Source organism: Saccopteryx leptura, chromosome 6, assembly GCF_036850995.1.
Source record: "Saccopteryx leptura isolate mSacLep1 chromosome 6, mSacLep1_pri_phased_curated, whole genome shotgun sequence".
NCBI classification, from domain to species: domain Eukaryota; kingdom Metazoa; phylum Chordata; class Mammalia; order Chiroptera; family Emballonuridae; genus Saccopteryx; species Saccopteryx leptura.
The window spans coordinates 78330689-78574481 of NC_089508.1; the positions used below are offsets into that span (position 1 = coordinate 78330689).

At 48.5% G+C, this 243793-nt stretch overlaps 3 protein-coding genes and 1 pseudogene across 3 annotated transcripts; 3 read left to right on the top strand and 1 right to left on the bottom strand.

The window, feature by feature from the left end:
* The first annotated feature begins 39424 nt into the window (after positions 1–39424).
* On the top strand, positions 39425–84259 carry PLA2G4E (phospholipase A2 group IVE). Its single transcript, XM_066342642.1, has 20 exons — positions 39425–39528; positions 45061–45133; positions 50292–50428; positions 53688–53819; positions 59902–59942; positions 61663–61705; positions 62435–62498; positions 63422–63582; positions 63680–63769; positions 64048–64085; positions 68022–68157; positions 69050–69186; positions 72455–72677; positions 75516–75630; positions 76437–76574; positions 78615–78722; positions 79164–79367; positions 80222–80388; positions 81557–81743; positions 82175–84259. The coding sequence occupies exons 1-20, from the start codon at positions 39433–39435 to the stop codon at positions 82534–82536; spliced, it is 2652 nt and encodes an 883-aa protein (XP_066198739.1). The 5' UTR covers positions 39425–39432; the 3' UTR covers positions 82537–84259.
* Positions 84260–94340: 10081 nt separating this feature from the next.
* On the top strand, positions 94341–176927 carry EHD4 (EH domain containing 4). Its single transcript, XM_066343775.1, has 6 exons — positions 94341–94683; positions 120943–121119; positions 129448–129545; positions 158385–158797; positions 168417–168581; positions 174396–176927. Exons 1-6 carry the CDS (start codon positions 94448–94450, stop codon positions 174930–174932), a joined length of 1626 nt encoding a protein of 541 aa, XP_066199872.1. The 5' UTR covers positions 94341–94447; the 3' UTR covers positions 174933–176927.
* Positions 176928–179017: 2090 nt separating this feature from the next.
* Positions 179018–243317, top strand: SPTBN5 (spectrin beta, non-erythrocytic 5). The gene is given in 114 exon segments (XM_066341681.1): positions 179018–179042; positions 180653–180830; positions 180933–181055; positions 184857–184890; positions 185289–185332; positions 185334–185386; positions 185389–185427; positions 185430–185470; positions 185736–185900; positions 188583–188658; positions 188661–188697; positions 188699–188729; positions 191793–191810; positions 192060–192159; positions 192162–192198; positions 192743–192760; positions 192762–192856; positions 192859–192938; positions 193780–194444; positions 195679–195817; positions 195927–195972; positions 195975–196091; positions 196094–196143; positions 196372–196530; positions 196611–196693; positions 196695–196817; positions 196900–197119; positions 199679–199718; positions 199721–199831; positions 199834–199861; positions 200562–200647; positions 200650–200726; positions 204577–204707; positions 204946–205186; positions 205499–205634; positions 206185–206263; positions 206693–206814; positions 206817–206930; positions 207067–207114; positions 207567–207663; positions 207860–207959; positions 208652–208822; positions 209281–209468; positions 209912–210048; positions 210051–210127; positions 210514–210702; positions 210928–211106; positions 211276–211489; positions 213337–213391; positions 213394–213426; positions 213429–213492; positions 214104–214203; positions 214437–214537; positions 214539–214562; positions 215075–215087; positions 215294–215407; positions 215513–215582; positions 215585–215622; positions 215828–215918; positions 215921–215953; positions 215956–216005; positions 217920–218019; positions 218022–218113; positions 218299–218484; positions 218687–218791; positions 219541–219566; positions 219568–219706; positions 220206–220355; positions 220495–220641; positions 220738–220914; positions 222371–222478; positions 222569–222615; positions 222617–222671; positions 223412–223625; positions 223708–223813; positions 225567–225569; positions 226882–226978; positions 227210–227451; positions 227692–227741; positions 227744–227781; positions 228424–228562; positions 230999–231095; positions 231208–231359; positions 231942–232093; positions 232154–232354; positions 232497–232682; positions 232904–232990; positions 232992–233043; positions 233046–233102; positions 235078–235172; positions 235175–235275; positions 235393–235466; positions 235469–235614; positions 235804–235849; positions 235852–235975; positions 236879–236970; positions 236973–237055; positions 237297–237318; positions 237321–237513; positions 237674–237728; positions 237730–237832; positions 237835–237877; positions 238095–238165; positions 238168–238269; positions 239081–239184; positions 239512–239596; positions 239599–239709; positions 239831–239940; positions 240307–240457; positions 240460–240478; positions 240615–240671; positions 241849–241974; positions 242218–242300; positions 242303–243317. Coding segments are annotated over 114 exon segments (11649 nt in total). The 3' UTR covers positions 242404–243317.
* On the bottom strand, positions 190206–191468 carry LOC136375720 (interferon-inducible double-stranded RNA-dependent protein kinase activator A pseudogene; annotated as a pseudogene).
* Positions 243318–243793: the final 476 nt, after the last annotated feature.

Sequence of the window (243793 nt, forward strand, 5' to 3'; positions counted from 1 at the left end):
ATATCTTATTTTAAAGTAAAAAAACAAAACGGGAACAAATACAATATTTAAAATAAAGAACAAGTAAATTTAAATCAACAAACTGACCAGTATTTCAGTGGGAACTATGCTCCTCTCACTGACCACCAATGAAAGAGGTGCCCTTTCTGGAAGTGTGGTGGGGGGCAGATAAATGGCCTCAGGGGACCGCATGTGGCCCGCGGGCCATAGTTTGGGGACCCCTGATCTATTAATACATAGTGGACTATAATAGCCTTTAATTTGTGCCTGCCTTGCCATGCTGCTTTGTCAACAACCCCTGCCCAGCAGCATCAGGCAAGAAGGTATGATCAGGACTAGTTTATCACTATGTCATCTCTTTGGCACTGGGGATTGGCCCAGGAGCAGGCACTGCACTCAAGCAAACTGATCAAAGCCCTTCCGTAGGACAAAGGTGCCCGGTAAAAAATAAAACTTCCCCCTTGATATTGGGACTTGCTAAACTTGGGCTGCCAATGGCTATATCCCACAAGAGGAAGGGACAACCCACATTAGGAGAGAATGAGGTTGAGGCTAAGAGAAGTGGAGGGAAGAGGAAATGGGAACAAAACAGAGTAAAAGTCTTGCTGCTTTGAATCCCAGATTCTATTCTTCCTCAGCTTCCCGGGATTGTCATTTCTCAATTTTGTGAGCTAATCCAGTGTCTTCTAGGTTAAATGAGGTAACAAATTACTGTTTATGAAAGAGTTCTGACCAGTCCTTTGAGCAACTGGGCGGACACCAGGGTCACTCACTGCAGTAGGCAACAGGAAGAGGAGGAACATTCTGTTCTGGAGAAAGTATGAGCATCCTGAGTCCATCTCACCCAGGAAGGATATCACCTCACCTGGATATCAGCAAGTTTTCATAACTTGTCATAGGGTGTTTTACATAATCTTTGTCAATGTCAAGGGTGATGAGTTGCCCTCAAGGTAACAACATATAATTACTCTCCTACCTGGGAGTTCAAAGTGAGATAATGTTCCTTTTAAATTATCAGTCTGGCCCTGACCTGTGGCTCAGTGGATAGAGTTTCAGCCTGGTGTATGGACATTCTAAGTTTGATTTCTGGTCAGGGCACACAGAAGAAGCAACCATCATCTTCTCCCCCTCCCTCTCCCTTCTCTCTCCCTCTTCTCCTCTCACAACCAGTGGATCAATTTGTTCAAGTGTGGCCCAGGGTGCTAAGGATAGCTCTGTTGGAGCACACCAACCTCAGGCACTAAAAATAGCTTGGTACTCAAGCATCAGTGCCAGATAGGGTTGCTGGGTGGATCCTGATCAGGGCACATGTGGGTGTATGCCTCACTATCTCCCTTCCTCTCACCTAAAAAAAAAAAAAAAAATTATCAATCTAATTGATTTCAAACCTCCAGCCAGTCGATTTAGAAATGCCTTTACTTCCTGAACTTTTCCTGTCAGTGGTAGCCCCCACACCCCCACACCCCCACCCTGTCTCTCTCTCTCTCTCTCTCCCTTTCTCTCTCTCTCTCTCTCTCTCTCTCTCTCTCTCTCTCTCTCTCACACACACACACACACACACACACACACACACACACACTTACTTAGTCCAAATGGGTGGGTCCTGGCCATTAAAATCCTGAGAAGAGGAAACTGAACAATCGCCCTTCAGCCAAGGTTTTCAGCAGACTTGTCTGCTATTTTCGCTCTGATCACCACATGGTGTCACTGTTGAAGCACAAGTGATCTTAGCTGCCCAGCTCTAGTCCCAAATCAGCATCTAGGAAACGCAGACACACTCCAGCTGTTCCAGGGTTGTCCTCATAGCCACCGCAGGAAAAACACACATGGCTGTGCCAGCATCTATCTGCTGGCTGACTTGCCTGTTGCCCTATCTCAGGAAACAAAGCTGAGAGGGCTTTTTGAAGCATGCACCTAGAGTAGTCATTTCCCCAGAGCTGGTGGTCTTGGCTTGCCCAGAATTTTCCCAGCTCAGACCCACCCTGGGTCCTTTAGCTCATGAAGCTTGCACCAGCCCACAGCCACTTTTCCTAAGGCCTGGTGCCAGGGTGCAGGGTCCAAAAGGGTTTTTACTTTGCAGCTTTTGATGCTAGCTACCTTTCTTTCCCTATTTCTGTATTCTGGCCCCTGGGATAAGAAAAACTTTAATTCAAGCCAAATCCTGTCATGTCCTGCTCTGTGATGAACTCCCATGTATAGGGGAGAGGACAGGTGTGAGGAAGTGATGATAACTGCTGATTCTTAAAAGAAACTTAGGGAAATGGCCACCCTTCCCTTAAAGGGATAAGAAAAAAAACGCTTATATATTATTTTTTAAAAGTTAAGTTTCTTAGGGTTATATATAATTTTTAAAAATTATATGTAGGGTTATATATAATAGGGTTATATATAACTTTTAAAAATTGTTATGTTGAGATCATTTTAATTTTAATTTATTGATTGATTTTAGAGGAAGAGAGAAACATTGATCTGTTCCTATATGTGCCCTGACCAGGGATCTAACCAGCAACCTTTGTGTTTACGGACAATGCTCTAACCAACCAAGCTATCCAGCTAGGGTGAGATAATTTTTAAAGTTGCTATAAAGCTATAATATTCATATACATTCATCTGGTAGTAAGCTGGGTTATTGAAGCCACATTTTCTGTAATGGCAGATTGAGCAGAAAAGGGATTAACATTGATGCAGACTACTATTTGACAGGTGTGAATTCTCACACTTTTATGAGAATGACATCATCTTTATTATCCCTGTTTTACAAATCAGGTTGGGTAATTCCCCAGAAGCATGCTCTGCAGCTGTGGGAACACCACCCACCCCACAAGCCCACACCAACTCCTTAGCGGCCTTGCTTCATCCAGTTTGGAACCAGGGACTGCTGGAGAAGCATCAAGTCTTCCCTGCCTTTCCTAATGTCACTCAATACTTGTTCCATGAACCTGTAAGGAGATATCTTAATTGATTATTAGCTCTCTGTATCCATGGCTGAAGATAAATCAGCTCCTTTTGATAAAGCCCCATTTCACTTTTTTTAGCAAATGAAGTAGGCTTTGTTCGTTAAAAATTGCTTCATCTCGCTTAAACAGGCGGTGGTGCAGTGGATAGAGCATAGGGCTGGGATGCGGAAGGAACCAGGTTGGAGACCCCGAGGTCGCCAGCTTGAGCGCGGGTTCATCTGGTTTGAGCAAAGCTCACCAGCTTGGACCCAAGGTCGCTGGCTCAAGCTCGGTCTGCTGAAGGCCCATGGTCAAGGCACATATGAGAAAGCAATCAATGAACAACTAAGGTGTCGCAACGAAAAACTGATGATTGATGCTTCTTATCTCTCTGTTCCTGTCTATCTGTCCCTGTCTATCCCTTTCTCTTGACTCTCTCTCTCTGTCTCTGAAAAAAAAAATTGCTTCATCTCCTTCTCTAAGAAAATATGTTGAGGCACTTTCTTCCAAGAACTGAAACGCACACCTGAAGTAAGAAGCAGACATGGGCTGGGGGTCCATAGGGCTGAAGCCTTCCAGATTTGGGCGTGGAGAAGAGGAAGAGGGAACTGTCACTGAGGATTTTGTCTCCTCCCTCATCCCCTCAAAGGGCCCATTTAGGTTCTCTACCTGGAGTCTTGAAAATTAGACTGACAAAAGACAGATTAACAAGAGAAAAAAACAAGCATGAATTTGTAACAGGGAAGCTCTTGGAGATGAGTAACTCTTTTGGTTAGAACTTGGGTTTATATAGCATCTTAGCAAAAGGACGATTAGTTTTTATTTTTTTATTTTTATTGTTTTAATTTTTCTTAATGAGAAGTGGGGAAGCAGAGAGACAGACTCCTGCATGCACCCTGATCAGGGTCCACCTGGCAAGCTCCCTACTGGGTGATGTTCTGCCCATTTGGGACTGTTGCTTCGTTGCTCAGCAACCGAGCTATTTTAGTACCTGAGGTGAGGCCATGGAGCCATCCTCAGGGCACCAGGCCAGCTTGCTCCAACCAAGCCATGGCTGTGGGAAGGGAAGAGAGAGATAGAGAGAAAGAAGGGACAGGGGGAGGAGTGGAGAAGCAGATGGTCGCTTCTCCTGTGTGCCCCTGACCCGGAATCAAATCCGGGACATCCATAGCCAGCCAGAACCTACTTTTTAATTTTTTAATTTTATTTATTTATGATTTAGAGAGAGAGGAAGTAAGGGAGGGAGACAGAGAAAGAGAGAGAGAGAGAGAGAGAGGGAGAGAGAAACATCAGTTTGTTGCTCCACTTATTTATGCATTAATTGTTTGATTCTTGCATGTGCCCTGACTGGGATCAAACCTGCAACTGTGCTATATTGGGACAACATTCTGATCAATTGAGCTATCCGGCCAGGATGGGACAATACATTTTTAGATAAGTGACAAGACAAAGGAAAAGGACCTTGAGTCTCTAGGACAGAAAAGTGTAGAATGATGAACATATGGGGAACTAATGGAAGATAAATAAGAAATAGTGAAGCTTGGTATGTGGAATCTTCTGGAGCTTTTCTGGGCTGATGAAGGTCTAGAGGTGTCTCAGTGATTGCCTTTTGATCTTCCAGGTAGAAAGGGGAGGAGGGACTCCTTTGTAAATTTCTGTCCTGCTTTTAAAAGCAAACGGAGAGGGAATTTTCCTGTATCTGCTTCTTCTCCCATTGCCTTCAGGTTGAAATAATCCTTGTGTCAAAGTGGAATGTGAGGTTGAAATTGTGGGTGGCTGGTTCACTGGGGAAGCCTCCTTTCAGCTTCTCTTGGCAACTGGCAGGTTAGTATAAACCCCCGACTAGGTCAGAACTGGAGAGAACTCCAGCAGGACTGCCTTGTTTGTATGAGGTAGCCCACGGGCTACCCCTTCCCCGGTCTATGGGTGGGCACTGGCGAGAGCCTAACTGAAAGCACAAGGCTGGTGTGTTCCAAAGGACTATTTATTGAACACACCTGGGTGCAAGCATGGCGAGACAGACCCAAATGCCATGTCGGCCCGGGGAGGGTTAGAGTAGGGTATTTATAATTTAGTCAGGGGTCTTGGGAAAATGGCTGATTCACTGCCTCTATAGGTACAAAGTAATATTTTTTCGTGTGTGGATTAGAGAAGCCCCACAGTTTCTCCAAATTGTTTATCTCCCGGTTCAACAGTCTAAAGGAGGTCTGTGTTAGTTCAAAAGGTCCCAGGCCAGTCAGGCAGGCCAAGGCTTCAAGCCAGCCAGCCCGCCTCCTCCCACTGGTTTGCACTGCCCTTGGAATGGGGTGGGGGCTGATCTATTAGAAGACTGCAATCAGAAGACAGCACCTCTGGGCCTTTAGTTAGGCTTTTATTATGATTTAAACTCTAATTATCAGGCCCCTTCCCAGTGTAAGCTTTCCCTGACTTTTGCAAAGATAAAGTTTTTGCTATATTTCAAAGTGAAGGTCAGGAAGCCATTACGTGAGAGAATAGCAAGCCAATTAACTACAACCTCAAGGTGGGGAGGAAAACGTGCTGCTTTGAGCCTGGGTAAGAATTGGGTGAGGGGAATTTTAGTTTTAAGGGGGCTCTGGTTTTAAAAGTACCCTGAACCCAAACCCTACAGAATAAGAAGAGGGCCCTGGCCGGTTGGCTCAGTGGTAGAGCGTCAGCCTGGCGTGCAGGAGTCCCGGGTTCAATTCCCGGCCAGGGCACACAGGAGAAGCGCCCATCTGCTTCTCCACCCCTCCCCCTCTCCTTCCACACTGTCTCTCTCTTCCCCTCCCACAGCCAAGGCTCCATTGGAGCAAAGCTGGCCCGGGCGCTGGGGATGGCTCTGTGGCCTCTGCCTCAGGTGCTAGAATGGCTCTGGTTGCAATAGAGCAACGCCCCAGATGGGCAGAGCATCGCCCCCTGGTGGGCATGCCGGGTGGATCCCAGTTGGGCACATGCAGGAGTCTGTCTGACTGCCTCCCTGTTTCCAACTTCAGAAAAATAAAAAAAATAAAAAAATAAAAAAAGAAGAGGGATTTCTGCTGCCCCTCAGAACAAACAAGAAAAAGACACTTTATACACATCTTCCACCTAAACACATGCCTCTAGTAAGTTAGACTGTGGGGTCGGGCTGTTCAGGGCAGAGATAGTCACCACTGGAAAACCACAACCTCAGGAATGGGGAATGAGAGTCCTAAAATGGGAGGGGGGGGGTGATAGTGTGTCCCCACCTGGAAAGGATGCTGGGTCATTCAGAGCCAACACACAGAGATAGCAAGTACACATTTTGAAACAGTTTTAAACACTACACAAAGAGGGTTTGTTTATAGTTTTTAGTTTTGAAATTTTGTCCTTAACATGAAGCTGTGATGCATCAGATGACAAAACTAAAACAATTTAGTAACAAGTTTAATGTCCTTTATTCAAGGGAAAGCAATCCGTAGACTGGGGGAGTGGAGTGCCTCACAGGGAGTGGAACACTCTGGGGGGATTTGAGGCAATGTAGAGCATTAGAAGAGACAGGGTTTATAACTGACAGGAGGTCAGGCATTCCCTTATGTTACAAGCCCATGGTTCACATGCCCGGTGCTTCAAAACAAAGGCCAATATCCAATATCAGAGTCTGGAGCAAGGGAAGTTGTAAGGCCAGAGGCCGCCACCATGGCCATGCAGGTTCTCATTGGATTCAGGCAGATGGTAAAAGAACTGTGGAGCCAAAGGGTGGTGGGTGTAAGACCAGTAGCTGGGGCCATCACGGCCGCCTGGCTCGTGCAGGTTCCCATTAGATCCAGATAGATAGTAATGAAACTGCAGAGCCAAGAACTGGTGGGCCTTTACCTTTTATTCTAGCCTCGCAACCAGCTGGCAAGTAAAAACAAACACATAGGGCACCAAAACCCACTCACATGTTCTCCAGTTCCACAACCAGGAGAATCTTTCTCGTTTTTTCTAGGCCCCCACCTCTGCTCTCCTTCAGCACCCCGCCATCTTGACTGCCTGCCTCCTGCCACCACATGGCTCCCTGCCAAAATGGCCTCCTAGCTCCTCCCTCTTAAATCTTTTTTTGGGGAGGACAACCCCTCCTCCAGCGCACATTAGCATACCAAGCCCCTTCCCAAGCATGAAGGTAATTAACAGTATCACCTGGGCAATGCAATCACGTGGTCAGCAGCCATTTTTAACAATAAAAGTGAGCAAAACCAAATAACACAAATTTTATAAACTTATTTGCCTAACAGTGTGCCATTCCATTTATTAAAGTCTCATAATGGCAGACGAGCAAACAGGCAGGGAAGACCACTTCCCTTTCTCTGAGGGCTCCCAAGCCCCGATCCCCTCTGGGTTCCACAACCCAGACTCATTCTCCGGACTCACACCCCTGACTCACAGGCCCCCACCAACCTCAGCACTCTCCAGCAAAACAGGTGGAGGAGGGGCAGGGATACCCCTTGTCTGGCAAACAACAGCAAACAATTGCCCCTCCCCATGGAGGCAGGCAATCCTCAATTTGCAATCTGCCACTGCCAGGGCAAACACCCACAGCCTTCCACAGACCACACACGGCGCAGCGCTAGCCCGCTGCACTGCACAATACAATCGAGCAAACCTAAACACACTTTTATAAACTTGTTTCACACTTGAAACACATTGGTTTGCCCAACAGAAGGTTATTACTCAAGAAGGCCTAGTTTGAGATGATGGGAGTAATTCTCAAATCCATTTTAAGAAAGGGAGGAGGGGTGAGGCAAGAGGTGGGTGCTGGCTGTAGACAGACAGATAGGTATCTAAAGGGACCTAAGAAAGAGTGAAATTTCTCAGTTCCTGTGTTCCCATTTGGTCCATTGACTCCTGCTGATCCCGAGTCTAGTTATGGAGGCTCCTGTGAATCTTTGAAAAGCAGTCATTACTCTTTGCTGACAAGGGGGTTGCTCAAACCTCAAGCAGAATTCCTCTGGTTAATTAGCCACCAGCCAGGGGGCCATCAAATAGAGGAAGCGTTTCATTCTGTGACACGCAAACAGGTCCTGTTTTCTAGAGTGAGCTAAGCTAGCTGAACCCGAGTTGGAGGATCGTGATTGCTGTTGTTAGGTTTCCTTTACACGTGTTTCCAGTAAGCTGCAGACTGACTTCTGGTTAGATTTGCACTGTGAGCTGGGCCACTGCGGCCTCCTTTTTGGGGGCCTTGATCGATAAATTAACTTTATCAGATGCACACTCATTCAGCTGCCAGACACGGCACCAATTAAGCCAAAGAAAGGGTTGAAATGAGAGGCAGAGTAAATTATTAAATTCTCTTCTGGCGCACAGACAGGCATTTATTTTCAGGGCTCAAAAGAGAGCTCTGCGAGTGAGCCAAGAGCTGGGCGAGCGGCTTCATCTTCCCTGGAAAGTGAGTCTCCCTCAGGCGCCAGGCAACTTGGCCCCTTCACCTCAGCCCAGCTCCCCGGCTCCTCTCCACTGATATATTGAGTTTCACAACTTTAAAAATAGCTTCTGCGCAGTAACAAGTTATCTCGGAGCCTGGATCTCAGCCGGGAAATGCAGGCCTCCCTTGATCAAGAGTTGCCCAATGTGAGCGTAATTCTAGCTCTCTACTTACTTTTCATGAAGCACAAGCAAGTTCTCTCCCCCCAAGTAAGTTCCAGTTCTTTGAAATACTCACAGAGATGTGGGACTCCTTTAGCTAAGCCCCAACTTCCTTCATCTCCTTAATAATTCATCAGGACATTTACTGCAGGAGGAATCCTATGGCATTGTATTTGCTTTTTTGCAATACTCTCTTGAAATTTCCAGAGGATTTTCAGACACGTCACTGCTAAGAACCAGCCCCAGCTCCGTGCAGCCTGTCCTGTGATAGGGGCCTGGTGTTGTGTATGGGACCTCAGTATTGTGTATGGAGAGTTGGACATAAAGAGGAACTTTAAACTTGCTTTTGGTAGCTGCTTAGAGTAGAAAATCCCCAAGAGTTTGTACAAGGAAGTTAAGCATTGAATGGAGCTGGCCTGTGGCAGTAGCTTAGAGTGAAAATTTTTTACAAGCCCAACTAGTTAGATATCTTGACTTAAATCTTGCCTACAGAAGCAGGATATGATTTTGTGCTATAGCCTTGCAGAAATTACAGGAAGAACTGTAATCAGCTTTAAAACAAAGAATGACTTCGGCCGAAATGACAAACAGGTTGACTATGACTCTGTGGTTTATCCCCTTAAATACTGCTCTCCCCTTAGGTTCGGGCTGTTAGCTGTTTCCGTGTGTGGATTCTCAGCTAGCAGTCGCCGGCCGGCTAATAAAGGCTCTTTACATTTATAATTAATTTGGGCTCCGATCAATAATCACTCGTGTTTGGTCCAAAACAGTCCGGAGCTCCAGAGAGGTGGACGTGACTGGAATGGCTCTCCAGGCCCCAGAAGGCCAAACTGGCCTGGGAGCTGATGTGTTTGCCTCACAGAGCCTTCAAGGAGATGAAGAAGACAGCAGTTCAGGAAGAAATGTCAGTGAGTTTGAGCACACACAGGAGCTGGAAGCTCCCCATCTCCCACCTCTCCTTCCCGTGGCCCCGTGGGGCTCTCAGGTATGTCTGTGTTCCTGGGCAGCGGGCTCCCGGCACGTTCTATTTTACTCCCATTTTCCTGAATAAGATCACCTGCATTGTTGCAGAGTTAAGAGGTCATGTTTTTCCTAATTCCCTTCTTTCCCAGAGGAGCTCTTTCACCCCTACCTTCATCACCTACCTGCCCTTACCTGCCTCTGTGTTCTAAACCACTGTTAGCTAAAACAGTGATTACCTTTCCCTGAGTGCATTCTGTGTGTCTGACGCTCGGCTAAGATAGGATTAGTTCCACCATTTGATGAAGAAACTGAGACTCAGAGAGATTAAGGTCACACAGCTAGTTAATGGGAGATCTGAGATTGAAGATATGTCTATTCATATGATACTGAGAAGAGCGGACAAGATCCTGCATGTGAAAGACCTCGCAGAGGGCCTGAGACATCACAGATGCTCAAATTGTGCAATCTAGCCTTGTGGTAGGGCAGGGACATGCATGTCATCGTGAGCAACTCAGAGCTGGAGCAATATACTGCTTTGGACTTCCTTCCTTGTGGACTCCACCTATTAATCAGTAAAGAGCAACCATGAAATAAGTCCCATCTGGTAAATTTAGTGGGTGACCAAAATTGGACAGGGTCTTTAGGTAATTCTCAGTGGATCAGATCTGCCTCCCCTAGCTTCTCTGGATGGTGTGTGAGCCTCCTGTAGGATCCCAGAGAGGAGGAGGCAGTTTGCTTGTACCCCACTGGTTGCTATGGTCTTGGTGGCCCTGCCAGGCTGAGCTCTTTCTTCTGTGGGCCTGAACTTCCCTCAGAGGAAGCACTGGTCACGTTCCCTTTGCCTCCTATGGACCCTTCAGCCTCATCCTCTGTCTGGACCCTGGCTTGGTGGGTCCATACTGGGCCTCGACCATGAACTTGCCTGGCTCCCCTGAGGGCTGCTGGAGGTTGGCCAATCCTCCTGAGGACACCACCCACCCCTTGACCAAACAGACCACCCCATGGAAGCCGCAGGGGCGCCTGCTTCTCTGAGCCACAAGTGAAGGATGATCAAGAGTCCTGCCCAGTGCTCACAGCTCCCCACCTTTCCTGCGACCTTGCAGCCTCCAATAAGCAGGCTTTCCACAGCTTCCTCCTCCTGATTCTGCCTCCTGTCCAGAAGTCTCTGTGGTCCAGTAGGCCAGGCCAGTTCCTGATACGCTGCAGGGGGCCACGTGCCCTGCACTCGCCGGCTGGAGGGCTCAGGGACCTGCCTCTATCTGCCCTGGCTTCAGAAACTTCCTGACTCCTGCTTCGAGGTGGCAGGCCAAAAGTTACAAGAGCCATTAAAACACGAAGTTTCAATATTTGTAAGATTGTTGTCCTTGTTAGTGTGGTTAAGAGCATGGGGTGTGGAATCAGACCAGAATTCCATTCTTTCCTCTGTCATTTGCCAGCCCTGTGACCTGAGCCCAGTTCCTTCCCCTCTTCAGACTTCAGTTTCTTCACCCACGGGGAAAAAAGCCGGTGAGGAGGAAATAACAGGTTCAGCAGATTGCCTGGGGCATTTGAAGTTGGAACAGTGTTGACCATTGTTGCTGCTGCTGTTATGACTTTATGATCATTTCTTTCATTCTGACCCCTCATCCCCAGCCTGACACGATGTAGGAATGTGGCTGTGCCCACGGCTCCCTGTCTTGTTCTAGCTGCTTGAGAGAAGGACAGGAAGGCCACACAGCTGGGCCAGAGGCAACCACACAAAGAAATTATACTTAATCTTCTTACATTGTCATTTTTAAAATGTGAAAGTAATTTTAAGAAACATTTGAAAACATAAAGGAAAAATTCACCATAATCCCATTAACAACACAGTAACAATTCCCCTTCAGTGTTTTTTCTCCTTGGATAAGGTTGATATATATAGTTCAGCTTATAATATTTATACCAGATCTATACTCAGGTTTTCTTTCTTTTTAAAAAAATTATTATTATTATTATTATTACTATTTTATCAAGTGAGAAGCAGGGAGGCAGAGAGACAAGACTCCTGCATGCACCCTGACTGGGATCCACCCGGCAACCCCTGTCTGGAGCTGATGCTCTGCCCCTCTGGGGCATTGCTCCGTTGTTTGTAAACTGAGGTATTTTAGCACCTGAGGCGAGGCCATGAAGCCATCCTCAGCGCCCAGGGCCAACTTGCTCATTTGAGCCATGGCTGCAGGAGGTGATGAGAGAGAGAGAGAGAGAGAGAAGAGAAGAGGGGTGGAGAAGCAAATGAGTGCTTCTCCTGTGTGCCCTGACCAGGAATCAAATCCGGGACTTCCACACTCCAGGCTGATGCTCTACCATTGAGCCAACCAGCCAGGGCCTTTTCTTTCTTTTAAAAAAAAAATTATTGATTGATTTTAGAGAAAGAGGAGGAGAAAAAGAGAGAGTTGTTTCACTCATTTATGCATTCATTGGTTGATTCCTGTATGTGCTCTGACCAGGATAGAACCTACAACCTTGGCATATCCGTAAGAAAATGCTACCCAGTTGAGCAACCTGGCCAGGGCCCAGGTTATTTTCTTAACCTGAAATTATAATCATGAACTATTTTTAGATTAACACTAAAACCTCATAATTGTCACTCTAGTGCCTGAATAATAATATTTTATTGTGTGCCTATCCTATAATTTATTGAGATTTATGAAGAAATGTCAGAGGTTGTATAGGTGCTTTATTTTTTCAAATTACTGTGGAATTTCTCAGAAACTGGTCATTTGGTCATTCCCTAATACCTTTATGAAATATCTGAACAAGATAAGGAGAATCACAGCTCTATAAGAGGGGGTGTAGTGTTAGGGAGTGTATGTATGGGAGAGGTGAGTTGTGTTAGATGCGTGTGTATTTGCTGATGGAGTAGGATAGAGTAGACCTTGATTATTTCATGAAAAATTTGGAGGGGACCACAAAAACCTACCAATCTTCAAATAGCTCATCTGTCCTCTACTTGGTTCTTGAGAGATTTCCCTCCATAACCACTCTATGAATTATACCTTTATCTTTCTAGAGCCCCATCAGAGGCTGGTATTATTGGGTAGCATGTTGTCACCCAGCACCACTTCAGCAAAAATGAGTTTCTCAGGAGTGAATCACTGCTCAGAGTTACCATTTCCTGCACTGTGTTCTTAGGTAACACTTCCTGTGGCTTGCTACAATATCTTCTACTTCAAGAAGACCGGGAATCACTTCTAAAATATTTCTTCATTCATTGAACAAATATTTATTGAGCTTCCACTGTGCACCTAGTGTTGTTGTAGGAGTGGGAGACAGAGCACTGAGCAGGTCAGACAAGATCCAGCTCTCTTGAAATATATAATATATTCAATGGAGGAGACATTCAATAAATAAATATATGAATATTTTTGTCAAAGATATCAAAACAAAATATGTGATCACGATTGGCAGCAGGGAGGAGGTATCAGATAGGATGCTAACATTTGAACCGAGGTCTGAACAATGCAAAGATTGACAGAAAAGAGTTCGAGGGAGAGCAAATCCTAAGCGCAAGTCCTGAGGTGGGCCCGAGGTCGGTCTGTTCTAGACCGAGAGAGAAAACCAGCATGTCGGGGAAGCAAAGAGCAGGGGAAGAGAGAAAGGAGTCAGTGTTAGAGAGTGAGGTCAGACCTCACGCTGGTCCAGGTACTGCAGGAAGCAGTTCCGGTGTGTGCCAAAGCATTCGGGAGCCACCCGAGGCTTTAATCTGAGGGTCAGCTTCATCTGACTTGTTTTACTCAAATCATTTCGGCTGGTCTGGGGAGAATGGATTGTCTGGGTGACAAGAGCATACAGGGAGACAAGTGAGGCTCTGCTGTAGTCTAGGAGTAAATGGCAGTGACTTGGTTAGGTTGGTAGTAATGGATGGTAGAAGTGGACGGATTCTGGATTTTTTCTGGAGGCAGAATTTACAGGACTTGCTGACAGATTGAATATAAAATGAGAAATTAAAGATGCCTCCTAGGTTTTTGCCTTAATAACTGGGAGGGACCCCTAACTCAGCTGGGGAACACCAGGGTAAAAATGGGTTGGGGTTGAGGGGACTGGAAGTTTCTGTTTTATACATTTAAATTTGAGATGCCTATTATGTATCCAAGTGGAGCTGTCAGGTGGGAAGTTGAAAATACAAGGCTGGAACTGAGGGGTAAGTTGGGGAGATAATCAGTTTGAACACGTGAAGCAGAACGTAGATGGTTTGTAAAGCCACAGAGATGGAGGAGATTTCTAAAGGACGGTGAAGAGGCAGAGGAGAAGTCTGTGCCCCCCTGCTCCTTACCTTCAGATGCCCGGGGAGGCACAAGGGCCACGAAAGGGCTAATAGCCAATGAGGCTGAAAGAAACCAAGGGAGAAGGGTATGTTTTGAGAACCAAAAAGCTTTCTCTATAAATGTCCCACGCTATTATCAGAGTAGGTTGTCAGTAAATATTTTCAGGAAGCACAAACTCTATGTCTGCCTCTTTGTGTCTCTACAGCCCCTGGCACGTTGAGTGATAGTGATGGGTGGCTGGCTGGCTGCCAGTCTAAGAGCCCATATAGCTTCTCATTGTCTCTGACACCAAGGCTAAAACCTCTGCCTGGCTTCACAGGTCTGGTGTAATCAGGCCCCACCCCGGCTCCTACTTAACTCCTGATGTGTACCTGGCAACCCAGCGTCCACCCTTTCCTCACGGCAGGACTCATCCTGCTCAGTACCACCCACATGGTGTGAGGCAAGATCAATCCCACCTTGCCTCCCGGATTCTGCTGCTTCCCTCCTGGATTGCTCTCCCTTTATTTCCTAACCTGGCCCAATTTCAGGCCCAGCTCAAGACACTGTTCCCCAGTCTCTCCCTTCCCATCTTCCCTCCACTTTGGCAGTGAATAGATCTCCCTTCAGGACCGTCCTTATGGATGATACCTTTTCCCACCAGGTTACTAAAGCCCACTGGATGTCCCTGCCCTGCCCTGCCCTCATATCCAATCCATCATCAAACTGTGTAGGTTCTATCCCAAAAATGCTTCTTTTGTGCGCGCGTGTGTGTGTGTGTGTGTGTGTGTGTGTGTGTGTCAGAGACTGTGAGAGAGACAGAGAGAGGGACAGATACAGACAGACAGACAGGAAGGGAGTGAGATGAAAAGCATCAATTCTTTGTTAAAGTTCCTTAGTTATTCATTGATTGCTTTCTCATATGTGCCTTGATGGGGGGGGGTGGTTCCAGCAAAGCAAATGACCCTTTTCTCAAGCCAGCGACCTTGGGCTTCAAGCCACCGACCTTTGGGGTCATGTCTATGATCCCACAGTCAAGCCAGCGACCCTGCGCTCAAGCTGGATGAGCCCACACTCAAGCCAGCAACCTTGGGGTTTCAAACCTGGGTCCTCTGCGTCCCAGTCCGAAGCTCTATCCACTGTGCCACTGCCTGGTCAGGCTAAGCATTGACCTTTGTTAGAGAAAAAAACCTCCCTAGGACATGACTACCCTGGGTTGGGGTAAAGGGGACTGGAAGTTTCTTTTTTGTACATTTTAAATTTGAGATACCTATTATGTATCCAAGTGGAGCTGTCAGGTGGGAAGTTGAAAATACAAGGCTGGAACTGAGGGGTACACCATGAACTGCTTTTAGTAAGAAAGTTTTCATTTCAGACCACCCTGTGTGGTTCCTTTAGGTCTCTGAGTCTGCAAGGCCACCATGCAGGCCTCCCCTGAGCTTGTCAGGTTCAGCAAGGTTCAGCATGTGGCCCCTTTTTTGTCCACAGTAGAAAAATTTTAAAGTTGAATAAAGAAAATAAACATCCCCAATAATGTCATCATCTAGATATAACTTCTTGAACCCTTAACATATTTTCTTTCATTCTTTTTTCTAGGTACAATATAAATAGAAATAAGAGTTGTTTATATATACATGTATTTAAACATGTAAAATTGAGCTCCTATCGTACAATTCATCCTTTCCACCCTACAGCAAATAGTGAATGAACATTTTCTTCTGCCATTAAAAAATGACTTTGTAAAAATTGCTACAGTGTAACATCATATCATCTATGTTGTTTCCAATGCCATGACTATTACCCCCAAACCTAGAAAACATGTCACTGTCATTAATACCCAAATTACAGTGATTCCTCTTTCCTCCTTGCCAAGTTGGCAGAGAATTCAGTACTTTCCAATGATTTTCCTCCAAGTAGCCCAGAGAACTCCCAGGGTTCGTGCCCTCGGCCCTGAGGCAGTTCCCCCATCACTTATCTGCTGACTCTCGGCCTCTCTCCAAAATAAGTCTTCTGATTTGCCCAGCTAAGGAATGCGCCTTCTCCATTAGGATCAATGAAGGTAGTCCCCGGCAAAGTTACCTAGTTACCAGTAATGATGCTGCCCCCTCAATCCACACAGTCACAGAGCCATTTCACCCAAAATAGACCCATGGTAGCACGGTAAGTAAGTACAAGGGAGTTTCAGTATTATCTTTGTGCCTTAGCTTCCAATAAGCTAAAACCTAGTACTGAGTCTAAGACACTTGATCCAACCTTCTCTCATCCTTGTGGTGCATTTCCTTTCTGGGTTTCCATTGCCCTTCCTGGCCATCTGACCTCAGTGGTTCTCTTTAGGATCTCTTCAGTCATCATATACAGTTCAGTAACTTGAATTCTCAATGGGAAGATGTCAGGGTCCCCACTTCTTTTTTTCCTCAAGAGGCTTCTCTGCTCTTCTATTAATATAAATTTATGGATGCAATTAGGTTCCTTAGGGATAGTCCTATCCAGCTCCACTCAGCAATGTTCAAGGCCCAGATACCATGCATATTCTGGAGGGGAATGACTCCTACCTCCCTCCATCAACAACTTCAAAGTTATAGCCTTGTTAAGCCTTGTTTTGTTGGTTAAATAACACCAACAAAAATAAAAAGCAGGTCCTAGCACGTTGGCTCAGTGGTAGAGCATCAGCCTGGTGTGTGGATGTCCTGGGTTTGATTCCCAGCCAGGGCACACAGGAGGAGCCCCTATCTGCTTCTCCACCCTTCCCCATCTTCTTTCTCTCTATCTCTCTTCCCCACCTGCAGCCAAGGCTCCATTTGAGCAAAGTTGGCCCGGGCACTGAGGATGGCTCCATGGACTCCGCCTCAGGTGCTAGAATGGCTCCGGTTGCAATGGAGCATGGTCCTAGTGGGCTTGCTGGGTGGATCCTGGTCAGGCACATGCGGGAGTCTATCTCTCTGCCTCCCCACTTCTTGCTTCAGAAAAAAATACAATAAATAAATAAATAAATAAATAAATAAATAAATAAATGGCAGTTACAGTAATAAATTGAACATCTTTGAGGATTTGTGGAAGAATTTATGTACAATAAATTCCTAGAAATATATTTTCTTTAATTAAAATTTTTTTCCATTGATTTGAGAGTGAGAGAGACACATCAACTTGTTGTTCCTACTTGGTTGTTCCATTTAGTTGTGTATTCATTGGTTGCTTCTTGTATGTGCCCTGACTGGGGATCAAACCTGTGATCTCAGTACACTGGGCTGACACTCTATTCACTGAACCACCAGGCCAGAGCTTATTTGTTATCTATTAATAGAGATTAGCAGGTTGCCCTCCAAAAAGTCTGTGCCAATTTCTATCTCATTAGCGAAGTCTTGCTGACTCTTCCCTATGCTCTGACCAACACTGGGTTTTACCAGCTTTTCATCCTTGTCTGTCTGATTAATGAAAGATGACATCTCTTTATTGTTTTAATTTACACTCTTTTAATTTACATTCTTTGTGGTTTTAATTTACATTCTTATTATTAATGATAATCTTATTATAATCTTATTATAATCACTGCATATGCCAATGATTCCAAAATTTGTTGAACATTAGAATTGCCAGAGGAGTTTTCAGAAATTCAAGTGCCCAAGCCAGTTATATCAGAATATCTAGAAGCTAGGCATCAGTATTTGTTTTAGGATCAATAGGTGATTACAATATTCAGCAAAGTTGGGGAATAGCTGAAATAGTAGAAATACACACTATTACCAAGAATTACCTGTTTGTATCTTTTGTCAATTTTTCTATTAAGTTGCTGGTTTTTTAGTATTTATTGGAAAGAGCTTTTTGTCTATTGGGAAAATTAGCCCTTCATAATAAATTTGGAAAATATTTTTACAAATTAGTCTTTTATTATTATTTATAGTTGTTTTGATGTAGAGAAATTTAATATTTATATAGTCAGAATTATCCATTTATTTTTCTTCCTGCCTTTTAGTTTTGTGTCTTACTTCCTCACTAATGATGATAAAACAATAGACAGATTATATTTAAATCTGGAATGTATTTTAATATAAGGAATAGCCTGACCTTTGGTGGTGCAATGGATAGGGTGTTGACCTGGAACACTGAGGTTACCGGTTGGAAACCCTGGGCTTGCCCGTCAAGGCACTTACGAGAAGCAACTACTGTGAATTGATGCTTCCCACTCCTCCCTGCTTTTCTCTCTCTCCTCTCTTTAAACTCAATAAATAAAATATTTTAAAAACAGTACAAAGAAGTAATGTGTAAACTATTTATTCTTGCTCCAAATAGTAAAATGTTTTTTTCAGAAAATATTTAATTTTTCAACTTAATGTCAAATAATCCATCTTTTCCCTATTAATTTGTAATGCCATTACTTTTACATGTAAATTCCTTGTTTATTTTCCCCTCCTTCCCTGGTTTATGTATTTTACTTTTCATTGCTATTCTGTATGAAATCTTATTTTCTCTTGTGGTTATGAGTCTTATTGGAACATTTATGATTTTTGCTTGCTTATCTTTATAATCAGTCAGCATTATTATATCCTAAATTCAGATAGATAGATAGATACATTCTCTTTATAGTTCTTTTTTAAATGATATTCAATCATAGGAAAATGCCATAATTTATTAATAGATCTACCAATATTGAGCATTTGGGTGGTTTTAAATTTTTAATCATCTAAATTTTACATGCATTTAACATTTTTAAGCATGCAGCATTTTTCTCTCAGTGTGTTTCCTAGAGTGGATTACTTAGGCACCAGTAGTTTTGTAGCTTTTGATAAGTACTGTTAGAGTATGTTGATAAGTATTAATGGATATTGGATTTGACTATAGTAAAAGAGACCCTTGCCAGGTAGCTCCTCTGGTTAGAGCATCATCCTGTAACACCAAGGTTGTGGATTTGATCCCCAGGCAAGGTCCATATAAGATGCCTCTCTCTCTCTCTCTCTCTCTTCCCCTCTCTCCCTCCCTCCCTCTCCTCCTCCTTCTCTCTCTCTCTCTCTAAAAAAAAAGGAGTATAAAGAAACCTAAAACAGGGGAGTTGATAAAGAGTTAAGTTTCAAAAGTATGGGTTAAAGAAAGTAAAAGATCTTGAAAACATTCCCAGAGTTAGCAGTAATCAGAGAAATACACATTAAAACCACAATGCAGTACCATTTTATACTTACTAGATTAGCAAAAGTCAGGTGATCCCCCTTGGTATACCCCAATGAAAACTCTCTTAATTAATGGTGGGAGTGTAAATCAGTTAAAATTTCTTTGGGGAACAATTTGGCAATATCTAGTAAAATTGGTGATAACATATCTTATAACCCAGCAATTTATACTTCCATGGGTATATACTCTAAGGAAACATGACATGTACAAGAAAGCTCACAGTGGCATTGTTTGTGCTATTCTTCACCAAAGTGCATTTCCTAACAGAAAACACTGCCAATTAAAGTATTGCACATTATAATTTTTTAATAAATATCCCTTAATTCCGAGAATGTGCCTTGAAATTGATGAAATATATTGATAGTAATAGCAAAACCTTGGAAGCTCAAATATCCATCACATGGAGGTAGATAAATAAATTGTGGTATACTGCATAACTATGAAAATGAATGAGCCAGATCTATCCTTATCAATAAGATAAATTCTATAAACATAATGTTTAGTGAAAAAATAAGTTTACTGAAGAATACATATCCTTTATATGACATCGTTTATCCAAAGTTTAAAACATGAAGAATAATACCAAACAGGGCTTTGAAATACATACCTATGTCGAAAAAGAATAAAGAAATACACGGGAGTGGTAGCTATGAATTCAGCTTCACAATTATTCTTCGGAAGGGAGAGGGAAGTGACTAGATGAGGGGCACACAAGGGGATTTCAACTCTGTTACCAATGTTTTATTTTTTAAGTTGGGTACTAAGGTTCATGGATGTTCATTTTATTATTCTTTATACATTTTGTATATCATACATATTGCTTAATACTTTTTAAAAGAGGAATTTCAAATTAGAAGCTAAGCAGGGAAGGTGTGCTTTTCTGGAAGGCTGTTTTATTTTGGCAGGAAAGCAATCTCTTTGCCCCCAAGTTGCCCGCACCCCTCCTCCCTCACCCCATCCTCTCCCTGCTGGATATCTTTGGGTTAAGAGCAGTGGTGGGATTCAAATAATGTAACAACCGTTCTCTGCTTTAATGCCTGTTTTAAGTATTAAAAAAGGATATACCGAAAGGTAGTTTATTATTTCATGCATTTAATATATAAATAACAATAAAAGAGGTACACAAAACTAGATTGTTATAGGAAAGAGTTTTAAAATATTAATGAAAAAAATATTAAATAATACCTGACCAAAAAAACCCCAATACGAGTTGTCACCCCTCTGGTTTGGCACTTTTTCTCTTTACTACTGAAGTAATAAGTGTGAGGGAATTAAAATGTAGTGTTTCATCAAAGGTATAATGAGTTTTATGAAATGAATAAATAAATATTACAAGCATAGTTCTGTCAAATTTTTCACCTAGGGACAGAGTAAACACTACTATGGGTGCTTAGAATATGCGGTTGGGCAGATGAACGTTAAACAAGAGTAAAAAATGTAAATTTGTGATTTCCACATTGGGCAGCTGCCCAGGCACCCACCTTAGAGAGAACCCTGATTACAAGTGCCATTTTAACAACTGGTTTGCTGAACTCAACAAAAAATTAGGTAACGTTTCTGCCAAACAAGTACTAACCGGCTGAATCCCACCACTGGTTAAGAAGTCATCCTGAAGATCAAGGGTTGAGCTTATTTGTGAATCCTTATCCCGATTGCACTGGATATGATTTACATTTCCCTGTGATCTTTCCACCACCTGCTTCTTCCTTTGCTTTATCTCCTGCCCTATCCTGGCTGCCTTTTCCTTCCTTTAATTCATCCTTCCTCACTGGGAGAGGATGGCTGCCTCTGTCCACCCCCAACCTGGGAGCAGCCTCCCCTCTTCTGGCTCTAGACAGGGACAACAGCCAATGTTCTTTCTCCATCCCAGTTTACCAAGTGTTGAAATGGAATGATTCAGGCGATGGTTGGTCCTCCCATGACTGTAACAGGCTTTACCTATGCTGAGGATGTCACAAACGTAGAAAGGTGCCTGACCAGGTGGTGGCGCAGTGGATAGAGCATGGGACTGGGATGCGGAGGGCCCAGGTTTGAGACCCCGAGGTCGCCAGCTTGAGCATGGGTTCATCTGGTTTGAGCAAAAGCTCACCAGCTTGAGCCCAAGATCTCTGGCTCGAGCAAGAGGTTACTTGGTCTGCTGAAGGCCCGTGGTCAAGGCACCTATGAGAAAGCAATCAATGAACAACTAAGGTGTCGCAACGCACAACGAAAAACTAATGATTGATGCTTCTCATCTCTCCGTTCCTGTCTGTCTGTCCCTGTCTATCCCTCTCTCTGATTCTCTCTCTGTCTCTGAAAAAAAAAAAGTAGAAAGGTATGTGAGTGGGAGGTAGACGATTTACAGGGTTGACATCCACAGTTAGGGACCTCAGCATATCAAGAGGAGGTATTGGGCAGATGAGAGAGAGGACTTGGAAGAGCTCTTGTCCCCTTATCCCCAAAAGAGGTTCCTGAAGGCACAGCACATCACTTGCCTCCCACCTAGACTGTCCTGGTGGAGATATGGTTTCCTCAATCTAAAGGCAGAAGGGACTCAGTTCAGAAGACAGGAGAGGACACACCCCGAGTAATGCTCCCCTCCCCTCTCCCTGCTGGAGGGCCACAAGTACAGACCAGCCACAGATGCAGTGGCCAGATGTATTAGTCAGAACTCCTTCAGTCACAGGTGACAGAGTAACTAAAGCTGAATTCAAATAAATGTAAGGGAGGAAAAAGTGCCTTTATGTCTCGTGTAACTGGCAAGTCCAGTGCCTGTGGGCTTTAGACACAGCTGGATCTAGTATTATAGAACATGTCTTCAGAACTTTCTCTTTTTATCCCCATCAACTTTTGATTTTTTTCTGTCAACTTTGTTTCTTAGGCTGGGCCCCTTCCATGTGATGTCAAAGATGAACACCAGTATCCTTAGACTTTATAATCCAGGGAAAGGAATAATCTCTCTCTTTTGTCTTTTCTTGTCTCTTCTCCTCTTCCTCCCCTCCTCCCCTGCCCATCCCCTCCCTTCCCCTCCCCTCCCTGCCCCCTCTCTTCCCTCCTCTCCTCTTTTCCCTCCCCTTCCTTCCTCTCCTCCCCTCTCCTCTTCTCTTCTCTCTCATCTTTCCTCCTCTCCTCTCCACTCCTCTCTCTCCTCCCCTCTCCTCTCTTCTTCCCTCCTCACCCTTCCCCTCCCCTCCTCTGTTCTCTTCTCTTCTCTTTTCTCTCTCTCTCTCTTACTCTTCCTTCAATCTCTTCACCCATATAATTCTAAAAATAAGGAAGAAGCGATTGAATTGTTCCTGAATCAATGACCAAGTCTAGAAGGATGGGAATGCTGATTGGCCAGACTGGTCAGGGGCTCTCCTTTGACAAGTGAAGGGAGATTCCCCATGACTGACAAGCTCTGAAAGATCCCTAAGGAAAAGGTGTTTTCTTATCAGAGGAAGGGGGAAAGGATGCTAGAGGTCATTATATCCACTCTACCAGGATCCCACACACAGACTCATTCACCCTTAACTTCAGAATTGGCCTGAATACTTGCAGTTGTCCCACATAGATTTTGTTCATATACTCCAAAATAAAACCAGAAAGTAACCAAATCGTTTTTCCTCAAATAATTATAAAGCCTAGAAGTAATTATAAATACATATAAATATAAGTGATTATATATAAATCCCAGTGTGACATACCAGATACTTGAATCTCCGCTTCAAAAAAATGTTTTCAAGGAAAGTTAAAAAAAAAAAAGGGTAGCCAGCCTGGCCAGGCGGAGGCGCAGTGGATAGAGTGTCGGACTGGGATGCAGAGGACCCAGGTTTGGGACCCCGAGGTCACCAGTTTGAGTGCAGGCTCATCTGGTTTGAGCAAGGCTCACCAGCTTGGACCCAAGGTCATTGGCTTGAGCAAGGGGTCACTCGGTCTGCTGAAGGCCCACGGTCAAGGCACATATGAGAAAGCAAACAATGAACAACTTAAGTGTCACAGCGAAAAACTGATGATTGATGCTTCTCATCTCTCTCCGTTCCTGACTGTCTGTCCCTAGCTATCCTTCTCTCTGACTCTTTCTCTGTCTCTGTAAAAAAAAAAAAAAAAATGAAAGAAAGAAAGAAAAGAGAAAGGTTAGCCAATCATTCTACACTGCTCACAAAAATTAGAGGATCAGGGAACGTGCAGATACTCCACTGCTTTCAGCCTTTTGTACAGTGCACTTTCACCAATGAAATAAAAGTGGATTTTGTATCTCATCTGCATAATCGAACACCTTTCTTTTGACTTGTTTGCTTTTCTGATGTTCTTATTTAATAAAAAAAAAATCAATTTTTTTTTATCGCTTCATATTCATTTTGAAATATCCCCTAAATTTTTGTGAGCAGGACTCTAGTTTTAGCCCTGAAAGTCCCATGTTCTGTGCAAACCGGGTTGGTTGGTCACCTTGAGATGAGTCTTTAGTTATTCTTTGCAGTAAGTGGGAACTAAGGGTTCCAAGCCAGGTGCAACGGGGGGAGGAGGTCAGGTCAGCGCTCTTGGAGCCCAGAATCTTTCCCCCTGAAGATCACCAGAAAGAGGACCAGCACCCTCTATCCCACACACCACACTCCTACAAACCCAAGTTTATAGAAGGAGAAGGGGTCACTTGAACTTGGTAGGAGATGGCTGTGATATCACCAGCTCCCACACACACTGGGACAGGTCACAAGGCCTGAGTCCAGCCCCCTCCAGGGCCTACTCTGGACAGAGCCAGAGGACCCAGCAGAAGGCAGAAGGCAGAAGGCAGGAGGTGGGCTGGGAAGGGCCTGCAGGGTGTGGCTCCTGCCCCCCTCTGCTCACCACAGACTAAAGGCTCCCTTCTACCTGCTTTGCTTGGGTCATGTGAGTCTTCAGCCTCACCTAGATGACAGCAATCTGACTGCAGAGTCAGCCCCAAGGGCCAGCCCCACCCACCCCGCCACCCTAGGATGCCCTTTGTCCCAGTGTGTCCTCCGGAAATCTCTGCTCTCCTGGCCCTGGCCCTGGTTCTCACCTGGCACCGACGGACCAGTCAGAGCCTGTAAGGAGGCTGGGCAGACAGCCAGGAGGGAGTGGGCCTCCCAAAAGTCCCTGCTGTGTCAGAGCCAGCTCAGCCACTTTCCACTTCCTCGGTGCAAATTTCTTTAGCTCACATCTGCATCATTACCTTAAGATCAACCAAATATGACTTAAAGATCCTCAGGGTATTTTGCCTGAACCAGTTCCAAGGCTTACATGAATCCAGAGTCCAGCAGGGTAAGTGAGGCTGAGGCTTGTGGGGACAGCTGGAAATGGGTCCTCACGGTCCTGTTCCAGGCCCTCCAGGGGCTGATGAGACTGACTTTGTTGCACCAGGAGTTTATTCTCCATTTTGGGCTGTACTTTTTCCTCCCAAAGGTCTGCACAGTAAGATTGAGACCATGTGCCTCCCCCCTCCCAAGGGGTGAGGGTGTACACACATATCACACACTCACACATACACAAAACACACTCATATAGCATACACATACACTTTCACATACACAAAACATACACTTTCATACACACCCATTCACACACTTATAACGCACATACACATACTCATATACCCAATGTGCAGGCGGAGGATTAAGAGGAGTCGCCAGCCCTGGACCCTGCTGAGGACAGGCCCTAAGCTCTGTTTGTCTGTTTACATCCCCTTCAATGTGCCCCTTTTAAGAGCTCCCATCCCCCTCACCAAGTATCAGCCTATTTTAGTCACCTTTTGCTCTTTCCTGACCATATTCTTAGCCGTTTCTCCTTTCTGGCATCAGGCACTCTGTTTTGATAGTTTGTCAGTAATCATACCTTATACAGAAAATCCTGTTTATTCTCATTCTGAGTTGATGCCCAAGCATGGGGCAGACCCCAGGACTCAGCAGCCAGAAGGAACTCTGGACCTCCTGGGTCAATGTGACTGTGACAGACTCACCTGACCTGATAAAAAAGAGTGGAACCAGGCCCTACTCCTGGGATTCTGTACTGACCTAGTCCAAACTCCCATTTTAGAGAAGAAGAAAGTGAGGCCCAGAGAAGGGGAGCCATTTATTTTATATCATACGGCAGAGTTAGAGCTGGAGCCCGTGGCTCCTGGATTCCAGTCCCGGGCTCAGCCCACCACACCACACTGCCTTCCTAAACAGATGGTCACTGACCTTGGAAGCAACAAGGAATCAGGGCATTCCTTACCTCTGCTGACCCCATGTCAACCCCAGGACTTGGTAGGTAGGCATCTCCCTTTCATGGACAATCCCAGGCCAACATTGCCCTGTTTGCATCTCCCCTCCCTGCAACATGGTGGAGAGGAGCTCTCAGGAAGTGACTACAGAACCTTGGCTCAGGGGTTTGAACCAGCTGGCATCAGTGGAGAATTGTATTCCTATGTCAGATCTTGGCTAGAACCAAATTTTAATCAAAAGACAGCACCAGTAAATGGAATAGACTAGAGCCATCAGATATAGTTTTTAAGACAATGGCACCGGGAGCTGAACTTGCTAGAAGACTGCCTTAGCCCTCTCTCTGTGGAGTCTAGGAGTCCCCCAGGTGCCCCAGCAGAGGAGCTCTCAGGAAACCCTGCCGAGTTTGGTGGGGATGCTTGGGAGGGCTTCGTTACCACTGCCCCTGTGTGGGAGAGGCCAGGAGCTCAGTCCCACCCACATTTGCCCCGTGGATTCCCTCTAGCTCAGCGAGAGATACCTGTGGCATGGAAAAGCAAAAGGGGGCCCTGGCTGGTTGGCTCAGTGGTAGAGTGTCAGCCTGGCGTGCAGGAGTCCCGGGTTCGATTCCCGGCCAGGGCACACAGGAGAAGCGCCCATCTGCTTCTCCACCCCTCCACCCCTCCCCCTCTCCTTCCTCTCTGTCTATCTCTTCTCCTCCCACAGCCAAGGCTCCACTGGAGCAAAGTTTGCCCGGGCATTGAGGATGGCTCTGTGGCCTCTGCCTCAGGCGCTAGAATGGCTCTGATTGCGGCAGAGCGACGCCCCAAGATGGGCAGAGCATCGCCCCCTGGTGGGCATGCCAGGTGGATCCCGGTCGGGCGCATGCGGGAGTCTGTCTGCCTCCCCGTTTCCAGCTTCGGGAAAATACAAAAAAAAAAAAAAAGTAAAAGGGAAGCCAGCAAGAGAGAGAGAAGCATGAAGGGAGGGAAAAAAGAAAGTAAGAGAAAGGAGGAAGAAGAGAGAAGTGTGAAGAACAAAGCCTCTGTCCAGCGACTGGGATTGCCAGAAGAGCCCAGGTACAACATCACTCTCACTTCTGAGTGACTTTATAAAAGTCAGTCAGAGCTCACTAGTAATTCTACTCATAGGTATTTACCCAAGAGAAATGAAAGCATATTTACACAAAAACCTATGTTTGAATGTTTATAGCAGCATTATTCATAATTGCTAAAACTTAGAAACAGCTTTATCCTTCAACTGATGAATGGATAAACTAATATTTTTACAATGGAATACTACACAGCAATGAAAAAGGGTGAGCTCAATAAAACAACATAAATAAGTCTCAAAAACCTTACAATAAAGAAGAGAAGTAAGCCACGAAAGACTGAACATAATAATTTCATTTACATTCCTTAGAAAAGGCACTTGTAATCTATAGCAACTGAAAACAGATCAGTGGCTCCCTGGGGCCCAGGGGGAAGAGGAGAGATTGGCTATGAGGCAACTTTTTGGGGTGATGGAAAAGATCTATATCTTTATTAAGGTCGCTCAGTTTTATATATTTGTCAAAACTCATCAAATGGGTGCATTTAATATATTAAATTATACCTCAATAAAGTTGATTTTTAAAGTAAAAAAGTAAAAGTCAATTCACCAAATGATCAGTTTACCAAAAGTACAATCATCCTATTGGGCTGTCTGCCAACACCGCCCTCCCTTCATGTGGCATTCACGGAGCTGGGGCCTCAGCCTCCAGCAACCTCAGCTGAACACGCCTCACTGTTGGCTCACACAGCCCCTCTTTCTTCTGCATGCCCACTGCTCTCTGAACTTTCAGGTCCTCTCAGGCCCCTTGGAGAGTTTCCATGAATCATGAGTCTGCCCAGGTCTCACCCCTCTACCTCTAATGGGCAAAGGGCACTTCTCTGAAGCTGCATCTCCCTGAGGTCGGTGTGAAACAGTTCACACATACTCTCCAATAAGGGATCCCAGCAGTCTCTATTAAACGTTTTCTGTTGGATAGTAGAGGTGGAGGCACATAATAGGATAAAGCAGTGGTCCCCAACCTTTTTTGGGCCACGGACCGGCTTAATGTCAGAAAATATTTTCACAGACCGGCCTTTAGGGTGGGACGGATAAATGTATCACGTGACCAAGACAGGTGTCAAGAGTGAGTCTTAGACGGATGTAACAGAGGGAATCTGGTCATTTAAAAAAAATAAAACATCGTTCAGACTTAAATATAATATAAATAAAATGGAAATAATGTAAGTTATTTATTCTTTCTCTGCGGACTGGTACCAAATGGCCCACGAACCGGTACCGGTCCGCGGCCCCGGGGTTGGGGACCACTGGGATAAATGACTGTTCGAGTATTTTTCCATATCTATTATTTTATAGAAAAACTGAGGCCTAGAGAAATTCAGAAGCCAAGATTTAACTTCTGTTTCTCTTTGTATTTTTTTAAAAAAAGATTTTATGTATTGATTTTAAAAAGAGGAGAGAGAGAAAAAGGTGTTGTGGGGGGGGGGAGCATCAGCTCATAGTTGCTTCTCATATCTGCCTTAACTGGACAAGCCCGGGGCCTCAAACCAGCAACTACAGCATTCCAGGTCAATGCTTTGTCCACTGCACCACTACAGGTCAGTTTGTTTCTCTTTGTATTTTAAAGATGGCTCCCTTAATTGGGGCAGATGACAGGTGCCTGTTTGAGGAAAGGAAGGACTATGGGTATTGCAGGGACAAAAACAGATGACAAAACTGCATAGAATCAAACATTTATATTTCCTGTATTTATTTTTTTAACTCCTTGGTAACTCTTTGATTCTCAGGGGAAGATATTTTCTAGCCAAAGTGTCCCTTACTTGCAAGAAGTCTCTGTTCAGAATCAGCTTCTCCAGAACAGAACCCAATGCTGGGCACCTCATGAGTACTCAAGGACTGTTCTCCAACGTCAAGTCAGCTGCTGCCATTTAGCAATGTTATCTGGGGCTGGCCCTCGGCGCTGTGTGTACTCCATGTCCAGGTGGCTCCTGTACAACTTGGCCTCTGCCAGTCTCCAGCCTCGAGTCCAGCAAGAAGCTCTTCCGCCCCTGTAAAGTAGCTGGAGGGCGAGGCAGTGTCTGTCTGTGTACACTGAGCCTGACCCAAACACAGATGGACAGGACCTTGCTCTGGCCTGGCCCAGCTGACCAGAGGCAAAGTGAAGAAAAGGGGCCTGCAACCCTGCCTCCCACCACATCCCTGACACCACCAGTTCCCTCTGATACAAGCTCTGCTCCGAATTTTTCCTCCTCACTCTTTCCCTCCTCTTCCACAGACACACAGAGCCCTGTCTTTCTGAGCCCTATCTCCTCAGTCCTAGACCTACAACTAGTGAATTCGAGGCAAAGTCTGGATGGCACTGGGGTCCCTGGAAGCCTGCAGGCCATTTAGATAGGACAAGACCCAGTGGCCAGTCCTCATAGGTAAAGAGGGAGAGACATTTGTCAGGGTCCTCTTAGAGGCCACAGCTTGCCCCAAAGAGTCATAGGGCTATGATGAAGTGAGGCATGCCTTCATTCTAGCTAACAAAAACCATTCTAGCTAACGAAAACCACATAGTGCTGATAGTCACCTATTCTACCTATAGGAGTGGAATTTGCTCCTTAAACATTATACTCAAAGTCTGTCCATAAGTCATCACTGTCAACAAAAGAATATAATTCTTGTACTTGATATCTGGGAACTTATTTATTTATTTATTTTTATTTAGAAATTAAATTTAATGGGGTGACATTGGTCCATAGGAACACATGGGTCTCAGGTAAACATCTTTATAGTGTTTGAACTGTTGATTGTGTTGTGTGCCCATCCTCCAAAGTCAAATCATTTTCCATCACCGTATATTTGGTTCTCTTTAGTCCCCTCCCCCCCCACTCTGGTAACCACTTCATTTTTGTCTATGTCCACGAGTCTCAGTTGTATATCCCACCTACGTGTAAAGTCATATAGTTTTTAGCTTTTTCATATTTACTTATTTCACTCAGTATAATGCTCTCAAGGTCCATCCATGATGTCTTTTCTGAATATTTATACCTTAGCTCATGCTCTCTCACCTAACAAAAGTACCCTTTGCTGCTTCTTCATTCATCAGGTCCCTAGCTCTCCTTTAAGGTCAAATTCAAGTTCCTCCTCTCCTGGCAGCCTCACCTCACCTTCCCAGCCCTGGGTGGCATGCTCTCTGCTCAGCATATTTTCACATCTCTTGTCATGTTATAGGGTAATATAAAGACCATTGAATGACCTTCCTGTCTCACTTAACTTAGGTGGTGAACTCCTTGGGCAGGTATGACATCTTTGTGTCTGAGATGTTACTCTATTGTGTATCACACCTTTTACAGTGAATCCATCACTAATTAAGGTTAGTGTGCAAAGTTGTTTTCTCTCCGTTTAGTCTTCACAAACACCCTATTTAACGCTTCCCATTTTACAGATGGAGAAACTCAGGCTAAGAGGGGAAAATTTACCCACATTTATGCAGCTAATATACAGCAGAACCAGCATTCAAATTCAGGTCTATGAAACTTCAAAGTCCAGGCCCTTAATCAACTATACCATGATTAGTCAGGTTTGAAAAAACGACAATGTCATCCTCACAAAGGTGACAAGTGACAGGATAAACCCAGTGTACAAGAGGCTCCCGGCAGCCTTGTTATATAAAAGAGGCAGAAACTGGAAAATAAAACCTTATATCTAGTTGAAACTAGAGGACATAAGTTATAGCTGTAGACATAAGTGCTTTGAAAATTCAAAGCACCGAGTTGGACCTCAACGTCATATTATAAAGAAAAAGAAGGAGCCTGACCTGTGGTGGCGCAGTGGATAAAGCGTTGACCTGGAAATGCTGAGGTCGCTGGTTCAAAACCCTGGGCTTGCCTGGTCAAGGCACATATGGGAGTTGATGCTTCCAGCCCCCCCCCCCTTCTGTCTCTCCCTCTCCTCTCTAAAATGAATTTAAAAAATAAATAAATAAATAAAAAAGAAGGACAAAAAATATTTGTGGGCCAGATCCATCGATAACACTAAGAATATAAATATGACCTACACTGAGATAAAAGTCCTGCCTGACCTGTGCTGGCACAGTGGATAAACATTGACCTGGAACACTGAGGTCGCCAGTTCAAAACCCTGGACTTGCCTGGTCAAGGCACATATGGGAGTTGATGCTTCCTGCTCCTCCCTCCCTTTTCTCTCTCTCATGTCTAAAATGAATAAATAATTTTACAAATAAAAAAAAGAGAGATAAAAGGCCTTTCTTGTCATCGCTCTATTTTTTTTTTATTTTTTTATTTTTTGGTATTTTGTCATTATAAAATAGACTTATGTCTAGTTTGTTAGCCAGAAGTTTTTGTTGGCCAGAAGTTTTGAGACATCTTGATATATTAACTTCAATGGTTGATTTTTAATCTCACACTACTTGGAGAATGATTTTGTTTTACTTTATGTTGTGAAACTTTATTTTACTCATTATATGTTTGTTTTAGGAAGTTTAACTTCCTTTAAGGAACATAGGAGCATAAAGAAGCTTTTTAAAAAACGATAATGCGCCCTGGCCAGTTGGCTCAATGGTAGAGAGTCAGCCCGGCATGTGGATGTCCCAGGTTCAATTCCCAATCAGGGCATACAGGAGAAGCACCTATCTGCTTTTCTACCCCCCTCTTGTTTCTCTCCCCCCACCCTACAGCCATGGCTCAATTGTAGCAAGTGGCCCCAGGCACTGAGGATGTCTCCATGACCTTTGCCTCAGGCGCTAAAGAAGAGTTCAGTTGCCGAGCAAAATGGAGCAACACCCTAGATGGGCAGAGCATCATCCCCTAGTGGACTTGCCAGGTGGATCCCAGTCAGGGTGCATATGGGAGTCTGTCTCTCTGCTTCCCCTTCTCTCACTGAATGAAAAATAAAAATAAAAATAATGAAGAATCCCAATTTTCCAGGACAGTAATATATCCTGAGAAGCTGAGTATATGGTGTGTGAAGCCAGAAGTTCTGAAACCAGACTGACTTTCGTTCCAGCCCTGTCACTTGCCATGAGGATTCTAAACAAGTTATTTATCCTCTCCATGTCTCAATTCTTCTTTAAAACGAGAATAATAGTATCTACTTCACAGGTAATATAAAATATGCTAAATAACCCTGTCACTTTGTAAACTTTCAATAAATATTAGCTATTTTGTTCTTGCTGACATTTGTGAAATAATCCAGTGTGTGAATGTGTCATAACTAATCTAACCGTTCCCTCACTGATGGACATTACATGTTTCCTGTTGATGAACAGGACAGTGTCCCTGCCCTGAAAAGGGTTTGGTCTGGTGGAAAGAGGCAAAAAGAATAAATGAGCAAGATAATTCAAGCTGTGATACATTAAATCAAATTAAATTAATAGCAAGAGCAATATACTGAAGCACATAAGTGGGCAAAAAAAACACACACATTATGGAAGGTGGTCATCAGGGAAGGGCTGCTGGAGAAAATGGCATTTGAGCAAAGCCATGATGGATAAGAAAGAGCCAGCTATGAATAGTGGGAGGTCAAGGACTTCAGGCAAAAGAATGACAAGTGCAATAGCCCTGAGGTGGGAAAGAACTTGGCATGTTCCGGGCATGGAGGGTCAGTAAATGAGGGAAGGAGTAGAACAGATGTGAGGGGCCAGACCACACAAGACCTCTCAGAGCCATGGCAAAAAATAAGGGCACCCAGAAGCTATAGCAGTCACACAATCTAGCTGATGTTTCTCATTCACTTGTGCTCTTCAGTAGAGAATGGCTTACAGAAAGGCAAAGTAGAAGCAGGCGTTCCATGAGTCAATTAGGCTAATGCAGTAATTGAGGTGAGTGGAGACAATGGTCTGGAATACGAAGCTAAGGGAACACTGGAAGGAAAAAAACGTCCCCTGAGTGTAACAGCTGGGGGCACGACCCCTTGTCACCGCTGGTCACAGTGAGGCCCAAGCTTGCTTTCTTGATTGTTATTTCCTTGTCTCCACAGGTCCTTTCCCTTTCTCTCCTCACAAAAAGGCAACCATTATCCAACTTTCTCAACTATTTTCCAATTTAATACCTGTAATGAAATCTTGTTGTTTTATTTGCCCTGATTATCAATAATTTTGAGCATTTCCTCAAGAGCTTATCAGCTCTTTGGGTTCCCCCTGCTATAAATTGCAGGTTCAAATCTTTGGTCCATTTGTATGTTGGCATGGCCTTCTTTTTCTTGTGGCATATTTAGTAAGAATTCTTTGTGTGTACTATTACTCCTTTGGTGATTTACAAATGCATTGCAAACATCTTCTGTTATTCTGTCATCTATCAACATATTAACTTTTTCTGTGTGTTCTTAGTTGACACATATCCTTAGTTATTATGTAATAAACTTTAGGAGTTTTTTTCCTTATGGTTCATGGTTTCAAAATGTTGTTTAAGAAATCCTTTTTGCCCCTAGATTCTGCTACATCATCTTCTATTAACTTTACACTTTTCCACTTTATGTGTTGATTGCCCATCTTTTTTTCTTCCTTTCCCTCTCCTTTTTCCCTCCTCCAACTCTTCCTTTCTGATCTTTCTTCCTTAAAGTCAAGCTCAGAACCAGTCCTTCCAAATGCTTCAAAGGTCATCATCTTGGGGGCTTGTGTATTGCTGGGTTGTAACCATCACAATAGCTGGTGGATTGGGCTTCTGTTGGCCTAGACTAGAAAAGAACACTCCAGATGATGGAGTCCTTTGTATGGATCTTTTTTTTTTTTTTTTTTTTACAGAGACAGAGAGTCAGAAAGAGGGATAGACAGACAGGAATGGAGAGAGATGAGAAGCATCAATCATTAGTTTTCTGTTGCGACACCTTAGTTGTTCATTGATTGCTTTCTCATATGTGCCTTGACCGAGGGGCTACAGCAGACCCAGTAACCCCTTGCTCGAGCCAGCAACCTTGGGTCCAAGCTGTTGAGCTTTGTTCAAACCAGATGAGCCTGCGCTCAAGCTGGCGACCTCGGGGTCTCGAACCTGAGTCCTCCACATCCCAGTCCAATGCTCTATCCACTGCACCACTGCCTGGTCAGGCCTTTGTATGGATTTTGAGTGCAAAACAGATACATCGGTCTGTAGCTTGTCAACCTTGGCTTCAGTTACTTGCAACCATGTTTCAACTGATTTCTTTGAGTTTCCAAGCAATCCCTTTATTTACTTGATGAGGTGCTGGCAATTCTTTGATAAGAGGGTCTCCTCACTATCAGAACCACTTTCAGGTGACATGATAGATCTCTTGCACTTGGTTTTGGCAACTTTGAGTGTTATTTCTTCTATGGATGTTTCTTCAACTTGCACCTTTGTCTCAACAATCATGTATCTTTATCATTATCCTCTTCTTCCTGAGACACAGTCAGGTCTGTTGGCATAGCAAGTGGAAGAATGTGATATGCTCGCCAGCTGTGGCTCTCTCTGCCTGGGAGATTTGCTAGGTGATCTTCTCTTTCATGGTATGCTTGTTGGATATGAGAAGGTTGTTCCATAGCCCATCTTTTTTATATGGGGTTAAATGGGGAGGTTGTTTTATGTCACTCTATGTAGTGAGTCACTGGAGACCATGTCACCTATTAAACAATTATTTTCTTTTCCTATTGCTCTGTAGTACCAATTTTATCACATATTAAGTTACCTTAAATATCAGGGTCTGTCTATGACCCTTCTGTTTTGTTCTATTGGTCCTATTCTTACATCAACAACCTACCACTTGTGTTAGCTCTGTAGTTGATTCTACTAGCTGATAGGGTAAGACTTTCCTCTTAATTGTTAGTTTTTAAATGTGATTTTGTTATTTGTGGATATTTATTAGGAGGAGGAAATTTGAGCTTATTGTGAAGGTGGAACTGTGCTTGCAGCACCTCTGGCTTTACTGCAGTTTTATGTGACTGTGTATTCAAACGTGGCAATAGTTTTCCCTATCAGCTTCTAGGTTTTATTCTTTGTTTAGGAAGATCTTCCTCATCTCAATGTTATCTAAATATCCTCTAATGTTTTATTTTAAATCTTCTGTAGTGTTATTTTAATAGATATATTTATATTAAATCTGTATCTGAGATATTTAATCTGAAGAATTTATTTTTTTTGTAATTATGAAGTTGGGGTCTAACTTTATTTTATTCCAATGCTAAGTTACTTTTTCCAATAATAGTCTATTCTTTCCCCACTGATTTGAAATGCTTCCTTTATCAGAGACTAAAATTCAATATATACACAGGGCTGTTTCTGGGCTTTTCTTGGTTTATGGAAGGAATCCAGAATGTGTTGACAAGAATGGAAAAGCATTAGATGCCTTTGAGCAGGAGAATAACAAGTTGAAAGGGGTGGTCACAAAGTTCACTGGCCAGCTTGGTATGTGTGGGATGAATCATGAGAGACAGAGGATTCTAAGAGAAAGGTGCTACTGAATGACAGTGGGAAGGAAGGGATAGGTACCTGAGGCATGTTGAAGAAGGAAAGGTAAAGAATTCATTCTTGCTGAGTTCATGGGGAAGTGAAGTCAGCTGAGCTGTTGAGAGGAATGTACTTTTCAATGCTGGGTTATCTGAGGCCACAGGGCTGTGGACGAAACTCAGATCCTAGTCAGCCCATCAAAGGGAGTCTGTTAGGAGTCCCCAGACACAGCCAGAGGTAGAGGCCTCTGACTCCCTGATACTCAGGGAGGAGGGGCTGCTGTGTGAAAATTAACTTAGTCCCTTCCACTCTGTGCAGATGAGGCAGGCTCCTAAGGAGTTAGGGAAATCCCTTGACAAGTGGAATAAAGGAAACTGAGACAAAACAATTAAACAAGGCCAAATCATCTGAGCAATATACAGCCAGCTAATGAATTACAAAGTTTTATCTTCCCTAACCAAGGACACCCAGAAGTAAATGGTTTACACATTCCAGACCATCCTGGGGTAGATTGGCCTTGGTCCTGGTCCTCTTTTATAGCATTACTTTTTTTCTTAAATGAGAAGCGGGGAGGCATAGAGACAGACTCCTGCATGCACCCCAACAGGGATCCAGCCGGTAAGCCCCCTACTGGGCGATTCTCTGCCCATCTGGGGAGTTGCTACATCACTCAGCAACTGAGCTGTTTTAGTGTCTGAGGTGAGGCCATAGAGCCATCCTCAGCATCACTCGGGGCCAACTTGCTCCAACAGAGCTATGGCTGTGGGAGGAGAATAGACAGATAGAGAGAGAGAAAGGATAGGGGGAAAGGTGGGGAAGCAGACGGTCACCTCTCCTGTGTGCCCTGACTGGGAATCAAACCAGGACATCTACATGCCAGGCCGATGCTCTACCACTGAATCAACTGGCCAGGGTCAGCATTATTTATTTATTTATTTTTATTAAGTGAGAGGAGGGGAAGCAGAGAGACAAACTTCCACATATGCCCCAACCGAATCCACCTGGCAAGCAGCATTCTTTAAAAATAAAACTAACTAGAAAATAGCCCTGACATTATTCACATTTTAATAAATCAACATATTGAAGGACACACCTCAAAAGCTAATGAATATTCCATTAAGACCCTCCCCTGAGGCCCTGGCTGGTTGGCTCAGCGGTAGAGCGTCGGCCTGGCGTGCGGGGGACCTGGGTTCGATTCCCGGCCAGGGCACATAGGAGAAGCGCTCATTTGCTTCTCCACCCCCACCCCCTCCTTCCTCTCTGTCTCTCTCTTCCCCTCCCGCAGCTGGGGCTCCATTGGAGCAGGGATGGCCCGGGCGCTGGGGATGGCTCCTTGGCCTCTGCCCCAGGCGCTAGAGTGGCTCTGGTCGCGGCAGAGCAACGCCCCAGAGGGGCAGAGCATTGCCCCCTGGTGGGCAGAGCGTCGCCCCTGGTGGGCGTGCCGGGTGGATCCTGGTCGGGCGCATGCGGAAGTCTGTCTGACTGTCTCTGCCGTTTCCAGCTTCAGAAAAATAAAAAATAAAAAAAAAATAAAAAAAAGACCCTCCCCTGAGACTGCTCCTAGGATTCCTGGCAGCTAAAGAAAGATAAAACGCCTCAAGACAAAGAACCCAGTGGCACTCTTTCTATACAGCATGCCCATGCCTTTCTCTCTTACTCTAAGGGTCCCCACGAGACTTGTCACTGGGGAGCAGTGGGCAGCAGCAACTCTTCCGGGGCTCACTCCCTGAACCTGTCTCCAAGGCCCCCTTTTCTCTGACTTTCCAGAGAACCATAGCAGCCCTGCCTAGGCTCTCTCCTGTTGCTTCTTCTATCCTAAACCCTTCTGGCTGCAATAAACATACTCGCAAAATCACCTGGACTCATGTTATGAAATCTTTCCTGCACAAAGTCAAGAACCCACACACTCCCATCCAGCCCAAGGCAGATCCATTCAGGGCCCAGTCCCCTCCAGTAACAGAGACAGCAGCAGAGTTTCCACATGAAGAAACTCTGGGGACAGGGAGAGAGGGGCCTTGATGAGAGTATCAGGTGTGCCTGAGAATGGTGTTTTAGCATACATTGCATGTTTATTTGGAGACACATTGGATTAGAGGAGAGGATTAGGCACCTCTCACTTGTCTGTGGATGTTGTTTCTTTGCCTGGCACTCTTTACCTTCCCAGCCCAATTCCCACGACTCCACACTGTAGTTCTCTGTTCCCTCCTATCCCACACTGGAGTCCACACTGGACAATTTAGCAGTGAATTCGGTCCCTCCCCCCCTCACTAGATCATAAGTTCTCTGTGTCTCCTTCCAAAGCCTTCCCTGAGTCTTCAGCACCCAGCTGGGCACACAGTAGCACTCAGTAAGTGCTTGCTGGTAGAATGTTGACTCAGTTTGCTGTTGTACCAGCTCCGACCTGGGTCAGAGGCTATGCTGAAGGTGTGGGGGAAGAGGCCTCCACCCACATCCTATTCAATTTGATTTCATTTAACAAAGTGAGGCTTTGCTCTTGAGGAGTTTGTGCAGAATGAGCAAATACAAGTATTGAAGGGCTGGATTTTCCTTGCACTGGCTAAAGTGAATGAAGCGAGGTAGGCTGTGGGTTTTGTGGTTGGGCTTCTTCAGTGGGAAGAAGATCAAGTTCCAAGCTTTGAGGAATGCCCTGGGGTTTGGGACTTGCCCTAGGCATGTTTCATGGGGGAAGGGTTGGGGAGTAGAGAGAATGTGGAGACAGGTGGGACCCTCAGCGAGACGGTTCCCTGGACCCAGTGGTGGGGTTCAACCAGTTCACACCAGTTCAGCAGAACTGATACCTAATTTTTCATTCAGTTCAGCAAACTGGTTGTTAAAATGGCACTTGTAAGGGTTCTCTCTAAGGTGGGTGCCTAGGCAGTAGCCAGCCCAGTGTGTAAATCACAAATTGACACTCTTTACTCTCTTTTAACGTTCATCGGTGCAACAGCGAATTCCAAGCACTTGTAGTAATGTTCATTCTGTCTATACGTGAAAATATTGTAAGTGAGGATGCCAGTCAAGAAGCAATATGGAAATAATTTAAATAACAGTTTTATTGTTTTTTGTCAGGTATTATTTGATTTTTTATTAATATTTTAAAACGTCAGAGAACCAGTTATTAAATTATTTGAATCCCACCACTGCCTGGACCTTATATATCTCTCACCCTGTCACTTTTTGAACACTGCTGTGCTGTGGGTTGGGCTGCCTACCACATCAATCAACATCTAGTTGCCTTCTAGAAGATCAACTCTAATCACGTCACTTTCCTGCTCAAAAATCGTTGATGGCTCCCCATTGCCTTAGAGAATGTCTGAATTTAAAGCATGGTCTTTGAGGGTCATGACTGTTGGGCCTTAATGTATCTTTCCAGATTTGTTCCTTCTCAGGCCTCCCTTCTCTCTGCCCAACTTCTGTCCCCTCCTCTGTCCTACTCTCTAACTCTACTCTGACACCAGACCACTTGTATACCTGAGAAATACCTTGCTTTCAGGCCTCCCTATTCTTCCTTCACGCTGCTCTTTCCTTCTGTCATGCCTTTCCCATATCTCATTAGCTACTGAGATCTTACCCATCCTCCAAGGCCCACTTAGATGCCACCTCCTCCATGAAGCCTTTTAGACCCACTCTTTCCCTTCCCAAATGACATGCATTTTTCACCTGTGCTCTCTCATCCGTTGTTAGCTCTGTACACCACAGATGTTTACAGATGTGAAGGATTTATACTGATCCTCCTAGGATACCCCTGTCCCACAGGTGACTCGCACCTCTGAGCCCCCGAGGGGTTGGAAGCATTTGGCTCACCAGATGGACTGTCAGCAACTTCAAGCCTGGGATTTTCTCTTTTAGCATTGCGGTAGGCACTCACTAAGTGTGTAAATGAAATTGAATTTAGTAGAGTCCACTGAGGGGTGTGCGTGCTGAGTTTGTGTCCTTGGCAGTGGGATAGATGTCAGGGGCAGGGAAGGACATGGGCTGGGTGGGGCCCAAGCCAAGGCCCCATTTCCACTATGGAGGGCCGGGCAAGCAGAAGGGAGCAGGGTGGGGACAACCTCTACTTGGCACTGGAAGAGGTTCCACAGATACCTCTGACCAGGTTCCATCCCTGTGCTTGGGCTCAATCAGCCCTGTATTCAGATCTCACCCTCATTTTCATAAATGCACTTTAATCTGTGGGCCAGAAAAGCCGGTTGTGGGGCCCCAGGCGATAGCTCAGGCAGGAAACTCCCACTAGACCCAGCTGGGTAGCCAAGCAGGTGAAGCCACCTCACCAGGCCCCCTAGTGAGATAGGGATCAGCTGGGTGGGGCGGGAGCATCCTCTAAGCTGCCCTGAGACCAGGCAGGGGCTGGGCACACCCTCTTTCTCCCTGGCCTCCCAGGAAGGAGGGCTGGGGGCACTGGCCCTTGACCAACTCTCGTCATCAACGATTTGGGCAACTATTTTCTTTTCATTACCCTCTAACTTTAGGAGCCCTGGCCATGGCCCCTGCCTCCATGAGGTCCTTGCCCCCAGCTCCTGTGGTTTCAAGCTGTGGGACTAAGTGGAGTTTAAAGGCAGGCACCATTCACCCAGAGAGGCATCTCTGAGCCAGGACCTCAATAAGATGAAGAGAGTGGGCTTATCCTAAAGTTATGAAGGTCAGCATCCTCTTCCTGCTGCCCTCTGTTTCCACAGCTGGTTATTCTGAGTTTCTAGGGGCAGCAGATTGCTAAATTCTTGCTAGTCCCTGCATTTCCAAGATCTTAAGACCTGAAGGTCCCTTGATACCAAGAGGCCTAGGCCAGGGCTCCCTATCGGCTTACCCGCCTTAATCCCTCCCCAGGCAATCCCAGCCAATGCCAAGAGGCATCCAGAGGGCAGAGCTCTCTGACTCAGAGTATAAATTCCTGGTCTCGCAACCCAGTTGGAGAGCCGTTGCGATGCTCCAGAAGCAGATACCAGCCTGGGTCTCCCACTACCTGCCAGACCCAGGTCAAGCAGAAAATGACAGACCCTTGCCCACCTGCCCCTTGGAGGTAAGGAAGCAGTGTTGGGTGGGTGGGGCCAGAGGCTGAGGGCAGGAGACAGACCCAGGGGTGCTGGGGGCATTGTGGACTCCAGAGACATGGAGCACCTCTCCTGCAGCAGTCCCTACCTAGCACCAGGGGACGTGTTCCGGCCCAGCTGGGGCTGAGGCTCGGCGGTTGGCCCAGCTGTGGGTACCCATGGGCTTGACAAGATGCCATGGAGTGGCTCAGGGCCATCCGGGAGCCAGGTCAGGCCAGCAGCCAGGTAGACAGTGCTCATCACTGACAGGAGTGGGGGTCCATATTTGGCCTACCCTGGCAGTGAGCAGGTATTTACCCTGTGAACGTCCTAAACTGCCATGCGGTGTGAGTGTGTAGTGTGATGTCTGGTGAGATCTGTCACCATCAGCCAAGAAGCCTGCTACCTGGGTCTCTCCAACTTCTCTCAGCCTGACAGGAAGAGCCATGATCGCGGTCAGATCGCCAGGCTCTGGACCAGCTCTGCCTTGACTTTCCTATCTTATCTCACTCTTCTAATTTGCTGTAGGCGCGCCATGTCAAGGACTGGCAGCCACAACTTATTTCCCATTACCTTCCTCCATCCCACGCTACCTCATTGAATGAGATGGGTGAGGCCCTGAAAGGATCTTGTCACTTTGGGGTGGGTGAAGGAGACCCTGATCAGCCTCCAAGGAGCGCAGGAGGGGAGCTCTGTGCTGCATGGTGCTGCTGCCTGCTGCCCTGGCCACAATAGACATGACTTTCATGGTTACACCCGCATTTCCCCGCAGTCCTCGGGGAAACTTTAGTCAGCAGCTAACTAGCCCTCACAGCCTCAGAGGTGCAAGTCTGCTGTGGGAACAGGGGTATCTTAGGAGGATCAATATAAATTCTTCACATTTTTAGACATCTATGATTTACAGAGCTAATAACTGGCTAGAGAGCATAGAAGATGAAAAACAGATGTTAGCTGGAAGGGGAAAGAGTGGGTCTGAGGAGGCTTCATGGAGGAGGTAGTCAACACTTGCTCCTCCCTTTCCAGTCTTACTGAGCCTCCAAGAGTCTGGGCTGGGCTCTGGAGTCCCTCCACAGAAGGGACAGAGCTTCCCTCAAAGGGGAGAGTGGAGCAACTCAGAACTGCCTCTGTCCCCCTCGGACCTGGAGGGTCCATGCTTCAGAGCTGGACTTTTTGCCCTGCCCCCTCATCTAGCCTGGGTGGTAAAAGGGAAAACAGCCATAGTGGCTCCTTGCAGATGACCCCTGGCCTAGGATGTTGCTCGGACCAGCTGGGAAATGTTCTGGATTCCCACAGAGTCACCTCACCACCCCAGTGCTCTCCCTTTTAGGAAGGGCCCGTGCATCCTGGAAGCGATCACCTGGTCTGAGCTCTGACACAGGTGTTGCAAGGAACTGTGGATCCACCCAGCACTCGGGAAAGGAGGAGATGGCATCACTAGCCCAGCCTGCCCTGAGAAGCCCTGGGGAGGGGAGTTCCCACAGGCTCCATGGGAGCTGGCTTCCCCTCTTTAGCACCCCAGACCTTGGGGTGCTTTGATTAGGGTAGGTCTGACCCGAGGGTGGGCGTCAGAGCCACCCCTTCTGAAACGTCATTGTCAGACTCTCCTTCCTATGCCCACCCTTACCTGGGAGCCTGACCCTGAGTGACTATCTGTAATTCAATATTCATCTAATTTGTAGTGGTAGCTAGATTCTTGAGGTGTGAAGAGAGTCCCAAATTGGGAGCTGAGGGTTTTACTCCTGCCTCTGCTATGAACTAGTCTAGGGTATGACCTGGAACAAGATTTTAGCTGGTTTGGTTCACTCATGGTGAGGGCCAGCGTCCTGTCTTCTGAGTCCTGTTACTTCTGGGCCGTGTGATCCTGTGTGAGATGCAGTTTCTCTGCAGAGAGACTCAGTCTTCTCTGCCAGTCAAGCATACTGGTGCCTTCTACAGGGCATGGTAGGAGCGCTGGATGAGAACAGACAGGTGCGCCAGGTGGAGTCAGGCCCCGGCGCACTGGGGCAGGGGAATGAACTGGGTTTTCCAGCCTTCCCACCGAAAGGTCTGTCTAAAGTGAGGGGTGGAAGGGGTACTATTGGATTGTATAAAGGCCACTCCTGAGAGTCAAGGGGCTGCATCTTTTCCATATGAGCTGGCCAATGCCCCTTATGTTAAGGAGGTCTGGAGAGAAGTGAAGGCCTGGCAGGACCAACCCCAAGGACCAAGGCCAGGGAGGAGGCTGGAAGCAATGTGTGTCCAGCCTGAGCAAGGGTGTCCCGGAAACCTGCTCTCCAGCCATCTCCCCACACAGCTGCACTGGCTGTTAATGTGTCTTAAATGCACTTCTGGACTGTTTGCAAGAGTCCCTGCCTGGAGCTCTAGCACCTGAGTGCTCCCTAGTCCTTACCCTGGGACCCTCCAGTGCCCCATGCACTTTAGGATTCACGCCTGTCCTTGCTCCAGGGCTGTGGCCCAGCGGGCACAGTGCCTGATCCTGCCTGTTGTTAGCTATTTCAACTTTTACCATGCCTGCTAGCCAGGGCATTCTATCCTAGGGACAGGCTTGTCCAATCCCTGAAGTTCTTACCCTTAGCATACCATAAGCTACCCTTACTTGGGTTTCTTAACCTCCCTGGTTTCTGGTTCCTATCTGCAGAATCACAGACACTGTGCTTTCTTCTTCTGCATCTTTCTTCTGTGAATCAGTTACCTCTGGGGCCATGAATTTATGCTTATCTCTAGAACCACTCCAATCGAGCATATTATATCAGGGGAAAATACTCATTTTAAGCTATGAAGGTCATTTTTCATAGCCGTGGCTCCTAAAAACATCTGGACCCCAAACCTGAGTCCCATGTTCCCTCTGCCTTCCTCCCAGCTTGCCCTCTGGGCTCTTTCTAACCCACCAGGCCCTCTCTCCCTGCTGGACTTTGGAGAGGGCTTTGAAATTGGGTCTCTCCCGCAACTGCCTGGGCTAGAAGGTAGACCACACGGAGCCTTCTGTGACTATTAGAAAATGGAAACTTCTCCAAGAACCCTTCTACTCTGACGAGCTCTGGCTGTTTAAGAAGGAGAGATCATGGACTCTGTAGAGCGCTGCAGGTGGGAAAATGGCCAGAGTTTGGAAGTTATTTTTGAGCTTTGGGGTAAATTCAGGGTAAAAAGAAGAATTTTTCAGGAAAATATATTCTAGAGCAAAAGACCAAAGATGAGGAGATAAGGGCCAGCAGCACCAGTCTTCCTGTTTGCCAAGGGCCACTTTCAAGTGAGGTGACAGTGTAGTCATGGTCATGAACATGGGCTTAAGAATTAGGACTGAATTCAAACTTGGGTTCCTCTGATTCTAGCTGAGTGCCTGAAGTCAAAAGAGTTAGGTTCCAATTCGCCACCTGTGAAGTGAGGCTAACTGCCTCATGGGGTATTGCAAGGCTTGAGCAACACAAAGCGTGGAGGTTATATACACAACACTTAGCAGATGGCAGACACTCAGCAGGTGGCGGCTGATGTGGTTATTGTTACTGAGTTAGAGAAGAAAGAAATGGTCAGCATCGTTGGAAGTTATCAGATGACAGCAGAGAGCTTTTCCTGGAAGGCAGGGAGGCCTCAGGTGAGATCCTGTGGACACTCATTCCCTTCTAGAGAAGACACAAGAGAGCCGGGCAGGGCCAAGGGCAGTCCCTCATGGAAGCAGGATAAGGGTGGTAATGGCTGAGAGGACCAGGGCCGTGGGTTCAGAGCCCTTTGACACTATAAAATGTCCCTGAGGACTGACCCCTGCCTGGCTGAAGCCCAGGGCAGCTCCCCACTTGGAGTCCTCGTTGTCCTCTGAGAAAGTGGGCCAGTGGGAACAGGCTCTGCCAGAACTGCTCTCCTGGGTGAAAGTTGACTCCTCCTTTCTCACCAGATCAGCCCATGATGCCACTTTGCCCAGGTGGGGAGTGAGGAGTAAGGAACCCACTGTGCCCAGAGGAGGTGTGGCCAAAGGCCACAGCCATGATTCTAGAACCAGAAGAGAAGTGGTGTGGCCTTTGACCCAAGTGACAAAGCTCAAAACAGAATCCTGTTAGAGCAAGTTATTGACTGTGAAGATATTCAATACTTTAGAGCTAATCTCACAAAAAAGAATCCTTAAATTTTATATGACTGGAAGATTGTCTTTTTTTCTGAGTTTGAGGCAGCTGTTAGGGAGAGACAAGGAGGAGAGCCTAAAAATGACTGACAAATCTGTCTCAGGGACTAAGTACCATCCTTCCCAGCCATCCCTCTATTGTTGCTGGTTAGAATTAAGCCCCGGAAGAGTCTGGAAGGACAAACCTTAAAATGATAACAGCTCATGACAAGGGAAAGAAATTGTAACTATGTGTGGTAATGGATGTTAACTAAACTTATTGTGGTGATTGTATCGTAATATATAGAAATATGTATCAATATATCAAATCATTATGTTGTATACCTAAAACTAGTACAGTGTTATATGTCAATTCTATCTCGATTTTTAAAAAAAGATATTGACACCTCTATTGCAAAGCTCTTATGAGGATTATGCCTGACCAGGCAGTGGCATAGTGGATAGAGTATTGACCTGGGATGCTGAGGACCCAGGTTTGAAACCCTGAGGTCTTCAGCTTGAACATGGGCTCAAGAGCTTGAGCGCAGTCACTGGCTTAAGTATGGGATCATAGACATGACTCCATGGATGCTGACTTGAGCCCAAAGGTCACTGGCTTAAAATCCAAGGTCTGTAGCTTGAAGCCCAAGGTTGCTGTCTCAGCTGGAGCCCCCCAGTCAAGGTACATATGAGAAAGCAATCAATGAACAACTAAAGTGCTACAGCTATGAGTTGATGCTTCTCATTTCTTTCCCTTCCTGCCTGTGTGTCTGTCTGTCTCTTTCTCATGCATGTGCTTTAAAAAACCAGATTCATCTAAACCTGGGTAAAACTTTCAGGGAGCCTGACCAGTGATGGCAAAATGGGTAGAGTGTCAACCTGGAACGTTGAGGTTCCAGGTTTGAAACCCCTAGATTGCCGGTTTGAGTGCAGGTTCATCCGGCTTGAGTGCAGGGTTGCTGGCTTGAGCCTAAGTCATTGGCTTAAACAAGGGGTCACTGGCTCGACTTAAGCCCCCCTGGTAAGGCACATATGAGAAGCAATGAACAACTAAAGTGATGCAACTATGAGTTGATGCTTCTTATCTCCCTCCCTCCCTCTCTCTCTCTCCCTTTTTCTTAAAAACAAAAACAAAACCAAAAAACTTTCAGGGAAAGGGCTTCAAATCCCAAGATTCAGACAGGACAGACATGAACAGAACAGGCATGCAGTTATCCCTCTTCCAGGGTGTGCTGGCTCAGAGTGGGGTTAGGAGAAAACCCCTCACCCTGGAACCAGAGAGTCCTCCAAGGCCCAGAAATGTGAATTGACCATGGGGAGGCTTCTTGCGTCCAGGCAGTGAGAGTCTGTGGCCAGCTTGAGCTGCTCTCTCTGTGAAGGCCACCTGCCATCATTGCCTGGATAGTGAGTCCACTGTCCTCTCAATCCATAGGAGGGGCAGTCTCCATGCTACCTGCTAACAGTGAGGGTCATCCGGATGAGAAACATCAGACAAGCTGACATGGGTAAGTATCTTCCTCTCACTTTTCTTTTTCTCCGCCTATGGGGCCTGGATGGAGACAAGCCCTGGCTAGAGAAATGGTCAGGTAGGGGTGTGTGTTTGCGCACGCGTGTGCGTGCGTGTGTGTGCATGTGTGTGCGTGTGCGTGTGTGTGCGTGTGTGTGTGTGTGTGTGTGTGTGTGTGTGTGTTCTACACTCAGGTTGTATTTCAGACTTTGGGGTTTATATCAGTCTTCGTGCCCCTCCACTGGCTGTAACCTGGGCACTCTCAGCCCCCGTGTTCAAGAGCACAGTTCGCCTCACTCTCTGCTCCCATTGCCCTCTCCCCAGTGTCCTTTTCCAGGAGCACCAGCTTTTCCCACACTCCTTGCATCTGCATGAGTTTAGGGGGTGTTTGGGGTGCAGAGGAAGGAGAGGCCCTTAGGCATCATGGAGCCAGCTGCTGACCTTGTCCCAATGCTTGTTCTTAGGACCTGGATCCCATCTTGGGTCCTAGGGCCCATGCTAGTTCTGCAGGTTGGCCTCGTGATGTGGTTTGACTCACCAAGGCTATTTTTTTAAGTGATTAGGAGAGATAGTGAAACAGACACCTGCATGCACCCCAACTGGGATCCACCCGGCAACCCCTGTCTAGCGCCGATGCATGAATCAGCTGAGCTATTTTTGGCAATTGAGGCTGACACACTCGGACCAACTGAGCCATCCTCAGCACTGGGGTGATGCTCGAACCCATTGAGCCACTGGATACAGGAAGGGAAGGGGGAGAAAATGGGAAGAGGAAGTAGGGGGAAGCAGATGGTCGCTTCTTTTGTGTGCCCTGACCAGGAATCGAACCTGTGATGTCCATATGCTGGCTGACACTCTGTCCCCTAAGCCAACCGGCAAGGGCCACCAGGGCTATTTATACAACGTTTTCTTGCAGCCTTATCTTCACCTTCATTCCAGCCCTGCAGCTTTCCTAGGCCATGGGGCTCAGGGAAGTCTCTGGCTTCAGGAAGAAGTGACATCGTTTAGGTGGGCAGGATATTCCCCTCATACCTGTATTTGGGGTGGCATTTCAAGAGATTAGGAAAACCTAAAATCCCTCTGTTTGCTTCTCTTGTCTTCCCTCCATCCCTAGAGAAACCTTGGACCTCAAGGAGGAGAAAGCTCAGTGTCAAGGCCCCACCACTGAAGGGGTGCTCCCATTCACTGGTGACCACATAAAGATGGCCCAGCAGCCGCCAGGGTTCCTCAAAGCTGCATTATATACTCCCACTGCCCTGAGATTCAACTCAGGGAGAGAGAATGCACAGAGCCAAGATATCAAGCATGCTTTTTAACAAGGGGAGACATCTGTGCCCAAAGTGGTTGTAGAATAGTCACAGACTATGGTATTCTAATCTTATCACTACAGAATTCAGACCCAAAGGAGGACACTGAAAACTGCGAGTAGCGAAGGAAGGCTGCACTGGGGGCCGGGGTTTGAGAGGGGCAGGGCGTGAGCATCCAGAGGTCCAGGGAGCTCAGTCTGGGAAGGGGCCATACTCGAGGACAGAGAGGAATATATCCCCAGAATACCTGCTGGGACCAGCTAAGGACCAGACTTCCAAAAACCATTTGATCCTCCCAACAAACTAAGGGTAGTACAATGAGGCCCATTTTGCACACAAGGGTTAATGAAAGTGTTCGATCTCAGGTCTAGAGAGCTGGGGAGAAAAGGGGGCAAGTCAGAAGAAGGAGGACTGGGCACAGTGGTGACGGGTAAGGAAGCCAGGCAGAGGAGAGATAAGGATCTAAGCGATGGGGTGCCTGAGTTCTGGAGAAAGGGATTGCATGGCTTCCCCAGGGCTCTTGTGTGGATTGTCCTGGAGGCTTGGAAACTTTCTTAGAAGCTGTCACTGCCATGCACGGATGAGTGTAGAGGATGGAGGAGGGAGGGCCCTGTGCCCTAAGGAAAGCAATGGGATCAGAAGGATTCAGACCATGTCCCCTGGACAGTGAGTACCAGAGCCCGTTCCAGCAGAAGCAGTTCTGGTGAATGTCCACTGTGGGCTTAGTTCTGCCAAAAGGGCCAGCAGAGGGCCAGGGATTCCTCTCAGGCTTCTCAAGGCCTTGCTGCCCACCAGTTAGCGATCCAAGGAGTCTGGAGGAGTCCCATGGGCTGGGGGCATGGTGGCCTCTTTTACCTTCATCTCCCATGCCACACTTCCCCTCAGGGACAGCACAGCTCTCACATGCTCTCAGCTGCACACGCCCACCTCCAACCCTCTCCAGGGGTGTCTGTCCCAGCCCTGCCTGTAGCTGTGTGCTCAGACCTTCCCATCATCCGGGCCTTTTCTGTCCTTTCCCGGCCACCCCCTCACCAGAGGTAGTAGGGGGATAGGGGAGCAGACAGCCAGAAAAACAGGCGGAGGTTCGGCTTCACCACCCCTTTCTCCTCCCCCACATGCACTTCCACACACAGGCTGTCTTTTGAGGGTACCTGGTCTCCTTTCAGCACCCCTCGCTGTTTATGTTTTCTTCATTTTCCTTGAGGAACAGGGTTGGGGGACATGCACGGTGGCACATTGTGTCTGGATGCCACGGTGTCACGGCTGGTGTTTGAGACCATTTTGATGCCTCCCAGGTCCTGGGTTACCCTCACCCCAAATTATTCCCTTCTGGCTTGGATCAAAAGCACTTTCCTTTATGGTTCGGCCTCTAGCATTTGTCTGAGTTTCCAAGAGTTCAAGGAGATGAAAGAGAAGAGATTGAGCAACCACCCCCTAGTCAGGGAGTGAGCCACCCAGTCCTGGGCCAGCACTGGCAGGCAGTCAGCCCAGAAACCTCCCAGCTACCACAGGTTTTTATTCCTCCTGGGAAAATAAAGTAAAATGCAAACAAGCATGCCAAGGGATGTGAAACAGGTGTCTGTAGAGGTATCAGGAAGACTGTGTTCTCCACATCCGTACGAAGCATTGAGTCATTTTTACACCCATATTCCAGGAAAGGATGCATGTCACTCAGATGACCAAGCCTCTGTCATTCCACAGGGAACAAGGATTAGAACCTATCTATGCCTAGGAAATCCCCTGCAGTCTCTGAAATTCTCAGATTTGGGTCACTTTCAACTGACCATTCTTCCTTGCAAGCACAGCAGTCACTGTCCTTACAGTCAGCTGATGACGCCGGCTCCGAATCTCCATCCGGGCCTCACTATGGACTCCGTCATTCCTCCCTCCCCAGAGTTACCTCTTCTTTGGGAGGCGTTCTCCTTCTTCCCAACTTGTGGGGTAGGAGGAGGGGCCAGCGCTCTGTTTAAGGACTGAAAAACAACTTAACACTTGAGGTATGGGTGTCTGATTTTCCCTATCTCTTCCCGGCCAAAAATACTGAGATTTTATTTAATGGGTTTAGTGAGAGAATTTTGGGCATTTTATTTATCTAGAAAAGGGATTTTTAGAGGGAGTTCATTATGTCATGCTAAGCAAATGGGTGTGAAATGGGCGGCGGCGCTGCCTGTAGGCTTCCAGTGTACAGGAGGCAGACCCAAGGAGAAGGTTACAGGCCCAGGGGCCTCTGCCGATCCCTAGGGAGTCTCCCTGTGGGCGGAGGGATTAGGCACATCAACTTGCTTACCTCGATTTGTGGTGACTCAGCCTAGAATTTCTGGGGTACTGATACAGCCCAACAGCAGGAAGTTGGGCTTATACATTCATTCATTTACTCAATAAATATCTAGTAAGTACTGACACATGGTCTTCTGGTCTGCCAGTGGTCGGGGTGCAGTGTGAGTCAGTGTTCTGCCTGGAGAAGAGCAGAAGGCTCTGGGCTGGGAGGGGCACGTGGCCCAGATGTGAGGGCTCGGGGAAGGCTTCCAGAAGAGGTTCCTTCTGAAACCTGAAGGGGCTAGCCAAGGAGGTGACGTGAAAGCAGAAGAGAAGGGCATTCTAGGCAGAAGGATGACAAACAGCGTGGCACCTTCTGAGACCTACAAGAGATTGGGCTTGGCTGAAATCTCGAGTGTAGGTGTGAAGATGTGTGCACCTGTGTGTGTATACATGTGTGTGTGCATGTACATGTGTGTTTGGGAGCTAGGCAGGGGCTGTTGTGTAGGGAGGGTGGAAAGATAAGGCTAAGGCTGGGGAAGTTGTCATGTTGAGTGGCTGGGACTCCTGCCTGAGGGCATATGGGAGCCATTAAAGGATTTTCAGTTGGGGAGTAACATGGTCAGATCTAAAAAGACCCCTCTGGTTTCTACTGAGAGAAAAGATTAGAGTAGGGCAAGACAGAAGACAGGGTGCCTAGTGGGAAAGAGACAGCAGAGACGAAGGTAACCTGTAGTGAGGCACTGGCAGTGCAAGTGGGGCAATGTGGGTGGGCTGGAGAGATCAAAGGAGTTCAATTGACTCAACGCAAGAGTCAAGGACAGGCCTGACCTGTGGTGGCGCAGTGGATAAAGCATCGACCTGGAAATGCTGAGGTCGCCTGTTCGAAACCCTGGGCTTGCCTGGTCAAGGCACATATGGGAGTTGATGCTTCCAGCTCCTCCCCCCCCCTCTCTCTCTCTCTCTCCCTCTCTCTCTACTCTCTAAAATGAATAAATAAAATTAAAAAAAAAAAAGAGTCAAGGACATTACGTAGGTAGGTGTTGGTCTCTGTTCCTATATCCTGCTGAATAGCTTGTTCCTCCCTAACCTTTTCCCACTGGGGCCCTCGGGGTTGACTCACAACAGACTGTGTCCCTTCTAATCCTTGCTTCTCCTCAGCTCAGAGGAAGACCTGAACGTGACCTTGGTTTCCCTGGTGCCTTTGGTTAATGCAAGAGGGAAACTGGACCCTTTGGGGCTGGTCCTCAAGACCTTTCCCTAGCGAGAGAAAACTGTACAGTCATACTTTGTCCCAAATCTGAGAGCTTTGTGTTTCTGATATGAGCCAGAGGCCATCTGTCCATGAGAACAGTCAGTGAGACCTAGGACCCCTCTGTGAAACCTCTAGCCTGCAGTCTGTGACCTTCTCAGGGTTTTAAGACAAAAGTCTCTGGAGAGTCAGATTCATGAGTAAGGAGGGGACCTGAAGGAGACAAGGCCTTCTTGCTCTGGAAGTGACTTGTCTGAAGTTTTCTTTTGACTCCCACTCTTTCTTCTCTGGACCTGGGTTGGCACCTCACCCTTCTCTCCACCCTTTTCTTGATTTGACAGTGAGCCAGACAGACTGCTATGTGAGCCTCTGGCTGCCCACCGCTTCTCAAGAGAGGCTGAGGACTAGGACCATCTCCAACTGCACAAACCCAGAGTGGAATGAAAGCTTCAACTTCCAGATCCAGAGCCAGGTGAAGGTAAGATGCGGAAGACTGCACCTGTCTGCCCCGCCTGCATTTCCATCCCCTCCTTGCCTGCTTGTCCTTCTCTTTGCTTATGTGTCTTTCTTCTGCGCATGTGTCTTTATTTCCACCTACTTCTTGTCCTCCTATTTGACCTGTCTTCCAACTCATCTACTCCTTTCAGCCTCCCTTTTTTTTTTTGAATTTGGAAAGGGGGAGGCAGTCAGACAGACTCCCGCATGCACCCGACCAGGAACCACCTGGCATACTCACCAGGGGGCGATGCTCTGCCGCAATCAGAGCCATTCTAGCGCCTGAGGCAGAGGCCACAGAGCCATCCTCAGCGCCCGGGCCAACTTTGCTCCAGTGAAGCCTTGGCTGCAGGAGGGGAAGAGATAGACAGAGAGGAAGGAGAGGGGGAGGGGTGGAGAAGCAGATGGGCACTTCTCCTGTGTGCCCTGGCCAGGAATCGAACCCAGGACTTCTGCACGCCAGGCCAACGCTCTACCACTGAGCCAACCGGCCAAGGCCTCAGCCTCCCATATTTGTTACTCTCTAAGTCTGCTTATTCTTCCACCTTCCTTCTGGTCTCTCTTATCCTACCTAATTTTTCTGGAACTGTGTCTCCTGGCCCAAATAGAATGTGCTTCCAGTTCCTTCCAGAACATAGTCCAAGTAGAATACACAGAACAGAAGAGCCATTCTATTTAGTAGGTCCAAAACCAGTCTAATTACATCCAGAGGGCTTTCTCTATCTTAAATTCTTTTTAGCTTGCTTTATAATTTCTAATTCCCTGGGTGTATATTCTTTCATTTGTTGATGTACTTCATGGCTTTAGTCTTTTGGTTTTTTTAAATTTTTATTTACAGAGACAGAGATAGAGTCAGAGAGAGGGATAGACAGGGACAGACAGATAAGAAGGGAGAGAGATGAGAAGCATCAATCATCAGTTTTTCATTGTGACATCTTAGTTGTTCATTGATTGCTTTCTCATATGTGCCCTGACCGTGGGGCTACAGCAGACTGAGTAACCCCTTGCTCAAGCCAGAGATCTTGGGTCCAAGCTGGTGAGCTTTGCTCAAACCAGATGAGCCCGCGCTCAAGCTAGCAAGCTCGGGGTCTTGAACGTGGGTCCTTCTGCATCCCAGTCCGACACTCTATCCACTGCGCCACCACCTGGTCAGGCATGGCTTTGGTCTTATTCATACATATGGTTACTCTGAGTCAAGTTCACATCTCCTTGCAGAATTCTCCCTGAGCATCCTGAGCTGTGACAGACTCAGCAGACTGCTCCTTATGAGAAACTTGGCCTCACTGTGAGGGCATCAACTGGTGTTGAAATGCTTGAGACCCAGAAGCCCTATCCAGCTCACTGCTTTCATATTTTAGGCATGCTTCTCCATTTCTGGTTCATGACAAATACTTGTAATATTTATTGTTTTAAAAACATCTATTATATACATGGTTTTGGTCAGTGGTGGGACTGAAATAATTTAACAACCAGTTCTCTGTCCTAATGACTGTTTAAAGAATAAAAAATGATATACCAAAAGGTAGTTTATTATTTCATGCATTTAATACTTAAATAAGAACAATAAAAGAGGCACACAAAACTAGATTATATTATAAGAACGAGTTTTAAAATATTAATAAAAATATTAAATAATACCTGACAAAAAACAAAACTGTTATTTAAGATATTTCCATGCTGCTTTTTTAAAACATTTTTTTTAATTGCTGAGTTTTCTTTTTTTAACCATTTATTTTATTTATTAATAATTTTACAGAGACAGAGAGAGGGATAGATAGGGACAGACAGACAGGAAGGGAGAGAGATGAGAAGCATCAATCATTCGTTTTTAGTTGCCACACCTTAGTTGTTCATTGATTGCTTTCGCATATGTGCCTTGACCTTGGGGCTACAGCAGACTGAGTAACCCCTTGCTTGAGCCAGTGACCTTGGGTCCAAGCTGGTGAGCTTTGCTCAAACCAGATGAACCCACGCTTAAGCTCTGACCTCGGGGTCTTGAACCTGGGTCCTCCGCATCCCAGTCTGATGCTCTATCCACTGTGCCACCACCTGGTCAGGCTCTATGTTGCTTCTTGATTGGCGTCCTCACTTGCCATTTTTTTCACCTATGGATGGAATGAACATTACCACAGGCACTTACAATACAATGTTGCACAGATGAACATTAAAAAAGAGTAAGGAATGTAAATTTGTGATTTCCACATTGGGTGGCTTCCCAGGCACCCCCTTTAGACAGAACCGTGATTACAAGTGCCATTTTAACAACTGGTGGGTTTCCAAACTCAACAAAAAATTAGGTATCAGTTCTGCTGAACTGGTGTGAACTGGCTTAATGCCACCACTGGTTTTGGTGAAAGAAAGGGATTTCAATGTGCACCCAATTGACCATCTTGAAATCAGAATTTACACTTCCTTTGTCTAAAGATCTAGGAGGCTACCGGGTTGGTTCTGAAATGTACCTGTGTTTCTAATAATTACAAGGTCAACCGATCTCATTCAGTTGCAAACCCCAAAACCACCTCATGTCTACCAAATAGGGAGCAACAAAGCAAACCCAGTTCCTACCCATGTCTCCCAGGATCCTTAGAACAAGAGGCCTCAGAGGTTAATTCCTGTGACTTGACACCATTGACCTCAGAGTTCCATCAGATGACAGGGTAGGTGCTCAACTTTTGACCTACTGCCTTGGTACCATCCATGAGACCTTCTAAGAGCTGATGAACCAGAGGATGGAGTTCCAACACCCCACCCCAAGCCTAGCAGCATCAGAATGCTTACATCTTTCACACATCACTCCCCTGGCGTGTTAAGATGTTAGCTTCCCTGATCTGGGTTTCCTAACACCACAGGGGCTGTCTTCAGCTCCTGATACCTCAATGCTGAACACATTTCATATCTTGGCAGAAATCTTGATTTCTCTGTCCTTCTGTCCTTCCCTCAGGTAAAATGAAATCCCTCATACATCACAGGTCCCTGCCAAGCTTGCAAAATTCTCCAATAGTAGACTCAGAGCAGAGGGGCAGGAAGGCTTCAGAGATTTGGGAAGGATGGAGTAGACAATTTCCTCTCGAAATTCATTTCCCTATAAATGCCTCTCACACCTGAGCAGGGACCTTTTTGCTGATCCCTGTCCCTCAGACCCACATTCTTGCTAGGACTGAGGTCAGGCCCCTTGTCCTGGGAATGAGCAATGGGTCAGTGAAACCATTTTAACCAGTCATGCACCCTGTCTTCTCCCCTAGAATGTGCTGGAGCTGAGTGTCTGTGATGAAGATGCAGTGACACCAGATGATCATCTCTTGACAGTTCTCTATGACCTCACCAAGCTCTGCTTCAGGAAGAAAACACATGTGAAGTTCCCTCTTAATCCAGAGGTGGGTGGAGCTGCCAAGCTTTCACAGCAACAATGACTACTTGGAGTAGCAAACCTCTCGTGTGGTTCCCTTTCCTCACACAGGGCACCACTTGTCGTTGCAACAATGAACTGCTCAAAGACCAGACTGAAGGACTGAAACCCCATCCCCTGCCTTACTCAGATATTTATTAGCCAGTACAAATAATTCAAGGAAGCAAACAGAAGAAGTTTTCAGGGGGTGAACTAAAAGAGAAGGAACATGCTGACTCCTAATCTCTGTTCTGAGAGCCTAAACAATTTTCTGTTTCTAAATCTTATCCTGATGTTTTGCTGTTTCCAGAATGCACTGTTTCTAGCACAGGGTCAGAGAGGCTTGTGGACTCTTGTCCACTCAGGGCTTTCGCTCAAGGGCACCTCACTGTCTCTAATTGTTAACCTAACTTGCATGTTTTCATAACATATTTCTACATATCCGCCTTTTTTGTCTTAGTAAAGATTAACAGAGAATAAGATGGTCAGGTGGTTCAGTGGAAGGTGAAGGGCAAGCACAAAGAGAAGCAGGTTTTTAGGGGTTACAGGCATGCCTGTATTTTGTAAAACTTTTTCAGCACGCCTGGTTAGATGTTTTAAAGTGTCCCAGGTGATGTTAGGTGCTCCCTGAGTGCTTGGGAGTGAGTTAGATCTCCTTGTTTTGGGGGAGGGTTCATTTCCAGAGGTGGATTCACTATCAGCTTCTGGATCTCTGGAACTGGGTTCCTTTCTAGGGGCTGATGCCAACTCATAATAAGCCTTCAGGTTTCTCACTGGTATTCAAAGAGGACCTGTTAATGACAAAATTGCAACATACCCTTGCCCCAGGTTAGTAATTTTACTGGATTCTGCCGCTCAGGGACAGCTAATACATCACAGTACAACACGAGAGGCTTAGGATGTTGCTCAGCTGGTATAAAATGCCTCTCGGCTGCAGTAAGTCTAGATGAGGAAATGTTCAAAAAATTAATAGTAAAAAGAGTCTTACACAATTGTACATATGGGGTAAGTCTCTCCTCCTGACACCCCCTTTTTTGTTTGTGTAGTTGGGGCTTAAGAAGTCTATTGGCTCTTTCTGTAATACCTGTAAATTTGGGTAAATTTCTCAAGCTCCTGAGGCTCTTAAGAATGTTCTAATGTTCCTTTTTATTTTTCTTTCAGGACAATTCTTTTTCTAAAATCCTTCCTTTCTCTCCTTATCTTTTTCTTACCTTTGTCTACTTCATTAGTTCTTCTCTCTCTTTTATTTTTCTCTGCACAAACCTTCTACAACCTGGACAAACCCCTGCAACTTTCATAAACTTTCTTATCCATTTGGAAATAACCAGCTTTTAGAACTTACTTATTTTCTTCTTTTTCCTCTATACCTTATACCTTTTATTATTAAAACTCTACAATTTCTTGGCCCTGGCCGGTTGGCTTAGTGGTAGAGTGTTGGCCTGGCGTGCAGGAGTCTAGGGTTTGATTCCCGGCCAGGGTACACAGGAGAAGCGCCCATCTGCTTCTCCACTCCTCCCCCTCTCCTTCTTCTCTGTCGCTCTCTTCCCCTCCCGCAGCCAAGGCTCCTTTGGAGCAAAGTTGGCCCGGGTGCTGAGGATGGTTCTGTGGCCTCTGCCTCAGGTGCTAGAATGGCTCTGGTTGCAACAGAGCAACGCCCCAGATGGGCAGAGCATTGCCCCCTGGTGGGCATGCTGGGTGGATCCCAGTTGGGCACATGTGGGAGTCTGTCTGACTGCTTCCCCATTTCCAGCTTTGGAAAAAAAAAAACAACAACTAAAGAACCAAACCCTACAATTTCTTTTCAATTAATTAGAATTCTCCACTTTTAAAAAACTTAATTTTCAGTGAACACTGTTAGTAATTAGCAATTTTACATTGATACTTTTATGAATATATTTCATAACCTTTGAAAACACTTTTTTTCTCTAAGCAAACATATTTTTAGAAGACATAACAGAGATAACAGGAAACTTTTTTAAACCTAGGTAAAACAAACATATTTTTTGTTAAGAACTTTTAAAGACATTAAATTAAACTAGTAGTAATATCAAATGTATTTCTAGATCACTTGGTTAAAAAAAACATTTGGAATAGTATTATACTTTACTGTATTATTAATAATTGCAGAGAAGGTAATTATTTGTTCTTGGCAGCCTTCCAGGATGATTGAAGAGAAGGGAGGAGATGGGCTATTGAGTCACTTGGATTTTAAGTGTCCCTTTTTATTTTTTTTACATTGAGGTCGTGGCATGACCCCTCCCACTTTTACATCTTGTACAGGATCTGGAGAGTTGTTAATGCTCCTATTGTTCTCAGGATTACAACAGTTCCCAGGTCTCTAGGAGAAGACTTTAAGATATTTAAATGACCTGGTTTCTTTTTTTATCTTTCTAAAATTACCCTTAGTTATTTATTTATTTTTTAAAGAGCCAAATTAAGATTATCCTAGTTACAGTATTAAGTCTAGTTTTAACTTGGCCTGGTAATTTGCATAAACACAACAAGAATAGTAATTGATCATACTGGATTTTTTTATCAGCTTTGCTGGAACTTTATAAGGAATTTTAAAATCGAGTTTTAATTAACCCCTCAGGACACACACAAAAGCCAACCTCTGTTGCAATTAGGCTCTGACAATGTCCTTCTTTCCTACAGTTGGAACAGGTTTGTGGCCTTGGAAACAGACTGTCTCCCTTTCCCAACCCTCAGGTCCCTCCTGAATGCCTTGTCCCAAGGACACTTCCCAGAACCTTCTCAGGGTGGGGGAAGTTGCTTAAAGGGAGGGAAGGGTTGGGTGAAGAAGATGCTTAACAAAAAAGTTGCCCTAGTGCAGTGGTAGTCAACCTGGTCCCTACCGCCCACTAGTGGGCGTTCCAGCTTTCATGGTGGGTGGTAGCAGAGCAACCAAAGTATAAATAAAAAGATAGATTTAACTATAGTAAGTTGTTTTATAAAGATTTATTCTGCCAAACTTAGTGAAAACCTGACATAAAGTACTTGGTAATTATTATTATATGCTTTAACTTGCTGTAACTTTGCTTTATAAATTTTATAAAGTAAAGTTACTTCCCTACTTTATAAATCACCATTTCTGTGGAACCAGTGGGTGGTTAGAAAATTTTACTACGAACAGAGATACAAAAGTGGACGGTAGGTATGAAAAGGTTGACTGCCCCTGCCCTAGTGAGAGGTTGGGTGAGGAAAAATTAAGTTTAAAGAGGCCTTGAAAATTTAGTTTAAAGGCTCCCTGGACCCAAACCTAACATTCCAGCCTTTTGTTTTTTAAGGAAAAGGGGTGAAGGTCTCTTCTTCTGTAGCTACTTCCTGATGGTTAGGACTGGTGAAATATCTAGGGGGAGGGGTCGGTCTGAGGTTCAGGCTAGATGGTGAGAACAGTTTTTATAAGCCATTTCCAATCCTAAGGGGTCATTTCATATTCCATCCCAATTGCTTCAACATCCCCTTGGTAAAAGTGCTTTCCCAATCTTCTAAGTCTAAACTTTCATCCTTCAGATACTAAGGGCATTGTTGTCAGATTGTGAGCAAGAGGTCAGTTAAATGCCGACACCCTGCAGTTTGGAGGAGTCCCTGTAGCTATAATTTGAGACTCCACTGCTCAGGGGAAAGGCAATTCCCCATGATGAAGGAGAGATGAAGGGAAAGGGAAATCTCCTAGCCTGATTCCTAAAAGTGACCTCACCACAAGCATTCAAGCACTTTTCTCCTGCTGCTGTGTCCCTTACCAAACAGGATGGGCAGATGACCTTTTCCTTTGCCAGGCTTTGGGAAGTCATTTCTTCTGGTTCCTCACATGGGGAACCACTTGTCACAGCGACAACGACTAATCAGAGTAGCAAACCTGTTGTTGGGTTCCCTTTCCTCACATGGGGCACCACTTGTCATTGCGACAATGAACTACTCAAAGACCAGATGAAATGCTCCAGAGGTCCAAAAAGGAGGCAGCAGACCTGGTCAGCAGATTGAAGGAGTGAAACCCCAATCTCAGCCTTACTCAGATATTTATTAGCCAGTACAAATAACTCAAGGAAGCAGATAGAAGAAGTTCTCAGGGGGTGAAATAAAGTGCAAGGAACATGCTGACTCCTAATCTTTGTTCTGAGAGCCTAAACAATTTTCTGTTGCTAAATCGTATCCTGATGTTTTGCTGTTTCCAGCATGCACTGCTTCCAGTACTGGGTCAGAGAAAGCCCTGGACTCTCTGCTCAGGGCTTTCGCCCTAGGGCACCTTGCTGTCTCTAATTGTTAACCTAACTCTGCATGCTCTCATAGCATATTCCTACACCAAGCCTCTCAGTCTCCTGCCTCATGAGGAGCACCTGGCTATTCCCATGACACCTTTCCAGGGCTCCTCTTGGTATAACAGCCAAGTCAGAGAGAGACTCCTGCTGTTTCAAACTCCAGCACTATTGCTTACTAGCTTTATGACCTTGTGGAAACTTGTTAATTCCTCTGAGTTCTTTTTCCTCATCTATACAGTGATGATATTAGTACCTATCACACAGTTCACTGTGAGACTTAAATGGGAAAACATGACTAAGGTTCCTACTGTTCACAGTACAAAATGGAGATGCAGTAATTGTTGATTCCCTGTCCTCATTTTCTTCCCTCAGCATCCTGCTACTGGGACAACCCCAGGGGACAGAGGACACAGATGAGAGTAAAGGGGGGAAATTTTGAAAATCAGAAAAGTCAGGCCCTGGCTGGTTTGCTCAGTAGTAGAGCGTCGGCCCGGCATGTGCAAGTCCTTGGTTCAATTCCTGGTCGGGGCACACAGGACAAGTGCCCATATGCTTCTCTACCCTTCCCCCTCTCCTCTCTCTCTATCTCTCTCTTCCCCTGCCACAGCCAAGGCTCCATTGGAGCAAAGTTGGCCCAGGCACTGAGGGTTGATCCATGGCCTCTGCCTCAGGCACTAGAATGGCTCCAGTTGCAATGGAGCAACACCCCAGATGGGCAGAGCATTGCCCCCTAGTGGGATTGCCAGGTAGATCCCAGTCAGGTGCATGCAGGAGTCTGTCTCTCTGCCTCCCTGCTTCTCACTTTAGAAAAATAAAAAAATAAAAAGAAAGAAAGAAAAAGTCAGACCTGGAAAGAACCTGGGATGTTACAGATTTACTTATTCAACAAATCCTTGAATGCCCACTATGGACCAGGCACTGTTTGAGACATGTGGGGGCATGTCAGGGTACAAGCACCCCTGCTCTTGCCTGGCTTACATTTCTTTTTATTTTTTTTAAGTGAGAGGAGGGGAGATAGTGAGACAGATACCTACATGCACCCCAACCAGGATCCAACTGGCAGCTCCTGTCTGGGGCCAATGCTCAAATCAACTGAGCTATTTTTAGCACCTGAGGCTGACACACTTGGACCAATTGAGCTATCCTCAGTGCCCAAGCTGATACTTGAACCAATCAAGCCACTGGCTTCAGGAGGGGAAGTGGGAGAGAATGAGGAGAAGGAAGGAAAGAGAAGCAGATGATCACTTTTCTTGTGTGCCCTGACCAGGAATTGAATCTGGGACATCTATATGCCAGGCCAATGCTCTATCCACTGAGCCAATTGGCCAAGGCCTCGCTTACATTTCAGTGGGGGAATTAAGGTCCAGTAAATCACAACTTGCCTGAAGTTACAGAGTAAAATGTGTAAAGGAATAGGCAGGGAAGAGGCTCCTACCCTTCAGAGTTTAACTTTCTGGGGGCAATAACATAGTCTCCCTTGCCCTGGCATAGTCCTTTGGGAAGGCAGGAGAGCAAAGTGCAGCAGAGTAATGGGGATAGAAGATGAAGGAAATGCTCTGGGGCAGAAGAGCTTGCATGCAGGGACTGGGGTCATCTTTGTACCTTGACCCTCCCCTGGATAGTCACTGATGTTCTTGATGTCAAAGACTTGGGGACAGCAGGAGGCAGAGGGGACAACAAGAGCTAGGAGCAGCTGCCTCCACTTCCTGTCAGTGAGACAGCTTCATGGGAAGGATGGGGCAGGTTCACGGAGGCTCCTGGGACAGCTCACAGATCACAGATCACAGCTGCCCTCTTTTCTTCCCTCTGCAGGGCGAAGAGGAACTGGAGGTAGAGTTCCTGCTGGAGGAGAGGTGAGTAGGCCACACCTAACACCTAAGTTGCATTTCAGAGCCTGGTCTGCCTTTTTGCTGTCTTTCCCTCTTCCACTGTCTCCCCTGGCACTCACCTCAGGCTCTCCACTGTGTATTAGAATCACTGGGAGCTTCTGAATACCGTAGGTGCCTGGGCCTATCCCTACTCATCCTGTTCTACTGACATCAGTATTGCTTTGAAGATATAACACTCTGGGCCAATCTCCCTGCCTGAGCTCCCCTGCATTTCTGAGAGTGGCCTCTGGAAAGAATTTTCACCACCATAGAGATGGGGGCTTGTTGAAGCCAGGCTGAGAAAGGGGTCAGGACCAAGGGGTCTCCTCCTTGACCAAGAATGGTTAGAAAAAAAACTCCTGCAAACCTTGGCCCAGAGCAGAGGCTGCCCCCTGTCCTCCTCTGCAGCCACCTCTAGAACCAAGTCAGAGGAAGACTCTGACCCAGCATGCGGTGTTATGTCCCATCATGCCCAACTAGGAGAATGCCCCAGGGTGGAGGTCTGACTATGCCGGGACTCTAGTGGAATTGGGTCACGGAGCTGGAGGATGGGAAGAGAAGAGAACAAAAAAGAAAGAAAAGAAGAGGCAGTGAGGGAGGGTAACTGGTCCCCTGCCTAAAGGGGACAAGCCTGCCCCAGGACAGGGACAGCTGGCTACTCCTTGCTTCATAGCCCTGACAGAGGTGAGCCCCCTGGATTTATTATCTGCCAGGGAGAGAGGAGGACAAGAAGAATGAGCTAGAACAAGAGGGCTAGTCACATTCCACTCAGAGAGTTCCCTGCCTAAGGGCTCTTAGAACTACAGCAAATCCTCAGATAATGTCTCAGTGTCATTTGTCATTTCGTTATAATGATGAGATGATATGGAAACTTAACTCTTATTTCAACTAGCCTACGTTAAAATTGGCTTTGTTACACGTCCTTTCACCACAGTCCCAAGAGCCTATGGAGAACATTAAGTGAGGAATCACTGGATCTGAGGTGCCCCATTTCCCATTAACAGCTGGTTGACAACTTAAAATAACTTTGTTTCACGTTAAAGAAAATCTGGGCTCTCTTTCAGGTCTTGATTTGACAGGAATTTTAGGTGGGGGGTGGGATCCTTGGCTGAATTAGAAAGTGGATTGCAAAATGAAATATGTCAAAATTGATATTGAGTTGATCTGGAGACCCAGTCATCTTGGGCTTGAACGGACTACTAAGTGTAACCTTTGAAGACTTACATTCTGAGCTTTATAACAGAGTGACATTTCTTGTTTACCAGGCCTCCTTCTGCCTGGGTCAGAATTGTTTGTTAAACACATAGATTAAATAAAGCACAGAACAGAGAATGGGCCAGTTTCTCTACCAGAACTATTGCCATCTGCTCTAGGTGGTGGTCTGGCCTTTTCTGGCAGTCTGTTTATCCTCATAATTCTGCATTTCATCTGGTTGGACACGAAGAACAGTTATTCTTTAAGGGAAAAAAAGGGAACTCTTCTTCTAACCTGTAAATCTATTTTCTTCCTAGACATTCTATTTCAAATGTATGCCAGTTTTCTCCTTGACAATCTACACACCTGAGGCTTCTTAAGCCACTATTTTCATGAGGACCAGGAAGGCTTTGCTCTCTCATTATTGACCCAATTTAGATGTTTTGTCACCTTTGTGAGAAATCAGTCAAGAACGCTATAACTGACCAGGAATTCTTATTTTGTCTTTCAGTTCCTCCCCACCCGAGGCCCTCATCACCAATGGCGTGCTGGTGGTAATTGTCCTTCCAGGTTCCCGTACCTCCAGAGGCCAGACGTGGCTGCTGTTCTCAGGGGAACAGACAGGGAGAGAACCCTGAGCCAAGCTTGGACTAAGAGTCAAACTAACTGAAGCCAGCCCAAGGGGGCAGGGACAGGGTTGGGACAGCAACTGGGCTGTCCCTGGGGAGGAAATAGCTGGGACATCAGTACCCTGGCCCAGCATCCTATATCCCACAGAATAACGCTTCCTTCTGGGGAACCTCTCCAATAAAAGCTCCCACTAGGAGGTAGCCTTCTCCCAGAAGCAATCTCGGTCCCATTTCCCCCCAATCTCCGTCTCTACAAGCACAAGTTCAGTATTAAAAAGATATTCATAATTCAACAATTTTAATTAGATACATCTAAAACCCCAGGATTCAAAATCTGTCCCCTAAAAATCAGCCTTTGAGAGTTTATGGTGAAGGAGTTTGACCTGCCTCTGCTTCTTGAGAAGGCTATTTCTTTGGAAGTTATTTATTTTCAAAGCCCAAACAGGAAGTTCCCCTCAGGTCCCACCTCCAACCTGCTGCAGAGAATGTGACCCCTGGTAAATGGTGACCGTACATCCTAGATTTTTCAAGAGTGCTTTATTTTCAAATATTTCATCTCTGAATAATATGACAGGACTTGATTGGTTTCAGAAAATGTGGTCAGCCCCCCCAGGGTACCCAGGTCAGGTCATGCCCCTCGCTTCTTTGTTGCAGGCTCGGCAAGTCTCCCACCTGGAGGTTCATGCAGAATCCAGAAGGCAGAGGAAGAATGGGAAAAGTGGGTTTTTTGACTGCCTCTGCCTGTCAGTGGGGAGGGTTGGCAGAGTGGGTGGGCTGCTTCCCAGCCCTGCCAGCACCAGCATTGGCTGTTCCAGGGCTGCCCCGGGCTCAGTGGGGAACAAAGAGCTTGGCAGGAGATGTCTCAGTATACTCACCCTCAGGGTCTGTGAACCCTGTCTCCCCTCCCCCACCCCTCCATAAAGGGCATGCTCTTCCAGGTACCCACATGACCTCAGAGCTTCCCAGGCCCGATGAGCACCCTGGACAGGGTGGCACAGCATTGCCCACACTGGTCTGCACTGTACCCCTGCCACACCAGGGGTTCGCTGGATCTGGTACAGTGGTCAGCAATGGGCTGGATGGGCACTAACCACGCCCAGGGCCCCTCTAGCAGTGTCCCTTCCTCTGGCCAGTTGATAGTTCATAGAGAGTCCTAGCATTTGGTAGTGGCAGGGATCACAGATATGAGACTCTCCTGTTCACCACTCCACCCCATGCCACTCACGCAGGGACCTCCAACCCTGTTCCAGGAGAGGGGAGCAGCGTGGCCCCACAGGCATGGGTGAGGACGGGAGGGAGAGGCCACTGCCCCAAACTGGTGGTAGGGTGAGGGCTGCTTGTAGTGCAGCAGGGGTGACTTTGAGATACCTCCTCGAGAAGCAGAACCAGAGGACTCAGCATCTCAGAGGGCTTTCTGGGGACTGTACTTATCAGTGTCACATGCACGCCTTATTACAGTGCAGGCTCCTGGGCTGGCCCTGTCCTACAGAGTGGCAGTCTCTAGGGCAGCGTAACCAGTGCCCCATGTCATTCTAAACCTCTGTCCTGGGCACCTCCAGCTATGCTTTTTACCAGGCCATGTTCGGGTGGAGGGGATGAGAGGTTTTGGAGGGTTCTCAGCCTTATTCTCTCCTCTTCCAGGGAAGGACCTCCTGGTGACGGTGACAGAGTCCTTTGAGCACTCCCAGCGCATCTCGCAATGCCCAGAGCCCTGCTGCCCAGACCCTGCCTCCTTCCACTACCCCAAGTATTCCCAGCCCCAGCTGCACGTGGACATGCCCAGAAGCCGATGGAGCTGTGGGGTACAAGGTGGCATCGGGGGGTGGCGTGGGGGACTGGGGCAGGCAGGCTGCTGGAGAAGCCCCTCACGCCTGCTCACAGAAGCACTCCTCCTTCCAGCTCTGCTGCTGTGGTGCACACAAGAAGAATGACCCTGTCAGCCAGCCCCTGGATTGCCTCACCGATGGCCAGGCCGTGACCCTGCCTGTGGTGAGTGCTTCGGTCTGGGAAGGAGCCCCTGGGCAGCTGAGCCTGGAGCTCCTGAGGCAGGGAGATGGGGAGGGTCATGTCCAGAAGAGAGAGTGAGATGGAGCACGTGCATGCACATGTGTGTGTATGCCTGTGTGCGTGTGAGCATACACATGTGTGCAAGCATGTGTGCTGAATCAAGTCAGGCAGTAGACAGTGTGGTGAGTCTGCACTTCTTTGGTTGGGATCACTTGGAACTGATTGTCGCCCATGACAGACTTTATATCTTTTGCATCCAGGGAGAAAACTGTGAGTTACACATGAAGTCTACACCCTGGTAAAGTACCCTCTTTCTGTCTGTCCCTCTGATTTGTTCATCCTAGGGGGTGTGAAGTGATATCTCGGAGTGTATGTGGTTTTTTTCAGATTTTATTTATAGATTTTATATAGAGAGGAGGGCGGTGGAGTGAGAAGTATCAACTCACTTTAGTTGTTCATTGCTTGCTTGTCACTTGTCATATGTGCCTTGACCCGGCAAGCTCAGGGTTTCAAGCCAGCAACCTCAGTGCTCCAGGTCAATGCTCTACCCATTATGCAACAAAAGGCCAGGCTCGGTGTTGTTTTGACTTGCATTTCCCTGATGACAATGATGTTGAACACCTTTTCATGGGTTTATTAGCCATTTGTATATGTTCTTTGGAGAAATGCCTATTCAAATCCTTTGCCCATTTCTAAAGTGGGTTATTTGCCTTCCATTTTAAGTTGTAAGAGTTCTTTGTATATTCTGAATATGTCCCTTGTTAGATATATGACTTGCAAGTATTCTATTTATTCTGGTGGTTATCTTTTATATTCTTGATAGTGTTCTTTGAAGCATAGACATTTTAAATTTTGGTGAATTTTAATTTATCTAAATTTTTTCTTTTATTGTTTGTTTGTTCTTTTGGTATCGTATTTAAGAAATCATTGCTTAATCCAGAGTCATGAAAATTTATTCCCATGTTTTCTTCCAAAAGTTTTATGGCCTATGATTGACTTTGAGTTAATTTTTATATACAGTATGAAATAGGGGCTCAAACTTCATCATTTTGAATGTGGATATCCAGTGGTCCCAGCATTATTTGTTGAAAAGATTGTCCTTTCTTCATTGGTACCTTTGTCAAAAATCAAGTGATCATAATATCCATTTCCAGTTTGATTAGCTCTTTGCCCTTAGACAAGTTATTTAACCTCTCTAAGTCTCAGTTTTCTCATCTGTAAACTGGAGCAATACCAAGAGTGCTGACCATTGTTGGCTGCTTTGAGGACCCAGTGAGATAGGTAACACGTGTCAAGAGCTCACTGATCTGTTTGGCAAGGGGGACACTCAGCAAATGTCAGCTGATGTTATTATCATTCTTCTATTATCTATTCCTTGTTGAGGTAAAGGAAAGAGTTATTTCTTCACAGCTGTGTCTGCAGCCCTGTGGTAGACATGGAAAAATGTGATGGAAGAGCTCCCAAGCCCTGCCATCAAGGAGGTGTGACCTTGTGAGTGACTCAGGTCAGAAATTGTCAAGGTCCGCCTGACCGGTGGAGGCACATTGATCTCAAATAGGATAGGGCATTGATCTCAAATGCTGAGGTCGCTGGTTCGAGGCCCTGGGCTTGCCTGGTTGGGGCACATGTGGGAAGCAACTGCGAGCTGATACTTTCCACTCCTCCCCCCTGTGTTTCTCTCTCTCTCTCTCTCTAAAATCAATTTTCAAAAAAAAAAGAAAAAAAGAAATTGTCCAGGTCCATTCGCCTGGAGCCACTGAGGGGCTCGGCCTTGGAGGATGTGAGGGATGCAGTTGGGCAGGGGGAAAGCTTCCAGCAAAGGCAAGGACCTGTCTGAGCAAAGGCTCAGAACTGAAGGTGCTCCTGAGCACTGAGGGCCAGTGGGCCCTTCCAGGAAGGAGCTGGAGGCGAGGCTGGACAGCTCACGTAAGGCTGGATGTCAGGCCAGGATCCTGGACTTGTTCATGGCAGGGATGTGATATAAGGAGGGCAAGCACGGGTCATGCTGCAGAAGCTCCTTCCCTACCTGCCTTGCAGACCTGGGGGATTATATGATAGGATGGATGAGATCATGGAGGTGAGTTTTTGTCAGCTACGTGTTCACGTGCATGTGTGCGCATGCGCACGTACACACACACACACACACACACACACACACACACACACACACACACCGATTCTTATTCTGGGAGCAAGAAGAGCTTAAGGAAGAATGTGAGCTCCATAAGAGCAGAGTTGTGTTTATCCAGCTTAGAAGAACCCTTACCACCTGACCAGGCAGTGGTGCTGTGGATGGAGCATTGACCTGGGATGCAAAAGACCCAGGTTCAAAACCCTGAGGTCACTGGCTTGAGTGTGGGGTCGCTGGCTTGAGCATGGAATTACAGACATGACTGCATGGTTGCTGGCTTGAGGCCAAGGCTACTGGCTTGAGCAAGGGGTCACTGACTCAGCTGCAGCTGATGACTGGTCAAGTCACACATGAGAAAGCAATCAATGAACAACTAAGGTGCTACAACGAAGAATTGATGCTTCTCATCTCTCTTCCTTTCTGCCTGTCTGTCCCTGTCTCTGCCTCTCTCATTAAAATAAACAAACAAATAAATAGAATAGCCCTTCCTGTAGAGCCTTGTCCAGAGAGATTGCCAGAAGTACCTGAGGATCCTTTGTCCCCCACGTCTGGCCTCAGTCTATAGAAGGTGCCTAGGGGAAGCCTTTCTGGACTTCAGATCCAACTGAAGAGGCAGAGGGCTTAATGAGTCCCTAATTGTGTTGAGTACCTGCTTATAATGCACCAGCTAAGGCTTTGGGGCCTTTACATTTGTTATCTTCATAAGACCTAAAGACAGTGCTGAGAGTTAAGCATGATTATCCCCATCTTACAGATGAGAAAGCAGAGACTCTAAAACTGCATCTTCTCCGTGGAGGTGAGGTCTGTAGCAGTGGTGAGATTCAGCCAGTTTGCACTGGTTCGATAGAACCAATATCTAATTTTTTGTTTAGTTCGGTGAACCAGTTGTTAAAATGGCACTAGTAATCAGAGTTCTCTCTAAGGTGGGTGCCTGGGCAGCTGCCCAATGTGGAAATCACAAATTTATATTCCTTACTCTTTTTTTTTTTTTAAAGATACAGAGAGAGTCAGAGAAAGGGATAGATAGAGACAGACAGACAGGAAGGGAGAGAGATGAGAAGCATCAATCATCAGTTTTTCATTGCAACACCTTAGTTGTTCATTGATTGCTTTCTCATCTGTGCCTTGACCATGGGGCTACAGCAGACTGAGTAACCCTTTGCTTGAGCCAGCGACCTTGGGTCCAAATTGGTGAGCTTTGCCCAAACCAGATGAGCCTGAACTCAAGCTGGCGACCTCAGGGTCTCAAACCTGGATCCTCCGCATCCCAGTCCGACGCTCTATCCACTGCGCCAACACCTGGTCAGGCTATTCCTTACTCTTTTTTAATGTTCATCTGTGCACCAGTGTCTTCTTAGTGCCCAGAGTAATGTTAATTCCATTCATAGGTAAAAAAATTTTGACGAAACTGTTTGTAATATTTATTCATTTCATGAAACTCATATACCTTTGACAAAATATTACATTTTAATTCCCTCACGTTTGTTACTTCAGTAAACAAATATATAACATAAAAAGAAAAAATGCCAAACAACCAGGGGGTGACAAGCTGTCATTTGTTTCAAAGAGCTAAAAATATTGTCAGAACAATTGCTGTAAGTTCAGCAGAAGCGGAAAGGGGTTTTTCAAAGATAAACATAATATGTTCAGAGGAGAGAAGTCGCCTGTTTCTAATATATCAAACACAATGACTATTACTCTAATCAGCTAACCTCTAAAGGAATGGAATCCTACTCCTACAGTGAAAAGATGGTTAAGGGTAAATCACACAGCCAATGATGCTCAGATAAAAGTGAAGAAAATTGCCAGTGAGGACGCCAATCAAGAAGCAATATGGAAATATCTTAAATAACAGTTTTATTGTATTTTTTTGTCTGGTATTATTTAATATTATTCCATTAATATTTTATAACTCATAACATAATCTAGTTTTGTGTTCCTCTTTTATTGTTCTTATTTAAGTATTAAGTGCATGAAATATAATAATAAGCTACCTTTTAGTATATCGTTTTTTATACGTAAAATGGTCATTAAGGCAGAGAACCAGTTGGTAAATTATTTGAACGCCACCATCTATTCAGCCGCGGTTCTCTGTCCCCACAGCCCGCAGACACTGGATGTGCGGCTGGGCTACAGCCTGTGCCAGGAAGAGCTGGCGTTCTTGCAGAAGCGGAAGGTGGTGGTGGCTGAGGCGTTGAAGCAGGTGTTGCAGCTGGAGGAGGACCTGCAGATGGACGAGGTGGGTTAACAGAGCTTGTCCAGCCTGGGCTCAGTGCTTGCTCTGAACTTGGTCTTCTAACACGCACCCTGATGCCTGCCCCCGGGCCGGCCTCAGCACTGTCTTTCCTGGTTGCGCTTAGTACTAGGTTTGAGGTGAGGGCTGTGTTGGGTATGGCGCAGGTGTGTGTTTACAAGGGGAGGGGAGAGCAGAGTAGAGAGAGAGAAAGGAAGGAGCCCTAAGAGGTCCTGAGGTGACAAGATGGCCTCCCTCTACCAGCCAGGAGAACACATGAAGCTCCACCTCTTCCCACACTCCACACTTCCTCTCAAAAGGCTCTAGGACCTTCAGTTCTCCCTCCTCCCAAGGTCTGCACACATATAAACACTCCCAGAAGGAACAGCAGGTGGAAGCTGGATAGATGCGTCCATCTGCACAGCCAGCTTCTTCCCGTGGAGCAGACAGTGGTGCCTTGCTTAGAGCCCGCTATCACCTCCCCGGTGTGGACTGAGGCCCACACTCACCTGGGCATCAGCCCTCTGAGTGTCCACCTTCTGAGGTGAACCATAGGTATGGATGGAGACCTTGTGCCTGGGATGGCTGTGCTGGGGTGTTAGCCAACAGAAGGATCTTATCATCTTCACCAAAAGAAAACAGTTAGAGTAAGTCTTGGCAAAGAGCCTATGTAAGGCTTCAGAGCCCTTTACTGATAACAAATATTCGTTTTGGAGCAAAGGTATAATTGTACAGAGTGGCTACCCACTCTGAAAGACAATTCTCAGGTCATTCAGTTCCCCACTCTCTACTCCGGTAGCCCGCTCTCCCTCCTCCTCTGCCCTTCTCAGCTCCTGTCTGTCACTCGAAGGCTTCTCCACCCAGCACTGCCCAAGCAGTCCGCCTCTCTGTCCCCCAGGTGCCGCTCATAGCCATCATGGCCACTGGGGGTGGAACCAGATCCATGACCGCCATGTATGGCCACCTGCTGGGGCTGCAGAAGCTGAACCTCCTGAACTGTGCCAGCTACATCACTGGCTTGTCAGGGGCCACCTGGTAAGCATCTGGGGAAACTGTCTGGTGGAGCCCAGAGCAAACAGCAAAAGGGCTGGCCTGGGGTCTCTGGTGAAGTTCTCCCTGCCCCATGTTAGAGTGATTCATGAAGCCTGGGAAGCTCTACCCCTTACAGCTGGGTGACCTTGGGTATACAGGAGTCACAGGCATCCACTATCACTGACGTTGCTGTTCCTCTGGGGCTGTGCAGGGACCCGGGAGCATGGGGGCCTCCTATGCGTGAACTCCTGGCACCACTAATCCCACCCTGCTGAGGGGAGGCAGCTACTCTCTCTCCTAAGGTGGGTATGTGCCGAATCTCCCAGGGCAGGTGGAGCTGGCCCAGCTATGCTGGCTGCCCACACATCCCTGCAGGCTTCCTCTGGCTCCGACCTCCTCGTTCTGCTGATGAGCAAGGAGACTGAGAACTTGGCTCCCCAGGTGAGACCTGCATGAGGGTCAGCTTCTCCGCAGGAGTACCATGCGCGGTCCCAAGGGCCTTGTAGGGATCCACAAAAAAAATTTTTTTCAATCAGAAGAAAAGAATAAACTTTTAGGTTGAAAAAACATTTTAATAAAGAATATTACAGCCCTGGCCAGTTGGCTCAGTTGTAGAGCGTCGGCACAGCATGTGGAAGTCCAGGGTTTGATTCCCAGTCAGGGCACAGAGGAGAAATGACCATCTGCTTTTCTACCCCCCCCTCCCCCTTCTCTCTCTCTCTCTTCCTTTTCCACAGCCATGGCTCAAATGGTTTGAGCAAGTTGGCCTTAGGCACTGAGGATGGCTCCATGGCCTCACCTCAGATGCTGAAATAGCTCAGTTGCTGAGCAGTGGAGCAGCAGCCCCAGTTGGGCAGAGCATCGCCCTGTAGTGGGCTTGCCAAATGCGGTCCATGCAAGACTCTGTCTCTCTGCCTCCCTGCCTCCCTGCCTCCCCCCTCTCACTTAATTTTTTTAAAAAAGGAAAAAGAATATTACTATATTTGTCTTTATAAAACATTTTATTTTATTTTATTTTTTTACAGAGACAGAGAGATAGTCAGAGAGAGGGATAGACAGGGACAGACAGACAGGAACGGAGATGAGAAGCATCATTAGTTTTTCGTTGCGCATTGCGACACCTTAGTTGCTCATTGATTGCTTTCTCATATGTGCCTTGACCGTGGGCCTTCAGCAGACTGAGTAACCCCTTGCTCGAGCCAGCGACCTTGGGTCCAAGCTGGTGAGCTTTTGCTCAAACCAGATAAGCCTGCGGTCAAGCTGGCGACCTTGGGGTCTTGAACCTGGGTCCTCTGCATCCCAGTCCGACGCTCTATCCACTGTGCCACCGCCTGGTCAGGCAAAGACATAATTTTTAATAAAACAAAATTTTTAATCTTTTTATGGTGAAAGGAGGCTCGAAAGTCATATTGCAGCCCTGGTTCAGAGTGGCCGGGTCCCTCTGACTATCTAAGGCCTTTCTCGCAGCCAGGTCTGTGTCTTATCCTGTCTGGGGCTGGTGGGCCTCTGAGCCCTCAGGGTCCCAAGCTGAGGTCCTCATCCTGGAGGCACTCTGGGTGACTTTCATTTGGATGAGTGGGTGTAAACTCTCCCTAGGAGAACCAAGGGCTCCAGGGGCATCAGGGGCCCTGAGGCTTCAGCCCAGAGGGGACATAGCAGGAAGAGCTGACAGTTATGAGCATTGTCTCTGCACAAGCACTGGGGTGATGATCGTTTATGATGGATTATCTCATTTCTTTCTCATAAGAAAACTATGAGGGAGATGTTGTCATTATGCCCATTTTATAGCTGGAGAAACAAAAGAATTGTCCAGGGCCACTCAGCTAATGAGCAGTATTGCTGGGATTTGAACCCAGGTTGTCAGAGTCCAGGGCCCAGGTTCTTTTTGTTTTTAGACAGAGACAGAGAGAGGGAAAGAAAGGGACAGAGAGACAGGGAGAGAGATGAGAAGCACCAATTCTTTGTTGAGCTGGTGACCTCAGGGACTCAAAACCGGGTCCTCCACATCCCAGTCCAACGCTCTATCCACTGCACCACAGCCTGGTCAGGCGGGTCCAGGTTCTTAAGATTCCTGTTAACTGGCTGCCCATGGGTAGAAGTTTAAGAAGATAAGGGGGTACCTGGTCTCAGAAAGCACTGGAAAGGATTCTTTTAAAATCAATTATTAGTAATGTTTTTGAAAGTTGTTTTTAAAATATAAAAATAACCAAGTGAACCTTACAAAGAACAAGGTACTTTTTTTTTTTTTTAGATTTTACTTATTCATTTTAGAGAAAGGTAGGGGAAAGAGAGAGAGAGAGGGAGAGAGAGAGAGAGAAGGGGGGAAGAGCAGGAAGCATCAACTCCCAAATGTACCTTAACTGGGCAAGCCCGGAGTTTTGAACTGATGACCTCAGCGTGGCAGTTTGATGCTTTATCCACTGCACCACCACAGGTCAGGCAAACAGGGTGCTTTTTGTGGAAGAAATCTCCTGATCAACCTCTGCCTTCCCTGACCAGAAACAAGTCCTGTGAAGGAAGAGGTCACTATTCAGACAACTATACAGCTGCAGACATGGTTCACTGTGGGTGGGGGTCCCAAGTGCTGTCCTGACACAGACAGAAAGCTGGACCAGGACAAGAAGGGGCAGAAAGGAAAAAAGACCCAGGTCCAGGGGGACCCCCATCTTTGTTTTACTCCTCCCCACTGCTCCCATGTAAGTTAAGGAGGGGAAACAAATCTTTAGCCAGCATTGTAATTATGGGAATTAATGTGGCAGAGTGGAAACAGTCCAGGATGTGGAATCATCCAAGCCTAGGTTCAAATAATGGCTCTACCACTCCACAGCCCAGCCCTTACATTGTGCCAGGTACTATTCTAACCATGTTACATTGTATTAACTGATGTAATCTTTACAATAACTCTAGGAGATAAGTACAACTCTCCCCTTTCCACGGATGGGGAAGGATGGGGAAGATGAGGTCGAGAGTAGTTAGGTAACTTGCTCCAGATGACATAATAGTTAGTGAGTGGAGGAGTCTAGATTTAAACCCAGGAAGATCTGGGTCCAGAATCCTCACTCTTGAGCAACATGCTATACTAGGCACACCACAGGCAGTCAAGAAATGGTAGCCACTGTGCCTAGAGCAGTAATGTTCACCCCTGTCCTCCAGGCTTCTCTCCTGCAGGTTGAGGCTTCCCATGAGCTGCCCACCTTCTCTCTGGCCAGGGTCTGGGGTTGATCAGACCAGGCCTGGCTCAGCTCTATCAGCCATGCCTGTCTTTCTCCAGGACCATGGCTACCTTGTACCGTGACCCTGACTGGTCCTCCAAAAACCTGGAGCCTGCCGTCCTCGAGGCCCGGAGGCACGTGATCAAGGACAAGATGCCCGCTCTGTTCCCAGAACAGCTCCTCAAATACCGGGAGGAGCTTCAGCAGCGCAGCCAAGAGGGCTACAAGGTCAACTTTACAGACTTCTGGGGCCTACTGATCGAGGCTTGTCTGGGGGATGAGGTAGGTACCCAGCTTCTTCTAGGCCACACCTTTCCAATTCTCGTCCTTCCTAAGAATGTCTGGACTTACATTGCAGCAGGAGTTAGGTTGGACCTGCAGGTGCATCCTTGTGCTGTAGAAGGTATGAGGTGATGAATGTGTGATGGAGAAAGATGGTGGGACTGTTCTCTGACATCTCTCTAGAGTATAACTGAGATCCACTTGATGGGGGTGGCCTAGGTGTAAAAAGGCCCTGGTCAGTTGGCTCAGTGGTGGAGCGTCAGCCTGGCGTGCAGGAGTCCCAGGTTCTATTCCCAGCCGGGGCACACAGGGGAGGTGCCCGTCTGCTTCTCCACCCCTCCCCTTCTCCTTCCTCTCTGTCTCTCTCTTACCCTCCTGCAGCCGGGGCTCCATTGGAGCAGATTTGGCCCGGGCGCTGGGGATGGCTCCATGGCCTCTGCCTCAGGCGCTAGAGTGGCTCTGGTTGCAACAGAGCATCGCCCCCCCATGGGCAGAGCATCGCCCCCTGGTGGGCATGCTGGGTGGATCCCGGTCGGGCACGTGCAGGAGTCTGTCTGACTGCCTCCCGGTTTCCAGCTTTGGAGGGATACAAGGGAAGAAAATAAAAGTATCATGTCCTCTGAGAGCCACATCAAGACACCTGTGGGAGAAAATAGGGAGGGAGCTGGAAAAGGCTGAAGAGCCATCACACTGTGGTGCAAGTCTGACCCCTACTGGAGGAGAGAGGGAAGAAAGGCTGCATGGAAGCATCAGGGTCAGCAAGGCCTTTGAGAGCCCTCCAGCCAAGCTGGCCATTGGAGGAGCCTGATACCCCCTAGACTGGGCCTGCCTCGGTATCCCTGCCCCACTAAGTTATGGGCTGGGAGCTGCCAGGGGAGGTGTGGCCTCAGCACAAACTTAGCATGGATTTCAGAGCACAGCAACTGGGACCCTCACTCAGTCACACTCCCAGTAGTTGGAGGTCTATAGGTCACCACACAGAGGATGGGCCCAATGAGGTTCCTCCCTGCTCTGAGATCCAACGATCTGAGCCATATGTGCCCAAGAAGAGAACCAGCCTGTGTTGAGGCCCAGCTGTTGTGAGAGCCATGTGGGACATGCTGGAGGAGTGGGACCGTGGGATGCCGTGGTCCTGGATATCCGGGTGAGCTCAGCTGAACCCTGGGTCCTTTCAGCTGCACAGGCTCCAACGAGGACCAACTTTGCCTGTTGCTTGGACTCAAAGCAGAGATTCCCACCTCACTTCTATTCAGGCCTGTGGCTATCTGCCTCGCTCCCAACGGTGTCTGAGATGTTCTAATCTCAATCAGAATATTCCAGAAAGAGAAGGGACAGCAAATTTATTTTCTAGTATGTCCCCTTTTCCAGAAAATCTAGACAATTTATACAACCAAGGATGGCCCAAACTACATCTTCCACATTCATTCATTCCCTCATTCAATCTTTAACAGATGCAGTACCTCCTGCATGCCAGGAACTGTGCTGGGCCATGGGGATTCAGACACAAGGCACTCACAGTTTTTGATGGCTCCAACCCCATCCTGTCCCTTTTGATAACCTACCATCTAACCTGTCCTCATGATGAAGCAGGACGGGCAGAGACTGAGGGTGTTGGCTTTGGAGTCAGGCAGGATGGGGTTTAAATTCCAGCCCTATTCTGTGCTAGTCCTTAAATAGGAATTACAGCAATAAGTGGTAGTTGATATTTTTAACAAGAGTTATTGCCCCATGTGATGAGGAGAAATGCACCAAGGCTTCAACATCGGAGGTCTGAGCACTGCCTCCTGGGTTCTGTATGGGGAGGAGCCAGGGTTCCCGGAAAGCAGGTCTAGGATCAACATTAGGAGGTCTCTGCTCTTCCGCTCTGGCCAAAAGTAGGAGCCCCTTTTCCTTGGGCCCCCTTGACAATGAGTGTGGAGTTCACCTAAGGAACTCTTCTGTGTGTCTGCAACTTCCTCTATTTAGGACAGTCAGCTCTGTGGTGCCTAGATCTCTAGGCCCAATTACGACAGGTATCCCCTTTGCCTTTCAAGAGAGGCCCAAGAATCCTTTGGCCCACACATGTGTTTACCATCCCATACAGATTCCATGGTCTTCACAAGCTTGGGTAACCTTGGGCGGTCACGTAGTAGGCAGCTTTTTGGCCTGGGATCAGCACCTGGGCCTCTAGGGCCTCGAATGACCTTGTCTATACTGGCTGACTCACTTTGGAGAGTAGCCAGTGGCCTTAGCTTATCTAAAGGACTCCCACTCTAATTACACAGCACAGTGCTCTGGGAACTTAGAGGGACCTTTGCCGCCATCTGGTGCCCAAGTTTTCAAGCCTCTTGTTAAAAAGAGGGGAAGGAAAGAAGGGAGGGAGGGAGGGGGGAGCAAGAGGGAGGGAGGGAGGGAAAGAAGAAGGAAAGAAGGAAGGAAGGGGAAAAAGCTATTTTCCCCCCTCCTAAACACATTTTATTGCAACACACAAAGCAGGTAAGAAAAATGGAGCTGCTCCAGTTTGAGTGGGTGGAAGATGACAGGGATAAAGAGGGGCAGTGGTTGCCTCTCCCACCCCCACCTCTTCATTCTCTGGTTCTGGAGATAATGAGGAAAACCCTGGGACTCTGAGGGACAGCCCTAAACTGCAGGTCTAGTCCCTCCCCATCTGTGTCATAAGTGATGAATAGTCCAATGATGTGTACCTTCTACCTGTGCCTTTTAAAAGCAGGTTTAACTGGTGTCAGCTGGAGCTTTTACAGCAGCCTAGTGTGCTCAGGTCCACGCTGTGCCCTTATGCTGTGCTGCCCAGGAGCTGTTTGTCAGCTTCTGTTCCTTAACCATTTTGTTTCCCAACAGAAAAATGAATGCAAACTGTCAGAACAGCGTGCTGCTTTGAGCGAAGGCCAGAACCCCCTGCCCATCTACCTCACCATCAATGTCAAGGATGATGTAAGCAACCAGGATTTCAGAGGTAACACTGATGACTTGCAATTTACAGCAGGGTCCTTTTCCAGCAAAGCCACCCTGCACACACATGCCTCCACAACTTTGGCAACTTCCACATCAAAAGGTGCTCCTGACAACCAAAGAAATTAATTGTCTTTGTTACCCAGAGGCGGATTAAGGTCAGTTGAGGCCCCGGGCGCAGAAGAAAATATTGGGCCCCTTAAATAAAAAGACATAGACAAGGAAAATAAAAATACATATTAACCATATTTTTTAAAAATAAAGAAATATTACATACTATTAATGTTAAAATTGCACATATGAAACCAAACTTGGTATCATTAGAAAAAAGTGTAAAGTTGGGGTTTTGCGGGGCCCTTCAGAAGTCGGGGTCCAGGGCACGCGCCCGGTGCGCCCGCCATTAAATCCGCCTCTGTTGTTACCCCTTTCTGCCCTCAGGAGTGGGGAGGGGGACAGGGTTCCCTGGTTTCCCTGGCTGGCAGTTTGATGGGACAGGGGATGTAAAGGTCACAAGGGAAAGGATCCTAGATATTTCTTACATGCCCAGAGGGAGCAACTCTAGAGACCTGCACTGGTTTGGGGTCAGTTTTGGTCCCTATTTATCTGGTTTTCAGGAGCCAATGAGCAGTGCAGGTTGCAAAGCTGTCTTGACCAGCTAGCAGAAGCTGACCATGATGCCCCATGTATCCTATGGGGGAACCACGGCCTCACTGTCCAGGTCTTCCCAAGGCCAGCTCTGTGTCAGGCGTCCAGGAGGGGAGGCATGGCTGCACCACCTGAGACTGACACCCTGTCCTGCTGTTTGTGCAGAGTGGTGCGAGTTTTCTCCATATGAGGTGGGCATGCAGAAGTATGGGGCCTTCGTCCCCACTGAGCTCTTTGGCTCTGAGTTCTTCATGGGACGGCTAATGCGGAGGATCCCAGAGTCTCGGATGTGCTACATGCTAGGTAACTCCTGGCTGGGGGGGGGGGGGGGGAGGGGAGGGTATGGGGGGGGCCTCCTGGGAACTCTGCCCCATGCTGGCCAGGGCCTTGCCTTTTAGTTAGAGAATGACAGGGAGGCATGCTCTATTCCCCCAAGAATTGTCCCAGGTGAGACTGGGAATTGCAGGCTGAAATGGAAGCTTCTGGAACTCCCACCCTTTTCCTCTCTGGCTCTAGGAAGCAACATGCCTGCTTCTAGGGGCCAACCTAGCTCTTAGGGCCAGAGGGGACCATAGGATAAAGGCAAAGTAACTGGGAGGCCTGGCCCAGTTCCCAACCCTATGGTCCTCCCAAACCAGTGCCCTGAGTGCAGGGGCCTGACTATGATGTTCACTTATTTAATTCTCCCCTTCAGAGTCTAAACTTCATCTACCAAACGGCAACCTCAAAAAACAGATAGTTATATCCCAGGTTTGATTTTCACTCAGGGCACATATGAGCAGAAACCATTTTCTCCTTTCCCCTTCCCTCTCCCTCTTCTCTTCCTCTTCCTCTCCCACAGCCAGTGGCATGTTTGGTTTGAGCATCGTCCCCAGGCTCTGAGGTTAGCTTGTTGCTCCTAGCACAACAGCCTTAGGTGCTGAAAATAGCTTGGTTGATTTGAGCATTGGCAACAGATGAGGGTTGCCTGATGGATCCTGGTTGGGGGCACATGCAGGAGTCTGTCTCACTATCTCCCCTTCTTTCACTTAAAAACAAACAAACACAAAAAACACAAAAACAGCCTGACCAAGCAGTGGCGCAGTGAATAGAGCATTGGACTGGGATGTGGAAGACACAGGTTTGAGACCCTGAGGTCACCGGCTTGAGCGCAGGCTCATCTGGTTTGAGCGAAAGCTCACCAGCTTGGACCCAAGGTCGCTTGCTTGAGCAAGGAGTTACTCGGTCTGCTGAAGGCCTGTGGTCAAGGCACAGATGAGAAAGCAATCAATGAACAACTAAGGTGTCGTAACGAAAAACTGATGATTGATGCTTCTCATCTCTCTTATTCCTGTCTGTCTGTCCCTATCTAGACCTCACTCTGACTCTCTCTCTGTCTCTGTAAAAAGAAAAAAACAAAACAAAAAAAAAAAAAACATAAAACAGATAGTTGTCTGCACTCCTCCTTCAGCTATTGCAATCAAGCCCAGTCCAAATCAAGCCCCATGTCTTTTGTGAAGCCCTCCCAGAAGTCCTAGCCTTGGTGGCCTTTCCTCCTTCTAAAGGCCTATGCTATTGGGCATGTGGTTCAGTGGGTCATAGATCTGTAGTTAAGACACTTGGACTTGAACTTTCTGAGCCTTGGTTTTCTTAATTGTCGGTGTGTGTGTGTGTGTGTGTGTGTGTGTGTGTGTGTGTGTGTGTGTGTGTGTGTTTTAAAGAGAGAGAGAGAAAGGGGGGTGGAGAGGAACAGGAAGTATCAACTTGTAGTAGGTGCTTCTCATGTGTGCCTTTTCCAGGCAAGCCCAGGGTTTTGAACCAGTGACCTCAGTGTTCCAGGTCAGTGCTTTATCCACTGCACCACCACAGGCTGGGTAGTTTTCTCAGCTGTAAATTGGGCTTAAGAATAGAACCTGTCTTATGAAGTTCCAAATGGATCAACAAATGTGAAAGATTTCATATGAGTATTATCAATGTGTTGCATTTTAAAATCATGATAATAAGAGATAGCATTATATTTATCAAGTGTTATTCATGTGCCTGGCACTGTCCTAAACTAGTGTATTACTTGATGCAAGAGTGGGCATTTGGGCTTGAACTTGAAGCTTGCGCCTGTCGCTGCTGGGGCTGTGCCTTGTATGCTTCATGCCCTCTCCCAGCTCTGAGAGGAGGGTGGAGAAGAGCTGAGAGCTGGGACCACCAGTCATCTGGGCTGAGTTGCACTGTGGGCAGAGAAACATCAAAGTCTGTCCTACTCTGAGCAGCCTGGCTTGGAGGAATCGAGGCCAAAGCAGACGCAGTCAGTGTTTGCGTGGGTCTTGGGGCTCTTGGACAGAACTGCTCACGGCTGGACCTGCTCTCTAGGTCTGTGGAGCAGCATCTTCTCCCTGAACCTGCTTGATGCCTGGAATTATGCCAAATCCTCAGAGGAGTTTTTCCACAGGTGGACAAGGGAGAAAGTGCAAGACATTGGTAGGTGACACACTGGCTTCCCCTTTTGGTTGGGTGATAAGAGGTGGGTGATGGAGAGCCATGGATCACAAACTGAGGACCAGCTCATGTTCTATGTATCTCAATACCATCTGTGTGGCCCACAAACATGGGAAGGCCGCTAGGGCTGGAGAGCCTGCCCTGTCTAGAGGGGAGGGTGATTGGAGGTGAAGGCACATGCACCGAGGCCCAGCCTCAAGCCCCCTGGGGCCTCCTCCAGATGTTTTGGGGGAGTGGATCCGCTGTGTAGTAAGCTTGGCATGCTGTGTAGCACCCAGGAGAGCTGAAGAGGGGGGTATCTATGAGCATAGTTAAAGGTTGCTCATCTAGACCGTCCTCTCTGGCACCTCTCCTTATCTGTCACCTCCTCCTGAGCAATCTGGGACCCAGCTCTTGTGACCTGGTCTCCCCTCTCCCCTGCAGAAGATGAACCGCTCCTTCCTGAAATCCCCAGCTGTAATCCCAATGCCCTGGACACCTCGGTGGTGATCCCAGCATCTTGGCTCTCCAATACGTTCCGCCACATCCTTACCTACCGGTCCTTTGTGTCTGAGTTCCACAACTTCCTGTTGGGGCTGCAGCTGCACACCGACTACCTCCAGAATGGCCAATTCTCCAAGTGGAAAGGTACCCCATCCTGGCTGCTACCTGAGGCCTGCTTCCCTTTGGAGGAAGGAGAAGTCAAGGCTGCCATGGAGATAGGATGAGAAAACCCTTCTGACATGTTCATGAGGTCACGTGGCAGACCACCCCCACCCTGCCCCGATGGATTCCTGGGTGTGTCCTGGTACACATATTTAGTTAATTGCAGCTGTGCAACAAAACTCAGCAGGTAGAAATTGGCCCACAGATGGGGAATGGGGGCCCTGACTTTCTGCAATTGTCCTCTGGGGGCACCTATTTATGTGATTGCTGCCGCCGTGAGTTGGGCAGGGATGGCCCAGCTCCAGATCTACCAAGTGGGAAGCAGCAGAGCCAGGCCTTAGACTTCGATCTTACAGCTTCAACTCAGTGCCTCCTCCCCACCATGTTGAGGCTCTGAGGTTGATTTTCTACGATCTTTGATATTTTATCTGGCCATGGCCTCCAAATGGCTGCTTGTGTCTGGCCTAAATATCCTCATCCTCACCGTCTGGGCAGGAAGGGCAACCAGCTCTGGGACCCAAGTTTGTACCAATATATAGGAGAGTCTTTCACCCCTGTTATCCCACAAGCCCTGTGGCTGAGTCGTAGTGTGCTCTCTGTGCATATTCCATAAAAGACTTGCTAAAACCCCAAGCTAATGCTGTTCTTCATCAGCCCCCCCCCCCCAGAGGGGCACCCACTCACCTGGGCATCCTGGACAGACATGGGGTGGCTGGAGGTCCAGGCTGAGGTGAATGAGCTCTGGGTAGGGCAGTCCATCCCTACCAGGTACCTCTAACCATCTGCTGAGATCAGGGCGCTGGGCTGTGATGGTAACTGGAAGCCTTGGATTTCAGACACTGTGCTTGACAACTTCCCAAACCAGCTGACAGAGTCTGTGAACCACTTATGTCTGCTGGACACTGCATTCTTCGTCAACTCCAGCTACCCACCCCTCCTCAGGCAGGAGAGAAAAGCCGACCTCATCATCCACCTCAATTACTGTGCCGGGTCCCAGACAAAGGCAAGTGTGGCAATAAAAGGCTGTCCTCTTCTGAGACAGCCCACTGAATGAGAACCACAAACTAGAGAATGGAGGGATATGCACCCCCTACAGGCTCCAAGGTTTAGAGTGGGAGAAACAGCCCCAGGAAGCAGCCAGTTGGCCTTCACATGCAGGGGGACCATGGGGCTTGTGAAGACTCACTGAGCTGATTCCAATTCTTGCATCTGACTGTTATATTTGGCGATTCTTTAGCCGTAAAAAAAAGGAGTTTTAAAAAATAACCTTGATAGAGCCCAGTCAATTCTAAAGTCTTAGACCACTTCAAGAGCTTATAATATTCAATTTTCAAAATAATCACACTGTTTTCCTCTCCCAGGGACTATGACCCTTCGTGTAATTATACTAAAGAACTAGGACCAGAGGCTTTTATTTATTTACTTTTGAAATGTTCCTGCCTTTTAAGTGAAACAAGCTGATTTTTGTTCTACTTTAATACAGGAAAAGGGGAGTGCAGACAGATGATAAGGATGACAGTGATAATGACCTATGTTTGTAAATGGGTGACAACATCCTTTCCTATACACCATCTCACTTGATACTTATACTGGCTCCTTGAGATCAATGGCACAGCTGCTGTTATTTCCATGTTGTAGCTGAGGGAACTGAGGCACAGAGAGGCTAAGTGGCTTGTTTAAGATGACACAGCTTGTGAGCATGGAACCAGGAACAGACTAAGGGGTTCTGACCCTCTGAATCCACTGCTCTCTCTGTTACATTACGTTTATAAAGTAACCCTTTCAGAGTCCTTTGTGATGCTTCCTCAGTTCCAAAGCCCAGGCAAGTCCCCCATCAGCCTGCCAGCCATGACTGTACAAGGCCCAGCTCCAGTCACCGTCAGGCTGCCACCCACATCTACCCCGGTCTGTGTTTGGGGCAAGCATCATCGAAAGGACTTCTGTCCACTTTCCATGGGGAAGGAGCTTGCCGTTGATACACACCAGCCTACTGCCTCAGGCCCTTTGTCCTGACCTGCCTTTGTTCTAAAAATAGCACAAATAGGCCAAACAGTTGGACACTTGAGTTGTTAGCTGGGAAATTAGGAAGCTGGATCTAAGATCTCTGTGTTTCTTGTCCACCCCCATGCCTCCTAATACACAAACATGTCTTCCTGTGCTATTCTATCTAGCCAATGAAACAAACCTGTGAGTACTGTGCCACGCAGAACATCCCCTTCCCCAAGTATGATGTGCAAGAGGAGGGGAATAGTAACCTCAAGGAATGCTACCTGATGGAGAACTCGCAGGAACCTGATGCCCCCGTCGTGCTTTTCTTCCCACTCATCAGTGACACCTTCCAAAAGTACAAGGCCCCAGGTAAGCCGCCTGTGAGCTCTATCCCACTGCCACCAGCCTTGGACTGACAGCTCCTGCCTTTAAACTTATGCTGTCTTCTAATAGCGCTAAGGGGAAGCCTGGCTTAGCTCCCGTCCGAACCAACCTTGGTTTGGCAGAAAGAAAAGACCCCCATACCTCCATCGGCTGGCGGTGTCAAACTCGACTCCCAAACTCAGTCACTGAGCGTTTGTTGACACCCAGCTGTGCTCCTGGCACTGTGTTGGTGCTAGGGCAATCCTAAGCTGGGCAAGCTGTGTCCCTGCCCTAGGAGCTTGGAGAGGCGCTCGTGTTCATGCAGGGGTGTGCACCATGCATACATACGGAGGTGGGCTGGGGGAGAGGCAGGGCTCGAGTTATTACAACCTAACATAATAAGCAGAGTCTATAGTGAGTCCTTCTGCTGCCTCCAGGTGTGGAGCGAAGCCCCGAGGAGCTGGAGAAGGGCCAGGTTGACATTTACGGCCCCAAAACTCCCTACGCCACCAAGGAACTGACGTACACAGAGGCTGCCTTCGACAAGCTGGTGAAGCTCTGCGAGTACAACATCCTGAATAACAAGGACAAGCTCCTGCAGGCCCTACGGATGGCGGTGGAGAAGAAGAAACTCCTGAAGAGCCAGTGCTCCTCAGCCCCAGGGAGCCCCACCGATCCCGCATATGTGTCCACCGCGCCCGGAGCGCAGCCCGCCACGGCTGAGTGGCCTGCGCAGCCGCCTCTGTTAGCCGGCAAGGGGTGCGAGCAGGCTGACCTGGGCTTTCTATCAAAAAAATAAAAATTGTAAAAAGTTGAGGGAGACAGAAAGAGACCATAGGAAAAGAATACAGTATGTATTGGGGTTTTATACCCACTGGAATCTTAAAAATCTTTCCCTGCAGGGGAAGGGACCCAATAGCTACAGGCTCCCACATATGCCTAAAGTGTGGGGAATAAAGGCAATGCCTGAGGAGGAGGCTGCTTCCCCAGAAGCTCGGACTCAGAGCTAGAGCTCAGAGCCCTCCCCTCCCTGCTCCTCTCTGCCTCCTGCCTAGAGGACCACAGGGAATGCACGAGAGGACCGGAGAAGCACTCTGAGTTTTCTGGGAAAACACTTCTTAAAATTTAAGGCAATAATGTTCTTGTGAATGCTATAAGCAATTCTATTTTATTTTTATGAATCTGTATGTTAATAGGGATTGTGATGCTAGAAGACCTAGACGGAGTGCTAGAGACATCCTGGTCTTTTCAACAACAAAGCCAGACAAGTGACAGGGTTTCAGCAGCCTCTCTCTAGCCTCAGAACTGATGACTCCTGTCATCCTGACCAGACAGCCCTGTCTGCGCATTCAGCTTTAGTAAAATGCCAGGCAAAGCCCAAGTCTGCAACTCAGACTCATGGCATGAGAAACTATGATGCAGCTCAGGGTGTCCAGGCAGGAAAATGCAGTTAGGCACCAGGGGGTGATGCTGCCCAATGCCGTCCACTCCAAGGAGCCGGCGCTCGCTGACCAACCTGCCCCAGGAGTACTTCCCAGTTTCCTTCGCACCCTCCCCTCTGTTTTCCAGATGGGATTATTTATTTCTAAATGGGACTTCTCTTATTTATCCTGTGAGCCCACCACAGCCAGCACATCCCAGCTCTTGGAGAGTCACCCTGAGAGAACAAAACCAGGAAGGATCTACCCAGAAAGGACTAGGTTAGCCATGAAGAAAAAGCCCGTCCGTGGAGATGGTTTCCAGATGAACCGCTGGAACTGAGAAGTCAAATCAAAGTATCCAGTTTTCCCATCAGGTTGGGAACTTTAAAAATGTGTAACCTGAGCCACTGAGATGCCCAGGCCAATGGAAAGTGTGACCAGAAAGGCATGTGACCTGTACGAAGTCCAGAAAACCTGGTAGACGTGTCCTTTTTTCTGGGCTACCATGCTACTTAAGCAGTACTTTGGATGTTAGGAGACAAGTGACAGAGACCAAAAGTTTACAAAATTTGGCCTCCAATTTACATCCTTGCTACTCAAAGTATGATGGGGAACTGGTTAGAAATCTGGAATCTCAGGCTCCACCTTACTCATACTGGGTCAATCTACATTTTAAGGAGTTTCCCACCTCCTCTCTGATGCCCAGGTACCCACCCCCTAGGTGATGCCTATGCATATTAAAGTTTGAGGGGTGTGGATTTATGCCATACTTTCCCATAAGCCTGGAAAGCATGAACAATCGACTCCCCTGACCCACTGACAAACTGGGCTCTTGGACCTACAAAACTGGTCCCCTCCCAGATAATGCTAACCTGAGACTCCACCCTGCCCTCCCCACCAGAGCAGTCAGCTGCCTCCACTTTGACATCTTTTCCTTCTATCTGCATCAAACAGGCTCTCCTTAAATTATCAGAGTGAGTCATGTAGCAAGACCTGTTTGTTTTTAAAGTCAAGGCAGCCCTGCCTTGGATTCATCAAAGTATGTAGAGTGAGGTTTCTAAAACCATTGTATTATTTGAGCACGGAATAAAATGGCCATGTGGATAAATGCTGTTGACTCATCTGCTTTCATTATCTGATGCTGTAAAATATGCATAACTCCTGTCCTCGTTCCTGCCTGGCCACTGCCAGAGGTGTAAGAAAGACCTTTGCAACCCATCCCTCCTCTCCTGGACAGCTTCCTTTTCTCCCGCAGGGGTCTGGGCGGAGGAGAGGGGGCTCCTCTCTTTATGAAGCCATGTCAGCAACCAGCGGAGCACCAGTTCTTGCTGACCGATGCTAGCTGAAGCTCCAATGGTTTTCAGGAAGTGCTGATGGAGAGGCAGGAAGGGCAGCCCGCATCCGCGGAGCACCTGCTTGGCGCACGGTGGTCGGTGGTCGCAGTCAGGAAACAGACTCTGCTTTCCAAGGATTTAGATTTGGGTTGAGGAGAAAAACATGAGCTGATTTGTAAACAGATTTGAGAAGTTAAATAGTGACTTAGCTTTTAAAACAATGATGGCAATGTTACAGAGCAGGAAAATGAGGAAGGGCCACATAAGAGATAAAGACAAAGTGTCATCAGCTCTGAGAAGGGCAAGGGCACAGTGTCTTGGAAAGGGCAGGCGGGCTCCCTCACCAGGTTCCCTGCTTTTTACCTGTAACATGATTAAATAGAAAAATCAAATAAAACTCCTCTCTCCCCCTGCATCCCTCCTCCTTGTCTCCTTTTTCCTTCCCAGGAGAGTAGCCAGCATTCCACACTGGCACACAACCCAGTCGCCCTGTCCCACAGCAGATGTGCTCTGCTTCTACATCCCCATGAAAACACCTCTCCTCAAGGTCACCAATGTCCTCCCAATCGCCAGATACACTGAGTCAAATGGCACCGGCCCTTTCCAGGCCTTACCTTACTTGATCTCAGCACTTGGCATTGCAGACCAATTTCCTGAAACCCTCCCTTCCCATGACTTGCTTGTCCAAAGCAATTCAATTCAGTTTTGCTTGCAAACATTGATTGCCTTCTCATTAAGTGCCAGTCACTGCTGTAGGCATCGGGATAATAAAAAGGATTAACAAATGACTCCACACTTCAAGGAGCTTCCTTTGGTCCCATGTAGGAAGCCCACATGGAAACAGAACCATGCAATACAAAGAGAAAGTTCCCTATTAGCTGTATATACAAGGGGCATACATTAGGGGCTGCCAGCCTAGCCCTAGGGGAATAGGGCCAGGTTTGCTGAACACCTTCTTTCCTGGATTTCTTCCCACTTCCAAGCTCCTCCCCTGACCTTACCTCTCTTGTTCTCCTTTAAATGCTGGTATTCACTGATTCTCTCCTTAACTCACCTCTCCTCTCACTCTATACTTTCCTAAAGCAATCTCATGTACACCCAGGACTTTAACTACTGCTTCTGTTTTGAAGACTCTGAAACCTTTAGCTCTGGCCAAACAAATTTCCAAAGTTCTTGATTAACATATTCTAATTCTATACCAGTTAGCATTACTTCTGCTACATAACACAAAACATCTAAAATTACAGTGGCTTAAGCAAGATAGAAGTTTACTTCTATTTCTTATCAGAGACCCAGGCTCCTTTCAACAATTGCCTCTGCCTTTGTTCAAGTTTGCCTTTCAGTGTGTTATGGCTGCTGTAGCTCCACCCACCATGTCCTCATTCTGGGCAGCAGGGGTAATAAAGGGGACTGAGCAATTGCTGACTTTGAAGACATCAAACTAGTCCTGGTCTGTCTAGCTTTGTGCTCTTTTCTGTGAAAGAAAACTACACTTTTAACAAGATAATAAGAATTACCAGCTGTTGTAAGTATCTTTTGCTGAGCAACAAAACCCCCAAAAGTTTAATGACACAAAATAACCATGCTTTGATTATGCCCACAGTTTCCATGAGTCAGGAATTTGGAAAGGGCACACATAGCAAGGACAACTCCTATCCACTCCATGTGTAAGGCCTCAGCTCAAATGACTTGAACTGCTGGGGAGCACTCAGAGGGCTGGGGCCTGGAACAGCTGAGGCTGAAGGATCCACTTCTGAGATGGCTACTTCATTCGCATATCTGGTGCTCAGGCAGGAAAGGCTGGGGAGGATGAAGGATGAGCTGAGCTTGAATGACTGTCTGTCATAGCACCTTCGTGTGGCCTTCCCAGCGTGGTGGTCTCAGGATTGTCAGTCTTCTCACATGGCAGCTCAGGGCTCCAAAAGAGTGTTACACGGTGGCAGCTGCATTGGAGTACTTACGACTGAGCCTCAGAAGTCACTTAGCACTGTACTCCATTGGTAGAAGCATTTAGAAGCCAGCCTAGATTTAAGGGTAGGGAACAAAGATCCCATCTCTTGATAGGAGGTATGTCAACAAAATGTGTAGCCAACTTTCAAATCCCATACTGCAATAATTAAATCCTTAAAGCTGACCTTGCCCCTCTTTCAATAAACATATGTCACATTTTGGGTTCTATTACCGCAGACTCCATTTCCTGTAATAAATTCAATGTTAGGAATTACTTTATCTGCTAATAGAGATTGGACGATAGTGGCTTAAATGAATTCATGCACAGGAAGCCCACCGGGCGGCAGCCCAAGGCTGGCATGGCACTTCACTGATTCATCAGGGATCCTGTTCCTCCCAGCTCTCTGATTTCCCGTTCCTTGTGCAGTCCTTGGCCGTGTGGTCCAAGATGAACCCGGGAGCTCCAGCCATCATATCTATATCCCAGACTACAAGAAAGAAGAGGAGAAAGAAAGATTAAATTCTTTTCTCTTTAAATGAGACTTCCTGCAAGTCCCACACATTCTTCAGGTAACCAGAACTTGGTCTCACAATCACCCTTAACTTCAGGGAGACTAGAAAATTTTGGTTTTGCTTGGTTTGCAATGTGCTAAAAATCAGAGTTCTATTACTGAAGAAGGACAATTTATAGGCAACTGACAGTCTTGCTTCAAGTACCTACGAGATATTTCCACCTGCATGTCCTAAAAACTTCATGTCCGAGTGGCAGCAGTAACCTGGGTAAGGGGCCACAGAAAAAGAAGAGCTGTGTCTGAGAGGAGAATGAAGGGGGCTCTTCGCAGGCCAGAGTTCCTCCTCTAATCTCCTCAGCATGTGTCTCCCAGGCTTTTAACCACTCTGCGATTTAAAGTTATCAGAGTAAGACGCTAGACATGATCTAGTGCAAACCTTGTGACCATCAAATTACCAAGAAAGGGAAATACAACCTTCCACAAGAATTACAATTCTAATTTTTATATAGCAAAGAAAGTTGTGAGACTTTTCACCAAGTTACTTATTTTAAGAATTATTCAATACAACTAATTTCCAGGTAACAAGAGCACTTTCTATAGCACTGTCTGTGATAGGATTTAATCTGAAAAAACAATTGAATGCAGACTTAAAAAGTGACTGAGACAGGGATTGTTTAGTCTGAAGAAAGAAAATCAGAAGACAATCACAACTTGCAAATGGATGCAAGATGACTGTCCTGGAGACACTCTGTCGCTCTCCCACTCCATAGAGGATGGAACGGGAACAAGAAAGTGGACACTGTGGCTATAAGAAGACAGAGAAGGAAGAAAAGACATGATGGTGTATTTTCTGGGCCAGGCTCTTTCAGATCTTTCTTTATCTGAAAGATAAATATCACACATTATTTATCTTTTTGTGACTGGCTTATTTCACTTAGCATAATGTTCTCAAGGTTCATCTGAGCAGTGGTAGTCAACCTGGCCCCTACTGCCCATTAGTGGGCGTTCCAGCTTTCATGGTGGGCGGTAGCAGAGCAACCAAAGTATAAATAAAAAGATAGATTTAATTATAGTAAGTTGTTTTATAAAGATTTATTCTGCCAAACTTAGCGAAAATCTGACATAAAGTACTTGGTAACTAATTATTATTACATACCTTAACTTGCTATAACTCTTCTTTATAAATTTTATAAAGTTACTTCCCTACTTTATAAATCACCATTACTGTGGAACTGGTGGGCGGTTAGAAAATTTTATTACTAACAGAGATACAAAAGTGGGCGGTAGGTATAAAAAGGTTGACTACCTCTGGTCTAGATTATAGCATGTGATAGCATTTCCTAACTTTTATTTTTAGGTGAAATGAGGGGAGATAGTGAGGCCAACTCCCACATGCTCTCTGACCGGGATCCACTGGCAACCCCATCTGGGACCAATGCTCAGGTACCAAGCTATTTTTGGCACCTGAGCCTGATGGGCTCCAATGGAGTTATCCTCAGCACCCAGGGCCACGCTCAAACCAATTGAGCCACTGGCTGTGGGAGGGGAAGAGGGAGAGAAGGGAGAGAGAGAGGTGAAGAGAAGCAGATGGTCGCTTTTCATGTGTTCCCTGACTGGGAATTGAACCTGGGATGTCTACACGCTGGGCCAATGCTCTATCCACTGAGCCACTGGCCAGGGCAGCATTTCCTTACTTTTTAAGGCTGAGTAATATTTCATTGTATGATAACACATTTTGTTTATCCATTCATACATCAATGGACACTTGGGTTGCTTTCACCTCTAGACTATTGTGAATAGCGTTGATATGAACAGGGGTGTACAATTTCTCTTAGAGACCCTTCTTTCAATTCTTTTGGATATACAGGGGATCCTTGGGTTATGACACAGTTCCATTCTTATGACAGTAATGTAACCTGAATTTTGGTGTAAATTGAAACACACCCTAGCCTAAGTCACTTACCTATCCTAACACAGTTGTAAATCATAATCTAGAATATTAAAACACAACTAAACCACAGAAAAAGGAAAAGAACATAAATATACTGTACTGTATACTATACAGTAGTAATAGAAAAAATGACCAAAAAATGAGTGTAAAAAAATTTCTTACCTTTATTCCTGTGGTTGCTTGCACACTGGAAAGGGCATTGCAAAGTGGGAGAGAGTGACCTATTGGGAGGAGGAAGCTGGAGAGGCAGGAGAACCTGCAGAAGGTGCTGGAGATACTGGGTCAGCTGAATCAGGATTGCCTAAGGAACATGCAGGAGATGCTGGAGATGATTCTACCTGCATTACAGGTGTTTCATCTCTAGGAGCAGCTGATGTCAAGGGTACAGGATTTATTGCAGGCCTCTGCCTTCTTAAAGAATTGTCCCAGGCTAGTCTGGAAGATTGATGACTTCTTCTCTTCCAAAACCTGCCTATAAGGTAGCAAGGCGTCCATAACAGCCAAAACATTCACGTCTCAATTTTTTCAAGTTTTTATGGGACTGAGCATCTTAAACTTGAAACATCATATGTTGAGACTGTGGTAACCCAATGACCCCCTATATACCCAAAAGTGGGATTGCTAGATCACATGGTAGTTCTGTTTTTAATTTTTTGAGAAACTGCCATACTGTTTTCCATAGCAATTGTGTGTATTCCCCCTACCCCCATTTCTTTGTTGCATGTATTCACTTTTAAACTAATTTGACTAAGTACCAAGAAACATAATTTCTGGATCATATGGTAAGAGTATTTTATATGAGTTTGTGTGTTTTGTTGTTGTTATTGTTTGTTTTAAAGACATTTATTTTTATAGTGAGAGAAGAAAGAGGGAAAAATGGGGAGTGAGAAATTTCAACTTATATTTGCTTCACTTTAGTCCAGTGGTAGTCAACCTGGTCCCTACTGCCCACTAGTGGGCATTCCAGCTTTCATGGTGGGCGGTAGCGGAGCAACCAAAGTATAAATAAAAAGATAGATTTAACTATAGTAAGTTGTTTTATAAAGATTTATTCTGCCAAACAGCGAAAATCCGACATAAAGTACTTGGTAAGTAATTATTATTATATGCTTTAACTTGCTGTAATTCTGCTTTATAAGTTTTATAAAGTAAAGTTACTTCCCTACTTTATAAATCACCATTACTATGGAACCGGTGGGCAGTTAGAAAATTTTACTACTAACAGAGATACAAAAGTGGGCGGTAGGTATAAAAACGTTGACTACCCCTGCTTTAGTTGCTCATGGCTTGTAGTATGTGCCTTGACTGGGCAAGCCCATGGTTTTGAACCAGCAACCTCAGAGTTCCAGGTCAATGCTTTGTTGTAAAGTACCCGTACCTCAATTCCTCAGGTTTACGTAGAGACACCAAGTCCAGATGAATTTTGAAGAGTTTAATTAAAGGAGGAGGTTTATAAAATATGCCGGCCGCATATGGCTGACATGGGGCAGTTGCAAACCCAAATCATGTGCGCCAAAAACATTTCAGGGGCTGGTTGTATACCCTTGATCACACACGGGCAGGGGGAGAGGATGACATCATGGCACAAGCTTACATTTGTTTAGGGGATACAAAGAAACATTAAGACTTGCAAGGTAACGCAATTGAAGATATTTACAAATCTTTCAGGGTTCCTCTTCCCTCCTTTACCTAAAGGTATGTTACTCTCAGGATTCCAGGAAGGGGGAGGAACTACAATCAACGTAGGGTGGTATGTAAATCCTGTCTCTCATTGACAGAGAAGAAGTTTCTCAGTTAACCTTTATTTTAGATTTAAAACTAAATGACCCACCTGACCAGGCGGTGGCGCAGTGGATAGAGCATTGGACTGGGATGCCGAGGACCCAGGTTGAAGACCCCGAGGTCGCCAGCTTGAGCGTGGGCTCATCTGGTTTGAGCAAAAAGCTCACCAGCTTGGACCCAAGGTCGCTGGCTCCAGCAAGGGGTTACTCGGTCTACTGAAGCCCCGCGGTCAAGGCACATATGAGAAAACAATCAATGAACAACTAAGGTGTTGCAATGTGCAATGAAAAACTGATGATTGATGCTTCTCATCTCTCCATCCCTGTCTATCCCTCTCTCTGACTCTCTCTCTGTCTCTGAAAAAAAGAAAAATAAAAAATAAAAATAAAAAATAAATTGAAGAAAACAATATCATAAATAAAAGAAACATTAAAAAATAACTAAAAATACTAAATGACCCATTGTTCCTGCAAGCCAGAAACTTCTACATTCTCCTCCCTCCCCTCCCCAAAGGAAGGATGGGACACGAAAGCCTGACCTTTCCTCCTAGAATATCAATATTAATATTTCAACTTTTTGGTACCTTACTACAGCTTTATCCACTGTGCCACCACACATCAGTTGGTTTGTATGTTTTTAAGACACACTGAAGCTTTTACTTTTTTTGTTGACAAAACTATCAACCTTATCTTTTATAATTTCTGCCTCTGGTTTGATTTTTTTTTTTTTTTTTTTAATGTGCCTTGACCGTGGGCCTTCAGCAGACCGCGTAACCCCTTGCTCGAGCCAGGAATGTTGGGCTCAAGCTGGTGAGCTTTTGCTCAAACCAGATGAGCCCTCGCTCAAGCTGGCGACCTCGGGGTTTCGAACCTGCCTCTGGTTTTATTGAAGCTCTTTTCCTTCTAAAATTTTCTAGATCTTCACCTGTACCTTCATCCAGTAGTTCTATAGTTTCATTTTATTTTTACATTTCAATCTTTGTTTTATTTTGACATATTGCCAATATCTAATTTCACTTTTTTCTTGGCTTTCTTTTTCCTTCCATATTTACATATAGCTTCCTCTAAATATTTTATCCACACTGCAGCAACAAAGGAGTTCCCATTTTGCAAACAAGGAAACTGACACATAATGGTAACTCACTGCATTTAAAGATCACATAGCCATTAATTTACATTATCAGGATTCAATCCCATGTCTTTTGATGCCAATTCCTGTTCTCTCTTCACCACAGCCTTGGTACTCAAAGTATGGTCCATGAACAAGCAGCTTTGGCAACCCTGGGAGCTTGTTAGAAATGGGGAGTCTTGGGTCTCACCTCATACTCAATCAGAATCTGCATTTCTGTCAAGGTTAAGAAGTACTTTTGTGCATCATATTTCACCAAATTTAGGGTTCATCAAAATCACCTGGGACAATTGTGGAGCTCCATCCTGTAAAGCTAGGAGCCACCATCGTGGCCATTCACATGCAGGTTCCCATTGGATTCAGACAGACAATAATGAAACAATGGAGCCAAGAACTGGTGGGCCATTAGCTTTAATCCTAACTTGCATCCAGCAGGCAAGTGAAAACACACACTGGGCTCCAAAACCCACTCATTCAGGGCTCAAAAAGCTACTGACTTATCTGAGTTTCCTAGAATCGAAGGTTTCTAGCTCACTAGCCTTATTCACCTCTGTTCACCATCTCCTCTCTGCACAAACTCTGCACAAACTGGCTTTTCCTTTAGCATTCTGCCATCTTGGCTGCCTCTCCTCCACGTGGCCTTTCTCTGCTCTCCTCTCTAATGCTAATCTCAGGAACTGAGAGAGAGCAAGCTCTCAGTCTGCCCTATTTTATAGTGTAGAAATCAAAACCTTTGCCTGACCAGGCAGTGGCGCAGTGGATAGAGCGTCGGACTGGGATGCAGAAGGACCCAGGTTCAAGACCCTGAGGTCGCCGGCTTGAGCACGGGCTCATCTAGTTTGAGCAGAAGCTCACCAGCTTGGACCCAAGGTCGCTGGCTGGAGCAAGGGGTTACTCAGTCTGCTGAAGGCCCGCGGTCAAGGCACATATGAGTAAGCAGTCAATGAACAACTAAGGTGTCGCAATGAAAAACTGGTGATTGATGCTTCTCATCTCTCTCCGTTTCTGTCTGTCTGTCCCTATCTATCCCTCTCTCTGACTCTCTCTCTCTCTGTCCTTGTAAAAAAAAAAAATCAAAATCTTTAATCCAATATACAAACAAGGAAGTCTCTGATACAAAGTCAATTATCTGAGGCATAATGGGATTCCTCATGAGAGTGCACCACTCCATATCAAAAAGGGTGGGAAAGGCTTAGTCCTAAAACCAAGCCCCAGTCCTACAAGGATCCTGCCTGCCCACAGCCCACCCCCAACACACATTAATACAATTATGCCCATTCCAAGCATAAGATCAACAAATATCATCACCTGGGAGACGGGCTTCCACATGGGCAGCGAAGTGAGCATAATATATTTTATCTGCCCAACACATCCCTACTCAATATTTTGACTCAGTAGATCTGGGGTGAGAACCACAGATCTGCATTTTAACAAGCATTCTAGGTTATTCTTTTCTTTTTAATATTTTACTTATTGATTTTAGAAAGAGAGGAAGGGAGATAGAGAGCGAAGAACATCGATCTGTTCCTGTATGTGCCCTGACCTGGAATTGAACTGGCAACCTCTGTGTTTCTGACAGTAGGTCAGGGCGCATTCCAGTTTATTCTTATGTGGATGGTTCAGTGGATCATTCTTGATAAAGGATGTACAGGCTCTAAAACAATTGAGAAATATTCAAAAACTGTTACCTACAACACCAAAAGTGATGGCTGATTATTTCTTCCAATCTCAATTTAGGTAAGTGCTTGTTTTACTTATTTTTTAACCCTGAAAAAGAGACAGCTGGGAGGTAACATTAACTCTTTCACATGTCAATATGTGGAAATTGGTAATAACCAATGAGGATGATGGCTAAATCTTCAGTTTTACAGAAACTCAAATAAAATAAAGTAAGGGCACAAGGACTTCAATCGGTCCAGAATTTAGTGGAGGCAGCTTGTTGAAGAGAAGAAACATGTACCCAAGAAGATTGAAATCTACTTAACCTTACTTAAAATTGTGTCCATTACATCCGTGAGTCAAGGTCTCCGCCAATAAAATAAAGGTAATAAAAACTTGCCAGCGGGTAGAAAGAACCTGCCTGTCAACTTTCTGCACTTCTGTCTCCAGCATCGACATCTATTGGGCGAGGAAGAGTGAATACTCCAGGAGACTAAGCAGACTCCTAGAGGCTCAGTTGTTATTGTTATTTGGGGGGGGGGGGGGGGGAGGGGGGGGGCTGGAGGGCTTGTCTGTGTGTTTTGTTTCCCAGTTCAGAATTGCCCAGAATCCGACACCACCTGGCCAGAGATGGAGAGCCGGCAACTAAAGAGGCCCCTCCGACTCTAGAAACACTCTCTCCACACCCCAGACCCCTAGACGACTCCGTCATCAATAATTCATTAAGAACCTCCTCTCCATTGGCTGACACCTCCACCCGCACTGGCAGCGGCCCAATGAGGAAGGACTTGAGAGGGCTCTTCTAAATAGTGAACGAGCTCTCGTGACGTAGCCACCTGAGATTGGCTGCAACGGCGCAAGGCGGGGCCAGCTCGAGCGGCGGAGAGCTCAGCTGGGGCAGCTCAGTGCGAGCTAGGAAGGGTCGAACCCAGAGAAGGGTCGTATTGCGGGCGGCGGACTGGTGGGCGGCAGGATGTTCAGCTGGATGGGGCGGCAGGCGGGCGGGCGCGAGCGTGCGGGCGGCGCGGACGCCATCCAGACGGTGACGGGCGGCCTGCGCTCGCTCTACCTGCGCAAGGTGCTGCCGCTGGAGGAGGCGTACCGCTTCCACGAGTTCCACTCTCCCGCCCTGGAGGACGCCGACTTCGAGAACAAGCCCATGATCCTTCTGGTGGGCCAGTACAGCACCGGCAAGACCACCTTTATCAGGTAACCCGCGCCGCCCCTCCACACCCCTTCCTGGACGCCCACCCCCCACTCCCGCCAGCCCCCTCCACCTAGGTGGAGACAGTCCTGTTCACGTGTACGAGTGTAGTCACTAGCCTCCCGCCGTCTTCGGGCTTCCTGCAGCGCACACTTCCCTTTTCATGGAACCCCCTCGTCACCGCTTCCCCCGCCAGCAGCGATGTGACCTCAGGTTCTCCGTGGCAGCGTGGTGACCGCAACCCCGCCCCGGGGCGCGGCCGCCCGAGTAGGGGCCCGCTCTCTCGTGGATAGGAGAGTCCCCAAAACCCCTTCTCCGCGTACTTTGAGCTCTACTTCCTTGCTCTTGGAAAGGCACTGCTTTGGCTAGCTTTATCCTGTTGCTCTGGCCTGGGGACCCGGGAGAGAGAGGCTATAATAAGCATCTTCTTGATGAGCGAGTGGGGCCTAGGGCTGGAAATGGGGACAGAGGTGTGGGGTATCAGAATAGGCCACTGAGTCATAGCCGGAGAGTCAGGTCGCTAGCACAGTGCCCGATGTATAACGATCGAATGAATGAATGAAAGGCAACAGAAGAGGGTATTGCCCATGCCCCCATCTCTTGAGGTCACCCTCCACCCCCACCAGTGTTGGGGGGGGGGGGGTAGGGATAGAGAGGCCACCTTTATTCAGCTCTTACACAGCCTCACCTTTATCTTGCCATAGGAAGTAAGCTGTGAATAGCAAACCACACCCAGTGGAACTAAGGGGGAGTGTCATGTTACTATTCATTAGTTTCCATTTCTTAGGTGGGTCATTCCCTGCTGGCTCACCCTTGACAACTAAAAATATTTGTCATGCCCTCTGTGTCTCCAGAAGCAATCACTGTGCATGCTCTAAGGTTCAAATCACATAGCTCCTCAGAAGTGACTTTTGATGGGAAAGTATTGACACCAAAACTGATTTTTGAAGAGGCTATTTTCTGTCAAGCAGCTGGCATGTTAAGACTTTCCATTCTTTGGTTAGGAAACTTGTTTTCCTGGGTTAAACCCTGTGTCAGTTGAAACAAAGTGACTGATAACAATTTCTTCAACATTGATGTTTAACAGGTGTTCAGAAAATTGTATCTATATTTGGATACATGCCACTTCTATTAAGTAGCGGCCTCTTTTTCTCTACTCCAGTGACCTAAATAGTTCCTACAAATACAGTAGTTGTCACTACTGAAAATATGTTCAGTCCAGGCCTGCAGATACTCTATGAATGAATTAAGCAAAACAAATACATTTTATTGAAATATAGTTCTAGACAGTAACTTGAATGTGAAGGATAACTGAAGAAAATATTTTTAAAATTGCTTTTTTGGTGCTTATTAATATATTAAAATTAATATTAAATATGTTATCCCAGATACTCAAAATGAACCATAGAAATATCACAGTAACTGGGACCTTGAAAGATGTCAAGACAATACTTTTAAGGTCTCAGTAATACAAACAATTGTTTAAGTATATGGGATAATGAGTTATTATGACCAAGTGGTACAAGAGTAGTAGGTAAACCTTTTGAAATATACAGGTAAAGGATAAGGATGTAGCATTGTTATAATTACAGTAATCTCAGATATTTAGTGGTGGCATGTTCACAGCACCCCAGACTGTTCCCCCTGTCTTTGCCATGCAGACTTTATTATACCCTGTGTGGTTAGGGGACCCTTCTTGCTGTACCAACCTGGATGTGGTGTGACCCTCTGCTCCCATAGCCTGAAAAATAAGCAAGCCTGAGTCAGGAAAACACAATTCACAGAAACATGAATAGAATGAATAGATCTCTTTTTTTTTTTTTCAGTTTACTATTTCATTATAGTAATTTCTCACTCTTCTCTCTGCACCATTTGGCTGGAGTTTTCTGGTATAGCTAAGCATAGTTTTAAGAATTTTGAGATCTGACTCCTGGAGATTCCATCCAAGTAGACCGCTTTTCAGTAGGCGCTGAACCAAGTGCAACCCCACAGTGAGAGAGGAGTTACCATATCAGGAAGTCACTTGCTCTTGAGACCTCCCCTGGCCTAAGTGACTTTGGCATTGGTTAGTAGGTACAAAGTGACCCTGTGAAGTTAGAGGGAAATCAGGACGGACAGGAAGTTTGGTGTGGCACCAGAAACCTGAGTTTGGTTTCAGAGTGGAGTGAGGAGGAAGAGATTTAGCTCCTGGGAGGAAAGCCTTAAACAAAAGGGCACTTAACCCTCTAGAGATCTACACTCTAACTGGGGAACAGAGGGCTTGACCTAGGGTGCTGACCATCCTGGATCCTGCCCGCATCTGCGGCTATCTTTTCTCTGAGGTTTGTGTCTATGTTGTTTGCTTCTAGCCATTGAGCACTAGAAGCTCATACTTGGCTGTGGGGTACACCTATCTACATAGTTATAGACTCTGTCCACCTGGCTTTCTACATCTCAGGAGGTCACTGGTAACACACAGCCTGCACTGATGAGGAGGGATCCATACCTCATTGTAAAGCCACTCAGCAAGGCCTTTGGTATGTATTCCACACCTTTTTAATAGAACCTTACTCTTCCCTCCTTTTTTCCTGTAACTGGGAAGAACTAGGAGCCCCATTAAAACATCCAGGACCTTCATTAGGAGTGAGGAAATTAAGTGTGTGGCTTCTTATAATGAAAAGGTCTCCTGGATGGGGTGGATATAGAGCCCGTGTGTCAAGAAAATATGCTCACTTCTGCATGGGAGATAGCCAGGAGGGGCCAAGTGCTAGGAAGAAGATGAATAAAAGGAGAGGCTTGGTGGACTCCGCTCACATGCATCACCAAACTGGTCTAAAAGGAGACTTCAGCTGGATGAAGATATTTGTCAAAGTCTCTTGGGGTAGAAACAGAACGGCTGATAAACTTATTGTCACTGACAGTTTTATTTCCCTCCAGACAGAGGATGCAATGTGAGAACTGTTGGTGCTGTACCTCTGACAGCAAGAAAGAACTGGCCAAAGAGAAAGAGATGGGCACAGGGAAAAGAGCCATGTTGTCTTAGGCTCTATAATAGCCACAGAAGGGTAGATGCTGGGTTTGGCCAGGTTTGTATCCAAAACCCAAGGAAAACAAGCTTCAGAGATTCCCCCAGAAAATCCCCGGGATCAGGTGCTGTGAAAGAAGCCATTTCTGCTGAGAGGATGTGAGGCTCACTGAAAATCAGTTCAAACCACACAGTTGCAACTTCTGATTTTTAGGAGCCCCACTTTCTCTCTTCCTCCTACACCCTGGTCTCCTTCTCCCAAAAAACTTTTTTTAAAATTCATTTTTATTGGAGAGAGAGAGAAAAGAGGGGAGGAGCAGGAAGCATCAATTCCCATATGTGCCTTGACCAGGCAAACCCAGGGTTTTGAACCGACGACCTCAGCATTCCAGGTCGACACTCTATCCACTGTGCCACCACAGGTCAGGCCCAAAAAACTTTTTCTAGTGAGAAAAAGAGAGGGAAGTCATTCAAGAAACTGTATAGACTTTAAAAGGTCAGAGATCAAGGCAATTATGCAAGAAAAAGAAATAAATAAAAAGCATATACATTGGAAAGTAAAATTATCTCTGTTCACAAAGGACGTGATCTTAGATAGTCCTGAAGATTTAGGAAAATCCTTTTAAAAATCTCTTATAACTCAGAAATGAGTTCAGCAGAGTGACAGAACACAAGATCAATATACAAAATTAATTGTATTGCTGTATACTAGCAATGAACTATCTGAAAATGAAATTAAGAAAACAATTCCGCCTGACTAGGCAGTGGCACAGTGGATAGAGCGTCGGACTGGGATGCGGAGGACCCAGGTTCAAGACCCTGAGGTCGCCAGCTTGAGCGTGGGCTCATCTGGCTTGAGCAGGGCTCACCAGCTTGGACCCAAGGTCGCTGGCTTAAGCAAGGGGTTACTCGGTCTGCTGCGGCCCCCATGGTCAAGGCACATATGAGAAGGCAATCAATGAGCAACTGAGGTGTCGCAATGAAAAACTGATGATTGATGCTTCTCATCTCTCTCTGTTCCTGTCTGTCTAGTCCTCTCTCTGACTCTCTCTCTGAAAAAAAAAGAAAAGAAAACAATTCCATTTATAATAGTGTCTAAAAAAATAAAATACTTAGGAATAAATTTAACAAAGGTACTGTGAAAGTTACACATTTAAAGCTACAAAACTTTGTTGAAAGGAATTAAAGAAAACATAAGAAATTGGAAAGACAGCCTATGTTAATGGTTTGGAAAACATTATTATTATTTTTTTCCTCTGTCACCTTTTATTTGGTTTTCTTTATGCCCCTTCCATCTCCCTACCCTCCTCCCTCTCCTCCTTTCCCTTCCTCCTGGTAACCACTGCATTCTTATCTATGTCCATGAGTCTCAATTTTGCGTCCCACCTATGTATGGAATCGTACAGTTCTCAGTTTTTTCTGATTTACTTATTTCACTCAGTATAATGTTATCAAGGTCCATTCATATTGTTGTAAATGATGCTATGTCATCATTTCTTATGGCTGAGTAGTATTCCATAGTATATATGTACCACATCTTCTTTATCCAATCCTCTATTGAAGGGCTTTTTGGTGGTTTCCGTGTTTTGCCACTGTGAACAATGCTGCAATGAACATGGGGCTGCATGTGTCTTTACATACCAATGTTTTCGAGTTTTGGGGGAATATACCCAGTAGAGCAGTGGCCCCCAGCCCTTGGGCCATGGACCGGTATCGGTCTGTGGGCCATTTGGTACTGGTCCACAGAGAAAGAATAAATAACTTACATTATTTCCGTTTTATTTATATTTAAGTCTGAACGATGTTTTATTTTTAAAAAAATGACCAGATTCCCTCTGTTACATCCATCTAAGATTCACTCTTGACGCTTGTCTCGTGATACATTTATCCATCCTACCCTAAAGGCTGGTCCGTGAAAATATTTTCTGACATTAAACTGGTTCGTGGCCCCAAAAAAGTTGGGGACCACTGCAGTAGAGGGATTGCTGGGTCATATGGTAGTTCTATTTTAATTTTTTGAGGAACTACCATACTTTCTTCCATAATGGTTGTACTAATTTGCATTCCTACCAACAGTGGATGAGGGTTCCTTTTTCTCCACAGCCTCTCCAACACTTGTCATTACCTGTCTTGTTGGTAATAGCCAGTCTAACAAGTGTGAGGTGGTATCTCATTGTAGTTTTGATTTGCATTTCTTTAATAGCTAGTGAAGATGAGCATCTTTTCATATATCTGTTGGCCATTTGTATTTCTTGGTTGAGTGTCTGTTCATGTCCTCTTCCCATTCTTTTTCTTTCTTTTTTTTTTTTTTTGTAATTTTTCCAAAGCTAGAAGTGGGCAGGCAGTCAGACAGACTCCCGCATGCGCCCGACCAGGATCCACCTGGCATGCTAACCGGGGGCAATGCTCTACCCATCTGGGGTGTTGGGGTGTTGCTGTATCTCGGCTGGAGCCATTCTAACGCCTGAGGCGGAGGCCATGGAGCCATCCTCAGCATCTGGGCCAACTTTTGTTCCAATGGTGCGTTGGTTGCAGGAGGGAAAGAGAGAGACAGAGAAAGGAAAGGGGGAAGGGGGGAGAAGCAGATGGGTGCTTCTCCTCTGTGCACTGGCCGGAAATTGAACCCAGGAGTTCCACATGCTGAGCCGACGCTCTACTGCTAAGCCACCCGCAGGATCCTCTTCCCATATTTTTTTTTTTTTTCAGAGACAGAGAGAGAGTCAGAGGGATAGACAGGGACAGACAGACAGGAACGGAGAGAGATGAGAAGCATTGACCATCAGTTTTTTGTTGCGAGACCTTAGTTGTTCATTGATTGCTTTCTCATATGTGCTTTGACCATGGGCCTTCAGCAGACCGAGTAACCCCTTGCTTGAGCCAGTGACCTTGAGTCCAAGCTGATGAGCTTTTTGCTCAAACCAGATGAGCCGGCGCTCAAGCTGGCGACCTCAGGGTCTTGAACCTGGGTCCTCTGCATCCCAGTCTGACACTCTATCCACTGAGCCACCGCCTGGTCAGGCGTCTCTTCCCATATTTTTATTGGATTTTTTGCTTGTTTTTTGTTGAGTTTTGTGAGTTCTTTGTGTATTTTGGATATTAGGCCCTTATCTGAGGTGTTGTTTGAAAATATCTCCCTGCCCTGACCGGTTGGCTCAATGGTAGAGCATCGGCCTGGCGTGCAGGAGTCCCAGGTTCGATTCCCGGCCAGGGCACACAGGAGAAGCGCCTATCTGCTTCTCCACCCCTCCCCCTCTCCTTCCTCTCTGTCTCTCTCTTCCCCTCCCTCAGCCAAGGCTCCATTGGAGCAAAGTTGGCCCGGGCGCTGAGGATGGCTCTATGGCCTCTGCCTCAGGTGCTAGAAGGGCTCTGATTGCAACAGAGCAACGCCCCAGATGAGCAGAGCATTGCCCCCTGGTGGGCATGCCGGGTAGATCCTGGTCAGGCACATGCGGGAGTCTGTCTGACTGCCTCCCCGTTTCCAACTTCAGAAAAATACACACACAAAAAAAAGAATAAAGAAAATATCTCCCATTCAGTTGGCTGTTTGTTTTGTTGTCAGTTTCTTTTGCTGTGCAGAAGCTTCTTAGTTTAATGTCCCATCCATTTATCTTTGCCTTTATTTCTCATGCGTTTGGAGTCAAATTCATAAAATGTTCCCTACGGCCAAGGTCCATGAGTTTAGTACCTATGTTTTCTTCTATGTAATTTATTGTTTCAGGTCTTATATTTAGGTCTTGGATCCATTTTGAATTACTTTTTGTGCAAGGAGACAAACTGTAGTTGAGTTTCATTCCTTTGCATGTGGCTCTCCAGTTTTCCCAGCACCATTTATTGAAGAGGCTTTCTTTTCTCCATTGTGTATTTTTGGCTCCTTTATCAAAGATGATTGGACTATATATATGTGGTCTGGCTCTCTATTCTGTTCCATTGGTCTGTGTGTGGAATATATTGTTTTTAGAATGGCAATACTACTTGGAGTGATCTACAGATTCAATGCAGTCCCAACCAAAATTCCAACTGCTTTCTTTACAGAAATTGACAAACCAGTCCTAAAATTCAGGTGGAAATGTGCTGGATCCAGAAAGCAAACTTGACAAAGAACAAAGCTGTAGTTCTTGCATTTCCTGATTTCAAAACTTTCTATAAAGTTACCATAAACAAGCATGTGGTACTGGCATAAGGATAGATATATATATCAATTGAGCAGAGCTCAGAGTCCAGAAATAAACTCCTACACCTATGATAAATTTGTTTTTATAAGGATTCCAAGATAATTCAATGGGGGAAAGAATATTTTTTTCAACAGGTGATGGTGGGACAGCTGGATATCCACATTGTGAAAGGGAGAGGGTGACTGCTGGTGGATACAGGGTTTATTTTGGGGGTGATGAAAGTGTTCTGAAATTAGATAGTGGTATTAGCTGCATAGCTGCATAACTTTGTGATTATGCTAAAAACCAGAGAATTATACCCTTTAAAAGGATAAATTTTGGCCCTGGCCGGTTGGCTCAGTGGTAGAGCGTCGGCCTGGCGTGCGGGGGACCCAGGTTCGATTCCCGGCCAGGGCACATAGGAGAAGCGCCCATTTGCTTCTCCACCCCCACCCCCTCCTTCCTCTCTGTCTCTCTCTTCCCCTCCTGCAGCCAAGGCTCCATTGGAGCAAAGATGGCCTGGGCGCTGGGGATGGCTCCTTGGCCTCTGCCCCAGGCGCTAGAGAGGCTCTGGTCCCGGCAGAGCGATGCCCCGGAGGGGCAGAGCATCGCCCCCTGGTGGGCAGAGCATCGCCCCCTGGTGGGCAGAGCATCACCCCTGGTGGGCGTGCCAGGTGGATCCCAGTCGGGCGCATGCGGGAGTCTGTCTGACTGTCTCTCCCCGTTTCCAGCTTCAGAAAAATACAAAAAATAAAAAAAAGATGAATTTTATTGATAATATATATGAATTATATCTCAGTAAATATGTAAAACAATTCAGTCTTCTAATACTCAGCATCCTATGATTTATTTATCTTCCATAATGCTGCAATTTTTGCCAGTCAAGAAATTTCTGCATCTGTGTGCAATAATTTGAAAAAAAAATGGGTGCCAGAAAGAAACAAAACAGAAAAAGAAAAGGAAATAGCTAAAAGAACCCAAGTAAAAAAGGAACTAAGGAATACACATAAGAAGAAAGGGAGTCGCCACCACACAATCTTTATATGTTTTTTCCCCTATATATTGTCAGTGTATAAACATGTTCATTCTTTATAACTCTCAAGTTGTTAAAATCAAGATACAATGTTTTCCTATGGAATGCTTGATAAAGTAATTAATTGTATTTTAAAACTTTAAATATTATTTGAATATAATGTTAATAGGGAAGGGGGGACAGGGTTCTGTATGCAAGGGTAGGAACAAGGTTTATGGACAGTATGAAGCATTAAGAAGCTGGAGTGAGTGGGCGGAGAAGGCAGAAATGCCTCTGACAATTAAAAAGCCTTTTGGGGCATGTTTAGAACCAGAAAAAGAAGCAGGAAGTGATAAGCTCACTGCTTGGGACTCTAGCTGTAACAGTAACAAAAACCAGAACTACTCAGCTATTATTTTGCTTCCTTCTTTTCCCTCAGAGCAGATGATCCAGAGATGGTAGAAGGAGCCCAGCCATGTTTGAGAGGGAGTTCACAGCCCGAGGATGAGGTCCTCTCATCCTTCAAAGGCCTGCACAGACAAGGTCTATCTACCCAGTAAACGCCTGGGTATGTAGAATGATGGGAGGATGGTAGAGGAATAACTTGTAGCTGTGCTCAAAGAACTGTGGTTGGTGATTTTTTAAGAAATTATGAAGAATATGAAAAGTATCAGAAAATTGAAAGCAGCCAGCCTGACCTGTGGTGGCGCAGTGGATAAAGCGTCGACTTGGAAATGCTGAGGTCGCCGGTTCGAAACCCTGGGCTTGCCTGGTCAAGGCACATATGGGAGTTGATGCTTCCAGCTCCTCCCCCCCCTTCTCTCTCTCTCTCTCTCTCTCTCTCTCTCTCTCTCTGTCTCTCCCTCTCCTCTCTAAAATGAATAAATAAAAAATAAAAATTTAAAAAAAAAAAGTTGAAAGCAGCCAAATGTTCCAGTTTTTGAAAAAGACAAATATAGATTGCATTTAAGAACAAAGCTCTACTTCATTCCTTTGATAAGCTCTAGACTCCATTATTAAAGAGAAGAGAGGTGAAGGTGCTCACATTAGGCAGCCTGATTCACCCATTAGAAAAGATCCCATTAGGAATCACTGTGGGCTCAGTTTGGTGGTTCTCATGGTTCTCACCATCATTCTGGCACAGTAGGCCCAGAAAATTATACTCTCCTGTGCCAGATACCATGCCCTTTGCAGATCTCTCTGAGATACTGAAATATTTCTTTTCTTTCTTTCTTTCTCTTTCTTTCTTTCTTTCTTTCTTTCTTTCTTTCTTTTCTTTTCTTTTCTTTTCTTTTCTTTTCTTTTCTTTTCTTTTTTTTTTCCCCCCTTTGGTGAGAAAGAGAGCAATGAGAAGCATGAACTTGTAGTTGTGTCACTTTAGTTGTTCATTGATTGCTTCTCATATGTGCCCTGATGGGCGGGGTGGGGGGCGCTCAGGCCAAACCAGTGACCCCTTGCTCAAGCCAGCAGCCTCTTGGCAAATGCCAGTGACCATGGGATCATGTCTCTGATCCCATGCTCAATCCAGCAACCCTGCACTCAAGCTGGTGAGCCTGCACTCAAGCCAATGAGCCTGTGCTTAAGTTGGCAACATTGGGGTTTTGAACTGGGGACCTCAGTGTCCCAGGTCGATGCTCTATCCACAGTGCCACCACTGGTCAGGCCTGAAATATTAAATTTTTAGGTAGAATAGACTATATTTGCAATATGTAAGATCATACCTACATACCCTAGTGTTCATTTATTCAAGTGATGTTGATGGGATGGGTTTGGATATCACAGGACTTAGAGTTTCGTGGGGAATGTGAAAAAGAATCTATAAGCCATTTGGGCTTTGGGTGATGAGCTGAGACACTAGAAGCACAGGTGGGTTGGGGGCATAGGAAGGACCTTCATTCAGACTTGGAGGTTGAAGAAATACCCCTGAGGATACAACCTAAAGGAGGAGCACATGGAGACACTTGAGGAAAAGTCACCAGAGAGGTGGGTCATGTCAGGGGAAGATGGTGGCTCAGAGCCATCTTAGGGCTCTTGTGGTTGCAGTGACAGAAATTCAACTAGAAAAGGTGTAAGTAAAAAGGTACAAATTTTCGCATGAGACTGATAAGGCCAGGTGTGCTTGCTTCAGACCTGACGGAGGAGCCCAAGTAGCACGGTCAGCTGAGGACTGTCTCAGCTCTGCTGCCTCCCTCGGGTGGGCTTCCCTCCCAGTCAGCTGCCCCTCAAGGATCGGGCAGCCGGCAGTTTCCAATTCCAGACTCACATTCTGTCAGCTCGGCAACCCTGGTGGGGAAAAAGAGAACCTTTCCCCCAAATATTTCAGCAAAAATCTCAGATTTGACTCTCAATGGTTCAACTTTGGCCATATGCCCATCCCTCAGCCAATCCCTAGAGCCAAGGGGAATGAAGAAGGCCATGCCTGGAGCGGGGTAGTCAACCCCCCAACCAGGTGGACTCAGTGGGGCGAGGTGGCTCCTCAGCTGTTGAAACAGACACTACCCACAAAAGCCAGGGAAAGGGAGGAGGGGGTAGGTGAGCACTGTCAGCTGCTTCGGGGACAAGGATTAAAATGGAACCAGTGGATTAGCCATCAGGAGCCAGGGTCACCTTGGCAAGAAGCTGTGTCAGTAAGTGGTGGTGATGGAACCCAGGTGACAGTGGTTTGAGGAATGAGTGGGAGGTGAAGTGTAAATATGGAAAACTCTCAGCAGTGAGGCACTGAAGGGGAGGGGCTGGACCATGGTCACAGGCATTCCAGAGGTTTGGTTCAAGATGAGCGTGAGTTACAAGTTGATGGAAGGGGACCATAGAGGGGCAGCTGGTGTTTCAAAAGCCTACGAAGAGGCAGGACTTGGAGCAAGGATTCTGGGGAGGGCTGTGGAGACGGCAGGGCAGGCTTGCTGTTGTGTGAGTGACCGCTGTCATTTCGGTGAGACACCACAGGTTGGCCTCTTGTCTGCTCAGTACGTCATCTGCCTGACAAAGGGCAGCAGTGCTGAAGGATTAGGAGAAACATGGGGGAGAAAAGTTGTTGTTGTTTTTTTAATAACAATTCTCTAACATAACTCACATCTAGAAACTTATTTCTAAAAGACCTTCAATATACTTTTCAAAACCTTAGAAAATTGTGAACTAGAAAGCTGTGGTTCCTGGATCTGGCTGTGAGTCAGGATCCCCAGGAGATCTGAACAGAATCCAGGGCCTCAACCCAGACCTCCCCATTTGGAATATCACTGTGGCTGAGGCTCGGAAATCTGTTTTTGTTTTTCTGTTTATAAACCACCTGTCAAGGTGAATCTTAGCCTCCTCCAGGAAACATTTGGGAATCACTGAGAGATGATTCATGACAGTTGAATCATTAAGCCAGAAAAGGGTCAGCCTCAAAGGCTCACTTTGGTGGACCTTCCATGGAGTGTGGTCCAAGCTCCATCTGTTTAGATTTTTAGCAAACGACCTGGATAAAGACATAGAAACCATGCTTACAAAACTGGGGATTATACAATAAATGCAATTTAATAAACAGCCTTTTTCACTTAATATTTGACAAACTTTTTCTTGTATCATTAAGTAATCTTCAAAAATTTTATGACTGCGTTCTATTCTATTGCACAGCTTGAAACATTGTTTCTAACTTTTTGCTGTTATGAATTGTCTTGACTACAAACTTTTTATTACTAGGTTTTTTTAGAATTGCTGTCAGGGCATGAATTACTGCATCAAAAGGTGTGGTTTTCAAGCTTATATACTTCTTATAATAACATATATACATATTCTTTTCAGAAAAAATATTCCAAATTAGATTCCCACCAGGGAGTCTAATATGAGGATCATTATTTCACCAAACCTTCAATTAAACTAAGTATTACTATTAAAAATAAATAAATATGATAGGAAAATATTTTTTCTAATTTGCTTTTTTTTTTTTAAGCAAGAGAGACGGGGGTGGGGAGGACAGACAGGGACAGACAGAATGGAAGGAGAGAGATGAGAAGCATCAGTCCTTCGTTGTGGCACTTTAGTTGTTCACTGATTGCTTTCTCACATGTGCCTTGACGGGGCGTGTCCAGATGAGCCAGTTGCCCCTCACTAAAACCAGCAACCATGGGGTCATGTCTATGATCCCACACTCAAGCCGGTGAGCCCACGCTCAAGCTGGCAATCTCAGGGTCTCCAACCTGGGTCCCCTGGGTCCCAGGCTGACACTGTATCCACTCTGCCACTGCCTGGTCAGGCTAATTTGCTTTTATTTACTAGTGAAATTGTAAAATACATGGTCATCATCTGTATTTATTGGTGAATTGTCTGAACTTTACCCAATTTTCATTTAGATATTGGATATTATTCTTTATATTGTAGATTTTGCTCAAACATGGCTCTCAACCCTTTGTCATAATTATTAAAAGTATTTTTTCAGTTTGAGCTTGCCTTTTTAATATTTTATGATAATTTTGATGTGCAAATATATTTAATATTCATAATCAAATCTAACATTTTTTTATTTTTTATTGGGGTGACAGTTAATAAAACTATATAGGTTTCAGGCGTGCTTTTCTATAATACATCTATATATTGTATTGTGTGTTCACCACCCCAAGTTGTCTCCCTCCATTTTTTTCTTTTATGAATGTCATTTATCACTCTTATCATACAAAATCCTTCTTTATCTTATAGGCTTTTAAAAATATTTAACTCAGCCCTGGCCGGTTCACTCAGTGGATAGAGCATCGGCCGGGCATGTGGACCTCACAGGTTCATGTCAGGGCACATATGAGAAGTGACCATCTGTTTCTCTTCCCCTCCCTCTCCCTTCTTTCTCTCTTACCCTCCTGTAGCCAGTGGCTCAGTTGGCATGAGCATTGCCCTGGGCGCTGAAGGATAGCTTGGTTGGTTCCAGCATCAGCCCCAGACGTGTTGCCCGGTGAATCCCAGCTGGGCGCATGCAGGAATCTGTCTCACTATTTCCCCTCCTCTCACTTAACCAAACAAATAAATAAAACTCTTTAAGCCACTTGGAAGTAAAATCTGTCTCTCAAAAGTATTCATTTATTTGGTTTTTTGTTTTTTAACATTATTGAAAAACCTGTCTCTTCCCAATGTCACATGAGACTTTCTCCAATGCTGATTTATTAAATATTGATGTCGTGTGTGACAAAGACAGAGAGAGGGACAGACAGACAGGTTGAGAGAGAGATGAGAAGCATCAATTCTTCGTTGCAGCACCTTATTCATTGATTGCTTTCTCATATGTGCCTTGACTGGAGGGCTACAGCGAAGTGAGTGACCCCTTGCTCAAGCCAGTGACCTTGGGCTCAAGCCACCGACCATGGAGTCATCTCTATGATCCCAACTCAAGCCAGCGGCCCCATGCCCAAGCTGGTGAGCCCACACTCAAGCCAGTGACCTCAGGGTTTTGAACCTGCGTCCTCTGCGTCCCAGTCTGACTCTATCCACTGCACCACTGCCTGGTTAGGCAAATATTGATATCTTTAGGGACCTTTCTCTTGCTTCTTTTTGTTCTGTTGGTAGATTCTTATACCCACACCATTACTGTCTTAAGTCACTTTCAGTGTTTTAAATAACTTTATTGTCACTTTAAAACATTCTTTAATAAATTATAGCGCAGACTCTTTTGATCTCATTTTTCTTTGTTTTCTAAATACTGTCAATCATCATTTCCTGTTATTCTTTCAGAGGAACTTTAAAATTACTTCATTAGATTCTTCCCAGAAAACCCCATTGTGATCTGTTTGTATTGGAACTGCATTTATATCTTGGTGCGTGCTTTTCCCAAGCAGGAACTCAGCATTGCTTTTATTCAGACCTTTTATATCTCAAAGAAGTGGTTGATTTACTCATACAAGTTATATATATATATTCATATTAATGTTGTTCTTCGGTTAGTTTATATTCTGTTGCTTTGTGAATCGGGTTATTTTCTTTATATTTTCTAGATGAGTATTGCTAGTATGTTAAGATAGCTACTGATTTTTTTGCATTTTTATTTTTATTTTGTGTCTGTTCATTTGATTCAAGTTATTCTGACAGTAAAAAGAACTATGTTCTTTTAGGTTTTCTGGATAGACAGGTATATCAGTTACATTCATGATTATTTTGTTTCTTCTTTTTCATATTTCATTGTATTGGGAAGTGAGTGTTCATATCAAGCTTCTAATTTTAATGATGATGTCTTTTGTTATTTCACTCTGAGATGGATGGTAGCTTTTGGGTTAATATTTTATAAATTATAATTACATTGAGAAATTATTTTTCTATTGCTAATTTTAAAAGAATTTCATTTGAAAAAATTAGGATGGATGTTGAGTTTTATTAAATTCCTTTTCACTTTTTCCTTCAACCTGTGTTCTGTGGAACGGAATTCTGGGAGATTGTAAACAAGTATGCAAAGAAAAAAAGGATTCTCTAGTCAAGTAACTGGAAAATGCTGTGTTCCGTAGCCTCCTCATGAAGCTTACAGTACTCCCAGATCAACCTAAAGTCTATTGTAAGATTCATAAGTTACAAGTCATAACATAGAAAACACTTAATAGATCTTCATTGCGTGAACAAATAAATGAATGACTGGGAAAATAAATAAGGCTGTAAGAAAGTGGAAAGCATGTTGCCTTGATTCCAGTAAACTTCTTCTCCCTTTCTTCTTCTTCCTTTCCCATTCTTCACCTTCCTCCCAGAACAGCATGGAAGGTAGAATGGAATAGCTGCAAGGAAGGGCATAGTTAGACAGCAGTGTGCTTTCAGCACATCTCAACCCTGTGTAATTTAAATCCCATTCAGAACAGGATAGAGAGGTGAAAGGCTTTACCCAGCAAATTCCACCTTCTTGATCCAACAGGGTAATGTTCCCTTAGTAGGTCAGCAGTTTCAAATATGATATATTCCTTTTATCGTTTTAAGCTAGAGAGAGGGGAGAAAGGAGAGAGATGAGAGGCATCAACTCATAATTGCGGCACCTTAGTTGTTCATTGATTGCTTACTCATATGTTCCTTGACCGGGGGCCCTAGCTGAGCCCATGACTCCTTGCTCAAGCCAGTGGCCTTGGGCTTCAAGCCAGTGAGTGACCTTTAGGCTCAAACCAGTGACCATGGGATCATGTCAATGATCCCATGCTCAAGCTGGTGAGCCTGCACTCAAGCCGGTGACCTCGGGGTTTCAAACCTGAGTCTTCAGCATCCCAGGTTGACGCTGTATCCATCACACCACCACCGGTCAGGCTCAAATATGGTATATTCTAAATAAACATCCCTGGTGATAATATGTCAGTGACTTAGCTAAGGGAAAAACAAAAATGAAAATAAAATGTTTCACACTTAAGAAAGATATAATTTTAAAATGAAAGTGAAACTCATCTGACAGTTTTTTAATAACAACTCAAGATTAAATTTTTTTTTTTTAATTTTTTTTGTATTTTTCTGAAGTTGGAAACGGGGAGGCAGTCAGACAGACTCCCACATGCGCCCAACCGGGATCCACCCGGCATGCCCATCAGGGGTCGATGCCCCGCCCATCTGGGGCGTTGCTCTGTTGCAACCAAAGCCATTCTAGCGCCTGAGGCAGAGGCCATGGAGCCACCCTCAGCACCCGGGCCATCTTTGCTCCAGTGGAGCCTTGGCTGCGGGAGGGGAAGAGAGAGACAGAGAGGAAGGAGAGATGAAGGGGTGGAGAAGCAGATGGGCGCTTCTCCTGTGTGCCCTGGCCGGGAATCGAATCCGGGACTCCTGCACGCCAGGCCAATGCTCTACCACCGAGCCAACTGGCCAGGGCCAAGATTAAAATTTTTAAGTAGATGAAAGATTTGTTCAGGGATATTAATCTTGATATGTATTTACCTTAAAACAATATACAACCATTAAAAATTATTTACAAAAAACTTTTAATAGTATGAGGGAAAACTAATGGTGAGAATCTAGATACAAAATTGTTTAACCACTTTGATTCCATTTTTTTTAGCATGGGGAGGGGAAGAGAGAGAGGGAAGTATCAACTCATTGTTCCACTCAGTTGTGCCATTGATTGCTTCTCCTATGTGCCTTGACTGGGGCTCAAACTGGAGCCCTCAGTGTCAAACTGGTGCTTCAGGACAATGCTCTATTCATGTGCCACCAACCAGGGCCACTTTGATCCCAATTTTATTAAAAAATTATATTTGCAGAGAAATGGATAGGAATACTTCAAAATCTCAAAAGTGGTCATTATCTTGTACTAATGTGATCTTGCACAAGGTATTTAACTTGCCATTAAGCACAGTTTTCTATAAGTTAAGGATAAGAATACCTGCTCTAACAATAGTGGGACAAAGTGATAAAATGTGTGAAAAGCTGTATAGCCTGTGCAGCATGGTTTCCTAAGAACCGGTGCTTGATGGAGTCTAGGAGTAGCGTTGGTGGTAGTATTAATTTGCATATTCTGGACCATTTTATAAGACATTTGTGATAGTAAATGTTTCTTAACATTAAACAAGAAGATGAACAAAGGAAACTGCTTTAAAGACATCAGTTCCAGGTTCCAGATAAATCAGAGTTGAAGGGCTATTTCTTGTCATTCCCTCTCACTTATTACACAGCTATTTCTCTAGATTTTGACTCAAGAATTTTAAATTAATGCTTGTAATATACCCCAAGCATTAATTTAAAATAATGTATGTGCCACATTATTTTTTAAAATGCTTTTTAAACTATTAAATAATACTAACAAGCCTTATATTTGTATATTTGTTATAGTTCATAGACTGTGTGCCTCTAATGCTCCTGTTTGAGACTTGACTCAGCTTGTCAAACTGATTTAGGTCAGGTAGTGTTCTCACAGAACTAGGAAGAAATCCTAGGGTCTAATAAACCATTTAATTTATTTGAGCCCTAGTTTCCTCATCTGTAAAATGGGAATAAAAATAGTATTTACCGCATAAGGTACTTTGGGAATAAGTTGGTTTTTGGGTTTGTTTTTTTTTTGTATTTTTCTGAAGCTGGAAACGGGGAGGCAGTCAGACAGACTCCTGCATGCGCCCGACCGGGATCCACCTGGCATGCCCACCAGGGGGCGATGCTCTGCCCATCCGGGGCGTCGCTCTGTTGCGACCAGAGCCACTCTAGCGCCTGAGGCAGAGGCCACAGAGCCATTCTCAGTGCCCGGGCCAACTTTGCTCCAATGGAGCCTTGGCTGCGGGAGGGGAAGAGAGAGACAGAGAGGAAGGAGAGATGGAGGGGTGGAGAAGCAGATGGGCGCTTCTCCTGTGTGCCCTGGCCGGGAATTGAACCTGGGACTTCTGCACACCAGGCCAACACTCTACCACTGAGCCAACCGGCCAGGGCCAGGAATAAGTTTAAGAATGCATAGATGAATACTCAGGGAAGACAAAATTTGCAGCTGGCATTTTTTAATAATGTACCTCTTATAATTGGTTTGTTCATTTGTATTTTATCTATTCTGATGCCCATCCTTGAGAAGATGGTGCTTGGGTATGTTAAGGGACTTTTCATCTCTTCAAGATTCTTTTCTTCTTGTCATAATAACATTTTTTTTTCATGAAGTTAAAAACAAAAATCTAGCCTAAGCAGTGGAAGAAAACACACTTCCCACATATATACCCTTGCATGAAAGCAGCTCCTTGAGCCTTGCCTGAACATGGCAGCCACTGTGCCCAGGAGCCATTTGGACGAGGCCGAACCATGGCTCTCAGCAGATGGGGATGGAGAGATACCAGGACTCCCCTCCTCCCATCATCCCCTCCTCCCAGCTGCTTGGAATCCAAATGTCTGTCCCTTTCTACGTGGATGGCTTGGCTCAATGCTCAGAGCAGTCGCCACTGGAGTTGGCAGCCTGTCTGAGAACGCAGGAAAGGGAGGGCGAGCTGGAGCCAGGGACAAGGACCCGTGTAACGACAGGATGCCTGTGCAGGGCCCGCGGCTCTGAGCCCTGGTGGAGTCTTTTTGTAGGTTTCCTGCGGCGTCTTGTTCCTTTGAATTCTTGTTATCGCAGATAACACCACGAGGTCCCTGGAACTCAAGGCTTTGGAAAAACCTCTGAGGTGTCAAAAAAAAAATTTTTTTTTAACACAGTTGATAAGCCTCATGCAGAGGGCTGTGCAGGGAGCTCATTTTTGTACATCTCACCTCCTGATCTGCTCAGACTCTTCTTTTCAAGGTTGCTGGCTTGACCCTCATCTTAACTTCATTCTCACTTGACTCTTGTCAGAGCTTGTGTCCCAGCTGTTTTTAGTTCTCTCACTGCCGGCCCAGCAATGTGACATAATGTGTCTGAGTTTCACCGTTAGCCACTGTGAAAACTTCTGGGCAAATAGCTTAACACGTCATATGTTAACTCATGTGTCTGACAGGCCCTACTTAGGAGACCAGAAGCCGGGGGTGTGTGGGACCCCAAGGCTATAGGGCTGAGCCTAGAGCCAAAGCCTCCACACAGAAGAGAGGTGCTCCAGACTCCAGTCCTGCAGGGTCACTAGTGAGTGTGACAGCAACGAGGCACATTCGTGCCCTCATCCTTAGTGTCTTCACATGTACAGACGAGAGGTTGAACCAAATGATTCTTAAGAGACTTTGGGGCTCTAAAGTTCTGAATGTATAGAATGTGTCATGCAGGAAATGATAACCTCTCAGAAGAGAGGAAATGGCCCACCAATAACACCAATACCAAGTGATCCATGAAGAGCTCACTAGAGGTGAGGCAGGGAGTTTCCGGGGCAAAAGGTCCTGAAGTGATCAAGGAAGACTGCCTGAAGGAGGCAGTAAAGGGTGGGCAGGATAGATGGTAGGGATCATGAGACATGATTTCCCACCACACAGAGGAAATGAAGTGAGGTAAGATTATGGGTAGGAATTTCAAACCTAGAAGAGACTGATCAAGATGGGAAGAAAAGGCCCAGTTTAAGGGAGGAGCAAGAGCCCAGACTGCAAAGGGTGGCTTGTGGGGGTCCCTGAATGGAAGTTATCTGGGAAGGACTGAGCTGTTAGAGTGGTCCTTTACAGAAGGGATCTGATCTTCAAGGGCAAATGGGGAGAGGGAGGCTGGGAGGCCACTGGGAAGTGCGGAGTGACCAGAGCCCAAGTGAGGTGTGATGAGGAGGCAAAGAAGTGAGGGAGGGAGGCCAGAGCTGGGACTGCTGCATGAGGGCATGGAGAAAGTCAGCGAGTCCCCAGATATTGATGCTGCACCTACTATGTGCCAGACATTGTTAGATGCTAGGATACCGTGGTGAGCCAGATAGATGAGGGTCCTCTCTTTCATATGCTCCTAGTATCCTGGGACAGTAACAGCAAATAGTAACATGAGATAATTTCTATCAGTAAGGAAATGAGAAAGAGAAAGGGACGGGGGCATCGGACTGGAGAGGCTACTTTGTCAATAAGTATTTATCGACCGTCTCAAGCATGTGCCAGAGATGGTTCCAAGCACATAGAAAGCATTAGTGAGCAGGAGAGACAAAAAGTCCTGCTTTCCTGTATCTTACACTCTACCAGGTGGAGATGGAATAAATCATAAAATAGTAAGTAAATCCTATATTATGATAGAAGTACTAAGAGCTATGGGAAAGAGAACACAATTTTTTTCTGCTATAGATAATGCAATAGGCATCTTCATGCAGAAATCTTTTTCACGTGTCTAGGATGTTTCCTAAGGATAGATTTCAAAAAGTATAATTTGAACCACCCTGGCTGGTTGGCTCAGCAGTAGAGTGTCGGCCCAGCATGTGGGAGTCCCGAGTTCGATTCCTGGTCAGGGCACACAGGAGAAGCACTCATCTACTTCTCCACCCTTCTCCCTCTCCTCTCTCTCTGTCTCTCTCTTCCCCTCCTGCAGCCAGGGCTCCATTGGAGCAGAGTTGGCCCAGGTACTGAGGATGGCTCCATGGCCTCCACCTCAGGTGCTAGAATGGCTCCAGTTGCAACAGAGCATCGCCCCTTAGTGGGCTTGCCAAGTGGATCCCGGTCAGGCGCATGTGGGAGTCTGTCTCTCTTCCTCCCTGCTGCTCACTTCAAAAAAGTACAAAAAAAAAAAGTGTAATTACGCCCATTTTAAAGATTTTTAACACAGAGTATCAAATTGCTTTTCAGTGAGGTTATACGAACTTATTCTTCTACCTGCATATATAGGAATATTTATTTTACTATAACCTCATCAGCATTGAGTATTAAGAGTTTTTTTTTTAAGTGCTAATATGCTGTCTTTAATTGGTATTACCTTGATAATGAAATTGAACATTGAATTTTGATTTTTTATTATCTGTAGGAGAAACTATCACTAAGCAAATCAATAATGTAAGCAAACTATAAAATACAGTAATTCTTTTTTTCGTTCTGGTTCTTCCTCAGTGTCTGAGACCCAGAGATTGGATGATTTACCAAAAATCACAGTTTAGGGGACACCTTTTACTTCAAACGGATTCACATTAGCAGCATAGTTTAAAAATAATTATGCCCTGGTCAGGTGGCTCAGTTGGTTAGAGCATTGTCCCAATATGCTTTGATCTCCTATCAGGGCACATACAGGAATCAACCAATGAATGCATAAATAAGTGAAACAACAAATTATGTTTTTCTCTCTGTGTGTGTCTCTCTCCTTTCCTCTCTCTAAAAAGAAATCAATAAAGAAATAACATTTTTTTAAAATAAAATAGTCCGAGCAGGTGGTGGCGCAGTGGATACAGCGTTGGACTGGGACACGGAGGACCCAGGTTTGAAACCCCGAGGTCGCCAGCTTGTGCGCGGGCTTATCTGGTTTTAGCACGGCTCACCAAGGTCACTTGCTTGAGCAAGGGGTCACTCGGTCTTGCTGTAGCCCCCTTCCCCCATTCAAGGCACATGTGAGAAAGCAATCAATGAGAAACTAAGGTGCCTCAATGAAGAATTGATGCTTCTTCTCATCTCTCTCCCTTCTGGTCTATCTGTCCCTCTCTCTCTCGCTCTGTCTCTGCCAATAAATAAATAAAAATTTTAAAATAAAATAAAAAGACCCTGGCCAGGTAGCTCAGTTGGTTGGAGTGTTGTCCCAACATGCCCAGATTGTAGGTTTGATCTCTGGTCAGGGCACATGCATGAGTCAACCAACAACAGCATAAATAAGTGGATCAGTGAATCAATGTTTCTCTCTCTCTGTGTCTCTGTCTCTCTCTCTTCCTCTCTAAAAGAGCTATAAATAAAAAATTTAAAATAAGTAAATAAGTAAAATTGTTAACACTCTGCCTTCCAGGGTTCTACAAAGGGAATTCTAGCTTCTATTACAGTATGAACTTGAAAGTAAGAAACTTGTGCTCTTCTTTAAACAATTTCATACTTTAGATTTTTTGTTGAAACTTCTGTCATTCCAAAATTGTGGGGTTTGCTGTCCTTTTATAGGAATGAAACATCAGGAAGCAATTGAGGCACTCCTCAGCAATGATGGTCTGACTTACACACCTTTACCTGTGAGTTATTGTCCTGCTGGAACTCAGTGTGTAACTATAGCTTCCACACACTCTGTCACTCCTGCCTGAGCCCCATTCTCCCCTGGAGCTGGGGGCCCTCCACTTGCCCAGGCCTGGGAAGGCGCTGAGAAGCGGACATATTGCAGTGAGCTTTCCCCTAAGGTAGTGCTACAGTTCTTGTCCGATTTATCTGTTTTACTGGTGTGCATGACCTTTTGTAGGCTGTCTTGACAAACCAACCATTGCAGTTTTACAACTGATTCTATGGAAAGTGCCTGTCAAGTTCCACACCAATACTTGTACCTAACTCTTTTTTGTGAGATGAGAACTGTGTGTGCTGCATTGGCTGCTGTTCTTCGAGCCCCGGCCCCTCTCTGTGGCTGTCTGCCGTTGCTCCAGCTCTCCCCCACAGCCTCCTGGCTTAGCTTCCTCCGGGCCACAGGGCATGGAAATCAAACTGAATGTACAGGGGTGTGATCTGGACTTGAATTCTAGCTTTGCTGCTGCTGACTTCAGACTTGAGATCCCAGAGCAAGTGTAAAACCTAAATTCCACATTTATATGTTTGTGTGAAACCCACACATTCCATACGCACTCTACAACACGCTGGAGTTGCACACCGTGTGAGGCACTCTCACTTTTACCAGTACCTGTGTGGAATTTCATAACAATTTATAAACATGGATATGTCTGCTTCTAAGAGTATTTACTAGTCTACTAGGTGCTTGAAAAGGTTTTGAAAAAGTTTTTTAATTAAATTTGAGCATGTTTTGAAAATAGCACCTCTTCTCCCCATCTTTGCTCCGGGGAGATGGGGGAGAGCCCGGCCCTTATTAGGGCAGCCCAAAGACCATGCAGGGCAGTTTGAATAGCTCTTTTCCTTCACTTTTAAGGAAATATGGTGGCTTTTATCCAGTGGCACACTGCGCTATGGCCCTGACTGCCCCTCATGCTCCTCACTTCTGAGCAAACCACCAGTTCAAACCCATGCTTCTATCTGGAGACAGCACCACCAGTTCAAACCCATGCTTCTATCCGGGGTCCAACTGCCAGTATTCCATCTCCACTGAAGCTCTTACTGTGTGACCTTGAGCAGGTTGCTTAGCTCTTCTGATGCCTCAGTGTTCCCACCTATAAAATAAGAGTGTTAGTGACCACCTCAAAGTGCTCTGGGGATTGAATGAAACAATCAATGTGTGTGTAGAGGGCTTTGTACTATACCAGGTTAATAGTGAGTACTTGGCAAATGCTGGTTGCTATTCATTTTTTTTTCTCACATTTTCTCTAAATTCAGGGAATATATTTAAATGATGTATGTATTGCCTGACCTGTGGTGGCACAGTGGATAAAGCATCTACCTGGAACGCTGAAGTTGCTTGTTTGAAACTCTGGGCTTGCCTGGTCAAGGCACATATGGGAGTTGATGCTTCCTGCTCCTCCACCCTTCTCTCTCTCTCTCTCTCTCTCCTCTCTCTAAAATGAAAAAAAAATTCTAAAAAAACCCCAAAAAACAAAATCTCTTAAGTGATGTATCTATTAGGGTTCTCCACAACTTCACAGAAATGTAGAAACTTTGGATGACATTAGAACTAGCAATGAAATCTATTAAATGTTTAGAAATAGCTTGCTAAGATTGCTTAAACAATTTTAATTTAATTTATGTAGAAAACATAGATCTAAATAAAGCATGGCTCAATTTCTTATCTTTAGAAAGATGGCAAAATTGTGTTGGACATTTGACAGTTCAGTTCTTTTTTTTTTTATTGTCCCTGGAAATAAAATCACAGGTCTGGACTTAAATTTGATCAGTTAGGACATGGTAAAAACAAAGGAAATATACTGCTCACAAAAATTAGGGGATAGTTCAAAATGAACGTGAAGCCATAAAATATTTCCTAGTTTTTGTGAGCAGTGTAGTGTAGGCCTAAGTAGATTACTCGCTGCAGGATGGGGACCTGAGGCTGAGCGGGTTTCTGCCCTCGGGCCTCTCACCAGAGCGAAGGGTCATCTCCCTGACAGGGCTGGGGCACGGCTCTGCCCCAGCCACCTTGAACAAGGACTCCCTTTCACCACTCCCCCCACCCCTGTGCCTGTTCACAGTCACTGTCAGGGATTCTCTGAAGGTGTTGCGTTTCCATCTGTTGCTTGGTAATGAGTCAAGTGTATTCCAAAATACAGTTGATACTGTACTTGAACAACATGGATTTTAACTGTGTGGGTCCATATATATACTTTTTTTTTTTTTTCAGCAAAAACTGTGACTGTATTTTCTCTTGTGATTTTCTTAATAACATTTTCTCTTCTCTAACTTCCTGTATTGTAAGAATACAGTTTTCACTCTTTTGCTGACTTGATTGGGAGACATTGGTTAATAAAATTATGTAGCTTTCGGGTGTACAATTCTATAATACATCATCTGTACACTGTATTCTGTGTTCACCATACGGACTTGGCCCCAGGTCACGTCTCCTTCCATCACATCTCCCCCTCTAGCCTTTTATGCCTCCCCCCAATCTCCTTTCCATTACAGTTTATAATACATATAACATACAAAATGCATGTTAATTGCTTATGTTATCAGTAAGACTTCCAGCCAACAGTAGGCTGTCAGTAGTTAAGTTTTTGGGGAGTCAAAAGTTACACATGGGTTTTTGATTGCATTGTTCAAGGGTCAACTGTACTCCCTTCTTTATGTTCTTTTTGGTTGCAGAGAAGGAGGAAGTAATCTTTGTGTGTCGTGTCCCCCCGCCCCCCTCCCACCGCCCCAAATTTGTATAAACACACATAGTATCTTCCTATATCGTGGAAAGGAAATCTTGGCGGGGAGGGGAGGGACTGTAAGTGTCTGAATGAAGTGCTGGTAAGGATGGGGAGAGATCCATTAGGGCACAGCCAGTTCCCACAGTAGTAGGCTTGACCCACCCCAGCATATCACTGAACCAGTCCTAATGCCTTGTTTCACATCAGTTGGTCTCCTCAGTTCACTGAATGAGGATCCTCAGAGATATTTGCTAGGGCCACTGGTACAGTTGTGCAGGTTAAACCAATGTGGGCCCCTGGGGAAAGGGCAAGTGGGGCATAAAATCCAGCTGAGTCCTCCTTGCTAAGCTGTGAATCTCGGTCCAAGGCTGTGTCTGCCTGGAGGAAAGGGCAACTTTTCCCATTTTACACAAGGGCTAGTGATGGCCCTAGTGACATCTAATCTGTGTTTCCCTTCTGCACCCCATCTTCCATAGCAGCCTCTGTTGCTACTGAATTATTTAGAAATCAACCTCCATGGCTACAACCTGCAGGAGCCCAAGGGAGCTGTAAAATACACAAGTGAGGATGTGCTGGCCTCATAGACTGTCAGTGACAAGGAAGGAGATGGCTCATTATTTCATTCACTACACTGAGTGCTCTCAGTGGGCAGGCACAGTGATGGGTGCTGGGTGCTAGAGATATGCCTCTGGCCACAGGCATCCTGCAAGGGACAATAATAAGCAGAGAAGTACAATATGCATGGTGAGCACCATGATGGCCACAGGGAGGCATCCCCAATACTCTGGAGGGACATGGATACTTCCCTATAGGAGGTGGGCCCAAGCAGGGTATTATAGGATGCATAGGAGCTAGCTAGGTATGCTCTGGGGTGCTGTCTGTTGCACCAACGGAACTCTGAACAAGAAACTGCTGTGCTACACCTTTTTTTTTTGGTATTTTTCCGAAGTTTGAAGTGGGGAGGCAGTCAGACTTCCCGCATGCGCCCAACCAGGATCCACCTGGTATGCCCACCAGGGGGCGATGCTCTGCCCATCTGGGTCGTTGCTCCGTTGTGGCCTGAGGCAAAGGCCGTGGAGCCCTCCTCAGCACCCTGGCAAACTTTGCTCCAGTGGAGCCTTGGCTACAGGAGGGGAAGAGAGAGACAGAGAGGAAGAAGGGGAAGGGGTGGAGAAACAGATGGACGCTTCTCCTGTGTGCCCTGGCCGGGAATTGAACAGAATTTCCACGCGCCAGGCTGACACCAACCAGCCTGGGCCTCTTCTCAACTCTTTCTTTCTCTCTTTTTCTCTCTCTCTTTGTTTCTTTGTTTCTTTCTTTCTTTCTTTCTTTCTTTCTTTCTTTCTTTCTTTCTTTCTTTCTTTCTTTCTTTCTTTCTTTTTCTTTCTGACAGAGACAGTCAGAGAGAGGGACAGGAAGGGAGAGAGATGAGAAGCATCAAGTCTTCGTTGCATCTCCTTAGTTCAGTGATTGCTTTCTCATATGTGCCTTGACCAAGGGGCTCCAGCAGAGCGAATGACCCCTTGCTCAAGCCAGTGACCCGTGCTCAAGCTGGTGAGCCCACACTCAAGCTGAAGACCTCGAGGTTTCTAGCCTGGGTCCTTCATGTCTCAGTCTGACGTGCTATCCACTGCGCCACCACCTGGTCAGGCATGTGCTACACTTTTAGAAGGTTCAGTCTATCTGCAAGATGTCTGACCTCGTTCGCGAGGCTTCTTACACTGGAGAAAAAGTAGGTCTGTTGATTTTAAGCTTTGAAAAATCATTAGCAAAAGAGTAAATCATTCTCTTCAGGGGGCTTGGATTTCTAAGTCTTTAAATGATTATGTTAAAAATTTGTAGAACCAGGAAACATTCTGACCTTTTGCTTTGTGACAACATGCTGTTTCTTTTCTCCCCTCTCCCAGATACTTACTGGAGCAAGATTTCCCTGGCATGAGGATTGGACCAGAGCCCACCACCGATTCCTTCATTGCTGTGATGTACGGGGAGACTGAAGGCAGCACCCCAGGGAATGCTTTAGTCGTGGACCCCAAAAAGCCATTTCGAAAACTTAGTCGCTTTGGAAATGCTTTCCTGAATCGGTAAGGACCAGCAAACTGCCATCTTTGGTCAGGTTATTTAAAACTTTTCTTTGAATTCTTGCCAATTACATGGAAATATTAGGAAAAATAAAGAACAGAGCATGTCTGTTCTAGGAGATGTTATAGAAAATATAGGTATGGTATTAAAATATTTTGAAAGATTTTCATAGGAAAAGATCATTTACATATATTCTGGGTGGCTTCAGAGGGAAGAACTAAGGCCCAGGGTTGGACATTATAAGGCCACACAGTATAAGGAGCAAATTTCTAATAGTTTGAGCTACACAGAAATGGATCAAATTGCCTTGTGAGGTGTGGGCTGTCCATCACTGGTTAAATAAGTGGCTGGACGGCCACCCTCAGACAGTGTGCACGGAGCTTGTCCAGGGGACCCCTGAGGTGCACCTGACCCCCAGATTTAGTCTGTTGATTATTGCAGGACAGGTCACCTCACCTCCCTGGCTGTTCCTTATGCTTCTCATTCCCATGCTATGAGATGCTTTTTTTTTATTAAAGCAGAGCTGGGGAAAAGGGGCCAAAACAACACAAGAAGTCCCGTCCCATGCAGGGGCATTGTCTTACAGGTGTGAAGTAGTAGGATGGCCGAAGTTCTGACTGCTGACTGCACTGGAGATGCGTTTTATTTTTACAGCCCTGTAACCTTTCACCAGACTTCCCGGTGAAACGGGTGTGAGGGCGGAGAGCAGCCAGCAGGTTCTCCCGGACGCTCTGCCCCTTCAGATATGAGCTGCTCTTACCTCTCGCTCCATCCTCCTCTTTCCACTCCTTGCCCTTTTTTTTTTTAAACATTTCTCTCTATTTTTTTCCGGTCGTTTCCCTCTCCCCTCATCCCCTCTTTTTTGAGTCTCCTGCTTTAGACTGGGTGGTTTCGGGGAGTGGCTGTGGGAGGTTCAGGGACAGGTTGGGGTCATCCACACCCTTTAGGGAGAGGTAGGACTAGAGTGGACAGGCAAGAGACTTGAACTGCACTTCTTGATAGATTTTTTTTTTTAAATAGGGATGTATCCTCCCAGAGGCTGAGGCCTCTCGTTGCACAACTCCAGGGGGCGCTGTTCACAAGGGCTGTGGAATGAACGGTGTGCCTGGGTGCTGTGCAGTTGCCCTACCCGCAGTGGCCCAGGCAACCTCCACAGGTGCCTTCTGTGAAAACCTGAACTCTGTAGGGATTCTTACTTTCCTTTCCTTTAAGGGTTTTTCATGCTCCTATCGCAGATCAAAGAGCATCCAAGTGGCAGGGAGGCAGCTTGGCAGGAGGATAAACAGAAAGGTGCCGGTGATATAGATGGAGCCAGAGAGAAATTTCATCTTGTTGCCAACAGTGATTTGCAGTTTATTCCTCAACTCCAGAGCATTGTGGGTTAGCACCAGAGCATCTCCTGGTGGGAGAAGTGGGGGTCGGGCCCAGGTCATGGAACAACAGAGGGTCTCAGGAAGGAGTGGAATGCGTAAATCACATTGAGGGAAGTAGAACAAAAAGCTCCCCCGTCAGGGCCTCCCAGGAAGCCATGGTCACGGGCAGGCAGTAGCCAGGCTTCCTGTCCCAACACGGGTCCTGAAGGAAGTACAGGGCACAGCATCCTTCTCTGCGGAAGGCTGCCTGGAGTCCTGTGGTTTCATTACCGCTGTGTTTAGTCATACTCTCTCTTTGCCTGACAAAGGCTTAAAAAAGAAATAAGCTGTAACTTTTTTTAAGTTCCCATTTTGTAAAGTCCATATTCGCAAGGGAAAAACCAGGAAGAATGGCTTTTGACTTGTTTAATTTTGGCAGGTGATTTACTGTCCCAACAGGTTTTTTTTGTTTTGTTTTTTGTTTTGTTTTTTTACCAAATCCCAAACATTTAGTAGATGATTATAAAAATGAAGCATTCAGGAAAGATTTTGAATGGCAAGGTTTATTTCAGAATTGAAAACTTGCTGAAAATAATTCATGCATTATATAAGCAAGTGTTAATTGACTTCAGAATACGTAGAGGAATAAAAGCAAATAATTATCAATATATGGCATTTACTGTGTCAGATACTATTCTAACTTTACCTCTAAATCCTCACAAAAACCCTGTGACTAGGTGGTACTGTTATCCCAATGCAGTGAGGAGGAATTGATGTATAAAGAGGTTGATTTAACTTCCACAGGGTCACTCAGCTAAGTGGTAGTGCTGGGATTGGAACCTAAGTCTTCTGGCCTGGAGTCCTGCTAGTGACCACTATGCTGAGCTGCCCAGTGATGTAATGTTTAGATCAAGAATCATTGCCTACTGCCCCCTGCCACCTAATATTTAAGGCTGTCTTAATATAGCCCACCAACAATGATGAAGACCCTGCTGTTCACCTCAGCACGTATGTGAGAGGGTCAGTTAGTGTAGGAAGCTCAAGTGTGTGTATTTAATTTTAGCCTCCCTGTGGGAATATCAGCAGGTTCACTCTAAAGACAGGCAGACTTCTTTTTACATAGCATAGTTTCTGGGAATGAGGTAAAAAAAAAATACTTAGTAGAAAAGAGAATTATCTGCCTGCTGTGGAGAACTCCCCTTTCCCCACTAACAACTACCAGTCACCCTTGGGATAGGGTCCACTGCCATTCCAGAGTGTTGGCTTGGACATCTTCCCCCAGCAGCATCTTTAAAAGAGTTTAGTACTCCCCAAGGTAATACCTGATGACACCTGGAGAGTGACACCAGCCTCAAAGCGTTAAGCAAACCAGTGGAACCTCTCAATCTCCGAGGCTGTTCCTAAGAAAGTAACAGGGAATCTATGGTGCATTTTTTTTTCTTTTTTATGGCAGATGAGTCTTGGGCGACTCCTGCTTTTTTATTTTTTTAATTATTTTTATTTATTCATTTTAGAGAAGAGAGACAGAGTGAGAGACAGAGAGAGAGAGAGAGAGAGAACAAGGGGGGAGGAACAGGAAGCATCAACTCCCATATGTGCCTTGACCAGGTAAGCCCAAGGTTTTGAAGCCCAGCGTTCCAGGTTGACACTCTGTCTACTGCGCCACTGCCTGGTCAGGCCCTATGGTGCATTTTTAAGAAATGAAGAACAATTCCCAAAAAGACAGCTTCAAATGACAGAAATTCCATACTTGAGCAAAAAAAAGTTCTCTGGAAATGACTTGAAGATGACATTCTGCAACTTCACCATGCTGCTTTACTTCCGAGAGCCATTACACAGGCAGGCCTGTCTTGCAGCTGCTCTGTGGGAGTGGTTATTGAGGTTACCAAGTTCATTATCAGGAGGCAGCTCACTTCACAGGGAAGGAGGTGGACACACCAACAGCACCCTGAGGCCATGAGCCCTGGGAAACAGATACGAGTGTGTTTTGGTCAGTTCCACAGGTGTCAGGAATTGGCTTCTGATACTACCCCTGCAGTCAGTCTGCTTTTGAATTGGACGTTATATTTTTCCCTCAATCCATTTTTCTAAAAATGTTATTCTTGTTTTTAAATTCAGATAGCTAAAGACATTGTTTTTAGTGTAGATATAATATAATTTTAAATTGTAGTCTTCCACAGAAGAAATTCTTAATCTCATTTACTTCTTCATTGCCTTGATTTCTTTAAAAAAAATAATAACTTGAATCATTGGCCTTAAGGATTACATTTGTAACTTCCTTCTAAACTGAAGGGATCTGAGCAGTCCTTTTGGAGTGCCTGTCATTTTGGCCAGGCCTGATAATAAAACAGATACTGTGTATGCTTGCGTAATAATTGAGCAATAATAGAACACATATGTGTATTTGTGGACTTGCACTCTATTTGTTACCTCTATGTTTGTAATTAAATGAGGCTTAACTAAATAGACTTTTTTAGATTATGAATATTACATAGTCACTTAGCATCAATGGGAATTTTAAAAAAACTGACTTAGTACAAGTATACAGTATCAGTCCAGACATATACTGGCTCCGCCCGCTAATTTAGCTGCAGAGATTAAGAAAAATAAACTCTTGCCAAGAATCGCTCTCGATTCACGAGCCAAAAATGAAAAATAAAAATTAATCTGAGGCATTAATTGGTTTTTGTGTGTGTGCTGTGCTTATCCATAATAAACACCCTGAAGCTCTTGCCATTAATCTTTAACCTCAGGATTGTGATGGCTCCCAGGTCATTAAACCATTGTTCCTTATTGACAGCTGCCTGCGCAGTTCTGGTCCTAACATTCCAGAAAACCAGCTTTACTACTCAGGCTCCAGCGGACTTCCCCCCTGGCACTGACTGGTACATTGCACCCAGCCCCCCCCCCCCCCCATGACAGTGAAAAGTACATATTTAGATTGAACCACATGAGATTGCCAGTATTCAACCATCTTCTACTTATAAAAATGGTAATTCCATAAGATCTAGTGGTAACCTTGGGCTTTTTACAATGCGGATTTATAATAAAATAAATTCCTCTGGGCAATGGAAGGTTAGATCAACCACATGTGGTTGGACCATATAAAATTATTACAAGTTAGTTGTCAAAGTCCTTCTGTGTATTGTATGCTGTTTACTGTATAAATAGGAAGTTGTATAATCTCTCTGGTCTTGCTCTTATCAGTAAAGTGAGTTGATAAAGGAGGTGTTTTGAAATAGCTCCATACTCTCCATTGAAGCTCAGGTTTATTTGAACCTAATGACAGCCTAGGAGTCCTCATAATTGCTCAGAGACCTACAGGCAGTCACAGGGTGGGCGAGCAAGGAAGATAACCAGAGCTTGGACCTTCTTCCTCCTGTTCACTGTTCCACCCTTCACCAGTGGTTTGAGAAAAATCACACACAGGAGCCTCTTTGGTGCGTTCAGGACTGTGGCGTGTCACTCCTTTGGTTCGGATGCTGCCTTCTGTGTGATAAAGGCACGCAGCTGTGGTTCAAAGGCATGAATGGTAGAAGCAGCCTGGTAGTTAAGAACCTGGGCTTTGGAGTCAGAACTGCGTGGTTAGCATCTCAGCTCATCACTTCTCAGCCATGTGAGTTGACAGGTCGAGGTCTGTGACCCCTCAGTGCCCCAGTCTCCTCTGTAAAATAACACAAAGCCCCTACCTCTGAGGTTATGGTGAGGGTTGAGTGAGTGAACTAGATAGCACTATGTTGTTTGGAAATCAAAAGCAGTATTAAGATACTACCTAGTTCTTTAAAAATGTTGATCAAAGAATTGGAATGTTAGTGCTTGGAGGCAATTTTAAGAACTCTAATCCTCTCATCCCCTTGTACTGTCCCGCTGGGCTCCTAGCCAGCCACCCTCCTGAGACCTTACAGCCCAGATCATTCCTTTACCCCCCTGCTCTCTGCTGTCCCTGAGCCTGCCTTGGTTGTGGGGAGTACCAGGTTAACAGGGGTCCAGACTAGGGCTCGGTCCCCTCCTGCCCTCCTTTTGTCAGAAATAAAATGGATCAGGTCAACCCTAGGTGAGGGAGGTGCTTTATAACAGCTTATGTGAGGCTCTGGGCTTAGCACATGTTTGCATATTTCATATGGAATGTGGAAGGCAGGGCATGGCTACGCTTCATGTTAATCACTCCAGGAAGGAAGAGGAAATCTATCCCGGGACAGCAAATCCGTGCTTGGGCACATTTCAGCAGACACATAAGAAGGGAAGGGCCTGACCCCTGGCCGACTGCGACCTACCCAACAAATAAACTTGCGTTTATCTTCCTTTCTTAGAGCATAAAAATAACACAGGTTTGCTCTAACAACATTATAGTAGGGTTTTTTCTGATTACGGTTATTTAAGAAAATGTGTGTGTAGGTCTAATCCCTGAAGTATGAGTCATGCCACCACCAGGAGTCTGAAAGCTGACTGTGCTTTGCACTCCCTTCCGCCCCAACTCCCTTCCCCCATGTAGGTGTTCTGTGGAGTGGGCCAGCTTTGCACACTACCCCACCACTCCCTCTCCGGTGCCCCGTCAAGCTCCTTCCTCTCCCCCTGCCCCCTGGTCTTTCTCTTCCCCTTCCTCCTTGAATTGCAATGTCAGTGTCCTCTCCTCTTCTCCCCCTTCCCCATCTCCTCCATGTCCCTGTTTCCCCTTCCTGTCCCCATTCCCCCTTCCTCCTTCCCTCCCCTCCACCCTCTCCCCTACCCCCTTCCTCTCCTTTGTCTGCAGTTACCCCTGCTGGCCCCGGAGCCTGCTCCCTTGTTCATCCTGTGGTAACTTCACCACATCAGACTACATCTTGTTTCTGGCTCATACATTTTGTCTCTGCTGATGTGTCAGGAGCCATGGTAGTTATTGAAACATTGTTACTTTGCACAGAAGGAGTAGACAGTTTATAAATTTTTTAATCTGTCTTTTAACTTTACAATAGCATCCAGGGGTTTTCTGTTTCAGAATATTGATATTGAGTGGTTTTGGAAAAAGGCCAGCCTCTCCAGGAATGCTTTTCCACATATGTGTAATTTTTTCAGATTGCCAAATGTCTCAAGCCATCTGATAAAAAGGACGGGACATCATTACCGACCAGATACATGGTCTACCACAGATGTGCTCAGAGCTCTGTTCCTTTCCCAATTCTAGAGAATTGAATGTGGCAGTCTTTATTCTGTGAACTTACAAGGAATGCTTGGTGATCTCTGTACACTTTATTCTCACAGATCTCTGAGTGGTGGGCAGTGAGGTTTAAATAAAGGGTGCAGGAGGGGCAGGAAAAATCAGAAATGAGAGGCTTCTCTTAAATTAACTTGACCCTTTTCCACGTTATGAGGTGTTTTAACTTTATGGGTTGAGTTTTCAGCCGACATCAGAACTGTTAGGTTGTGTTCTCCCGCCAGCCATGCATTAGTGGCATGACCTCAAGATGTCAGAACTGCTTTGTGCGTCAACTTTTCTAGCTACAAAATGATCATAATATCTTTCCCTCATCATTCTGGGCTGACTTGAAAATCTAGGAAAGAATGTATGAGAAACTTGTCCTGAACGCCTTCAAAGAAAATTCTTTTGAAAGGTCAGCAGTTACAGCAGAAGCTCAGGGCCGCCCACCCCTGCCCGCCCGGCCCCACCCCCGCCCTGCCCGCTGCGGGTGCCCGGGCACCATGCAGGCTGCAGGCCGCCCTGTCCTGCATTCCCAGCATATTTACTCTGAGTAATCCCACCGTTTCCACTGAATGGAAGAATTCAGCTTTTACAAAGGTCTTCAAGCTTTCTGTCCACACAGATACAGAAGTCAGCGTTGACAGTTTCCACCTTAAAACATACACAGTGCCTAACAGAGGCCCACCTCAGGCTCCTGTTGCCTGGGGTGGGGGAACACAATCTTTTCTCCTGTTACTCTAGAGTTAGACGGTGTTAGAGCTAAAAAGACTCATCAGCCCCTGGTATAAGTGTCTCCCTTTACACATCAGGGAACTGAAGCCCAGAGGGGGGAAGTCCTTGTCCAGGGTCCCACAGCAGTTTATTGACAAAGGCCGAGCTGAACCTGAACCCAGGTCTGCCAGCCCCCAGGCTACACTTATTTTGCTACTCTACTTCCGTGAGGCCTTTGCCAGGACAGCCAACTAGACCATAGGAGGGAGAGCAGAGGGGAAGGAAGGGAAGTGCTGGACCAGGAAAGAGGCGTGGAGAAGCTGGGTCAGGTGTCTCCCCACCCTGCCTCTTCCTTCGCCCAGCAGCAGGTGCCTGGGCCCTCCCATACCTGCTCCCTGGGCACCCCTAGGACTCAAAGCACCTGGAGGATTTGGGGGTTTCCCACATTATTGATGTGTGCCCCACCCTGAGCCTGGCCATAGCAGGTGCCAGGCTGGGTGCTGAGTCCCTAGGGCATTAGACAGTGAAAACAGACCCCAGCACCTCCAAGGTCACTTCAGGGGTAGTGCAGGGGCTGGCAGGGAGCACCAGACGCCCCAACCCAGTGGGGCAGTGACCCTGGAGGAGACACCGGATTCCCCAGGAGGAGAAGCCTGGGACACTTGGCCAAGGAGCAGCGTGGAGGAGGTGCAGGTGAGGCTGACAGGTTTTAGAGTCAGGCTGACTTGGATTTAAGGCCCAGCTCTGAGTGACTCTGAGCAAATCACTTAACCTTTCTGAGGTTAACACTGACATCTTCCCCTTGAGGTTAATATGAGGAGCAAACGAGATGATGTTGTAAAATACCTACGTGTTCAATAAAAGTTAGTGAAAATCACCGTGAACAGGAAGGGGTCTGGTGGCAGGTAGCAGCAGGTGCCTGGGCCCTCCCATACCTGCTCCCTGGGCGCTAGCACCAGTGAGGTCCCGTCAGTCCCCTGCAAGCCTCCCTTTTACGGCAGATGTCAGTAGCCCGGTAAGGCCAAGGAGTTTTGTCATTAGAATGCTCTGCATTGCAGTTTCTGATCCCACCATTGATCTCTTTCTTCCAGATTCATGTGCTCCCAGCTGCCCAATCAGGTCCTGAAGAGTATCAGCATCATCGACAGCCCTGGCATCCTGTCTGGGGAGAAGCAGCGCATCAGCCGAGGTCGGTGCCCCCCCCCCCCCAATGCCAGCAAGACTCCCTGCTGTTGGAGGATTTCTGTCCCTGTCATATTGTCCCCATGCTCCAGATCACCCCCAGCATCCCTGGGCAGCCCCGGAGTCCAGACCTGAAGGGGCCCCAAGAAATAATCAAGAAGTCTGGCTAAACGTTCACTTGCACACATATGACAAAAAATGAAGGAGTCAAGCTAATGACAACGGGGGGCAGGGGGGCGTCCCAGCTGCTCTTTTCCCTCCCCTGTCGGCACATATTCCACCCAGTTGCCTCCTCGACATCCTCCCATCTTGTAAGGACTTACTGGTGTGCACTTGGTGCCAGCTGCTGTGCGCTGGGCGTGCAGCAGAAGCAGGCGCAGTCTCTGTGCTTGCGGAGCTCTGTTCTATTGAGGAAGACAGATGTTGATCAAGTTTTCAGGGACATAAATGGAAAACGAGAGCTGGGACAAGCACTCTCAGAGGGAGGCTGTATATCAGGCAGAGGGCACCTGGCCTGGCCATGGGGTGTTGGGAAAGGCTCCCCAGAGGACACTCGTTTGAGCCAGAATCTGGAGGAAGAGCAGGAATTACCGAAGGGAAGCTCGGGTGGGAAGGATTGGCTGAAAGGTATTCAGAGGAGTGGATAAAGAACAGAAAATGCTTGTGAGGAACAGTGCCATCTAGGCATCTTAGCCTTCCGGAAACCAGGCCAAGGCGGTAACTGTTTCCAGACCTATGCCTTATGGTTAAATAGATGAGCCTGCTCTCCCACCTTGGAAAAGGGAGGCTTCCGAGGCAGACCAGAGGACTCAGTTTACTTAGAGAAGGGAAATTCCTGACTGGGAGAGCACCACGATGGATTCCTGTGGTCACAGAGACAGGTCAAGTTCCCTTCATCCTGGCCCTTAAAATAAAAGGTAGTTCCCCCAGGCTTTGCTGGGGGGAGGGGGGGAGATGCGGAAGATGAACTGCTGCTGTCACTTTTCACTGAAAGGTCTTCATCACCCCTTGAACAGCACGTCACTAGAACTATGTTGAGAGTGCTGGCATGCGAAGGTTGAGCAGTGACCTGTCTGGGGTCATGGCCACAAGTTATGACCATGCAATGAACTCCCTCAGTGCTCCTGAAGCAGAAGTGTAGTCATAAAGGTGACAAAGAGCTAGGAAGCAAGGTCCCATGATGGGTAAGTAAAGGGCTTCCTTGGTCTGCACTCCTCCTTCTCACGGCATTTCAGAGATGTTGACCGCAGCCTCGTGGACTTGCCGAGAGCCTGGGGCTGCCTATGCCTCCAGCCATTCGGTCGGGGGGCAATTAGGCTGCCCTGAGGCCTCCGAGAACATTGCACTTATAGAAAAAGTCAGGTTGCCTGACCTGTGGGGATAAAGCATTGACCTGGATATGCTGAGGTCGCTGGTTTGAAACCCTGGGCTTGCCTGGTCAAGGCACATATGGGAGTTGATGCTTCCAGCTCCTCCCCCCCTTCTTTCTCTCTGTCTCTCCTCTGTCTCTCCCTCTCCTCTCTAAAATGAATAAATAAATAAAAAATCAATCAATAAAAATCTTAAAAAAAAACAAACAAAAAAACCTCTTTAAAAAAAAAGTCAGGTTATTACTATATTTTTCTCATAAATATCTTTGTTGGTTTTATTTTCTATTAAAAAAAGTAATGTTGATTGTAAAGGATTCAAACAATGAGAGGATGTACAAAAATCTCCCTCTGTCACAGAAAACAACAGTTTTCTTTGACTCCTTAGAGACTGTTTTCTATGCATGTATAATATATCATTTTTAACAGAAATGTGATTACTATGCACATTTTCTACAAGTTCATGTTTGTAGTAGCAGTCTGTTGCAGACATCATTCCATGCCAGTATATTCAAATTACTTGATTACATTTAACAGCTGCTTGGGTTCCATCAAAAGTACGTAACATAGTTTATTTAACTACTTTGTGCATATTCTGATGGTTAATAACTTTTTACTCTTATAACTAGTGTTATAGATAGGCATCTTTTTGTAGCTTTACACACCAGGGCCAGTAGATTTGTTTTTTAAGAGCCAGTTTAGGACCATTAATTTGGCTCATGACAGTTGCTCTGTAAGGAAATGTTTTGTTTTAAAAGGAAAATGAAGCAAACCCATGTGCCACAGCTTTTCCAAGCTGCCCGTGTTTTGCTGCTTCTACCTGTCTGACCCGAGTCTGCTGGAGAAATGTGTGGTCTCGGAAGTAAATCTTTCCTTTTACCTCTACATTTTAAGACCAATGTAACTTCAAGGTTATCCATTTCTTTTCTTGGGTTTAGGCCTTTAGCCAATTCTAATCACCCATATTCTTCAGGATTCTTCCTTTGCTTAGTAATTATAAGTGTCTTTCAAACTGTGGCTCCCTTACAGTAGTGAAGTATGACATGACGGTGTCGGGGTGCTCTGAAGATCAATTCTTTTTAACACTTTTTAAAAATCTGAATCATATCCTGGTCTAGCTTACTGTGACACGTACTTACTCACATCCTGTGCACAGAAATAGCACACACGGTTCCAACCAGTTGGCTGGTGCCGGCCGCCCTGACAGACAGACTAGCAGCTGGTAAGGAAGGACCGAGAGCTGCAGACGGTGACAGCACTACGCATGGGCCCCGGTTCCCAAGCTGAGATCACACCGTGTTTGGGCACGGTTAGTTGCTGGAGTCACTCAGCTGACAGTTCCAACACATTAACCCAAAGAACATACACTGTTTTAAAGCTGCTTCTGCTTCAACTACTGCAAATAAAGCTGCATTCTCACTCCTGCTCATACCCACTTTATTCCTTCCAGCTTCCTAAATCACAGCACTGCCTCTGTCAGTCGTTTATATCAACATGGGATGAGGTAGGCGGTACCACCTGGGACCCCACAGAACATGTGAAGCATACGCGTTGACGTCATCAGAGAGCCGTGCCTCCCTTACGAGTGTTCGGTCTGTGGAAGAGGAAGGGGCAGCTGCCATGCCTCCTCCTTGTCCCTTTAACGCAGTCCGTGTGCTAACCCTCAACAAGCAGCCTCATCAAGTGGGTTCCTCTACATATTTAAGGGCTCTCCTTGGAGTGTGTTTCCATGAGAGTGGTGTGAGAATGGACACCGTGTCCAAACACACACTCACTCACTTGCTGTGAGTCTGCACTGGGTTACTGGTTCAGGACTTGCTCTCTAAGTGACTTAACGATCATATGCAGACAGACGCTGAGCCCCGGCCACGGAAACCCTCCTCGCCCTCACTCCCCCTGGAAAGCAGAGCCTTCCAGTGATCATGAGAGTTCTTCCCCAGCTGCTGGGCAGATGGGCGATGGAGCGCAACCTCTGGGAGTGGGCTGAGTACAATCTGTTGACAAGGTGCCACTTTTGGAGGCCAGCCTCAGAGGATGAGTGTTGGAGGTAGTTGCTGAAGGTGGGAGCTGCAGTGCAGACCCCTCACCCTCTAGCCGGCAAGGCTGCGCAGCCCTGGGTGAGAACATGCAGCTGCAGGAGGAGGGGGTGGCGTGTGTATGGGACAGCTGAGCACCCCCCAGGAGGATCTGCTGACGACACTACACCCCGAGTTTCTCCAGAGCATGGACAGGGCAGGTGGAGGGCTGGAGCCTTGTGCTGCTTTGCTGGGGTTCAAATGGGGAAGGAGGGACCTGAACCGGAGAGCTGGTGTCACATCACCACCAGCAGCTCGTGTTCCTCCTGGTTACTGCCCAGACCAGGTGGCCTGGGGGAGGGTCTCCCGGGAGGAGCCCTGATGCCTCAGTAGTGAAAGCAAAACTGGAGCCTCTGAACCTGGGTTCAGTCATGTGCCTCACCTCACCTGTGGCCCGTTCTTCCTTGTTCAGTCTTTTCTCTCATGACGTCATAAGCCTCGTTCCCTTTAATTCTGTGCTGAGTAGAGGGGGCAAGTATGATGACAGGGAGGGAGGATGTGACGTTTCGCAGACATTGCTCTACTCTAGGCCAAAATTACAGGTGACGAGAAGTAAGATTTGACATTTCTGCATCATAGTTCATATTTTGTGGTGTTAGGTTTGAGGTGACACATGGTAAAGCCACTCTTACGTTAGAAGGGACCTTTACCAATTAGAATGTGTCTTAGCACTGCCTTCTCGTCAGCAGACTCTCAACACTGACTGACCCTAGACCTCAGGTCACTGTGCTCCTCGCCTCCCTGCCCTGTTCTCCAGAAAAATCCAAATGCAGAGCCAGCATTTGGGAGAGTAAGTCTATAAATAGAACCCACTAGAGTAATTGATTTTGAAGCAGGTTTTAGTATTCTATTCCTTATAAAAACCTATTACCCTTCAAATGTTACTTTGTTTAATTATAGTTGGCATAAAATCTTTAGGAACAAAAGATGGAGCTGAGTTACTAAACTAGCTTTCCTGACCCACATAAAGAATTTCCATCAAGCAATGTTCTGATATATCTGTAATAATAATTTTATTCTAATCAAGTAATAGCTACCTAAAAGCCCTACAAACTTTTCTTGATTTAATAAAAGAATATCTGGATTCTTAAGATTTTTTTAGATTACCTTGTCAAAGTTGGTGGGTGAAAACTAACTGGTTTGGCCCTGGCCGGTTGGCTCAGCGGTAGAGCGTCGGCCTGGCGTGCAGGGGACCCGGGTTCGATTCCCGACCAGGGCACACAGGAGAGGTGCCCATTTGCTTCTCCACCCCCCCTCCTTCCTCTCTGTCTCTCTCTTCCCCTCCCGCAGCCAAGGCTCCATTGGAGCAAAGATGGCCCGGGCGCTGGGGATGGCTCCTTGGCCTCTGCCCCAGGCGCTAGAGTGGCTCTGGTCGCGGCAGAGCGACACCCCGGAGGGGCAGAGCATCGCCCCCTGGTGGGCAGAGCATCGCCCCTGGTGGGCGTGCTGGGTGGATCCCGGTTGGGCGCATGCGGGAGTCTGTCTGACTGTCTCTCCCCGTTTCCAGCTTCAGAAAAATACAAAAATACAAAAAAAAACCCAAAAACTAACTGGTTCACTCTGGAGACGCATTCTTGCCCCTGACAACAGCATCCTGAGTTTTGACTCTCTGTGATGAGAAAAGAGCACATGTCCTTATTTACATTTCTATTCTCTTATTATTTCAGCTGCTGAATGCTTTCCATCCTAAAAAATAATGTTTATTTCTTGCTAACCCTAAATATCACCTAGGATTTATTTCTGGATTTGGCATGAACCCAAGTATGTTCCCAACTACTACGTACAAACCTCTGGTTCTGGCTGCAATCGTAATGTCCCTGTCCGACAAGGAGAATGCTGAAAAGCCACTGTGTTATCTGGTGGACCTGTCCATGTACACTGCTCACAGAAATTAGGGGATATTTTATCACTTCATATTTGTTTTGAAATATCCCCTAATGTTTGTGAGCAGTATATTTAGCACATAAGTATTTGGAAGGTGCTCTTTGAGCAGCAAATAATTATTCCTGTGGTTTCCTGAGAGTATGATGTTCTGTGTTTTCAATAGGCTGGACTTTGGGAACAAAAATAATACAGTTTTTCTCTTTTAAAAACTTAGCTCCAGCCTGACCGGGTGGGGATGCAGTGGATAGAGCGTTGGCCTGGGCCGCAAAGGACCCAAGTTCAAAATCTTGAGGTCGCTGGCTTGATTGTGGGCTCACTGGCTTGAACAATGGGTCACTGGTTTGGCTGGAGCCCCCCCTCCTTCAGGTCATGGCACATATGTGAAAGCAATTAATGAACAACTAAGAAGCCATAACAAAGAATTGATGCTTCTCATCTCTTTCCCTTCCTGTTTGTCTCTCTTTCTCATTAAAAAAAAAAAGAAAGAAAGAAACTCTTGATCTGAATTTTCTAACAGATGTGCCTATTCTCCCAGCACCAACAGTTTGTCAAATGAAAGGTAGAGGGTGCCTTCTTCTGGTGTTTAAGCTCTTCTCTGTAGAAGCCCTTTTTATTACGTCAATAAGTAGAACTGAGGAGACAGTAAAAAACAGAAGGGCAGAAAATGTCCAGCTAGTAAAAACAATAAATAATAGTAATGCATGAAGCAAAAAGGATCTCACTGCACTTCAAAGGATAGACCATAACATTAGTGTCAAAATAATTGATTACTGTTGTAACATTTACATATAGACATTCTTAGGTCCTCCTGATTTTGGCAACATTACGTAAAGTCCTCAAAAATAAAAAAGGCACCTGAATACTGACAGGTAAACATGAACAGGCAGTTTTAAGGGTCTGCAACACACTGAGGTGCCCAAACATAGTATCACAAAAGAATCAACAGACTTGGGACTCAGGGCATGGAAATCTAACCTGTAATCAATAAAGGTGCGGAAAAAAATAGAAGAGGCAAAAACAAACTCTTATCAGGGAAGTACCAGCACACCTACATGACATGTTTTTTGAACATGAAGGACAAATGAGGATTTTGAAGGCTGCCTAAGAAAAGTGAGAACATTTAGAGAGGTCCAGAGAAGAGTGACTCTCCTCACAGGCTTCGGGAAAGAGAAGAACTAGAGAGGAAAACGCACACATAAGAGGAATGTCTTTTCCCCTAAAGGAACGAGAAGGCTTGGAGCCAGGTCCCACAGCAGCAAAGAGCCTTCTAAGAAGCACTGGATTCTCCAGGACACGGCAGTGATGACAGGTGGAGCCTGTCCTGGAGGTGGACCTCACAGCCAGGCTGGAGGTGTAAGTGCTGAACTTCATGAAGATCTTCTGAGAGGAGCCTGCGATGCCTGCCAAGTATCCCTGGAATGAGGAAGTTCAGGCCTTACTTAGAAATAATAATTAAATTAAGGGTGGTGGTGGTGTGACGTGGCACTGTCCTCCCTAGTTCTGGTCTCCCTGCAGTTCCAGATACAGCTCGGGGCAGTCCCAGCTTCCAGCAACAAACACCACAGAGCTTTCCTGGAACCTACACTCATCAGTCTGTAAACCTGGAATCAGACAAATCGCTTTTCTTGGTCCTTCAGGGATTGAAGTCCCTGAAGGCTGTCCTACGTAGGGAGGAAGAGCAGGGACAATAGGTTTGAACATCCTGAGTTCCAGCCACTTACCATGTGGCCACGAAAAAGTTGTTAATCTCGCTATAACGTGAGCATAATAGTACCTACCACATAATGTTGTAACTGAGTTAATGCATAGGACACAGAAAATAATTCCTAGCCTAGCACATAGTAAGTGTTTAATAAATATTAGCTGTTATTATCTTTATCATCTCATTGTATTGTTGTTGAAGGCCAAAGAGTTTCCAAAGGCAGAATTTAATTAACTTTTCTATTGGCTTATATTAGCTTCTTGTCTTGTAAAGTATTCTGTCTCATAGAGTAGGGGAATTTTTTTTTTTTTTTTTTTTTTTTTTTTTAGTGGAGAGTGGGACAGACTGGGACAGACAGACAGGAAGGGAGAGAGATGAGAAGCATCAATTCTTCGTTGTGGCACCTCAGCTTTTCATTGATTTTTGCTTTCTCATATGTGCCTAGATCCAGGGGCTCCAGCAAAGTGAGTGACCCCTTGCTCAAGCCAGAGACCTTGGGCTTCAAGCCAGCAACCGTGTGGTCATGTCTATGATCCCACACGCAAGCTGGCAATCTCAAGATTTTGAACCTGAGTCCTTAGCATCCCAGGCCAACACTCTATCCACTGTGCCTGGACAGGCGAGTAGGGGAAATTTTTAAAATTTGAAATGTAAAGTTTGTTGTTCATGGACTAAAAATACTATTTCTGGTTAAGTGATTCTACCTTTTATTTACATTATCTCAGTCATTTTATTGATGATTTGCTTTTCAGTTTTGAAACCGTATGTCTTACAGGAAATAGAAAAAGAGATAACACTTTGTCCTGGCCAGTTGGCTCAGTGGTAGAGCTTTGGCCCAGTGAGTGGATGTTCCAGGTTCAATTCCTAGTCAGGGCACACAGGAGATGTGCCCATCTGCTTCTCCACCCCTCTCCCTCTCACTTCTCTCTCTCTTTCTCTCTTTCTACCTCTCTCTCCCTCCTCCTCCTACAGCCATGGTTTGATTGGAATGAGTTAGCCCTGGGCACTGAGGATGGCTCCATGGCTTCTGCCTCAGGCACTAAGAAGAGCTCAGTTGCTCAACAATGGAGCAACACTCCAGATGGGCAGAGCATCGCCCCCTAGTAGGCTTGCCGGGTTGATCCTGGTCAGGGTGCATACGGGAATCTGTCTCTCTGCCTCCCTTCCTCTCACTGAATTTTTTAAAATTCAGGAAAAAAAAAGAGAGGTAACACTCTAATTGATTATTCAGTTTAAAAAATATTTGGTGGAAAAAGAATTTTAAAATAATAATGTGTATGTGTATGTGTGTGAATGAGTTTGTGATCTTTTTGGCATTTCTATTAGAAATGATGGTATAAAAAACAATGGTTAATATCAGGGGCATGTAAGAAGCTAGTCATTCCACATATATACATGTTGATTTTCTGCTGAATGCCAAGCACTGTCCTGGTTGCCAGGATTCAAAATGAGTGAGACACAGACCCTGGCCAGAGTGCTCACATGCTGTTGGTGTGGATGGACCTGCAAACGAGCCCTCTAATCCTGTACATTACTTGAAGTTCTGAATCAAAAGTACAGTGAACAGCCCTGGCTGGATAGCTCAGTTGGTTAGAGCATTGTCCCAAAGCACAGAGGTTGCCGGTTTGATCCCCAGTCAGGGTACTTACAGGAACAGATCAAAGTTCCTGTCTCTCTTTCTCTCTCCTGCTTCCTCTCTTGCTGAAATTAAAAAAAAGAAAAAAAGGAGGGGGGCAGTGAACAGAGGAACCTCATCAGCCTTGAGCCAGGGCAGGGGAGGTAGGCAGAGTCAGCAAAGCTGCTAAGAGAAAGGGCTCTTCCCCTATTTTATTTTATTTGTATATTCTCTCTTTCTCTTTTTCTTTTTTTAAAGATTTTATTTATTGATTTGAGAGAAAGAGAAAGGGAGATGGAAGCATAAACTCAGAGTAATGCCTTGACCAGGAAACTCATAGTAATTCTAGGGTTGTGAACCAGCGACCTCAGCATTCCAGGTCCACACTTTATCCACTGAGCCACCACAGGTCAGGCATCTCTCTCGTTCTCTCTCTGTCTCTCGCTCTCTCTCTTTCTCTTTTACAATTCAGTGAATTTTTTTTTGTATATTTACAGAGTTGTGCAGGCATTGCCACAGTTTTAGAACATTTTTATCACCCCAAAAAGAAACTTTGTATTCATTAGCAACCACTATCCATTCTCCTCCTCTCCCCAGACCCTGGCAGCCACTATTGTACTTTCTGTCTTCATGAATTTGTCTATTCTGGACATTTCATATAAATGTAATTATACAATATGTGTCCTTTATGTCTGGCTTCTTTCACTTAGCACAATATTTTCAAGGTTCACTTATATACCAGCATGTATCAGTAACTTCATTCCTTTTTGTGTGTGTGTGTGCCAGAGAGAGGAACAGATAGGGACAGACAGACAGGAAAGGAGAGAGATGAGAAACATCAATTCTTCATTGTGGTTCCTTAGCTGTTCAATGACTGACCGATTTCTCATATGTGCCTTGACGGGGCGGGAGGGTCCTTACAGCAGACCAAGTGACTCCTTGCTCAAGCCAGCGACCTTGGGCTTCAGCTGGTGAGCCCTGCTCAAACTAGATTAGCCCGCACTCAAGCTGGCAACCTCGGGGTCTCGAACCTGGGCCCTCCACATCCCAGTCCAACGCTCTATCCACTTTGCCACCGCCTGGTCAGGCTGCTTCATTCCTTTTTATGGTTGAACAGCATTCCATTGTATCGCTCTACCACATTTTATGTCCATCATTAGTTGATGAACATTTGGTTTGTTTACATTTGTGGGGCTATTATGAGTAATGCTGCTATAATCATTCATGTACAAGTTTTTGTGAAAACATAAGCTTTTAATTCTCTTGGGTTTATACCTAGGAGCAGAATTGCTGGATCATACGATAACTCAATATTTACTATTTTGAGGAACTGCCAGACAGTTTTACAAAGTGACTCCATCATTTTACATTTCCACCAAAAACATATATGAAAGTTTCGGTTTCTTCCCATCCTCATCAACACTGTCCTTTTGATTAGAGCCATTTCAGTAGGCAAGAAGTGGCTGGTTTGTTTTTTACTTGACCACTTTTTATTTTGCTCAATCAGGTTATGATTTATTCCTGCACACATCTTGTAACAGTTTGTTCAGGCTGCCATAACAAAGCACCACATGCTGGGTGACTTAAACAACCGAAATTTATTGTTTCACAGTTCAGGAGGCTGCAATGTCAGATCTGGTGTTGACAGGATGAGTCCCCCTGAGGGCTCTGAGAGAGAATCTGTTCCAAGCCTCCGGGTTGCTTCTGGTGGTTTGCTGGCACTCTTTGATGTTCCTTGGATTGTGGAAGCATCATCCTATACATTTGCTGCCTTTATCATCACATCATTTCTATGTGATGAAGTATTTTTGTTACGGTTTGATTTATGTTTCTCCGATGAATGATGATGTGGAGCATCTTTCATGGACTTTATTGGTTACATGTATATCTTTGGAGAAATGTGTATGCAGATCTTTGCCCATTTTTAAACTGCATTATTTTTATTGACTTTTAACATTCCTTATACTACGTACTAGTCAAATATATGATTTGCAAATATTTTGTTCATTTTCTGGGTTGTCTTTCACTTTATGAAGAACAAAAGGTTTTCATTTTAACAAAGCCTAATTTATCTATAGTAATTTTTGTCACTTGTGCTTTTGTCCTAACCCAAACTCATGAAAATTTACTCCTATATTTTTCTAAGAGGTTTATAGTTTTAGTACTTACATTTAGGTAACTGATCCATTTTAAAGTTAACTTTTCTATATAATGTGAGGTTCAGGTCCAACTTGATTCTTTTCATGTATATATTCAGTTGTCCCAGCACCATTTGTTGAAAAGAGAATACAGTTGGTCCTTGAACAATGTGGGAGTTAAGGGCACTGACTCTGGGCAGTCAAAAATTGGTGTAAACTTTTGACTTTCCAAAATCTTAACTACTGATAGCCTACTGTTGACTGGAAGGAAGCTTTATCAATAGCATACTAGTCAATTAACATATATTTTATATGTTATATGTCTTATATATGATATTTTTACAATAAAATAAGCTAGAGCAAAGAAAATGTTAGGGAATTCATAAGAAAGAAAAAATACAGTTATAGTACTGTATGTGTTTATTGAAAATAATAAGCATATTACTGGACTTCCACAGTTCAAACCCATGTTGTTCAAGGTAAGGTCACCTGTACTTTCCCCATTGAATTGTATTGACCCCTTTGTTAAAATCAGTTGGCTATAAATGTGAAGGGTTATTTCTGGATTCTCAGTTCTATTTCATTGTTCCATACATCTGACCTGATGAAGATAAAGAAGCTCTTCCTGATCAGAGCCTCCAGGTAAATGTGTGCATTCATCAGCTGGTGAGGTCCCAGCCTTAGAGGATGGGCGAGGATAAAGTGAGATGACAGAGTGAAACTCTCACCACAGCTCGTGTCTGGTGAGAAGTCAGGGGAAGGATAACTGTGGCCGTCTTTACTATTGTTATTCTCTCCCAGACAGCAGGAAGAGTGTGTGCAAGGACCGGGGAAGAGGTGTGAGCTCAGGGCCCTTTGGAGGAATGCTGTGCTCCAGGCTGGAACTCGGGTGTGTGGCGTGTGAGTGCACATGTCAGGGTAAAGGCTGCATGGAATGCCATAGGCTTTGAGGTAGCAAATGGTAGAGAACTCTGTAGAATAGAACGTATGTTCGCAGGCTTGGATGGGTTATGAAACCATTTTTATATTTAGAACTTGAGCTCAGCGACTTGTCTCTGAGCTCTGTTTGAATCTGGCAGCCATAGCACAGTGTCCATCTGCAGGGGTTGGGGCCCACCACTGATGATTTGTTGTCAGATCCTGTTTTCTGACCAGTGCTAAGGCCAGGCTGAAGGTGGGTTGTGAGGTCCTGGACATCACTGACTTCCTTGGCCGCCAGCAGGAAATCCTGGTTTCTTTTTGTTTGGTGGAAGTTGGCTGACAAACACATTCCTGGCTCCTTTTCTGCTGGTGCCCGGGAAATTCCACACCACAGTGTCGCTGCTTCTGCCCCCAATGTGAGCGCATCATTAGTGACTCAGAATGGCATTTGCCAAGCCCTGGAAACTATTTTTCATTATCGTTATTATTTTAAGTGCATACTTAATCATGCGGAATGACCTCTTCTACCCAAACTTTAAACCTACCTAGATTTTTAAATGAAAAACAAAATTTGGGGGGAGTTAAGAGAAGGGTACTTCTCTTATTTTCCATATAGAGCAACTCATGATCATAAACATTTCACAGATATTGGGAATTATTAAGAAATACACTCCCAAAGATTAACCACAGAAAAGGTCTGCCCCTGACTTTTCAGTAATAATAATATGATGATGATAATAGCTAATACTTAGTACATGCTGAGTGCTTTCCATATACACTGCTCACAAAAATTAGGGGATATTTTATCGCTTCATATTTATTTTGAAATATCCCCTCATTTCTATAAGCAGTATATTATTAACTTATTTGCTACTCACAAAAGCTCTATGAAGTAGGAACTATAAATATTTCCTAGGCCCTGGCCGGTTGGCTCAGTGGTAGAGCGTCGGCCTGGCGTGCAGAAGTCCCGGGTTTGATTCCCGGCCAGGGCACACAGGAGAAGTGCCCATCTGCTTCTCCACCCCTCCCCCTCTCCTTCCTCTCTGTCTCTCTCTTCCCCTCCCACAGCCGAGGCTCCATTGGAGCAAAGATGGCCCGGGCGCTGGGGATGGCCCCTTGGCCACTGCCCCAGGCGCTAGAGTGGCTCTGGTCGCAACAGAGCGACGCCCCCTGGTGGGCGTGCCGGGTGGATCCCGGTCGGGCACATGCGGAAGTCTGTCTGACTGTCTCTCCCCATTTCTAGCTTCAGAAAAATACAAATAAATAAATAAATAAATAAATAAATAAATAAATAAATATTTCCTCATTTCTATAAGCAGTATATCATTAACTCATTTGCTCCTCACAAAAGCTCTATGAGGTAGGAACTATTTTCCCACTTTATATGAGAGAAGACCGAGGCACAGGTTATTTTTAGCCCACAGTCCTGTAGCCAGTGTGGTAGGTAGTCTCAGAAGCTGCCGCTGCTCCCACCATCCCCCTCACCATGAACCACACCTCCCAGGAATCTGCCCTGCCGTAGTCTCCTCCCCTTGGATCAGGGTTGGCGCCTGACTCATTTTTGGTCAGTACGATTCAGCATAGGTGATACTTTATGACTTTCCAGGTCCAAAACATAAGAAGCCCTGAAGGTTCTGCCGGGCTCTCTTGGCATATTGGTTCTGGGAGGCCTGCTGCCTTCTAAGAAGTCCAACCGCTCTGAGGCTGCCACACTGGGAGGGAAGCCAAAGCTAGGAACGTGGGCGGCAAGAGGCCTCGCCTGCCTCTAGCTAGTCCCGCTGAGATGTGAGTGAAGGCGTTGTGGACCACCAGCTCAACTGAGCCTTCAGATGGCTCCAGCCTCGCTGCCGTTTGACTGTCACCGCATGACAGACCCTGGTCAGGAACCAGCCCTGAGCCCAGACAACCCTCATACCAGAGGAAACAATAAGTTGTTTAAGTTTGAAGGTGACTGATAACCAAAGCAACCAGTAAGGGGCTGAGTAGGATTCAAACCAGACATCCTGGTTCCAGAGCACATGCTGTTAACTGTAAGAGACAAATACACAAACCAGGGATACAGTCCCACCAGCCCCTACCCCCTCACACCACACACACACACACACACACACCACCACCACCACCACCACCACCACCACCCTGTACCGGGGAAGGGTGCCATGTGGGGCAGGTTTCCATGTAATTGATTGATGCTTTTCCCCTATAAATACCAAATCTCCTGGGGGGTTTTCTTCAGTGCATTTGGATGGTAATCTTTGGGGAAAACAGTACATGCTGTCCTGCATCTGCACTCAGAGGATGGTAGAAGGGGAAAGAGGTTTACTTACATCAAATGTCTGCCTTGTACCGTGGTCTGCTAGGTGCCTTCTGGTTCATTTCTTAAGCACATTCTACGGGTCAGGGACTAGGTGCTTTAGTTTCAACAGCAGCACAACCCGCCCTGTCTCTGCCTTCCTGGAGCACACACTGGGAGCCAATGGATGAGCCCAAATGCAAGTAGAAACGAAGACTTGAAGGAAATAATCACTGAGCCCCACATCTCGGCCATCCCTACTCCAATGGTTGTGAGAAGAGGTCTCTGAGGAGGTGGCATTTAGACTCGGATCTAAAGAATGAAGGGACCAGCCTGGCAGGGGGTTGGGGGAAGGGCATTGCAGGCGAAGTCCAGACGGCAGTAAACCTGGCAGGCTCAGGGAAGGTTGGAGAAGTGTGGAGCAGTGAGGTTGGCCAGGCCTGCTGGTGTGAGCTGTTGGCCTTAGCGAAGCATGTCAGTTTTATTCTGAGAGGAACAGGAAGCCATTGAAGGATTATCTCTCATAACCTTCTGTGGCCTGCCCAGAATTATCACTATGAACATCCGTAGTGTTCTTGGGCTGCGCAAGGACAGAGCCAGCTCTGGGTCTCTGTGGGGTCATTTGGATGGTTGGTTGATAGTCTTCCTTTGACACCAGGCTGTCACTCTTATCCCTTCTGTTGTACCCATCCTTAGGTCACCCGCTGCCCTCAGCCCCGCTTCTCCCCTGGAGCCGCTGAGGCCCTGGATGATGCACTGAAACATAGAGCGGTGACTCTCAGGCTTCGGGGGTCATATGCTACTTCCTGGCCTCAGGGATAAACAGTTAACACAGATTATTCCGGGGGTTCTGGGGTAGGCCCAGAAAGTTGACCGTCCAGGGCTCTGATGCAGGAGGTCCCCACTTTGAGGAGTCGGGGTAGCACTGAGCCTGCCCCCTCCTTGCACTCTGCCACCTCCAAACCAGGTGAAAGAAAACGTGGTCACAAACTTGGAAAACTCACCAAATGGATTTGAGCTGTGTCACACAGCTCTGTCACATGAGTGTGAGTGCTACCCTCAATGACATGATGGAAAATGGAAGTGAAAGGGGCTCTCTCTGGGTGAGGTGAGGGGCAGCCCAGCACTGGGCTGGGTTCTGTGGCTAACCAACATTCTCCCAGGTGAGGGCTTTGAAAGGGAGCAGAGGTAACGTTACCCCATGGGTGACAGGTGACTGTTACTGTATTAGCCTTGTGGTCATCTGACAGTGCTGGCCTGATGCTTGCTGTTTTCTGTCTGCGCCTGCACGCTGTAGGAGCACCCCCAAACCACTCTAGACCTCTTTGGAAGGTAAGATATTTAGGAACACCTAAAGAAAAATGAAGAAGGAATTTTAAAAAGATTTGTCATTTACACTTTCAAATGTTTAATAACTTTAAGTTTTTCCATTGATTTGAGAGAGAAGGGAAACGGGAGGGAAAAGAGAGAGAGAGAGAGAGAGAGAAGCATCAACTTCTTGTTCTACTCAGTTGTACACTCATTGATTGCTTCTCCTCTGTTCCCTGACCAGGGATTAAACCCATAACCTCAGCGCGCTGGGACAGTGCTTTATCCATTGAGCCATCTGGCCGGGACCAAATGTTTAATAACTTCTCCACTATAATGGGAACATTCTTGTTACACAGCCTCCATCCCTACTGTTATGTGACACAGACCCCTCTAATCACTGTGCACACTGGGCAGGAGAGGAGCAGTATCGTGCCGAGAAATGCTGGCTTGAGACTGAGACATTTTTCCATTCCCTTGGTTCTTCCACTTACCAGCAGGAAGACTTGGGCAAGTTACTCCACCTCTTGAGCCTCGATTTTTTCCTCTATAAAATGGGTAGAAAGTACTTTCCCTCACAAGGTTAGATCACCCGCTGTAAGGATCTGAATCTGTGTAAACACCTAAGTGTCCCACAGACATGAGCTGTGAGGTAGCACAGAATGCGAGGACCCGCAGTGTGGATGGATGTCAGGTTTCATGTGCTGGTGCCTGGCAGGTGGGCATTGCAACCAGGTGGGCATCGCAACCAGGTGGGCATTGCAACCAGGTGGGCATCGCAACCAGGTGGATGTAGAAACACACTGAGAACAATGACGCTTTCAGGGCATCTGGTTTCTGGGGAGCAAACAGTGAGGTGGGGAGGGTAGGCAAGTTCATGCTGGTCCCTGGAGGCTGACCTGAGCTCAACTCCTGGCAACCCCTCTTCACTGGGGACCCTCAGTTTATACTTTTATAAAGTGAGAGAATTCTCCCTCCCAAGGTTGTGTGAAGAGAAAATGAAACAATGTATATAAACCATTGAGCATAGAGTCCCGGGAAGAACTGGTGGAGAGGGTGGTCTTTGTTCATGTCCTGGAACTGAGGTGTTCCTGGCATAGGCTGACCGGGATCGAAGTGTTGGCCCAGCCAAGTGTTTCCGAGTTTCCCTGGGAAGGGCAGATGGTGGCCGAGTCCTGAGACTCAGACAGACAATGACTTGACTCTTCCAGGGACCCAAAAAAGGAGGGGGGGAGAGTAAGGAAAAATTGGGACTTGAGAGCAGAGCTGTGGGGGGACACTGGGAGAACACAGGCAAGGGGGGGTGACGAGAGGGACCGGGAGCGACGTCCTCCTGTGGCCAAGGGCTCAACTCTGTCACTATTCCAATTTCTTTTTGCCAACATCCTCTTTCTCATAACGTGGGTTATTTCTTACTTGTGCCATGACGCAGTTTCTCAAGAAACCTAATTGCCTGAGTTCTTTTTGTCTCTTTCTCAAAACCACCTCCCTTTGAATCTAAATCACAATGCAGAGCACAAGTCCTACCACTGATTCCGCATGTCACCTTTCTCAAGTGCTCTTTAGGAGTTCCACTGTTTTGTGCGAATGTGTGTATATGCTTGGGACAAAAAATTCAAGTTGCAGAATGTTAGAGAGTGAAGAACAGCTGTCCGCGCCCTTTCCTCCCCCAGTTCCTCTCAGAGCAAATCTTGTCAGCAGTCTGCTAGGCTTCCTCCCAGAGCGGGACGACCCTCTGCACACTGTTCTGCATCAGGCTTTTTCCAGTGAGCAGTAAGTCTTAGAGCACGTCCATGTCAGGACATGAGAGCTGCTTCCTTCTTATCCCATCTTATAGATGTGCCAGTGTTAATAGCTGGTATCCTTTAGATTGATGACATCTGGCATTTCTAATCTTGTTGTTACAAACAGTGCCACAGTGCATATGGATACTTTTGCACAGTAATGTGCAAATGTAACTAAAAGATACACTCCCAGTAGTGGAATTGCACAGATTCAGATCAAAAGGAACTGTGGACGTTTTACTGTGCAGCTGATGCCAGAATACCTGCTCTAGACGGGGTATCCATCTGCATTCCCACCAACAGGCAGAAGTGCCTGTGTCCTCACACCCTCCCCTACTCAGGACATGGCCATCCCCCTCCCCCCCCTTTATCTTTGCTTTATCTGATAGGTGAATGACAGACATCTCATTATAATTCTAATTTTCATTTCTCTTTATGAGTGTGGTTGAGCTTCTTTTCATATTGACAGATCTTGTCAAAGGATTTTCTTTCTGGAAGTATTTGACCATTTTGAAATACTGTTGGTAATGACATGGACTTCTATTTCATAAAGTAAGTGAGTCATTTCTTTGTAATAAGGGACCCATTGTGGACTCACAGGTCCCCAGTGACTTGATCTGTCTTTCCATCTATGACCTAAACCCAGAAATAACTATCTCTGAGTAATAGTTTGGCTTTAGGAGCAAGTTCACTGATAATTTAGTGGTTGAAGTTGAACTTCATGACTGGCTGTTGTCCAGGTGCTCACAGAACACTCACGCAACCCTGGGAGTGTTCCAAAGGCGAAACAGGGCAGGGCAGGGTGTTCAAGGTCAGAAGGTACTTACATGCCCTTTGTTGATCCCAAAGTTGTCATCCTCTTGGTTTAACATTTCTCTGTAGAAAATTGTGGCGTGAAGAAACAGTGTCTTTTTGCCCTTCAAAATGACAAGATGCATTGAAGCCTAATTTGTAAATATTTGGCCTCATCACACTCGGGTGGAGTCTGTATGCCACTGGCATTTTGCCTCAAGAAAATCTAGTGCAAGTACAAACTGATTCTGTCTGATTTATAGACATATTGTCTGAGACTTTCTTGCTTGAGGTACACAAAGCCCACTTGAAAATGAGGAATGGGCAATTTCCATGTGCATGACACTTGATTCCTGGATTCTTTTTTTTTTCTTTCTTTTTTTGTATTTTTCTGAAGTTGGAAATGGGGAAGCAGTCAGACAGATTCCCCCATGAGCCCGACCGAGATCCACCCGGCACGCCCACCAGGGGGCGATGCTCTGCCCATCTGGGGCATCGTTCTGTTGCAACCAGAGCCATTCTAGCACTTGAGGCAGAGGCCACAGAGCCATCCTCAACGCCCGGGCCATCTTTGCTCCAATGGAGCCTCGGTTGCGGGAGGGGAAGAAAGAGACAGAGAGGAAGGAGAGGGGGAGGGGTTGAGAAGCAGATGGGCGCTTCTCCTGTGTGCCCTGGTCGGGAATCGAACCCGGGACTCCTGCACGCCAGGCCGACGCTCTACCACTGAGCCAACCGGCCAGGGCCTGATTCCTGGATTCTATTAATTAAAATAATAGAAAGTTGATGCTAATGACCTCTTAAGCATCCTTGAGTGTCACAAATTTTATGACTTTTTGTTTAGTCATATCTTCCAGCATAGATTTGTTTAGAATTGGGTTACAAATAAATTAAAGTTCAGGGCAACTAATTGGCCCTATGGAAACATGAAGGGATTTCAAACCAGCCCAAAGTGTTATAGCACATGTGTCCAGTAGAATGAATAAAATAAAGTGAAACTTGCTACTTGATATATTATCACTTCGATTGAGACATTGAGTATTCCTGTGTCCACTGAAATGGTTCTACATTCTTATGCTGGTGCTATAACTAGTTGATCGCTACTGTAAAGACACTAAATTGATTCTCCTGAGAATATGAATGACTTTTTATTTTAGAAAAGCCTAATCTTCAGTACCACCATATATAACTTTAATTTCAGATCCGGAAAGCATTCTTACTGATCATCTGACCCAGGGGTCCCCAAACTACGGCCCACAGGCCACCTGCAGCCATTTATCCGGCCCCCACCGCACTTCTGGAAGGGGCACCACCATCTCATTAGCCAAAAGCAGGCTTATAGTTCCCATTGAAATACTGGTCAGTTTGTTGATATAAATTTACTTGTTCTTTATTTTAAATATTGTATTTGTTCCCGTTTTTTTTTTTACTTTAAAATAAGATATGTGCAGTGTGCATAGGGATTTGTTCAAAGTTTTTTTTTATAGTCCAGCTCTCGATCAGTCTGAGGGACAGTGAACTGGCCCCCTGTGTAAAAAGTTTGGGGACCCCTGATTCTGACCCATCTGATAGATGTAGAAACCAAAGCCCAGCTAGGTAAAATGGCCGAGCCAGGCTCCAGGCTTGTAAATTTTTCTTGGTGAATTTTTGCCAACTTCTGTCTCCAGCAAAGGGCCCAACATGCCTTGTAATGTGCTGTCTGTTTCTAGGACTCGGTCCTCTTTAAATGGATCTGCTTCTTAGCCTAATTTTTCATCTGAGATGGAAAATGAGATATGAAACCTAATTTTCCCTTTTACTTGGTCATGTGACCAGAGGCAGCAGCGTGCACCAGGCTAAATAGTCAAGTAGAGCCTTTCTCTGTTCCCTGTCCATGGAGTGGTCTGACGCCGTGAGCGACGGGCCTTCAGGGCCCCGTGGCCCCATCTACCCCATTGTCATCCTCACAACATCCTCCAGAGGAAGGAGAGACAGGCTGCGAGGTTAGCCTGTTTATTTTAGGAAACGCACAGAAAAATTAATTCACAGGGGCTCGGACTAAATTCCAAAGGGAGAAGGAATAGGGAGAGGAGACAGAGAATAAACAACACCAAGCCCATCCCGGGACATGTTCGTTCCCAGGTTTTAGTTACGTTGTGGTATGCTGAGCGGCCAAGCCCCCTTCAAGGCCAGGCCCAGTGAGGCAGGGAACTCAGTGACTGCAGGGATTATTTGTAGCCATTTACAGCCTCCAAGAATTGGCCATTACCAACTGAACGCCTTGAGTGCATGGGCACTGAACCTGCACAAAAAGAAATGAAATAGATAGAGAGCAGGCTGACAGCTTTCTGGGGGGACAGGGGTTCTGGTGAGGGGGTGGGAGGATTGAGCAAAAAAGAGAAAAACAAAAGTCGTGGACACAGTCTGGAGCAGATGGGGAAGGTGTAGGATAAATGGTGGTGAACAGACCTGACTTGGGTAGTGAATACACAATACAGGGTACAGGTGACGTGTTGTGGAATTGTGTACCTGAAACCTGTATTATTTTGTTGACCAGTGTTACCCCAATACATTAAGAGAGAGAGAGGGAGGGAGAGAGAGGGAGGGAGGGAGGGAGGGAGGGAGGGAGGGAGGGAGGGAGGGAGGGAATGAACTCGGGACACCTGTGTAGCAGTAGAGGCTGCAGGGTTTGTCCTCCCTGGGCAGCAGTGTTCATCTCCTGGATGGGGTTTGGTATCAGCCCCTTCCCACCCTGCCCCAATTGTCTGCTCAGCTGGGAGGAAGGAGCCAGGAGGGAAGAGAGGGGAGGCTGGGAGGGCTGCAGGAGCTAAGTGTCTATGACTCATTGTCACCCAGCTTGTTCCCAGCTGGTTGGGGCAGCCTCTTCCCCCCAGGTGCTGTGTAGTTGCAAAGACACTAACTACTTCACCCTCCAGGTTCCTTGAGGTGGCCATGGGCTGGAAAGCGCTAGAAATCTGACCACTACCCCTGTAAACACCATTACAGGAGAAAAGGAGCGCCCTCCTCAATATTCTTAGCCCAGTTGCATATGAGCCAATAATTTTTTACAATATGCTTATTTTTTTCTTACTAAAAAAATAGTATATATTCATTGTAGGACGCTTAGAAAACTACTTTTTAAAGATCAAAAAAGGAGAAAATGAAGGTGCTATCCAATCTCAATATGGTGTATGTAGGATACAGGGCAGTGAATAAAAGTACAGGCTATGTGATGAGAGTCCCTGGGTTTGAGTACTGACTCCCCTGGGAAATACACTGCTCACAAAAATTAGGGGATAGTTTATTTATCGCTTCCTATTCATTTTGAAATATCCCCTAATTTTTGTGAGCAGTTCAACTGTGTGACCGGGGATAATTATTTACCTCTGAATCTCTGTGTTGTCTCCTGCAAAATGGGGATGATAACAGTGCCTGCCTCACGGGGTTACGGTGAGGATTACAGGAGATGTGGTTGATAGAAAGCTCTCAGAGCGGTGTAGGAATGTTGATAGAGCCCAGTAAATATTTGCTGCAAGTGTTTATCTTTAGCTATTACTCTACTACACCAACTGCAACATTTTCAGAAACTGCCTATTCCAGTTGCAAAGTAAACTCAGCCTGGAAACGATACAAGGACTCCTTGCACGTGTTTAACTGAAGCAGCTATTATTCTTAACTGAAGTGACTATTTTTGAAAATTTATATTTAATACCTGAGGGGTTCCAGATATTTGATGTTTATTTTAAGCCGATTTGTACTTTCTATATTTAGTAGTAGCCTTTTTTTTAAAAAGAAACTTCCAGTACTATTTAACCCTCTAACTTTCCAAAAAAAAAAAAAAATCAGTTACACTTCTTGTTCAAGACAATTAACTTCATAAAACCAAGTTTTTCTATTTTTAATTTTATTTTATTCACTTAACATGTGAATCTACCTTCTACAAGTTTTTAGTGTACAAGAGTGTTATTAACTGTAGGCACAGTATTGTACAGTAGCTCTCTAGAACTTACTCCTCTTGCTTAACTGAAACTTTGTGCCCGTTGAGTAGTAACTCCCTATGTTCTCTGCCGTGGGCACCTGGTCACCACTGTTCCACTCTGTGATTCTGGGTCTGACTATTTCAGGTTCCTAATTAAAGTAGAAGCATGCGGTATTTGTCCTTCCGTGACTGGCTTATTTCACTTAACATAGTGTCTTCCAGCTTCATCCAGGCTGTGGCATATTGCAGAATCTCCTTTTTTTAAGACTGAATAATATTCTGTTGTATGTATGCACCCCATTTTCTTTATCCACTTATTTGCCAATGAACATTTAGGTTGTTTCCACATCATGGCTATTGTGAATAGTACTGCAATAAGCATGAGATCGCTAACATCTCTTCAAAATCCTGCTTTAAATTCTTTTGGATAAATACCCAGAGGTGGGATTCCTGGATCATATGGTAGTTCTATTTTTAATTTTTTAAGAAATAAAACAAATTTATTGGAAACCTATTATGTTTGGTAGTAGATAGTGGGTGTATAGTGGTGATCGAAATAAGTGGGGTGACTACCCTCATAGAATTTCTGTCTTGTAATCACTAACTAAATACATCATTGTAGAGTATAAGTGCTATGAACAAAATCACTGATGCCATAAGAATACATATATTGGACATGGAGAAGAAGGGAGGGCATTCCAGGCAGAAGGAAAAGTTTGGGCGAAGGTGCAGAGGGGAGTACAGAATGCTTTTGGGGAAACAGCAAATCCAGTGTAGTTTGGGTTTAGTAAGAGACTATGAGAAAAGTCTGGAGAGGTAAGTTGGGGACTAGTGATGGAGAATTTGTTCTGTATACATTTATTCTAAAAATAATCAGGACACTCACAGTGCTGGAGATTCTGAGTCCTAAGAAGGAGAGGGGATACTTTGAGGGCTGGATTGGAGAGGAATGAGCCAGGGCTTAGAAATGCAGAAAGGGGCACTGCCTCTCAGTGCCTGTCTGGACAGGGACGGGCTGTGCTGGACAGTCGACTGGGTGCATGCCACATAGGGGCCTCAGGGAGAGAGGCCAGTGTGACACAGACAAATGTGCACTGTGAGTGTTGGGGCAGGCATGCGAATGCCTGGGCGGGATGTTAGCTGGTAGCTTCGTGAGGGGCAGCCGGGGCCGCCCCAAGAGGAGCAGTCCGAGCAGAATCTTGGCCGAGTCCAGCGAGGCAAGTGGCCTTGCCACCCCAAGAATGGGTCTAAGGACATCGGGGAGATCCTGGCCTCAGTTCTGGCTGTCCTTTGTTATCTTGCATCCTTTTATTGACACAAATCTTGTTTAAAACTCTTGTAATTAGAAACTTGGCTCTGGGAATAAATTGAAGGGTTTTTTTTTCCCTGTTGTTTTATTTAAAATATTCTGCCAAATTTGCTTCCTCGGGGCTTCCGCCCTGTATTTACCCTAGCCAGGGCCACTGTTCTAACCTCAGATGCCATTTCCTGGTGGGTCCCTTTGGCCAGGATGGAGACCAGTTTCCATGGGGCTGTGACGGGAAGCCCCTGATTGGGTGGAAGGGTCCCTTTCCTTCCTGCCCCCTCCCTTTGTTCCCAAACGTGGAGCCAGCAATGCCAAGCTGGGATCTTCCACAGGACAAATTCTCTTTCCCAGCTCCCAAAGCTATAGAGCTTTTGGCTCCTTTTGGAAAGATAGAAATTATATTTTTAAACATTGGACTGATTACATCTCTGTTTTCTTTCAGGCTAATAAAAGTTTCTTTGGAAAGTCTAATAGAACTGAAATGTCTATAATTGAATGAATAAGTTTTTAAAATATATTGAGCACCATGGGGACAGTTCTATTATCATGTTGATTCCTGCACAACCCCCCCACAAACTGATACATACAATACGCCTGCAGGCTCACATGTATACACATGTGCACACACACACACTCAGAGCATTCTCATCCCTAATCCATCAACATGAGAGGCTCTTTCACACCTAGCCCAGAAGGCAGGACACGTGAAATTTTACAACTCTCAGAATTCCACGGGACTAGCCAAATTTTAACATTAATTTCTTTGGTTAAGACTAAGGTATAGGGCTCCTGCTTTTCGCTAAATTCAACTGCATATCAGCCAGGTTAGTTACATGGTCCCCGTGATTAAGGGACCATTCAGCAGTTTTAGGACATATGTACCTTTAAGCAAATTTAGCAGCTTTGAGTTATTTCTTTTTTCTTTTTCTTTCTCTCTTTCTCTTTCTCTCTTTCTCTCATTCTTTCTTTCTTTCTTTAAGTCAATTTTATCAAAGTATAGTATATAACAGTGCACTCACTTTGTGTGAGGATGTACTCATTTAATTGTACTCAGGTTTTGACAAATTTGCATACTCGTGTAACCAACGTAACCATCAAGAAATGGAAACTTTCTGTTACCCTGAGAGGTTCCTTCTTTGTTCATACACTTGGCAGTCAGTCCCCGCCCCACTCCCAGCCACAGGCACCCGCTGTTCTCCGTCACTGGGTCTAAGCTTTGACTATTCTAGGATTCAAATGACTGTAACTGGCACCACACAGTATGTCTGGCTTCTCTCACTCAGCATGATGTTTCTAAGAGTCACCCGAGTGGTTGCACATGTCAGCTCATTCCTTTAATTGCTGAGTCTTATTCCACTGTGTACAGGTACCACAGTCAATCCGTTCACCTGTTTAGGGACTTGGCTTGTTTCCAGTTTGGGGCTATGATGGGTAAAGCTAGCAGCCTCAGTTTGATAGATGTATGTCCCTCAGTAACAGTTTCAGGCACATCCTAGGCACTTGGTAATTATTAATTAATCCATTCTTTATATTCATATTTAAATTCATCTTGTTAAATTCTAAAATGTTTAGTGTACTTACAGTTTCCAGAAAGACATGTTCCACCTCCTGGTCAGGCTCTCATTGTTATTTTATTTTTATTTATTTATTTTTATTTTTATTTTATTTTTACAGAGACAGAGAGAGAGTCAGAGTGAGGGATAGATAGGGACAGACAGACAGGAACGGAGAGATGAGAAGCATCAATCATTAGTTTTTCGTTGCGCATTGTGACACCTTAGTTGTTCATTGATTGCTTTCTCATATGTGCCTTGACCATGGGCCTTCAGCAGACCGAGTAACCCTTTGCTTGAGCCAGTGACCTTGGGTCCAAGCTGGTGAATTTTTGCTCAAACCAGATGAGCCCATGCTCAAGCTGGCGACCTCGGGGTCTCCAACCTGGGTCTTCTGCATCCCAGTCCGACGCTCTATCCACTGTGCCACCGCCTGGTCAGGCTCATTGTTATTTTAAAACAAGAAAATATGGCCTGACCAGGCAGTGGCGCAGTGGATAGAGTGTTGGACTGGGATGCCGGAGGACCCAGGTTCAAGACCCTGAGGTCACCATCTTGAGCGCGGGCTCATCTGGCTTGAGCAAAAAAAAAAAAATGCTCACCAGCTTAGACCCAAGGTTGCTGGCTCAAGCAAGGGGTTACTCGGTCTGCTGAAGGCTCGCAGTCAAGGCACATATGAGGAAGCAATCAATGAACAACTAAGGTGTCGCAACGAAAAACTGATGATTGATGCTTCTCATCTCTCTCCGTTCCTGTCTGTCCCTATCTATCCCTCTCTCTCTCTCTCTCTCTCTCTCTCTCTCTCTGTCCCTGTAAAGAAAAGAAAAAAAAACTTAGAAAAAAAAACAAAAACAAGAAAATATGTATGTGTAGCCATTCCTCCAGAGATAGGTAATGGGGTCACTTACAGTAAACTTATATCGGCAGTCAGTGCCCAGTAACTTTTTATTGCACCAAAGCATTGGAATGAAGTATTTAAAAAATCCACACATTTAAAATAACTGTTAGGAACTCAAATTTAAGTTAAAGCTTAACTACATGTAGTACTAATGAGGCCCACCCCTCCGCCCAAGTGGCCCTTGGGGAAAGAGATGCGTGTCTGGGTAGCTGAATTTTCATATGCACCAGTGGGGACAGTTATGGGAGTGGCAGGTTTCTTTTGGTGCTGATTATAAAAAGCATCTGGAATTCAGGAATATGCAAACATGGGGGGAATATTATTTACCAATCATGGTTCTTTGTAGCAAACCAAAGAAGCTGGTTCTGGTTAACATAAGCAGAAAGGGAATTTTCCAGAAGATCAGGTTGTTTACAGAATTAATGAGAAGGTTGGAGAACTAGGCTCAAAAACTAGGTTAGGAAGCCACCGCCACTATGAATGAAGTCTCATTCTCCCTGTGTCGGCATTGTTCCCTCAAGATTAGACGATCCACTCAGGTGGAAGGTGATGCTTGTCTGAGTCTAGGTCACATGCACCCAGCCTGCTAATGAGCTAGGCACAGGACTGTCTGCCACACCTGCAGCTTCTCTGGCTCACAGGGAATACCCACCACCCCAGCAGGAAGGGGGTTCAGCAGAATGCAAGTCCTGTTTCGCATCCGATACAGATTTTCTTTAACCTGTTTCTGACAAGTGAGAGAGTGTTTGGGTCAGAGCGAGAAGGCAGTCATCACTACTGGAAAAGCAAGTTTATATGCACGTCCTCTGGTGGGTGTTTCCACGGTATCTTCCCAGCTCCTAGGGAAACAGAGCATTCATCTGTGGGGAATCTACTACTGGGATCTGGGGCTTTCTGGCCCACAAGTCAGTCTCAAAGGACAGAACTACTTACTCTTATCTTAGGAGACAGTTTGTTCTGGCCTCACAGGGACAACTCAAAGTGAAATCTTGACTCTCTATCTTTAGTGCTACCATGTGACCCGTTCAGTAGGCCTTTGATTTTACTCTGTTCTAAACTGGCAGCTGCCCTGGCCAGATAGCTCGGTTGGTTAGCACATCAGCTTAAAGCACAGAGCTTGCTGGTCGACCCCTGGTCAGGGTGCATGTGGGAATGGGTCAATGTTCCTGTCTCTCTCCCTTCTTCCTATAAAATCAATAAAATAAACATTAAAAGTTAATTAACTGGCTCTGACAGCAATGAAAATTAACTGGGGCGCACATTCTGAGAACCACCCTTGCCCTGCTGTCCCCAGGGAGTGAGCAGAATAGAGAAGTGAACCGCGTGACCTGGGAGCACAGAGACACGTGTGAGATACTGCAGCGAGCAGTGGTTTCCTCCAGGAGCAATCTGAGTAAAGGGCTCGGCATGGTGCACCGGGGACCTCAGCATTACTGAACGTTTTGGGGTTTATTATTATTATTATTATTATTGAAAACGTGTCTGAATCCAGCTTGCTTGTTCAACTACTCCTGTTATACCTGCTCTTCAAACTTCATAGAAACTTTAGTGCATGGACCCCTTTACTTCTAACAGATCATTGTCCACACTTTCTCGTCTGGATCCCTCATTCTCAATACCCCCAATGGTATTAACGTTTGTGTGTTTGTGCTGCGGTACGTATTGGAAGGCTGCTGAGTATTGCCTAGTTGGTAGCATTTTACCTGAGTGTTATCACACTGTCCGTATCCTTTTGAAACCGACATTTTTACTCATCAATTTTTCAGAGATTGGGCTGTGCTGACAAGTGAAAATCTAGTTCATCCTCAGTGCTATATGGTATTTTGTTTTATAAATAAACGACTTAAAATTTTTAAAGTCTCTGAAGCAAACAGGGCCAACTGTCAAAATTTATTCAAGTTACCTGGTGAGTATATCAACAGTCCTGTTAGGATTCTCTAAACTTTTGTGCATTTGGGAGTTTTCACAGTCTAAAAAAAAGAGACACAAGCACCTCCGATTGGGCTGCACTGAGACGGTGATTCGACAGCTAATCAGATTGAGATTAAAAATAAACCTTGTGCAACTGGCCTCCTCTTGTTTGCTTTCCGTGGGACTCTGCTCCCTGGGGAAATGCCTGAGCATCTTGACCGCAGGCTGAGAAGAGTGTTGATTTAACTGCATGATTTGGAGTGTATTGGTACATGGCCAAAACAAACTGAACAAAATGTGTGGTGGGCCTAGCCATTTAAAAAAAAAAATTGGCAAGAGACTATTTCACAGAATGGCTGTGAGATATGATTTTAAAAAATATTTACAACATCCTTAAGATATAAATAGTCCAAATGATAACTATCGGTCACAATTTTAGCCAGCCCAACCTTTGACCTCCTTAACACTATTAAAAACTTAGATTGAGAGAAGGCAGTTTCTCTTTTGTGTTACTGTACACCCAGTGGGACTCCAAGTGGCTTCAGGTTTTCTTCCTTCTCTATCTCTGGTATTTTCAGGAAAGTGAAACTGATAAAAAGTAATAGCTTTTGACCCATGGCCTATGGTTTATAGAACCATTGCTCATTTTTCTCATTGATCCGAAGGACAGTGCTAGGTGAAATAAGAGACTTGTGAGGACTAACTGAAATTACAAATATGGAATAAGCAATGTCCAAAGTGACTGTGAGCCCCTTTTTCATTCCCATTTCTTCCCACAGAAGGGCTCCTGAGAACCCCAGCATTAACTAGATGCATCCAATCCAGGGGGCCCATCTGAAGTGATCTTCAGGTCATGAGGCCTCCACTGCCTCCAGCTTAGAGGTCTGTCTCCCTGGTGGCTGCTAGAAAATTAGTAATTCCCAGACTCTCTTTCCTCTTTTAAAAAACTATTTATTTATTTATTTATTTATTTTGACAGAGGCAGAGAGGGACAGATAGGGACACACAGATGGGAAGGGAGAGAGATGAGAAGCATCAATTCTTCATTGTGTTACCTTAGTTGTTCATTGATTGCTTTCTCATATGTGCCTTGACCTAGTGGCTACAGCAGAATGAGTGACACCTTGCTCAAGCCAGTGACCTTGGGCTCAAGCTGGTGAGCCCGTGTTCAATCAGCTGAGCCCACACTCAAGCTGGCGACCTTGGGGCTTCGAACCTGGGTCCTCTGCTTCCCAGTCCGACGCTCTATCCGCTGTGCCACCACTTGGTCAGGCCCAGACTCTCATCACCTGTGTCTCCCACATGCAGCAGTGGCTGTACTGATGTGCTCCTCTCTCCCCCTAGGGTACGACTTCTGCCAGGTCCTGCAGTGGTTCGCTGAGCGGGTCGACAGGATCATCTTGCTCTTCGATGCTCACAAACTGGACATCTCGGATGAGTTCTCAGAGGCCATCAAGGCCTTCCGGGGCCAGGATGACAAGATCCGCGTGGTGCTGAACAAGGCTGACCAAGTGGACACACAGCAGCTGATGCGCGTCTATGGGGCCCTCATGTGGTCCCTGGGCAAGGTCATCAACACGCCCGAGGTGCTGCGCGTCTACATCGGCTCCTTCTGGGCACAGCCCCTTCAGAACACTGACAACCGCCGGCTCTTCGAGGCTGAGGCCCAGGACCTCTTCAGAGATATACAGAGCCTTCCCCAGAAGGCGGCGGTGCGCAAACTCAACGACCTCATCAAGCGAGCGAGGCTGGCCAAGGTAAGCCAGCTGTGCCCAGTGGTGGCAGCTTCAGGCAGGGGATATTTTCCACTCACTTCTCTCTAAGAGAAAGGGGGTGGGGCTGCCCCACCCCAGGATACTTAGGGAAATGTACTTGTCATGGGTTAGAAGAGAGCCTGTGTCCTCCAGATTGGTGTCTCTGTTTAGTTTCTGGCTCCTAACTCTCTGACCCTGGGCGAGTGGCTTAGCCTTTCCAAACCTGTTTTCTAATCTGAAAAATGGAGCTAAGAAGAGCATGTTACAGGGTGCTTGTAAAGATTCAGGGTGACAGGGCTTGCAAAGCATTTGGTGTAGCACCTGGCTCAGAGGGAGGGAGCAGTGCACTTACCACCTGAAGGCTACTCTTAAGTTAGGACAGCGATTTCAACCTCTTTCATCTCATGGCACACATAAGCTACTAAAATCCTGTAGCACACCAAAAAATAAATCTTTTGCTGATCTTACCTAAGAAAATAGGTATAATTTTGATTCATTCACATTGGTAGTATATTGTGTTAGCTGTTATCATTTTTTTTATTTGACAGTCTAAGGGGAAAAAGGGCCATAGCCCTGACTATATAGTCAGGTTAAAAATTCTTGTGAGGTGGCCCTGACCAGTTGGCTCAGTGGATAGAGTGTTGGTCTGGTGTGTGGGACATCCCAGGTTAGATCCCCAATCAGGGCACACATGAGAAGCGACCATCTGCTTCTCACCCTCTTCCCTCTCCCCCACTTTCCCTCTTCCCTTCCCGTAGACAGTGGCTCAGTTGATTTGAGTGTGGCCCTGGGCGCTAAGGACAGCTCCATTGGAGCACTTCAGCTTTGGGTGCTAAAAATAGCTTGGTTGATTCAAGCATCAGCTCCGGATAGGGGTAGCTGGGTGGATCCCGGTTAAGGCACATGCAGGTATCTGTCTCACTATCTCCCCTCCTCTCACCTAAAAGAAAATGGTGTGTGTGTGTGTGTGTGTGTGTGTGTGTGTGTGCGCGCGCGCGCGCGCGCGTGCACGCACATTTTATAAAATCATTGTCCTCTAATGCTGGAAGTGCCTCTGGAGTTTATCTAGTCCTGATGGTCATCAGAAGCACCCTGGGGAATTAACCTGTGTAAATTCCCAGACCCTGCCCCAGAGTTTCTCTCTGATTCAGGTGTGTGTGTCTGTAAAGCTCCCCAGGTGATTCTGAAGAGCAACTGGTTTTAGGAACCAGGGGTCTATCTTGACTCCCTAATCACCTTCACTTTACAGGGGCACGATAAGGTAAGCCGTTTCTCCAGGGTCACCTACTCCGTTAGTGGCAAAGCCGGGACTAACAGACAGCCCTCCTGGCCCTCAGTCTAGCCTTCTACTTTAGCCTTGTCACTTCAGCTAAAAACGGTCCACAGGCTGCCTGTCCCAATCCACTGGTACCCTGGTTAGGAGATGAGGTCAGCTCACTTCCCCTTTGTCTTCTGGTGGCACAGAACCTTTGTCCCCTCCCACATCCTCTGACTACACCGTGAGTGGCTCCTGGTACAGCTTTGGAGCTGAACATGGCTTCACTACGGTGTCTCATTCAGCCAACAGTGGCTCAGTGCCCTTGGGCCAGAGCTGGAGAGCCTAGTCTGGTAGAGGAGCGTGGCTCTGAACCCGTTACAGAATGCTGAGCTGTGTGTCCTTGGGGTGTGGACACTGCTGTGGGGAGAGGGCCTGGCCAGGGAAGGCAGGAGGACTTCATTGAGGGTGGCTGGCTTTCCAAGCAGCCTGTCCGCTCCCCAGCAGCCTGTCTTCATGCCAGTGCGTTCACACGGTAGTGTCTCCCCTGTGTCAAAAGCAAGGCCTCCCCGGCTGCCGCGCCACATGTGCAATACTTCCACCCGCTCTTCTCCTCTCCCCAAACCCCATCCCCAGGCGTGCTCACCCCCCCCCCCCCCATAGCGCTCAGCTAACCTGCAGTCACTAGTGCTCCTGTGAGCCATGTACCCTTCCTGCTACAAGCTGCTTCCTTTCCAGAACCACCGCCACTTTTATTCCAGTTCTGCAAGGTGGTTGTGCTAACCGGTGTGTCAGTCCACTTACCCGCAGGCCTCCTGAAATGACTCCTCTCTCCTGCTTGTCCTGGGCCCATTGCTTGCGGGCTGGAAGTCTGATTTTGCCCATACGCGCTGGCATGTGGTCTTTCTCTTTTCTAGCTGACATAGCTGAGCTTAACTTTCTGGGTCCATTTCCAACATTATTTCATAACCAAGGCTGGTAAGTCATATCATAGCCTTGGAAGATTGCAAGGCTTGGCAGATTTTGGAACTACTTTTAAATGTACATGGACATATTAAATTTACCTGTCATTGTTGAGAGCCTAGTGACTGACCACAGAGCTGCATTTATTCATAGAAAGAACGCCGAGAGCTCCCTGGGAATGCCAGGCACATGGGACTTTCTGCCATCCTTGAGCATGAGGCCCTCTGACTGGGCCAGCAGGGTCTAGAGAGGCACTGGACAGGCACCAGGAGTAATGAGGCCCTTATGTAGATGGGGTCAGGAGTTGGTCAGCCTGCTGAGCTTACTTCTAGGAAAAAAGCTTGTCTTTTTTTGTTTCTTCCTGAGAATAGTGCTGGCTTGTTCCTTTCATAGAGGAACATGGTTGAAGTACAGATGTTCCAGCCTGAGCTTCTCAGTGCCAGTGTGCTCCCGGACAGCACGAGCCACGCGAGTGAGTAAGGAGAGAGCATGGTGGCCTTCAGCGCCATCCACTTCACACCATCTGCAGTTGTATGGCCATTTGTGAACGGGATGTTGCTTCAATGGACAAGGAGTCACCTGAGTTTTTCTCTTTGCTCTATTTATAGTTCTTAAAAAAACTAGAAAAAGAAAAAGACTATTGGAGAAGTCAATAAATATAAAGAAGAAAGTTAAAAAAATGCTCTTTGATTTTGATATATTTATTCATCTTGATTTCTCTTCATTCAGTTTTCCTTTGGCAAGTCAGCCCTTACTGAGGGTCCCGGGTCCCAGCAGCATTACGATGTGCAGTGCCTGTTATTTTGTCTGACCCGGTCACTAACTGCACAGCATCAGGCATTCTTCTCATTTCTCTTCATGAGGGAACTGAGGCTCAGAAAGGTGAAGTAACTTGCTCAAGCCTTCACAGCCTATAAGTTGCAAAATACAGATTCAAACCCCAGTCGGTCTGGCTCCTTAGCATGCAAAGTATTCACCTGAAATCCAGAGAGGACGGCCTCTATTGCTGCTTTCTGTGTGTGTCCTTGTTTTCTGCATTAATCTGCCTTTCTGTTTATTCCATAAAATTTTCTATCCACAGGAACCCTACAAAAGTTTAGAGATTTATTGAGCTGACGTTTTGAAAACCTGCAAAGGGTACATTGTCAGATGTCACCTAGGAGGTGTCAGAACCGAGTTGGGGTATGGAGTGTGTCTATTTATAGAACACCATTATTAGGCAGAATTCATGACCCATCCAGAAATAAAACAAGTGCGCTAATGTTCTGCCAGTTCTGCAGTAATCAGACTCAAGGTGTCATAAACATGCGTTTTCATAACATGAAAAATGTCACTCTTACCAAAGAGCTCTTGAAATTTAACGATTACCTGGCTCTTTCTATTTATATATATTTTTTCAAAGTTCTCTCTTTCAAATGACAGGAAACCTTTGGAGTGGGTTTTTGGTTAGTCTCACAGATCACATCTTATGATATCTGTAGACATCGTTCTTTTTTTCCCCCCCAGGTCAACAGTATGTTCAATAGACATTTTAATTTTTAATTTATCGTGTTGACATGGTTTCAAGTGTCCCATGCAATATCACACCCTCTACCCTCCGCGCCGTGCCCCTTGCCCCGTGCCCCGTGCAAAGTCTCTCTCCATGCCTGTAGTAGATACCACTCTTTGAAGAGTGTTCACAGTCTAAGATGCCGATCAGCGTTTGTTTCACGACTCTCTTTTTTTTTAATTGAATTTATTAGGGTGACACTGTTAACATAATTATGCAGGTTTTAGCTACCCAATTCTATAACACATCTCTGTACATCGTATTGTGTGCTCACCCCCCCCCCCAGTCAAGTATTTGTCCATCACCATTCCTGCCCCATACCCTCCCCACCCCCCTCCCTCGGCAGTCACCACTCTGTTGTCAGTTTCCATGTTTTCTGTCCCTCTGCCTCCCTCACCCAGCGCCCCCAGTCACCCCAGCAGCTGTCAGCCTGCTCTCTGTGTATCAGTCTCTCTCTAATTGGCTTGTTAGTTCTTTTTGTTCATTAGCTTCCACATTAGTTCATGATTCTTTAAAGTAAGCTATTTGGGGAAAGACCCATAAAAAGGTCTAGACTATATAATTTAGTTGTATTCAGCTATAATTACAACAGCAAATTAAAGAAATTGGGCTCTTACAAACCTGAAATGATAGTATTTTCTGGGATAAATGTACAAAAGTAAAGCCAAGGCCAGTTCACTGTCAAACCGCACCCTTCATCCACACATTGCCCAAGAATAGAAAAGGTTCCCACCCACTTGGAGATCTTTGCTCAACAAAAATGAGTGAACATTTGAGGAAGGAGCAACTGAAAATGAGAAGGAAAAGGAGAGGTCAGTGATTTTCTGGCTCCACTATAGTTCTGTGGAATTTAGTTTTATCTTCAGAGCAGAGCATGTTCTCTTCTTGGTCACGTGTCGTGTGTAGAGCCCAGCTCCCTGGTTTGTCTGCACTGTCACCTCCTTCTGTGGAGAAGTTAGACATTTTGAAATTCACCAGATGAGCCTAGGCTAAGGAGTGTGAGTCATTCTACAGTAGGTGGTGATGATCCCTTTAATGCTAGTCCGCCGTAGGGCTTCTAAAAACAGCTCCATCAGCAGCCCTGAAATGCCATGGACGTGTGTCAGTGCTTGAGCCGTGCAAGGAAGCCTGTCTCTTTGAAGATGACTGAGTGAGTCCCTTGTCCCCTTTACACTCCTCAGAATCACGTGGCTGTCAGTGTCAGCCATGATTTCAGCAGAAGAACACACACCCGCTCAAGTGGAAACCTATCAGTTGCTTCTCTCTGCCTCTCCCGGTCTTACACTCTCCTATGCCTAGGGTTCATCTTTTGGGTCTTTATAAACCAAATTTCTTATATCATCATAAATCGACTTTAAAATCATGCTGATCCGCTGACATTGAGTGCTCTGTGCAAGGTTCCAGCAGGCCTATGAAGACGCAGGTCTCCAGCAGGTCCCCTTAGGCTTGCAGATGAGGTTGCACAGTGTAGAGTCAGGTTTTCCCAGACTGACTTCCCCAGGCTGCTCCCCAGAATCCAGCTTCCATGAGCATTTCCGTTCTTACTGACCATAAGCACTGGAAGCTTCCAACGCTCCCTGCCGGTGTTTGCCCTCCAAGCCCGGGGTGGGTATATCCAATATCACTCTGCGTACATGCTTCTCAGTCTTGAATATACACTGCTCACAAAAATGAGGGGATATTTTATAGCTTCATATTCATTTTGAAATATCCCTTCATTTTTGTGAGCAGTGTATATATATAAACATTTGTCCCTGAGCACAATTAATGAGGCCATGGCAGAGTCTGTATGTGAACTATCAACTCATGTTCATTTAAAGGGAAGACATCTCTTTCTGCTCATTGAGTTATTAGCTCAGAAATAAATTGACATTTGGGGCTTTTCCAGTTTTATACAATGGAGTGGGTGAATTGGACAAGATAAGAATATTCAAAAGCCCCCAGGGTTCATGTCCTTCACTTGTGAATAAAGTACTTGGGACCCAAGGTCATCATACTACTATTCAAATATGGAGAGTTTATTAATTACTCAGTAAGCACTAAATAACCACGATCCTTCTCTGGCATTGCTACCCCTCCAGCTATTAGTCTTTGACAATTAGTCAAGAACAAGGAACATTTTTACTCCTCTTTCTAGTGGACAGAGTACATTCAAGTCCATGACCTCTAGGTAACAACCCTCCCTGTGAGGTAAGGGTTTTAATTTCCAAGCTTCAGTGGGCAAACTAAGGCCGGGGATTAGATGATTGGAGTTTCTCGGTGAGTGGCCAGTGGTGGCAGGCCTGACCCTGGCCTTCCAGTGCTAGGTGTTGTCCTGCCTCCCCCTCTTCTTCCTCTCTCCACTCTTCTCCCTCTCCCCCCTCTTCTCTTCTTCTTTTTTTTTTTCATTAAGTGAAAGGCGGGGAGGCAGAGAGACAGACGTCTGCATGTGTTCCAACCTGGATCTATCAGGCAAGCCCCATAGAGAGCCGATGTGCTGCCCATCTGGGGCCGCTGCTTCGTTGCTCAGCAGCCAAGCTATTTCAGCACCTGAGGCCAGGCCATGGAGCCATCCTCAGTACCTAGGGCCAACTTTGCTTGAACCATTCAAGCCATGGCTGCAGGAAGGTGAGAGAGAGAAGGGGAGGGGGAAGGATATAGAAGCAGCAGTCGCGTCCTGACCAGGAATCAAACCCGGGACTTCTACACGCTGGGCCAACACTGCCAGTTCAACACTATACTGCTAAGCCAACTGGCCAGACCCGCCCTTCCCACTGCTGTTTCTCTTCTTCTCTGTGAGTTTTCTCTGAAGAACAAAAGGTGTCAGACAATTTCTACTTCATTCCACAAAACCATTGCCTGGTCTGTCCCTCCAGGTATTTATTTGGAGAAGCACCTTTGACACATCAGGGCTTTTGTTGACATTAACTAGGGATTTCAGCCAGCCCAGCTGTGCTGTTTACCAAGAGTCCTTAGAAAATTACAAGGTGACGTTCTGCCAGAAGATTGCAGTTTTTGCCCACATTGTGTTCATAGTGTTGTGTGTGGAAGGGAAGAGCTTCCCTGTGACTTAGGAACGATCAGAAGCCAAACCTCAAAGTTGTCCACACTGTTGTTCTATAGGACACAGTTCATTTAGAAGTCCAGATTTTCAACAGCTTCAGTAAGTTTTTTGTTTTGTTTTGTTTTTGTGACAGAGTCAGAAAGAGGGAAGGGACAGACAGACAGGAAGGGAGAGAGATAAGAAGCATCAATTCTTCATTGCAGCACCTTAGTTCATTGATTCCTTTCTCATATGTGCTTTGACTGGGGTGCTACAGCAGAGCCAGTGACCCCTTGCTCGAGCCAGCAACCTTGGGCTCAAGCTAGTGAGCCTTGCTCAAACCAGATGAGCCTGTGCTCAAGCTGGCGACCTTGAGGTCTCGAACCTGGGTCCTCCATGTCCCAGTCCAATGCTCTATCCATTGCACCACCGCCTGGTCAGGCTTCAGTAACTTTTTTAATTCATACCCACTGTAAGCAATTCTGTAAGGGCAGGGATGAGGCAGTTGAATGGTAGTGTCAACTCTATGTCCCCTAACTAGCTGTGTGACTTGAGTAAGTCAAATGAGTTTACTGGAACCAAGTGTTCATTTAGATATAGGGGGACCCTTCCAGATTTAATACTCCATGATTCTATGGATTATAATTTACCTTGTAACTTAATAAGCTTCTTAGAGGTGGGGCCCAGTCATGGAATCTGACCCTGGGTTATTGTCTCAGGATGCCCAGGGAAGGGCAGGAGGGGGGCGACCATGCAGAGGCAGCGCAATAGGAAACTTCCACGAAACAGGCCAAAGGAACTTCCTGGAAGTGGATGGAGGTTAAGGCTGAGAGCAGCCTGCAGTTATGAGCAGGCCACCTGAGGATCGTGACTCGGGGAGCACCAGGCAGGTGGGAGGAGGGGGAGTTGAGGACTGGCACGAAAACTGCCCTAGTTATGTCAGGGCCCTGGAGACCTGGTGTCCAAAGGGGACCCATTATTCAGTAGCTTTAGTCATCAGCCACTGGACACCGTGAGGGCAGAGGTCAGGGAGCAGGTGCCAGGCAGTGGGAGGGAGAGCTGTGGTGGATTCACATCCCCTGCAGCGCAGCCCAGGTGGAGCAGGCCCCTGGGTCCCAGGAAGTGTCTGGGACAGGCACCAACCCTAGGGGGCCAGCGGCTGGGTGGGGCGTCAGCCTTCCCTGAGCCAGGGCCTGGAAGTTCTGAGGTACCCCAGCCGTAGGTGGTGAGGGGATCTTAGGGAACCCTAAACAGGCCTGCCAGCTGCCCCAGGCCTGAGCGAGTGGCGGTGAGGGGTTGGTGTTGGTAAGAAACCCTTGGAGACTAAGCAGCTGTGGAACTTCCTACTTCAACCGGGGCTGCTCCAGAGCAGAGCAGGGCTGGGCACGGAAGGGGGCTGAGTCCACAGGTTCAGTCCAGGGGTTCCAGGAGGGCCGACGCCAAGGAAACGATGCAGGGACCCCGGTGAACAGCTGGTTCTCCCCGAGTAGATAGGACAGTGCGCAGGGCCTTCCTCAGCCCCGTCCAAACCAAGTCAGCATCACTATCCAAGACAAGAAAACTACTAGTCTACCACTCAGTCATCACATCCTCAGGAATGCAGTTAAAGCCCATCACTCCAAATAAAGGATTCGCAAACTGGGTTTCTCCATCTCAAAGAATCGTGTAAATGTTATGTTATTTTGATTTGAAAAATAAGTAAATAAACAAGTTTACTAGTGACAGAAAGTTTAGAATAATCTCTCCCAACCTATACTTGTAGCAACGGCCAGGCAGCACAGTGGGTGCTAATGTAGACGTGACCTTCGTGAGGCTGGAGAGGTGGGTGCTGGCTGCCGACAGGCGTCCACACTGTGCCCTTCCTCATTCTAGCAGCTCTCAGCACAGCAGCCTTGGCTGCGCCCAGTGTGTGTCCACGCACAGAGGCTTAGCTGAACTGTGGGATGTATCTGCTTACCCCCTTTATTTAATTTCCATTCTTCCACAAGATTATAGAAGTCTGTTTTCTATAATAGGATTTTCCATAGCTACAGAGTCATTTTTGTTTTATAATCACTGCTCTGTTTTTCATCCTTTCTCATTTTAGTTATTCTCTTGACTTCTAAATTACTCTGTAGAAGTCTAGATACACAAAAAGAACTTTTGTAATGAACATTTCTTAATGCCCTAAAGTTGGAAAGCAGTAGAAGAGTGCAGATGTTAAGGAAGGTGGTAAGACGGGCAAGCAGGATTCACCGCCCTTCGGGTCCTGGTTGGGCTCACTCCCCCATGTGACCAGGGCTTCTGGGGCTTCCCCCTCGTGTGCTGGGGTCCTCTCTCCCAGAGCGAGCTTCTACTGTCCAGCCTGGCCCAGGCAGCTGGTCCTGTGCAGAAATGACTTTAGTGCCCCCTGTGGAACCCTCTAGGTCTGCACCGTTCACAGGAAGGTTAAGGGACTGCCCATGTCACCACTCCCTGGGCACAGGATTCCATGATCAGCCATTACATCAGCTCCAGTTTCGTTTCCTGGTGCTCCCGGGCACTGGCCTGGTGGAACTTTCTTTAGATCTTCTGGTTAATCACCAGAATAAGGTCTTTCCCACCCAGGCCCCACCCACCGCACTCACTCCCTACACAGACACGGAATAGCCACTCAGTCACAACTGAACTGTGGCCATATAACTCCCCCGGCCGGTCGCCCTTCCTCTCCCCCAGCCCTTGCCCTCCCCTGTCCCTGGGACCGTGGCTCTGCGTGGGTGTCTGGTTGTGTGTTGTGATGCACATAAGATGCCATCTTGTTTGTCCTTCTGGTGACTTCTAAACGGCACGTTCTCACGGACATGTGTTCTTTCAGGTACATGCCTACATCATCAGCCACCTGAAGAAGGAGATGCCGAGTGTTTTTGGAAAGGAAAACAAGAAAAGAGAGCTTATCAGCAGGTTGCCAGAAATCTACGTTCAGCTGCAGCGAGAATACCAGATTTCTGCAGGGGACTTCCCAGAGGTCAAGGCAATGCAGGTACAGTGGCAGGGGCAGGGGCACCACCGCTGGTCTGGTTGGTTGCTGGTCACACATGGTTTCATGGTTTAGGATGGAGGAGAATGCAATTAATTCATCTTCCTAATGGGGATCTGTGATAAGGGGCTGCTGTGAAGAAAGCAGAAGTTATCTGCCTCCTGAAACATTAAAACAAAAGGGGACACGTTTCGGAAGTTAAACTCACATGAAAAAATGAGTCGCCTTCTCACGCTCTATTCAAGGTTGTTTTGATGTTGAAGTGACACCTGTTTTTTTAGAATCCCAGAACCTAAGGGAATTAGAGCTGGGAGTGACCTTGGAGGTCACCCAAGCTGCCCCCTCGGCCGGCCGTGTCCAGCACTGCCCTGCTGTGGGAGTCTGTGCTCGGGCCACACCGCTGCTTACAGCCTCGGGGACAGTCAGAGGCCATGGGGCTCTGTGGACATGGCTGGACTGGACACAGTGTGACATGCTCACTGAAGATTTTGCTTAAGTGTCCATATTGGGCCTTTGGTCAGATTTCAGGGTCTCCCTGAATGTGTGTGGACCAGCCCTCGGTGAGCCTGAGTAGGTGCTACATTCAGCCACCCCGGCCTGACCAGTGGGTCCACCGCCCCACAGTGGTGTTAAATGAACAGATCAGTGCTGATCACATCCTTCCGCTAAGGCAGACAGGTCCTTGCTCTGGGCAAGAAGATGATCTTCACAGAGCCAGACTGACCGTCCTCTTGTCCAGTGCAAGGACCTGTCTGCAGTGGGAGCCGCAGTGCAAACCGAGATGGCCGCAGCCCCCAGCCAATGACGTGGACAGGTGAGGCGGGCCAGGTGGACAGGTGAGGCGGGCCAGGTGGACAGGTGAGGCGGGCCAGGTGGACAGGTGAGGCGGGTCAGGTGGACAGGTGAGGCGGGCCAGGTGGACAGGTGAGGCGGGCCAGGTGCACAGCAACCGTGTCACTCTCCCCAACTGCCTCTTACTTTCTCACATTTGACACAGATATGGGTTTCTAGAAATATCTCTACAAGGAAGAAGTCAATTCTACAATTGAGATGAGAGCTTGTGGGGGCCCATGATGGGGGCAGATTGAGATTCTAACCCCACCCAGGAGGGGAGCCCTGCCTGCCCGGTTGGCCCTGCCCTGTGGGAAAATAGGCCTGGGTGGCTCAGGAGAAGCTGGAAGTCTGGGAACTACCCTGGTTTTCAAAGTTGGTCTCAAACTTTCTTCCTTTCTTCTTTCTTTCTATTTATTTATTTATTTATTTATTTATTTTGACAGAGATAGAGAGAGAGTCAGACAGATGGACAGATAGGGAGAGAGATGAGAAGCATCAATTCTTCATTGCGACTTCTTGGTTGTTCAGTGATTGCTTTCTCATATGTGCTTTGACCAAGGGATACAGCAGAGTGAGTGACCGCTTGCTCAAGCCAGCGACCTCGGGGTTTTGAATCTGGGTCCTGCGCATCGCAGTCCAACGCTCTATCCACTGTGCTACCGCCTGGTCAGGCTTAAACTTTCAAAGATACTACTACATAGGTCAAACAAAGGGTACCTCAAACTGGCTGTTCCCTGAGCCCCAGAGAAAGGCAACACTGAAGTGAGAGAACAGTTTGAAGTCTGCAGCTGGAAGGTTGGGCCTGGGGCTACCTGCCTCGTCAGCCTGGGCCTGGCCGGGTCAGAGCTGGGGCAGAGGGCAGTCCTGGGGAAGAAAACAAGGAAGCTGGTGGCCCCTCACCTCGGCTCCTAGGAGCAGGCCCAGCCCAGTTGGCTGGACAGTACAGGAAAGGCCCAGACCTTCACTGAGAACCCTGTGGGCCAGGCCCTGCACCAGGCGCCTTCGCGCCTTCAGTGGACACCTCCTGAGTGCCCAGGACTAGTGTCAGGGAGCTCCACCTGACAAGTGCCCCATTCACCCGTACTCACTTATTCTTTCACCCAAGAAATACTATGTCTACTGTGGCCAGACACTCTTCTAGGCCCCAGAATAAGTCAATGAACAAATGGCAAAAATCTTTGCCCCTATGGGCTGTACATTGTGGATTATGATCTTTTGCCACTATGACTATGGTTGGCAAGGGTTATTATTAGGACATGTGCTCCTTGTCACCACACAAGTGCTGTTGTGCCTCGGTGTAATTAATTAATGTATCATGGTCTGTTATTTAGGGACTCTCTTTCTAATAAAGCTGTAACTCCATGAGGCCAGTGACTGTGTCCTGTTCACTGCCATAGACCCAGCATCTGGTATGTCACAGGTGTTCAGTTAGTGTGTGTTGAATGAGTTGTCATCAAGTTTTAGTGTATGTTCATGTCAACAAAGGAAGGTCCAAGCCTATAGAAAAACTTCAAAAGAGTTCATTTGAGCCAAAACACTAAGGACCACCAGAAGCAAAATCTCAAAGGGTTGAAAAAGTGCTCCAGGCCCTGGCTGGTTGGCCCAGTGGTAGAGCGTCAGCCTGGTGTTCGATTCCCGGCCAGGGCACACAGGAGAGGCACCCATCTGCTTCTCCACCCCTCCCCCTCTCCTTCCTCTCTGTCTCTCTCTTCTCCTCCCGCAGCCAAGGCTCCATTGGAGCGAAGATGGCCCGGTCACTGAGGATGGCTCTATAGCCTCTGCCTCAGGCGCTAGAATGGCTCTGGTTACAACAGAGTATCGCCCCCTGGTGGGCATGCCGGTTGGATCCCGGTGGGGCGCATGCGGGGTCTGTCTGACTGCCTCCCCATTTCCAACTTCAGAAAAATACAAAAAAGAAAAAGAAAAGAAAAAGTGCTCCAAAGAAGGGCAGTTTGCAGTTCTTTTCATACATTTAGAACCAAAGGAGAAAGTATAAGGCCCATGAAGTCCATTACTGGTCGATTAAGGAGGCAGGAGAAAGCAAAGCAGGGAGATCTCTGGGACTGGATAAAAAGTGAAATAGATTCATACTTGTTTTACATTGGTAGGTGCAGGGTACTTAACGTTTCTCGTTTGTAGTAGATAGAGCTGTTCTGAGGCAACAAGATAACAATAAGGGGTTTCCTGGTAGTCCTACCCTGGTGCAGGTAGTAAGGCCTCCTCCGAGGAGTCTGGTAAAGAGGGTTCTTGCCTGACCTGTGGTGGCGCAGTGGATAAAGCATTGACCTGGAACGCTGAGGTCGCTGGTTTGAAACCCTGGGCTTGCCTGGTCAAGGTACATATGGGAGTTGATGCTTCCTACTCCCCTCACCTCTCTAAAATGAATAAATAAAGTCTTTTAAAAAAAGTTCTGAAGGCACAAATTAACCTTTTATTAAGGAATCTATAGGCCCGGAATGTGACTATGCACCGTGACACGCCCAGTTAGGAATTCATGATTAGACATTCTGCATGGTTCCTCTTGGTCGCTGAGCTTGTCGGGCCTGCTACATAGGCACTCTTTTCCATTCACACAGATAATATAGCAGGCTCTAAGGTAGTGACTGTCTCAGACCCTGGCCCAGCCCTGAATCTGACTCCCACAGGGCTTATAGACCAGCAGTTTCCAGAGCAAGCCCCTGAAAGCAGGGAGAGGCTTCCTCCTTGGAAGCTAGGTGGGTCCTGATCACACACCACCCCAGTCCCTTCAGGGACTGCCCAGGGGCCAGGTGGGCCTGAAGCTTGCAAGGTGTGCTTACAGTCACCTGATACCTTGGCTAGTTTGCTGTCACCTAGGAAGCTCAGGTGGAGAAACGGGGAATGGGTAGTCAGGGCTGTCATCCCTGAGTCTGACTTCCTCTACAACACAGGCACTGCACCTCGCATCAGCTGCGTCTGGGACAGGGGTGGGGCTTGAGCTTGGCAATGACTTTATCATGACCTTTGCACATCTCAGAGTCACTCAGGGAGTTCACTGATGCCATCTCTAAGTCTCTGTTCTCCCTGTGCTCTCATAGACCAAGCTGGTCTGGCAGACTCAGCCTTAACGAGTCAAATGTATTTTGAAGGCTTGTGCCTGGTGCTAGGAAATGCCTGTGACCTGCTGGTAAAGCTGTCTGTGTCCCCAAACACAAAGTGCCCCTTTGGGAGGGAGTCTGATTTACCACACTGATGTGTCTGTCCGTCCTGGAAAACAAGAACACTAGCGAGGTCACCTTGATTGCTGACCCAATAGTCCTCCAAGGAGAATCCCACTACTGCAGCTGAGGAGTTGGCAGCATTTCAACAGCAGAGGGCAGCAGAGCCATCCCCCATCAGCCCAAACCTTCTCAGAGTTTGAACACCACGTCTGATAAATGTTGGGAGTGGATGGGCAAGGGATGGCCCATGGAGACTGGGCTAGAAACTGCCCTTTGAGTTTTGGGAGAGAGCAGTTCCAGGATTCTGGGCTAGGTGGCTTTGATAGATGCAGTTATTGATGACTAAATCTTTAAATTACCCAGGATGCATTTATCCCATTCAGAAGGTTTCTGTTTTGGAGTCACCCTGGTAGAGGGCAGGGATGGCAGTTTGATTTGTACCCCACACTCTCTGGTCGGACCTGGGTGATGGGGGAGTGCAGGGTGTATTTCCTGCGTGCCCTCCAAGGCAGGAATGGCTACCATTGCTGTTTCCTGTCCACCCCTACAAATATGTGGCCATTTCCCCTTGCCAACTTCCCAGAGGTTTCCATGCCCCTACAGGAGGGGGGGAGGTTTGGGCGGACACCACCCTCATTTGTCTGCATGGCCAGACACAGGGGCTCTGTGTGTGCTCAGAGCTCAGGCTTGTTCATGAGGAAGGAGGGGAGGTATTTGTGCACCCAGGGGAATCCAGGCTTGTTAACCTCAGCAGCTCGGATTTTTGTGTAGGCTCCCTGCTTTCCTCCTTCTGGCTGTTCCTATCTCAGCCCCCTTGGCGGACTCAGATGTTGGCAGCATGGTTTGGAGCTGATGTTGGGTGACATGCAGGTGACCACAGTCTGCCAGTGAGGATGGAGGGTTGTGTTTTAGAAACTCGGTCTGCACCACCTTGCTGCTTTACGCTAAGTGCAGGCCGTACACTGATGTCAGCCCAGCCCAGCGAGACTTGACAGCTCCAGAGTTTCCTGGTAAGAAGAGGATTGGAGGTGCCTCTCTAGAAATCATGTCAGGCTCTTTAGCTTTCAGTTCTGTCCCCTCTGCCATCTACAGCTAAGTGTCCCTCGCCTGTGGTGGCAGCACAGTGGATAGAGCATTGATCTGGAACACTGAGGTTGCCAGTTCATAACCCTGGGCTTGCCTGGTCAAGGCTCATACAACAAGCGATCAGTGGACAACTAAAGTGAAGCAACTATGAGTTGATACTTCTCGCTTTCCCTCCCCTCCGTAAAATCAATAAATAAAATATTTTTAAAAAATTTAAAAATAAAGCTAAGGGTTCCACTTCTAAATGAATAACAAAAAATGTCTGCCCTGCCAGTGTATACCCTAGAGAACACAATTTTGATTCTCCATTGGAAACAACCTATACATCTGAGGGTGGGACAAAGTCAGTGACAGTGACTCCGATATAAATTCAGTATTATATAGCAATTAAGAATAAGGTTCTATGTCAGGCTGATTCCCAGGTTCAGTGCAAGCCTAGTTAAGTGTGGAAGGACTGCCCAGAACAGCAATTCTACAAGATGGGAAGGTGGGTATTTTGGTGGTGGTGGTTGGTCTTGGCATTTTGTTTTTGTTTTTTTGGTAAGCCACTCCTTTGTCTAGGAGTTTGGATGTGGGACTCCACCAGAAAGCAAGCTCTGGAACAGCCCAGGGTGTGGAGTATCTGCTTTAGAAAAGCATTCCTCTCCCTCAGCTCCCCTCCCTGCTTGCTCCCTGAGGAGAGGGCCTGTAACCGAGTCTGCGGTTTCTCCTTTTACAGGAACAGCTTGAGAACTATGACTTCACCAAATTCCACTCACTGAAGCCCAAGCTGATCGAGGCCGTGGACAACATGCTGACCAGCAAGATCTCGTCCCTGATGGGCCTCATCAGCCAAGAGGAGCTGAACATGCCCACTCAGCTCGTGCAGGGCGGCGCCTTCGACGGCACTGCCGAGGGCCCCTTCAACCAGGGCTATGGGGAGGGCGCCGGGGAGGGCGCCGATGAGGAGGAGTGGGTTGTGGCCAAAGACAAGCCTGTCTACGATGAGCTCTTCTACACCCTGTCACCTGTCAATGGCAAAATAACGGGTGTCAATGCCAAGAAGGAGATGGTGACCTCCAAGCTGCCCAACAGCGTCCTGGGCAAAATCTGGAAGCTGGCCGACTGTGACTGTGACGGCATGCTGGACGAGGAGGAGTTCGCGCTGGCCAAGCACCTCATCAAGATCAAGCTGGACGGCTACGAGCTGCCCAACAGCCTGCCCCCCCATCTCGTGCCCCCCTCTCACAGGAAGTCCCTTCAGAAGGCTGACTGAGGGACAGGTCACCCACAGGGCAGGCAGTGTGGGGTGGGAGTCCTGGGGCTTGGGCCGGAGACCCTTGCTGCCACTGACTCACTGAGTGACCCTGGGCAAGGCACTGCCCTCTCTGGGCCTCAGTTTCCCCATATGTAGAATAGGGAGGGCAGACACTGGACACTAGACGAGGTTCTTTGACCTATAAAATTCTCACGAGTTTTTATTAAAATATTGGGAGGATGGAGGATAGGAGATTGTAGGGTGGAGAAGAAACAGAAATTGACCAAAGAGTTCTCAAGCCTGGAGAGACATAAGTATGGAGGTGGGCCTGCTGGAGTCTGAGAGCTGGGAGCTCGGGCCAGCGCCGCAGCGTGAATCTGCTGGCTCCCTGCCCCGCTCATCATCCGGAACTCGTCCCTCAGAGTGCAGCCTGACAGAGCAAAGATGATCTTATTTATTTCCTGCTATGTAAAGAGTGGAAAGAAACAGCAGAAAGGGTTCTGTTCTCTCCAGACTGTCTACCAAAGAGAAAGAAACTGCTGCCCAAGGTTTAAAAGGAGGGTGCACCGTGTCTGTCTGTGCCCTGTGCCTTTCGCGGGCCCAAGCAGACGGGCAGCTGGGCTCGGGCAGCTGGGCTCAGACAGCATCTGTTCCAGCACCCTGCCGAGCGGCCCTCCCAGCCCCACCCCGTGGCCTTCCCCGCAAAATTGTGTTTGGTTAGGAATTTGGAATTAATTAGGAATTAATAATTAATTTTATTAGCCCGGCAAGATTTCTAGTATTCGCTTCAAGTCATGTTGAAGTCCGATGATTAGCTTTTCTTACTGGTCTGTCCAATACTTTGTAGCAAAGTCTATTTATCATACTTAAAACTTCAGAAAAGAGATGGTTCTCCCCAGTTGTCGCTTAGACTTGTTTCATGTCCCCAAGTCCCCTTGGTCAATGGCAACATTTAAATTCACCAAAACATGTCTTACATGCCCAGTCCTGGGCCTGCAGACACAGGAATGAGGATCCAGCCTGCCCTGAGGTGTCAGGTAGGAAAGGTCAGTCCACTAGCATTACACGCTATTTTTAATTTTTTAAAAGTCATTTTTATTCTGTCCAGTTTTGTTTTGGTTTTTTTCTTATCGGATAAAAGCCTTTATACAGAAACAGGTGGAACCTTTTATATAAAACCTTCAAAAAGCTGTGTGGTTTGTATCATGAATGCCAATCATGAGGCATGAGGGTTCTGTTTCCTGTGTTAGCCCCTCTGGGCCATCCTCTCCGCTGCCTGTGTCAGGTGGGGGTGGTGATGCTCACGCCCCTCCCCGCTCTGCGCTCCAGCTGGGGAGTGCGGCGCCTCCCCGTTACACCACGCTGCAGTAAGAGAGGAATAGGAACGGATGACTGCCTGGCACAGGGCCCTGCCAGCGCCAGAGGGATGAGATCCGAACAGTCCCACCTGAGCCTTCCAAAAGTCAGCTTTGTTTTGTTTGTTTGTTTGGTGTTACCTATGACATCAGGGTCAGAACCGCAGGCTTAAGAGAAATGTTTTACTTTAGAGGAGCATGTACGCAGATGCCAACTCTCACACTACCTAGCTTGCTTTCTAAATAATTTTAATAGAAATAAATGCCTAGTATGGTCTTTATTCTTACTGAGCACTTTTAAATTAGACACAGAGAAAAGAGATGTTTATAATTCCAGCACTGGAATGGAGCAGATGGTTCTGTGAATGCACTAGGACTGCCCGAGTGGGAAGGCACCGTGGAGTCCACTGCAGGACTGAATTGAGAGAAGAGGGTTCAATGGTTCATAGACTTAGAGATGCCAAGGTTAGCTGCTTTTCCACTCAGAATTATCTTGCTTCTTTAACTCGACTGAGTTGTCCTATATAAAGATAACTATGTACACATATGTATATGTCACATGAATATGTCTTTTTAACACTTGTCAATATGTACATATGTAGATGTGGCCGAGTGCTGTCTATGGAGAGACATATAAGAAAACTGTTTTAGAGAGCCAGCGGACTGAGGTTTCTGGTTTCTATGCGGAAAGAAACTCCCGTGTCGTGCCCCCATCCTGCCATGCCTGCAGGTGGGAGAACACCTGGCAGCTCAATCTTTTCCTGCTGAGGAAAAAAAAATGTCACGTGTTTATTTTTCTTAACATCTTCTAACATGAAGTCATTGGAATTGATTAGAAAGAAAAACTGGAAAACATCAGGGAAGGCACCCGGTAAGAACCCATATCTTCCCAGGCCTCGCACAAAGCTTTACTCTGTGTGCAAAGCCCCCACTGTCCCACTCCTCCCCCAGGCAACCTGCAGGTTCCAGCAGCGTCTGCTCACCTTGACCTACCTTACTGCCCTCCCCACACTAGCCTGGTTTTCAAAGCACCCCTCCCGAAGTGTTCACCAATGATTGGGAGGGCAGAAGCAGGTAAACTATAGCTCTAGAAACTACCTCATGCTCACCAGGATTCCACGGAAGAAAATCTAGTTTCTATGCAGCGCATAGTGTGCAACAAACCACTGCAGTTAGAATAGAAACTGGAGCCTGCTCTTCCTGAAGTTGACGTCCCAGTTGTCAGCCTGCTGATGAGGCCTGGAACCTGTGGAAAGAATCGGGCACTAAGTAAGCCCTGCCCAAACTCCCCAGCCCTGTGGGGATGTGCAGACGCCCAGCCTGCTTCAGCCTTTGCTCCGGCCCAGCGTCAAAAATGGATTCTTTTCTCCCTGTGCAGTGGGATGGCCCAGTTGGGGTCAGTCTTCAGTGGTTAGGGCCATTCGTCTCATTGGCTTTCACTTCTCCAGGGCCAGACTGAGTTCTCTTTGGACCATTTGTCATTGTGCAACAATAGCGAATTTGGACTTGCGGCTGTGGTTCCTCTCACAAGATGGTGGGCCTTGAATAGTTGAATTGTTATTCTGTTATCATGGGGCTGGGTGTGTAGGTAGGTGAGCATGTGAGGAGAAGCATAATGTTTCCTCTTCCAGCTCCCTCCTTACCAGCCCCCAGGAGAGGCCTTGGCACAGCCCGAGCCCGCTGCCCCTGCCCGTTCCAGTGGTGTGTCGGGTCTCCTAAGGAGCTGCTTCACCCCCACACTGAGAACGTCTTGTACTGGAGTCCACTGCCCAGCATGGGGTTTAACTGCCAGGGTCCTGCCTCACATCCAGTGCCCCAGAAAAACTGCCTTGAACATAAGAGAGCATTTCACAGTCACTTGATTTCCACCATGTGGCAGAGGACATTCTTAGGACAGACAACCACTGAGTTTATTCAGGTAAATGAGGGCCTAGTAGAGTGTCAGTGTTGGGCTCGAGGTTGGAGGTAAGAGATGTAGGCCGCGAGGGGCCGGGAGCCGAAGACCCTGTCTGTAGATGATGCGTGCTTCGTTAGGCAGCAGCAGCAACAATAACAGCAGCAGGCCGCTTCACTCAGACTTTTTATGGCTAATCAGACAATAGTGTCACTTAGTCAAAAACCACGTCCTTGATTCCATAAGGTGCTCATATTAGGGCAGTGCTCAAGTCCTGTGTCCTTGGTTGCTTCAGGCGTTATGGCTACACAGCCTAAAAACAGGTGAGCAAGCCTAACTTGAACCATTTTCCCAACGGTCCTCCCCCTTAGGGTTGCTTGCCTCACAATCTACGCAATAGGTATCTTCTGCAAGTGTCCCTCTGCAAGGAATGAGGTATATTATCTATATCCCTATCTATATCCCACAACAGCAATAGAGACTGCAGCAAAAACTTAACTGAGCAAGCTATACCAACAGTAACAAGCAAGGTGGCACAGCATCGTGATGCTAGGAATGCCCCCCCCTTTCTGGAGAGGGTCTCCAGTGAGACGTTCTACCTCCCAGGTTTCTTTTGCCAACCCAGGCAAGGCCTGGCTGACACTATGCTGCTCATCTGGCGTCCCTTCACAATAGGGACCGGGGGTGACATCGACCCCTGCATGGCACCCGGCAGCTCTGCAAAGGCAATGGGCCCAACACTTGCGGCTCCTGGGTCGGAGGGCTAGCACTCAGTACAGCTCTTTGCTCTAGAGGGGCACTCCACTAAGCCAAAGTCGCAGTTTGCGCTACACCTGACTTGGGAGCAGACACCCATGAGCGCACCCATCTGGCTCTCGGGTAGGCAGTGCTGACTTGCACTGGCTCCTGCAAGGTAATGGACTAGCAGGCCTGCCGGACCACATAGACAGCTATTAGCTGTTTCTCCACCAAGGAGTAGCAAGTCTCGGTGCCTTAATATAACTGGGACCAAAAGCCTAGAGGGGTGCATCTTTGCCCAGACTTCTGCAATAGGCCCCATTCAAACCTGTCAGGGGTTACATTAACATTTAATTGGAAAGGCTTAGTGGGATCAACCACTTGTAGGGCCTGTGCCTGGGCCACTGCCCACCAGGCATCCTCAAAGTCCCACTCTGCCTCTGAAGTCCAATTCCAGACTGCCCCCTTCCAACACAGTCGGTACAAAGGGTGAGGGACCCAGGCTAGGTAGGGAATGAACACATGCCAATATCCCAAGAGGCCTACAAAGGTTTCCTGTCTGGCTTGTGCACAGGCCACACTGGTGAGTTGCAAGGGCTGTGTGCCAGCCAAACAGCTCCCACTCTTCTAATTTTAGTAGAATTGCTCCTGTGATTTCCTCCTGTCCTCTCGGCCTTCCATGTGGGAGCCCCCTGCCAGCTCCACTCCTGCCCACAGCTGTAGGAGAACCTAGGGAGCACGCCCTCACATGTCCTCCCAACACTGCTCAGTGTCAGTCCCCCGCGGGGAGGGGGGCAGGCGACAAGGGGGCATGTGCTTCCGTGCCTCTGCAACACCACCTTCATAACCTAAACCCAAAGGTGGAACTCCCAACTGCAGCCCTTGTAAGACATCTATCTACCCTTAAGATATATTCAGGGATAGGACAGTGCACTGCATGGCGTAGGAGGCAGTCTCCCCTCTCCAATGGAACAAATACTGGCCCCACTTGGACAGCCCAAGCCCTGCAACTGCCAATGGCCACGGGCGTCCCAGGGAACCTCTCCAGGTTCCTGTAGGGGAGGGAGCAGTCAGCTCTGGTATCCATCCAAGCTAACACTTATTCCACAATAGAAGGGGACCAGTGGATTGCCAATTCCATACAAGGCCTTTGGTCCCTGCCTATCCCTTTTAAGAGGGTCCCTTGGCCTTCCCCCTATTCAAACTAGAACAAAGCTTGGGGGTCCCCCCACCCCCTCAGCTCCTTCCTGCACAGTAGTCTCACCGCGCGCTGCGTGCATAGTGCTCGTTTCCTCTGCTTCTTCAGTGGCCGAAACTTCAGTCTGGTTACCTGGTTACCTTCAGCAGCCCTTTTCCTTGTGGGGGTTGGGGGGTCAGCAGAGGCAGCCCTCATGCCCTTGGGTGCTATATTGCCTTTGCTTTCCCCAAATCCACCACCATCTGCATGACCATGTTGGTGGGCTGCAGGCCCAGAATGGCCACCAGGGACCTAAAAAGAGCAAAGAGGGTGCTCCAGGGAATCTGTGCTCCGAGAGCATGCCACCCTCCACCCCTATGTCCCATAACCATAGCAACCAGGCTGCTAGAGACTCGGTGTGTTTCCACCTGAACTGCATCCCTAACTCTAACTCTGTATGGGTAGAGGGCTGGACCGCAGAATGCTCTACAGGTTGTGCCTGACCCTGAGGCGCGCACTCTGCTGCGGGGCTTTGAGCCTGAGAAGGCTCATCTCAGCACCCTCACCCTTGCAGAAGTCAGAGGCAACCATTACCGCAGACCCAGAGTGGCTCCGCCGGCACAAAGGCGGCTGCTCCTCCAGCAACTGTTTGGTGTCATCCAGTGTCTGCTGTTGCTGGCGTTCGGCTTTCAGCTCCTACTACTGGAGCTCTTCGGCTCGCACCTCCTAATCTGGAGTGCTTCCGCAGAGCTGTAAGAAATATCTACTCCACAGCCCCTGCCTCTGTGGGGGCGTGTTTTTTGTTCGTTTCTCAAAGCCCTCACCCACGTGTAGAGCCTTTTCCAACCTGACAGGTGTCCCATCCACATCAGCCAGTCCTTCAGCAAGTGGTCACGCTGGGCGCCTCCCAAGCGCCAGCTGCTCTGCGGTCACTGTCTCAAGGACAGATGTGGCCAGCCTCTCCATCTCAGCAGGCGGTAATGCAGACTGTCTGCTCCTTCCTCCCATAAGTGGAGGAGCCAAGTTGGGATGGGCTCCCCCAGATGCTGCCGGCTCTGCTTCCTGAGCTCCCACGGCTCGGTGGGAGTGTAAGTAGTGTACATGGTAAATTCTGTCACCTCCAGGGGGGCCTCCGGACCACCCCCCCCCCCTCCACTGGGCTAGAGGTTGGTCAAGCCCCAGCCTCTGCTTCACCACCAGGCATGCATGCCGTTCTGGGCCAGGGGTGGAACTTCCTCTCCCCTGTTCCCAGGCTCACCAGTGTCCACAGATTTTGGGTCCTTCCCTGGATAAGCGAGCTCGTGCTCAAGAGCTCATCCACAGGCTTCCAGCCGTTCCTCCTCGAGCCATAAAACTTCCACTTGGGCTTCATGCTGCTGCTTCAAGGCCGTGAGGAACAGCCAGCCAACTCGGCCGGCTGCAACCCGAGACTTCTCAGAAATTGCGTCTTCAGGGACACACAAGGCCTTCTCCAAACCCTGCGGGCTCCCATCTACCTCCCCCCACTCCTCAGGAAGAGCCCAAGATGTTAGGATCGCAGCCAGGGGGTACCACAACCCAGTCTGAGGCCATATGTCCTCTGGTGGGGTAGTGGGGACACTTACCCCATCCTGCCATCTATACCAAGTGTCAAGTCTGAGTTTGGAGGCAAGGGACATAAGGCTGGGGCCAGGAACTGAAGAAGATGTGCAGACCTGTCTGTAGATGATGCATGCTTTATTGGGTGGCAGCAACAATAGTGACAGCAGCAGCAGCAGCTGAGCTGCACTCAGGTGCAGCTAATCAGACAATAGTGGCATTTTGTCAAAAACCATGTCCTTGATTACATAAGAAGCTTACATTAAGGCAGGGCTCAAGGTCCTATGTCTGTGGTTAAATCAGGTATTATGGCTGCACAGCTGAAAAAAAGTGACCAAGCCTAACTTTAAACATTTTCCCAACAGTCAGGTTACATGTCAATTAGCCAATGCAGTTAATACACAATGCTACATTTTTTTGTAATCTTTTTTAGCAGTGTCAAAAAAGAGTCTACTGATCAATAAATTTCTGAAAAAAACCACTACCTTTCCTCTCCCAGCTCTGATTGTCCAGGGACTGGGTGCAGCTAGCTGTCTCTGGAGTAAAGCAGGGATCCCATCATCCATTCGGAAACAGGCAGAGGAGTTAGGAGATGGAGTACCCCTTTGGCACACTATCTTTGTGACCCCTGACTTCCTGTGTTCGCTCTGGGTAGGAGACTCCCCAAATGGGGCTTCTTTAGAGGGAAAGCAGCTCCATCCACTGGGGGCAGGCCTCAAGGGAAGCTAACGCCCCCACTGAGAGCGACTGGAAGCCAAGACTAGAGGGGACCCTTCCAAGGACGGAACAGCAGCACCGAACACTCAGAGGAGCAGTCCTGCCGTGATGCCCTCTTCCCATACACAGAAGGTGCGTAGTGCTGGACTGCAGGCCTGGCGGCGGGCACTGCCCCTGCCTCTCCCACACCTCACGGGTGGACCGCCCACTGCAGACATGTGGGGTTTTCCCACTGGCAACCATCTACCTCCTGGTGATCCAGACTTAGAATTTCCTCTCGGGAGCACTCCGCACTTCCCCGCCCTCTGTCTGAGCCATGAGGTTTGGGTGAGCTAGACCCCCTACCCCTTCTTTCCAGGGTGGGTCCTGATTGGCTTGAGCTAATTAGAGCAATTCATCCCCTGGTCACAGAAGTTGGTTCAGGAGTGGACATGTGGTTCAATTCAAGCCTATGAGAGCCAAGCCCTTCAGACTTGTTTCAACTCTTAGGAGAAATGTTCTCTTCTCTAAACCATGCAATGCAAAGAAGCAAGCCTATTGGTGCAACAATATAAATGGCATTGAGAGGGTGCCCAGAACTGCTGAGGGCAGGACAGGGAGGTTAGGCAGAGGTAATCCAGGTGTGTGGTGGCATCATTTGAGCTGCTGGATCAAACCTCACCTAAAGTCCTCCTGCCACACTCCTTTTATACTATTTAAACCCATTTGACTAGAGATTTCACTTACCTTTAAGGTAAATAATCCAAAACCAACAGGATTCTCATTTCAGTAGGGGCTACAATCAGTCACTGCAAAAGAATGTGCAGTGGCTTTCCTGCAGTTGAGCTAACGGGGGAGAAAAGCAGTTCTTCAGCTCCACTCAACAACCTCAGATACAACAACTTCTGCTGAGATCTGTGTGCAAAGTGTCATACAACTTCCTGCCATCCTCCAGTGGTCACGTCACACAAGGTGCCCTGCGCCAAGGGTCTTAATAGGAAGAGAAACGAGCTGGGACGTAGAATACTACAAGGAGCAGTATTGAAACTGGGCTGATAGAATAGGACAACGGCGACTAGAAGGGACATTCTAAGCTAAGAGAACAGCTGAAGCCCAGAAGTGGGCAGGAAAACTCTGTTTCCGTCCAGGCATGGGCAGAATGGAGAGTCTTCATAGGTGTGAGCAGAGTTGTGCTCTGGGAGGTGAATCAGGGGGCCGAGTAGGCTGCTGTGCAGGCAGGATGGCAGGGGAGGACCCGCGATGAGCACCTGCAGGGGCAGTGAGAGTGGGTGGGGTGGGGAGACGGAGCATGGAGCACGGGGGGGGGGGGGGGGCACGCAGCAACAGCCACTGGAGACTGATTGGCTCTGGGCTGTGAGCGAGGAGGTAGCTGGGGCTCATCCCAAGAACCAGGCAGCCAGCCAGTGGCAGCAGGACTCTCACAGGGACACGCTCCTCCCAGATGTAGGGCAGTTGCCTCACCCCAAGAGCCACAGCCTGGGTTCAGGTATGATTCATCCTCCCGGTCTCTCAGGGGCAGGCTGTGGCCACTGGGCCCCTCGTTGGCCTTGCCTGTCCGGGACGCCTCTGTGAGAAGTGCTGTCTCCTTCCGGAGTCTCCCAAGGCTGCTAGATGAATGAACCAAGACACATACCCCAGTTCAGAGACTGCTACCCCGAGTTCAGCCATACTATGCTGTGAACCGTGTGAACAGAACTCCCCTTCCCCCTCGCACTCTCCCCCTCGCACTCTCCCCCTCGCACGCTGTCCTGTCGCTCAGGGAGGGAGAGAGAGCAGCCCTGCCTGGAGCGCACAGCGACTCCAGGGGCGGCGCACGCGAGAGCCCTGGCTCTGGATTGGGAGGAGCTACGGCCGTCCTCATGGCCTCTTTGGGTCAGGTTACCCCTCCAGGGGAACCTCTTTCAGAAAGTAACCCCAGCATGGGAGAGTACTGCCAGTGAACCCCAGGCTAAGTTGGGTGCGGTTCTGTCGGGGCTGGGAAGCTGAGCCCAGGGTCTGACCCATTCCCCAGGAGGGGAGTGGTGGGGCCCCAGTCCAGCATGTTCCCTCCCACCCCTTCCCTGTGGGTGCTCCCAAAGAGGCACTGTGGGGTGCAGAGAGGCAGGCCCCCACTGCAGAAGCTTCTGACCAGAGATTCTACGTTCCAGTTTTTACCCAGGCTGCGGCTCCTCCATAGGGCTCCCAATTCCAGCCGGCTGCAGGCCACCCTATGGGCCCCTGTGTCTTGGGAACCAGGACCCCCACCTGACACTGGAGACATGATAAAGGAGGGATCCTGGGGCAATGGTCTGGAGCATTCCTGAGCTCCCCCTCCACGCCCTGTGGCAGGGGGGAGGCTAACGCTGGCTGTGTGCTGTGCTCACCGACCTGCTGGCTCAAGAGGAGAGACATGGCGTAACCCCAGCTCCAGCCTTGGTCTCTCCTAATGGCTCTCTCCCCCCCCCCTAAACAGTTCCTGCTGTCTTCTGTCTCCATCTGTCCAGCCAGGTCTCCACCCCAGACCCAGACATCGGTAAGGTGAGCTGTTTTCCTTCCACCACCCTATTTATGCCAAGGAGTGGCAACCAATCCCTGTGGCCCAGGGGAGACCTCTGGCATCAGAGCTCTGAGAAGACTCTGGAAAGTGGGGTGGGCAAAAGGGGCCCTGAACCATTCAAGTGCAGGACGCTGACCAGGAGCACAGAACATTACCTGGCTAAGCTGCAACCTTCCACCAAATGTGGGGGCAGTGTGACAGGAAGGGTCCCCTTACTCCTAGAAGAGGCAAGACTGTCCCACAGAGGAGTCATCATATCCACACTCCTCCCCAAGCCTCCCTACCCCCAACATCTCCAGCTTAGGGAAACTTCTGTCCACTAGCCCCTCATCCCCAAAGGGCTCTAGGGCTGATGGTTCATTAGCCCCACAACCTCAAGCAACTCCTTGGGGCTACAGGACACCTGAAGCAGGAGGCCGGACACAGCCTTGGGACAGCTTTCCCAGCCCCGTCCTGCCACGGACTCTGCCTACAAGACTCTCACAAGCTGCAGGCACAGCACATGTGGACGCAGGAGAAGACTTCACCAACTGGATCAACAACATCTTCCAGCAGGGCCGGGTGAGTGCAGCCAGGGTGGTTCATAGCACACCTCTACCTCCCCCCAGCTCTCTGGCCAGGGGACCCGGGAGCCGGTGAGGAGGTCGTCCAGCTGAGGCGTCTCTCCACCCACCAGCACAGCTGAGGCGTCTCTCCACCCACCAGCACAGCTGAGGCCAATGCTCCTTCCTCGAGGCAGCTGCTCTGCACCGCTCCTCACAGGTCCTGGGATGGGGCCGACAGGTGAGGCTGGGCTGACCCCGTGTCTTCCCCCTTTCTGTCCCAGGTGGGCCTCAAGCTCCAGAACCTGTACACAGAGCTGGCTGACAGCACCCACCTACTGCGACTGCTGGAGCTGGTCTCCGTGAGGCCCGGCCACCCCCAGCTGGGGCCGAATGTGCATGCACCCCCTGGGGAACAGCAGCTGGGCTCTGCCTTCCTCGGGGCCGAGGTGGGCCCTGGGAAGAGGGCTTCTGGGCACGGTGCTGGGTGGGCAGCAGGGACGGGCTGGCCTCCTAGACTGTCTCTCCTGGGCTGGCCACAGGGCACAGCAGGGGCTCTGGAGTCTGACTCCAGAAGGAGCAAGGCCCTGCCTAGCCCTGTATTCCCAGCTAAGAGAGCACCCAACCAGCAGCCATCATCCCTAGTGGGCGTGACTGTGCTCTGCCCCTGACTGTAGTGAGAGAATTGCAGGATTCTAAGCTAGAAGATTCGGTGCATTCTATTTTTTTTTTAATTTTATATATTCATTTTTTAGAGAGGAGAGAGAAAGGGAGAAAGAGACAGAGAGGGAGAGAGAGAATAGAAGGTGGGGAGGAGCTGGAAGCATCAACTCCCATATGTGCCTTGACCAGGCAAGCCCAGGGTTTCGAACCGGCGACCTCAGCATTTCCAGGTCGACACTTTATCCACTGCGCCACCACAGGTCAGGCAGATTCGGTGCACTCTTAACCTTCTCTTTTCATAACTGAGGAAACTGTTTACCAGGCAAGACCTATGGTCACCAACCATCAGAGCCCATATATGGGGCCACGGGAGGCAGGCTGTGGTTAGGACACAGGGTAAGGGTCCCAGACACTGAGCCACGCTGTGGAGGGGAGAGATTCAGAGTCTGCCTTGCAGAAGCTGGGCCAGCTAGCAGGAAGGGGCCTCAGCAAATGATGGACCCTGAAAGAAAGTAAAAGCCAAAGAGATAGTCACTAGCCTGACCAGGCGGTGCACAGTGGATAGAGTATCGGCCTGGGATATGGAGGACCCAGGTTCAAAACCCTGAGGTCACTGGCTTGACAAGCTCATCTGGCTTGAGCGCGAGGTTCACCAGCTTGAGCGCGGAGTCATCAGTTTGAGTGTGGGATCATAGACATGACCCCAAAGTCGCTGGCTTGAGCAAGGGGTCACTGGCTCAACTGGAGCCCCCAGTCAAGGCACGTATGAGAAATCAATCCATGAACAACTAAGGTGCTGCAAGAAAGAATTGATGCTTCTCATTTCTCCCCCTTCCTGTCTGTCTCTTTTTCACTAAAGAGAAGGAAGGAAGGAAAGAAGAAAGAAAGAAAGAAAGAAAGAAAGAAAGAAAGAAAGAAAGAAAGAAAGAAAGAAAGAAAGAAAGAAAGAAAGAAAGAGAGGGAGAGAGAGAGAGAGAGAGAGAAAGAAAGAGAGAAAAAGGAAAAGAAGAGAAGAGAAGAGAAGAGAAAAGGGAGGGAAGGAGGGAGGGAGAGAGGGAAGGAAGGAAGGAGGGAAAAAGAGAGGGAGGGGAGGAAGGAAGAAAGAAAGAAGAAGAAAGAAATAGTCACTAAAGGGAGATAGGTGCTCCAGGGACACAGCAGAACCCTCATGGTCTGTGTTGGGGGCTTTGCAGGGGTCATTTATACTGAGAAGCAGGAATTAGGAGGGCTCCGCTGAGAGGTGGCTGTCAGAGAGGATGTGAAGTCACTGAACTGGAACTGGCTGGGCTGAGCCTGAGTGTGTCTGCCTGTCACCTATGTCCTGGATTGGAGGTCACAGCAGTCAGTCCCGCGGGAGCCTGGTGTGCTGGAGGGAGTCTGAGGAGGTAAGAAACCATAACAAGGGACAGGAGCACTGTGATCCCCGAGCACAGGGAAAAGCAGGAAGCTGCTGCCACAGAATGCCAGGTGCTACTTGGCCCCAGGGGTAATGGCCTGCGAGCCAGCCAGCTCCCGTTGGGGAACTTGGGAAGGGTGCAAGCCCCATGGCAGAGGCCCTGCAGCTCCCCTCCAGCTTACATCCCGGTCCTGTCACTGATACGCAGCTTGTGAAGGTGACAACCTCATCTCTACTATTCATCCAAGACAGCTGAGGTCAAGCAAAAACAAGGGAGTTGCCCCAAATCCTGATTAATAAGTAGCAGAATGTGGGAGGAACTCACTTCTGGAGAATGCGATGTGCTGGCGCTCTATGCCAGACTCCGGGACTGCAGTCAGCAAAGCCCAGGTCTGACCATGGGGACCTATTTCAGGGGAGACAGTTCAGTTAAACCCAGATCAGTGGCGTGCTGGGTAAATCTTTAACAACCAGCTCCCTGGGGGGGAAATTAAGGCCCTGGTTTGTAGCATTTGCTGGTTTCTGAGGCACTGACAGCCCCACCGTGGTTGATTTCAAGCTACCAGCATTTTGTCATGAAACAGAAGGTTGGGAAGATCAGCACTCATTAGTTGGTATGAGCAGACCAATACCCCATCAGCCAGATACTCCAACTCCAAGCTGAGGTGAATGCAAAAGGGTTTGGGGATGCCAGGAGAAGAGGGCAGAGCATGGGGCGCATCCTCTACCTACCACAGGGCTATAGCAAAGTGGACCCATGGATAGTACCCGGGTTGCAGCCCCTCCCACAGGGCGGATGACTGGCTGAGGCCAGCTTTCTGCCAGACCGTATGGGGAGTTTACCTGTAGCTCTCATATGGGGGGTACCCCCACTCCAGTGGTCCAGCTAAGTTCACCAGGCTGGGGCTTCACCCTGGTGGGCTTGGGCCAAAGCCCCAAGCAATTAGAAAGCCTTTGCTTGCCTGGCTTTGTACCCTGCCTCTGCTTCTGGCTTGGGGATCCTGTGGGGCAGGACAGATTCCAGGACGCTTCCCTGGACTAGCGATTACTCTGAGCCTTCTCTGGTGCACAGGCTCCACGCCGAGCCAGCCAACCGTGCCCACCGGTGCCGATCCCCCTCACTGAGCCAGAGGACATCGTGGACAGAGACAGACACTCATCTCGGGACTCATCTGGGTCATCATCCTGGTTTCCAGATTCCCACATCTCCCTAGACAGGGTCTGTCTCACCCCCTAGTGCGATTACCCAGCCCAGCCCTGGCTGCACCGCCGGTTCCCCAGGTCCACACACAGAGCAGGTCCACCCACTGTCATCCCCACAGCAGATCCCTGATATCCACACAGTTACTATTCACTCTTCAACCACCAGCAAACAACTTGGAATGTCAGAGAGATTGTCATATGCTGAAGTGAGAAAGAACTAGATTCATGGGCTTCAGATCTGAGCTGGGACAAGTCATTCACTAGTGAACGGCAAAATAAAGGAAATGGCAGTGTCAATAAGAGGAACATGCAGGGGGTGGGGAATACAGATAGTCATTTCTCAGCCTGCAAAAAGCACCTGATCTTCCCTCAGGCAGCTGCATGAGGCATTCAGGTGGGAGACAGGTGGACTCATACATCACAGGTGGGCTCCCTGTCAACAGTTCTGGGTCAAGTGAGACCCTCCCCAACAGCTGGGGGATACTGGACAGCTTCTTAATCTCTTACTGCACCTCACTGTGTCACCCTTAGAACATAAATACTGATAGTGCCTACCTTACAGGGCTGTGACGGGTGGAGAGCTATGTGCATGGGACCAAAGCCTAGATGGCAGAAAGCCCACAGTGACCAGGAGTGGGTCTAATGAAGCTGGCCTCAATTCCATGTGGCATAGGGTTGGTTAGCACAATGCCCAGCCCATTTGAAGGGCTGAAAAAATGGGGGCTACTGCTATTGTTGTCACCAGTTGTAACTCAAAGCCAGCTGCTTGGAGGTAACAGCTTTCAGACACCCTGATGTAGGAGACGACCCTGCACCAATATAAACGACAGTTAACTGCAGAGCAAGGGTTAATTGGAGACGAGAGATCTTGGAGTATATTAGCCATAAAGAGACACTGGCCAGGGTTACTCGAATGCATGTATTCAGGATTCTTGGAGAAATGCCTCCAAGAACCAGATGTCCTCTGTGATTGATAAGCTCTGGAACTCTCTTCTTGTGTCCTTGTTCATGAAAAGAAACATTAGATGTGCAGGGTTGGAGATGAAGTGGATGGGAGAAAAGGCTTGTGTAACTTTCTAGTTTCTCTGCTGAGCTATGGCTTTTGGAACTCAATAAATATGCAGTGGCGCTGTTTCTCGGGGCTGATTCCGCCTAAGAGTTTCAGCCCTCTGCCCAGTTATTTGAATCTGGTGTGTCTTTTGCCTCGTGAGTCCGAACTGTACAGAAATTCATAAGACCCTGATTCTTTAGATTTAACAGTGGTAGTCAACCTGGTCCCTACTTCCCACTAGTGGGCATTCCAGCTTTCATGGTGGGCGGTAGCGGAGCAACCAAAGTATAAATAAAAAGATAGATTTAACTATAGTAAGTTGTTTTATAAAGATTTATTCTGCCAAACTTAGTGAAAATCTGACATAAAGTACTTGGTAAGTAATTATTATTATATGCTTTAACTTGCTGTAACTCTTCTTTATAAATTTTTTTTGAAGCCATTAAAAAGAGTTTAATAACAACTAGGAGATAATTAAATCTGGATTGCTGATGGAATCTATGAAAGAGATTTAGAAACAGCACAAAACCTCAAACATTACAGTACACGTTTTACTTGGGAAGGGGTGAAAGAGAAAGTTTTTATGTACTGCTGAAGGGTGTTCTAAGTTGCTCCAAGTTTACTTTCTTTCTGCAATTATCTTTAAATACTGCAAAGCATTGTGGGCAGCATCACTCTGGGCATTGCCACAGGAGATCCCAGAGCCGTGGCAGACTGTGATGGGACTGGTGGATAGTTCAGCAAGGCACTGATACTGTCCATTGGCACTCAGTTCCTCTATATCCAAATACGTTATATTAAAACCTTGTTCCTTGGCGATTTCACTAAGCAGTTGGATATAATCTGTATTTGGAATACTAAGAAGGGTTCTTTTCAGGAAGTTGATCTTTTCACCAGGAGAATTCCTCAAGGAATGCCAGGTACATCCTAACGAATGTCCTACTACATTTGTTAAAGAAATGTGGTTCTCTGGAGAAATATTACTGAATTTGGCAAGAAATTTCTCAACAGCATTTCTCTTGGCTTGTTTTTTTGATGCCCCCTTTCCAGTTTCCATAAATGACTCTAGCTTGCAAATTGTGGTATATTCTCTCTTATGAGCAGGTCCTCCCTCCTGGGAAAGGGTGTATTCAGGAAGTCTCCAGCCATGATGAATAGCTAATTCCTGTAATGAACCAATAGGATTAAGCTGGTTCTTTGGTTGCTTGGAAGGGTCAGGCATTAAGGGGTCAGGAACTGCAAAGCAAATACTTGCATTGGCTTTCAAAATGTTTATGGCGGCCTCTGCAGCTCTATGCTTCGCCAGCTTCTTACTTGTACCTTCACCTGTGCAGGTTATGTCACCAACGGTTACTCTGAAGGTGAAAGTGGGCACGTGAATTTGCATATCGGATCTTTCACATTCATAAACCGGGATGTTCTTGGTCTTCATGCTGTATTCGTGTAATACCTGAATCGGTGTTTTCCCTGGTTTAGCTGTAATCATCTTCCCCAAACTGAAGGTCCCGCTGTCCTCGCGCTCCAAAGGCGGGTCCGCGGCGCGATGCCGGCTCTGGGACATGTCGAGAAGGTAGGGCTGAGCGGCGAGAGGAAGAGCGGTACAGATCGATGTCTTCGCTCCCCGGGTCGGCCGGTCCCCGAGAGGAGCGCTCCAGCGCCGTCGCCGCCGCCTCCCCTCCGGGCTCCTCTCCCCGCTCTCCTCCCGACTCCCACCCCTTCAGCTCCCCTCCAGTGTCCCTTTTGCCTCTTCTTTATAAATTTTATAAAGTAAAATTACTTCCCTACTTTATATCAATAAATCACCATTACTGTGGAACCAGTGGGCGGTTAGAAAATTTTACTACTAATAGAGATACAGAAGTGGGCGGTGGGTATAAAAAGGTTGACTACCCCTGCTTTAGAAGCACCATCAGCGTTCATGGCTTTGGAAGGTGGGGAAGCAGGATCACAGCCACACCCAGCCTGCCTCCCCCACAGCTACAGGCTCTGCTGCCTCCCCATCTACCTCTGCATGCTCTGTCACTCCAGGAGGAGCTTGGGGCCAGTGCAACCTTACTGGGCATTAGTTCTCCCCTGATACTCACCCGAGAGCCTGGCTGGAAGAATAAGGCTCTGACAGAGAGGATAGGGTTAATTTGGCTCAGGGGCTGGGGGCAGAGCCCCAAAGGGCTGGTGCTTGCGAGGAAGAAGACTGAGAGTACAGCCAGGAACACAAAATGGAGACAGGAAGGGCTCAAAGGCAAACCTGGCCAATTGCGTGGAATTTCCTAGAAAAGGGGGTAATCACAGACCAAGGAAGCTTTGCTGTCTGCCAAGGAAGCTCTGCTGGTCTGGTGCCAGTGGAAGACAGCCTGCTATGCCAACATCAACATCACCGACTTCTCCCGTAGCTGTAGCACGGGCTGGGCTTCAGCACCCTCATCCACACCCACAGGTGTGTGTGTGAAAGAGGGTCCCAGCCCTGACCTGGCCTGAGACAGGCCTCAGCCTTCTTCCTGGAGGCTTCCACCCACTGAGCAACTGCTCTGGGGCTCAAGTCCTCCACCTGCCCATCGTCCCATGTACCCTGACCCCTGCACCCTGGGCACAGAAGTAGAGAGGGCTGCTAGCCAAGGCCCTGGTCTGTGATCACCCCAAACCCCCTTTTCTAGGAAATTCCACGCAATTGGCCAGGTTTGCCTTTGAGCCCTTCCTGTCTCCATTTTGTGTCCCTGGCTGTACTCTCAGTCTTCTTCCTCGCAAGCACCGGCCCTTTGGGGCTCCCCCTCCCCAGGAGCCTGGCCCCTGAGCCAAATTAACCCTATCCTCTCTGTCAGAGCCTTATTCTCCCAGCCAGGCTCTCAGGTGAGTATCAGGGGAGAACTAATGCCCAGTAAGGTGTGAGCGACCAATAGGAGCTTATTGGCCTTTTTAACAAGTCTACTTACGCCCAAGCAGTAAATGGCTCTGGTGAAGAGCCCTGTCTGCTCTCTGTCCAGGCCAGACCTGCTTGACTACCTCCCTGCGGCCTGACCACCCACTGCCCAGCCTCAACCTTGCTCTCCGCGTGGCTGAGCAGAAGCTGGGCATTGCTCGGCTGCTGGACCCCGAGGATGTGCGGCCCTGCAGCCTGATGAGCGCTCCGTCGTGACCTAGGTCCCCCTGTACTACCACCACTCTCCCGCCTGCACCAGGGCAGATTGTCCAGAGGAGACTCGTTGAGACGAATGACAAAGGGAAGGTGGCACTGAGAAGAGGGGAGGGCAGCGGGGCCCCGGAGTCAGACACACCTGGGCTGAAGCCTGCCCCTGCCACTTCCTGGTTGTGTGGCCAGAGCCACTCACCTAACGTCACTGTGCACCATCCATAGAATGGAAGCCATAGTGCCTGGGTGATAGAAGGCTGCTGTGAGGGTTTAAGGGAGCATGAGCAAAGTGCCCACATGGTCCCTGGCACACAGAGAAAGCCTGGTGAGCGACGTCCCCTTCTGATCCTGCCCTCCCCGCCCCCACCGCTCTTAGGCTGCTAAACTCCTAATAGGATTAAAAGGCTCAGGGGAATTCCTGGACTCTGTAAGGACAAGTACAGAAGCAGCAGCTCTACTGGGCTGAGTCCATGATTTTGACTCTCTTACTTGCTGCGCACGATGGCAGAGGCTGAGACCACGGAGGGCTATTCTCAGCGTTGGTGTCTCGGTTGGCACGGGAAGATGATCCAGGCCTAGCGCGCTGAGCTGCTTTAGGAGTATGGGCACGGGGTGGGTGGATCAGGGAAGGAAACAAAAGCTCAGAAAAAGCATAGCATCCTCAAAGGTGAGGCCAAATGGGGTAAAATAAGATAGAAGCGAGTTGGATGGGGGCCCCACAGTCCCAGGTCTGAGTGGGCAATGCAGGCAGACCTACTTCTCTGGCGGTTGGGTTGACCCCATTTCAGAGCATTCTCAGCTGAGGGAAGGAGCTACCACCCACCTAGATAACCCTGGCTGGTATTTGGTGTCCAAAATGGGAGTGCCTCCATTCCAGGGCCTGCCCCAGAGTGTCACCCTGACCCTTCCCATGCCCTCCGCCAGATCCTGCTTCAGCTCCAGGACACAGAGGAGCTGCAGACCCAGTACAAGCACCTGCTGGCCGACCTGCTGTGCTGGATTGCACAGACACAGGTGCAGCTGTAAGCACGGGGTTTCCCAGACTCCCTGTCTGCCATGCGCCAGCTACTGGTGGCCTTTGCCTCCTTCTGTACCCAGGAGAAGCCATTGCAGCTGCAGCAGAGAGCGGCCACAGAGGACTTGCTCTTCCGGCTGCAGACAACACTCTGAGGCCAGAACTGTAGGCCCTTCCTGCTTCATGAGGGCCTGGGCCCTGCAGAGCTGTCCCAGTGCTGGGCAGGCCTGGAGCAGGCAGAGGCCTCACAGAGCAAGGCACTGCAGCAGAGACTCCTGCAGCTGGAGGGGCTAGAAACCCTGGCCTGGTGCTTCCAGCACAAGGCAGCCCTCTGGGAGAGCTTTCTGACAGACACAGAGCAGGTGCTGGACCAGGTTGCAGCCCTGCGTGCCAGCCCAGCCACAATGAAGGTGGCCGCCCAGAGGCTGGGCATGCTAGAGGCCATCATCCTGCCCCAGGAAGGGTGCCTCCAGGCATTGGTCAAGATCAAGGACATCCTCCAGCAGGAGCAATACCACAGCTGGGCAGATGTGGCCTGTAGGTGAGCCCCAGGCACATAAACCATCCTCAAAACTTCTTACCATACCTCTGATTATACATACCCATTCCCACAGAGGGGTGACCTGGATGCAGGGTTCCCTTTAAAAAGATCTAGCTCCTGCTGATGCCTGAAATTCCACCACTTATAATTCATTCCTTCTGGTAGAACACTGTTCTCTCTAGATAGCCTCTTATTAATTCACTCACTGAACAAGCACTTATCAAGTGTTTGTAATTCCCAAGCACTGTTTAAAGTGCCAGAGATTTTGCAGTGACAAAGGCACACACAAAAATCTCTCCCCTCATGGAGTAACACACTACTAAGGCAAACGGGCAAATAAGAAAATGTATAGTATGTGAGATGGTGATAAAATAATAATAAAGCAGGAGAAGAAAATAAGAGGTTCCAAGGGGAGGGGAGGGAGTTAAATTGGGTGGCCAGAGTATGTGCACTTTTAAGCAAAGACCAGAAAGGAAGGGCCAGCCATACTAGGGGACAGACTGTACTAGGCCGAGGAGGCGGTGCAGTGGCCCAAGGTGGGTAGATCACATGAATGTTTGGAAAACAGCATAGAGGCCGATGTTGGCCAAAGTGAACAAATAGGAGTTGGGGTCAGGAAGGTACAGGGGCAAGGGGTGGAGCAGAGATCGTGCTGGGCTCTGTAGGACACAGTAAGGACTTGGTTTTTCCTCTGAGAAAGATAGGAATTCTTGGGAAGGCTTGAGCAGAAGAGGGGCACAATCTAACTTTTGTTTTACAACAATCACTCTGGATGCCAGAACAGACAGAAATGGCAAAAGCGGAAACACGGAGAGCGGTTAGGAAGCCATTGAAATAACCCAGTCCAAGAAGCAGTGGAGGTGACGAGAAATGGCAAATTCTAGATGTATTTTCAATCCAAGAGGACTTGAAGACAGAACCGATGTGGGGTGTGAGAAAGGGAATTATCGAGGTTTTAGCCCGGCATCTGGAAGGATGGAGTTGCTATCAACTGAGATGGGGATGGGAAAGAAGGCTTGGGGCAGGGCATGAACCTCCCAGGCCTCTTGGCCTCTCTGCCTGTATCTAAGAGGCAGGGAGGCGTTGCCCTTACCGCCCAAGGCTAGGATGCTCACAGCCCTCGTCCATGGAGGTCAGGCTCCTCCAGGACGACCAAGCTCCCAACAAGCTGTGCACCCCAAGGCAGCTTCCCTGCGCCAGTCTGGTGGAGACCACCCTTACTCATGTTCTTCAGGCACTTGGAGAGCACTCGGCACTGGGAGCAGCTCCTTCAGCATCTCCAAGGGCAGAGGAAATGAATGGCAGGCGGGCAGGCTGTGCTAAGCCTGCTGCAGGAGTTGGAGACTGCCTGCAGCCAGCTCAAGGAGCTGCAGGTGGGCCCTGGACCAGCAGACCCCTGGGGAATATGGCAGGTGTTCCAGCTCTTGGCACTCGTGGGGACCCAGCACTCTGGGACTGTGATGACCACTCATCTCTGGCCAGGTGCTGATCAGCTCCACAGCTTGTGGACAACAGCTGGCAGAGGTATTGGGCTGCTGCAGAGGTATGACCTGCTGGAGGCCCAGGTCTCTGCTCATGGAGCCCATGCAAGCCATCTGGCCCACCAGACCACAGAGCTGAGCTCCTCCCTGGGCACTAGTGTGGACGTGCCGCAGGTGTCCAGGAGCTCTCTCAGCTCCACCAGAGCCTGGTGTCTCTTGTCAGAGCCTGATAAGAGCTCACCCCAACTCCTCTACCTTCTCCAGAACTTCTCTGTAATGCAAATTACCTCCTGCCCAGGTTAAAATCCTGCTAGCCTGGCAACTGATCCTCACCCCCCAAGGCCTCTATCTTCCCTGTTGAGTCATCCAGAGGGCTAAAAAATTTCTGTCTACCTAAGGGGAGTGTCTGAGCTGAGTGGGGAGCCCCCTTCCCACCCCACAGCCAGCCCCTCAGTGACCCTGCTGGAGCAGGCCCTGCTGGGTCAGAGCTCCTGCACAACTGTGAGGAAGAGGAAGCCTGATTGAGGGAGCGCAGACAGTTGGTGGAGGATGTGGCCCAGGGTCAGGATCTTGGCCAGATCACAGCCGCTCTATAGAAACACGAGGTCTGCTACCCTGTGTCCTGCTTGTTCCACCTCCCTGCCACTGCTCCCTTATACCCACTCTCTGCTCTACATTCTGCCAGGCCCTGGAAGCCGAGCTCCACACTACCAGGCTGTGTGCACTGGTCTCCAGTGGAGGGAACTGCACCTGGGCGTCTGCTGGCCCCCACATAGCCAGATCCCCAGGAGCAGGCTGAGACAGTGCAGGAGGCGTGGCAGCAGCTCCGTGCCCTGTCGGTGCAGCTGGGCGCGCAGCTGCAGGCAATCCTGCTCATCCAACAGGTAGCGGGATGCGGGCTACAGACAGGTGAGTGGTGTGTGCAGGGTTGGCTAGTGCCCAGCCAGCCCTTCTCTCCGGAGTACTTTGCGGACGGACGCGGAGGACGCAGCCTTGTGGCTATGGGAGCAGCGGTGCTCTCTGGAGAACGCATTCTGTGGGCTAGATGAGGCGAGCGCCAAGGCCCCGCTGCGCACCACCTGCGGCTGGAGCGTGCTGTGCGGAGCATGCGGAGCGTGCTGTGCGTGCCTCGGGGCTGAGCCGCAGCAGTTGGACCAGCAAGCGTCAGTGGCTACAGCCTGGGCACCGCTCGTGGTGCGCATCTCCCCTGCTGCTCCAGCCCAGTGTTAGAGGAATCCTGTCTGCCCACGCCTATGGAGATCATGCAGCTATAGTTTGGCTCTGTGCACTTTGCCCACCAGTTACCGGGCAATAATCAGGTTCTCCCAGGAATGTCTCTTTACTTTCTCAGCCGGACCTAATGTGACCCTTTGCCCTTAGGCCCTGCCCAGCGCTCTCTCCTGCCTTGGTTCTGGTAGGTTTGTGGTGGCCTCATCACTACACCAGACTGCTGTCTGAAAACCACCCCTGCCCTCAGTTCTTTGATCCCCCGGTTTTGAAAACACGTTCGTGATTGGCTCAGTCTTATCAGGGTTTGCAGTCCTCTTTCCACAAGTTGAATGTGTAGCTCACGATGTGGAAGTCACAGGCTCTCAGACCCTGCACTCACGTTTAGCCCCTCCCTCCACCCTAATTCCTAAGGAAACTCCATGATGTGCGGGCCCCCCTCTCTGCCCAGCCACGTGCATGCACCCTGTGAGCTGCAAATCAGGTTCTCACATCTTGGGAGATGGCGTGGCTGAGTCATCAGTAGCTGGCGGTTTTTGGTCTGGCCTTCACGGTTCATTTATATGGCACCTGACTACCAAGCCTGAAAGGTCTGTGATTCAAACTTAGCCAAGATTAATCTCTCCTTTTTTCTTTGCATTTTTCCCTGGATCACATAATTAATATTTTTTAAAAGATCTACAGTACATTGACAGTTGTCTGGTCTAAGCCCCTCCCTTTGCAGATGAGGTAACCAACACTCAAAGAAGCCAAATTAGTGCCCAAGGACACGTGGTTATCCCTGCAGGGAGGCCTCCCAACTCCCGGTCCAGGGCTGTTCCTACCCCATCTCTCACTGTGTGTTATGATGTTTCACTCCTAGCACTTGCGTTATACTAACACGTGCTGTTTTTAGTGTTGCCTTTGTGTTCCATGTGGCCTGCTTTTCCATTTCGTGTTGTTTAAATGAATGAACAAGTAGTACCCTGTGTTCTTTTGTGTTTTCTGCTACCCAGCCAGCCCTGGTATCAACAGGGGGGTTATGCTCGGTCGCTGGCATTTTGGCACCCTTGCTTTGCCCCATAATGTTCTGAGGGGGTGCAGAGGTACTCCCTGTGCTGGGGTGGGGAGCCGCTTTGCAGCCAAACAGAGCCTTTCCTCCTCTGAGGGGTGCAGAGGGACTCCCTGTGCTGGGGTGGGGAGCCGCTTTGCAGCCAAGCCGAGCCTTTCCTCCTCTGAGGGGTGCAGAGGGACTCCCTGTGCTGGGGTGGGGAGCCGCTTTGCAGCCAAGCCGAGCCTTTCCTCCTCCACACAGAGGGCGCCCCAAGAAGGCTGATGGCAATGTGACTGAGAGATCCCAGGACCCAACTCTTAGCGCCCTCCCGGCAGCCAGCACCCATGTTCCCGGGTTCAAATGCACTTCAGCTACAGAGGTACAAGGCCAAGACCTCCTGTGGGAGCTTAATCAAACCATCATCAATTTACTCTGTGTGGCTCTCTGGGGCATCCAACTATTGAAGGGAGAAAGTTAAGGGGAGACTACTTGGAGCTCAACAGAAAGAAATATGTGAAGCTGCCCCAAGTTCCAAATCTCTCTTCTCTGGCTTCCACCTGCTCTTTGTTTTCTCCCCCCTCCCATCCGGTTATGCCTGTTCCTTCTCTCCAGGGCCCTCCGCCCCACGCTGTGCAGCCACCCTGGCTTCTGCTACTCTGTCTGACCCTTGGCCGGGTTATAAAGCAGTGTGCTCTAATCCGCGGGTTACATAGGGACACCAAGGCAGGACACAGAAGAAATTTTAGGAGGAGATTTATTAGTAAGCCAGCTACATGTGACTGACACAGAGTATAGCTAACCCAAATCGTGCCGCCTTGATTATAGTCCTGCGGTTGGTTATATAGACATGATCACAAGCTGGTTGGGGGGGAAAGGAGGGGGAGCATGATCCAAAAGTCATTTACTGATAAGCTTACAACATTTATCTATAGGATCTATTAAAAGGAAGAACATTCCTACACATTAAGACTACAAGATAACACAGTAGCTAGCGATAAATGTTTTATACTTCAACACAGTAGCATAAATGTTCTACATATCAAAGACATTCCCAAATCTTCTAGGGTTTTTTTTTGTTTGTTTTTTTCTCCTCAGAAAGGAGGGGTAAGGGGGGGCCTGGCTCTTCTTGAAATACCAGTATCAATAGTTTTGCAGTTCCTTGACACGTTATCACACCCAGAGCTAGAAGTGCAGACGGACAAACGGAGACCAGATACTTGTCTACCCCCCGTGGGGAGGGCCAGCACCCCGCAGCACCTGTGCTTCCACAGGGGCACAGTCCACCTCGCTCCCAGGGGAGGCCCCACAGCCGAGACACCGGACAGGCCCCGACACCTGGGAGCTGGGGGACTGGGAGGGCTGCCAGGCCAGGGTGCCCACCAGCCAGGTCATGGAGCAGGAACCCCAGGTACAAGTGCTCTTCCCCGTCTCCGCCAAGCCTTCTGCGGCTTGGGGGAGCCCCTCTGGACACACCGCCCTCTGTGTCAGCACAGGTAGTGTCTGCCTTGAGCTCTCTAAAGGAACCAAGGAACCGAAGGCCTGGGGTGAGGAGTCCTGCTGCTCTGGCCTCCAGGGCACTCAGAGGATAGTCCTCCCACTTGAGCCTGACCCTGACTTTGATCCCAACACCATACTCCAGACACAGGACTGCTGCGCCAGGGCTACAAGGGCCTGCGGCCCCGGCAGAGGTAATGCTCCTGTTCAAGAATGCCTGAGGCACCTACTCTGTGCTAGACCCTGAGTTGTGAACCCAGGGACAGAGCAGTAACTGGACAGGCTCCCTGCCCTCAAGGAGTTGGCACCGTGGCAGGAAAGGTGCAACGCAAATTATCAGATGGATGCAGGTGTCATGAGAGCACATGAGACAGGAGCCCAGGTGGGGCTGGCAAGACAGGGACTGTGTCTCAGAGGGAAGGATTTCAGGCTGAGACTTGAACACAAAGCTGAGAGCAGGTAAAGTTGGAAGGCAGGGGAGATGGCAGGGCGGCAATGTCCTCAGCAGGACCTATGCAAAGGCAGGCGAAAGGCCCAGCGGGCGAGTGGAGGCCAGGGCGCCTGGAGCTCAGAAGAGAGCTGGGCAGTGGCTGGAGGAGAGCCTGGAGCGGAAGTGAGTCCAGCCAGGTCCCACGGAGAAGTGCAGAGTGTGCCTGAGAGCTGAAGGGCTTGAGTAAGACAAGCTTAAAAGAGCATGTTCCGCCAGGGCCCTCTACCTGCTGAGCTGATGCCAACTCCCTCCCCTGGACCTCTGGTAGAGGGCACAGAGCCCAGCAATGAGGCAAAAACGCTCTCTGGTGCTGACATGGGCTCTGCTGCAGGGCCCACTCTGAGTGACTGAGGGGGAGGGCATTAACCCTCACTCACGCTGCCCTCCCAGCCTGCCTGTTCTCGGCACCACAGGGCCTGGCTGGAGGAGGCAGTGGCTCTGTTTGGTTTCTATGGCTCATGGGAGGAGCTCCAGTTCTGGCTGAGAAGCAGACAGCACTGCTTCCAATGCTGCAGCCCCAGGCTGACAACTTGCAGGTCATGCAGCTCAAATTTGAGGTACAGTCTCTTTGGAGCCAAGGGGGAATTTTAGCTGCTCGGCCGGCTGCCTCTCCTTGTTCCTGTACTCCCTCCTCACCTTGTCCGCCTCCTCTTTACTCATATCTGTGCCTCCGTTCTCCATGGTAACTATAATCCTGTGTGGGAGGAAGGATCTGGCCTTGAACTTTTTAGTGAGGTATAATTCACATACATTAGATTAGCTTTCAGCGTTCCATATTTGTATACATTACACAACGATCACCACAATAAATTTAGGTAACATCTGTTACCACACATAGTTCATTTTTTTTCTTGTGATGAAAACTTTTAAGATTCACTCTCTTAGTTACTTTCAAATATGCAATATGGTGTTGACTGTAGTCACCATGCGTACGTTACATCCCCAGGACTTATTTGTAACTAGAAGTTTGTACCTTTTGACTCCCTTCACCCAGTTTGCCCACCACCACCCACTGCCTCTGGCAACCACCAGTCTGTTCTCTATGAGCTTGTTTGTTTTTGTTTTTTTTTAATCTCACATGTGAGTGCTGTCATATTATACTTATCTTTGACTTATTTCACTTAGCATAATACCCTCAAGGTCCATCCACCTTGTTCCAAATAGCAAGATTTCCTTCTTTTTTTTTTTTTTTTTAAATTTTTTATTTTATTTATTCATTTTTTTAGAGAGGAGAGAGAGAGGGAGAGAGAGGAGAGAGAGAAGGGGGAGGAGCTGGAAGCATCAACTCCCATATGTGCCTTCACCAGGCAAGCCCAGGGTTTCGAACCGGTGACCTCAGCATTTCCAGGTCGACGCTTTATCCACTGCGCCACCACAGGTCAGGCAAGATTTCCTTCTTTTTATGGCTGAATAATATTCCGTTGTATATATGTGTCACATCTTCTTTATCCATTCATCCACTGATGGACATGTAGGTTGTTTCCATACCTTATCTATTGTAAATAATGCTACAGTGAACATGAGGGTGCATATTCTTTTCCAGTTAGTGTTTTTGTTTTCTTCAGATAAATACCTAGAATTGAAATTGCTGGATTATGTGGTAGTTCTACGTCTAATTTTTTGAGGAACCTACATACTGCTTTCCAAAGTGGCTGCACCAATTTGTATTCCTACCAACAGTGCACAAGGATTTCCTTTTCTCCACAGCCTCTCAGCACTTACAAATTCTTGTCTTATTATATAATAACCATTCTAACAGGTGTGAGGTGATTGATATCTCATTGTCATTTGGATTTGAATTTTCTTGGTGATTAATGATGTTGAGCACCATTTTTATGAACGTGTTGGCCATGCATATATCTTCTTTAAAAAAATGTCTTCAGCCTGACCAGGCAGTGGCGCAGTGGATAGAGCGTCAGACTGGGATGCAGAGGACCCAGGTTCCAGACCCCGAGGTCACCAACTTGAGCGCGAGCTCATCTAGTTTGAGCAAGGCTCACCAGCTTGGACACAAGGTCGCTGGCTCGAGCAAGGTGTCACTAGGTCTGCTATAGCCCCCCGGTCAAGGCACATATGAGAGCAATCAATGAACAACTAAGGACCCGCAATGAAGAATTGATGTTTCTTATCTCTCTCCCTTTCTGTCTGTCTGTCCCTATCTGTCCCTCTCTCTGACTCTCTCTGTCTCTGCCACAAAAAAAAAAAAAAAAAAAAAAATGTCTTCAGATTCTCTGCCCATTTTTAAATCAGATTGTTTGGAGTTTTTTGTTTGTTTCCTTGTTTGTTTTTGCTATTGCATTGTATGAGTTATTTAGATATTTTGGATATACCCTTATTAGCTATATGATTTATAAATACTGGTCTCCCCTGAACGTTTGCCTTTTCATTTTGTTGATGGTGTCCTTTGTTGTGCAAAAGCTTTTTAGTTTGGTGTAGTCCTACTTGTTTATTTTTTCTTTTGTGACCTTTGATTTTGGTATCAAATCCAGAAAATTATTGCCAAGACTATGTCAAACAGTGCACCGCCTATGAGTTTTATGGAGTTTTATGGTTTCAGGTCTTACCTCCAACTTTTAATCCTTTTTTTGTTTGTTTGTTTTGTTTTGGGGTTTTTTTTTTAATCCATTTTGAGTTAAGTTTTGTGTATGGTGTAAGATAGTAGTCTAGTTTCATTCTTTTGCATGTGGCTAGTCAGTTTCCCAACACCACTTATTGTCCTTTCCCAATTGTATCTTCTTGCCTCCTTTGTCGTATATTAAGTGACCATATAGGCATGAGTTTACTTCTGGGCTCTCTATTTTGTGCCATTGAACTGTGTGTCTGTTTTTATGTCAATACCATACTGTTTAGATTACTGTAGTTTTGTGATATGCTTTAGTTTGCTATCAGGGAGCATGCTGCCTCCAGATTTGTTCTTTATCAATATTGCTTTGGTTATTTAGGGTCTTTTGTGGTTCCGTACAAAATATAAGATTGTTTTTTCCATGAAAGATGCCATTGGAAGTTTGATAGGAATTGCACTGAATCTAGAGTGTGTGGGGTAGTATGGACATTTTACTATTATGTCTTCCAGGCCATGAGCATGGAATATCTTTCCATTTATTTATGTTTTTTTTAATTTCTCTCATCAATGTCTTATAGTTTTCAGTGTACAGGTCTTCACCTCTGGTTAAATTTATTCCTAGGTATATTATTATTCTTTTTAATGCAATTGTAAGTGTAAATTTTTTTTTAGTTTCTCTTTTGTTATTAGTGTATAGCAATGCAATGGATTTGTGTGTATTGATTTTGTATCCTATGACTTTACTGAATTCATTGATTAATTCTAACAATTTTTTGGTGAAATCTTTAGGATTTGCATATATCATGTCATCTGCAAATAGTGATAGTTTTACTTCTTCCTTTCTAATTTGTTTTATTTTATTCTTTCTTATTAAGTGAGAGGTGGGGAGGCAGAGAGATGGACTCCCACATGTGTTATGAATTTATGGTTTGGGCTCGCGAGGCAAAAGACACACTAGATTCAAATTACTGGGCAGAGGGCTGAAACTTTTAGGCAGATCCAGCCCCAGGAAACAGTGCTACTGCATATTTATTGAGTTTCAAAAGCCGTAGCTCAGCAGATAAAACTAGAAAGTTACACAACCTTTTTTCCCATCTGTTTCATCCCCAGCCCTGCACGTCTACTGTTTTTCTTTTTCATGAACAAGAACACAAGAAGAGTCAGAGTTCCAAAGCTTATCAATCACAGAGGACATCTGGTTCTTGGAGGCATTCCTCTAAGAATCCTGAATACATGCATTCAAGTAACCCTGGCCAGTGTCTCTTTATGGCCAATATACTCCAAGATCTCTCGTCTCCAGTTAACCCTTGCTCTGCAGTTAACTGCCCTTTATATTGATGCAGAGTCATCTCTTACACACATGCACCCCAACTGGGCAATGCTTTGCCCATCTGGGGCCACTGCTTTGTTGCTCTGCAACTGAGGTATTTTAGCACCTGAGGCAAGGCCATGGAGCCATCCTCAGTGCCCCGGGGCCAACTTGTTCAAACCATTCAACCATGGCTGCAGGAGGAAAAGAGAGAGAGAGAAGGAGGAGAGGTTGGAGAAGCAGATGGTTGCTTCTCCTGTGTGCCCTGACTGGGAATTGAACCCAGGACTTCCACACACTGAGCTGACTCTCTACCGCTGAGCCTATCAGCCAGGGCTTTCCTTTCCAATTTGAATACTTGTCCTTGAATTTTCAAAGGGCTCTCCTAGCCCTTTAAGGACACAAAACCATATTCTTCCAGAGGGATGCAGCTTGAACATATCTGTAACAGAGCACATCTGAGGTCATTCATAGTCTTGAGGGGAATGTGGGAAGAAAATAAGCACTTTCAAGACCTGGGTCCTCCTTTCCCTAGAATTTCCTCACTGCCTTGGCTGTGGGAAAGGGCCACTGGGCTGACATCATCAGCTCTGCTAAGCAACTGAAGCAGAGATGTCCTGGAGACTCGGCCAAAATCCAGCAACAGCAGGAGGGATTCTGCCCAAAGTGAGAAGGAAGAAGGAGTGCAGGGTAAGGGGTGCAGGCTGGACTCAGGGCAGAGGTCTAAGGGCCTGCTCACCTGCTTCCAAAGATGCCAGGAAGAAAGCCTGGATGTGTCAGAGACGGGAGGAGAGGGTCTGGGGCAGCATGCCCAGTAGCTTCTATCATGTGAGCCTCTGGCCAAGGCCCCAGGATGGACAGGGAAGTGTTCCTGTAGTGGCGACATCCTTCTCCCTCTGCCCAGGCTGGGGCAGCTAAAGGCCCTGAAGACGGAGAAGGAAAAGCAACTGGTGCTCATCATGGATGTGTGCGTGTTTCTGCAGGAGTGTGGCCACCCACAGACTTAGCTGCAAGACATGACGATCCAGCTGGAAGCTCTGGAGCCAGGGTGCTCAGAAGACAGCCGCCACCTCCTACAGCTGGCCCAGCAGAAGATGTTAGCCCTGGAGAGGACAACCCACTACCTGCCAAGGGTGGCCATAAAGTACAGCCTGGGTTTGGCACAGTGACAATGCCAGGGGAGGGAGGGAAGGCCTGAGCAGGGTTAGGGAATGTGGAAGGAGACAGGAACTGGGGTGGTGAGGATGGGCAGGAGGTGCTATCTGAAGGACAGGGTCAAACGTGGGGGGACAGTGTAAGAAATGCTCATGGAGAAAGGGAGAGAGAGCCACACATGTTTGCTGCCTCTAAGTCCAGGGTGAGGTGGGAGTTCAAAGCCCCCCCTTCCCTAGGGAAAACAAGCCTGGTTACCCAGCCCAGGGCAAGGCATTAACTGGGTGGTGGACCTGTCCCCCCACGTCGAGGAGTCAGGCCCCACAGAGAACCAGGCCCTACAGGAACAGGTGGAGATGCTACAGGAGACACTTGAGCAGGTGCAGCAGCCAGTGGCCCAACAGGCACAGGTGCAGGCCCAGCAGAGCTTCCTGTGGGAGAGTGGGCAATAGCTGCGTGGGTGGGGGTGTCCACTCCGCGGCACAGCTAGGAGGAGGGGTAGGTGTGGCCTAGCCCAGCAGAAGCTGGCGGGGCTCTGAGGTCTGCTGGAGGCCTGCATCCACTGGCAGCAGGATAGGTCAGGACAGAAGGGTGGACAGGGCTAACTTCAGACCGGCCAAGGCCTGTCAGGACAGGTCACCAGAAAGGGAGAAGCAGGAAGCAGTGTATCACTCAGGGGCTTAACCCAGGCTGGTGTCTAGCATGATGCCTGAGGCAGGTTTTCAAGGAGAAAAGATATAACCAAGAACTGATCAGGCATTCTGCACATTCAGGGAGGGGCCCAGGGCAAAGTTTGAGCGGCCTGAAGGTTCTGTCCAGTCCAGGCCTGGCCATACCATCCAGGGAATGGGACAGATTGCTTTCTCTCAGGGCTTCCTAGTCTCTCAGCCCTTCTGAGTGACACAGACCACACTGTCCCCAGGGGCAATGGACCAGGACTCTCACAGGACTGTGGCACTCGCCTCAGTATGGTCTGCCTCTCCTCCTTCAGAGACTGTGGTTCGGGCCTGTCAGGCAGGCTGGGTTATCGAGCAGTCTGCAGACTGTGCCCACAGCAGGGAACCTGACAGGCAACCAGGCACTGATCTAGCCTACCCTCTGCCCACCAGACTTTACCACCAGGTTCAGGGCTGTGTCAGCTCAGAGCAGTGGAGCCTTTTCCTAATTCCCACAAAGGTGTTACCTGTTCCCAAGCTGTGCTGTCTCCTTGCCTGGGCATTAGCTGTCCGCATGGCCAGCCTGAGAAAGGGTGTGACATGGCAGGGAGCATGGGGACTATTGAGTCCTAAGTACTAGGCCGGGGCTCTTACACTTAGTGTCTTACTAGTGGGCCCGGGCACAGCTGTCCCATGGGATGAGTGAACCATGGAGTTAACCAGCCTCACACCCCCTCCCGCTACCTTCACGTCAGAGTTCTGAGATGAATGACCATGGACGCGAAATAGGAGGAAGGTTGGTGAGAGGAGGGATAGGCTTTGACCTGCTGTCGTCCTGGGCAGGATGCAGCAGCTGGAGACTCAGGGCCAGCCCAGGGCAGCCTTGGACTCCCAAGAGGTGACCAGTACTCTGAGGCTCCTGGGCCAGCACAGCCGGGGGCTGAAGACTGCCTGGGAGCAGAAACGTAGCAGCTGCAGGAGGGGCTGGAGCTGCAGAGTTTTGGCCAAGCAGTGGATGGTTTCTCTGACAACTGTGCCAACCACAAGGCCTTCCTGACGCTGGACAGCCTTGGAACACAGAGCCAGGGACATGCAGCTGGGTGCCACTTCCCCATCACTGGGACCAGGCTTGGCAGGAGGTCTCTGGGCCAGTAGTGAGTGAGATGGGAGCTCATCCCCATGCTCCCAAGCATGATCCCCGGTCTCTGCACCCCCAGACAGTGTGGGGGAGGCCCAGAGCCTGCTGCAGCAGCATGAAGGGTTTTGTCACGGTCCAGCCACGACAAGTCTATTACGGGGTCCTCGAATGGGAAAAGGTATGGAATTAAATAAATGATAGACAGAGACTTAAAGATATATACATAAAGATGGGTTCAGGAGGACAGCATGGCGAACAGTCTCTACTGTTTCTCAGCCGTAACATGACTGCTCCCAAAGCACATCAGTTTTTATTCAGGGAAAAAGCGTGATCCATTAGCAATTCACTTGTTTCCAAGACAACTCAAAGACAACCTCCACCATACCATTTAGATCTAACTTCACACCAGTAATAAACTAGCTTCCAGCTCCTCCAGAGAACATGGGTGGGACAAGCGAGAATCGGGCATAGCTCTTTGTTAACTGAGCAGGTGAAGTGGAGGGTGTAGCCCAGCAGCACCTCTGTCCCCTGGATATGCAGTTTGTAAAAACACCCTGTTTATATTTCAGTCCCCAACAGGGTTTGGGCGGTTCCTGGGAACCCTGGACGCTGGAGCAGAGGCTCTGTGGGCACAAGGCAGGAAGCTGCCTCAGAGCCAGCACCCTGCTGCACACAAGTGAGCATGGGCCTGTCTGGGAAGCAGCTTTTCTTTCTCAGTCTGCGCAGTCTGTTGCCCTGAGGCTGGGAGAGTGGGTGGGGAGTAAGGATGGGATGGGGAGGGATACCCTGGGCTGTGGTGGGCTGACCTTTGGGGTGGACCCCATGCATTCTGGAGCCCTCCCCACACACCCCCACCTCCGCCTGCCCTCCAGGGTCAGAGAGCAGCTTCAGAGCATCCAGGCACAGTGGACCACGGTCTAAGAGAAGAGTGATCAGAGGAGGAGGCAGCTGCTGGCTTTCCTCCAGCTCCAGGTAAAGGAGCCAGCCCAGGTGCATGAGGCCTCCCCTAGAGGAGTGCCTGCGAGTCCACTGCTGCACTAACAACTGTGCACCGTGCACAGCACTTTACAGTTTACAGAGCGCTTCCTACACATTACATCACTGACCGTCGCAGCACCCCTGGGAGACAGGTAGTATGCCTGATTACTCCGGGTAAGGGAAGCTGTGACCACACTGCTCAGAAGCAGGGCTGGGCTCACAGTCTTGAATAACCCCCTCACCCTCCCTCATTCGGCTACTCCTCTTCCCCATCATTTCTGGACACATTCTAGGTTCTTGCATGGGACATGGGCACCAGCCACAGACCTGGGCTCTGTCAGATATTTGTTCAACTGCCCAGAGAGCTGGGCCAGTCCACAGGCCTCCCAAAATGTAAGCCTGTTTGCAGAGAGATGGCTCCGGCTGATGTAGGCTGGAGCAGGGGGACCAGTCAGGCTCTCCTCCTCGCTGGGCGAGGGCACTGTGGGGCCCGAGTCTCGAATCTCCTGGTCTCCTCCGACTATTTTCCCTGAGATGGTTCCTTCCTGAGCTCAGTTTTCCTCCCCCACTTGGGAGCAGTAACCCCCAGCCCCACTTCTCTTGTCCCTTAGACCCTATGACAGAGGTCTTCACACCAGCCCTCACCCTTAGTCTGTGAGACCCAATCTCCCCTGGTTCTTGGGCAGGGAGGGAAGTGAGATGCGGCTGAACTGATGCTGTGGATGGAGGAGAAGGAGCTGATGGCAGTGGATCAGCCCTTCCGGGAGTCCGGCAACATCCTGCAAAAAATCAAGTGACTCGAAGGAGCTGAGCACAAGCCACTGGCCACCCATGGGCACATGGAGGGCCTGCAGCAGGTGGGGACACTGGACAAAGGACATAGGGCCTACTTGTTCATATCCCCTGCCCTGCTGTATGGCATGTTTTCATGGAACATACTCACCCGAGGAATAATCACCCTCAGTTACCAGGCAGTTAGGATTGTCCAGCTTCCTCCTCCACTCAGCTAGGCACCCCCTGCTCTGTATACACACCCAAACCAGCCCAGAAAGCCTCCACTGTCTCCTCCCCTCGACTGTCCGGAGCAGCCCAGGACCTACCGCCTCCGCATGAACAAAGCCCTTTCCTACCAGCAGCTGGATGCCCGCTCATCTTGCACTGTTTATGGGCATCAGAGGGGAGCTCCCACTTCTGCCCACAGCTTTGGGGCCACATGAACTGCTTGAGCCCTTGCAGCCCTGTAGCCAGCCACCCCCACCTCTGCCACATGGGTCTAGCCTGCTGTGGCTGATCCTGGGGCCAGTAGCTCAACAAGACTCCTCGGGCCCTTGTGTCCACACAAGTAGGGAGAAAGCTATTGAGCAATGGGCCCTGTGCCCAGGAGAATGTGCAGGCCAGGCTGCGAGGCCTGAGTAGCCAGTGGGAAGAGTTGAACTGCAAGATGGAAGAGCATGGGAAGAAGCCCCAGCAGGCAAGTCAGCAGGCCCAGCTCCTGGGGCTGCTATGGCTCATCTGAATGGAGGGGCAAGGCACAGGAGGGAGACTGAGTCTGGGCTGGGCTGGGAACAGATAGGAGCCAGGGTGTTTTGCTGACTCTGGAACAGCCCTGGGAAGTCCTGCAGCCTTTGGCTGCCTCTGGCCTGTGACAAGTGGAGCCTGGCTTTACCCACTGGTAGGTCCACAAAGGGCCGTCTCCTGGGTGCCCAGCGTGTGGTTAATACAGTTTGAGTCCCCCAGGGAGGGAGAGGCGTGAGGGGACAGGGTGTTCATAAGGTCCTAGGGGAAGGTTTGGGCATTGCCGGTGGGGGATAGAAATGTCAAAGACAGAGAGGTCCCCAGTAGGTCCTTGGTGAATATGGTGTGCTATAAGCATTCAGTCCTAGAGCCCAAGAAAGGTCATTTGCTAGCCTACATGTGGGGAGCCTGATGTGCACCATCGTCCCTCCCCAGGACACCAAGGAGAAGACAGAGCAGCTGGAGCCGGTTCTGCAGAGTGTGGAGATGGGGCAGGACCCATGCTCCAGCCAGGGGCTGCAGAAACGGCACTGCCAGCTGGGAGGTAAGAGCCAGGCACTGGCCTGCAGGCGGCTGCTCTCATCTCCCAGGCCCACCGGTTAGTCCATTCCCAGCCCATCACGGAGGAAACCCAAAAGTACCTCCAGAGATACTCACCTGCCTGTTCCATCTTCACCCCACTGTGTGTCACCCTCCCACGGGAACCTGAGGGTGGTTTCACCATGAGCCTGGCAGGGTGACATCTACATGGCCTGAGGTTGTCCAAATCCCCTTCCCTTATGAGTAGGATAAAAGAGTCAGAGACTCCAGCTAGGCATCCTAAGCATCCCACAATCTCTGAAGTCAGATGGGTCACCTGGGTGGGAGGTTGGGCCCTAGGCCCTTCCCAGCTGCCTCCACCCTCTCTCTCCATCATATGAGGCTTCCACTGTGCCCCACCTTATTCCTCACAGGTTACTAGCTGAGGTAAGGGAAGGATTGAAGGTTTGTCCTCATGTGTTCCCACCATCTCTCATCTCTTCTGCCTCTACCCAGATTGGAGTCCCTGCAGGGACATCTGGTCACCTGGCACCTACAGCTACAGGCCTCAGTTGAGCTGTACCAGCTCTACCCTCTGACCACCTTGGAGCTCACATGGGTTGCTGAGCACATGCCCAGTGCATGCTCTGCCAGCTTCAACATGTGCTTGGTTGATGACCAGAGACTTTGCCACAAACATGAGGCAATGGCCCCTCTTGCTCCCAGGATCTGTGATGTCCCATTCCCAAGCCTTAGAAGCCCTCTGCTGCTACTCAGGGTGTCCTGGTTTCCAGGTCTCTATCATAGCTAGTCTCTCCCTGGCAGTTTTGCCACAAATGCGGCCTGGAGCCGTATCAGTAGCTCTTTTATGGGCACCTGTAGCTAAGGGACTCTGGAGACAGCAGCTCCTCATGCTATTCCATGATAGAGTCTCAGGACAGAGGGGAAAGCCCACCAGGGACTGGTGCTACAGGTGTCTGGTTCTAGATGGAGCCTGGCAGCCTCGGGGCACCCCCAAGCCCAGCACATCATGGAGCAGTGCCAGGAGCTGGAAGGCTGCTGGGCAGACCTGCAGCAAGCATGAGAGGCACAAGCCCAGTGCCTGCAGTGAACTGTTGCTTCTCAGCAGGTAGGATGCAGAGAGCGCAGGGTCGGGACAGTGGCCAAAGTCAGGCAGGCTCTGTGAGTGAGCTCTGCTGGGCCTGGGACCCTCTGGGAGGTGGGTCAGTGCTGAGAGCTCTGGGCCAAGAGCTGGCTGGTCCTCGTATGGGCACAGAAGCCTCTTTGAACTGACTGCTGGAGAGCCTGGCAGGGTGTCCCCGAGGGGTGATGAAGGGTCCCAAGATCATCAAGATGAGTCAGCACCATTCTTGGCAGTATTTTCTGATGTGTCAGAGCTTGAGGACAGGGTGGAGAAGTGGCTGCTGGTGAGCAGTCAGGACTGTGGCGGAGATGAGGCCGCCACCATCAGGCTCATTGAGAAGCACCAGGTACCATGTCCTGAGCATCCTCCACACATTCTGGACTTGGGTGATGATGGGCCATGAGGACAGGGTCACCACACACCCAAAGGGCACTTCCTACTTCTTGGAAGCACAGAGCCCTGCTATTTCTTCCTGAAGACATAGCCAGCCCCTTCCCTACCACCCACCCAAATCTTTTGGGGCCTCTTCTCATCCTTAGTGCTCCCCTTCTTTAGAGGCAACCCCCTTTTTTAAAAAAAATTTTGTATTCTTTCTAAGTTAGAAGCGGGGAGGCAGACAGACTCCCACATGTGCCCGACTGGGATCCACCTGACAAGCCCACCACGGGGCAATGCTCTGCCCATCTGGGCTGTTGCTGTGTTACAGCTGGAGCCATTCTAGCACCTGAGGCAGAGGCCATAGAGCCATCCTCAGTGCCTGGGCCAACTTTGCTCCAATGGAGCCTTGGCTGTGGGAGGGGAAGAGAGAGACAGAGAGGAAGAAGAGGGAGAAGGGTAGAGAAGCAGATGGGTGCTCCTCCTGTGTGCCCTGGCCGGGAATCAAACCTGGGACTTCCACATGCCAGGCTGATGCTCTACCACTGAGCCAACTGACCAGGGCCCAGAGGCAACCCGCCTTTGGAGGATCCTTTCCCTCTTTAGTCTCTGTACTAATCTACACCATGACCTTGGGCTTCCTGCCTTCTCTTCTTGCTTCCTCTCCTCTCTCTGGCACCTTTTTCCTCTCTTAGGGTCACTTGTTCTAGCCTTGTTCTTGTCTTCCTAAGGGTTTTTCCTCCCACACTTTTATTATCATCCTCTGAGCTAGTCAAATACCCTTCCTACAGCCTCTCTCGCCCACAAGCATCTCCTGATTAAAAGGAGAAAGGCCGCCCTGGCTGGTTGGCTCAGTGGTGGAGCGTTGGCCTGGCGTGTGGAAGTCCCGGGTTCGATTCCCGGCCAGGGCACACAGGAGAAGCGCCCATTTGCTTCTCCACTTCTCCCCCTCTCCTTCCTCTCTGTCTCTCTCTTCCCCTCCCACAGCGAGGCTCCATTGGAGCAAAGATGGCCCAGGCGCTGGAGATGGCTCCTTGGCCTCTGCCCCAGGCGCTGGAGTGGCTCTGGTCTCGGCAGAGCAACGCCCCGGAGGGGCAGAGCATCGCCCCCTGGTGGGCAGAGCGTCGCCCCCTGGTGGGCGTGCCGGGTGGATCCTAGTCGGGCGCATGCGGGAGTCTGTCTGACTGTCTCTCCCAGTTTCTAGCTTCAGAAAAATACAAAAAAATAATAATAATAAAATAAATAAATAAATAAAAGGAGAAAGGCCTGGAACTCCCTCCTCCTTTCTGAGATCAGGCTCAAGGCCTGCACAAGTCCCAAAGCCTGGACCAAAGCAATCTTGGTTCCTATTGTCATTGAATTTTCCTCTTGTCTGCTCACTTTTTCTCTGTAGCCCTAGTGGTCTGTGTTTCAATGTCCTGTAACAGAAGACTTTCCAAGGGCCATTCCTGAGGGCCAGGCCTGTAGCTGTGCCTCGTGGAGCTTTGGTGTCCCAGGCATCCTGGGAAACTCGCTTAACTCTGTCCATTCCTTATACTGTGATGTTGGAATCTAGTACAGTGCCTCCTATGCCCTCTCTTCCTAGACCCAGATTACCCAGGATTCACCCTTCCCTGCTAAATAGTGAGCCTTCTGAGGGCACAGACCATGTCTTCACATTTGTAGGACAGTAAGAATTCCATCATTACTGGGTAGGTGGGTGATGGAAGCGTGGGTGGATTGAAGGGTGGGTGAGTGGGCAGGGGGAGATGGTGGGCACATGGATGGGAGGTGGAAAGGTAGGTCACCCAGTCTGAGCCCGGCATGGTGTGCTGGCAGACTCTGCAACAGGAACTGGCTCTTTATTGGAGCTCCATGGAGAAGCTTGACCAGAGGCCCAAATCCTCAGTGACCCCGAGGCCCCTGAGCAGGGTGTGCAGTGCAAGAGAGGGTCTAGGAGCAGCGTTGGGCCCTGCAGGAGTTGGCAGCCGCACGGTGAGGGTGACTGCACCCCCTCTGGGTGCAGGAGGTTCAGCCACAGTTGACTGTTTCCGTCTCACCACCCTGAGTTGGAAGGAACTCATGAACCCAGTCCATAGAGATGTGTCACATGAGTCCTGCTGTGTGTCGCTCACCTCTTTCCATAAATTTCTCCACGACGGCCCTCGAGGCAGGAACAGGCACCTCAGCTCCCCTCCCCCTCGAGGCAGGAACAGGCACCCTCAGCTCCCCCTCGAGGCAGGGACAGGCACCCTCAGCTCCCCCTCGAGGCGGGAACAGGCACCCTCAGCTCCCCCTCGAGGCAGGGACAGGCACCCTCAGCTCCCCCTCGAGGCGGGAACAGGCACCCTCAGCTCCCCCTCGAGGCGGGAACAGACACCTCAGCTCCCCCTCGAGGCGGGAACAGGCACCTCAGCTCCCAGCTCTCCCCACGTCCCCACACTCCTGCCCTACACTGGCCTGTGTTTACTTCTCCCTGCATCCGGAGCCATAGGCTTGGACAGGGACCAAAAGTAACCTCCTGAGGTCACCTCCTCTGGCTAGGCTAGCTGTCCCCAGGGGTTTGGGCAGCTAATTTCTGGGGAACCAGGAGCTATCCCTCCAAGGACCGGGAGCTGGAGGGAGGCCAAGGAGCTGCAGGGTTGGCTGGCTGGCTAGACCCAGGCAGCGGGAGGAGGAGAGAGCCTCGGAGGAGATCATGCCTGTGTCTGGTGAGAAGAGGGTGGGGCAAAGGAGCCCTGAGGCAAAGTGCTGGGTATGAGGGTGGCTGGCCTGTCTGGCCCTGTGGAGAAAGAGGCCCTGGGACTTAGGAGCCCTGGTTGAGGATAGACCTCTGAGTAGAGAGGGCAGGCGCTGAGATGCCTCACTTCCCGGGCTGGCTGCTTGCTGCCTTGCTGACTGGGAGCCACCCAGCCACTCAATCTCCTCCTTCTCCCTAGCACCTCTGCACCAAGTTTGCAAAGTTTCAGCACCAACTGGAGATGGGCGGCCAGCGAGTGGCAACCTGCCAGCAACTGGTGGAGAGCCTGCAAGAGCACGGGCCGCCCCGAGGCCCATCGGAGGCAGTGCACAGCAGGTGAGGCCAGCAGGCAGGTCTGGAGTGAGTGTTCAGAGAGCAGGTAGCACGTTCTCAGGGCCACAAAGCCCGCCTGCCCACAAGGAGTCAACAGAGGGGCTGGTTCCAGGGAAGCTGACCCTGCCGCGGGGGGCATGGCCTGTGCAGGGAGGTGAGGCTGGGTGTGCGGGTTCAGGAGCCCCGCCTAGACCTCCAGAGACACATTTCCAAAACACAGGCTCCCAAGACCTGGAGGAGTTGAGGAAAGAATGCCTAATGCCCACCCCCAACCTATGTGCTGTGAGGCAAGGTCATAACCCTTACTTAGCGCAGAGCGGGCCTGGCAGAGGCCTTAGGAGCTCAGTGAGAGTTTGCAGAGTAAATGAGGAATGGAGAGAAGCAGTGGTCCCTTCCCTCAAGCGTTATAATCTGATTGTTATATTGAGACTGCAACACACAAGATAGGAGTCCCACAAAGCAGAGACACCAACTATATAAGCGCTGAGCGTGAGAGCCGTGAAGGACTGAACTCAGAGTAAAGCTGGAAAGGCAGGCTCCAGGGAGGAGGGATTGAAGTGAGGGCTGGAGGCAGGAAAGGGTATAAGAAGGGGAGCTTTGGGACAGTCCTGGTTGTGCCCAGAGAGGAGGAGGGCTGGCACTGGCCAGACCAGCTGAGGAGGTGGCCTGCATTGCTGGACTGCAGCGGCTGACCTGCTGCTTTGTCCCCCATTCCTGGGGCAGGGCTGCCTGGCTGAGCTGTGGGGGCTGAAGCAGGCCCAAGGCTAGCTCCTCCAAGATGCTGAGATTACCCTCAGAGTTCACAGAGATTTGTCAGAAACGCTCACCCAGGTCCAGGTGTGATCCCAGCGGGAGAGGGGGGATTCTTTCTAGACGTGATCCACCCCAGGCTCAGTGCCCTGCCTTCCATTCCCGATGCCCTTGGCCATCCCCTCTCCTCAGGAGAAAGCCACAAGCCTCCCCAGTGATGGGGGCCAGGACCTGTGCGGGCTGGAGGCTCAGCTGAGAAGACATAGGGGCTGGAGAGTGGACTCGTGGGCCCTGAGTGGCAGGTGAGCCCAGTGCCTGCGTCTCCCCCTTAGTACCCGCAGGCCTCCTCAGGCACGCCCTCTACATTTCCCACACTCCCTTGGGGCCTCCAGTTGGGCCCACTGTGTGTGACAGGGCATGCCCCAAGGCGGGGTCTCGGGATGAACAAGCCCTTCAGCATCTAGGAGGGCATAATGCTTCTCTCCCTGTGCCCTGCTCTGACCCCAGGTGCAGGAGCTGCTGGAGACTGCAGGCATGGGGCAGAAGGTGGGTGCGGGGCCTGAGGCCCATGCAGTGCAGCGGAGGCAGCAGGTGCTGGTGGGGCCTGGGAGGCCCTGAAGCTATGCATGGAGCAGTGTGGCTCCAGCTGGAGTGGGCACGCCTCCTGGCCCATTTCCACACAGCAGTGCGGGCTTCTTACCCTGGGGCAGCGTGTGTGTGTGTGTGTGTGTGTGTGTGTGTGCGCGCGCGCGTGTGCGCGCTGTGTGTTGTCCCATGTGTATGTGCACTTAGGAGACCCTCCAGCGCCAGAGAGAAAACAATGTGTGGACGGAGGTGGAAGAGCATGGGCGTGTCTGGGTGTCCCTCTGGCTGTTCAGAGAGCTGAGCAGTGTGACTACTTAGGTCTGAGTCAACACCAGTTCAGAAAGTCAGGAGACAGGGGTCCCAGCCCAGGGCTGGAGAGTAAAAATGGTCCAAGAAAGCCTGTAAATGAAGACTCAGATATTTTAGACAATGACCTCTGGGTCATTTAACATCTGTGTTTAGCTCTATATAGGTGGAGAGTGGAGGGTGACACAGAAGCTTTGTATAGGAAGAAACTACTGCTTTCATGGGGTCTGTCTAGCTGAGATGAGTCTAATACTTAAGAGAGTCAGGTTGGGACAGTGGGCCCTGGCATGGGATGTCCCAGAAGTCCTCAGGTCCCAGTGCCTGCTCGACCAGAAAGCCCAAACTAAGACACTACAAAAAAGCTTGAGTTTAGGGATCCAGTTGTACCACCTTCAAGCAGGGTGGGCTTGAACCAGGCACCTGGCCCTAGGTTGCTAGCCCAGTTGTGCGTACCCAGAGTTTACAGATCTCATTCACACACCGATGCGATCTCCCCTTCCACATCTGGGCAGTGAGATATCCACACCTGGATCAGGTGAGATATCCACACGTGGATCAGGTGAGATATCCACACCTGGATCAGGTGAGATATCCACACGTGGATCAGGTGAGATATCCACACCTGGATCAGGTGAGATATCCACACCTGGATCAGGTGAGATATCCACACCTGGATCAGGTGAGATATCCACACGTGGATCAGGTGAGATATCCACACCTGGATCAGGTGAGATATCCACACGTGGATCAGGTGAGATATCCACACCTGGATCAGGTGAGATATCCACACCTGGATCAGGTGAGATATCCACACCTGGATCAGGTGAGATATCCACATGTGGATCAGGTGAGATATCCACACCTGGATCAGGTGAGATATCCACACCTGGATCAGGTGAGATATCCACACGTGGATCAGGTGAGATATCTACACCTGGATCAGGTGAGATATCCACACCTGGATCAGGTGAGATATCCACACGTGGATCAGGTGAGATATCTACACCTGGATCAGGTGAGATATCCACACCTGGATCAGGTGAGATATCCACATGTGGATCAGGTGAGATATCCACACGTGGATCAGGTGAGATATCCACATCTGGGCAGTGAGATATCCACACCTGGATCAGGCCCTCCAGCTCTAACACTGTTTGTACACAAATCAACAGAAGGTAGTTTGTCTTAAATCGGAAATCTAGAAGACAAGGTGAGCAGCGAGAAGTCAAGGGGCCAGAGAAGCCCTCATGAGGCAAAGAAGGCCTTGGTCCTGGAGGGACAGGCGGCCTAGGAGACGGAGGAGAAGGGTCTGCTGAAACAGGCGGCCCAGGGGCATGGGCAGTGCGATCCGGGGGGTTGAGGGTATATATCGAGTGGGACACGTGAAAACATGTTAACACAATAAATTTTTAAAAATTTAAAGAAAAAATAAATAAAGCAAGACAGGCAGCAAAAGGAGAGGGTGGAGATGAGCCTTGGTAAGGGTGACAAGGAGGTTCAGGGACTCTGGGAGGACTCGGTGGGATGACAATGGAGGACCAGGGAACAAAAGGCCCCCGAGCCTCACCTGAGACTGGGCCTGGGACAGCGCTGGCCGCTGAGATATGGGAGTGGACCCAGGTGAGCTGTAGTTGTGTCTCAAAGCCTGGTTCTCTGACGCCCAGCCAGCCCTCACCCAGCTCTCTCCTTCCATCTCCCTGGGATCCAGGTACGAAACTACACATCCTGGGCGGACGGTGTGTGGCAGGAGCTGCAGGCAGGGGAGAGCTCCCAGGAGGCCAGCAGTGGCCCAACAAAGCTCAGTGTCCGTAGCAGTTTCGAGCAGAGCTAGAGGCCCAGGAGGAGCTATACCAGCGGGCTGTCCAACTGGGCCAGCAGGCACTTCTGGCTGCAGGAACACCCGTCAGGGGCCCTCTTTTCTGATGAGATCGGGCGCGTCAAGGGTGGTATGGCAGTAGACTGAGCCCTCTTTTCTGGTTGCCCCAGGCTCCCCTGACCTAGCCTGAGCCTGACCTTGGGCCCTGCCATGCCACACCAGCCTCCCCTCCGAGGCTTCCCTCAGGACCCACTTTCCTCTCATCATGCAGCTGCACCAGTACAGGGTCCCACGTGCCTGTCCCCTGGTCCAGGAAGGGCTGCGAGCCCTGCAGGACAGGCGAGAGCAGGTGTTCCAGGCCTGGGAGCAGAAGCAAGAGACGCTGCAAGCCATGCACCAGGAGCAGCTCTTCCTTAAGAAGCGTGGCCCCCTGGATGAGATCTTCATTGCCCAGGAGGCAGTGCCCTCACCCCACAACACACGTCTTCCTGCTCCCTCTTCTTACTGTTTCCGCCTCTCTTACTCACTCTCTTGCTTCCTGGGGCTCTGGCTTTTTCCTTGACACGGAGCACAGAGGCAGTGCACCACCTTGGCACAGATGGCTGCAAACAGGTGAGGGAGCTGATTTTCTGGACAGTCCCTGATGGCCTCTGATCCAGGTCTCCCTGAAAACCAGTGCCCTGGGGAGCTTGGTGGAAGAGGTGGAGCAGTTGATCCGCAAGCACGAGATCTTCCAGAAGGTGCTGACTGCCCAGGATGAGATGGTAATGGGCTCAGGGAGTCCTGGGCTTGATCAAGTTGGGGAGAAGGGGAGAGCCTGGGAACTTTGGAGGACACAGGGTACTTGGTGAGTAGCCAGAGGCAATGCTGATGTGGGGGGTGGCCTGTGGGGCTAGGGGCACATGACTGGGGCTGACTGAGCAGAGGTGAACATGTGACTCAAGAAGGGGGCCTTGGCCTGACCAGGCGGTGGTGCAGTGGATAGAGCGTCGGACTGGGATGTGGAGGACCCAGGTTTGAGACCCCGAGGTCACCAGTTTGAGCGCAAGCTCATCTGGTTTGAGCCAAGCTCACCAGCTTGGACCCAAGGTCGCTGGCTCGAGCAAGGGGTCACTCGGTCTGCTGTTGCACCCCGGTCAAGGCACATATAGGAAAGCAATCAATGAACAACTAAGGAGCCGCAACAAAGAATTGATGTTTCTCATCTCTCTCCCTACCTGTCTGTCTGTCCCTGTCTGTCCCTCTCTCTGACTCTCTCTGTCTCTGAAAAAGAAAAAAAAACAACAAAGGGGGCCTTGGTTGGGGTGGGCCACAGTGCAGGGACAAGGAGTTCACTTGGCCCCATATCGTGTGGTCACTGGGTCCTGGCTTGCTGGGAGGATCAGCCAGCCCTAGGTCAGCCCTGGGCTGCACAGGCTTGAGGTGAGGGCTTCCCTGTGGGCTGGCCCCTGCTGCCGCCTCACCAGTTGGGGGAGCACCGGGGGGGGGGCAGGCTGTGCCCCTCACCCCACAGGAGGCAGCCCTGTGTGAACCAGCAGACGCTCCAGGGCCCCAGGGTTCAGAGTCTGCGCCCCACAGTGCTGGAGCCTTAGGCTCACATGAAGGAACCGGCTGAGACCCAGAGACAGGCCCTGCACACCTCCCTCCTGACGGCTGGCTTCACCAGGGCTATGACCCAGGTCAGAGGGCCACCCCGACCCAGTGCCTTCTATTTGGGCCACATTTTACAGTTTACAGATGACATTGAACTTCCTGGGCTCATTCAGCCTCCACCCCAACCCTGTAATGAGGACACTGGGGTTTAGAGAGTTGAGTGGCTTTCCCAAAGGCCATGCTAGAGCCCAGAATATTTCATTCAAAGACCCTTTTGTGCAAACCCCACTGCATCCTCGGCTCTTGCAGGGCCAGGACGAAGAGAGCAGAGCAGTCCAGGGAGTAGGCAAGCCTCATCTCCAACATAACTACCACCCAAGCTCCCTTTCTGTGGCTGGGAGTCCAGTGTGGACTGGGACATGTCTTCCTGGGCTAGAATCATTGGTTCATTTACCAGGCTCTGCCCAATCCCAGCCTTGGAGCCAGCCGTCAGCTACCTGGGCACAACTGGAGGTAGGTGGGCAGATGTCTCTGTGGACAGAAGCAGTATCAGCACCATGGGGTTCATGTCACCATGCCCACCAGTCTGCGGACTGGATCCAGGGTCAGGTTCAGCCACTGGGAGAGCTGCTTCTTCCTGGGGATCTGAACGAGACATTGAGGTAGCTGCAGAAGCACCAGGCCTTCCAAGCTGAGGTCCAGGCCCATGAGGAGGCCATCATTTCTGTTGGCAAGGTAACAGCCAGGCCCTCAGCCCAGACCTGCCCCAAAGTGGGACTCCAGATGGCCAACCAGAAAGGCGAGGGGTCCTGTGATGGCAGAACAGCAGTAGGAAGGTTGCCAGGCAGCATCTTCTGGTCCCTTACTTCTCCAGGAGGATGAGAGTCTCCTGGCACAGAGCCACCCTCGGGCGGAGGTCTCCCAGAGGCTTTTGGCGCTGTGGGGACACTGGGAGAAGCTGAGGCAGAACCTGGAGTTCCTGCAGAGGGTGGACTTTTGTGAAGCTTGGATCCAGGACACGGTGAGGCACAGCTGGGCAGGGGCAGAGCTGGGGGTGAGGTCGTGTGGCTAAGAAATGGGGGAGCCCCAGGCCTGTAGCCCCCTGGTTCCCTGACAGGAGGGAGCCCTAGCAGCTGGGTGCCAGGGGGCTCGGAGCACCAAGGCTGGTGCTCAGAGTGCTGCCCCTCGACCCTTGGCCTCCACAGGAGGTGATGGTGAGCATCTGGGACAGAACCTGGAGCATTGCCCGCAGCTCCTCAAACAGCTCCGGGAGTTCCGGGGAGTCTGGGCTGGGGTCCTGCAGGGGAGAGCTCAGCCTACACATCCCTCATTGGGAAATACAGCTCAGAGCACTGACCGAGCGTGGGCTCTGGAGCCAGGCATGGGCTCAAGTGTCACCTCCACACTGACTACCTGTATGTGCTTAGGCAGGCTCTCCTCTCTCACTGAGCGTTAGTTCTTCGTCTTTAAAATGGGGATAACACTTACTCTTAGGTCAGAGAGCATATGTGTGTAGTGGTGGTTACACAAATAGGTGCACGTAACAAAACTACATAACACTATACCACCTACACACAGATGAGCATATGTAGAAACTGATGAACTCTGAGTGAAATCTGTAGTCTAGTTAATAGTTAAACCAATGCCAGTTTCCTGGTTTCCATATTGTACTGTAGATATGTAAGATGTTATTGATCAGGGAAAGCTGAGGGAAGAGCAATGGAATTTTTCTATACCACTTTTACAATCTCTCATGCATCTATAATTATTTCAAAATTGAAAATAAAGAATGCAAGAATGCCCATAGGCCTGGATGTAGTGGAAAATCAGTAACCAACTCTCAGCATCTCAGCATCTCCTCCTCTTGTCACCACCCACATCTATTTCTCTTATATAGAATAGAGAAAAGCACTTGGAAAGATGTATTCACACTCAGGTGTTAGAGACCAAATGTGTACCTCACCCCCCTAATGTAAGTATATATGATTTTTTAAAAGGCTGCATAACCCCAAGCTAAGGTACCCTTTGCTAATGGTGGGATTTCACGGCCACTGTACCAGATGCTGTAGCAGAAAGAGCACTAGACTCAGAAGGGAGCTGGGCTTGAATCCTGGCTCGGCCACAGTGTAGCTGCATTAATCTCTGAGCTCTGCTCTGGCATCTGTAAAAGGAGAAAACCCCTTTCCCTGCCCATCTCATCTGAGATACTTCATAAGGAAGTGCTTTGGAAATTTAACATGCTCTACAAATACAAGGTGCTTTTACTAGGGGCAGGAAGCCTGCAACCCCGCCCACTGTCGGGGACTCCTCCCCGTGTACCTGTAAGCCCCACCTGGTGCCTAAACTATAGCAGCCTCAGTCCAGTGACTCTCCAGAGTGGGGACACCCAACCCCAGGAGGCCCACACTCATCATTTTATTCCACCCCTCACTTTGCTTTCTTATCCCAACAAGCCACCTTTAAACTTTAAAAGCTTCTGTTCATCAGTGCATACCCACCCACCGCCTTCTGTCTGATCCTGACTCGGGGGCACACTTCTAGCCTTAGCAATGACTCTGAGGCTGCAGGCTCCTAGTATCTGCTCGTTGAACCCGGGACAGGATGGGATGTGATGCCACAGCAAAGGAAGCAGCTGCCTCCACTCCCCAGACAAGCTGCTCCTCCCGCTCTCTTGGGCCCAAGTAGACCTTCATACAAGCAAGGGTCTCAGAGTGGGTGGTGCCAGTGCACTCACCCTGCACCCACCGCAGGACTCAGCGGATGGCACACACATCAGGAGCATCAACGACTTGTCACTGCCTCTCAAGAACTGGGACCCCGAACAAGTCAAGACCATCTGCCAGCGGCAACACCAGCTCGTCAGCAGGCTGTCCCAAGATAGGGAAGCAGTGGGGCAGGAGAGGGGACTGGAGGGCCACCTCAGACTCACCCACATCTTCTCTGCCAAGTGGCACAGTGTCCATGGCAACCTGCTCAAGTACCAGAGGCAGCTTGAAGATACACACATTGTCCTGTGAGCTGGACGCCATCACTGAGTGGATCAGGGGGAAAGTAAGTGGTCAAAGAGCAAAGGCAGCCCAGAGGGGAGTGCTGGTCCTGCAGGTCCTGCCCTCACCCACCTCTCCTCTTCAGCTGAGGTACCTGAGGGTCCCACCAAGAGTCTGTCAGGGGTCCACCAGGGGCTCTCGGGATCACCTCTGGACTATAGAAGCCCCAACTTCAGTCTTGGAGGCTAACCCACCTGGCTCTTTTCACCCCCAGAAGCACCGTGAGCCCAGAGGCCAGGTCCCCCACCCAGTGTCTCCTCTGTTGTCCCTGAGCAAGCTCAGAATCCATGGGATGTTTGCCCCAGGACTACGTCAGCGCCGCAGAGAGACTTGGGCCAAACGCTGGCAGTGGCAGAAGTGAAGGAGTGGTCGGCAGCCAGAGAAGCCCCATGTGAACCATCCTCCTGTCACCTGTGATTCCCATCCCAGCCAGACCTGGCTGTCCCTGTCCACTCCCCCCGAAGGAGTGGGGGTCAAATGAGACCATGTATGTGGAAACCCCTCACAGAGAGCAGTCACTGCCTCAGAGCAAATCCCCACCCCAGGTCTCCGCTTGGGACTTTCCTCCTTCACAGAAGGAAGGGGCCTCAGGCCGGGGCCAGCACCCTGCTCCAGCCCCACGGAGGGCACGGGAGAGGAATCACACTGGGTGCTTTCTACACAGAAACCTGCCCCCAGGCATCCCTCTGCAGGGAGGGAGGAGCTGGAGAAAGGCAAAGCCCATCTATCTTCACTCCTCCCCAGCCCGCTCTGGTCCAGGCCCCAGACTACAGGAAAGATTCGGAGAGCGCGCAGAGGCTGCTGTGGAAACTGGAGAAGTTGAAGCAGGAAACGGGCCTCATCCGGGCCGGTGGAGGTGTGTGGCAGGGCGTGGAGGTGGACCCAGGGCACCCCCTCTGCGGGATGCTGGGAAGGCATGCAGAAGACAAGGGGGCTCAGAACCCCGAGAGCCAGCCAGGTCCGCTCAGCTGTTACTACTCCAGCTCCCCTGAGTAAAACCTCCCTCCTGGCCTTGGCCCCTGGCCCTGCTTCTCCCACAGCCTTTTCTCTGCTTCTGCCAGAGAAAGCCCAGGCAGCCCACAGCCTCAACTGCAAGCAACAGGAGATGGTGGCCAGCGGGCAGCAGCTCCAGCGCAGGGCCCGGGAGTGGGGTGATCCTTACTACCCTGCTGACCCAGCCCTCAGTCCCCATACTTCTCTTTGTTATGAAATATATTACCTTAATTCTGTGAGTTACGTAGAGACACCAAGGCAGGATACAGAAGAAATTTTAGGAGGAGTTTTATTAATAAGCTGGCTATATAGGACCTACATGGGGTATAGATAACCCAAATCGTGCAGCCTCAAATATAGCTCTGAGGCTAGTTATATAGACTTGATCACATACAGGTTGGGGGGAAAGGAGGGGGAAGATGACACATTAGTCAATTATTAACAAGCTTACAACATTTATCTATAGGATCTATTAAAAGGAAAAAACATTCCTACATATCAAAACTTACAAGGTAACACAATAGTGATATATGTCGTTTTACATATCAAAGACATTCCCAAATCTTCTAGGGTCGTTGCCACAACAGTGAAAAGTTTTAGCTTAAAGTCAGGTAATAGCAAATGTTGGAGAGGCTGTGGAGAAAAAGGAACCCTCATACACTGTTGGTGGGAATGTAAAGTAGTACAACCATTATGGAAGAAAGTATGGTGGTTCCTCAAAAAACTGAAAATAGAACTACCTTATGACCCAGCAATCCCTCTACTGGGTATATATCCCAAAAACTCAGAAACATTGATACGTAAAGACACATGCAGCCCCATGTTTATTGCAGCATTGTTCACAGTGGCCAGGACATGGAAACAACCAAAAAGCCCATCAATAGATGACTGGATAAAGAAGATGTGGCACATATACACTATGGAATACTACTCAGCCATAAGAAATGATGACATCGGAACATTTACAGCAAAATGGTGGGATCTTGATAACATGATACGAAGCGAAATAAGTAAATCAGAAAAAAACAGGAACTGTATTATTCCATACGTAGGTGGGACATAATAGTGAAACTAAGAGACATTGATAAGAGTGTGGTGGTTACGGGGGGGAGGGGGGAATGTGAGAGGGAGAGGGGGTGGGGAGGGACACAAAGAAAACAAGATAGGTGACAGAGGACAATCTGACTTTGGGTGGTGGGTATGCAACATAATTGAACGACAAGATAACCTGAACTTGTTATCTTTGAATATATGTATCCTGATTTATTGATGTCACCCCATTAAAAAAATAAAATTATTATTAAAAAAAAAAAAAAAAAAGTTTTAGCTTAGAATAAGGAAATAGGGCCTGACCAGTTGGTGGCGCAGTGGATAGAGCGTCGGACTGGGACGTGGAGGACCGGAGTTCCAGACCCTGAGGTCCTTGCCAGCTTGAGCGTGGGCTCATTGGGTTTGAGCAAGGCTCACCAGCTTGGATCCAAGGTCATTGGCTCGAGCAAGGGGTCTCGGTCTGCTGCAGTACCCCCAGTCAAGGCACATATGAGAAAGCAATCTAAACAACTAAGGAACCGCAAGGAAGAATTGATGTTTCTCATCTCTCTCCCTTCCTGTCTGTCTGTCCCTATCTGTCCCTCTCTCTGACTCTCTCTGTCTCTGCCACACACAAAAAAAGAATAAGGAAATAGGAAATTACCTTTGCTAAAAGTATTGAGGCTAGCTTTAGTTTAAAAAGTTTATACATGTTGGGCGGATAAAATGTATTATGCTCACTTTGTTAAAGATAACACGAGGAAGCCGTCGCCCAGGTGATATTAATGTGTGTTGGGGTGGGCTAAAGGCAGGCGGAATCCTTGTAGCCTGGGGCTTGGTTTTGGGATTAAGCCTTTCCTACCCTTTTTGGTGTAAGGTGGTACAATCCTATCATGCCTCAGAGAAGTGACTTTGTATTAGAGACTTCCCTATTATGTATATTGGATTAAGGGTTTGGATTTCTACACTATAAAATGGGGATGGAACGAGAGTTTGCTCGCTTGGTTCCTGAGGTTAGCATGAGAGAGTGGAGAGAGTAGAGCCAGCAGCTAAAGGAGGCCAGGAGAAGCAGCCAAGATGGCGGAGTGCTGAGTGAGATGCCAGTTTGTGTAGAGTTTGTATCTGGGATAAGGATGCAGATGGGGAACTGAGGAGAAGAAGGCTGGTGAGCTAGAAACCTTTGATTCTAGGAAACTCGGATAAGTCAGTGGCTTTGTGAGCACTGAGTGTGACTGGGTTTTGGAGCCCAGTGTGTATTTTTACTTGCCCGCCGGGTGCAAGGTAGGATTAAAGGCTATGGCCCATCAGTTTTTGGCTCCGCTGTTTCTTTACCGACTGTCCGAATCCAATGCGAACCTGCATGGGCTGGGCTGCTCTGATGCTAGCTCTGGCCGTGGCTTCTGGCTTTACAATACGTATAAAGGATTTCTGACCTGTGGTGGCGCAGTGGATAAAGCGCCAACCTGGAAACACTGAGGTTGCTGGTTCAAAACCCTGGCTTGCCTGGTCAAGGCACATATGGGAGTTGATGCTTCCTGCTCCTTCTCCTTCTCTCTCTCTCCCCCCCTAAAATGAATAAATAAATAAATAAAAATTAAAAAAAAAAAAAAGGATTTCAAAAGGGATGATTATTAGAAAGCATATAAAATGTTCCAGAATGCAGGTTTTTCAAGCAAGGGGAGTGGCCTTGTGATCCCTTTGCCTAGAGGTGTGTGTCACTCTCAGGACTCCAGGAGGGGAGGAAGAGCTGGAATCAGTGTAGGATATGTAAACACCGTCTCCTAAAGGATCGTATTGAAGGGGAAGAGGAAGTTTTCAGATAACCGTTGTCTTCTTTGCTGTCTAGCAAGTGGCCTTAGTCCTTCCAGAGAACTATAGTTAAACTATGATTAGTTACTAACTTTTGCCCCTTTAATCTCTTTCTCCGGGTTGTTGTTTTTTTTCTTTTCAGAAAGGAGAGGTTAGGGGGTCTGACTCTTCCTTTTAAAATACTACTGCTAATTTTTCCAATTCTTTGGCACCTAATCACACCTTTGGCCCCAGTTTTCCTTTAAGAAATCCCTCAAATAACCGTCTGTGTGGTCACCCCATCCGTTCCCCAGCCCTGACCTTCTTTGGCTGAGGAGATTCAGGAACAGAGGCAGCGGGGTGGGGGCACAGGGGGAGAGGGCCTCAGAGAACTCTGTGGGCAGGAGGGAGCACCTGGATGCCTCGCACGCAGCTCGGAAACTGCGGGAGATGCTGCAGGAGTTGCAGGTCTGGGCCCAGAGGCTGCGGCCTGAGATGGATGCCTGAGTGCTCCCAGCGGTGCTGCGGAGGCCCCGCGCAGGTTAGAGGAGCACCAGGAGTGAAAGACGGGTGGCTGAGACCTGGGCTTTCCCTGGCATCTCCCCGTGTCTCTGCCCTTTCCCTTACTGTAATCCCAGCTTTCTCCCGGGTCCTTTCTCTGTCACCTGCCTCTGCTTTTCTCCTCTTCCATCCCACTCCCTCAGCTCTTTCCCCACCTCTCCTTCTTTCCAGTGGGCCTCCGCCAGCCCTGAATGCCTCAGCCTCTGGTATCTGAGTCCAGCCCTGTTACAGGGTGAGCCGGACTCCCGAACAGACAGCGTAAGCTTGGCCCAGAGCACAGAGAGGTGACTGCTTGCAGCTGGGCACCTGTCTACCCCCAACATACAGGCCCTGGCTGGCTTAGAGCAGGAGCTGAGCAGCCTGTAAGGGGCCTGGCAGGAGCACCAGCTTTGAAGCTACAGGTTGGCAGCCGCCATCCTGCCCCTACCCCCTGGGCCTGCACTAACCCCACCACCCCTGGTCAAAGCCAAAGCCAGAGATGCTGCTATGCCAGGGCCTCTTCCTACCACTCACCACCCAGCTTGCCCACAAGCCTTGCCTGCTGTGGACTCATTCTGTTGAACCGGCCCCAGGTCCCTGGTTTCTCCACTGGGCCACCACCGGTTCATGCACCTGCAGTCGCTGGACCCTCTGCTCACTTCCTCTTGCCTTTTTCTTTCTCAACAGTTATTTCTGAGCTCTGTGGAGCAGATGCAATGTTGGCTTGCAGCCAGGAAGTCTGCCCAGCCAGCGAGGGTCTAGGAGTAGGTGCACAGCAAGAGTGAGGAAGGGTTTACAGAGCACCACTGAGGATCAAACCAGCCAGTGCCGCCTGAGCTCCCCGGACCAAGGGGTCTCCCCACCTCAGTCACATCAGTCACCGGGCGGTCACTTGCTCTTCCCTGTGCGCAGTTCAGGCGCACCTGGGCCAGGCCCCGCAGGGAATGTCGTGGGAGCGTAGAGGGCGCGTGTGTGGCCCTGGACCCGTTCTTGCCCTCTTCCCACCACTCTTCTCACCTCTGCCCTCCTCACTTCCTGACACCCAGAGGTTTGCTTTCCCGACCAGTGTCCCAACCGCTGTGTTTGGTGAGCCTGACTCACGGAAACCTCAGAGAACCACTGGGGGCTAGCCCGTCCTGTGCTGAGGTGGCCTGACTGGGAGTGCAGAGGAGGCAGGTGTCCTGTTAGGTGAAGCTCCACCTCCCCTGGAAATGCTGACACTTCAGCCTTACCCCTCAGCACCTTGGCTGGCTGGCAATCGTAGTCTTAATGCCAGATACAGCGCGAGAGGACTGAGGGGGTTGTTTGGGCAGAGCACTCCCCATGACGGCGATGTTTGGTAGGATAGCTCATGGGACGGGGTGGGGCATCCCCGTGGGCAGTATCAGCTTCTCTTCTCCCACCAGGACCCCTTGGCAAATGTGGAGACCCTCCTGTGGAAGCACACGGGTCTGGAGGCACAGGCAGAAAAGACCAACGCACTGGAAGCTGCAGCCCGCAGCCTGCACTGGGCTGGATGCCCCAAGACCCAGCGTGCCCTGGGCGGTGCCAGGCCATGCTCCTCGGGGGCCCCTTGCTCTGGGGCGAGCGGAGTTGTGGGTGGGCTGGCATGGGCATGGGGCATCCAGCTCTTCCCTTCCTGCCCTTCTGTCTCTTGGCCCACACTCACCAGCCTTTCCAAGGGCTGCAGTCAGATGCCAGGGACCCACAACTCCCGGCCCTGCAGTGAGTTGGCCCATTATGGATGTCAAGTAGCACGTGGTCATTTGGCTGAGATCAGGGGAAGTTTTACCAAGAAATATATACTGGGAGGCTGAGAGAGAAACGGCCTGATGGAACGACAGTAGCAGAGCACAGGGGTTAAGCACCAGACCTGCAGAACCAGACACCCTGAGTTCCTTGTCGCCCATTCATAGGGGCACTGGGGCAGATTTCTCATGGAGTCTGGTGTTCACTACAAAGGGCTAACAATACCTGCCTCCGAGGACTGTGTGAGGATAGAAAAGGTGGCCTTGCTGTCTCAGCATGGTACCTGGCACTCAGGCAGGTTGACAGATTTTTTTTTTATGCTCATTTAACTGAAACTGACACAGCTTACAAGACACCAGGTTCCATGTATTTTTTCTCACAGAAGCCCACCTGGTTCAGTTGCCTCATCCAGCTCCTCAGACTTTTAGATCAAGGCAGATTTGAGCCTAAAGCTGGAACCCAGAGTGGCAGGGGGTCTCTATCCTGAGAGAGCCCACCAGAGCCCATAATGTTTGTGATTCCTTATGCTGGAGTCCTGGCAGGGGCACAGTGAGCACCCCCCTCCCTTACAAGAGGACCCCTGCCTGGGAACCCTGAGGGTCTTTGATTAACACAGATGGCAGACGGTTAGCTTGCTGGGCTGTGTCAAGAACCCCTATGCCCAGTCACTTCAGACAGTGCCTGGCAGCCCCAACTGCCCCCAGGACAGTGCCCCCAACCCCGCCCCTCCCAGGCTCTGGCACTGCCGCAGGGTGTTTGTGTCAGAAGCTTCTCTGCGTCTCCGGCCCCCACCCTTTGGCACCCCAGCAGGGAAACAAAGGTAACACACCTGTGTGGAGATTCTGCTGATGTGAGCTGTGGGTGGGAACCCCAGAGTGAGGGGGCGGATTAGAACTTCTTTTCCTAATTTTTATTGATCTAATTTCTATTTTGTACATATGACAATGTATATACTTAATATACCGGTAAGGAAGTTCATACATAAACACATCAATCTATATTTAGATACATGCACACACCACACACGCATACAGATATATTTTGGAGGCGCCTGCTCAAAACATTCATACTAATAGCAGTTCACGATAGAAGCTGTACAGACACTGTGCTAGTCTGCTCAGACTGCCATCACAAAATACCACAGACTGGAGGGCTTAACAACTAAAACTTACTTTCTCACAGTTCTGGAAGCTGAAAGTCCTGGACCAAGATGTTAGCAGGGGTGGTGTCCTTGGCTTACAGATGGCTGTCATCTCTCTCTGTGTTCACACAGTCATCCTTGTATGTGTTTCTGTGTCTTAATCTCTTCTTACACGGACACCTGTCATGTCATATTAGGGCCTGCCCTCATGATCTCATTTTAACTTAATTACCTCTTTACAGGCCCTATCTCCAAATAAAGTCACATTCTCAGGTATTGGGGATTAGGACTTCAACAGAAGTATTTTGGGGGGCAGGGGAACACAATTCAGCTCACAACAGACACTAAGAAAGAGGGGAGTCTGAGCCTGACCAGGCGGTAGTGCAGTGGATAGAGCATCGGACTGGGATGCTGAGGACACAGGTTTGAAACCCTGAAATCACTGGCTTGAGCGTGGGCTCATCCAGCTTGAGTGCAGGTTTAACAGCTTGATTGAGTACAGGGTTCCTGGCTTGAGCGTGGGACCATAGACATGACCTCATAGTCGGGCTTGAGCCCAAATGTCACTGGCTTGAGCCCAAGGTCACTGGCTTGAGCAAGGGGTCACTCACTCTGCTGCAGCCCCCCTGGTCAAGGCACATATGAGAAAGCAATCAATGAACAACTAATGTGCCACAATGAAGAACTGATGCTTCTCATTTCTCTCCCTTCCAGCCTATCTGTCCCTGTTTGTCCCTGTCTGTCTGTCTGCCTCTCTCTTGCTAAAAAAAAAAAAAGAGAGAAAGAAAGAAAGAAAAAGAGAGAGAAAGAAAGAAAGAAAGAAAGAAAGAGAAAGAAAGAAAGAAAGAAAGAAAGAAAGAAAGAAAGAAAGAAAGAAAGAAAGAAAATAGAATGTGTCTCCATTTCAAGGAAAACCCCAGACTCGGGGCACACTGATACCCGAGAAAGGCTGTCCTAGGCTGGCAGGGCACCCATTCACACAGGGATGTGCATGAGCAATCACCCCCCGTCGCAGCTCCGGGTCCCAGTAGACAGACCTGCAAGCACATGAGACCCTCCTTCTGGCAAGACAGAGGCTCTCCTGTAGTGAGCCCATAACTGCCACCGCCAACTGGAGGAGCTCCAGCAGCTACAGACTTTCCTGCAGGATTCCTACAAGGTTCCTGCTGGCCGGGCTGGGGAATGGTTGTGTGGGAAGAAGTTGCCCCCAGAGAGGGCCACTCTTCCTCGGGGCAGCCCAGAAATGAAGGGGAAGTGGAGAGCTCTAGGCAACAGAGCCTGGTCCTCCCTGTGCATCCAGGTGGCACATGGCTAGAGAGAAGAACCTGGTGGCCCTGGAAGAGGGCTGGCAGGACCCAGCCAGGCTGCAGGCGCAGTTGTGGAAGCAATGGAGTCTCCAGGCTGAGCTGGACACAAGTGTGCACCAACAACAAAGGCTGCAGATGGCGACAGGCCCAGGGGCGCAGCTGGGGACCGTGCAACACCTGGCAGGCCAGAGCACGCGGCGACTCCACAGCCCGGCAGTGGCTCTGAACCACAGCCGTGGGTAGCCAATGTTCACTAAGTGCTGTCTGTGAGCAGGCACCATGCTGAGAACCAAAGGGCAGTGAGAAACAGCAGCTTCCCCAGGCACCCTCTCCAAAGAGGGGCTTTTCATCTATGTTAAAGATCATCTTTTGACATAATGGTTTTTAAAACTACCTTAGAAAGGTATTAGAAGACACAGTCAGGACATAGCCAGCAGTCCTGGAGTCAAAGTGTAGCTTCTTTTAAATTTACCTACAGAGTGTAGGCCCTGAACCCAGGTTGGTTCCCTCTGATATAAAGTGCCCTATGAAGTATGTTAAATGTTTTATCTCATTTAAACAAAATAACCATTATTATCTCAATGAAATGGATATGACTAATGAGTTCAGAAAGGTTAAAGAACTTGCCCAAGATCACACAGCCAGCACACAGAGATTGCAAGCGTGGGGCTGGTGGTTGGCGCTGACACAAGTGCCCAGCTCCAGCAGTCCATGTTGTGGCTGTCAGAGGGGCAGAGGCGGTGGGGAGGGGGGCACCTGGCCTCAGAGACCACCCAGGAGCACTTGCAGGAGCCGGGAGATGTCTGAGACGAGCTTCAGGCCAACTGCCAGAGAAAGGCAGCCAACCTAGGGGGCCTGCGAGGTGAGGCCCTGTGGGCTGTGAGCAGGCTGGAGAGGCTCCCGCCTCTCCCTCTCGTGCCCACATCCATCCTGCCCCAGGCCCTGCATCTACGGAGAAGAGTGGAGGAACTGGAGAGCTGGCTGGAGCCTGTGGAGGTCGAGCTGAGAGCCCCCATAGGGGGACAGGACCAGGGTGGCCCGGGGGAGATCCTGGGGGCTCAAGGAGAACTGGAGGCCACAGTAGCCAGGCAGGCCAGCCAGGCCAGGCCTTTATGTGGGAAGGCCGCTGCCTTGCCCAGGGTAGGAAAGCGCAAGCCCACTTGAAAGGCAGCTGCTTCCACTGCCTTTAGGGAGGAGCACAGACGAGGGAGCAATGTTTGGCCCTAACACTGATGACCATGATGCCCAGCTCCTTGGCCCCACTGCCTGCCTACTGCTGCAGATGCAAGAGCCTGCGGGAGCCCCCGAGGCAGCGCAGGACAGCCCTGAGGCCCCGAGCCTCCTCTTGCTGTTCTTCAGGGATGCTGATGAGGAGATGACCTGGGTGCTGGAGAGGCTGGCCCTTGTGTCTACCCGGGACTACAGCTGGAGCCTGAGCACCCCACAGCGCCTGCAGGAGCAGCACCACGTGTGGGCCCACGCCTCCAGTCCACCGAGGAAATGGAGCTGTGGCCAACTGAGCGCTCACCCTCCAGGGCGCTCTGGAGCACCTTGATTCTTTGTTAATCACAAGGACAGGGAATTTGTTGGGGGCAAGTCCGTGGGGTCCCAGGAGGCTTCTGGCATCACCCTGGGGTCTCCAGCGTAGTTGCCAATAGCATCCCCGCTCCGTCTTCCCCGACTCCACAGAACCTGGCGAGTGGGATGAGCAGCAACAAGGCTCTGATCCAGGGAGTGGTGGGCACAGGGCATAAGCTGCGGCAGGCTGGCAGGTTGCTCTGCTGCCCGGGACGTGGCTGCACAGGTGCAGCTGCTGGAGAACGCCGTGGGCTGGCCTCGCAGAGGCAGCAGCTGCGGGGAGCTCAGGAAACCCAGCAGCTCCCGACAGAGGTGAGGGGTGAGGTGGGGAGGCATAGAGAGGGCTGGAGTGGGCTTGAGAAAACCCGGAGGTGAGGGGTGAGGCGGGGAGGCGTAGAGAGGGCTGGGGTGGGCGTGAGAAAACCCGGAGGTGAGGGGTGAGGTGGTGAGGCGTAGAGAGGGCTGGAGTGGGCGTGAGAAAACCCAGAGGTGAGGGGTGAGGTGGGGAGGCGTAGAGAGGGCTGGAGTGGGCGTGAGAAAACCCGGAGGTGAGGGGTGAGGTGGGGAGGCGTAGAGAGGGCTGGAGTGGGCGTGAGAAAACCCAGAGGTGAGGGGTGAGGCGGGGAGGCGTAGAGAGGGCTGGGGTGGGCGTGAGAAAACCCGGAGGTGAGGGGTGAGGCGGGGAGGCGTAGAGAGGGCTGGGGTGGGCGTGAGAAAACCCGGAGGTGAGGGGTGAGGCGGGGAGGCGTAGAGAGGGCTGGGGTGGGCGTGAGAAAACCCGGAGGTGAGGGGTGAGGTGGGGAGGCGTAGAGAGGGCTGGGGTGGGCGTGAGAAAACCCGGAGGTGAGGGGTGAGGCGGGGAGGCGTAGAGAGGGCTGGGGTGGGCGTGAGAAAACCCAGAGGTGAGGGGTGAGGTGGGGAGGCGTAGAGAGGGCTGGGGTGGGCGTGAGAAAACCCGGAGGTGAGGGGTGAGGCGGGGAGGCGTAGAGAGGGCTGGGGTGGGCGTGAGAAAACCCAGAGGTGAGGGGTGAGGCGGGGAGGCGTAGAGAGGGCTGGAGTGGTCGAGAGAAAACCCGGAGAGGACGCAGCCCCGGAGGGTGACCCCATGTGAGTCTCCCAGCTCTGTGCATCTTTGTCACCTTCCCCGGGTGCTATCCTGCGCTCAGGCTCCCTTCTGCATATTTCCCGCTGCATAATTCCCCTGGGTTGGGTTCGGGTTTGCTATTTCTTCTAAACCAGTGGTTTTCAATCCATGATTCTCTCAGAAATGTTGATACTTATGCTCCATTCCAGACCAAACTAGGATCTTTCCAGGGTGAGAGCCAGGAATAGGGCATTTTTAAAGCCCTTAGTTGATTTGAGGGTGTGGCCCGACTAAGAACCACTGTTCTCAATCCCAAAGCATGAACCCTAAGTGGGGAGCCTTGGAGTGTGGCAGGAAAATGCCATCCATACGGAGGAGAATAGATATCCATACAACTTAACAGAGGAAGAGGAATTTATTAGTAGCTGGTGGAGCACATGAGACTAGTAGCACCAAAGCAGGAGCTCCCTGAAGTTAGATTTCTTACATCGCATATACCTTTTACAGGGTCCATGCAAGGAGCACGTGATTCCTTTGCCTCAGGTCCTACGTGCACCTCATGACTTAAGGTGGAGTGGGGGAGTTTCGGCAGGGCAGCAAGGGGGAAGGGGTTTCCGGGCCTCTGGTCCTATTTATTTACAGATCCTGTTATTCGTGTGTTTTAAGAGTCTCCAGGAGGCCCTGGCCGGTTGGTTCAGCGGTAGAGCGTTGGCCTGGCGTGCAGGAGTCCCGGGTTCAATTCCCAGCCAGGGCACACAGGAGAAGTGCCCATCTGCTTCTCCACCCTTCCCCCTCTCCTTCCTCTCTGTCTCTCTCTTCCCCTCCTGCAGCTGAGGCTCCATTGGAGCAAAGATGGCCCGGGCACTGGGGATGGCTCTGTGGCCTCTGCCTCAGGCGCTAGAATGGCTCTGGATGCAACAGAGCGACACCCCAAAGGGGCAGAATATCGTCCCCTGGTGTGCATGCCGGGTGGATCCCGGTCGTGCGCATGCGGGAGTCTGTCTGCCTCCCCGTTTCCAGCTTCAGAAAAATGAAAAAAAAAAAAGAGTCTCCAGGAGATCAGTTAGAGAACTATAGGATGTGGATAATCTTAACTGGCTGAGTCAGTCATTCCTGCAGACTCTTTCTCTTGCATTCTTCTGGTTTCTCCCCTCTCAGAAGGGCATTGCCCTGGAAAAACTGTCCTGTTCTGCGTCACCCCAACTCCTGGCGGCAGAATCCTGGCTGGCTGAATGGAACTATATCCTGGACATTGAGGACATGGGCCAGAGTGCTGAGACCACGTAGGTCTTTCTATGTGGCAGCTGGAGGCCAGCAGGAGAGACCTGGAGGGGTTCGGCACGTGCATCGAGAGACTTCGGCAGCCATCAGCCATCGGGAAGGCAGGCAGAACCCAGAAAGGTGGGTGGGAGCCAGGCCCGTCTGGGGAAGAGCAGGGAGGGGCACCCCCTGCAGAGGCACACAAGGCTGGTCCGGGGTGGACAGAAAGGGCTTTGGTGGAACTCTCCTTCGTGCCACAGCCCCAAGCTGCTGGCCCGGTGCAGGTCGTGAGGAAGGTGCATTTGGGGCTATTGCAGAGAGTGGATGGCAGGGGCAAGGCCTGCAGGAAGAGCTGCAGCTCTACCAACTGGAGCGTGAGGCCCTGCTCCTCGATGCCTGGTTGGTCGGCAAGGTGGCCACTGCTGAGTCTCAGGACTCTGGACAAGACCTGGAGGCCATCATGGTGATCCACTCCTGAGTGGACCTGCCAGAAATGAATTGAGGCTGAGCTAGGCAAAGGTGTGTGTCCGGGGAAGAAGGGGTGAGCAGAAAAGGATTGGGGGTCTCTGGGCTCTGGGAGACCCTTTGGATCTAGAGCAGGGGGTGAGGGGCATTGGGACTGTCAGATACTGTCAAGCCCTTTTGAGCTTCCAGAGCTGCCGGACAGTTTGATGCTTTTCAGAAAGGAAGTCAGAGTGTGGGGCAGGCCAACGTGCCTCCCTAAGAGAGCCGGCAGGCGACCGGGAGTGGGCAGCGCCCAGGTGCCATCCCCAGATTCAAGTGCAGAGGAGTCGCATCAAAGCCACTTGGGAGAGGCTAGCCAGGGCATAAAAGCCAGCGTGCAGGTAGCTGCCACAGGCCAGGAGTCACCAAGGGGCGGGGCCATCTGTGCTTTCTGTGGGGGCCAGGGACAGGCAGACCCACCAGGTGTGTGTGTGTGGGGGGGGGAGGGGGTATTCTCTGTCTCTCGGTCTCTGTATCTCTCTCGCTCTTTCTCTCTCTCCTCTCTCTCTCTGTCTGCCTGCCTCTAGCTCCCAGCACCAAGCAGACTGTGAGTCTCGAAGTCTTCCACCTCCTGCCTTCTCCACCTGTGTGTTTCCTCCTAGTGCAGCTCACACCCCCAAGGAGAAACAGACAGCACGTCTGGCCAACTGCTAGCCCCACCACGCCCCTTAACCACAGGCTTCAGTTTTATTTACATGTATGTCTTGTTGCTCTCTTCTCTTTAACTAACCACACTTACTGGGCACGAGTTCACTGTCACGCGGCAGATGTTCCTTCGTTCATTCACTCTTCTCAGCTCAGTGCTCCGGGTGGATTTGTTTGCCAGGTGTTCCCTCACAAGCTTAGCTCTCAGCACAGCTGGTGGTTTCTATAGCAGCCCAGCTCCTTGAGCCGCCAGCAGACCCCACAGCCCAGAGATGCCGTCTCCGAGGGTCTAAGCTGGAGCAGCCTCCTGAGCTGACCTTCTCCTCTTGGCCCTATGGATGCCCCCAAACCAACCTCCTCCTCACATGGACCCATCCCTGCCCGCTCCAGAGCCTCCATCTCAGCCTCTCTCCTGACTTGTGCCCTGAAGACCCTCTCCCCACAGAAGTCCCCTGAGGCCCAACCACATTACCAGTAAGATCACACATTCACTGAGCAGCTGCCACATCTAGGACATTTTCTGGGCATGGTGGTCATGAACAAGTTGCATGACTCCAGGGAGGAAGGACACTGGGAATAAGCTGAGCCCAGAGCAGGCCCTCCCTCCTCTCCCAGAGCGTGGCTGCAGCCCGTGAGGTGTATAGCTTTGAGCCGTCAGTGGCTGAGCCCCGGGGCTAGATGCAGGAGAGGCCACCCTGATGGCAAGAGACGCCTGTGACCACAGGCTGTCATCGGTGCAGTCCCTGCAGCAGCAGCACAGGCACCTGGAGGTAAGTGGGCTTCCTGTCTGAGCCACTCCCTGAAGGTGGTGGATAAGGGGTACCCAGAGGTGAGAGGCAAGGACCCTCCTGGCCCAGGGGCTGCTCTTCCAGGCTGTGGAGCAGAGCAGAGATGGCCTGGGAGAGTGGGAAGCAGAGCAGGACTCCTCAGAGAGAACTGGACGCTCCCCGAACAAGGATCATGTGGCAGGGTGGCTACCAAGTGAGGTCTGCTCATACGTTCTGGCTGCAGAGGGAATTGGCAGCTATGGAGAGAAGGTGGCAGAGGTGCCGATGGAGTCCTGCTGATTAGGCCTGCTGCAACCTGCGGCTCAGGGAAGCCTGGTCCAGCAGCTGGCCGAGGCGCAGGAGGCCTGGGCCACCCTAGATACGAAGGCCCAAAAGCAGAACCAGCAGCGGGAGCAGGCTTCCCAGGGACGCACCTTCCTCGGACGCTGTCGGGAACTGCTGTAGGTGGCATCCTGCCCCAGCTGTTGGTTCCGCTCTGCCCTGCAGTGTGGGGGGTCACTTCAGCTCTTCGGGGAACTGGACTCTACCTTCTTCTGCATAGCTCCTGCCCTGCCTGTCCCCCCCCCCCCCCAACTCCCGGCTGCCCCTGCATGCACACAGAGCCTGGGCTTGGCAGAAGCAGGCGCTGCTCTCCACAGAGGAGCTGGCTGTGGATGTATGTGGCTGGGGCCCAGCGGCTCCTGGAGCAGCATGAGGAACTGAGGCGAGAAATCAGGGAGCACTGCCTTCACACCCAGGATGCACAGCAGGAGGGGCAGCAGCTGTAGACAATGTCCACTTCATGTCCCTGGAAGTACAAACACAGTGGTGGGCCTGGAGTTAAGCTGGGCAGAGCCTGATTACCGAAGGCCTCAGAACCCCTCGTGGGGAGAGGAAGGCCAGGCTAGGGGTGGAGAGAGAGGGATGGAAAAGGGAGGATCCGGGCCTCTCAGCCTCCCCCCCCACTTCTGCTGGCACTCCAGTCCTGCCCTACCTGGGTGGCTCTGCTCAACAGCCCACCCGAAGCACCCCTACCCTTCAGGTGACAGTGTCTGCAGGAGCTGGAAGGGCAGCTGCAGAACCTTGAGGAGGCCTGGGCCCTGCATGGGAACATTGACAAGCATGCTGGGGCCTGCAGAAACTGCAGCAGGGGATGAAGCAGGCTGAGGCCTGGCTGGCTGTCTGGGAGGGCCTCCCACTGGACTCCAGCTGCAGGGTGAGCCAAGGCTCTGCCCTCTTGCCTGCTGTGCTAACAGCTACGGTCCAGGGCAGCTCCCACTGCTTCTCTCGCTGGCCACCCAGGCCAGCTGCAGAGGGAAGGGAGCAAGCTCTGGCATCCCCAGGGGGCTGGCCCTCACCGGCTTTCTCCTCCCCGGGGGCTGGCCCTCACCGGCTTTCTCCTCCCCGGGGGCTGGCCCTCACCGGCTTTCTCCTCCCCGGGGGCTGGCCCTCACCGGCTTTCTCCTCCCCGGGGGCTGGCCCTCACCGGCTTTCTCCTCCCCGGGGGCTGGCCCTCACCGGCTTTCTCCTCCCCGGGGGCTGGCCCTCACCGGCTTTCTCCTCCCCGGGGGCTGGCCCTCACCGGCTTTCTCCTCCCCGGGGGCTGACCCTCCCCCTGGCTTTCTCCTCCCCGGGGGCTGACCCTCCCCCTGGCTTTCTCCTCCCCGGGGGCTGGCCCTCACCGGCTTTCTCCTCCCCGGGGGCTGACCCTCCCCCTGGCTTTCTCCTCCCCGGGGGCTGACCCTCCCCCTGGCTTTCTCCTCCCCGGGGGCTGGCCCTCACCGGCTTTCTCCTCCCCGGGGGCTGACCCTCCCCCTGGCTTTCTCCTCCCCGGGGGCTGGCCCTCACCCGGCTTTCTCCTCCCCGGGGGCTGGCCCTCACCGGCTTTCTCCTCCCCGGGGGCTGGCCCTCACCGGCTTTCTCCTCCCCGGGGGCTGGCCCTCACCCGGCTTTCTCCTCCCCAGGGGCTGGCCCTCACCGGCTTTCTCCTCCCCGGGGGCTGGCCCTCACCGGCTTTCTCCTCCCCACACTCGGTATTGGATGTAGAGCTGTTGCTCCACAGACATCAGGACTTAGAAAAGCTGTTGGTGGCCCAGGAGGATAAGTTTGTCCAACTACAGAGGAAGGCAGGGGTGAGTGAGGCTGAGGCAGGGGAAGCCCAGGAGATGGGGCCTGAGGGCCGGTGGTGGGAGCAGTCCCTGTCTCAGCCTGAAAGTCGGGGTCTCCCCAGGGCACCGAGACTACCTCTGACCCTTGAGGAAACCCCATTCTTGCCCTTGACAGCTTCAGAGTGTGTGCACCCATGTCCCGGCCGGCTGGATGCCATGGTGGGCTGGGCTGAGAGAAAAGACTTGATCTGAAGAGACACAGGCTCCCTCTGGGAGGGAGGGGTGTGGGAAGGAGAGGGTGAGCTCGGAGCCCCCATGTCCCAGCCAGGCTTCCTTACTGCCCTCTCCCAGTGGGAACAGAAGCTACTGCAACAGGTGAAGGGGCTAAAACCCAGAAGAGTTGGCAGTGGGCTAACCTCCCTCCAGGACAGGCCCTTAGAAGCTGGTGGCCAAGAGCACATCTGGCTAAGACAAGGGACTTGCAGCCAGGCGTCACTGCCAGGCAGTGTATCCCTTCTCTGGAGCAGGCAGCAGGGCAGCAGCACCTCAGTGGGGCTGTGGGGGGCAGGGCCATACCCTGAAACTAGCCCTGAGGCCCAGGGGCCAGGGGTTATCAACAATGAGGAGGTAGGGGAGGAGTGCGTAACTAGCCCCCTCCTCCTCTGTGCAGGTCCTGATGTTTTCCTGGGCCCCATGTTGCGTTCTCAGGATGTGAAGGGTGCCCCCACCATGGAGGGGTCTTTGGAGCTTAAGCAGCAGCTCTGGCCTGGGTGGCAGCAGGTCAATGCCAGGGGGCGCCTGCTCTGGGCAGCTCCCCTCCACAGAACCTCTAGAGGGGCTTGGGGTGTCCAAGGGGGGGCATCAGGGCCTGGTCCCTTGGCATTGTGGATTCTGGTGAACTCCCCTGGCCCTCCATTCTTAGTATAGTTTCTTCATAGGGTCTCTTCCCAGCTTTTGCACCAACCCAAGTAGAGTAGAGAATGGGGCTCTTCCTCCTCTTCTGGCTTCATTATAAATTGCTCCCTGGTTTCCCGAGGAACCTTGGTCCTGGTGCAGCTGGTCCAACCTCACTGCCTTCCCTCCACAGCCCAGCTGGGACGGCTATAGTGGGATCTTGGTCAGGGGCAGCCTATTCCATTGGGGAAGGATGGCAACAGAGGTACTGGGCAGTGGGGATTGGAGGACACAGAGGACAGAGGACCACTGGGAAAAGCTGATGACCTTCGGAATGTGGCTTCCACAGGCTCCCTTGACCTGGTGGGAGCCCAGTTTGAGAGGCCAAGGCACTGCCATAACAGGATACTACTTCCTCCTTAAGGTGAGGGCTGCAGGGGAGACACTGGCCCTGGGACCCACTGACCAGCAGGTAGAACCTCCCAAGAGCAGCCACGAGCTTGGGGTCAGGGGTCCTTGCACAGGAGACAGAGTTTGATCTATGGCTGTCTGGGTGGCAGGCCAAGCAGCAGAGCAGAGATCCTGTTTGCAACACCATCTAAAGGGCCCTGCATCAAGCCCTGAGCAGCGCAGCAGGTAGGCTCTAAGGAGACCTGGGGAAGGAGGAGGCAGGAGCAGTGACTCCCTGGGCCTCAAGCTGATGGTTTTATTCATCCTCGGAGGTTTCACACGTAGTCTCTATACAGCCTTCAAGGTAAATGGGACTTTGTCTTTTTGCAAAGAATTTAAGGCCCAGCCAGAGAGAGTTAGCAACTTGCCAAAGATCACAGAGCTGATTAGCAGAGGTGAGGGCAAGGCCTCTTCGTCTTATCTGCCTCCTTTGGAGTCTGCTACTCTGACTCCTGAGCCCAGCCAGGATCCTTGTGGGCTTTTCCAGGTTCTGCTCTGTCCAATCCTGGTCATCTCCACTCTTCTAGTCCTTACATACCCTGCAGGTACCTTCCCTGGGGTGTTGTGTAGACAGTGGCCAAGGCCAGCTCTACTAATAGGAGGACAAATAGAAAGCACGCCCTTGGGCCCTCTGCAGAGGGAGTGTTCCGGGCACGTTCTGGTGCCGCTGGGGCTCTCCCAGGGGCCCCTTCCTGCTCCTCCCAGGCTTTGGGTTCCTGGCTCTGTTCTTCACACGGTCTTTGTTCCCCCGGGATCTCCCTGGGCCTGTAATTCCAGAATCCCAAAGGAATCTCAAGTTTCTTCACTATCTCCTTCAGGCTGAGCCTTTCTTAGGCTGCCAGCATTTCGCCTTCCTGGAGGTGGGAGGCACTGGGGGTGCTTGGCCTGCACAGTGCGCCCCCCCCCCCCCACGAGGCTTGATACGCAGGGAATTTCTAGAAGCAGGAATGCCTTAGTCTGTTCGGGCTGCTGTAACAAAAACACCCGCAGACTGGATAGGTTATACCCAACAGATTTATTTCTCATAGTTCTGGAGGCTGGAAAGTCCAAGGTCAAGGTGCTGGCAAACTGGGTGTCTGGTGAAGGCCGTCTTCCAGTTGCAGGTGGTGCCTCTGTACTGAGCCTTCCCAGGCAGAGGAGGGAGGGTGCTCCCGGGGTCTCTCTTCTAAGGCCTCTAGTCTCATGACCTAGTCACCTCCCAAAGCCCCTCCCTCTTCCTACTAGTATCACCTTGGGGTTAGGATTCTAACATATGAATTTCGGTGGGGGAAATGGTGGGGGAGATACATTTAGACTACAGCCAAGAGGTGGGAGCCTGCAGGGACTCTGCCTGAGCATCTAACCTGGGGCTGACCAGTGTTCTTCCCTTGCTCTGCAGCCAAGTCTAAGCCCAGAGCTCAGAGCCAGGCCTCTGGACTTCCTGGCTGAGTGTGCCACTGAGGAGGTGCCCAGCATGGCCACTCCACTCAGGCAGGGCACCCAGGTGTGTGGGTGGGCATCCTGAGCCTCCATGACCAGCCCAGCTGCTGCCCTCTTAGGCCAAGGTCCTGACACTCAGACCTACACTGCTAGTGAATGCAATAAATCCCAGTTTGAGGTCCTGGACCACCTATGAGAAACAGAAAGCCCTAGCACCTACTGTGTCTGGTGCAAACCCCTGCTCACTCTCAGCAGCGACAGAAGAATCAGGGTCACGAGTCTCCCTTTCCCCAGATTCCACGGCTGCCCCCCACCCTCCTTGCTGAGGGAGATGCACATGTGCGCCGATGGCCACCCACGGCGCCTGGAACTGCTGCAGACACTGGCCCTGCAGAGGAAACTGCACAGTGTTCCTACCACCTTTCCTGCTCAGGCCAGACCCAAGCTGAGTGGCCCCTGGGTTATCTTCGCACATACTAGAGAGCTCGCCTGGCTCTATCCACCTGGGACCACACCCCCCTTGTTCCTTGTTCTCCTCTTCTCCAAGACAGCACTGTCCGCAGGACAGCCAGACCCCTCCCACACCCTTAACCTCTCCCTGCTCTCTACTTCCCTCCTCTCCTGCTTCAGCCTTGCTCCAAGGGAGAAGGGGGACCTTCTGTCCTAGAGAGACCAGGAGTCAGGATGTCACCCAAACACATGCCCATAGACCCCAAGACCCCCACACAAAGTCACACACAGAGACAAACCCAGAGAGTTAGACAGACACGGCCTCATGTCAGAGGAGCACTCGCATCATAACGAGCGGCAGCCGTAACTGTGGCCCCTGGTAAAGGATCCACTCACACTCCTACAGGGTACAGGTTCTAATTTATGATTCAGGTGCTGTTTTGCTGAGTGAATGGACTTGTCCTGGACACAGTGGCATCTAAGGCTAGCAAGACAGCCATTTCTTCTACTCTGTGGCTCTAGCCACATGCCCAGGGCAGGGACTGAGTCGCTGGGCCAGGGCAGACATGCAGTGAGACCCAGTAATCTCCCATCCAGCTCACACACCAGGGTCACTCCTGCAGCTGCCTGCTGGCTCCCAGGATCCACGTTCCTCATCAACATTAGGAGGAGGTAGGGTATTGACAGGGAAGCCAGTAGCCTGGGGCACAAGTATGGGGAGAAGAATATGGGGTCCCTAGGCCCTGAATTCACTCTGCTTCCCAGTTCTCTCCATAGGTCTGGACCCTGAAGCGAACCCTGATGTACCACCAAAGCTCAGGGTTACAAGTGAGAACACCCCCTTGGGGACCAGAATAATACTCAGTTACCTGGGCCCTACTGACTGCAGGAAAAAAGATTACTTGTTAAGAGACAGAACCGCCACCCCACCCCCAGGCCACAGCCCAGGGAGGCTATGCTGCCAGTCTCTTTCCCAGGCCACAGCCCGGGGAGGCTACCCGCTAGTCTCTCTCCCAGGCCACAGCCCGGGGAGGCTATGCCGCCAGTCTCTCTCCCAGGCCACAGCCCGGGGAGGCTATGCCACTAGTCTCTCTCCCAGGCCACAGCCTGGGGAGGCTACCCGCTAGTCCCTCCCCCAGGCCACAGCCCGGGGAGGCTACCCGCTAGTCCCTCCCCCAGGCCACAGCCCAGGGAGGCTACCCGCTAGTCCCTCCCCCAGGCCACAGCCCGGGGAGGCTACTCGCTAGTCCCTCCCCCAGGCCACAGCTCGGGGAGGTTATGCCACTAGTCTCTCTCCCAGGCCACAGCCTGGGGAGGCTACCCGCTAGTCCCTCCCCCAGGCCACAGCCCGGGGAGGCTACCCGCTAGTCCCTCCCCCAGGCCACAGCCCGGGGAGGCTACCCGCTAGTCCCTCCCCCAG

Bases quoted from the DNA above. Each gene is read 5' to 3' on its own strand.
- PLA2G4E (XM_066342642.1), top strand. From the start codon at position 39,433: ATGCTCCAGAAGCAGATACCAGCCTGGGTCTCCCACTACCTGCCAGAC. The intron at 53,820-59,901 runs GTGGGTGGAGCT...TTCCCTCTGCAG, and splicing joins AGTTCCCTCTTAATCCAGAG to GGCGAAGAGGAACTGGAGGT. The intron at 63,770-64,047 runs GTGAGTGCTTCG...TTTTGCATCCAG, and splicing joins AGGCCGTGACCCTGCCTGTG to GGAGAAAACTGTGAGTTACA.
- EHD4 (XM_066343775.1), top strand. From the start codon at position 94,448: ATGTTCAGCTGGATGGGGCGGCAGGCGGGCGGGCGCGAGCGTGCGGGC. The intron at 121,120-129,447 runs GTAAGGACCAGC...TCTTTCTTCCAG, and splicing joins GGAAATGCTTTCCTGAATCG to ATTCATGTGCTCCCAGCTGC. The intron at 129,546-158,384 runs GTCGGTGCCCCC...CTCTCCCCCTAG, and splicing joins GAAGCAGCGCATCAGCCGAG to GGTACGACTTCTGCCAGGTC.